At 39.0% G+C, this 288,358-nt stretch overlaps 1 protein-coding gene across 1 annotated transcript; it reads left to right on the plus strand.

Moving 5' to 3' along the window:
* The first annotated feature begins 35,088 nt into the window (after positions 1-35,088).
* Positions 35,089-211,984, plus strand: LOC149249193 (protein NPG1-like). The gene is given in 7 exon segments (XM_089458647.1): positions 35,089-35,526; positions 82,412-82,670; positions 83,448-83,700; positions 137,064-137,742; positions 137,744-138,266; positions 182,872-183,019; positions 211,445-211,984. Coding segments are annotated over 6 exon segments (2,145 nt in total). The 5' UTR covers positions 35,089-35,526; positions 82,412-82,448; the 3' UTR covers positions 211,765-211,984.
* Positions 211,985-288,358: the final 76,374 nt, after the last annotated feature.

Here is a 288,358-nt window from a genome sequence, read left to right on the forward strand (position 1 = left end):
CATCCCATAAATACCCAATTTTAACAAGGTATGGCGACTTATTTCTCATTTTAAAACATTTAATATTGTTTATGTTCCTAGAGTTAGAAATGTTGTCGCAGATACATTAGCTAATGGAGTTGTTAGGATGTCACCTTTAAGAGATGGTTTTTCTATAGAGATTATTTATAATCCATCTTTGACTGATAACGTAACTAACTTTCATGTTTTTAATGATTATCAACATATACTACATTTTAAGGCCAACCCAGACATGTTTAAAGATGCAACCATTGAAGAAGATGAGCACAATAAGGCTTTGCAGGAAGAAACTGAAGCAACGAGAGGGAATATTATGCCTAAAGGTGTAATATCTTTGGAAAAACTTTATGACCTGCAAAACTGTTTCAGAGGACTAGTTAGCACTAAGACGCAAAGCTCAAATTTCTCATTGAATAAGTCAAATTGGGAACCAAAGACGACCTAAAGTATGTAAACCTCAGTACATGTTGTTCTCCACAAGAATGACAAGCATTTATTCATCTTTTCAAGCAATATTCTGACGTGTTTGCATGGATGTACAACAATTTAAAGAAATATGATACGCATATTATCCAACATGTCATTCCTATTAAAGAAGGGGTAAAGTTGTTTCAACATAAGCTTATGAAAGTTCATCCAATGCTTGAGCCCCTTATCCAAAAAGAGTTAAAGAAGTTGTTGGATACTCAAATCATATTCAAAGTAAGGCATTCTATTTGGGTTTCCAAATTGGTCCTTGTGAGGAAAAAGTTCGTTAAGATACACCTATGTGTGGATTTTCGCAACCTTAAACGGGCATCAGATAAAGATAACTACCCAGTGAAATATATGGAACACATACTCCAAATAGTATTTGGGTTGGAGATTTTCTTGTTGCTACATGGATTTTCTTAATATAATCAGGTGCTAGTAGCAAAACCAGATCCTCTAAAGACCACCTTCAGGACAAAGTGGGGAACCTTTGCCTTTAAGGGCATGCCATTTGGACTTATCAATGTTGGCACTACTTTTCAAAGGGCTATGGATATCGCTTTTCATGGCTTAATTGTACAAAGTGTCGTAATTTATTTGGATGATGTAACTGTATTTTCAAAAAAAATATCTGGATCATGTGCGTCATCTAAAGCAGATATTCGAGCGATGTCATAAGTATGGGATTTTTTTGAATCCCAAAAGGAGCATCTTTGGTGTGTTACTCTCTTAGGACACATAATTGCTAGAAGTAGAATCAAGTTTGATCTGGAAAGAGTAAAAAATATAGCTCAAATCCCTTTTCCTGTGAACAAGAAAGCTATGCAATTTTTCCTAGGGAATATTAATTTCCTGCATAAGTTCATCTCTGACTATGCACAAATTGTCAAGCCATTGCAAGAGATGATAAAGAAAGATTCAATTTACAAATGGGATAAAAGGGAGAAAAAAATGTTTTTGTCTGTATTAAACAAACCATCCTCGATGCTTCTACATTGTATAGTCTAGATTATGGCAAGGGTTTCTTGTTATGTACTTTCACTTATGATGCATCTATCACGACAATATTGAGGCAAAAGAACAATGAAGGAGATGAACGACCCATTTATTTAATGAGTGTTGGTTTACGGGAGTCAGAGTTAAACTACCCTGCTATTGATAAACAAGCATACGTAGTATATAAGGAAGTTAATCATTTTATGCCCTATCTCCTCAAAGCTCACATGATCATATATGTGCCTCAACTAACAGTCAGAAAGCTCTTTGTGAAACAGTCAGTGGCCCCATTGGTACCAATAGCAGTTGAGGAACCTTTCCAATAGTGGGGACTAGATGTTATTGGTGAGATCTTTCCACATTCATCGAAGCAACATTGATACATTCTAACAGCAACAAATTATTTCACTTGGTGGGCTGAAGTGGTTCCTCTATGACAAGTCAACGATCAAGAAGTCATTCAATTTTTGAAGCAAAATATCATAACCAGGTTTGGCGTTCCAACATTTCTTGTCTTTGATAATGCAACTTATTTTTCCTCGTTGAAGCTTTATGATTTTGCATTAGAAAATGGTATTGTTTTGAAGCATGCATCAAATTATTACCTGTAGGGAAACAACTTAGCATAATCGACTAATAAAAATCTTATTCACATAAATAAGAAATTTTTCTTCTTTGAACAAAGGAACTAGCACAATGATTTGGTGAATGCATTATTGGCTAACTATGTAACTCGCAAACCCTCTCTTAAAACCTCTCCATACTTCCTCGTATACGGTAAAGAAGATATCCTACAGCCAAACATGTATCTCTCGACATTTCAACTTTCCCAAGGGTCTTAAGGAAAACAATGTTTCTTGGTTCAAAGTAGGATAGATACCTCATTTAAACTTGAGGAAGAAAGGCTCAAAGGCAAAGAAATATTTTTTGTGCACCAAAATCGTATCAAGCGCTAGTTTGATAAGAAATCTTCACGGACAAAGAATTTTGATGTGGGTGACTTAGTATTGAAGTGGGATAAATTCCATGAAGAGAAAGGAAAACACACAAAGTTTCAATCTCTTGGATTGGCCCCTTTACCATCGAAGAAAATCTCATCCACAATGCTTTCAAGCTGAAATCTTTGGATGGGAGGAGTGACCCTCTTTCCATTAATGGTCAAGACTCAACACTACTTTCAGTAGTAACTCTTCTAAGTTGCGTTCCTCTATACAATTTTCTTTCTTGTCATTTATCATCTATTTTATGTTGTGATGTTGGGTCATATCCTGTCTTGTCTCCCTTTGTTTGTTCATTGTACATAAATAAGACCTTTGTGTGAAAGTGTGTATGGATTTGAAGGACTATGTGGTGAAATAGAAGAGGGATGTGACAATTGCAATGCTTAGATATCTATTAGTTTTCCTTGTTTGTTTGGGAAGATGCCTCAGGTTAAGTAAGGTCCAAACAGGAAACACGATACATTCAAGAAGATAACCTTGAGTGAACCTATGATACCTACTTTCATTTTAGCATCTCCACTTCTCAAACTTGGTGATGAATCTACTTGGTGTTTTACTTGCTTATCCAATCAAGTAAAGAAAGGATAAGGGGAAAACATATAGCGAGAAAACCTATAGCATAGGTTATATATATATACTTATTTGAAGGGGAAACCTCTTTTTCTCTCAATAAGTTGGGATCCCTCTTATGCCTCATTTTCATAATAAGTACATAAGCACAGTTCTACTAAATAAAATAAATAAAGGGTGAAAGAAGAGAAAGGATTCTTGCATAGGGAGGTTAAGCAAGTAACTTCGTCGAGGTATTATTTAGGCTCGCTGATAGTGAAGCAATGCTTGTGCTCTTGTAGTGACTTCGTCAGGGTATTGTCCAGGCCTACTGGAAGTGGAGAAACACCAGAGATGAATTTCATACTTTGAATATCTTAAACTCGTAATTATATATTACCCTTTCCTAGATTGAAATAATTATGAAATCTCTTGTATTTTCAACCAAGGTAAGGAATGGTGGATACCATGTCTATAACCAGGTTGAGTGGGAAAGTCAAGGCAATCCGATTGATGAATCGATACTTCTTGAAGGGATAAACATTTACTAAAAGCTATTCCTAGGCAGAGAAGTTGAAGTTTGCCCAATGTGTTGCCAAGTGTTGTCGTTGCTACAACACCCTCCAAAATTTTCTACATTCGAATTTTGGAGCCTACCTACTGTCATATAAAGTGTCTCTTTCAGTCACCAAGTGTTGTTTCATGTTATTTTATATGTTTCAAGTGTCCTTTTTCGCTCCTAAGTGTCATCGCATTATTAAGAACATCCATAATGCACTTTACAGGATTAGTACACCTTCTAGTCACAGAACGACACTTTTGGTCACGATTGCACACACTTTGTTTGTTATACTTGGAGAGCGTTTTTAAATTGGCATTTTGACGTATACTTCTCAGCACTGGGTCTTGTCTAAGTTTCACTGATGAGTTGTTATGAGTCACACCTTTTTTTTAATCCAAACTCTGTGTTTTCCATGCCTTACCTTCTAGACTTAGACAAATTTTGGTTTTCACAAGCTTGCCCACTAGGCTAGGGAGAGTGAACTATGCACTCTCAAGGCTTAGTAAGACCCTCCTTGTTTGTTGAGACTGTGCCCTGCACCCAAGCTCAACTTAGCCTCCCTTCCAAGCGCACAATGCATTCTCAAGCATCAAGACCCCCCTTTTTCTTTCGAATTGTGTCCTCCTTGTGCCCTCTTTCTGAGTTGAGCACACAATGCACCAACAATGATCAATCAAGTGTCCCTTGAGCCTTAATAACAGTGTGCATAAATAATCCATAGTGAGATCCCTTGTCTCTTGTGACTATTCCCTGCACCCTCCATCAGCCCCCCTCTTCTCAGCAAAGTGCACAACGCATCTTTAGTGTCCAACACATAACCCCTTGTCCCTTGTCAGTGTGCCTTGTGGCCCAAAAATTCCTCTTCCCTTTCTGAGCACACTGTCAATTCACAATCGGAAAGTTTGTATGAAACATGATATAATAGGAGATTTTTGGGCTCATGTTTGCTTGCCAAGAGTGATCTTACTTGTAGGTGTTATTAGAACAATATGGAAAGGATGCATGAGGAGATATGTTAAAGGAAGCAACCCAAGGAAGCATTCAAAGACAAAAGAACACATGATTGCGACAAGTGAAAGAAAAATAGATTCTGATGATCAAAGTAATCCATAAAGACTCCATATGATCTCAAAACCATTTGGAGGGTAGATGGCAACAACGACAAGAAATATGCACCAAGTTTTGAAGACATAGGTGACAACATTGTCACCTCTCAAGAAAGTCCATATCACAAGTCACTATGGGTCCAGTCATAAATGTCAGTGGCTTGTCATGTTGTCACCACAAGATGATGTGGAAATAATGATGTAATTTTGTATTTGTTGTAAATGTAAATATGTGGAAGTACAAGAGTTATATAAGGACAAAAGAACCACATGGAGAAGTCTTAAAGACACAAAGAAGTCCAAAAGTCACGATGAACTTCAAAAGTCATTTGGAAGTCTAAAGGTCATTAGAAGTTGAAAATTCATATGGGAAGTTCAAGAGTCTTGGGGATATGAAGAGTCATGCCTCTAGTTATAAAAGAAGCCTCATTACTTAAAGAAAGGACTTTTCACCCTGGTTTCTCCCACAAGGCATTAGAGAGATAGAGATAGTTCTTTTGTAGAGCAAGTAGTGGCTCAGTAGTGGCTCTAACGCTCCATTATTTGAGCTAGTGGTGTTCATTGTACTCATGTATCTTAGAATTTTTGCTCAATACTTGAAGCTTATGGGGCCAACACATTTTCATGCATAGATTTTGGATGTTTTAAGACTATTCTTTTAATGTTTGTGGTATATGTTGGCGTTCTTATGCATTAGAGAAATTGAACTATTTCGGTGGATTTGGTGCTTATCTTATTGAAAGTGTGTTGTGATGGTTATAATGATCATTGCATCTATGTGAACTATTTTGCTTGATGACTAACGATTCTTCCTCATTTGTGTGCATCTGTCTTTACTATAATAATACTATTGTTTTTCTTTTAGAGATTCACTTTTGTTTCCTTGTAGTAAAAGAACCTTGATACATTTGCAATTGAACATTTCACAAGGCACATTTGCTTGATTCTTCAAATGTACACATGCACTACTCTCTTATGCTAATTGATCAAGCCAAGGAAAATATTTAACTAAATGGGGGTCGGGCCATATTCCAGAGGGGACTCCTATACCAAACGGTATGAGTCTAATTACGACTTCATATCGGGGGAGATCCCTTGTATGTTGGCGAGATCCAGCACCGTCAACAAGTTATAAAGAGCTCAATTGTAGCGACACTGAACATATGGATGGTTGTCTTCCAGTGTAAGTGCATGTGTGACTTGGAAGAGTAGGGGTGCCTTTGTAGGTGAGGTGAATATATCCCTAGACTGTTCTACAAGCTAGTCCACCTACTTGTGTTCTATAGAGAGAACTTGTGCTAAATTTGTGGTGGTTGCAATGACTTGTTGTTCACCTTTTGACTGAACCATGGAAAGGACAAAATTGGAAGTATGAGAGACTACCTTTTTGCATTGTTTTACTGAAATCAATGATTTTGCAGTAGTTGGAACTAACTCTAGTATCTTGTAAAGATGAACCCCCCAGGGTAACAACAACAATACAAGGTCGAGACTCATAAACAACATAACATTTCCACATATAAGGTTGAACTAATAGAACATCACAAACTTCGAGTGTTGCAACATCACACAATACCTCATCTGTGAAGGGCTTGATGTTTTAGGACAAATGACACTCTTGACTGACACGAATTTATCATCCTTGGCTCAACCAACCAATGGCGTATGATTGGGGGTGTGACATTATTTGTAACTTCGCTCTCTTAACGACCTAGGATAAGATTAGGTTCTTTTAGTTGCCACTGTCAATAATGAAATGTAGTGGGGTCCTTATCACCCACACATGAATCAAAGAGGTGCTCCCCCTCCTCAGGATCCTTTAATTATTTTAGTTGGATCTTTGTTGTTACAATGGTAACATTACGTTCTATGTCAATGATCAAATTCCTTTTATCCTATTCCAAATCAAAATCTAAGCCAAAATCTATTTGTTTCTTTGCAAGCTTTGCCAATAATGATTGTTTCAAGTGAAATTCATCAGTGTTGTGCAAGGGAATTCTATGGAGCCTACACCACTTCCCAGTGTCTTCCTTTGACTTTCCATAACCATTCTTTGTTTGCGGCTTAGTTGGGTTGTCCTGGGTCACCCCAACTTGACATTATCCTTCATTCTGTGATTTGGAGGTGCCTTTCCCTTGCTTCAAGTTCGAAGATCCAAAGTCTCAATTCTTTAGTTTAAATTTATGCTTAATCTTGAAAGCATATCGACATGCTACATTAAGTGAGGAGATGCCTAGGAACTCCATTTTTGTCTTAATGTATCTGTGCAAACAACCACAATAATTGAGCACGAAATGTCGCTTAGAGTCCTTGATACCCAACTTGGTGTGCAAGGTATGAAAGATATTTGTGAGCTCTGATAATGCTTGTTCCCTTTCCTGTCGTTGTGCAAGGTATGAAAGATATTGGTGAACTCTGATACTTCTTATTCCTTTTCCTGTCGTAGTTTGGTCCACCTTATGTACTGGTCTTCATAGTATCCTAAAGGGTAAAATTCCTCCTTAAGGGCATCCACAAAAATGGCCCAAGTGGGGTCTCCTCTGTATATCCCAAACTCATCTTTGTTAAGTCTCTCCTAATAACCTTCCCACTAATATTTGACATGGCAAAGAGATTTTAGGAGTGAAAAGTGATTTTCTCGTTGTCAGAATTTTTTATTGCGTAATAGCCCTCTAGCAAATTCAACCATTTTTCTAAAGTTTCTACATCTATTTGTCCTTCGAATAGGGGTGTATCAAAGTTAAATTGTATATAGAAGGGCGTTGACCTTCCAAAATACTTGCTTGTCGAATGTTCTTCGACCGCTATTGGGAGTCGTCGGAGGGTCTCAGCAAAAGTGTCCATCATCTCACTCCTTTGTCCTGTAAGTGCTTCCTCAAGCAACAATTTGACAAGATCTCCTACTATGCCATTTATTTATTTATTTATTTTTGCAATGTGAGGTTATTGGGGTTGATGAGGACGGTCTTGCAAAGCTTGCAATAGTACGAGTTCGAGGTCCTTGTACCCTGACCTAGTTGGGGACATGTGCAAAGAAAATAGACAAGGGCAAACAACTCTGATACCACTGATCTAGTTTGTTGGAAGAATGAGACTTAGGGAGTGACAAAATAATAAAAAAATTCCCAGCAAGTCATCCATCCCAGTACTACTCTGGCCAAGCACGCTAAACTACAAAGTTCTCATGAAATCTAATGCATTAATGTTGTTGTGAACCAAGTTGTTAAAAATGCAACTTCATGAATGACAAAGGAATATGTCACAATGTGTGAGAGAAATATTGCAGAAAAAACATTATAAAAATAATTGAGAATAGAGCACAATGCGTAAGAGAAATATTGCCGAAAACATTATAAAGGAATATGACACCATGCGTAAGAGAGATATTGTAGAAAAACAATAAAAAATGAACTCAAATATTTATTGAATGGATAATATACCATGAGACTACATTATGAGAAAAAGCATGCTTTGCTCTTAGTGAATTCTCGTATTTATACTTTTTACAAGAGTCTTTCCACCGAGAGTCATCCCCTTTTGCATTTCAAAATACCATGGGAAAATACTATGGTTTACAAAAACCATGGGTGAAGATCACTAATTGAGACGGTAAAAATCAAATCAACGTGTGATTCAAACACCATCCGTAAATACCATGGTTTACAAAAGCCATGGGCGAACATAATGGTAAAAATTAAATCATCATGCGATTAGATTCTTACTTAACTATTATGATTTATTTATTTCCATTCATATTACAAATATAATCCATGATTTTATAAACATTGGTAGAAAAATAATTATTAACTATGGTAATTATCATCCACTTAGATCAGTGGTTGAGATTTGAGCCTTGGGGCTCTTGTATAGAATGACGGGGCTTTATACTTGGCTCCAAAATTTGGGAAAGAGGGTTTGATATTCCTTGTGGTTTCCCCGGTATTGTGATGTAGCTTTCAATTCTTGTTCATCCAGATCTTTTACTTCAAGGATGCGTACAAAATTGCATTTAAAAGAGCATGTAACCAAGTGACATAAACACATAAAAGAAGTAGAATTCAAAATAAACCATGAGATCAAAGGCACAAAAACAACTTGTTAACAAAGTTCACCCAATGTAGGATACGTCTTCAGGCCTTGCTAAATGTGGGGAGGCCTCTTTCATTAATTGGCAACGAAATCAAATTACAAGCCATTATAAAATGACACCTTATACCTCCACTTCTGGGATGGCCTAAAAATGTAGATCTCTGCTAAAGAAACAGGTTGTATGGTTGGATTCCTGGATAAAAATCGTGAAAAATGACTATAAATTCAACCCTATTCTGGTTCATTCAAAATCTAGCCCTCGAGAATCTCAAAGATTCCCTGAAAGATTCCCTCCTGAGGGTTGACTGAATTTTGGCTACCCATATCAAAAATTTAACTAAACCACTGCATTCCTTATGGAAAGCCAAGTAAAATGAATATAAACTTAGCCTATTTCAGCTTTGATTAATTCTAAGACTCTAAGGAATCTAAAAATTCCTAGAGAATATTCTCACCGTTCAACTCTTGAAACTCGTGGCCAAGGGCGCACGGTTTTGGCGGTAGTAGGGTTTCGCTCCTTTCAACACTCGTGCGCTTGCTCCTCCCTCTATCTTGGCAGCAAAATGCGGTTCTTTTAACATATGTTCGACATAGTTTTTAACGACCACTTAGCAGTCTGTTGGTGGCATGTCTCAGTTTGGGGCCAGAGACCACATGTTCAAACCTGTGAAACTACTGGGCGGTGTATATAAAACATTTTTCGTTTTGAATACAACAATATCCTTCATTAAAAAATTTAACCGCCCATTTCATTTTTTGTTAAAAAAATTTAATGATTCATTTACCCCCTTGCAGTAATTCCGACGGTCGCTGGGGGGCACCGACAAAACTAACGAAGTGACAATTTCACCATCGCTGGTGGTCGTTTTCCCACAACCACTACCGATCCAATTTGTCGCCTACTTAACCAACCGCAAGCCGGGCAACACGTAGCAGCTCCTCATTGGCTCTCCATACACTTGCGTCGTCTGCCACTTGTCACAATTGTACCACCACGTTACCCTACTGACGTCATGCTGCCACGTGTTGCTCTGTAATTGGTCTGTATCGCCACATCACCCAATTGACGTCATCTCACCACGTGTCATCTTATGATTGGTTTTTACTGCCATGTCACCTTGATGATGTCATCATTCGTACGGCTAACATCATCATCCATACAGCTGATGTCAGCATCCGTACTGTTGACGTTAGCATGCCAAGTGTCCCTACCTGAAAAAAATGTAGTTGTTTTCGAAAAACTTCAGCGAGCCATAACTTCTTCATACAATGTCAGTTTGAGGTGTCGTTCATGTCGTTGGATTCAGAATGATGAGTTGTTTGATTTGAGACTAGTTTTGCTGCATTTTGAGGACTCTAAAAATTTGGCCTTTTAGAATCCTCTTGGACCATTTCTCCCCACTAATGAGATTTTGGGTTTCCAAAAGCTTTATCAGTCAATTGGCAAGTGAAAGAATTTCTCCCTCACTTTCTCCTTTTCAATCCAACGGGCCTTGTATACATTCACTTGAAACCAATACCAAGGTACTCCACATCTCCCCATTGTGAAGTCCTAGTTCTCCTGTCAAGAACGATATCCTCAGGTAGCTTGTCCAAGTATTCTGGTGCAAATTCATCCACTGTAGGAACCTGTCCAACCTCTTTGGTGTCCATGATCAAAGGAGGCTAATAAAGCTTCAAGTTTTCAACTTTCACCACTAAGTACATATGCATGTATGCTGGAAAATCGAGACGGAAAGCATTGTGTCCAATCTTCTCTAATATGGTGAAAGTACCATATGGGATTGGTCTCAATTTATTTCCTTCCCCTTTCATTATGTCCTTGTTGATGTGGAGCTGCACCCTGTCTCCAACCTGGAATTGTGATGAACTCGGTGCTTGTCATGTCGAGCCTTGTATTGAGCTTGACTTTTCTCCAACTACTCCTGCACTTCTTGGTGAATCATCTGAATTTGTTGAATGAACTTTTGTGCTTTGTCCCTATCATCTTTCTCACTGGAATATTCATCTCTCCCAAAGACCATGTCTAAGGGATCCTTTGGAAAATATCCAAAGCATGTCTCGAACGGTGAGCTATGAGTGGATGAATGCACTGCCCTGTTGTATGCATGTTGTACATAAGGAAGTTTCTCATCCCACAACTTGGGATGCTTGCCACAATAGCCCCAGAGTAAATGTATCATTGTGCGGTTGACAACCTCTGTTTTCCGTCGGTCTGCAGATGAAATGTCATACTCCTCTTCAGCTTGGTGTCCATCATTCTCCATAAACTTGTCCAAAACTCTCCAAGGAAATGAGAGTCTTGATCAAACACAATGGATGTGGGCAACCCAAAGTGGACCCATACAAATTGGAAGAAGAGATGAGCAGTCTTCTCTGCAGTGATCTGCTTTTTACAAGGCATTAAGACACACATTTTTCTAAATCGATCCACAACGACATACAAATAATCATGACCTCTCCTAGACAAAGGAAAACCGCCAAAAAAATCCATTAACACACTTTCCCATGGACGACTCGAAACATGGAGTGGTGTGTAGAGCCCCAATTTTCTATTATTGGGCTTACAAACTGAACACAACACACATCCCTTTACATATTAAGTCCCAATGTTTTTCATGTGAGGCTAATAACAAAACCTCTACAAATGACACAATTTTTTTCCTACACCAAAATGATCTGACATAAGAGAGGTATGTGCCTCTTTGAATACATGTATTCTTTCATTGGTGGGGATACAAAGGTTGCCAAGATGGTACAATAATTTGCCCTACAAATGGTAATTATCTACCTGCGATCCATGAGTCATCTTTTCATAAATCTCCTTAAAATCTTCATCATCGACATATTGTTCAACATAACTTTCAAAGGATAAAGAATCATTTTGAAAAACTATAGATGGAGAAATAGGAGGGTGAGAAAGCATATCTTCCACTTTGTTGCTAGTGCCATTCTTGTATTTTATTACTAGGTGAAATTGTTGAAGGAACTCCATCCACCTGAAATGACGTGCCTGTTGAAGCTTGGTTTGTGACTATAGGTACTAAAAGGGCTGGTGATTTGTGTGAATGATGGTCTCCTTTCCAATCATATAGTGCTTCCACTTCTTCACACTTTGGACCAAAGCATACAACTCCTTGTCATATGTGGGATAGTTCACAACAACTTGGGAGAATGTTTCTGAATGGTAACATACAGGTTTCTTGTACTGCATCAACATTGCTCCCATGGGGTACCCATTGGCATCTGTATCGATCTGAAAAGGTTGTTGGAGGTCAGGTAAGGCCAAAACTGGTGTGGTACTGATCTTCTCTTTCAGTGTATCAAAGGATTTCTGTCACTTTCCTCCCCACTGAAAGGTTTGCTTCATACTTGTCAATGCATGCAAGGGGTATGCAATGATGGAGAAGTTGGCAATGAATCTTCTCTAGTATTGTACTGCACCCAAAAAGCTACGAACCTCTGTAACATTGGTGGGTTTAGGCCACTTCATAATCACATCAACTTTAGAAGGATATATTTTTAACTATCCACCTCCAACAATGTGACCCAAGTAAACCAAAGAGGTCTTTCCAACCTGATCAATTAGCATAAGAGAGTAGTGCATGTTCGAATGGCGTCACCGGCCATTCAAACAACCCCTGTTTTGTCTTGAATGCAGACTTCCATACATCTTGTTTTGTAATCCCGGCCAGATGATAGCCACAACGCAAGTCCAATTTTGTGAAATAGACAACATTTTTCAATTGATCTAATAAATCATCAATGCGAGGGAGAGGGAACTGATCAATCTCTTCATCTAACCTGCACTTACAAGACTGGCACTGATCTTGGCTCGATGAGCTATAGCAATGTATTCCACCTCATATTTTGTGAGATGATACTTGTTTTCATGGCAAAATAAAATTGCTTTCCTGTCATACAAATATGGACTCCCCAATACAATGCCATAAATATCCAAAGGTACAACATCAAGGTCAACCTCATCTACTAGTTTGGATGCAATCACAAATCTAGCCCTACATTGTTTGGTTACATGTAATTTGGCTTTGTGACACACCCAACCAAGAGGGTAGGGTTTCATATGAGGCTTGGTCTCTAACCCTAATTTCTTAACCAAGGATTCTGAAATCAAATTTGCTTGTGAGCTCAGATCAAACAAGGTTTCCGCTCTAGTAAGTGTCATCACAACTCTAATGTGGAACAATTCAATCCTCTTTTGTTCATGAACAATGGACTCATTTGAAGAGCTTGTACTTGCATGCAATTCAAAATTTTCAGTAGCATGAAGAGAAAGAGTACCTTATATGCCCACTGTTGTGATATGTGTCTCGTCACCGGAGGCAGATCCAAGGTCCTATTGCGCGGATGCCACCATCTTTTGCTTGCTCTTTCCACAAAATCTCTTTGGCTTCAACTCTGGATGCAACTTCCAACAATGTTCATCACCATGGCCTTCCTTCTTGCAATGTGTGCAAAATGGCTTTGCTCCTTCTTCCTTCTTGGTTGTAGTTGCCTTCTTGTCCTTTCCCTTTCCTTTTCCCTTGAACTTTCCATTATGAGGTTTGAAAGATGATTTATTGTGTTGATCTTCTTTATCATTCTTGCCCCTACTTTCAAGGTGAATGTCCTTCACACTAGCTGCATCAATAGTAGTAGGATTAAATAACAACAAAAGAATGTCTGATGTAATTATGTAAAGCACCAATATACTTTGTTACAGTTTCCAGGGAATCAAGTGAAATGCCCAAATTTAAAGCTTGTTTTCTAAACTCTTTTGTGAAGCTTTGTACATTTAACCCTTTCCTCACCTCAAACATTGTCATTCCATTAAAGACTTTTGTTGATAACCCAAAGAATAAAACTGATATTTTAATGCAAAAACAAAATTGGACTAAGAAGAAAGGAGATTACCCAAGTTTTTGCTACCTTTATGCAACCCACTCTCCCACCAGACGAGAGTGGTGCCACTAAGTCGAAGATATGCTAATTAGATCTTGGCCTCATCTTCCTCGATCTGTTGAATCTGATAATAAACCTCGATCTGTCTAATCCAATTCTTTAACTTCTTTGCATTACATTCTCCATTATATGTGGGCAAATCAAACTTTACATCTAGCTTTAAAAATGGCCTTTTAGATGCATTCCTATGATGCCTGTTAGAATGATGAGAAGAGGAAGAAGAAGAATTGTCAGTGGAAGATAGAGAGGCAGGGGGATCTTCTCCTCCACCTCCATGGTTTACCGAGGCATGATCATCTGGCTCTTTCTTCTTGGGCTTGATTGTCTTCTCATATTTTACAAACAATTTTTCCACTTTCTCTGCCATGGTGAAGAATATCTTGCGATAATTTCACTCTTCCTCCATTTGAGCTTCCTCATCTGCCATGTTCCATCTTCGTGCTGCACGCCCCGCTTTGAGATCAAAGGATTTGAGTTTTCCTTCACCTCTTTGGAGCTTGTCCTTGGTTATAATTCACTCACGAAACTCGCATCAAGAAGACTTGCTCTAAATCATACTAAACTTGATCCAGATATTTTACTTCAAGGATGCATACAGAATTGCATTTAAAAGAGCATGTAACCAAGTGACATAAACACATAAAAGAAGTGGGATTCAAAATCAACCATGAGATCAAAGACATAAAAAAAACTTGATAACGGAGTTCACCCAGTGCGGGCTACGTCTCTGGGCCCTGCTCAATGTGGGGAGGCCTCTTTCATTAATTGGTAGTGAAATCAAATTACAAGCAATTACAAAATGACATCTTATACCTCCACTTCGGGGATGGCCTGAAAATGTAAACCTCTGCTGAAGAAACAAGTTTCACGGTTGGATTCCTAGTGAAAAATCGTGAAAAATGACTATAAAGTCGACCCTGTTCTGGTTCGATCAAAATATGGCCCCCGAGAATCTCAAAGATTCCCTATCTAGGATTGACTGAAGTTCAACTGCCTAGATAACGAAACTGACTGCACCACTATGTTCCTTGTGGAAAACCGAGTAAAATGAGTATAAACTCGACCTATTTTGGCTCTGGTGAATTCTGAGGCTCTAAGGAATCTAAAGATTCTTTGTAAGATTCCCTAGAATATTCCTTAGAACATTCTCACCATACATCTCTTGAAACCCTACCCAAGGGCGCACAGTTTCAACGGTGGTAGGGTTCTACTCCTTTCAGCACTTGGCACATTCACTCCTCCCTTCGGCTCGATAGCGAAATGTGGTTCTTACAACATATGTCTGCCATAATTTTTAACGACCACTTGGTGGTCTGTTGTTGGCACGTCGTAGTTTGGGGCTAGAGGACCTACCAGCTAATGTATATAAAACATTCATCATTTTGAATACAACAATATCCGCTATTAAAAATTTAAATCGCCTGTCTCAATTTTTGTTAATAAAACGTTAACCGCCGGTCCGCTCGCTGGCGATAATTCCAGCGGTCGTTGGGGGTCACCGACAAAAATAATGAGGTGACAATTTTGGTGCTGTTAGTGGTCGTATTCCTGGGATTGTTGCTGGCCCAATTTGTCGCCTACTTAGCCGACCGCTAGTCGTGCGACACGTGGCAGGTCCTCATTGGCTCTCCATATGTTGACATCATTCTGCCACGTGTCACTCTGTAATTGGTCCGTACTGCAACGTCATCCTGCTGATTTCATGCTGACATCATCCTGCCACTTGTCATCCTGTGTTTGTTATGTACTGCCATGTCATCTTGTTGAAGTCTTCATCAGTACGGCCGACATCAGCATCCGTACTGCTGATGTCAGCATGCTAAGTGTCCATGTTTGATTTTTTATAGTTGTTTTCGAAAAACTTTAGCAGGCCATAACTTCTTCATACGATGTTAGTTTGAGGTGTCGTTCATGCCGTTGGATTCAGAACGACGAACTCTTCGATTTGAGACTGGTTTTGCTATGTTTTAAGGACTTTGAAAAAATAGCCTTTTAGGATCCTCCTAGATCACTTGTTGTGGTCACTTGGGTGGCCTTATACTAGTTCAACAAAGGGTGTTGGGTATGCGACAAGAAATAAATAAACAACTTAAATATTAAATGATTAAACTTAACTTCAAGACGAAGTTCCTTGAATAGGGGGAGTGTGTAATGCCCCATATTAACGAATCAATAATAATAATAATAATATGAATTAATAAACAATAAAAATAAAATAATAAATAATAAAGAAAATATAGATCTTATTGAGTTAATAAGACAAAATAGAAGTTGACATGATGGCACATGGATTGTGTGCATGCAAATTCCCTTTCCATTTTTGAAACAAATTGTTCTATTTAATGGATTGAAAAGGGGATGAGAGGCATTCATTCTTTGTAGAGGATAATTCTAGGAGAAGAGGGTTCACTGGCTGTAGTAGTTGATTGAGGGTTGGGGGTGGCCAACTGTAGAAAGATTTAGTGCAACCGAGCCTATAGTTAGGCAGATAGTCATCCCCAAAACATTGTTGCAGTCAGTAGGATCCAAATAGCGCCATGAATCTGATATCTCCAATAAGATATATCTTCGCTTTACAAGTAAGTCTTCTCTTATCCCCAAGGGATAGCTCAAATGGTCGAGTTCCCGTTGCTAAAGCACTTTCCCAGTTTGGGAGGTCACGGGGTCAAATCTCCTCGACGCCCTCGGGGTTAGGCCTGTTAAGATTGGCTGATGGGCAAATCCCTTCGGGTGGATCTGCCCCGATATTTTCCCGTGGATGTAGCGGCCACTCAGTGACCGTGAACCACAGCTTAAAAAAAGAAGAAGTAAGTCTTCTCTTCTCATTGTTTCTTAAATTCTATTCTAATTAGTTGAATATTTTTTGTGTTGATTATTAATAGCATGGATTGATGTAAATAAATTGTATGTTTTGATTCTAGGTCATTACATTGAAGTTAAAATATACACCCCATCTGAACACATATAGAGTACCAAGATTACAAAGAGATAATGGAGTTACTATATTTAAACACTACTTATCTTGTTTTCATATAAGATATTCCAAAGATAAAGTTTTTTGTGATGATGTGCCCATTCATATCTGTCATGTGTTATTTGGTAGACCTTGGTAGTATGATAGGAATTCTTTTTGTGATGGGAAAAAGAATACTTATCAATTTGTGAAGGATAACAAGGTTCTTAGACTACTTCAAATGAAAGAGGGATGTGGTGGAGGGAGTAGAAATAATGTAAGTGCTTTGCTTGGCTAATGAATTTTTGAAGGAATATGACAAATTCCAAGTGTTCTCTTGTGTTATCGCTAAAAAAATAACCAAGGAGAAGATGAAAGAAATGTGCTTTGAGAAGTAAATGGATCACTAAAAGGTCGTGAGGGGATAATCTCAAAACAAATTTCTTATAGGATTACCCCCTACATGGAGTATTTTCCATTAAAATGATTTGATGCATGGATAAAGTTCACCAAACAATGAATCATATAAAGTAACATTGTTAGGGAGTGAGGAGGTGACCATGGAAATCTAGGAGTTATTGGACAAAGGAATTGATAGAGGAGTTTGTGGCACTTATTGCATCTCAATGGGAGAAGTTCATGGTCCACCTCTCAAAGTTGGCACTATTTGTCAAAGTTCTACAATATAATCTTGAGAAGTCCCTTCTCTAAGTCTACCTCCACATAAATTTTGGCGCCTGTGTATTGATTTGCTATATTAAGATACACAATTTTTTATAACTTGGTAGGTCAAATCACCCTAAAATATTGATAAATGTGGTGAGCATACTCATTTCATATGGATTAGCCTTTGAAATTGATGGATGGGGTTAAATGATCCATGTACAAGCATGGAGGACACATAAAACATGTATCACTTTTGAAAACTTGATTCTTGTCTTCCTTGAGTTGAAATAAAAAGGCTATACATCTCATGCGACAAAGGAACAATGACATTTGTCTAGCCATGGAGGTCCCCAATATATATTCTTTTATCAATGGAGAACTTGATGGTTCATCCAAAGCCCCATATATTTTACATTAAAGAGGGTCATTTTTTTGGGAATCAATGTGGAGATTTGAATCTTGGAATGTTTACAAGTTTTTTGACAAATTAGTCTTCATCAATTTGTGCCTTTTTTTTCTTTTCTTTCTAATTTCATTGATGCCACAACAAGGGATTGGAAGGCGATGATTTCCATTTCAATTTTCACTCCATTATCCAAAAAGAATTTAAGGCTTTGTTGTCACCGATATAACGCCTTCTATCATGTGAAGTGTCGCTTTTGGTCGTCAAGTGTTGTTTTATGTTTTAACACATGTTTCAAGTGTCCATATTCCTTCCTAAGTGTTGTCGGATCATTAAGAGTAGAAATAGTACACTTTGAGTCATAATACACTTTCTAGTCACCAAACAACACTTATGTGTTGCAACTGCTCATGTTTTGCTTGTTTCACTTGGAGAATGGTTGTGAACTAGCGCTTTGATGTATATTTCTTAGTCTTGGGTCCTTTTTAAGTTATAGTGACGATTTGAGATGTGTAACACTTGATTACCCCCCTAACTCATTGTGTTTACCCATGTTTCACCCTTTCATACTTAACCATTTTGTTGACTTTGCAACCTGCTTTTGGGTTGGGAAGAGTGCATTGCACAATTTTAGAGCCTAGTAGTGACCCCCCTTGTCAGCGATAACTATGCCCTGTGCCACCCTAAGCTTTCCCTCTCCCTCTTATGCACTGCGCAATTCTAGTCAGCAAGACCCCTCTCCTTGTTGGTTATTCATCCTTCCTATGCCAACCTTGCCTCTGTTTCACTGTGTTGCACACTACGCATTTCGAGTGAGTAGTTGTAACAACCCCTAGTTAATTTTCCATGTAAATAAAATAAGACCAAGGTCATGGGACACATATTCCAAGTTGAATGTTGGGCAAAACATTATAGTGACAATCACTTGTGGTTTAATAATGGCTATGGAAATTGTCAAAGGCACTGGCAAAGGAAAAGAGACAATAATTGGCATTTAATTATGAAAATAAAGGAAAACAGGAGAAAAGAAAGGTGAGGAGACACAAATATGCATGCAAGGGAAATTAGAGGAAAAATGAAGAAAAATGAGACATCAAAAATAAAAATACATCAAAGAATTAGTTGTTGGCTTTTGTCAGTTTAACATTTGGCTCTCTTACACTCTTGCACACTTAGAGCATGCTAGCATTCACTTGGACTTGGAGAAAGTAAGCAAATGAAAGCAAGGAAGCACAAGGAGATAGTTGGATCAACAACCACAATTGGATTGCTTTGTAGGTAACAAGTTGCATGTGTGATTTCCTTGATGGTTTTTGGATGCATGGTATATGCATGTGGTTCCTTGATCATTTGTTGTCATTGGCATGGAGATTTCCCTGTATTGACAGTGGTTTCAGCCTTGCCTTTCCATTTCCTCGATATCCATGATGTAATGGGTTCCCAATTTGGATTTTTTAGATTGGTTCTCAGATTCCCTATGGTTGTGGGTTGGAACAAATTCTTTGGAGCCTGAAAACAACTTAGGTTCCCTAGAGGTTTTGGGTTGAGATGGGAGATATCTAGAACACTATAACAACTTCGGTTCCCTGGAGGCTATGCGTTGAGTTACTAGTTCCAAGAGCCTTGGAAAACTAGGGTAGAGACTGATTTGGTTGTTGTTAGTGATTTATGGGCTAGTTAGGTGAAATCACTATTATGGAGGGTTAAGGTGGTTTGGCCTCTGGAAGCCCTAGTTGGTTTTGTTTTGGTTTAACCCATATTATCCCACATTCATGCTTGGAATATGGCGTGGGGGTGATTGGTTGAAAGAGAGATTTGGTTCAGCCCAATTTATGGCGAGGTGGTATGTGGAAGTACCCGACTTGGTTGGCATTTTCATATGTTAATATGAGTTATTATCCTATTGTGATATATGAGCATTTGTACTAGTTATTATGTTGACATTATGGCTAATTTGTCACGGTTTCTACTCTGGTTATATGTTGTATTTCCACTATGGCTCTTGTTCATAATTTGATAAGTTACTAGATGGTTGATGAATTCACTAGCTAACAAGAGTTATTGCAGTTAGCTAGAGAAGGCATAGAGCCTTCTTTGTGATTCTCAGATGAAGTTTAGATATCTATGATCAGATATGCATTCATGACCTGTAGCTTCCATGTTTACCATTTGTTTGACGAAATGTCTATCTTGCATTAGGCATGTATCAATTAAGATATTGCTCAATCTTTGTTTGTTTAGCATTGTTATCATCATTGTCATGGTTATGGAAAGTTACAAGCAGTTTTCGGCAATGGTTTGGAGGCTAGCCTAAAAAAGTGGCATAAATCTTGCGACCGCATGCACAAAACAGGGGATTTTGGGTCATAACCATTGGTAGGCAAGCTTGTGAGTGCAATTATAGCCTTCCAACCTCATGGATGATGTGTTATGGGTGCAGTTGGGGAGTAACCTAGTGCAAAAGAGGTCCAGCTCAGGGGTTGATCACCTGGGAGGTTGTGAGGCTCCTGAGTGATTTATAGTTTCTTAAGGATGTCAGTTTGCTTCTGGTTTGTAGGCTCCACTTCCATAACTGGAACTTGGAGGTCGGGTCATATCGTAGTAACACTCAACTCATGTTTACCTTAGAGACCTTATAAAAGCGAGTAAATGTGGGAGGAGGCGGTTACAACAATGATGCCCTTCCTTGTGCCTTGGAACTACAATCTGTGCCATCCTTGTGGCCCTGGCCTTCCTCCCTAGTGCATGACATAGTTTCAATGAACAATCCCTGTAACCTTGCCTCTTGGAACTGCGTCATGCGCTCACCCTACCTCCTCCTCTTCCAGAGCTGCGAATGGCACAGTCTTAGTGAGTAGTGATGCCCTTCCTTGTCTCCTGTAAGTGTGCTTTATGCCCATAGGGCCTCTTTCTCTCTCTCCCTTATGCATTATCAATCCATAGTAAAAAAAAATGCATGAATCATCATAAAATAAGATATTTTTGGGCTAATGTTTGCTTGTTGTGAGTAATCTATATTTGTAGGTGTTCTTAGTAAGCATGGGAAAGATGTGTGAGGAGATTTTCCAAGAGAAGCTATCCAAGGAGGTATCTTGAAGACAAAGACACAAAGGCACCATGTTGCAACAATTTGAAGGAATGTTAGATATTTGATGATTAAAGTGACCCATAAAGGCTCCATAATCTCTCTAGACTCTTTGTTGGGTAGAAGGCAACAATGCAAAATTTGATACAAGTATTGAAGACACAGTGGCATTGTTGTCACTTCTAAAAAAACTTCTTGTTACAAGTCACCATGGGTCCAAGTCATCAATGTTAATGACTTGTCTTGTTGTCATCACATGATGATGTATTATTGTAAATGTAAATATGTGGAAGTCCAAGAGTCACATATGGACAAAAGAGTCATTAGGAAAAGTCCAAAAGTCTTATGGATGTCCAAAGGTCATGTTAGAAGTCCAAGAGTCATGAGAGTAGTTCGAGAGTCATGAGGGATTTTATCACTCTAAAATTTCCCTAGGGTTGTCATGTTGTGTTTAAAGAAATGATAGAGGTAACCACAAACCTACTTTGGAGATTAGGATCTAGCCTTCCTAATGCTCAGAGAGGGCTCTCTCTTAATGATTTAACTTTGTTGTTTTAATTGATTTTAGGCTAGTTATGTAAGCTTGATTTGGTTTTGATTTGAATTGTTGGTGGAATTACTGATTTAGATGGATAGATGACTGTCTATTTTCCATTGGGCTATGGAGTCAATATATCAAGAAAACAGAACAAAAACAAATTATAAAAGCAGTGTTACAGGGAAAGGTAGCTGAGCAATATCAGATCTCAAGGCTGGAATGGTGAAATGATTTTCAATCGGGATCAAGGAGCAATTAAGGATTCCTTAAACCGGATAATGAAGGAAGTGAAAGAGGTCAACCGGGATGGGAGAGCAATTAAGGATTCTCAGATCCAGATATCAGAAGAAAACATAGAAATGTATAACAATAAGAGCAGAGTGTACTTAAACAATTTCTACAATAACATTCCTGTTATACCATTCAAATTTAGAAAACATTCAAGTTTATGGAATACTTTAGAGAAGAACATGAACAATTGAAATATACTTCACTGAAGTGGCTCAACACATGAATCCTGTAAAGAAATGCTTCTATTATTTGCCCTGTCTGTCAACTGAAAAAGTACAGTAAACCCTCAGGTTGTAGATGAGTTCACCTATAGAAATGTTCAGAAATCCCCACTAATACTTCAAAAGCAGAAGTATTTATACAAAATTTACAAACTGTTTACAATAAATGTTGTCTCTAACAGACAAGACATTTTTAGACTATAGATGAACTAAAAAGCTCTAACTGCTGCAGATTAATAGTTCTGGTGGAATGTGTTGTGCAAATGTTGTTGTTGTGGAAGTGGGAGCAGGTAGGATGTGGACCCAAATTTGTGGCTGTGCTGGCAGATGAACTAGCATATGAAATGTATCTCTCTTTTTCTTAGTACTTCACTCAATTGCTTGCTGATCCTCTGGCTTGATAATCTAAGATTTCCCTCACCTATGGTTGATCCGGTGACTCCTTGCTGTTTTATCATCCATTAGTGTCACAAAATATTTTGGAAAATATATAATAATATATATGTTTGAATAATATTTTCAAAATATTTTATATGAAATCTATAATTAAATTTCTACAAAACCATGTGTTGTTTCCAATCCGTGGTTTTGTTTTCCCTTTCCATGAATTCACAAAAGCATGTGTAGTTTTGTTTCTATTATTCATTCCTATGTAAATTCCTTTTATCCTTGTAGGATACCTGGATGGTTTTGCAAAACCATGTGTTGATTTGTATGGTTGGAAGAGTATTCTCACTTTACTCTTTACATGATTTTACACCTGTAAATTGATTTCACCATGCCTGTAAATTGATTTCATCTTAATCTTTTATCGTGAAATGCATTTACATGAATGCTATCTTTGCTCCCCTGTACATTAATTTCATGTCAAATTTTCACATCAATGGTTTTGTCATTTTTAATAATAATTATTATACTTCAAATTTATTTTTTCCAAAAAGTAATTATGTCCTGCTATTTGTAGCATTAAATAGCTAAACCTTTATGAGATGCATTTATGTGCCATATATTCTTCACATGAATTTTTTTAGTTGGCAAGCTATGTGTGACTTATGCTAAACCTTATAGTCAACAAAGACATGACAAGGGCCTAATATTTCAATGTACTTTGTCTCACGGATTATCCTGAATCTTATGAGTCGATGAAAATTTCTCCCAAAATATAGTAGTTTGCTTTGTCTTGTTAGTTCCAATGTTGACATTAAGGGAAGTGTCCTAGTTGGCAAGGCGTGCTCCTCTTCATGTGAAGACCGTGTTTGGTATTGTATTGAAGTATGGAGAACATGTGATTCATCTTTTATGAATGATGGGTCATATATCTCAGGTGATAGCATCTGTGAATTTTATTTCATGTGTCGCTGTAAAACCATTTTACCTTTGAATCTCATTCCACAACCTTAGCCTCATATTGCCTATAGCTATATAATTTTACTTCAAGTATAGTTTTACCGGTATCTCTAAAATATTACGGCATTCTCATATCTATGTATTTCACTTGAATTTAATCCACCCTATATTCCCCATTTTACCTTTGAATCTCATTCCACAACCTTAGCCTCATATTGCCTATAGCTATATAATTTTACCTCAAGTATGGTTTCACTGGTATCTCTAAAATATTACCGCATTCTCATATCTCTGTATTTCACTTGAATTTAATCCACCCTATATTCCCGTAACATTTATAAGATTTAAAACCAAAACATGAGGTTTCACTGGTATCTCTAAAATATTACCGCATTCTCATATCTCTGTATTTCACTTGAATTTAATCCACCCTATATTCCCGTAACATTTATAAGATTTAAAACCAAAACAGTTAATGGTTTATCGCACCTATTTTGAGTGGTAGGTGGTATTTTTTCAGAGGACGCCATATAACGTGGGGCTGCCAGTAGTAAAAAGATGGGCTCGGAAAATCACTAATCTCGCGTGCTTTTTGAGTGTTAATGCTTTTTGAGTGTTAAGTGTTGGATGAGCTGAGCGCGCGATATGGAATTTTAACCATTCATTTGTTTTTACGAATCTCGAGGCAAATAAAAATGAAGGGGGTTTAATTCTCAGTGCGGGGTGGGCCATTGGTTGACTTTGCAGGGGAAGAGGTAGTATAGGCTTGCGGGGAGAAATTAATATAAAGTCCAAAACTTTATATTAATAGGGTTTGGTGAAGTAAGGGGTAAAAAGAGGGATTATGTATATATATATATATATATATATATATATATATATATATATATACATACTTTCTTCTTTTTTTACTTTATGGGATTTATCTCTATTTTAACCATTACTGCCTTTGTGTAAATGATTTCTTTTTGCTTTGTGATAATTGTCTTTTCCTTTTGAAGAAAGCCTTTGAATACATTTCCTTGTGAATCTTGGAGTAAACAGGTTTTGGAACTAGTATCAAAATTGTGTGTCCAAGCAAAATAAAACAATCATTAATAAAGCATAGGTCAGCGGGGAAGGCAATGAATGGCTTTACTGAACTGAGATGCCTGTGGATGGAGTCCGGAGTATGGATGGCTCAATTCTGCTTGGAAAAGGCTTTTCATTTATTCATTTTAAACAAAGGTAAGAGAATGGCGGAATTTCATATTGTAAAAACTTGTGATTTTTCACATTGTGCAGGTGTGGTTAGATGGTTTACCGCACAACAATGGATGATAGGGCTTCCAGGGATACACAGTGAAGCAGTCAAAGGAGGCTTTCGGGCAGGAGGAGATAGTTGGAGGTCGGTCTTCTAAGGGGGCTGCCGTGGAATGGGAGGTGGTTTTGTGGCATATCGCACCACTTTTGAGTGGAGGGCAGTATTTTTTGAGAGCACACGATATAACGTGGGGCTTCCACGTAGCAAAAGGGCGCTCGGGCAAAACCACGAATCTCGCGTGCTTTTGGGATTTTAACTGTCGGATGATGGGAGTGCGCGATATGGATATGGGCCGTCGGATTTGGAGGTGGGAGATCGAAGGGTTATCGCACGATGGAGTTGCAAGGGCTGAGTCGGGGTGTGGTTGGCGGGGCCTGGGGATAAATAATGCGGTGGTTTAAATATATTTCAAAGGTTTAGTGAGGGTCAGGATTTATAAAGTGGGGGGGGGTTTAAATATATAAAGCGAAATTATTGTATGAATAATGTAAGGGTTAAGTTAAAAGGGTATCAGGGAGGGTTTTTTGAATGGGGCCCGATACATTATTCAAACTTAGGATAAGGGGTTTTAGTGGGTTTTAAGGGAAAATGGAAACTAATAAGGGGGAATAGTAAAATGAAGGGGTAGGGGTGATTTTTCAAGGGAAAATGAGTTTAGAAGGATAAGGGAAAATGATGAGGGAAGGGATTTTTGGAATTAGGAAGCGGAAATTAGTAAGATATTTAGTGATAAGAAACAAACCAACTGCTGCTTTCCATACCTTGTGCAAACTGCTTCTACCTACCCATCATTTACCCTAACATTTTTTCTTCATTTATTGGGTGCATTTGAGCTTGCTAACCCTTTTATTTTCTTTTGATAAGCAAACTATCTAATTCTAATCTTATAACGTCCAATGGCTCAGATTAAACTGATGAGCTCATTATTATTCTCTACCTAACTACTGATCTGCCAAGATTAAACAATTTGGCTAGATCTTTATTCTCTATCTATCAGCATGAAATTTAAATCACGAATGAATCAAGATTAAACTGTTTGATCATCATGGATTGTGACATTTTGACAAATTGCACACAATCTTATTTGCAAAAAGTAAACTGAGAGGAGTGGCATTTGAATGTGCACACTTTCATGATCTATTTTATCTCTTTTTGGTGGGGTTCATATTTAATATTATTTTTTTATCTTTGTTTCTTTTTGTCCTTTGATTATTCTTTTAGGACATATCCTCTTTACATTTTTTAATATGGGAAAACATTTGCAAAAAAGCAAAGGTATGTACAATATTACAAGACTTAACATAGTCAATTCAAAATTATGATCCCTATTATTATAGGAACATAACAAGGGATATGAAAGGTCATCCCTTTTGTTATAAAAGAAGCTTCCTTACTCAAGCAAAAGACTTTTCACCTTAGATTCTCCTTCTTGGCATTATAGAGAAAGATTGCTCTTTTAGAGAGCAAGTAGTGATATATATCGTGAATGTTGTAAGACTATTCTTTAGATGTTTGCGGTATGTGTTTTGTTCTTACGTATTAAAGAAATTGAACTATTTCATTGGCTTTGGTGCTCATCTTGTTGAATGTGTGTTGTAATTGTTTTAATGATCGTTATGTCTATGTGAACTATTTCGCTAGATGGTTAACGATTCTTTCATATGTATGTGTGTGTGCCTTTATTAGAATAATACTACTACTTTTCTTCTAAATACTCACTTTCTCTTCCCTTTCGGTGAAATAACATCGATACACATTGCAATTGAACATTTCACAAGGCTTTCTTACTTGCTCATTCGAAAGTACATGCGTGTTGCTCTCTTATGCTAACTATTGCAGCCAAGGAAAATCTTTAAGAACATGGTAGTCGAGCCACATTTCTGGATGGGGCTCCTATACCAAACAATGTGAGGTCTAATTGGGACTTCATATCGGGGAGACCCCCTGTACGATGGTGGGATCCAACACCGTCAACATGCTTTTATACATGCTTTGCTTGCCTTTGTTCTCTACCTATTGTGTACAAACACTATCTTGTTAATATGATGCAAGCTTCCATGGTAGTGAGGGTTTAGGCAAATTTTTTGCTTCATATTAACGAATCATTCATAACAATCATGTGTCTTAGATAATATGGATGTGATTCTTGCCATTGGTTGATATATTAATTTAAGCGAGTTAGTTACTTAAATTATTGTTAATGTTTTAAACTTTATTTTTTCCTATTACTTGATGTGATAAATGTTGTTTTGATTTATAAGATATGCATGTAGCTAAACTTCAAATACACTTAACTCTTAACCATTATTATTTTAAATTGAAAGAAGATATAATAGATAAATAGATACATATAATTTTTTTTGCTGAAGCAAGAGTAGGACCTTCTTTACCATTAATAATATACAAAATTTACAAAAAGCCACTCAGAAAATTGGCGAAGGAGATCGACCTCCCAAAGGAACCGAGAACGGGCCTAGGCAGAAGACTCGGCACAAAAAACTTACCTTTCAACACATCAAAGCTAAACAGGAAAAGCCAAAAATAAACCTGATTAGTGGACGGACTAAATCGAAAGAAAAAAGGGCCCCACCGGCCTTCCAAGACCTGGAGAGGACCGAGCCCCACCAAAACCATACAACAAAGAGGGGCCCAAGCAAAACCCGTAGAAAAACAAAACTTTCATTAGAATCTGCAGTGATGAACCGTCGGGCCCCATCCAACGGCTCCAAACAAAATCGCAAAGGAGAGAAGCACGTCGCTTAACTAGCATCGCATCCAACCTGCTCGACCTATCGTCACTGTTGCTTTGTAAAATTGGATTTGACGGTCAAGGGACATATCGCACCCACCAAGAATGCCGAACATTAGCGTGCGATGGGGCCCCACCAAACTGCTCGTTCAATCCTAAGCGTTGATCTCCTTCGCTCCATCGGACAACTGAGCTGAAAATCGCGCGCCCGAAGCCGTCGCCCTTTAGGCAGCGGGGAGAGTGGTTTTTCGATCGGGCCTACCTCCACGTGTCCTGCTCTCTATGGCATCGCTGCAAAAAAAATAAAAACCACCTTTGACATAGAAGCGGTGCGATTGTTACGAAACCGCTCCCTGGGCGGAATTGACATCAGCCAATGAACAAATAGGGTGATCTAGAAGTTTAGATGCTACTTTCTTCACTCAAGGAAACTCTGTCACCAATTGCAGAGAATATTCCTGATCGTGGTCAACAATGCCGCTAACTTTGTCTTACCTCCCATCTTGTACCTTTCAGTCCAACCTTGTAAAGCCCTCTATCTGCTGTCCAAAACTAGTTGGATTCCATCTTTTTGCTTCTATACTCTTCTTTGTCCTCCTCCGCCTGGTTATGACAGAGTTTTTTCAGATCGCTCTGCACCATTGTGCTCCACCTCCTTAAAATTATGCTGTCCTTGCAGCTGACACCTTGATTGGCTAGAATGTCCGCCAATTTGTTGGCCTTTCTCCTCACATGATTAAATCTGAGTGTACAAAGTTCCTGTAGATGTACTTGAATCCTGTGTAGAACCTGAGTTAACCTTCAGTGTTTTGTGACCTTTTCCGGCCCTGTACCATTACTGATTCTCTTGGCTGCATTTATGACTAACTCTGAATCCGCTTCTATTATGATATTTTGACAATTGTTCTGTATAAAAAATTCTAAGCATTGTTCCAAGGCCATTAGTTCTGCTATGTTGTTAGTGGCTTTTCCTAAGTGTCCATGGAAAAAGGAGATTATGATACCTGTATCATCCCTTAGAACTCCCCCAAAGCCGGCCACCCCCAGGTTTCCTTTGGAAGCTCCATCAATGTTGAACTTTAAAAAACCCTCAGGGGGAGGATGCCAGAATTCCTCCACCTTGTATCTCAAGCTTGCTTTCCTGTCTAGACCTTGAGGAATAAGCCTCTGCATGTCTAACAACTGGAGGATTGTTAACTCTTCTCCTGAGGGAGGATTTTTGGGGAGATTCCTAACTGTGGTGCCAATTGTCTACTTAAGTTGTTTTACGATCAGCTTCACCAGGCTGAGTGAGTCAGTTTTTACCTCTTTGAATATTCTTTTGTTCCTTTCTTTCCACACATTCCAAATAATGAAGCTCGACAAGACATCCCAGGCTGAATTGAGAACTTCATTATCAGAAAAATTATTCCTCCAATTGTTAAGAGTGTTAGCTATACTTTCTTTGTCTCTATCAGACTGTTTGAAGATGTTGGTAAAAAAATCCCATATCCTGTCGGTGAAAATACAGCTGTTGAGAAGATGCTTAATAGTCTCCTCATGGGTCTCACAGGGATGACATCTGGAGGGTCCCAGCATGCCCCTTTTTTTAAGGTTGTCCCAGGTTAAAAATTTTCTGTTGTGAACTAACCACATGAAGAGTTTGATTTTCATCCAACCTTTGTGTCTCCAAAGCTTCTGCCAAGTTTTATTTGGAGCTTGGGGTTCCTGATCAAGGAGAAAACATTTAGCTTCCTTAATGTTAAAATTGCCCTTTTTTTGTTACCCCATCTCAGCTGGTCCTGCCCTTTCGTTACTAAAATTATTCTCTGATCCAGCAGTCTCTTAAGGGACTCTGCTTTACTGTTGAGGGTCCTATCCTCTCTGTCCTCTATTTTTTTCCAAATTCTCCATTTTCCAACATTATGTGGATTCTCCCAAAAGTATTTCACCTTTACTAAACCTTGATTGTCAGTCTCATGCTTGAGGCCTAAAAATTCTTCCTTCAGTAGATTAGGTTCTTGTTGCCATTTGTTCTCCCAGAAAAGTGCCAGATCTCCCTCTCTGATTTCCCAGAAACTATTTTTTGAACCACTTCTTTATTCTCCCAAGCCTTGTTCCATATGGGGGAGCCTTTCACTGTTCCAGTCATACATATGATTTTAGAAGCCGGCCAGGGATTGGCATATTTTTCCTTCCAGATGCTTGCCCATTGAGCTTTAGGATCCTTAACCCACCTCCACCAAAGTCTGGCTCCAAGAGCCTTGGTGAGAATCTCAAGATTGTCCAAACCCAGGCCTCCTTGGTTCTTGGGTTTGCAGATCTTTTCCCAAGAGACTAAAGCCCATTTTTTCCTTGTTTCCTCTTTGCCCCAAAGAAAATCTCGTTGAATATTCCGAAATTGCTATAAGACTCCTATTGGAGCTAGGAGGGCTGATAGCATAAAGATTGGGATTGCTTGGAGAACTGCTTTAGTAAGAACCAGTCTACCAGCTAAATTTAAAGATCTATTTGTCCAGTTCCTGACTTTGTCTTGCATTTTAATTACTAGAGGATCCCATATACTTTTCTGTCGAGGTTTAGCTGTAAGAGGAACTCCCAAATACTTAGAGGGAAGGGATTCTCTTTAAAAGCCTAAAATTCTAGAGACATTTCTCTGGATGGCAATATGAGTGTTAAAGAAAAAGACTTTTGATTTGGAAAGGTTTACTTCCATACCTGTGGCCTTTGCGAATTCATTCAAAATTTGTTTGTAAGCAAGTGCTTCTTTAACTGTGGGAATTCCCTGTAACATGGTATCATCTACAAACTGTTGATGAGTCAGAACTTGCCCATTCTCCGAAAGTTGAAGTCCTTGAATTTTTCCCAATTCTCTTGCATGCTTGATGGACCGCCCCAACCCTTCCATCATGAGGATGAAGAGAAAAGGAGAAAGCGGATCTCCCTGTCTAAGACCCCTGGAAGGGAGAAAAAGTTCAGAAGGAGAGCCATTCACTAAAATTGAAAAGCTAGAAGTAGTCATAAGGGCCATGACCCATCTGACCCAATTATGATCGAAACCAAACGCTGTGAGCACTTTTTTGATGTACATCCAATTTACTTTGTCACATGCTTTGGCTATGTCCAGTTGCATGATCATGCCCGCTCTCTTGTTGCAAGTTAACGAGTGAACCACCTCGTGAGCTTGAATTATGTTGTCCAGAATTTGTCTTCCTTCTATGTACTTTGTTTGTTCCCCGGAGAAGAGCGTGGGCAGCAGGGGTTTAAGTCTGTTAGCCACAACCTTGGAAATTATCTTGTAGACAACATTGCATAAGGCGATGGGCCTGTATCTCTCTGGTGTTTGAGCATTATTTCGTTTTGGAATAAGGGCAATACAGGAGGTTTTGAGAGCTTTCAAAATGGTCTTGTTCCGCTTGGAGTCTTCGACAATCTGGACAATATCCCTTTTAACAATATTCCAGCAAGCTTTGAAGAAATCCACATTAAATCCATCCGGACCTGGTGCCTTGCCATTTTGCATTTCCTTGAGGACCTCACTAATCTCCTGTTCAGTCACAGGTCTGTTGAGATTACAATTATCCTCTCTGGATACCAGTTTAGGAATATGTTCAATTAAGTTCTTAATGAAAGGTTCTCTTCCTGAAAATTTTTCCCTGGTAATGTCCCGAAAATGCTTTACTAACATTGCATCTATCTCCTCATGGGATTGAAGAATTTGGCCATTCTCGTCCTTGATCAAAAAGATTCTGTTGTGAGTTCTATTCGCAATGGTAGATCTGTGGAAAATTTTAGTATTTCGTTCTCCTTCTTTTAGCCATAGAACCCTGGATTTTTGTTTCCAAAAAATTTCTTCTTGTTTACACAACATTTCCCATTCTTGGTGATATTTCTCTGCTTGATCATTTTTGTCTTTATCAAAGCCATTCTTGATCAGAGCTTGGTTGAGCTCTAGGATTTTGTTTTCCACAATTTTTTTACTTGTGAAATTATTGCCAAATTCCTTTTGGTTCCATTCCTTTAGCTTCTGTTTGATGTGTTTTAATCTCTCATGTAGTAGGAACATGGATGATCCCTGAATCTACAGGTCTTCAACCCACCATTTTCCAATGTTGCTGATGAAATCCGGGTGTGAAAGCCAAATCTTTTCAAACCTAAACGGTTTGTTTCTTGGGGTACCAATGCCCTTGATCTCCATTTGAATCGGCCAGTGATCTGAGCCTCCAAAAGGAAGAATATTAGCTATTATTTCCTTGTCTAGAAGCATGAGCTCTCGAGAGATCATGAATTTGTCTAGCTTGGAAGCTACTTGGGAATCCCCTCCTCTTTTATTGTTCCTAGTGCAAAGACCATTATTTGTCTCAATATCTACCAGCTTCATGTTTTCTGAAAAACATTGGAAAGCTGAGGAATATTTGTTTAGTGCTCTTGTGCCCCCTTTTTTCTCCGAGAGAGATCTAATCATGTTGAAATCTCCTCCTATAACCCACGGTAGCCCTGCAAATCTGTTTCGAAGGTCCACTAAAGACTCAATAAACTTGATTTTGTCCTCTAACCTTTGAGGGCCATAAACATTTGTTACAAGATAAGTGTTCCTGTCTCCTATTGGCTGTATAACAACTGATAAATAATTCCTTGATGCCTCCGCATCAATAATACCTATTTTTTGGGGATTCCAAAGGATGGGGATACCCCTTGCTGTATTTTTTGCTTTGACTTCTATAAACTCATATCTGCTGAGCCACTTACTATGGATTTCTCTTATCTTTTGAACATAACATTTCGTTTCTTGGACAAAAATTATATCCAGAGCTGCCTGTTTCATTCTATTATTCAGCATTCTCTGTTTTCTTTTGCTTCCTAGATCTCTGATGTTCCAAGTTGTAAACTTCATAATTACTGATTGGTAAAGGAGTAACTGGTTAGGTCTTTCATCTTACCTGAGTCTATCATGAGCTTTCCACATTCCATTAATAGCTCGTTCTGCTTTTTTCTGCCCGTTTTTTCCTCGGGTTTCTTGGAGCCAATACTGGAGTTGGTTTTACTGCTTTCATTCCCTGCTTGCCCTGTCTTTCAATGTTGTTATCTTCTCCCAAGCCTTTTGTCTGAGTTTTCCATAAGAATAACTGCTTTATTCGAATGCATTCTTCTTGTGGTAGAGATTCTACTCCACTTGTTGTTCCCTTACTCAAGAACCCTTATAGATCTAGGTTTTCTCTATCGAGAATATCTTGTAACTCATTGTCTTCCATTTCCATCTCACTCTGGGTCATTTCCTGATCCATATCCATCTCTGATTCACTCATCATGATCCCTTTCTGTTTTTCCTTTACCTGTTCCTGATATTGTTCTTTTTCCTTTTCCTGCGTATCATCTCCATCCTTCATAACTTGATTTTCAACTGCTGCATCTTCCTCCTCTTCAAGAACATGGAACTGATTTGTCCTCCCTTTTTGGTCTCCACTTTGGTGATATTTTGGCCCTTTTTTGCCGTTTTTACCTTTGTGAGCTACTTTGTGAAAGCCATCTATTTCTTTCATTATGTTAGGTTTGCTTTTGTTCTCTGCCTTACTTAGAGGACAGTCTTGAAGAAGGTGCCAATGTTCATGACATTTTCGACATCTGAATGGAATTTGATCATAATCAACCGTTTGCACCCATTCCTCATCATAAACCTCCAATATGACCTCGTCCGGAAGTGTTCCAGATAGGTCCATCTCTACACAAATCCTAGCAAAGGAGGTATATTTTCCCCTTCTTGTGGCTTCAGAAGTTTTGACATACCTTCCTAATTTATTTCCTATGGCTGTTAGTGATTCTATTTGCTAATAATCCAGAGGTAGCGAATAGAGTCTTACCCAAACTGGGACTGAGGTAAAGGTTTCCCGCTCCGGCACAAAGTTCATCATCCATGGCCGCATGTATAGCCCTGCTGCTGCATAGAAGTAGGGCCCACCTTCAAACACTCTGTCTTTGTCCTCAATATTCGCAAACACCACAGTGAAAAAACCCTTGGATCCTAGATGAAGATCAATGCTTCCTTCAGGATTCCAATGGTATCTGATCCATGTTTGTAAAGCCCTTTCGGTGGGCCATAGTCCCATGAATTTGCATATGATTGCATAAGTCTGCATGTGCTCCCTGTGGGCCTGCAGCTTAGGGTTATTTAACATTACTATGGGAGTGACTTCAGCTTTGGGCTTGCACGGTCCCTGTTGTTTCCTGTCTTTTGTTCCCTGTTTTTTGTCATTTTCCTCTTTGTCCTTTGTGCCATCCTTCTCCTTCTCCTTGTTACTTTCTATTTCATTTTCCCCATTTTTTCTCCCTTCCATTGTGTTACCTCTGCCTGAATCTGGAGATGCCTTGCTCTTGTTAACCACTACCTCGCGGTAGGAGGGAGTGGCGCTCCCTCCACTTCACTCGTCCATGGAGAAAAGCCTGCGCAGAAACCCTCAACCCTGGTTTTTCGCTCTTCCGCTCCCGTACAGTGTCTTTGCGTGCATTATGAACTTCCAAATAGATACATATAATTAAAAAACCTAGTAATAAGAAATATTTATTAATATTTTTTTTTTTAAATTTCTTAATAAAAAAATTTCATTCCTGATATTTTAATTAAAAAAAGATACAATAGATAAATAGATATAATTAAAAAATATCTATCTACTAAATTGAAAAGAACATATTGGACAACAAAGTCATCATCTTTACACCAATTCCCAAGAAAAATAAAATTACACTATATCATTGATATTGATATAAATATTAAATATTTCTTGTGGTTGTAATTTATCACCAACCCGTAATATAGCCATTTACTCATTTAAAAACCTTAAATATATATTTTTAAGACTTTATACTCACCATAAATTTTTTAATAGATTTTGGTAACTAATACTTGCTATTACCCTTTCTGGTGACAAATTTGTGTGTTTCGCATAGCGTTGTAAGAATCGAGGTTGAAAAGTCATAACTCAAGGTTATATGTGAGCTTAAAGGGATGTTTGGGACTTTCTTTGCTTTTTCTACTTTAAATTTTTTAAAATATAAAATAGTACTCGGCGCGACTTTTGATGGTTAAAAATTGGTACCTTTTCAAATCTTCAATTCCAAACCATAGTCAATGCTCTCTTTTCACCTAAACCATGTTTTTCAATTTGTTTAAACACTATTAACCCATTGTTCAGATATATCAATAAAGAATATACTTATATTTAGAGGGGAGCAAAATTGCTTTAATATGGAGAATCTGGTACACATGAAGCAAAGTACAAGTTCAATGAAATGAAAATATTAAGGCAAATTTCAGGGTATATTGAACTGGACAAATGTTGTCTTGTCTTAAGAACAAGCACGGGAAAGGGATGAATTTGAAGCATTGAATAAGGAGATTTTGAAGGCAAAATACAAAGAAAGAGTTCCAAGGATTTATACTATGGGTTAGGAGATTAAGGAGATTTTGAAGGCAAAATAGAAGGAAAGAGTTTTAAGGATTTATATCATGGGTTTGATGAGGTATGTTTCGTGGACGATAAAATAATTTTTTTCTTTTTTTATGTAAGTAATTATAATTTTTCTTTGGCCCCGTGAATATTAAAATAATTTTTTACTAAAATATTATTTATTATTATTATTTAAATAAATGTGAAAATAAATTCAATGTTATGAAATAATTAAAAACGATTTTTATAATTTTAATATTTTTTATTATCGAATATGGTTGAAAAAAACACTACATGAAAAAGAGATGTTTAAACTGTTTTGATTTGTTTTCAATTTTAAAAAATACAATATTAAGATAATCAAGAAGTTCAGCCGAAGCACGTGTGGAGGAAGGGCATGAACCAGAAGACCAGAAAACGGCGTTTCAATCGCCATTTGGAACATAATTGATAAAGTAATTAATTGGAATTGAATGAAGAGAACACATTGCACAGAGGTCAAAGCTGAGCCCAACTATTATCCGCCCTCGCGTGTCTCGCATTTGTACACTTTGTACACTGCGCTTTGCTTCCCTCCTCTGCTCTGCCCGTGCGTATGTTTTTAGTGCAGAGGAAGGACTGAAGCCGAAGGTGCCTTTCAATTCACAGGTGTTTGTTATTCTTTTGAGATCTCGAGGGCATGGAGGGACAAATACGCTCAGAAGCTCCGCGCGACGCCACTGTCATCAGGTCCAGGGATCGATTCTTGCTGATCAAGTCATGAGAAACCAGGCATGGATTGTCATTGCACAGGTAAGCCGATAGCCGCACGCTCCAATAATTCTTGAAAACCCGACAAAAACACTGCAATTTAACAATCTTAAGCACTGACCGTTCATCTGTTAGGTTTAGTACGGAACCGCGTGGTCGGGAGCTGAAAATGGACAGAGATATATTCGCGATAGGTTTTCTTCATTTAAACGTATAAAATTTCTGAATTCTTAGTTTAGGCCTAACTTTCCCCATCTCTAAACATTCAATGGCTGGAGTTTTGTTTCCATATATAAAAATTTCCTCTGATCGTTGCTGGCGGTCTGAGTGGCATCTGTTTCTTTTCATATGTATTTTTGCGCGCTGCCAGGGTCGATGTGGTGTTCTGCTTGCGAGGAAACAGTATCGAGGCTTCGATGTGTTCCGTGGCAAAGGCATCTTGCCGCTGCTATTTAGCAGACTTTCTGGTCCTTGAAAATTCTGAAATATATATAGTGTAGGTTTTTAAGCCTGTTCGTGGACTGATTCTTGGCTGTGCAACTCTTACAATCTTTATTTTATCTCCGTGCATTAGAGTGCCCTTGCTAACCGCCATTGCCATGAGCGAGATCTTAGGGTGAACGGCGAGGACGAAAATTCATGAATGGCTAGTGCAGACCTGGCAAACCATGGGGAGAAGGTGCTTGCCTAATAAGCACAGAGTTACAATTGCGTTTGAGCCCCGCGTAAAATAAAAAAACCTTGTGCATCTTTTTTCCTCAGGTTTCCAAGTGTTTAGAGTAAACTGTTATGAGGAAAATCGTAACCAGGTGAACTGCGATGAATCAAAATTCGCTTGCCTCCAAAGCCATGGAGAGAACATGGTTGCCCAATGACGATCGAATTACGTTTCATCTCCTAGCTTTGCCAGCCAAAAAAAAAAAAAAACGTTGTGCATTTTTCCCCTGGGTTATTGTAGCGGTTCAGAGTAAAATGCTACAAGCGAAACTGTAATCAGGGAAACTGCGGTGAATGGAAATTTGCAGACCTCCCAAGCCACGGAGAGAGCATGGTTGCCCAATAAGCACGGAATTACTTTTTGCCTCTGCGCTTTGCCAGCGTAAATTTAAAAAACTTTGTGCATCTGTTTTCCTCACCTTATCGTAATGGTTCAGAGTACAATGCTATGAGCGAAATTCTAATCAGTTGAACCACGATGAATGGAAATCCACGGAGAGAACATGGTTACCCAATAAGAACATAATTACGTTTCAGCTCCTAGATTTGCCAGTGTAAAATAAAAAAAAAACATTGTGCATCTTATTTCCTCGGGTTATCGTAATGGTTGGGATTAAAGTGCTACGAGCGAAATTGTAACCCGGTGAACCACACCGAATGCAAATTCGCAAACCTGCCAAACCACGGAGAGAACATGGTTGCGTAATAAGCACGGAACCATGTTTTAGCTCTTCTACTCTTTGCTGACGACGTGGTCCTCCTCTCCTCATCCCCAGAAGGATTACAAAGGCAGCTGGATGCCTTAGCTCTGTTTTGTGATCATCGACAATTGACGGTCAACCTGGGTAAAACCAAGGTTATGATCTTCAATGGGTTGAAGAAAACCCCAGACCTTCACTTTCTTGGGAGGAGATTGAGATCACCAACACATATACTTACTTGGGGGTGCAATTCTTAGGTCCCCGCTTCAGTTTGCGACCATCGCTTCAGCGTCGGATCAACAAAGGATATGGATCCTTAGCCCTTCTCGAGAGATAGTGCTTTCGACATCACTTCCAGGACATCTCGTCCAAGATGAGCCTCATGGACACCTTGATCCGTCCCACTGTTCTATATGGCTCAGAGATTTGGGGACCGTCTTTACTTGAGTCAGATTGGGCTTCAGCTGAGAGAGTCCATATTCTTCTTCTCTGCCGCATCATTAGGTGCAAACTGACAGTGCCGCAACACATCATCCTTGCAGAGTTTGGAGCTCAGCCCTTTCGGCTTGAGACAATCTTAAGATTGGTTTCATTCTTGCATCGTGTCCAGGGCTTGGCAGACTCGATAAAGAGTAGGGACCGATATCCTTACTTGGCATATTGCTCTTCTGAGACTATTGCCCGTTCTACTCCCTCAGGCCGAGCCAGATGTTGGTTTATAGGAGTTTCAAATCTCTTAGAGTCAGCGGGAATTAGTTGGATTGTCTCCCTCCTTTCCGATATTCTTAAATGCTCTTGGTCACCTTTTACCTACTAGACAGGAGCTAAACAAGATCATCAAGGAGGACATCTACAGGCAGTTCATCCAGGTCACCTGGGTCAATCCTCCAAGAGGGTTGCGCCCAAAGATGGCCTTCTACGCTGAACACTTCTTGGAGTTGAGAGACAAGCTCATTGTTTGACCCCAGTATATGTTTCACCACTGGATGCATGCTCTTCGGATTCCTCTAGGCTAGTTCAAAGTAGGTTCTCATAGACTTCGAGTAGAGATGGACCACCAGGTGGATAGACTAGATAGACTCTACCAGGTATGTCATTTACAGAAAGTGTAGATAGAGGTGCACTTCATTCTTGGATGCCCTGTCTACTACGAGATCAGAGGAAGGTTTCATTGCTTGTTCAGAGATTCTCGGACCCTTACTGACTTTTTCAGGTATCTCGATCAAAGATGTTTGGCCCTATATATGCAGGAGGCTCTTAGGTTCCGAGCGCATATTCTTCAGCCTCCCATCAGACCAGATCCCACACAAAGGATCACGACATTTTTCAGGGTACTACCTTCAAACAGGGGCACCAAGAGATCGATTGATACCAGTACGTATCTAGACTCCAGATCAGTGAGGATCCGTGGGACCTCACCTTGCCACATGAGATCTCAGCAGCAGTTCCGTCTTAGATCCGTTCCTGGGAGACGGACTAGGTCCTCTAGCATTCAGCAGCGTGTGAACCCCCCAGGAAACGATTTAGTGGACAGTTTGCACTTGCCATCGGCTCTTCATCGGGCCAACAGACTTTGTTGAGTTTCTTCAGTGTTATTCATTCAACCTTAGATGTTAGGAGAGATGGGTCTGATCCTCAGACCTATTAGCTCCTGGATCTTCTCCGCTAGGGCCAGATGTTGATTTACTTCATGCATTGTATCTTTTATAGGAGACCGTTTGGTTCTCTCGCTTTGTATATACATCAGTGTACTCAACAGTCCCTTTGACCTACTTTGTGGTCATTAGTTGGACATAAATATAATTATCTTATCTTATCTGAGCTTTTCCAGATCAAAATAAAATACTTTTTGCATGCTTTTTGCCTACGTTATTTCAAAGGCTTAGGGTAAATTGCAATTGGTGAAATTGTCACGAGGTGAACTTTGATGAATGAAAATTTGTGGACCTCCCAAGCCATGTTGAGAACGTGTTTGCCTGTTAGGCATGGAATTACAGCTCTGAGCTTTGCCAGCATAAAACGGAACTTTGTGGATCTTTTTTCTAGTGTTGCGAACATCTTGATAACATCCCGATTTTATCATGAAATCACGATTTTTTGGCCTAGCCGATGTTTGCCGATTTCTACTGATATTTTGATGGTATTTAAATTTCGCTGATGTTTGCTGATTTTTTCCCAATTTTTTGGTTTTCCGGACCCTTGCCGATTTTATCCTGATGCCGATTTTTGCAACATTTTTTCCTTAGGTTCTTGTAATGGGTTAGAGTAAAGTGCTATGAGTGAAATTGTAACCAGTTGAACCATGACGACTGAAAATTTGCTGACCTCACAAGACACAGAGTAGCACATGGTTGCCTAATAACCATGGAATTTCAGCTCTGAACTTTGCCAGCACAAAATAAATATTCAGAGTAAATTGCCACTAGGGAAATCTTAACCATGTGAATTGCAATGAATGAAAATTTCTGGACCTCCCAAGCCATGGTGAGAACATGATTGCCTGGTAGGCATGGAATTGCAATTGAGCCCTGAGCTTCACCGGCTGAAAATGGAAAAATGTGTGCATCATTTTACCTTAGGTTACTGTAAATTGCAAAAGGTTTAGAGCAAGTGATTTCTAGACACGGTCTGAGAGTCACCCTTGGCAATTGGCATATTGCATGAGATAAAAGGCGGCTGGGTGTGGGACAATAGGCTCATTTTCTAATGAAATCTTGATCTGTTGTTGTGAAGGTTGCTGCCCAGCTGAACAATTGCTCAATTAGTCAAATTCTGAGCATTCTGGACTACTGATGAAACTGGCCTGAGGCTGTTATTTGCTATGCTTGTTAAGTTTTGATTATAAAATAGAAACCTGAAACATGATAACAATGGACTCATATAAAATATGCTTTTATTCTTATGAAGTCATTTGGTACGATGGGTTTGATCCCCTTTTATTTCATTTGCTAGTAGTAACTTAGTTGTTTTACTGGTACAACTTAAGTACCTTTTTACTAATATCTAATTTAAATTATCTTATCTCGATCTTTTTATTAGTCATTCATATCAATGTGACTTTAACCTTAGATTGTCATTAGATTTTTCACTCCTCCACAGTTTGAAATCATGTAGGCATTCCATCAAGTTGTCTCATCACCCTCATAAGGGTTGTATTCACAAATTCACTAATACTCTGAATCCCAAACTCCCTAATCAGTGCAGCTCTCTGAATTCCGGAGTTCCTAAACTCCCAAATCAGTGCAATTCCTGTATTTTCAAATCACTTGAACAACAATCTGTTCTGAGTTAAACCTTCTTTGATTCTGCTTTGTTTTTGAAATCAAACCACCTAGAATAAGAAATCACGCTTAGTTTGTCATCATAATCTCCTTTGTTCATTGGCTAAATATTTTTATTCATGTCTTGAGAGAGATAAATTGTAGATCTAGTATTATATTAACTGATAAAAATATCTCAATACATATGAGATTTACCAAAAAATAGAACACTAGAATTTTGCTGTTTCAAGCCAAAATAAAAACTTCTAAGTAAACTGCTGTATATTTCTGCCACCTCTGAAATTTACTTTACACAGTGACAAAAATATCTCTTTATTTTCTTAAGAATCTCATGGAAAATAATTTTCTCGAATGAAGTGAGAGTTTATAGAAGAGTTTCTGTTCTGCCCCCTTTTCTTCAAAAAGTAAAAAACTGCCTGTGAACGTTCGCTAGGGTTTCCATAATCTGGGTCAAAGTAAAAATTCTTTGTCTGATTGCTCACCACATAAACATCAAGAAACAAAATACAAATATGTCTATGATGAATAAATACTTTCAACTGAAATCTGAATAATCTGGCCTATATGCTGAACAGATGTTTGAATCTGGTAGCTTTGAGACCACCAATTCTCCTACGTTCTGTGTGAGACTGAAATAGCTGTTGCTCAAGCCGTGAAAGGAACCATACAAGGTTTCAAGACAATGCTCTTAAAGATTTTAGAAGGCAAGTGGAGTTGTAATTAAAACTTTATGAAGGTTTGTATCATTATAAACTTTTTACTATCTTTTCCGTTTACAAGAATGTTTTCTCTCGTTATAACCTTAGTTTTCTTATAATGGAAAAAGACATTTAAAAAATTATAATGGTACAAGCTTTCATAAACTTAAGTGCGACTCCACTCATCTTTAAAAATGTTTGGGAACATTCTCTTTGCAACCTTGTGCGTTCTTTTCAGAGCTTATGCCTTAGTTTTTTATCCACTACGATACTATGTTAAGTTTTGATTATACAATAAAAATCAGAAACATGATAATGATGGACTCACGTAAAATATGCTTTTATGATCATGAAGTCATTTGATACAATATCGTTGATCCCCTTTCATTTCTTTCACTAGGTAGTTGCATTACCCTTGCAGTCTAACTATTGCATTTACTAATATCTAAGTAACTTATCTCTATCTTGTTATTAGTCACCTATAAGTGTTTTCAGAACGGACAGCTAAGTTGCACTAAACGCTGAAATGTACTGAAGTTTGTGAAATGGGTATGGCTGCAAACGTGACCCTGAAAAATGGAAATGTTGGCTGAAATGTCTCTCACACACACACATGTATATATTATAATTTTTACAAATAAGTTAATAACACATTATCTTGCAAGAAAAGAAAGAATGAGACACATAAATGACATTTTAGAAGGAAAACCAAGTCTATATTAACTCTCATAGATGATTACATGATGCAAAAATCCAAAATTAGCCTTTATAGATGAGGCTGTACATTGAAGGTTCCAAAATCAACCTTTATGTATGAGGTTATATGTGTAACATTGAAATAAAACATGAGCTAAAGACAATTATTGGCTACATATCATTAATCATAACAATCCTAATTCTCATCAACAAAAATAGAACAAGATGCTTGTTCAACAGAAGAGGCAACTCTACTAGTACTTGCAGTTCCTCTTGCATCACCACTAATATCAAGAGCAACAAGAGAGAGATCTAAGTCTGGACATTTTGCTTCCGCATCCTAATTTTTATGAGGTCCACTTCTATAGCCTTGAGCCCTACGAGATACAAGGTGTAGGTTCAAATGAGTATATACAAGATCCTTAGCCTTATGTGATCCCAACTTGTTGCGTTTTGTAGAGTGAATGTGTTAAAATTGGCAACTAGGGCCAAACTCCATGTGGGTCATTTTATTAATGGCAGTTGATATTTTTCTTGGATCCCTCTCATCGAGAGGTGTAGGATTGATCTAAAGATCATCCGATTCCGATAAGTATTCATGGAGTTATGAATTTATTTGTGTTATAAGACAATTCGTCAAGGTCGGCCAACAACTAAATAACACCCACATGTGCTCAACGTTTTAGTATAAAAGGAGATGACTTGAGAGTCATTTCACACACACTTCTCTCTTGATTTCTCTCCACTTGTTTTGGGTTTTAGTGTGAGAGAAATCTAGGAGGAAGTAGCCCTAAGACGTAGGAGGAAAGGAGGCTTAACAATCTGCCCTAGCCGCAGTCCTAAAGAAGCCCTAATGCTGTCCTAAAGAAGCCCTAACGTTGTCCTAAAGAAGCCCTAGACGCAGTCCTAAAGAAGCCCTAGACGTTGTCCTAAGGAAGCCCTAGACGCAGTCCTAAGGAAGCCCTAGCTGCAGTCCTAGAATACCCTAGACGCAGTCATCTAAATGAGGTCTGTTCACACTAGGGTAGGCCGCATTTCATAAGGGAAATTTTGGGCCAGATTTGAGGACGGTTAGGGACTGTTGTGTGCCCTAACTAGTCCCAGAAATTACAGCAGTAATGAAGTGACAAACAATAGCGTTTGTATGGTGTGTTGGCAGCAAAGGAAGATGGGACAACAAGGTCACATGGTGCAGCAAAGGAAGATGGGACAGCAAGGTATCTAGTGCAACAATGTACATGGGACAACAAGGTATCTAGTGCAGCAATGTACATGGGACAACAAGGTAACTAGTGCAGCAATGTACATGGGACAACAAGGTATCTAGTGCAGCAATGTACATGGGACAACAAGGTAACTAGTGCAACAATGTACATGGGACAACAAGGTATCTTGTGCAACAATTTACATGGGACAACAAGGTAACTAGTACAACAAAGATACATGGGACAACTGGGCTGCATAGTGCTGCAAAGATACATGGTGTTGCAAAGATGCATGGGACAACAAGGTCACATGGTGGATAATATTGATGAAGCATTACGGTTGGCTACAACAGTTGATGCAACATGTTAAGATACAACCTATGGATGCAACTACATATCTAGATGCAGCGGTTGGATGCAACATGGTGTTAGAGACAGCAATATAGTGCTGCATATTGATCAAATGCAGCCCAGTGATGGGAGCATGTGATGAAGTGCAGAATAGTGATGATGGGTGCAACACAGTGAGGTGCAGCATGATGAGGAGGAGAAACACAATGATAGGTGCAGCAAGGCGATGGAGAATCAGTTGAAGCAGTATGTCTTCAACTGAGTTCAACTACCTCATGTATCATCTACTTAGAGATGATCTATGCTCTTATTTAGATAAGTCAAAATGTTGACTTCTGTTGTGTATGTACTATCTCTCTCTCTCTCTGCTGAACTATTGAAGAACATATAAGAAGAATTGATCAAGGGTTTCCCCACATTGGGGTTTGTCCCTAGGTAGCACCACATCTTGTGTCCTCTTGTCTTGGCTTGTCTTCTGCAATCTATGTTTATGTTTTATTTGCAATTTGCAATTTGCTTTAATGCTGATGTGATTGCTAATCTGGAAAAGATATTGAGCTAACTATGAAAATTGAAATAAATTGCTCTAAGCATAGAACATACCTTAAATTAACAGAATGAAACTATAAGTGCTCTAATTATGTTCTATTGATGAAGAGCTTTATGACTTGTGATAGAATATGAGTGGCAAGACTTAGCAAATAAACACCATTTACCCCAATCCAACAACAAAAAAGGAAAATTCCTCCCTTATTGTAAAGAAAGTGGAAACAATCTTTGAAAGGCTGCCTTCACTCCATTGGCCATCTTGTTCTTATTATGTGGGGCTTTCCTCTTCCCATTGCCTTGAGCAATGAATTCTTCACCATCAAATTTTGAATTTAGACCATGTACTAAAGTGTGAATGGAGTGTTAAAGCCATTCCACCTCATAACAGTGATGGAGCTCACTTGCTCAGCAAAATCAAAATCCACAAAAGGAAGAGTGGGAGCCTCTTGTGTAATAATTTCCATGGTTTCTCAACCATGTTATCTATGACACCATAAACGTCTTGTAGGAAAGGTTTCTTTGTTTTTGCATCTCAAAGAATATCAAATGCAGGGAGTGTGAACTTGGATAATAAATCAATCTTGCTACACCAATATTCATCAATCAACACCCTCCTCACCATACTTCCCTTCTCTGTATCTGCTCGTCTCCACTCAGCGCAAGTTGAACCCACCACCATAATTGTTAATGTAGTTTTGACTTTAGCAAGGAGGTGCAACATGATAAAGTTTGAGGCATACACCGTGTCAACAACTTTCAGCAACTCCAATTTGGAGTATTCTTGATATATTGCTTGAGATTGGTGGTGGTTAGTGATGAATTTTATAATCTTCCTAGCCCGCCTTGTGACCTCCTTAGTCCATTTTGTTTTTGCTTCAATCTCTTGTAAACTCGGATTTAGATTGTGGACAGTGCAAGGAGTCCAAAATTTGTGATTGTATCTACTCTCGGGAATTAATCTTGCAACTTTGCAAACATGTGCATTATCTGTGATAACTTGCACCGCATTTTTTGGCCCTATTTGTTCAATAGTAGCAATAAAATTTCATCAATGAACTATCCTTTACCTCACCTAAACAATCTTCTGCTTTTATAAACGTGCCTCCTTTTGGCGTTGATGTGACAACATTAATCAGTGGCCTACACTTTGTATTAGTGCAACCATTTGAGATAATGAACACCCTTGTGCTACCCCATGAGTTACGAATTGGTCACAAAACATCATCAAGAAGTTTCCTCTCTTTCTTGAGCAAAACTGTTTGAGTTTTTCATAGTTTGGCCCCTTGAAACCTTGAGGGGTTGTGTTAATGGCTCTCACCAAATCCCACCAATATAGTGATCTAACCATTTAAAAGGGATGCCAGAAGCAAAGATGGCCCTTGCCACTCTTGAGTCAGCTTCTTCTCTCCCTTGATTGTCAAGCATTTTCAATAATCCAATGTTTTTAGTTGGATTTGATGGCTTGGATGTCGCTACTTTTATTGCTAGTGCCCTCCTCTTTTTTGTTTCATGAACAATCCTTGTCTCATTGCTAGCACCCAAGGGAGGATTGCTAGTGCCATCCATATCAATTTTGCTACTTCGATCCTTCAACCTTTGAGCATCATCTTGCTCTCTCTTGAATGTAGCCCTCACCTCCAGATTTTTGGTATGTGCACACACTTCAATACCCTTTATCTCTTCATGCAAAATGTGAGCCTTCACTCTTGTGTAAGAGCCCTTGAAGGTCCTATCACTTTTGCATAAATTGCACTTCCATTCTCATGTACCACTAGCACCCATTTGCTTGACTTTGGTAACATACTTCCAAAGAGGATAGTATTTTTGCTGCTTGGTTGCTTGAGTAGGTCTAGGGGCACTAGAAACACCACTTTGAGAAGCCATGAATGTTGCAAAAACAGAAAATAAATTACTCACCAAAACAGTTGCTACCCACGCTGTTGTTCTTGCTGCCCACGAATCCACGCCCTTCTTCTTGCTAGAAATGCACCAAAGCTTGCTTCTGATGCTCCAAAACACAACTAAAATGCTTGCAGCTGCTACAAGAAGCTCCTCTTGCTGAAGAATGTGTGAGAAATGAGTGAATGAAGTGCTTTTTTTAATATAAAGGAAGAAGATGATAAGGTTTCTAGAGAATTCTATTTATGTTTTCTTATAAATGAAATTCGCTTTAAAAAAATGTTTAATTAAGCATTTTTGGGCCATAGAAAAGACCCACGCCCTTGGCTAAGTGGGGCCAAAACACCAACTAAACTCACCAAAATGTTGTCAGCCTCACCATGCGGTGTTTAGGAATTGTGAAATGCCACATAGTTGGCCATTGGCATGTCGGGGCTGTTTCGACCATGTTTTGACGAGTTTTCGGTACCAGAACGCTGCCCAAGGAGGCATTTCCTGCAACATAGCCTGATAGGGATTGGCAAAACCGATCAGTTTGACCACTTTGAGGGCCATTTTGGTCTGGTTAGAGGATTTAGAATGTTTCCGGCTGGTTCCATATAGAATTGGTCAGTCTTGTGCTGAAATTGGCCGGTCAGTATGGAAATGGCCTTAAAGCATTTAACTGGCCGGTTTTTTTATGGTGCAACTATCAATCACCAAAACCAATTTAAAAAAAAGAAAAAGTTATCTGCAAGTACAATGCATAAGCTTAAGGTAAATGATTCAGGATGTTTGAGAATGGTTCCAAACTTCCAACCTCTTTTGATTTAAAGTAGAAGTTTACATCCCATTCAAAATTCAGCAGACTTATCAGTTTTTAGGATTGGCATGATTGCAATGCTTCCATTGGATTCTGTCATGTGTGAGGGTATGGAGATAACATTTAATCAAGAGCACCAACTGCTCTATGTACTTCAATGTTGGTGGGGCATTAATTGTTGAACTCCTCTGTCATGACGCTATTAAAAATGTATCCTTTTCTCAAGTAAGATAATTGATTTGGCATATTTCTTATTTTATTGCTTATAGGGTGATATTGATGATGAGGATCCCAATATTGGCAATGATTTTGATGATATGTAGTTATTGGCTGTAGCATGATTTCTTTTGGACTCAAGAGGCCATTTAGAGCCTCTTTGTTGGTATATTTTTGGATTAGAGATGGATTGTAGTCAGTGCTTTATTGGTTATATGCACCCTTGCTATATATATGAGAAACTTTGCATATTTATGTGTAATGGTTTGGATTCATATGGATGCACATGAATATATATGTTTTTTTTTTCAAAATTTGAATATTTTGTATATTTTATGGTGGACCAGTTTTTTGCCCCCAACCCCCTTTTTTGGTTGATTTTGGTTCGGTTCACATTTTTGGGTTCAACTGGTTCAATCACCGGTCCAGTTCTTGTTAACAGGACCATTTATATTAGATTGTCATTTGATTTTATACACAATTGGAGTATTATACTCCAATACTCCAACAATTCTTTCCCTAGTTTCGCTAGGCTTTTGTCTAGAAAGGATGATTACACATGTTTGAGGAAAAATAATAGGTAAGAGTAACATAATTTGATTGTATGTTTTTGGAGAATTGTGAAAATAAGTGATTTGATCCGAGTCTTTAAACTAGTTGTCCATATTTTATTGGAGGTAGATGAATTAACTGAATAGGGATAATTTGAGGAAGTGCAGGTGAATACGTTGTTGTCGCACAGATTGTCACGACAACGCTCAAACCGGGGGCTGTCACCCTGATCCCCGATCTCTCCATTTAAGCCTGTCTAAGATGATTTATATGACTGATACCATCTTTAGAAAATACAGTAAGATCATCTTGGTAAATCTCAATAAATTTCCGATCAACCCCTTGAAGGCATAATCCATAGCCCTTTGAAATGTAGCCCCAACGTTGGTTAATCCAAACGGCATTCTAATGTATTCAAAAGTACCCCATGGTGTGGTGAATGTGGTTTTATGACGATCTTCCTTTTTAACCCATACCTGATTGTACCAAGAAAAACCATCTAGCAACGACATCATTCTAGAACCGGTTACTCTTTGCAACAAGGTCTCCATGTTTGGCAAAGGGTAATTATCTTTCTTGCATGCTAGATTAAGATTTCGAAAATCGACACAAAGCCTTATCGTACTGTTCTTTTTCCTAACAATCACCAGATTTGAACACCATGTCGAATGCCTTGTTTGAGCGATGATTCCAGCCGCAAGCATTTTCGCAAGCTCTTTTTGAACCAAAGGGGCTAACTTAGGATTAATCTGCCTAAGCTTCTGGCGAAAGGGTTTAGCATTTTCATCTTTTAAGGGGATAGTATGTTCCATGACATCTTCCCTATAGCCCTTTAATTCATCATAAGAAAAAGCTAAAACATCTCGATATTCGCGAAGTAAATTAGTTAACTTTTTTCTTTCCTCCATACTAGTACCTTTACCAATTTTAATAATCTTCGGGTTCTCAAAAGTACCAATGTTTATCTCGAGATATTCACCTAGGTCCATTTTATTTTCTTCTTTCAACTTCGTGGCATCATGACGATCAAAGTGTTGCTCTAAGGCAACCACATTCCTAGGAGTAGGATTTATGATATGCTCATGATTTAAAGGTCCATCCTCCTCAGAATCTATCCGGAAATCTTCAAACTCATCCAGAATATTAAGAAAACGAATGACTTGTTTTTCATCATTAAAGACTTGCCAATGCTCTGAGTTATCTGGAACAGATGGTCTAAATATCACTTCCATTTTGATCTTATCCTTAATTAGCTCATCAGATAACTGAAAAGTAGTATACGGCAAGCTCATCTGCTAAACTATTTTGCTCCCTTGGGATTGCTTTGAGGTCAAGGGCATCAAAGTGTTCCATAGTATCCCACACAACATTTCGATAATTCCTTAATCTTTGATTTTTACATGTGAATTTATCTTTAAGCTGCATGATAATTAAGTCGGAATCCCCCTTAATGCTAAGCAACTTAATCTTCAAAGACTTCGCCAATTCAAGACCCAACAATACAGTGTCATATTCAGCGACATTGTTGGTTGCTTCAAATTCTAATCGATAGGCAAACTTGAAAATGTGATCAAGGGGAGACTTAAGCACTATTCCAACTCCCTTACCATGCCTAGACGATGCACCATCAAAGTACATGTACCAAACTCTATCATTGAGATCCTTAATCTTATCATCAGGAGGAATTATGAAATTAGACATGATAGCGTAATTCCCAATGTCAGATTGCTCTTTGATTATCTCGTTGTGAGGTCTCTTAGGATCTTCAACATGGAATTTTCTTTCAGGCTCTCTATTAAGTCTTACAAAACCATCACCTCTAGGAGAAGGAATCATAGCATATGACCAATTCATTTGAATACTTCCTCCTAGATCAGAGGTCCACTTTCTGGATAAAAACATACCCCAGGCATCAGGTACATCAACAACTATATCCATAACAATGATGATGTCTGGGTAAACTTATAGATGAACTTGTAAATCTTTGATCAAACCATGCACTTCAATTTTCTTAGAATCCATGGCACATATGTTATAGTAGGGTCTAGAAACTCTTAAGCTGTTCCATGACCCTCTTAGTCATGACACAAGCTGATGCACCAGAGTCCAACATGCAATTATTCAATTTATATCCATTAACTAACAAGGTGATAAAGAAAGGCTGGTGATCTTTGTTATCCGCATCTAAGCTTTGCAAATATATAGGAGCATCGTGATAGTCAACTTCCCGAGTCTTCTGTTGAGAAATATTTACTTGAGAACCCTGAATAGCTTTTAGTAACTTGTCTCTTTGGGAAGGGATTTTAGCAATCTCGGAGATAGGAACCCATATTTTTGCATTGTTAAACCAACTTCCCAAATCGACATCTAATCCAGAGTTTAAACCAGGGTTAAAAGTTCGAGGGGGAATTTGATTCCCGCTCTGATCTTTATCCCTTCTCTGATAGGTTAAACCTTTATCTCTAGCAATTTCCATGATTTGCTCCAGAGAGGGTTTTTCACCATATAACCTAGCCAAAATGTCATCTTCATTTTCAAGGTTATTTATACTAAAAGCTAATGAAGGATTCATAACATCGCGACTATTTTCCTTGACCTCTATCCAATCATCCATAGACAAAGGAAACTTGTTACCTACTACATTTATTTGATCACCTGCCCCAAACATTCCATTATCTAAAATTCTTCTAACGATGGGACAAGTGGCCTCTTCATGAAGAGCATCACAAACCCGACAGTAAGGAGGAGCATTATCGACCAAATTAGTTAACGGATTAGGAGGTCTCTGCTCACTAGATTGACCCTTCTTTTGCCAATTGTTATTTCTATTATTATTATTTTGAGGTTGGAAATTTTGCATTTGTGCTCTTTCCATTTGGACCAACCTGTTCTGCAAAGTAGCTATTTCCTTATTATGATTAATTTCCATGCTTTTTGATCTTTTGGAGCAATTTCTGAACAAGCTCGCTTTCAGGCTCTTGAACTGCTTTTCCTTTAGGTTCTTTTAGTTTCATAGCAGCCCTATCGAAACCTGGGATCTTAGACTTCCTAGATGCTGCCTTGTCCTTTTCAAGCTCTATAGCAATCTCTATAATCGTTAAGTCTAGCATGCCTTAATTCATAAGATGGCTCAAGACTAAAGGCATCAATGTAAAAATCTCGAAGAGATTTGTCGGTAGGTTTATAGTCTTGAGGTAATTCTCTAACAATACCGTTAAACCTTTTGTTAAATTCTTTAAAGTTTCATTCTCTCTCTTTTTTATTATGCTAATGGCTTTTACGAGGTGTCTTCCTTCTCTCTTATCTCCATACTTTTCTTTAAAGGCATCGATGATCGATTGTAAGGAATTAAATGAATTCCGAGGCTTTTCTGCAAACCAATCATAGGCATCGCCCCCCAAGGTTAAAATAAAAGAGTCATTCTAACATCCTCATGATTGAAATCAGCAGACCTTGCGTACTTAGCCATCCATATACTAAAATCTCTCAGATGCGAATTAGCACTAATTGCATTATCTCCCTGAAAGTTAGGCAACTTATCTATCCCAAGTGATGGAAGATCATTGGGATACCCTGGAATGTTAGAAAAATTGCAAGGGGCATATATATCCATGATGTCGTGCCAACTTGACTAGTAAAAAGAAAATGGATATCAGAGAGGGCTTCTTGTCCAAGGTTAACAAGAAGTGTACGAGAAGAGAGTTTGTGTAATCGTACCCTGAGGGCCCTTTGAGGATCAGGAGAAGGGTTGCACAGACTACTTGGATGTCTTCTAGTATACACTCTTGTAGATAATATATGAAGTGGAGTCGCCACCCGGACAGGAAGTGAAACACGAAAAAGCTTGAAATGAAAAAGCTAAAGACGAGAGGAAAGAAATGAGATGAATGTCGAAGGAACCAAGGACAACAAAAACTCTGTCCCCGGCAACGGCGCCAAAAAATGTTGTCGCACAGATTGTCACGACAACGCTCAGATCGGGGGCTGTCACCTTGATCCCCGATCTCTTCGTTTAAGCCTGTCTCCCACGGCTAAGGGGGGTAGACCTTATGGGACAATGGATGACCAACTGTGGACCAATTGGGTTGGGAGACACGAGGGAAAACGAGCACCTATTTGATTTTATTAAGTTAATAGACCAATGCCTTATAGAGTTAATGACTGAATGATTATTTATCAAATGCTTGCAGAAATATGAGCTCATTAACAATCATTTACCATCAAATAACTCAAACAAAAGTTAACTTTTGCTAAATGCGAGATAATCGATAAATGCTCAATGGCTTAACATATTCCAACAATTAAAATTCGAAAGATTAAATGCTTTAGATAACCACGTAATTTTAAATGCTAACCAGCTATCACTTTCATATGGCCAACTTGTAAATAAACAGTTAAGTACGTTTAGCTATAGAAAAATGGAACATAAACACCACAAAAAGGACACCAAAATGATTTTTCAATTTTTATTTTATTTTATTTTTTATTTTTATATATTTTTAATAAAATTTGAAGTCTAAAAAAATTAAACAAAATAAAATCCTAAATAAAATCTAATCTAAACTAAAGTTTAAAAAAATAAAATAAAAAGAAACTTTTTAACTTTTTATGAATTTTTTCTTTCATGAAACTGAAAATATCTAAATTAAAGCTAAGACCCAAGTTAAAAAATTAAACTTAACAAATCCAAAGCTAATGACAATTCTAAACAAGAAAAAAGATTAAAACTTTTATGCCCCCTTTTTTATTTGTTTAATTTTTTAATTTTGTAATTTTATTTTAGGAATGAAACAAAATTAAACTAAAAGAAAAAGTCAAATTCTAGAATCATATAACAAAATGAAAATTTATTTAAAACTAAATCAAAACTTAGAAATAAAAGTTACGCTAACTCTAAACCTAATCGCATATGCCAAGCATAAAGATGAAGTCGTATTTTTTTTGTTTTTATGTGCAGCCACAGGTTTACAGGGACGACAACAATTTTGGTCTTTGACCGCGGAAGGAGTTCGAATCTATTTCAATGGATGAGAGATTTCAGCGTGCAGGCGAGGGTAGGGAGAACGCTGGAGCAAGGCAGCGATGGGACGGTGGATAGGCTGCGTAGATTTGAGGAAGGAATCGCAAGTTTGTTTGCAGTTGACAAGCCAGGCTGAGGGGAGAAGGACCTGCGCATAGCTGCGGAAAAGGACCAAAACAACGTGGAGAGGGCTATGGTTAAGTTGAGAGATGGGTAGCACGCAAGCTTGGAGGGAATCGATGAAGGAGATACGTGGAAATGGAGCAGCGTAGAAGAATGCAAGGAGCAGAGGATGACGACTTTTAGGAAAAAATGAACTACAAATTAAAACAAGAAGGGACAAGCAGTGTGGATAGATGAAGACAATGTGCAGTTGCGTGAGGATTTGGAAGGCAACGATGAGGAGACTCAGGCTGCTAGAGGGAGAAAGAAGCTGGACGGACGCAGGCAGAGAGAATCTACGCAGGTGACAAGGATTGCCAAGGCTCCGTGGAGATGAACTAGGATCACGAAGAAAGGGCTAGAACGATGGGCATTTGCAGGTTTGAAACGAGGGAGCTGAGGAGATGAACGCAGGAGGTATGGCAGCAATCGAGCCTGCCTAAAAAAAATATTTCGAAACCTTTTCTTTTTCCTGTAGCAAAAATAAACCCCAAACATCGAAACAACTTTGATAAACCCTCGAATTTCTTCAGAAAATTTGGAAATCTGTTGAAGATTATCCCTGCGAAAAAGATGACGCTGAGGCCAGATCTTACCCTCCAGGGCCTAGATCTGGCTTCAGAACAAGACTACACCTTTAGATCTGCAACCTGTAATGACAAAACAATCACCCAGAGATAATATGTGCAAGGATAAAAACTAAAATCCTACAAACCAGCTACAATATTTACAGATTTATGGCTCTACAACAGCCAGATTTGTCAATAAATCTTCAATAATATTTTCAGAACTTTAGATTTAGTATGAGGCACTTTAGAAAACTTCTCATGCATTCAAAAGATAAATTAAAATGATAGACTCAGAATTAAAACTGGCTGGGCTCTTCAAGAAAATGCTTTGCGGGAGTTGGCTGGTTCAGCTGAGAACTTCCCCAAACGCCCACTGATCTTCTCAATCTAGATTTCCTGCACAACTCACTTCAACCATCAATAAAGAGGGAAAAAACAATACTAAATTCAAGATCTAATGGAGATACCTGCCATTATTTCCAGAAATTCTACTACCATTAAAACCCTAGTGAGTGAACAAGATACCTGTGTTCAACATCACTCTTCATCAAGCTATTACCAATGGCTAAAACTAAATATATGCAGAAAAATGAAACAGCTTACAGCACTTCAGGAGAGTAACACCAGCAAGATTTCAACCCCAAAGTCTTTCTTTATTGCACAAGAAAAAGTTTACAAGAGAGCTTTCTTCAGCACAAGACTCACAGATCGAATGATCTCAAATGACCCCTAGCACCCTATTTAAAGGAAAAATTCCCAACGGCTAGTTCGAGTGATCCATGTCAAAATGATCTCCTCCGTTGGTGAGGATCAAGATATCTTTTAATCTTATCCGTCGAATTTTTAATAAATTAAAAATTAAAATTTTGCATTTGTTTTCTCAAAATTTCGACTTATTTTATTGTTTTATATTATTTTATTATTATTTTTAATTAATTTATTTTTATTTTTATTTATTTATTTATTATTTATTATTATTATTATTTTTTTTTTAATTTTTTAATTTTTATTTTTTGGATCCTCGAACTTAGCCTTTGGAAAAATTACCTAGGACCTAGGACTTAGGACTTATGAGGGGACTAAAACATTTTCTAACCCTCAAGACACTTTACATCATGACTTTTACAATTTTACATTCGAAGGGGGACAACCCATTTGACATAGACCACCTAGTTTTGCGACCAAATATAATTTAGCAGATCAATGCACTAGGATTCCTCGAAGATTTTAATGACAAAATTCATTCCGGCTTTGGGGTTAGGCTAAAGGAAAACTCTGCCGATCATGGATCGGTGAGACAAAAAACCTTCCGGAAAGTAGATTATCACTAAAAAATTAGGTCCACCTAGGCAATTTACATACATGACTCATATCTGCTAAGATTATTTACAATTTACACATGCAGATTGGGTTTACAACATAACACGATCAGGTTGATGGTGGAAGTCAAATGGCACGGACACATCGATGAAGCGCTATCCCTTGCGAAAAAAGGGGGTGTATTGCTATGGGTAGTTGACACGTAGTGGTCAACATATGTCACTGGCATTACATTGGTAATTTAGAATGGAATGACAAATGTTGTTAACCGAAAGTGTGGTTATGATGTTGGAGGTGTTAAATTATGCAACTAGGGTCAAATTCCACTTTGGACAACTCATTTGATGGAGATAATCATTGCATTGAATTCCTCTTTTGGAGAGGACCAAACGTGACTTTTGAAACACTCAATTCGAATAAGAAAAAGTGAATTTTTGAGGTCAAGCCCACAAATACAAAATTGTCGAGGTCAACCTTGGGTCAAATTACACATCTCATGGACAAAATGGCACCCCTCAAGTTGCATATAAATACAAGTGCCTTCATGCCTCATTTGGACATCACACAACACACATTCTTCTCTCTCTTCATTTGTTTGGTTCGTACAGGTTAAAGGCAACTCTTTTCTCTTCACACGTGCGAGGATCTTGGAGGCAATTTTGACTTTTCTGCGTTGAATTTTTCGCTGGACAATTTGACTGCAGTTTGACCGAGTTAGACTTCATGTTTTGATCTACTTTGACCTGCAAAAATCCAATTTCTTGACGCTGAGTTGACTGGCACAAAAACTAAGGCAATTTGGGCAGTTTGACTAGCGCTGACTTTCTAGTTTAACCACAAAAAATTGTATATTGGGACAACAAACTATCTCTCTCCTTTGATCGAGTTTGACTGAGATTTTGAAGAATGTTTTGGGCTAACTTTGACCAGCATTTGAGGTCGAGTTTGATTGAAGTTGACCGAGCTCCTAAAGGGCTGTGTTGACCGTTGACTGGTCACTGGTTAGGGCTGATTGTGCTACTGTTGACTTGGGTAGATTACAAGAAGATCAAATTTGACTATTGTTGACTTCATCTCTCATCTTTGTCTCTGGTTTGGATAATTGTTTGGCATATTTGGATATTGGATATTGGCTAGTCAAAGTTTGACTTTGACTCTTTGATGATGTACTCTCTATGTTGAACATTTGAAGACAATCTAATAGAAGAAGATTTGCAAGGGTTTTCCCCCTACTGGGGTTTTTCCCTGGTCATTGACCAAATTTTGTGTCTCGTCTCTTGGTTGTCTTCCATTGTGCATTTGTTTAATTGTTCCATCTACTATTACTCTTCTATCATTGGATAATTGAAGAAGAAAATGTTAAATTGGATGCTATTGCATATTGCTGAAGTGATAGTTGCAGCGTAAAACAAATTGATGAAAAATTAACATGGTATCAGAGTTGAGGTGAAGACAAACCCAAGAGACATAGAGCAAGAGCATCCATTTTTTAGTCACTGATCGAAAAAAGGAAAAATCTTTTGGTAAAAATGTCTTCCTCTTTCTTTAAGGAGCATGAGAAGTTGGGTGACTCATCTAACTTTGCTGCATTGAAAGTCAGGTTGGAAATCATAGCTGACAACAATGATGTTTTGGACTTAATTCAAGGAATAGTACCCAAGCCTTCGGAGAATGCTTCCACTGCTATAAAAAACAAGCATAAGAAAAGTGAGTTGAAAGCAAAGCAAATTATAGGTGATGGTTTACAAGATATTCTACTTGCGTATGTTGGAAATTTGAGAAGGTCTAAGGACATGTATGATAAGATAGTTGGCATGTATGAAGTCAACAATTTGAATGAAATCATCTCTTTGAAAGATCAACTCAAAGACACAAAGATGAACAAAGGAGAATCCGTGCAATCATACATTATGAGGATATCTCGTCTTAGAGATCAATTGCAAAGAATTGGGGAAACCACACCTGACAGGGAATTGGTGATTGTAACTCTTAGAGGCCTCCCTCCCATTTGGGAAACCTTCATTACTACTATAAGCAACAATAATAACTTCTCGTCATTTGATGGAAAGCTCACTCAAGAAGAATCAAGGATGATATCTAGAGGAAGAATTCAAGGATCAAATGAAGGAGAGCCCACTGCCTACGTTGCTCAAGGAAAGAAAAAGAATGCAAAGAAAGGAAAGGGAAAGCCATCTAAATCAAGAAGACCTCCTCAATCTAATCGAGATTCCAAGGATTCAAATGTTAGTTTCTGTAGCATTGGATTTGTTCTAGCCATGAATTTTGGTGGAGAGGCTAGAATACATGAGATCTCCAAAACCTAGAAATTGTTCCTAGAAATTCTACGTAGAAATTACTTAATTAGATTATTAACTAGTTTTTAAATATTTCCTACTCTAAACTTAGGGAATATGGTTAATTAATCAATATTAACTAAGTGAAGGCGATAATCATCTAGAAACTCACACATATTGATCCAGAGATGATCCTAGCCATTGATTAAGTTTTAATTTTGGCCGTGGTGCTCCAATAGAGGATTATAAGAGGAGGTCGATGTAGTGATGGAGGAGACACTTGAGCAATTTGATTTCTTGGTAGATCGATTTCCAGAGTAGCAACAGTTAGTTGCCGGAGAGAGCTAGAGATCGAAGCAGTGAGTGAGGGGCAAAGATAGTGAGGCTGGAGGAAGTATTCCAGATCCAGTGAGTGCATTTGCAAAGAGGCAAAAGAGCCACAGAGAAGCTGACGCAGGGGCAACGCAACAACTTCTAGAGGCAAGTTCGATTTGTTGAGAGGGAAAGACATCTTTAGTTCTAGAGGTCGGGAAGGAGTCCCAGAGTTCCAGAGAAGCATCTTTCCAGCCAATAGAGGGCATAATGACTTCATCAGAGACCAGTGAGAGGCTTGACGTCAAGCAGGCTGCGCAAAGCAGCCCAAAGGCTAATGCAAAGGGTCAGAGGGACGAGTTTCTGAAGGCAAGTTGTGTTGGGAATTGTCTGTGGGGTGAGGAAATTCCGCACTTGATTTTTGCCATTATTTTTCTCTGGAGGAATGCCAAGTTTCTGCACCCAGTTGTACTTAGAATTTCTCACTGCAACATAATAATAAAAAAACCCTCACTACTGTATTGGTTTTCCCAAGTTGGGTTTTTCCGGGGACTTTTGTCCAAAAATAATTGTCTCATATTCTAATAATTTTATGTGTGTGTGATAGCATTTCTTAGTTTCTAGCGCATTATATTTCCACAATATTTTATTTGTGAAGGTTGCAGTGTGATTTATTCAGTATTTGCCGTAGTAAACAACAAATAAGTTGTTAAATAAAATTAACAATTAGGAGAATAATTTCCAGTTGCTGCAATAAGATTCTAGTTTGGAATTTTCACATGGTATTAGAGCGCAGTTGGTTAGCTGGAGAGCTTAGAAACGAAAAGAAGGAATTTCACTGCTTAGTGTGGGCAACAGGCCGAAATTCTCAAGGTCAGCGCAGTCTTTTGCTAGGGAGGCTGAGTTGCTTGAGGAAGACTGATTTTTCTGAGAGGGGCAGAAAAATTTGATCCTTCCAAATCCAACGATTCGAGAGGCAGAGGGAGCAACTTAGTTTTTTCATTGAGCAGATCTCTAGTTGGACGCAGAGAGTTTTGCAGTAGTTCGCTAGAGTAAAGCTAGTGTAGGGGTGGAAGAGAGAAGAGCACGCACCGAGGGAAAATTTTCCTCAAGGAACTTTTAGTCTCAAGAAGTTCGATTTTCCTTGCAGATCGACAGTAGTTGTGAGCAAATCTTCTCACTCCAAAAGGGAGGGGGAGTGCGAGTGCCAGAGCAACAGTCGAGTAGAAGGAAAGAGGAAGTTTTTGACAGTTTGTTGAGATGGCCACTGTTGGGATTTGTGATCAAGACAGGTTGGATGGAGCTTCTAACTTCATCATTTAGAAGGCAAGGATGTCCTTCCTTCTAGATGAATATGGCTTGAAAGCCTATATTGATGCAGCCGTGGCGGTTCCCTAGGATGCAAATCAACAAAAAGAGTATAAGAAAGAGATGGCGCGGGCGAAGCGGTTGATCCTAGATGGAGTCAGGGATCATGTTGTTTCACATATAGCTGGCAAAGATACTGCCAAACAGATGTGGGATGCTCTCTCCACGTTATACCAGGGTACTTCCGAGCAGCGAAAGATGTACCTAGAGGAGAAGCTGAGACTCATTCGGATGCAAAAAGGGGAAGGCATAGACCCCTTCCTTACTAGGATTCAGGATGTCCGAGACCAGTTGTCAGCTGTTGGGGCAGCGCCTCAACCCATGGAGCTAGTGCAATTGGCACTCAATAATGTCTCAAAGGAGTGGCAGGTCTTTGTTCAAAGTATGTTGGGCAGAGATAGGCTACCAGACTAGGATAGAATGTGGGCCGATTTGCAGCAGGAGGTGAGATGAGCTCTGCTAAAGAGCTCCACCAGTGGCAACAACTGTGGATCGAAGACGTGAAGGAGGAGGAGAATGTGGCCCTTGCATCAAAGGGCCCTAGTCAGGGACAGGTGGAGCAGAGGAAGAAGAGGAAGGACCTGTCAAAGGTCAAGTGCTTCAGATGTGGTGAGCTCGGTCACTACAGTACCCAGTGTCCTCTTAGGAAGAAGGACAAGGAGGAGAAGCAAGACCAGCAGGCAACTTCAGTAGAGATCTATATGCTTTCCTCCGGGTTGGAGGAAGACTTCGCGATGTTTCCCGATATACCTCTAGGAGTGAGGTGGGGTGACTTGGTGTTGTTGCCCCATAGTGCTATAGATGGGCAGGATACTTGAGGAATCCACCTCCTGGATCAATACCTTGCTACATGGGCCAACAATATTCAGTAGCAGGATGGATCAGTGACAGTTGATGTAGTGAAAGACCGGGTGATAGTTGTAGAGACTAGTAGCAGTCAGGTGCTGGGGAGCGCAGTGCAGAGTCAGCAGTAGCGCAAATTCTTCAGTGACAGTGTATATGCTAGTAGCAGTCAGAGACTCGGGCGACAAATACATCATACTGAACACAGTTGATTCAATATTTTGGATGCTTTTCAGTTGGAGATGTTGTAGTTGCAACAACAACAGATGAAAGGGAGTTGCAATGTTGGTAGCAGTATGGCAGTGTCAGCGACAACACAGATGCAACGTATATCAAAGTTGCGCAGTGGTTGGTGGGCAATACAGCTAGACATCAACAACGTGACAGGAGATGATGCAGATACAGGGTGTTGTGGCTGGGAGTGCAGCGCTAGAACACATTCCTCACTAAGAGGAAGTGTTAGTTTTTGCAGCATTGGATGTGTGCTAGCCACAAAATTTGGTGGAGAGGCTAGAATAGATGAGATCTCCAAAAACCAGAAGTCGTTTTTGAAAATTTTGCCTAGAAATGACTTAATTAGATTATCAACCAGTTTTTAAATATTTCCTAAATCTAAACTTAGGGAATATGGTTAATTTTAATCAGTGTTAATTAAGTCAAGGCGAGAATCATCTAGAAACTCATGCAGACCGATCCAGAGATGATCCTAGCCATTGATTAAGTTTTAATCTTGGCCATTGGTGCTCCAATAGAGGATTATAAGAGGAGGTCGATATGGTGATGGAGGACACCTTGAGCAGTTTGATTTCTTGGCAAATCGATTTCCAGAGTAGTAGCAGTGAGTGGCCGGAGAGAACTAGAGATCAAAGCAGTGAGTGAGGGGCAAAGACAGTGAGGCTGGAGGAAGTATTCCAAATCCATTGAGTGCATTTGTAGAGAGGCAGAAGACCCACAAAGAAGCTGATGTAGTGGTAGCACAACCACTTCTAGAGTCATGTTTGATTTGCTGAGAGGGAAAGACGTTTTCCGTTCCAGAGGTCGGGAAGGGGTCCCAGAGTTCTGGAGAAGCATCTTTCCAGCCAGTAGAGGGCATAATGACTTCATCAAAGACCAGTGAGAGGCTTGACGTCAAGCAAGCTGCGCAGAGGCTGATGTAGAGGGTCAGAGGGCTGAGTTTCTAAAGGCAAGTTGTGCGGGGATTGCTTGTGGGGCGAGGAAATTCCTCACTAGATTTTTGCCAGTATTTTTCCTTATATGATTGACTGATTTTGGCATCTAGTTGTACTCAGAATTTCTCACTGCTACATAATAATAAAAAACCCTCATTGCTGCACCAATTTTCCCAAGTTGGGTTTTTCAGAGGACTTTTGTCCAAAAATAATTGTCTCATATTTTATGTGTTTGTGCTAACATTTCTTAGTTTCCAACGCATTGTTTTTCTGCAGTATTTTGATTATGGAGGTTGCACTGTGATTTATTCAGTGTTTGCCGTAGCAAACAACAAATAAATTGTTAAATAAAATTAACAATTAGGAGAATAATTTCCAATTGTTGCAATAGGATTCTAGTTTGGAATTTTCACATCAAAAAGGTGAGATAGAGACATTGAGTGCTACAATTGTCATCGAAAGGGTCACTATGCTCGAGATTGTTCTGATAAGAGAGATGCTCCAAGAAGAAACTCTTCACGGTCCTACAACAATAAACGTGGCTTCAACTACAATAGGTCATGTGAAAGAATAGACGATAGAAGGAATGAAAGAAGAAGAGTCTCCCCTGATGACCAGGAAGATAACTATTGTCCTCCAAAGAGTTCAAGGAACTCCAGGTATGAAGGCAATGCTACTAACCAATCAGAATATATTCTTGTTTCCACATTATCTAGTTCATCTCCTTTGGATTCTTGGGATAGTTGGTTGGTTGATAGTGGGGCCTCTCATCACTTCTTCAGATATAAGGAGGTTCTTTATAATTTGGTAGAGAGGGAGACTAATTTGAACATTATTCTTGGTGACAATACCACTCATCCCCTAAAAGGTTTTGGTTCTATCAAATTTCATTTGAACTTTGGGGAATCTGTCTTGCTTCATGATGTATTATATGTGTCGGGATTGAAAAAGAATTTGGTTTCATATGTGCTTTGGAGGATAAAGGAATGAGGGTTGCATTCATTAAAGGAAAAGTATTTACTTGGCCTGCTGAATGCTACATGAGAAATACCTTCACATTGAGATCTAGGTCTGAAGGACTCTATATAGAGTCACTGGAAGACCTCTTCTAGCTATGGTCCATAATACAAATCTTCAAAGCGAGCTGTGGCACTGAAGGTTGGCCCATCTACATTATGACACTCTTCCAAAATTGGAGAAGTTGGTCTTTGGGATCCTCGATGTTCAAGCTCAACATGATGGAGTATGGCCTAAGTGTGCAAGTGGAAAGAAGACAAGGGGGCCATTCTTTCTAGCGAAAACAAGACAAATGACATCCTTCATCTCATTCTAATATGTGTGGTCCAATGCCCGTGCATTCACTTGGGGATCATCTTTATTACATCAACTTCATCGATGATTTCTCCAGGAAGACATGGATATACTATTTGAAGCACAAGGACGAGGCATTCGAAATATTCAAGGCATTCAAGGCTTTGGTTGAAAAGCATATAGGGAAGAAAATAAAGATCTTCTAGTTTGACAATGGTGGGGAATACATCTCAGATGAATTTATAGACTTTTGCAAGAAGGAAGGAATTAAGAAGTAGACCATTATGCCCTACACTCCCGAGCAAAATGGAGTGGTTGAGAGAAAGAATAGGTCCATTGTGTTGAAGTTTCTAAGTTCACTTAGTTAGAAACCCTCCATGCACTATATCTGATTTATTCCTACCTACTTGTTATTTTCCTTAACAAGTTATTTACAATGTAAATACTGAAAATAAACACTAGTGCATGCTCAACATATTACAGATCAACAACTAAAAGAAACAAGAATAAACACACCATATGACACCATTATTTTTGGACTAATGTCACCAGAAAAACCTAATGTGGGAAAACCCGTGCAACTATCTGAGGGTTTTCTTATTAAGCAATATCAGAGTACAATTTAGGTGTCGAAATTAGCCTACCCAACAGAGAATTTTCTTCGCAGTAATACCTCTCAGTTTTTGACAAATCTACTGGCTAAAACTTTGGATAATCCTTCCGGCAGCTACTCAGCACCAATCTGCCCTAGAGACCCCAGCGTCTGCCCAATCTGGATTGCGTCAGCCTCTCCTAGCCTAGCGTTGGCCCTGCGTCAGCCTAACTTGGCTTGCGTCATCCCTAGGAGGCCCTACATCAACTCTTTGAGCCTCTGCGCCAGCAATGCTGGCCTCTCTGGTGCTCTGCGCAACACTTAGCTTCCTCTGCGTGGCCTTGCGCGAGCACTGGTTGCCCCTGCATCTCTCTCCTTGGTTGCTCTACTGCTCTCCCAACACTATTTCTGCCTCTCTGTCTCTCTATACTCAATGTCCCTCAGCTGCTCTCCGATCACTGGTTCTATCTCTCTTAGCAAACCCCGCTCTAGAGAATAGAATGACTGATCACTCTGGTGTATTCTCCAAGTGACCTTCAAGCCTCCTCTTATACTTTCCTGTTGACATCTCAATGGCCGAGATTAAGTCCCTAGTCAACGACTAAGATTAGATCTGGCTTGATCCATGTCTTTTGGACCATTCTAGCACAGATTCATATTAATACACATTAATATTTTATTTTCGTTAAGTTTAGACTTAGGGACTCCATTAAAAATATTAATTATTTTAATATCTCTTGATCTGTTTATAATTTGCCCAAACCCTTTCTGGGTATTGGAGATCTCATGTGCCCTAGCCTCTCCACCAAATTTTGTGGCTAGAGCACATCCGATGCTACCCCAAATCAACACATTGTAGAAGCTGCCCGAGCCATGTTCCATGATCAAAAGTTGCCAAAGTTCCTTTGGGCTGAAGCAACAAATACAACGGTATATGTTCAAAATAGGTTGTCTCATCAAGCTTTGGAAAACAATACTCTTGAGAAAGTATTCTCAGGTGTCAAGCCCGATATTGGTCATCTCCAGATTTTTGGCTACCCCATATACTTCCATGTGCTGAAGGATAAAAGAAACAAGCTATAAGCTATAGGAAGGAAATGTATGTTTGTTGGATATAGTGAAGATTCTAAAGCATTTAGAATATATATTTCTGGTCAAAGGAAGGTTGAAATTAGCAGGGATGTAACATTTGATGAAGATGCTGCCCGTAGAAAAGCAAAGGACCTCTTTTCGCCGCCTCCTTCTGAAGACAAGAATGATGATATGGATATTCTAGAAGGTCCTTCTATGCCTAAATCCGAGAAGGACATCATTGATGATCCCATGGAGCCTATGGACCTTTGGATCCTCCTCCATGCGATCCCCCTGCGAGGAAAAAACCACTTTGGCTCAAGGACACTCTACAAGATGCCGAGAAACATGCTGCTGCTTGTGGAACTTTCAGGGAAAGCAAGAATCCATGCAGGTACCAAGCATATGTTGTAGCTATGAGCAATATGATTCAAGCAGCTGATTCAGGGTATCAGAGCAATGGAGGAGGATGTAAGGTCCTCGAGTTGTGGAGCAATCATTGGATACGGACCTTACCTTATAATGTAAGACTAAATTACCCGGTGCGGCACCGCCTAAGTTAACAACCTTGTTCACCGTTAATTAACTTTACGAACTACGCCTTTAACAATTCATAATAACATGAATTACATATTATTAACGTGCGGAAACCATTAATAATATAAGAATAATAACAACTCGGCAATAATATAAAAGAACGATCTTTTATTATATAATGAGAGTTTACAATGACCGGGAGCCGCGCTCCACCGGCGTTAATAAAACAAGAGGGCGCCCGCCCGTGCAAGAGCGCACGACGGTCTGCCACAATAATCCACCGAAATACAATAACACATACACAAACTTAGCGTTGGGCGGGCGGGCGCACCCGTGCACGACCCGTGCCCAAACCTCAACCCAATCCAAGTGTATACCGGCGTGGGCGCCCGTGCGCACCACCACAAATCTCACAAGACCTGCGCCCGGCTCGGCGGGCTCATCCCCTAACCACGAGCTGCGGTAGTCTTTGCGCAATCTCTTGTGCGCACCTCCGATGTGCGAAGAGAATGCGATGAGAGTTGATGATCCAAATGAACCTGCGCCTCAAGCTTTTATACGTTCACTTGGTGTGTCGCCCTTCATGCGGCCGACCTTCGTTTCCATAACAACAACGCCCAACGATTATGCAAAACACCGTCGGCTTGCCCCAACTCCTTGTGCATACCTTCGTCGGCTCGTTCATAAGGCGAGCTGCCTGTCCGCCTTATAAGTGGGTGAGCGCCCTCCACAACCGTGCGCATTATTCACTTATGCCTTCGTTGTTTATGGAGCGCTCGCATTCATACTTAGTCGATTTTTCACGACGGAGGGAGCGCGCGCCCGTGCCCAAGAACGCAGGGCGTTACATTCTCCCCCACTGGAAATCGTTGTCGTCCTCGACAACATACCATCTCGGTAGCCATCCACCAAGATCATTAATGCCCATGATGTCAACTCCTCCACATATTGCAATCATCATCGCAACATATGTAGAGCCACCGTCTCCACCATGTCTCGCCTTGGCAACCATCTGTCACCAAGATCACCATACCAAGGTATACACCTCATCGGTATGTCATACATCAGAGATCATCGATCATCCTGTCGCAATCTCCCCATGCTGCTCTCCACCAAGGAAGGCTGGTCCTTCCATCCAAGCTACATGTCCACTGCAACATCTGTGTCGACCTCATCATGTATCATCATGTGAATTGCTGCCATGATATTCCAACATAATGCTAACACATTTCCGTACACTACTGTCCCCATGTCTGAACTAGTTGGGTAGCTAATCCAACCGTCACGCTCAAACCATGAGAATGCACATCCTCATGCCACCATCAGTCGTTTCTCAAAACATCCTGTCACATCCTCAACTCGATCAAGAATCCATCTCCATATAGTGTAAGCCATGCTCAGGTCCATGAAGTAGTCCTCATTCCATCTGCAACATGCTGTCCATGATGTTTGGTGTCAATGTGCTACATGAAATCAACTACATCTATCCCAACATCATCCATATGTGTATCTCCTCCATGTGAAGAGATCATCTCATCAATCTCCAACTCTCGGTATGCCACATCTAGGTCCATGAAGCAACCTCCATCATATCTGCAATGTGCCATCCCTCAAGTCTGCCATAGAAACAAGTATCTACTTGTCTCATCTATCCATGTGCTGCCCATGATCATAGATCAATCAGCTCTCATGTCAAAAGGTAGTTGAGTCTTGGCTCAACTCATGCCCAAGTGTTGCCACCAAGGCATCATCATCATCGTAACTCCATCACTCCAAAGTGTCTCATATCGATCCTCCACATCAAGTCACTCTTCCAAGCCATGCCCATACATGTACTTGAAAGTATGCACCCCATCCTGCATCAAAGTCTCTGACCTCAGCTCCTCAATGCATCAAATCCTCTAAGTCCACCATATATGAAGTCCCCAAAAGTCACAACAATCTCATGTCATCATGAGCTCCATAAGTCATCCCCAACCAACACTCTAGCAAGCATACAAATCTCGGCCCAAAGGTCTCTGCAAGATGCCTCAGCTCTCCATGTAGTAAGAATGCCTCATAGTCTGCTCACAACTCCATCCAAGTCCATGGCCTTGTTGTACAAGAGTGCACAACCTCTCCATAGGCTCATAAGTAATAAGTCTCCATGTCACACCAGCACATCCATCTGCACAACATTCTGCCTTGGCACCCCTCATTGGATGTCCATAAGTGACACCTCTACAAGTGCTCCCACATAATGTCCCTGCATAAGACTGCCATGCTCCATGTCTTCAAGTTGATGTCCATGACTAAGTTGTCCATGTAGTCCAACCAAGTAGACCCATCACAACAATCGGTCATCCTCATCCAAGTCTTCAATCTTCGGTTTAGTGAACTCGGTCACCCAACCATATCATCATCACCATGAGTCCCTTCCATCATAGCTCCTCCACCTGAGGTACCACCAAGACTATCTCTTGGTCTCGGCCATGAGAAGTCCACCCAAGCATCATCAAATGTGTGCCCTCCTCAACCTGTCCATGAGTCATGCCGGGCACTTAGCCCATTCTCCATGTGGCTAATGCATGACCCAATCCTCCACAACGATCATCATGTTCCTCCCTTGTCACGGGCCCTTGCACCTTTCATCACAAGGTCACAAGCAACCCCAACAAGTCCTGCAACAATCGACAATCCTTGCTTCTCCATACAAGGTCTCATCATAGACATCCATGGTAAGATGCTCCCTTGCCTTGGCAAACTGGCTTTGCCCTTCCCTACATACGGTCCATCTCCCAAATGCCCAAATGAAACACAAGTACCAATACTTACTTTATCAACATCATGAGGTTCCTCCAAATGAGTATCCTCATCCTTCCATGTTAACAACCTGCACGATCCTGGTCCAACTTGATCAATCTCAAGTTCATCCTCCATCATGGCCATGTCTGCAACATCTTCAATCATCATCACTTCCTCTTCCTTGTCAGCACAATCTGCAACTTCATCTTGCTCCATTGTCCAACCAAGTTGAAGAAGTTCATCTTCAACATTCCTTTCCAAGGCTTCAAGTTCCTTCCAGATTCGGGGTCTCTCTCCCTTCAACCTCTTCAACCTGTATAAGGTAAGCAAGAGCTTCCCTTCACCTTCTCCCAAACTTGCCATGCCTTGTACTTCGTCTCCCCCGGTTCGTACTTCGTTTGGTCCACAGACGCCCAAACCGTGTATACCTGCCCACACGCAGTCCCACTTGTCTACCTGACAAGTGCCCAAATCGTATGACCAGCACGTAGTACCGCCTGCCCAACTCTACGATACCCGGTTCCAACCTTCACCAGCTTCACCAAGTTCCTTGCAACCATGAACCAGCCCTTGTTCACTTCGTGTGAAACGGCTTCCTTCACCTGCCAGTACCCTTGTCACTGTCACGAGCAACGCTGCTCAAACCGAGTCTTGAAACTACCTTCAAATGCTTCAACACCTGAACCTTGTTCAAGCCTCAATATCACCTGTCATCAATTTCCAAGTGTATGCACACTTGCACTTCGTCACGAGCAACCTGCTCACCAGCTCCGACCGAGCTCTGATACCAACTTCGCTTCGGTGAAGTTGTGTAGCAGCTTCAACCTTCAATACCCTGAATCAGCTGCTCTGATACCAACTGTCACGCCCCCAAGTCTTTTTTCCCTAAATTGGCCGGGTGCGGCACCGCCTAAGTTAACAACTTTGTTCACTGTTAATTAACTTTGCGAACTACGCCTTCAACAATTCATAATAAACATGAATTCATATTATTAATGTGCGGAAACCATCAACAATATAAGAATAATAACAACTCGACAATAATATAAAAGAACGATCTTTTATTATATAATGAGAGTTTACAATGACCGGGAGCCGCGCTCCACCGGCGTTAATAAAACAAGAGGGTGCCCGCCCGTGCAAGAGCGCACGGCGGTCTGCCACAATAATCCACCGAAATACAATAACACATACACAAACTTAGCGTTGGGCGGGCGGGCGCACCCGTGCCCAAACCTCAACCCAATCCAAGTGTATACCGGCGTGGGCGCCCGTGCGCACCACCACAAATCTCACAAGACCTGCGCCCGGCTCGGCGGGCTCATCCCCTAACCACGAGCTGCTGTAGTCTTTGCGCAATCTCTTGTGCGCACCTCCGATGTGCGAAGAGAATGGGATGAGAGTTGATGATCCAAATGAACTTGCGCCTCAAGCTTTTATACGTTCACTTGGTGTGTTGCCCTTCTTGCGGCCGACCTTCGTTTCCATAACAACAACGCCCAACGATTACGCAAAACCCCGTCGGCTTGCCCCAACTCCTTGTGCATACCTTCGTCGGCTCGTTCATAAGGCGAGCTGCCTGTCCGCCTTATAATTGGGTGAGCGCCCTCCACAACCGCGCGCATTTTTAACTCATGCCTTCGTCGTTTGGAGCGCTCGCTCTTCAACACTTAGTCGCATTTCGTGACGGAGGGAGCGCGCGCCCGTGCCCAAGAACGCAGGGCGTTACATCCTCCCCCACTGGAAATCGTTGTCGTCCTCGACAACATACCATCTTGGTAGCCATCCACCAAGATCAATATCCATGATGTCAACTCCCCTCACATATGGCAAACATCCCTGCAACATATGTAGGACTCCATCTCCACCATGTCTCATCTTAGCAACCAACTGTCACCAAGATACTCCATACCAATGTATGTCATATATCAGATGTCCATGATCATCGACCACCCTGTCACAATCTCCTCATGCTGCTCTCCACCATGGAAGGTTGATCCCTCCAACTCAAGCTACATGTCCACCGCAACAATGTGTCAAACTCCATCATGTCATCACCACCATGTGCAAAACTGCCCATGATATGTCAACAAGTGCTAACACCCCTCAACCATGTGCCAACATCTCATCTCGACAATATGTCATATATCGGAAGTCATCTCAATCCATGATCATCAACCACCATGTCACAATCTCCACATGCTGCTCCATCGTGGAAGGCTGGTCCCTCCATCTCAAGCTACATGCCCACTGCAACATATCGTGTCGACCTCATCATGTGTCGTCCTCATGTGAACCGCTGCCATGATACTCCAACAAATGCTAACACATCTCTGCACACTGCTAGCCCTCATGCCTGAACTAGTTGGGTAGCTAATCCAACTATCACGCTCAAACCATGAGAATGCACATCCTCATGCCACCATCAGTTGTTTCTCAAAACATCTTGTCACATCCTCAACTCAATCAAGAATCCATCTCCATACAAGTGTAAGCCATGCTTAGGTCCATGAAGTAGTCCTCATCCCATCTGCAACATGCTGTCCATGATGTTTGGTGTCAATGTGCTACATGAAATCAGCCACATCTATCCCAACATCATCCATATGTGTATCTCCTCCATATGAAGAGATCATCTCATCAATCTCCAACTCTCGGTATGCCACATCTAGGTCCATGAAGCAACCTCCATCATATCTGCAATGTGCCATCCCTCAAGTCTGCCATAGAAACAAGTATCTACTTGTCTCATCTATCCATGTGCTGCCCATGATCATAGATCAATCAGCTCTCATGTAAAAAGGTAGTTGAGTCTCGGCTCAACTCATGCCCCAAGTGTTGCCACCAAGGCATCATCATCATCGTAACTCCATCACTCCAAAGTGTCTCATATAGATCTTCCACATCAAGTCACTCTTTCAAGCCATTCCCATACATGTACTTGAAAGTATGCACCCCATCCTGCATCAAAGTCTCTGACCTCAGCTCCTCAATGCATCAAATCCTCTAAGTCCACCATGTATGAAGTCCCTAAAAGTCACAACAATCTCATGTCATCATGAGCTCCATAAGTCATCCCCAACCAACAGAGCAAGCATACAAGTCTCGGCCCAAAGGTCTCTGCAAGATGCCTCAGCTCTCCATGTAGTAGGAATGCTCCATAGTCTGCTCATAACTCCATCCAAGTCCATGGTCTTGTTGCACAAGAGTGTACAACCTCTCCATAGGCTCATAAGTAATAAGTCTCCATGTCACATCAGCAAATCCACCTGCACAACATCCCTGCCTTGGCACTCCTCGTTGGATGCCCATAAGTGACACCTCTACAAGTGCTCCCACACAATGTTCCTGCATAAGACTGCCATGCTCCATGCCTCCAACCTGATGTCCATGACTAAGTTGCCCATGTAGTCCAACCAAGTAGACTCATCATAACAATCAGTCATCCTCATCCAAGTCTGCAATCTTCGGTCTAGTGAACTCGGTCACCCAACCATATCATCATCACATGAGTTTCTCCATCATAGCTCCTCCACCAAAGGTTCCACCAAGACTTGCTCTTGGTCTCGGCCATGAGAAGTCCACCCAAGCAACCCAAGTGTGTGCCCTCCAATCTGTCCATGAGTCATGCCGGGCACTTAGCCAAAGTGGCTAAAGCATGACCCAATCATCCACAACGATCATCAAGTTCCACCCTTGTCACGGGCCTTTGTACCTTCTATCATAAGGTCACAAACAACCCCAACAAGTCCTGCAACAATCAACAATCCTTGCTTCTCCATACAAGGTCTCATCATAAACATCCATGGTAAGATGCTCCCTAGCATCGACAAACTGACTTTGCCCTTGCCTGCATACGGTCCATCTACCAAATACCCAAATGAAACACAAGTATCAATGGTACTTACATCATCATGAGGTTCCTCCATATGAGTATCCTCATTCATCCATGTCTGCAAACTGCACAATCCTAGCCCAACTTGATCAATCTCAAGCTCGTCCTCCATCATGATCATGTCTGCAACATCTTCAATCATCATCACGTCCTCTTCCTTGACAGCACAATCTACAACTTCATCTTGCTCCATTGTCCAACCAAGTTGAAGAAGTTCGTCTTCAACATTCTTTTCCAAGACTTCAAGCTTATCTCGAATTCGGGGATTCTCTTCTTTCATCTTCTTCAACCTGTATAAGGTAAGCAAGAGCTTCCCTTTGCATTCTTCCAAACCTGCCATGCCTTGTACTTCGTCTTCCCCGGTTCGTACTTTGTTTGGTCCACAGACGCCCAAACCGTGTATACCTGCCCACACGCAGTCCCACTTGCCTACCTGACAAGTGCCCAAATCGTATGACCAACACGTAGTACTGCCTGCCCAACTGTACGACACCTGGTTCCAACCTTTACCAGCTTCACCAAGTTCCCTGCAACCATGAACCGACCCTTGTTCCACTTGTATGTGAAACTAGCTTCCTTCACCTGCAAGTACCTGCTTCCACTGTCACGAGCAACCTTGCTCAAATATCAACTGTCAAGTGTATGTACACCTGCTTCACCCAACTTCCTACAAGACTCCTCCAAGTCTTCAGACTAGCTCTGATACCAACTTCACTTCGGTGAAGTTGTGTAGCAGCTTCAACCTTCAATACCCTGAATCAACTGCTCTGATACCAACTCTCATACCCTGAATACAGACCTTACCTTATAATGTAAGACTAAATGACCCTGCATACATACCTGATTCAGGGTAGGGTAAGCAGCTGATTCAGGGTATCAGAGCAATAGGGTAATTTAGTCTTACATTATAAGGTAAGGTCCGTTATACCTGTTTTAATTATTTTTATATATTTTATATATATATATATATACATTTATTAATTTTATTTTATTTATTTATTTATTTTATCCATTATTTAATCCTTTCCTTTTAATACTTTTTTACTAACTGGAATTATTTTACATATTTTTTTGTATTTTTTTTCTATTTATTTAATTAATTAATTTTAGTTTTATTTATTTACTTTTTGTTTTTATCTTTATTATTTATTTATTTGATTTATTTTTAGTGTTAACTTAATTTGTTTTCTCTTGTTCTAATTTATTTATTTATTAATTCTAAATAACCCATTAATATATTTACATAACCCATTAATATATTTACAATATATGGGATGGTTCGTTATATAACTACTTTAGTTTTAATTATTAAATAATGATACCAATTTTAATTATTTTATTCTATTTATTTAATTAATTAATTTTATTTTTTATTTTTTGTTTTTTATCTTTATTATTTATTTATTTGATTTATTTATTTATTTTTAGTGTTAACTTAATTTGTTTTCTCTTGTTCTAATTTATTTATTTATTAATTCTAACTAAATAACCCATTAATATATTTACATAACCCATTAATATATTTACAATATAAGGGATGGTCCGTTATATAACTACTTTCCTTTTAGTTTTAATTATTAAATAATGATACCAATTATAATTATTTTATATATTTTCATTTATATATATATATATATATTTTACACCTAAATTTGACCATGGTCCTAAAGTCAATTTTTTGCCCAGCTAACCGTTGGTGGCTCTACTCTAACTATTTAACATGCTAAGCTGGATTTGTTTTTTCAACTTGTCCTGACGATGAACCACACTGGTTGGTTCGAAACGCGTCGACAAATGGTTTCTCATGTGATTTTCGCCAAAAAATCTACATAAATATGATTCAAGCTGAACCAAGTAGCTTTGAAGAAGTCATGGAGGAACAAGTCTGGAAGGATGCAATGGTTGAAGAATACGAGTCTATTATGAAAAATGATGTATGGGATATTGTGTTGAGACCAAAGGTAAGATCTGTGGTAACCTCCAAATGGATAAGATTAAGCATGGGGCTGATGGAAGCATCGAAAAATTCAAAGGCAAGGTTCGTAGCCTGTGGATTCTCTCAAAAAGTGGGAGAAGATTATGATGATATATTTGCTATGGTGGCACGATATACAACCATTCATTCGATAGTAGCCCTTGTGGCAAGTCAGGAATGGACTGTTTATCAAATGGATGTGAAGACTGCCTTCTTACATGGTTTCCTGCAAGAAGAAGTTTACGTAGAACAACATCCAGGATTTGAAGTTTGTGACAAGAATACCCATGTATGCTGATTGAAGAAAACTCTCTATGGATTGAAGCAAGCCCCTTGTGCTTGGTATGCTCATATTGACTGTTACTTGATAAAGCTGGGATTCACAAGGAGCAATGCTGATCCAAACTTGTACTTGAAAACAATCTAAGGTATGCCTCTCATTTTGGTATTATATGTCGATGACTTATTCATGATAGGTGCAGACCCTCTCATTCTAGAATGTAAGAGGAAGTTGGCTTTCGAATTTGAGATGAAAGACCTTGGTTTGATGCACTATTTCCTGGGACTAGAAGTATGGCGAAAGCCGGGCGATATTTTCCTTTCACAAGGAAAGTATGTTGTGAAACTTCTAGAGAGATTTGCTATGGTTGAGTACAAGTCCTTGTCTACACCTATGGAGATGAATTCCAAGACGCTGTGTGGAGAAGCTACTTAACTGGACCTAGCAAACCCTTTTGAGTATAGGCAATTGGTTGGTGCTCTGATGTTTCTCGTGAATGCTCGCCCTGACATATGTTTTGCAGTTAACGCCTTGAGCTAGACCGAGCCTCACCATGTACATTGGGTCGTTGCCAAGCATGTATTGAGATATCTACATGGGACTATGATGCAGGAGCATGCTGCTCAAGAAAATCATTGTATATTTGGTTGACTTGGGGGATTTGATGTTTTTGGTTTCTTAGTAGGAAATTTTGTATATTTTTAATAATTTGAGTGAGAAATATGTGTGTGAGGTTTTAAATGTAAATATTCTCAATTATGTGAGAATATGAGAGATGATTAGACTTGTGAAGATCATCTTGGAGATTAGGAGATCCTAGAATAGGAAATTAGTTGAGTTAAAAGTGGATTGAGAGATTTGGTATAATCTGCTTATAAAGGCAAAATTTAGATATAGAACTGTTTTTGAGATCCTCAAGGGATCATTAAGAGATTTTAGGAACTAATTGAGAGATTTAAGTTGAGAGATCTATGGAGAAGAACTAGGAACCAGAATGATCCATAACTATGTAATTGTTCCTATAATTGTAAGCCTAAGGGGCATGTAGAGGGAGTGAGTCTCATGAGGAAAGAGGGCCAGGGCTGTGTGCCCATGTTGTATATGGGGCCATGTAAATTCTATATTTTGAATTTTGACAATTAAGTGTGTTGCAATTATAATTTCCCGTGTTTTGTTTCTGTAATTGAATATGTGTTGATGGAATGAAGAAACAGAGAACTTATACTTCGTATATTTCTTGGAAAATCATGTATCTTCTGTCCAGAAAACCCAATTTTTTGTGTACTAATATTCTCTGTGTATGTTCAATGAATCTCTATGCTGAATTTGGTTGGGAATCGATTAAACTAATCGTGATATTGATCAATTGATATCTGAGATAGTTGAATAAATGTGTAGGTGAAACGAAGGAACAGAGTTAGATATACCTTTTGAAATGTTTACAGGTCTACACATTTTCAGTTGCTAGATTGCATGTAAGTTCGTGATCTTGGCGTAGTGGTGTCGATTACACTTAAGAAAGGATTTGATGGCAGATTGCAAGGAGATTCCATTGATAATGTCTGATTCAAATTGGTTGAGTAGTTAAAAGGACCCTAACTGCGCGACATTGAGTTTTCTGGGCGGCTCCATAAGCGAAGTAAACAAGTAACAAACTTTACCAGATCGATGCTACACCGTTCAATCGAGCAGGAGTGGTCATGATTTTTTGTAAGGTGGATAGAGGAACTGTTGAATAGTCAAAGAAATTCAAACCATCGATCCAAACCCATCAACGATGGCTGAGTTGAGTTGAAGCTAGGAGCAGACTCTGTGCAAACACGTCAAGCCATGAGAGCCAAGCAAGAAGAAAGAGAATTTCTTAACAGAAGGGAAAACCATGAGCCACAGAAAGGTCGCACCTGAGACAGAAAGGTCGCGCTAGAAAACAGAAAGGTCACGCCACAAAATAGAAGGGTTGCGCTGAGACAAAGGGTCATGCCATGGGTCGCGCCAGGTGATAGAAGGGTCGCATCAGCCTGCAAAAGCGCCGCGCTTGGTAAACTCTGAAAACCAATCCTTCCTTGGTTATGTATATTGATATGAGGGAAGTTTAATGAAACAATGAGAGATAGGAAGGGTTAAAGTCTCTTTGTTAAGACTTGTAGTGTAGCCTTAGTATCTTAAGGCTACTGATTGTGGAGTATAGACCTGGTAGGTCATCAGACTATTAACCTTGGACTGAGATATGCCGCTGGAAACGTTAGACTACATGAATATACAAATGCAAATTGGACTGGCAATGTTGTCGACAGGAATACTCCCGGACGCTGTTTTAGTCTGGGATCAGCCATGATATCGTGGATAAGTAGGAAGCAGAAATCTGTAACCCTTAGCATTGCTGAGGCCAAGTATATTGCAACTAGCCTTGCGAGTTGTGAAGCAGTTTAATTGAGGAAGCTCTTTGGAGAGCTATTTGAGCAGGTTCAGGACATGACAATTATCTATTGCGACAACAAGAGTGGGATTCGTTTGTCAAAGAATCCTATCTTCCATGACAAGTCCAAGCATATAGAGATTAGATATCATTTTATCCAAGACATGGTGCACAGAGGATCCGTGAGACTTCACATTTTGACAGATGAGTAAATAGCCAACATCCTCACCAAGCCTTTGCCGAAAGGGAAGGAGTATATTGGACTAGTTGAGATGACGCTTTTGAATAAGGGTCCAGGCTAATCAAGAACATTGAGCAATGCTCTTCCTCATTCGCTGAGCTCCTAGGGTGGGGGATGGAGCTATAGGGCTCCTGGGGATGAGAGACCTTTGAACGATAGGATGTTGAGACTTGGGATCTCCCCTAGTCAGAGTATGACCCAGTTAGCGTCCTGCCCACTCTGTGAGATAACCTCTCCCATCTGGCCAGTGGGTTGATGGACTTGGGATAGAGTGGGATCCCTAACCCTTGCAGTAGGTGGATCTCGCCGAAGTTGGTGGATGCATGTGTTCTACCATCTAACTCTTTGGGGTTAAGATGGATGATCAGGGACAATAGGGTAGAGTGTGATCCTTACGTTGATCTCACCTATTGTCAGGGACTGTGGGATGGAGTGTGATCTTTAGGACGATTTTGGTCCTCTCGAAAAGAGGAATTCATTGCAGTAATCATCTCCATCATATGAGTTGGCCAAAGTGGAATTTGGCCCTAGTTGCCAATTTTAACACTCCCTCTCAACTAGGGAGAATTCCACTTGCCAATCCATCCATCATCAGGCCATCCTGCCATCATGAACCATCTCTGCATCTCGTCTCAACTCTGCTGAACATTGATATAGATAATAAAGAAGAATCGATCGAGAGTGAGTCACAAGACCTTGCCACTCTCCACTGACAAAAGTCAGTCCACATAACCAGGGGTCAAACCCCAATCGGACTTGATCCCAAGTGATTAAGTTGGTTGAACATCATGAATCCTAGACATAGGGAGTATGACAGTACACGATGCGTCCGTCGATAGTGCTATGGTCCCAAACCACTTTTCTCAACTCATTGGCCAGATGAGAGGTACTTCCCATATGCCTTGGACTACATGGGTAGGATGATGCTGGGGCAACAATAGGGAAATAATAAATCACATCTTGCTCACAACCACACGTAGGGAAAGGATGAACCACATCCTACAGTCACATGTCACAATCATCGTAGGGAAAGGATAAACCACATCCTACGCGCATGCAAATCATCGAGAGTAGGGAAAGGATGAACCACGTCCTACATGCATGCCAACCAATCAATCGTAGGAAGGATCCTACTCATGGGGAAAGGATGAACCACGTCCCACTGACATGTCAACCATCGATTGTAGGGAATGAGCATCCTACATGTGGGGAAAGGATGAACCACGTTCCACTGACATGTCCACACGTGACAACCAACAAATGCTTATATGCATCTCTCACTGGGTTGTCCGCAGGAGAAGGTGAACCACTCATCCTGCTCATATGCCATAGGAGAAGGTGAACCACTCATCCTATGCATATGCCCTCAGTCGTAGGGGAAGGTGAACCACTCACTCTACACACATGTCAATCGTCATGGGGTATCATAGGGGAAGGTGAAACGCTCACCTGTACACAACGCACCTATAGGGGAAGGTGAACCACTCACCTGATGGTCACTCATAGCTCCAAGAAGTAACCCAAGCCCCCAGGAGTTTTCAGAGCTCAATGTTCAATCAGGGCCCTCCTAGAAGGGTCTATGCATGGCTCCTAGCCTCTTTGAAGGAAGATAAACTTGACCTTACCAAGAGGCTATGTAAGGATGACAATAATCTTCTCATCTGACCAATAATGATGGAGCTTGGTAGCTCTCCAATGTACCATATGAAAATAAAGCGGTACATGAATTCTCTGAAAAATGAATCCCACTCAAGAATATCGCAATATACAATGGTGATTATCAGCACGAGCACAAATGACTCACCAACTGTCTTCATAATAAGCCATATTTGCTGCTATATTCATTCAGCCTCAAAAGTGCTTACAAAGCAACCAAATCAAGAGATATAGCACTAGATGTGCTCTTTCCATCCATCATACTGCCAACCGAACCAACATCAGAATATACATGGAATCTTAGATTCTAGCAGTGTACCCCAGATTATAGATAAGAGAATCACACAGATATCTCAATAAGCAGCTATCCAATATATGAGGCTCATCCATAGATCAACTCAGAGTCTTCATAGTGAGGCATATGACTGATAGGGTGTTCATCAAGAACACCAGGGATTCTTATAAGATATACATATGCAGATCAACAGCTTCTCCATCGTTAAGTGCAGGGAATAGTGCATCAAGACTAGGTCTTCCATCTTGACTTTAAAAGTCAACTGCCTCTTACATTGATAGATGAGAGGGTCATCAATCAGACATCATCAATAGCTGCATCCTTACAATCCAATCAACATGGCTTGTCCATAACTCCCTCTAAATATAGGGAAAGTGACCTTGCCAAAATCATAATCATCGAGCTACATGTGTCAAAGTCATCCATGTAGTTCCCTCCGAATTCTTGCTTCAGTTGGTCATCCAGCCTTTTATCAATCTGCTCCTCATCTTTAGGATGATATATTATCATACCAATCCTCAGCATTACACATGTAGACTTTCTCACATGCTCTGCCTGTTGACAGATCTCAACAGTAGTATATTAAAAGAACTTATAAGTATGACCAAGGGACTTATTCTGAATTTAGCCTTGGAATGATTTCCAAGTTTGATTATGCCACGGATCCAGGGTTCTAGCCTGATCTTAACATCTTCTAGATAGACCAAAGAGATTCCAAATTATGCCAAGTTACTTCTCAGCCACAAATATATTATCTGATGTGCTGAATTTCTTCCAAGGTTCAGTACTATTGCAAAAGAATGTGGCAAATAGTTAGTTGATGAAGAAGAACTGACTTCTGCCCTCCAGGTTTTGATGCTTGCCATTAAATGATGGAGATGAGAGACTGTGAATACTTGCTGTCACAGTTCAATACAACTTGACTTATTTTGCAGGCTAATGGAGGATCCAAACTGACTTCTTAATATTATCAGCGTGAGGAGAGTAAGTGTGGTGATTGATGTCCTATGAAACAATCTTCAGATTTATACACCTTCCGAACGCTTCTTTTAGGGCTTCAAGGTAAATGACTGATTCTTCTCAAAACTGAATGAGGATTGATATTGCTATAGATTTCTTTCTTTTCAACGTAAAATTCCATAGGTCGGCTTAACTAAGAAGTTGAAACTGTGATTCTATATGTAAGTGCTGACACTGTTGAAGAATCAATACTGCCCATACAATACAGTGATCAATAATAGCAGCAGCAGTGATATCTTGGAGTGAGGATATGTAGCTACGTCACTGTGTCATGATTCTTGTATAGGTTCCTGATATCATATAACTTGAGCTCAGTAGCCTGAATATACAGTCAAGGGGAATCTCACTGCTCTGTGTACAGTGCCAGCTCAATGAATATACATTGAGAAACAGTGTAGAGATGCCATACATATAAAGCAGAAAGCCATATATATCTACTGTACAGTTGTATCTTTGACATGTGCTTATTCACATATTGTACTGAGCTGAGACCATCATACATAGGGCGGTGAAGTCGAGGTCATGCATATATTACTGTAGCTAGAACATAACAATACCATACTGGAGCTAATTTAGCAGTGACAGCCATACTGAATGCTGAGTGCATATAAGAATGAAGAAGTTTGTGCATATAGGTTGATACCCATCATCGCTAATATTGCCATATCAATGTGAATTGATAACATACATATGACTGAAGCAAGAGATATGTCGATGTGGAACTCATTGAATTGATGCTATACACAATTGTGACAATGTCACAATGCAAAGAATCACACTGTAGCAGGTTCATATGCCAATGAGACAAAGTTACGACCATATGTCATTACAGGTAAATCGTACCAGGAGCAGGAGCATAGCCATCTAACAAATGTCCAGTCATTCCAGAGGGGCAGTATCAATACACGGTGAGAGAGTAGATTTGAGAGACTTCTTTTTGCTGCTAGTTAGGTCCTTTAATCCTTTACGACTGTGCGCTGGATGCCTCCTTGCTTCGCTAAACTGCGTACTGCTCTTGCTAGCCTTTCCATGCCTGTGGCCATGATTAAGTGACCTTGGTTTCTGTCCTCTTCTGAAGCTCAAAGAAACTACAGGTCTGAATCTTCTTAGTAAGTTCGACAGGCACACAAACACATATATGTATGTAGAATCTCAAGCCCAGAATTATGTCACAGAAGGTATGAGGCTAGGTCGGATACTTTTACCACACATTCATTTACAAATGGAAGTTACACAGGTCTGTAATTTGCAAGAATTATTCTTTCAGATCAAGCAATATGTGAGCAGACAAAGGCTGAAACAGAGAAGACCCTTATTATCTTCGTTGGTCCTGGAAGGTTTCTTTCAGAACTTGGCAAGAAAATAGCACAATACCTAGTTGTTTCTTAGATCTGCAAGAGATATTTTGAAGAATACATTACTTTTAAGATCAATGCAATGATCCTTCCTTCATGGCTCAGTCATCTCCAGAAACAAGGCCGAATGGCCTAACAGTCATGTATCAAACAAAATCATTCTTTAGCTAGCCTGTGATGATAAATTTTCGCTCAGAATTTAATAATTTATTACCTTAGAGGGCTGAAACATTTCTGCAATGAATCTTCAACATTCAAGCCTTTTGCTGCTTTAAGGATCGAATCCAACTGAGCCTTGGAGCTTTTCACCACAGAACTGAATTTGAAAACATCATGCCAGACCTTAGAAAAGGAGATCAAATTGCTAAAATATTCTTTGCCAGTCCCTTCTGATAAATTGCAGAGATTAGAGGTCGAACCTCAGAAACTTTTTAGTGATTGCATTCTCTCTTGCTTGGGCTTGTCCTCACCTAGCTCTGATACCATGTTAAATTTTGGTTAACATGCTCTTTGCTTAGGATAGTTACTTCAACATTTCATATAGCCCATTTATCAATTTATTTTATTGACAATCACATAAATCGTCATCATATTGACAGTAACTGAAGAAAGAACACAAACGATAAATGAAGAAGGCAAGCCAAGACAAGAGAACACAAGGATATGGCACAAGCCAGGGAAAAACCCCAAGATGGGGAAAACCCTTGATCAATTCTTCTTATTATTAATATCAAATGCTCAGCAGAGAGAGAGTACAATAATTCAAGGTCAAAATTGACTTGCCAATTTTGAAGATCAATATCACTGCTTCTTAGATAAATAGATGGCTGCAAATATGGAGTATACAAATAGTACCCTCTAGGGTTCATGTCATACTGCTGTAGAGGCTTCTGCTTTCTGATTATCTGGTTAGGGCTTGATGATAAGCTGCTACAACCCTCTTCCACAGCACTTGGATTCCTTCTTTGGCTGCGGCCTCCCTTCAAGCTAGTCTGCCCACATTCCTCTACTGTCCAGGGCTATTTCCAGCCCTCTAATATGCCTCACAGCCTCCAAGCAGAAGGAGATTAGGTCTGCGGCCCTTCTTCTAGCCACAATCAGTCACACGGCCCCCCAATCAAAGGAAGATAAGGCCTGCGGCCCTCCTGGAAGTGCTCCTGAATAATGCGGCCTGCTTCTAGGAGAAAGACTCCACCTCAAACAGTCCCAAACCATCATCAAAACAACCCTCAACAGGTGTGGCTCCTCTCTGCTCAAACTCGGACCTGTGATGAAGATAAAAGTGCCCAAAACAATTCACAAATGTGCCCAGAATTTCTCCAAACCAATCTCGGCCTCCTGCCTATGGAACTCGGCCCTTGGAGATGACTAGAATGATGCCAACCTTGCCCTCATCACCTTCGCTGGAGATCTTCTTCTTCTGCGGCTATTTCAGAGAGGAGAAGAATGAGATATTGATGTGTATAATGAGGATAGAGGTCACGTCCTTTTATAGGAGATGGGGAGGGGTTTGACTTGGTTAATTAACCTAGGCCGACCTTGGTGAGTTACTCATGAATGGGCTTGAATTCAAAAATATATTTTCCCTTAACCAATTTTAGTGATATTTAGGTCGATTTTGGTCCTCTCGAAAAGTGGAATTCATTGCAATAATCATCTCCATCATATGAGCTGTCCAAAGTGGAATTTGGCCCTAGTTGCCAGTTTTAACAGTTGTGCTCCATGTCTACATTTGGTTTATTTAAGTTTACTATGTATTTTGGGTGTTTGCTCATAACAAGTAATCTCACTTATGATGTAAAAATACTATATAATGTTCAACAACGATAATTGTCTGCAGAGTTATGAGCGAAATAAGATATTGTGACAAGGGATTATATAGGGTATTTACTGTATATATAAACTGGGTACACCCCTAGGTTATCTTAACTATCTTTAACTAGATCTACCCAGGTCCCAACCAAATCTTGACTTAATTTTGTCTTTGAAAATGGCGTCGAATTACCCTTAAAATAGTCCAAATGATGGTTGACTTTCACTAAAAGTTGGTTGTTGATTTTTGTTGACATTTTATCTTTTTCTCAAATGAATTTAGTTAAATTTGAAATAGAACACTTGCATTACACTCTTTAAATAACTGCTTTTGCTCCTTCCAGGGGAGCTTATTGCTTCAGTAAGGTTGAGTTCTCTAGCAAATGCGACTGATTTCCATGTAGTTTCTTTATGAGGGTTATTACCATGCCAGTAATTATGCTTTCATTTCACTATTTATTATTTTTATAATTTTTGTCCATAATCGTTACAGGTTCAGGGACTTGTTTCTCTCCTCGTGTACAACCACATAGGAAAAGTATTGTTAGGTCTTGACAATGCTTCCTTTAAAAGGGCTTATATGGAAAACTATATGCTTTCACATGAGCAAGCTAATTGACAATCTTTGAGTTAAATGATAAATCATTTACTTTGTGAGCAATATCCAACAGTCCACATTACTACAGTGATAGTTTCAATTCAAACTCAAAAATATCATACAACAAATTGGGTAGAATTGCTATTGCTATATCAAGATTTTATTAGTATGTAAAAATGAATCTGTGAAACAAGTCTAAAATTGAACATTGGTGTTTACTATTCATGTTGAGAATGGCACATACTGCATTATTGCTGGCCTTTGTTGTTTTAGAGATATACTTGTCTGCTCTGAGTATGTATATGCAATATAATTTATTTTAACATAAGGGTATTGATATTATTGAATAATTTCTCAAACAACAGGTGGTTGGGTAAATGCTACACCAATTTGACCTGGTGGATGCCTCGGCTCAAAAGTGTGCTGTGCAAAATGTTGTGTACCTGTTCAAGGGAACAAGTTGGGGTAGAGGAAGGTGGTCTCTCCAAAGATGTGATGGCTTTCAAAGAGGTCTCTGCCAATGGACTCTCTGCTAAAACAGCTGAGGTTGAAACGAAACTTGATGAAGGAAACATTGAAGAAGCCGAGTCTTCACTCCGTGAAGCATTATCTCTAAATTATGAGGTAAATTACCTGATATGATGCTTTAATACCAGACAGCAGTTGAATATTTCTACCAAAAGGGCATGGTTTTAGAGGCAGTATGATGTGAAAGATGATCAGCTTTCTTAAAGATGAGAAAATTGTATAAGATTAAGAAGCAGATACTGTGAGAACCTTTGTGTTTTGTGTTCCATAAAAAATATGATTCTCAATCGAGTTGCTTAGACCTGTACAAGTCTGCCAGTTAGTAATTACTTTATTCATATCTCTTTTGTTGGACAGGTATATGCTAGTTTCTGCAATGTGAATGAATTATTTACCTCAATAGCTTGATTGTTTATCATTTCAGACTCTGTGAAAACTTTAGGTATGCTGTTGGAAACAATTAGTCCCTACTATGATCCCACTGACACCTGGCAAATGTCCAGCTAAAATGAGAACAAGAATTCTGAAGCTGGTGTCAAGGAGGATTTTAACGGATTTAACTATTTGTTGATTTTTTCAGAATATATGCTATATGGCAAATCTTGCTACATGCCTAGAGCTATATTCCATGTTTTCATATATACACATGTAAAATCCTACCTGCAATATGAAGGGAAGAGAGATTCTATTATTGGCTGCAGAGTATCATTTCAAATTGTGAATTAGGATCATTGAATAGTAGGAACTGTTTTTTTCTAGGGTAAGAACATCACTATTGTCTTGCTCAGATACATAAGCACACTTCCTCTCATGAGTCACACTTGTGATTTGATTCTGTAATGCTGACATGTTCTCTTGATTTGATCTTTTCAGGAGGCTAGAGCTCTATTAGGAAGATTAGAGTATCAAAGAGGAAACATTGAGGCTGCCTTGCAAGTATTCGAGGGAATTGAATTACATGCTGTAAAACAGCGCTTACGGTCGTCTATTTCAGAAAAAGCTCACTCTAAACGAGGTCGGTCACGGCAAGAACTATCACAATCAGTTTCACTACATGCAGCCAGCCTATTGCTTGAGGCGATATACTTGAAGGCATTGTCACTGCAAAAGCTTGGTCGTCTAACAGGTGCACATTCTTGTGATCTTATTGCACCATGTTCTTAGGGAGATGTTTCTTTTATGTATTCTATATAAGCTGACCAGGCACAACTCGTTCTTGTACTTTCTGCCATACATCTGTGTCTGCTTTTGATGTATCAGTTAGCATTGGAACACCCGTTTGATGTAGTGAGACAATGGCAGTCAAGTTGAACCTCAATTCTTAAGTTGTGGCAACAATATTTCTTTGTAAATGAAAATCTCTTCTGCAGTAGGAGTTTCAATGAGGATTGATCTTTTTCAAAACTTGCAATGTTCATACCTGGTAACTCCAAATGTCGGTTGTACTGCATATAAACTGTGAACCTTATGACATTTTTGACAGGGATAGACACTTGCATGATTTTTGAGTTTTGGTTTGTATAAAATCAGTGTGGAAAGAAAATCAAGAGGCAAGCAGTTAATGCAGCTGTTTACTGTTCAATGCCTTGATTTGATGACTTTATTTTACGTTTCAGCTTCTTTGATTTTTTGTTGTTGTTGTTGTTTATATAATTTTATTGTTTTTTTGTTTATTGTGGCGAATTTTGTATATATCTATTACAATTTGCACATTTTGTGAACTTTGGCACTGGAATTTTTTTGCAATCTTTTGCCTTCATGAAACAGAGTACAAATTAAAACGATGCAACAATGATGGAATGCTGTAAAAAATTGCTAAAATGCCAAAATAATTTGGAATTAGTATTAACCTAAAATTGGGGAAAAAGGTTTGCGTCTCAGGGTTTTATTTGGGCATGCATGGCTTTGGATGATAGTGGTGGATTGTCTTTACAAGGTAAACAACGGAATATGGTCACTCTCTTTTGCTGGATATGTTTGAGGATGAATGCCTTTTCCAACTGTATTGATTCCTATTATTCTATTCATATAAGATACCATTCTCCTTTCTTTCTCGTCATTAGAGCCATAGAGTCCTTTGGTTTTCTTATGTTAGGAGTGTGCCTCAATCAAGGTAAGTTCACAGCCTTCAACATCCCTAGGGATACTTTGTAATATGCCTGGTTGTATCTACTGTCTTAGCTTAAATATCTTTTATTTATTGATATGTGAGGATGGGATATGTTTGGATGCATATGAGTCATTCTTATATTCCTTCAACGCTCCTATAGATATTGTGTAATATACCTGGTTGTATCTACTCTCTCATCTTACAGGTCATTCATTCATTGCTTTTGATGATAGTGGTGGATTGTCTTTACAAGGTAAACAACAGAATATAGTCAATCTCTTTTGCTGGATATGTTTGAGGACGAATGCCTTTTCCATATGTATTGATTCCCATTATTCTATTCATAGAAGATACCATTCTCCTTTCTTTCTCCTCATTAGAGCCATAGAGTCCTTTGGTTTTCTTATGTCAGGAATGTGCCTCAATCAAGGTAAGTTCACAGCCTTCAACATCCCTAGGGATACTTTGTAATATGTTTGGTTGTATCTACTGTCGTAGCTTAAATATCTTTTATTCATTGCTGTGTGAGGATGTGATATGTTTGGATGCATATGAATCATTCTTACATTCCTTCAACACTCCTATAGATATTGTGTAATATGCCTGGTTGTATCTACTCTCTTATCTTACAGGTCATTTATTCATTGCTCCACAATGATGGGATATCCTTGTATTCACATGAGCGATTCTTACATTCATTTATCAGATGTGTCTTTGATGATAGAGCTGGGCCATTATTCTTTTGAGTTTTGTTTTTGTCTGATAAAGTTGTTACCAAGAAAAGGTGATTGCCACAAGCTTGATTTTTCCTCATTTAGGGGAAGTGTAGCACCTCATCCACAACATATCACGACAAATACGACATGGGACGATGTCATTAATTTTTCTTGGGACCATCTGAAATCCTTTTTTTGTTGCATTCTGTGAAAGGATTTATGGCCTTCCAAAGCTACTGATTATATGCCTAAGTACTCTAGATCGTTTTCTATTACGAAAATGAATCTCGCTATGGGTTGTTGTCAATGGGAGTGGAAAACGTAGTTATAACTTATTACTTAAAAAAAGTTGTAAGAGGTCAAATGTCAAATTTATATAAGCAAATTGCCTTTTCTGGTGACTGGGATCCCTATGAGGATTGTTCTAAGTGGTTATTTGCAATGTTGACAAGGTTTTGGTGGGCTTGTCAAAAGGCTCAAGATAATGAGAAAAGATATTACAAGTTACTCATAATGTCAACTTAGATGTTGGGAAACGAGAATATAGACCTTATTATAAGTGACTCACAATGTCAACTTAGATGTTGGGAAACAAGAATATAGACCTTAGGTTGACATGTGGCATGCTTTCTCACAATTCTAGAATAACTTACCTAAAATAAGCATCCCCCTCATTTCATCATTGCCGCTAATCAACATCCCAAACATGAATTCATACTAAGATCTATGGCATTAATCTTTTTCCCACTTTCCATTAAAGAAGAATTACACCTTCAAGGAGCTAACAAAAGCTGCATTTTTACATCTAGAGTGCCATTTCTATATTCCAATGGTCTTTTTCCTTTTTATTTGTTGACCCCACATGTGTCAACAATCCAAGAAACAGGATACAAAGGAGTGGACCAGTGTTGCGGGGGAGCGCCCCCCTCCCCCCTCGATCCCGCTCCCAATCCGCGCTTCGGGCGGGAGCGCGCTCCTGAAAAAATTTGCGCTCCCTGCTTATTTCCGAATCAATTTAGGGAGCGTCACTCTCGTCACTCCGGGTGTGATTTTTATAGCCCGAGAGCGGTCGGGTAGCGATCGCTCTCGACCGCTCCCGGGCTATAAAAATCGCTCTCGGCGACGGAGAGCAATGCCCAAAAAAAAATCGCGCGGAAAAAAAATTACGCTGGAAGAAAAAGCGACAGTAGGAAAAAATAAAGGGAGGGAAGGGAGGGAGAGAGGGAGGGAGGGAATATAAATAACCCTCCCTCAAATGAATTTCATTATTTGAGAAATTGAGAGAGTGAGAGTGAGAGCAAGAGAGAGTAAGAGAGAGTGAGGAGCAAGAGAGAGTGATGGGCAAGAGAAAGCAAGTGAGAGTGAGAGCAAGAGAGAGCAAGGAGAAAGGAGAGAGCAAGGAGCAAGGAGCAAGAGAAAGCAATGAGCAAGGGGAGATTGAAGAGTGTTAAATTATGGTATGTTCTATGCTTAGAGCAGTTTACTTATTTTTCTTCTTATTAGCCATAGATTAGCAATCACATATACATTAAGTAAAGTGCAGATAGAACATTAAATGATCAACAGAAAACAAGCCAAGATTAGAGACACAAGATGTGGCGGCTAGCCAGGGACAAACCCCAATGCGGGGAAAACCTTTGATCAAATCTTCTTTTATCTTCAATAGTTCAGCAGAGAGAAATAGTACAAAATCTGAATTCTACAATTTTATATCAGCAGCAGCAAACCCTAGATCAGCAAAGTCAAACTTGGTCAAACTAGTTGAAATTGACCTCTAAAATACTTGGTCAATTTCTAGTCAACTTGTCCTCGAACAACCTGAAGAAACAAACCTTGAACAGTGGTAAAAGTTCGGTCAATTTGCAGATTTCTGAAGTCAACAGCCATAAACTAGGGCAGTCAACACCGGTCAAACCGGAGGTCAGATCACCTCGATTTTCGTGCCAAAAATTGCGCCCTACCTAGGAGAGGCAACCACACCCAATCCACACTCTTGGAAAGTCAACGCTTGGTCAACACTGGTCAAAGAGATGACTTGCTGCCCTAGCGTCCTTCTTTCTGCGTCTTCCTTGCCCTAGGACGTCTTCCTTTCAACCACACGTGTGAGAGAGAGAGAGGCTCCTTTTATGCATAGGAGAGAGAGAGAGAAGATGAGTGAATTGAATTGTCCAAATGAGGAGAATGCTCCTTGTATTTATATGCAAACGTTGAGGTTGAATAGACATGACTGTTGGGCTTCTGAGCCTACATAAGTTTGCTGGCCGACCTTGACAATTTGTCCATAATCAAAATAAATTCATATCTCCATAAATACTTATCGGAATCGGATGATCTTTAGATCAATCCTACACCTATCGATGAGAGGAATCTAGGAAAAATATCAGAAGCCATAAATAAGGTGATCCACATGGAGTTTGGCCCTAGTTGCCAATTTTAACACTCCCTCTCAACTAGGGAGAACTTCATCTGCAATCTGTCAGACCGTCGCTGCTATCCATCAAATGGATTGCCCTGTACAACTTGACCCCACTCTGCTCTGCTCTGCTTTGCTCTGCTTGAACTATGAAGAAGAAGAAATGATCAAGGATGTATCATACCATCCTTCACTGACCCGAAGTCAATCTCAGAGTGTGAACCACTCTCACTGATCCTAGATCAGTATCATTGATCCCAGATCAATGGAGGTCATCCTAGCATAGGGAGTAGGGTAGATACAACAATGCGTCCATCAATAATACTACTATGGTCCCTATCCTCATTTCCCTGCTCATTGATCAAATGAGAGGTACTTCCCATGAGTCCCAGACTACATGGGTAGGATGCCTTGACAGGAGAACTAATCATCCTGTCCATAGGAGAATGAATCATGCTGTCCAGTGGATGCCACGGAGAACTAATCATCCTGCGCCACAGTCGCCACAGAGAACGAATCATCCTGGCCCACAGGAGAACTAATCATCCTGTTCCACAGTTGCCACGGGGTGTCACAGGGGAAGGTTGAACCTTTACCTTGTACATAGTGCACCACCAGGGGATGGTGAGTTGCCCTGTGGTCACATGTCGCTCCAAGAAGTACCCCGCGCCCCCCTGGAGCTCCCAAAGCTCAATGCATCGTACTCGACCCTCATAAGAGGGTCTCTGAACGACACCAAGTCGTTCTCGGAAAGTCAGGAATTTGACCTTTCCTAGGGGCTTTGTCAAAATGTCAACGACCTGTTCATCTGTACCGATATGTTGGAGCCTTATTGCTCCTTGCTGCACCATATCTCGAATATAGTGGTACCTGATATTGATATGCTTGGAGCGATCATGAAATACGAGATTTTCTGATAAACGGATCTCGCTCTGGTTGTCACACAGAATGACGGTGGTATCCAATGTGAATCCAAACAGCTCACTGAAGAGCTTTTGCAATTACACTGCCTCATAGGAGGCCATGCTAGCAGAGATGTACTTTGCCTTGGCGGTGCTCAAAGCCACTAACTTCTGCTTCCTGCTCATCCAGGATATCGAGGCAGATCCCAAAGAGAAACAACACCTGAAAGTGCTCTTTCGGTCCACCACACTGCCTGCCCAATCAACAACAGTATACCCAAGTAGTCTCACATCTCCGGCAGTGTATCTCAACCCATGAGTGATTGTGCCACGAAGATATCTCAACAGATTCTTGGCACCAATCCAATGTGAGTGGTGAGGCTCAACCATATGTTGACTCAATGTGTTGACTGCAAAGCATATATCTGGACGGGAGTTCACCAAGAACATTAGTGCTCCGACGAGTTGACGATACTCGGTAGCATTTCGTAAAACAGGTCTGACAGCACTACTGCTTAACTTCTTGAAGTCAAACTCCATCGGGGTAGTTACAAGCTTGGAGTCCACCATGCCAAATCTCTCCAATATCTTCACCACATATTTTCCTTGAGATAGGAAAATCTCCCCTGGTTTTTGCCAGATTTCCAGTCCTAGGAAATAGTGCATAAGTCCTAGGTCTTTCATCTCGAACTCAGAAGCCAACTTCCTCTTACATTCGTGAATGAGAGGGTCTGCGCCTGTTAGAAAGAGGTCGCCAACATATAGCACCAGTATGAGAGGCTTGTCATCTATAGCCTTAAAGTAAAGGTTAGGGTCGGCCTCACTCCTAGTGAATCCCAACTTCATCAAGTAGCTATCGATTCTCTCATACCATGCTCGGGGTGCTTGCTTTAGCCCATAGAGGGCCTTCTTCAACCTGCACACATGAGATTCTCGATCATAAATCTCAAATCCTTCGGGTTGCTCCACATAGACTTGCTTTTTGATCGAACCATGTAAGAACGCAATTTTTACATCCATCTGATGTAGGTTCCATCCTTGCGAAGCAGCAAGGGCTATGATCGAGTAGATGGTGGTATATCGGGCAACAGGTGCAAATATCTTGTCATAGTCTATACCTTCCTTCTGGGAGAAGCCATGAGTGACAAAACGAGCCTTATACTTTTCCGCACTTCCATCAACTGCATGCTTTATCTTGTAAAGCCATTTTGAAGCGACAACTCCTTTGTCTTGGGGTCTGGAGACCACATCCCAAACATCGTTTTTCATAATGGACTCATATTCCTTGGTCATAGCATCCTTTCATACTTGATGCTTGACGACATCTGTGAATGACAAAGGCTCATTTTGGATGATCGTGCTCATGATGGTCAGGTATCCCTGATACCTGTTCGGCTTTTTACTTGCACGGAAGGTTCCTCAGGGTGCAATGTGTCCTTCATCATCATCAAGTGTCCCCCTAAGCCATGAAGGCCTCTTCCTAAAAGGGGAAGGCTCTTGCGGTGGAGGATCAATAGGATCCGTAGGTTCTTCCACATCAGGCATCGCCTCATCTTCGTTTTCCTTCGGTTCCCCGGTGTCAGCTTCTTTAGATCTCCTTAAAGTAGGAATATTGTCTACCTTGCTAAGAGCCATGTCTTTGTCAAAGTTGACATCATGACTAATCTCGACTTCCCTTTGATCAACTACATAGATTTTATAGCCCTTAGTATTTTCGCTATAGCCCACGAAGATTCCTTTCTTTCCAGATGCACCCAATTCATTCCTTTTTTCTTTAGGCACATGAAAATATATAGGGCTTACAAAAATTCTAAAATGAGATACGTCAGGTTTTTTACTGGTGAACATTTCTTCGGGAGTTTTGGAACCCAATGCTTGATGAGGGCATTGGTTTTGTACATATACGGCGGTATTTGCAGCTTCGGCGCATAGAAACTTCGGAAGTCTTTGATCATGGAGCATAGCACGAACAACTTCCACAATTGTACGATTCTTCCTTTCCACCACACCATTCTGTTCAAGAGTATATGGCGTAGTAGTCTCCCTCTTAATGCCAACCTCTTTGCAAAAGTCATGAAACTCATTGGATTCATATTTAGTCCCATTATCAGTCCTTAAGATCTTGATCTTATTTTCGGTTTGATTCTCAATCAAGGCTTTGAAGTGCCGAAACCAGGAGAACACTTCATCCTTCTTTTTCAAGAAGTATATCCAAGTCTTTCGAGAATAATCATCTGTAAAAGTGAGGTAATATAAATATCCTCCCAAGGAGTTCACAAGCATCATACCGAATATGTCTGAGTGAACTAACTGCAATATATCGGAGGTCTTGCTTTGGCTTGAGGGGAATGGTCCTCTTTTGAGCTTCCCTTCGGCACATCTTGGACATACACCTTCTTGCTCTAATCTGAACTCGGGCATCCCGGTCACCATATTTTTTACATCGGGTAGAGCTTTATAATGAAGGTGAGCAAACCTCCGATGCCATAGTTCGGACTGAAGGGATGTGTCACAAGACATGACACTCAACGGACTTCCACCGACCTGATATAATGAATCAACTCGAAACCCAAGAGTAAAAGCATCTTTAAATTTCTTTTTCCATACACGTACCTTGCCATCGTTGAAGGCCACCTTGTAGCCTTTGTCTTCCATTGCCGAAATGGACACCAGGTTCTTTTTGAGATCAGGTACATATAATACATCTTGTAAGTGGATGGTATTACCTTGATTCAATTGAAGAGTGACATTTCCTATGCCTTTCACGAGATATTTTGAATTATTTCCAAGAAGAATTTCCAGGTTGGTTTCCTTCTCTATCAGATTATAGAGAGCTTCTTTGTAACCAGTGAAGTGCCTTGAGGCACCACTATCAATAAGCCAATTTCCCAGCGAGTTTGGGGGAGCAATAGTAAGTAGAGCTGCTGGTAGATAATATTCATCTTTCTTATTGTTAACAGTGTTAGATTCATACCTGGAATTTCTTGCCTTCTTAAATGGTTGTCCTCTTCCTTGATTTCCGGCACTTCTTTTACCTCTGCCATTTGACCTGCCATTCCTTTGATTGCCTTGAGAGGGATTTTGATCATCGTCCTCGTGTGAGTCCCTTTTATCAGGGCACTCCCTAGCATAGTGACCCGTTTTATTGCAATTGTAACATCGTCCTTTTCTTCCACCCTTTGGTCCAGCCTTTCCTTTGAATTTAGCCCCAGAATTGTTTCTTATTTTAGTATGAGAAGAAAAGGCAGGGGGATGACCTTTAAGTATGGGCATGTCTTGCTCTTCCATCCTTGTTTCTTCTTGAATGCCATCTGGCCATTAATTCCTAAAATTCAGGAATTACGTTATTGTTGAGAAGAGTAGTCCTGAATATATGCCATTCATATGGCAGTCCTCCAGGAGTTGTGAGTGTCATTTCCCTGTCAGGAATTACTTCCCCAATAAATAGGAGATCGTTCTTGATCTCGATGATCCTTAAGAAATATGCTTGCATGCTCTCATCTTTGCCCTTCTTAATTTCCTTCAGCTTATTTCCAAGAAACAAGACTTGATTTGCATCAACTTTAAATAAACTCACCAGTCTATCGTAGATTTCCTTGGAGATGTTCAGCTCGGAAACATAGGCCACCAAGCGTTTGTCGATAGAGTCCCGAATGATCTTCCTTGCTTTGACTTCTCCCTTGGTCCATTTGTTCCTAGCAGCAGTAGATGCATTTGATGGAGGCTCAACAATCCCGCCTCTCACATGGTCCAACACTTCCTGCTCTTCTAATGTTAGATCGAGAGACATCTTCCATCCGTGATAGTCAGACTTCTCATGGAGTTTGTCTTCAGTAGGGAAGTGTGTTGAGGACCCCATGATTTCTTTAAGATAGCCTTGCCAACCTTCTCTTTGGTGATTGCTCTTGCTTGGGCTTTGTCTTCACCTCAACTCTAATACCATGTTAAATTATGGTATGTTCTATGCATAGAGCAGTGTACTTATTTTTTTCTTATTAGCCACAGATTAGCAATCACATATACATTAAGTAAAGTGCATATAGAACATTAAATGATCAACAGAAAACAAGCCAAGACAAGAGACACAAGATGTGGCGGCTAGCCAGGGACAAACCCCAATGCGGGGAAACCCTTTGATCAAATCTTCTTTTATCTTCAATAGTTCAGCAAAGAGAAATAGTACAAAATTTGAATTCTTTAATTTTATATCAGCAGCAGCAAACCCTAGATTAGCAAAGTCAAACTTGGTCAAACTAGCTGAAATTGACCTCTAAAATACTTGGTCAATTTCCGGTCAACTTGTCCTCGAACAACTTGAAGAAACAACCCTTGAACAACTGTAAAAATTTAGTCAATTTGCAGATTTCTGAAGTCAACTTGCAGCCCTAAACTACGGCAGTCAACACTGGTCAAACCGGAGGTTAGATCACCTCGATTTTCGTGCCAAACATTGCGCCCTGCCTAGGAGAGGCAACCACACCCAATCTGCACTCTTGGAAGGTCAACGCTTGGTCAATGTTGGTCAAAGAGATGACCTGCTGCCCTAGCGTCCTTCTTTCTGCGTCTTCCTTGCCCTAGGATGTCTTCCTTTCAACCACACATGTGAGAGAGAGAGGCTCCTTTTATGCATAGGGGAGAGAGAGAAGATGAGTGAATTGAATTGTCCAAATGAGGAGAATGCTCCTTGTATTTATATGCAAACATTGAGGTTGAATAGACATGACTGTTGGGCCTCTGAGCCTACATAAGTTTGCTGGCTGACCTTGACAATTTGTCCATAATCAAAATAAATTCATATCTCCATAAATACTTATCGGAATCGGATGATCTTTAGATCAATCCTACACCTATCGATGAGAGGAATCTAGGAAAAATATCAGAAGCCATAAATAAGGTGATCCACATGGAGTTTGGCCCTAGTTGCCAATTTTAACAAAGAGCTTGCAAGTGGAGATTGGAGGCCAAAGAGGTAGGCTCTACACTCTATTCCAGAATTTTTTTTTAGTGTTCATTCCTAAATAATAAATAATTTTTTTTTCTCTATTTCCCATTCCCATTCACATTCCATTTTTTTGCAGATTCAAAACTTCAAATTTCAAACATCATGGTCATATTTCTTGGCATTTTCTTCTTCTTGGTTCATTTTTTGGTTATTATGGTGTTAGAGAGTAGAAAAAGGAGGGATGAAAATGAAGAAGGGGATGAAGAAGTGGGTCATAGTGGATTTGATGAAAATCTCGGAGAGGAGTACCTTGGTGAGGAGGAGCTGGAGGAGAGTGAACATGAGTCAGCTCAAAAAACTAAACAAGACCAAACCCCATTGTGGAAATATGTTAATAGGTCTGACGCAGGGAAAGGGGGTGGAACCACTAAATTTCATTGCCCCCATTGCAACAATAATTACACAGGTTCATACACCTGTGTAAGAAAGCACCTTTGCAGGAAAAGGCCATGGGATGGAGATAAACAAATAGGAACCAAAACTTGTACATGCGTGTCAACAACAAATAAAGCCAAATACATAAGGGAAGAGGAGGAAGCCCAATACAAATCTAAAAAATCAAAGGGTTTCTTTGAACCAAGCTCACAATCACATGCACAAAGAACTCTTTCAGCATCCTCCCATGGCAATGGATATGGAGGCACAGGGTTACCAAGTTTAAGGCGTAGAAGCATATCAGATTTCCGTGATGAAGGGTGTAGGAATGATGTGGATTCAAAAGTTTACAAGTTTCTCTATGCATGTGGGATACCATTCAATGTTCTTCGCTCACCTTATTGGCACGAAATTGTTTTTGCCATAAATGATGCCCCTAAAGGATACAACAGCCCTGGGTATGACAAGGCTAGAACTGTTGGACTTGATCATGAAAAAGCAAAAATATCACATTCTTTGAGTAGAATGACAAGTTCTTGGAGTGCCCATGGGGTGTCCATTGTATTTGATGGATGGACAAATGTAGAAGGCAAGCCATTGATAACTGTTCTTGTTGTGTCTATTAGTGGTGCCATCTTTCTTTCAGCATATGATTACTCAGACAAGTTCAAGACCGGCATCAACATTGCAGAACCGTTACTTGAAACAATTGACTGTATTGGGCCATACAATGTCATCCAAATCATCACTAATAATGCTCCTAATTGTAAGGCATTGAGAGCAATTATTGAGGATAAATACCCCAACATATTTTGGTCTGGGTGTTTGGTTCACACAATGAACCTTTTGATGCATGATATTGTTAAGAACAAAAACCAACAATACAAATGGTTTGGTGATTTGTACAAGAGAGGCAAAGAAATGATAAAATTTATTACAAATTATAGCAATACCCATAGCCTTTTCTGCAGTCACTCAAGATTAGAGTTGTTGAAGATTGGGAGAACTAGATTTGGTAGCTATTACCTCACCTTTAGGTGCCTTTTGAAGGTAAGAGAGTCATTGGCTAGCATGGTATCAAGTCCACACTGACAGGTATTAAAGGAAAGGGCTACAAATGCATATGACAGGCAAGGTTTTGAACAGGTGGAGGAGACCGCTCTTGATGGTATGTTTTGGGCACGTGTGAGGCAAGTATTGGATTTCACCAAGCCCGTTTATCACATGATTCGGTTTGCAGATACAGATAAACCAGTGATTGGGGAGGTGTATGAGCAAATGGATACCATGTTGGGGCAAATAAAAGCTGTTGTTCATAAAAATGATCCCAACTTGTATACACTGATTCACAATTGTGTGTATATACGGTGGGATAAACTTAATGTTCCACTACATGCCTTGGTGTATATTCTTACGCCAAAATGCTACTCTGCATTTTGGTTGGGCCAACTTGCAGTAGGGGGTGGGGTTAGGATCAAACCCCATATAGATGAAGAGGTATCTATAGGATATTTGCAAGCATTAGACAAGTTGATATCTGACAGGGAGGAATGTGCTAGTCTACGTCTTGAATTAGGCAGATACTTTAGTTGCACTGGTTTGTTTGGTACCTTCCATGCAATGGAAGATAGAGACAGATTTGATGCTCTCACATGGTGGGAAGCATATGACGGCCATGAACTTTTGCCAAAATTGGCAAAAAAAGTTCTCTCACAGGTTGTAAATACTTCTTCTACAGAGAGGTGTTGGAGCACCTACAACTTAATACATAATGTGAAAAGAAATAGACTCAATGAAAACCGGGCAGAAAGCTTGGTTTATGTGCACTACAACTTGAGGTTGTTGAGTCATTATTGTGATCGGGCTTATGAGGATCCAACATATAAAATTTGGGATAACCACCCAGAGGATGATAATTTGGAGGATGGCACTATATATCTTGAAGAACTAGAAGCAGAACTTATGAGAGAGGAACAACCATGCCAGTGTGCCACCTCCACCATCCAGTAGCAGTGCTCAAGTTCCGAGTCTTGTTCCTTTGTTGTCGCCGCCTCCATCTACACCCTCACGTGGAGGGCATGTGCCTTTTGGTTCTGGTCGTCGGTCTGTGCGGGAGGAGACTCCTAGAAGACCACCACGACCTGCTCATACATCAGACATTTCTCGTGGCAAGGGCCACATGAAGTAGTAGATAATAGATTTACTTGTCTTTTCTAGTTTCTAGTAGTTTTCATAACTGTTGACAGTTGACTCTTTCATATTTATTATGATATTTTTTGTAAACAATATATGACAATTTAAGTTTGAAGTTTGAAGTTGGCAATTATAACTCATTGGTAATGAATTATGAATATGATGCTTCGTGAAAGTTGTTTCATTTCATTTCATTTTATAACATTTCATTTCATGTTAGATATTATTTGTTGTAATGGTTAAACTTAGCTTACAAGTACAACTTTGGTGATCAATGATGATAAATGTTATATATTGAAATTTTGAATTTTCAATTTTGAAAGCTTGAAGTTGAAACTTTAAGATTGATGAATCATGATTCATGAGACTCAATATGTTGTATGTTACTAACTTGTGGACGTGGTTGATGAAGATTATAACTTCTAGATGATTGTTGTTATATGGTTCAATGATCAATCTATGTTTTTGTATGTTTTTAATATCTAATTCATCATTCTACATGTTTTTGTTGACATATATGTATCAATATATATATATATTACATAAAAACGCTCCGGGATTCGCTCCCAAACCGGGAGCTTTTGAAAATGTCGCTCCCGCACCCATTTTCTCTCCTGCTCCCTGTTTTCGCTTCTGCTCCCAAGTAACACTGGAGTGGACAAGATTTTTCAAAGATCATTGTCATCATTCAACATCATTTTTATCATTGTAAACCCAATTTCTGCTTTTGTATTGTAAATGATTCTAGGATGACTATTAAGTCATGTAACAACACCTTGGTAAGCCTTTGATTTTTGTCAAAGGGTTACCTCCTAGGGAGTTTTTTAACCTCCCCAAATTGTGTGTTTGTAAACACAGATAATTCGTTGACAAGGTCTTAGGTGAGTCTTAGTGTTAATCGAGTCTATGTATTTTTCATACTAGATAATGTTTCTTGTCGCAGAATTGGGTAATGTCTTGAGGGTCTATGTCAAATATGTATTTCCCCTTCTAAGGGTTGAATGAAATTATAATATCTTGTAAAAATATTTACTGCATGGTTACTCATAATTAGACACCATGGCTAAAGTATTTGAGGGTGGAAAGATAATTAACCCCCTCTTCAGTCTTTTAATTAATTTTTTGGCAAAAATAAAAAGAAAATAGTTAGCCAGAAAATTAATTAAATTTGAGAGAAATTAAATTCTCTCCAAGTGTAAAATTTTCAAAATTTCGTGGGTCCAAAAAGAATTAATTTTTCTGGGGTCATCCGTCAACAGAAAAATCAAATTTTTAAGAGAAATTGACTTTTTGGACCATGGTAGTTAAGTCAAAGAAATTTTGTTGAGGGTAAAAGTTCAAAATGTTATTCTTTGGACTAAGAAAAAAGAGATTTTAAGAGAAATTCGATTTTTTCCTCAAAATTAAGGATTTACCGTTCATCAAAGGACGAGATCATTTTATTTTCAAGTGAGATCGACGGAGAAGATTATTTTGGCAAGGATGAAAGAAACTAGTTGTTATTTCCATTGGGAGGGGTTTGATCCTTTCATTACCTATATAAGGAAGATTTTGAGCTCCTCATTAATCATGATGTACTCATCAGAAAATCATTCGATGTACTGAGCTAAGCTTTGTTGGAAATCTTTTTAATAAAAGTTTTTGGGGTTTCCATTCGAGGTGTCTCTCTCTTGATGATTCATGGTATGTGCTGAATAATTTTTATTGCTCTATTGATTTATTATTGAGTATTATTGTTCCATAGCTAGTGGTTGGATTATCTATTAGCACATGTATCTTGCTTTAGGTATTTGGCTAGAGTAAACACATTAAACCTAGCAGCTTTAGCAGGTATCTATAGATCTCTAGTTTTCTTGCGTGAATCGAACCCCTTGGGAACTAATAATATATCTTTTGTGTAGAGATTTTCAAGTATTCAACCCTTGGGGCAAAACACAAGTTCATGGACTTTTAGGTGACCACATCTTGTTTGGACTCCGAGCTTATCGAACAATTTCTGGTGTAGGGTTCTGATTTGTACATTAAATAAAATTATTTCCATCAATTATTTTCAATTTTTTATTTGGGCTACAAAGATTTATTTGCTATTAGAGCTTGTAATTTTATTTATAAATATTGTGAATATTTGCAAATATTTTCTTGTAAATTATATCTCTGATCCTTGTATATATCTGACAATGTTTGTTGTCTAAATCTAGTTTTTAGTTTCTAGGATTTTGTGTTTAAAGACTTTTTGCAGGTCAAAACCCCATTGATTTGAAGAAGAAGTGAGTTATTTTGCAGATCTAAAGATTCTTACCCAGTGACTGGGGTTTTGAGGGTTTTTACCCATTTTTGGTTAGTGTTTTCATTTGGGCAAGGATTTCGTGGGGCTTCAAAGCATATTGGCCCTTATTGGGCCCCGATCTACAAAACCTACTTCTTCAAATTTGAACGCTAGGCTTGGAGGAGGATCCGCTAGCCCTGGAGGGCTAATTTGCTACAAAATTGGTGTTCTCTCAAGCATATTTGTGATCTGAAGTTTTGCAGGTGGATCTAAGGGTTAGAATCCAAGTTTTTGTTGGCTCAAATTCATCAAGGATCACCGATAAGGGTTGCCATAAGGGTTTGGAGGCTTTCCAAGCTAGTCCACTAGCTTTTCTAGCTCTTCCAGGCAAGCTGCAAGGGTTGGAAGCCTATTTCATTAGTTAGATCTGATCTATCTTGCTTCTAACCTTGTTTTGCTGTCTTATAATAAATTTGGCTAGGTGTTTTGACTTGTTTTGATCACTAGTTTGGCTTTCTAAATTTCTGGTTTGATTTAGGGCTTGAAAATTTATTATTTTGAGGGCTAACACTTGTTTTGCAGGCTTACATCCATCAAAGAAGGGTTATACAAGGCTGAAGTTTCATTGAAGCATCATCCAAGGCCTAAAAGCCCTAGCCACTAGCCCTGGAGGCATTTTCAAGCCTGGCTGCTAGCATTAGAGGGGCTTCTAGCCCTTACCGCTAGCTCTAAGAGGACTGATTCATCATTTTGTGGGGTTTTTGGTGGCTGGTCCGTCATATTTCAGACCTACATTTGTGATTACAGGTGTTGGGAAGCTCACAAAGTGCATTCAAGGCCAAAACTAGCCTCATTGGTGCCTTGACTAGCTAAATCAACCATTGGACCAAGGCCACTAGGCCTAATCTGAACTATCATAAAATTCAGATCTGAACATTTTAATTGCAGACCTTAATTTCAAGGAAAAACAAGCCTAAAAACACCATAAAACCATCACACATTAATCTCAAGAATTTTATAAGTGTTTTGGCTTTATTTTCATGCATTTATGTGAATAAATCTTGCTGATCTCACTGTTAAGAATTGGCTGATGTAAATATTCAGAGGTCTGATACAAATTTCGGAGATCTGATTTAGAAGTTTCAGTGGTATTTTCATAGCCTAACTTGTTCTTCTTGGCATTAAAAGGTAATCTTTGTGCATTGGCTTTTCTATATCTGCATTCAAGAGTTGATATTGACATTTGATTAACTGTCATCTATTGCATAATAAGCTACAACAATCTGATCTTCTGATGGCAGTGGCATAATCATTTCATAAACAGCTTAAAAAAGTCTTAAAAATAATCCTAAGAGGTCTAACAAACTAAGGAATATCAAGTGTTGATTTAAGAGCTTGCTCATCATTGTTTTAAATGATTTTTTTGGGACTCTTTTCATAGTGGCAAGTGGCTGATCTGATTTGCTTGAGTGTTTACTGAGGTCTGGTGCATTCCCTTAGTGTTCATTAAATGATAAAGGAATTGCCACATTTGTCTCTCTTGTGGTTTTGAGAATAAGCTATTGCTCTTGCATACTAACTCTTGCATCATTGCAACTTTGCATTCTTGACATTTCATTGCGTTAGTTTTATTAAAAGATCACTGTTAGCAATCTCTTATATCCTTATGTTTGCTGTTTATTGTGCTTAAGAGAAGTTGCATCTTTCTCTTGTATCTGATTGGTTTATAATATAGGTAATGAGAGCACATTGTCTCTAATTGATTGCTGACATTATTGTGCTCTAAAGTTTATCTTGCATGAGGAATTTAACAAGTATATTGTATAAGTGAAATTGCTAATTGTGTTTCATTCAATTGCTCTTTAAGTGCTTCACCTAATTCTCATATTGAATATCACCAAGTGTTTGGAATCTCAAATAATTTGTCTTTTTGAAGTACTTGATAGTCTCACTAAAAAGTTAACTCATATCTTGCATCCTCATTCTAGGACTAGAAGTGCATTTAAAATTCACCTCCAAGCATAAGCTTGGTTGTAAGAAGATAGGACCACCTTCTTCAAACACTTTGCGGACTCTAGACCCTCATTCGCAGTTAACATAGGTGATCTTGTAGTTTTCTTGCGGGCAATCCCTTGTAGGAACGGAGGCACGTAGGTGGTTAGAACTCCATGGGAGGTATCGTTAATGAGGCCTTAGCCTTTTTCTTGTGGACTTCTCTCTACAACTTGCATTTGAGACTAGTTCCAAAAGAATTGAGAAGAAGGATAAATCTAGATTAGACATATAATTAAAAATATGAAACGAACAAAGTTCGTACTCCCGTTAAATACTCCAGAAGACTTGGAATATGAAAATATCCATTGAGGATACAAATATTATTATATATAAATTGTATGAAGAATGATGATACAATGAGAATGAGGGTCATGTGTATATAGCCAGGTAAGCACCCTTTCATGAATAGGCATATCTGTAGAGACATGCCTCTTTGTTTAACTAATTATTGTTTAATTACATATTATTATGATTATTATTTATTATCTTTTTTTTTTAATTATTTTTACATAAATTATGTTCATAACATTGCCTTCCCCTTCAAAAAGCGTTGTCCTCAAAGCTTGTTGATGAAAGGGTTTGATCTCTTTTTCTGCTACGAATGTCTTCTCGTCTCAGGACAATCATATTTGTCGATACAAGTTGATATGATCCTTGGAGTGATATATAAAATTGTCGCATGGAGGAAGGATCTGACCATCCTAAATTAATCTTTTGTGAAATCTTTTGATTACTGGAAACTTGTGATGAATTGTTATCATTGGACTGAGTTGTGCGCACTTCAATATTCTTTAGAACATAAGTTTGTTGTTTATGTTCTGAGTGATACAGATTCGTAGTTTGATTGAAATGTTTGTTCTTGTGACTTAGATGTAGATAAAGAGTTCTTTTGGTTTCTCTTATCATGTGTGTAACAAGATTATGATTCATTTCAGGTTTTGATGTCGTCAAGTTGGTTACAAAATCTTCAACTTGGAATTTCCTTCATTTGAACTGCAACATCTGAATATGTTTTAACTTCTATTGATTTCTCATTTTCTTGAATTGTGATATTGACTGAATAGGTATTCGTTATTCTTTCTTCCATTGGACTGAAGACTTAGACACTTCTTTCGTGATAAGTTCTTGTAATTTGTTTTTCAATGATTTCTTATTATCCTTAAGTTTCTTAATTTGAGTGAATAGACTTTGTTTATGGCTTCTGAGACGTAAAAGTTCCTCATTTCCCGAGTCAACTTTATTTTGGTATTCAAGCTTCTCATCCTTTAAACAATTGATTTGTTTTAATAACCTTTGGTTAAGGTTTTTTAAGCATAAAATTTCCTCTTCTTTTCCTGATAGATTTTCATTGAGTTTCTTTTCAAAATTTTCTTTTTCTTGTTCTAACTGATGTTTCTTAGCTTTACATTTTCTCACTTGCATAAGTAGTTTTTGATTATGCTCTTTCAAACACGAATTTGCTTTATTTTTGTTGGATATTTCTTCAAGTTCTTTTTGCCTCCTTGATACTGTTTCTGGATTCTCTTGAAACATTAGTTTCGAAATATCCTTAAGATATTTTGATGAAGGAATTATCAGTTCTGATATTGTTGTCATGTCTTGGAACTTGACCATCTTCCTCGTGCAAGGGAACATCAAGATTTTGTTTGTTTGTTTGTTTGTTCTTTTGTTCTTTATGTTCTTTCTTTAATATTTTCTTTCTCTCTTTCTTTGTATTCTTTATTGTTGTTTCGTTGGTTGTTTAATCCCTCTGTGTTTCAAATGAAAGTACCTAATTCTTTGAAGCAAGGTCGACCGAGAATTATGTCAACCTCTTCCTCAAGCATAGTTACGACACTAAATTGAGATATGTACCCATAATGATCAATTGTCACTTGTAAATTATTAATTTCATATTTTTTTTGCCAAAAATATCTGTTCTTTCTCTTATGTTTGACTCTGGAATTAATAGTTGATTTTTCAGATTAACATTGATGTAATTTTTCTCGCGACTTGTACTAATAGCGATATTAACTTTTTTCCCTTGGATAGTCCCTCTTAATGTAATTAACTTGTGATGTGTGATTAGAAATTTAGAACACCATTATAGGAAAATCGTCCTTCATCATTTTCGAATTAGGCTCCATTCGCTTTTTTCTTAAAAAATGGACTTCTTCTTTAAAATAAGTGCCATTTTATTTGATAAACTTGAACACCTTTATAAATTCCTTTAACTTTTATTTTCCTCAATGATATATTTTTTCCCACCTCAAAAAAAGTTAGTATAGCTCCACTATTTAAATTAAAATAGACTACACCTTATATTTATTATAATGCTTTTAAAAAGTACTCTTCCTTTGTTATAACTTGTTATCCTTATATCTCTTTATAGTTCTAGATTTAACCCTTTATAAACTTTAATATATGGATCTTTCAAGTAACCTTTTATAATAATACATGCTTTGTACTTATATATATTTTCAATAATTTTATGACTTGAACTTTTCTTTAAAATACCTCTTTATAATATAAAACTTCTCTTTATATATCTTTTATTTATAATATTTTTTTTGAAAAGTTACAACCCTAGTGAAATGTGGCTATTCACCTCTTTGGGGTATAATATAAAATATATGTCCATTTATGTGCTTTTGACTCGGTTAATTTTACTCCACGTAAAAAGTTAAACTTACCATTCACATAAAGAGATTTTATTTTCCATTTCCTTTTGTTTTTCTTTTATCTTGAAAATACCATGGGCAATTACCATGGGTTGCTAAAACCATGAGCTTGTGAACCAATTAATGAAGAATCAAGATAATATTATCTATTCTTCCTTCTCTTACATATAGTTTTAAAGATATTTGGAAAGATCCCTTTTGACTTTTTCATGCACTTTTTATCAATAATGTAAAACCTTTTTATATATATGAATGCTCTCCTTCAAAATTTACATCGGACTATATATGTCATTTTTTAATAGTATATTTTTATATGATTTTTTTCTTTATTTTTAAAATCTTTATATGTAGCTTTTTATTATTATTGTTTTTCTTTTCTTTTTTCCTTTACTATCTTTTTTTATTTTTTATTTGTTTAATGTCCAAAGCCCTGAATGACGAAACTGGCGAAACAGAGAAACTCCAACTTTGTGTAGCGAAATGCTTCAATTGTGACAAAAACAAGGTTGGCGAAGGATTAATGGCCAAAGGCTGGATCAAACTCGTTCTCTTCAGCGGTGAGCGTCCAGAGGATCGAACAACTCTGATACCAATGAAACGAACAAAGTTCGTACTTCCCGTTAAATACTCCAGAAGACTTGGAATATGAAAATATCCATTGAGGATACAAATATTATTATATATAAATTGTATGAAGAATGATGATACAATGAGAATGAGGCTCTTGTATATATAGCCAGGTAAGTACCCTTTCACGAACAGGCATGTCTGTAGAGACATGCCTTTTTGTTTAACTAATTATTATTTAATTACATATTATTATGATTATTATTTATTATCTATTTTTATTATTTTTACATAAATTATGTTCATAACAAAATAACAAAGAGTTTGCATCTCACATAGAACTAGGTCCTGCACTTCAGGGTAGAATTTGCATATTGCAACCACTGTTCATCCGGTGACTTGGAATTATAATTCAAATTGTGCAAGTAATCAATCTTAAAGGCACTTGTCTCTAACTAACAATCTTAATAAATCTAATCAAGTGGTGCTCAATAATTATACTTGCCTATTAATTCCACCAAGTTGCTAGGCCATTCAGTTGTGTCACCTTTACTTGTTGGTTTCCAACAAGTACTTCATCTTTTCATCCATAGGGACTACCCCCCTTAGTTTGCAGTTAGGAGACAACTTAAATAGAGAGGGCAGGGATCAGATGTACAATCCTATCCTGAGTGTTGTCGCAATCTAATGTACAATTTTAGCGGCAATACTACCTATAACATGGAGGTATTTTTTGGTTAAGAGCAAGGAGATTGCTTGGTGCATACAAAGTGGAGAATGAGTACATTGCTGCTAGTAGTTCTTAAGATAAGACCATAGTTTTAAAATTCGGCCGATTCGAAACGGAAACAGCCGAGTTGATCCGTTTCATTGTCCAGAAATGTGACTCGGTGGAGGAAATGGTTCAGTAGGCCGAGTCAGCCATGACTCGGCCAACTCGGCCGAGTCATAACCAGTGGCCTGTAACCCCATCAAAACAACGATTTGACATTTTTTAATGAAATTTTGAAGTGTTTGCTGATTGGTTTGGACTCCAATGTGTTTTATGAATTAGTTAAATGTTATTTGGGGTCCATTTCCCCCTCCCAAACCCTATTTAACACACTCAAATGCTCTCTACTATTGATATGCTTTTCAAATTTCAATGGTAATGTTAAATTCTTAAAGTAAAAGTGACATTCTCCTTAATCTTCATTTTCATCCTTTTACTTAAATTTTTAACATTACCATGAAATGACTCAGGATGTTTGAGAGTGGTTTCGGCCTCATTAGATTTCATATGGAGAAAGTAGAATTTTAGATTTCATTCAAAATCCAGCAGACTTATCAGTTTTTCAGGATATCAGGATTGGAGGATTGCAATGTTTCCATTGAATTTTGTCATGTATTAGGGTATGGAATTCGTATTTAATCAAGAGCACCAATCCCTCTATGTACCTTGATGTTAGTGACATTGGTTGTCGAACTCCTCTGGGATTTGCTCTCAAACCAGGAGCTTCTGAAAATATCGCTCCCGCTCCCGTTTTCGCTCTTGCTCCCCACTTTCGCTCCCGCTCCCAACTTCCAAGTAACACTGAGCCAGATGATGTTGGAAACTCTAGCAGTAGCCAGTAGTACTGGTCATAGACTTTTGTTGTAGAGGCCATTTATAGCCTCCTTGGTTATGTGTTTTTGTTTTGATCTCTATATCATCATCGTGTATGTATTGGACAATGCATTGGGTGCCATTTTGATATAATGGATATATTCATGAGCCTACTTTTATCATATGTTGTCTTCTATCTATATTCTAATGCTGTGTGTTTGGAAACATGAATGAAAATCTTTAAAATTATGTGTTTTTATAAAAAATAAATATTTAATGTATTTTTTACAACGACCGAGTCATTGACATCGAGCCGACCGAGTCGATACGGAGTCGGAGTCGGAGTCGGAGTCGACCCTCGGCCGAGTCGGAGTTTTAAAACATTGGATAAGACTAGAAGTATTTTGGACCAATATTCATCTTGTCTTTATTACTTTTATGTTTGAATGGTTTTGTTTTCATTCATTTTCATTTCAGTATATGACATCATATTTAAATATTATTTGGATTTTGTCATTCCACTCTATTTTTAGAGTCAACAATATAGAACCATGTTAATCATATAATATGGTTGATCCCTTGTTATTTTCATTCTGGAGAAAATCTGAATCACAAAATAAAGTATTCTTGCTTATTTCAAAGTAAAAACATCTTAAATCATTAATACAAAAATTCAGCAAGATTGAGTAAAGAGAAGTAGAGTTGTATATTTTATAATTCTCACTTTCTTCTACCAATTTTTTCAATTTGTAACTAATATAATAAATTACTAAATTATGATATCTACTAAGATTGAGGAAACATTAATAAAATTATCTTATCTTATTTAGATCATTTTCATTTTTATTTTCTGGTCATAGATTCTTAGTTTTACAATTAAGAAGAGAAAAGTATTATGATTTGTTTAGTAAATTTCTCTAGTGTTTTCCAATATAGAAATGCTACCTTTTTACTCCAGTAAAATCTGAACTAGGTATTCATAATGAAAATTATATGCTCTAAACTCATTGATCATTTCTTTAGAGTTAATATCATTACCTTATGATTTAGAGATTACCAAATCAGTAAAGAGATCTTGTAGAGAAGAAAGAATGCTTTGGAACTACATGCAGAAAATAGTTTGAAGAGTTGGGACATATCAAGAAGAAAGTGACCAAGTGACTTAAACACACACACACACATATTAAAAAAAAATCGAAGGGTTTTGCAGGAAAGGCAGATAGGGGAGAAAAGTGCGGAAAAATCAGCAATACTACATAGATCACTTTAACTCCACAGGGGAAATAAGGAAATAGGAACACTGTGTCTAACCCTAGAGGGGAAATAAGGAAACCGAAATAGAACACTGTGTCTAACCCCACAGGGGAAATAAAGAAATATAAACATTGTGATGAACCAAAGTGGTTCATATATGGAATATCCAAAATAAATAACACAACAATGAGAAGTCCATATACGATATGTTAATCCCCAAGGGGTAACTGTGAAAAATCGGTTACCCGATTCCTACTGCAGCAATTGGTGTTAATTCTTCTAATTGTTAATTCGATTAAACAATTTACTTGTTGTGTACGACAAATATCGAATTAAATACACTGCAGCCTACACAAATAAAAAACTGCAGAAATTAAATACAACACATGAGAGAAATAATCATTACACACATCTACACAATTATTTTTGGACAAATGTCCCCTGAAAAACCCAGTCTAGGAAAACTGGTGCAACAACTGAGGGTTTGTATTATTAAGCAGTAGTAATCTAAGTACAAATCTATGGATGCTTCAGAACTAGCAATCCATGCAAAGAAAATAACTGAAAAACGTCTAGTGAGAAAATTCTCACTTCTATTGGTGATCCAACACTGACCTTAGCTCGAGATGAGCCGCCCCTTGTTGTTTTTGCGTTGCCTCTGCGTCAGCCTGCTGGGACTAGCGTCTCTCTCTCTAGCTGCAGATCAACCACTGCTCTGGGAAATCGATCTTCTGGCTCTCTGGGCTCCCACTCTGGCTCCTGCCTCTGAAACTCGACTTCTCCTCAGCAAATACGGATCTCCCTTTGAAGCTCTGCGCTGCCTCTCTGCACTGCGTCAACCTCTCTGTGGAGTACGCTGTCTCTCTGCTATGCACTCCTCGGATCTGGAAAACTTCCTCTGGTCTACTATCACTGCCCCTCTCTCACTGCAAGAAATCACTTGAAACACTCTTTGGCAACTGCTGCGCTGCTCTCTTTAGAAATTCGATCTCTAATCTCTAACTCGATGCGTTTTCCAAATGCCCCTCAAGCCTCTTCTTATATCCTCCAGTTGAGAACCAACGACCCAGATTAAATTCTAATCAATGGCTCAGATCATTTTGGCTTGATCCTCGTCTTCTTCTAGAAGTTTCACCCACAATTTGATTAATACCCTTTAATTATTTTAATTTCCTAAGTTTAGACCTTGGGTACCCATTAAAAATAATTAATTATTTTAATAAAACTGTTTCTAAGTGGAATTTCCCAAAACGATTTCTGGGTATTGTGGAATACATGTGTCCAAGCCTCCCAACAATTTTTGAGGCTTAGAGCACATATGATGCTACCAGAAATCAACAGTAACTACATTCGAGGCACCCCCACAAGGGTGTATGGAGCTGATTTTTGGCTGAGCTTTCCTACACAGGCTCTTCAAATCCAGACAATTTTTCTCATATTCTCTTTGAGACAGATGATTATGCTAGCTTAGCTATGGTATATTGGGTGCTCCACTCTCACCTCTTATATTACAAATGCATTATGGATGATACAATTAGATGATTCCATGTATGGGCTGATTTACTTGGATGGGGTGCTTTAACTTTGTTGATCTTGCTGTGAAAGTGCTAATGAAATCTGATAACACTTCCTAACATTATGGTTTTATTCTTTTCCTCGTCATACCATGGGGGACATGGTTTTATTTTAAAAGTGTTGTCATTTCTTGGGTTATCTTGTACTATTGGGGAACTGGTTGAGGCAGCGTCTTACACATCTCCAACCATACTTAACACTCTCCATTATACCCCTCCATCTCCATTCCAACCATAAAAATACTTTCTACTTTCGTGGTTGTCTTATGAAAGGTTACAAAAAGGTCTAAATGAAGAGAAGCCTGAGTCATTAAAGCCAAAAGGGCCAAGATATGGATAACAAAGCAAATTAAAAAGCCAAAAATGTAAAGTTTGAGTGATTGCCACCACGTGATGAGGCCATGGTTGTCTATGAATATTTAAAGAATAAGGGACTTGTTCAATGAAAAACATAAAGAGAAAGGCAAAAGGGGTAGAAAGAAATAGTGTTGAGGAAAGGAAACTCAATGCTAAGCTTCCTCTTTAAAGGCTTCTATACAGTGTACACAAAATGCCTTGCTCTTGAAAGCTAGATGATAAAAAATGTAAGACCTTTGCATCATTACTGGACGTTGGTCACAACATGAAGTTTTTCCCTTTCTCTTTCACAATTTTCCATCACATCACCCATCTCTATTGAGGGAATTGGAAAACACACTTTGTCCTAGTTTTTGACACACCTATTAGGGTTAATTATTACCACCCCATCGTGAATCTCAGGTAAATTAGAAAACTAACCCTTTTTATGTTGTTTTTGAAGGGATCATTAAGGTTATACCACCTAATGCTACTTCAAGAAGTTAGACTCACCACTCCAAGCGAGCACCTTGCATTGGGATCCATGTACCATGCCTTTGGATTTGTGACATTGCATTGAGCATTGACGAGGAAACCACATCATCACATCTGCCACGTGGACTGTTTTGAGAGGGACCCCTTACCTAGTTGGACACATAGCTCACATATTGGCATGACTATACCCCCTTGGACAACAGTTAGGGGGTTTGTTGAGGCATGTAGGGTCTCCTAGGAGGTGGTTATTGAAAGTGATAGGTTATTATGGCAGTTATGGATGACATGGTAGCTGACCACCTTCATTTGATTGAGTATTGCCTTATTGGAGGGGCTACATGTACCATATAGCATTGGATTCTTTGTATGACATCCCACACGTGAGAGGATGATGTGACACTTCTAGAGGTGGTTATTTGTTGTTTTAATTTCTTCATCACTCTTGGGAGTTGGTTGGAGGGGTGTTTTTGCTTTGGGCCCTTGTTTGCCCTGGTATTCACCTATTTTGAGGGTGTTTGACCACCTTGGAGGAGGACACACTTGATCTAGTTGCCTCAGATCCACATGTGTAGGAGTAGTTGTTTCTTGGACCATTTTTGAGGGGAACTCTTGTATTGCAGATAGAGGACAGTCATTTGTGCCATCTATTGTATTTACTCTATTCTTTTGACTTGGGCCCCTTGTTTTTGCTGACAGTTTGAGCTAAGTGCATTTTATTACACCATGTATTGAAGAGGCCCTCTATCTATATAAGGAAGATGCCTCTCTCATTTTTATTTGTTGGAGACCAATGAGAAAACTAACTTAAAGAGCTATTGTGCATCTATCTTTGTCTAAGTGATTTTTTTAAATATTGTTCAAGGGTTAGACTAGGGCATTTTTGCAGGTTTGCTGGAGGACAATGCTACGACAAGGCCAAAGAAGGGTGCCATGTTCCAATTGGAAGGGAGTTTTAAGGTATAGATCTCTTGCCTTTACCCTTTGACCATTGAAGATTTGCACCTTTGCATTGAGGTAGGATGTCCTAAGGCTCTTCCCCCTTTGCCTTGGCCACCCTTTAAGATTAGGTTGTTTGTAATTGGAGAGGATTCTTAGTGGACCAACCCCCTATCCATCCTTGTAGGAGAACTGTTAACCCTAGATAACGCTTGAGGGGCAGTCCTCTGGTTGCCATCAACACTATATCAACTTAAGCCCTAGATTTTACTTGGATCTTTGCAGGCAACTCCCGAGCCCCGAAGACATTGGTCTATCACTTATCTTCAACCAAAAAAAGGAACCCAAAATTTTCTTTACCTGTTCCTTTTATTTTTTCCTTTTGTCTTGTTTTCACAACCTAGGGTTTTGACTGTTCAATTTTTGGATCTAGGTTGTTAGATGTACATGCTTCATGTTATATCATATCGTAGATCTTATTATTGCTGGTCGATTTCATGGTGCTTTTTGCTCCTACCATAACCAAAGTTTTAATAATTTATACAAGTTTATTGCAAAATATTCATCTAACCCTAACTTTATTAATGACTCAAGTGCTGCATTTTACATTTCTGACGAGTTGATGATGCTTGGAAACATGTGCTGAATGACTGATCTTGCTTCTATTGTTTCACAGACCTGTTTGTGAGATCATTGAGGCTTGAGCTTGACGTTAGGATTATCTTTCTGAATCTGATCGTTTTCTAACATTGGCACATTTTGATTTGGATCTCCTGTTTTTAACTCTGCAATAATACTTGAGTGCAAAGTCTAATGAATCTTGAACAAATCTAAATATACATACCGTTGGCAAGGGTTGTGGCCTGTGTAAAGAGTAGATTTGATACGGGCCAACCCACTCCTTTTTTGCAATTTCATGGCTTGCATTTAGCCTTGACTGTCCTAAAGAATAAATCAATTTAAAATCAGGTCAAACTACCTACAATTTAAGGTAAATGATTTGCATTTTCATCCTTTGAAAATTTGATGTTCAGCGTTTTAATGTTGTTGCTTCAAATCTGAATTTGTTTATGGTAATGTGTAATGATTTTTACTGGCATAAATACTCAATTTTTCTTCTAAATAGATTTAAGACTGATCACTCGTAACCTGAGTATAGGCATTTGTCAATTCTGCATGAATGTAAAATCTCCAATCTGTCACATCATCCATTTTGCAAACTTTGGCTAATATCTGGTTTCAAGGCTTGGACAAGTCAATTGCAAACAGGGCATAATGACCCAACCTTTCAGAAGCAATGACTTGCATTTTTTCAGCATTCTTGAAGGTAGATGTCACATTCCTGATGCTGATATTTCAGGTTAGAAGCCATTTGTGGTGAATTCTGTTTGTTTAATGACATGAATACACCTTTAAACCAGTGTTATCGGAATTGGACCATAACCAGCTGATCTGACTGGTTTGAAGGCAAAATTGGTCCAACCAGGATTTGAATTTAAAACAAAAAACTAATTTTCTGTTGAGTGGTTTATCTCCAACTCAACCCTAGGTCCTCTTAGAAGCTATTGGAAGAGATTGCCTTCACCTCTATGTCACTCACTATTCATTTGAGCATGTTGAAGTTCTTGACCTGAGTATCTTGAGTGGTTTTGGAGCAAAATGGTGGAATGACAAGGTTTATGTGCAGTACAACCTTAGGTTGAAGCATAACCAATTGCTAAACATGACCCTTGAATCAAGCAACATAATTTTGGGTGACTTTGATCAATCAATTAGAGTAGATTGTGGAGAGCAGTGTTTTTTCAGAAATATCGCGATATTTCCGGCGAGCCGAAATATCGCGATATTTCCAAAATATCGCCGATATTTCGGCAAAATATCGCGCGACGATTGGAAAAATCACCGGAGACAATAAAAAATTCCGCGCGGCTTATAAAAGTCCGATTTTGGTTTTTTTCAATCATTTTCATTTCTGATTGCTGGAGAAGGAAGGGGAGAGCTATGTGCTTGCTGCCAAGGAGGGTTTGAGCGTTGCATAGCTATTATCGCCACCAACAACGAAGATTTCGTTGATCTAAGCTTGAAGAACAGTGAGACAATTTCATTTCTTCCATTAACAGGTATGTTCAAATAAACTCCTACGTTAATGAATTTTTTGTTAGTATTAGGATTGTTCTTGCTTGCCTATTTGCCTACAATCATTTTGCTTGTTTTTTTTTTTTTTTTTTTCCATTTGAAAAGATTTTCATGCCCATGAGCAAATGCAAGGGTTTTAAGTTTTTAACTTTTCTCCATATTTGGAGAGCAAACTCCATTTTTTTTTTTAAACTTTCAAATACACCCTCTTATTGTCATTTATGGTTTTTCATTGAATTCACATTGCAAAATTGCAAATAATGTAGCAAAAAAACTGTTTTGTAAAATGATGTGGTTATTACTTATTAAGTTATTAATTCCAATTTTTTTTTGGTGCCCTAGGTTTGAGTTAGCCCACTACAAAATACAAATATGCCAAAAGCCTTGGACCCATTTTGGGAGTATGGGAACCCTGATGGTGGGACAAATCGTGCATATCTTACATGCAAATTGTGTGGGACCAGGATGACAGGTGGGGTTACACGACTGAAATACCATCTTGCTAGACTCAGTGGACATGATGTTGGGATTTGTACAGTTTCTAGTCCGGAGCTTATACAAAAAGCTCTTGAGGCAATTGATGAAAAAGACAGAAAGAAGGAAGAGACAGAAAGAAACAAGGCTGAACGTGCAGGTAGATCTTTCGGGATATCTTCTCCTGATTTTGATGTTGAGGGTAGTGGGAGGGGCTCCACAGCTGGCACATCATCACCTGCTACTGCTAGTGCAAGGTCATCATTTTTTGTTCCACGAACAGGACATGGAGCACAACCTGGCATAAAATCACTTGTTAAAAAAAAGGAGAAGCAAGAAGCAGATAGAGTCATGGGGAGGTGTATTTTCTGGAGCGACTTACCTCTCAGCATCACCAAAACCAATCCATTTTGGTAGCCAATGTGTGATGCTATTGCTGTTGTGGGCCCAGGGTACAAAAGTGCTACATATGAGGAGTTGCGGGGGCCAATTCTTCAAGCAGAAAAGTAGGACATCAACTCTAGATTGGCAGATTTGAAAAAGACATGGGAAGTTACTAGATGCACAGTGATGTCTGATGGTTGGATAGATAGGAAGGGTAGGACCCTTATAAATTTCTTGGTACATTGTCCTAAAGGTACCATGTTTATTAAATCGTTGGATGCATCAGAACATATCAAAGATGCAACAACGATATGTGAGTTGTTAGATGGGTTCATTCGGGAGATTGGTGTGTAGAATGTGGTGCAAGTCATAACAGACAATGCATCTAATTATGTGTCTGCCGACAAGATGCTTATGGAGAGGCATCCCACATTGTTCTGGACTCCGTGTGTAGCACATTGTCTCGATTTGTTGCTTGAGGATATGGGGAAACTCTCCTTCATCAAGGAGGCGGTTGATATGGCTAGGAGCGTCCCCAAGTTTATTTATAACCATGCTTTTGTTCTTAGCCTCATGAGGAGGTTCACTAGAAACAAGGAGTTGTGGTGTCCTACGATCACACGTTTTGCCACAAACTTTATTACTCTTCAGTGTTTGCTTCGATGTCAGTTCGAGTTGAAGCAAATGTTTGTGTCTGATGACTGGCGTAATTGTAGATACAGCAAGAGACAGGACGGGAAAGCCATTGCAAAAATGGTGTACTCTGAGACGTTTTGGCGTGGAGTAGAAGAAGCATGCTCAGTTAGTGAACCTATAGTAAAGGTTCTCAGATTGGTAGATGGGGAGAAGCTTGCAATGGCTTATTTGTATGAGGGCATGGATAGGGCCAAGGAGGCCATTCGTTCTTATTATGCAGACAAGGGTTCTGTTGGCCTTGATAGGCAGATGATGTTATGGGATGTGATTGATAGTCGGTGGACAGGGATGCTTCATCGACCCATTCATGCAGCAACACTCTTCCTCAACCCTGCTTTTTCATACAAATGCGGCTTTGATTTTGATGGCGAGGTGATGGAAGGGCTCCATTCCTGTATTTAGAGGATGGTACCTGATCCTGAGCTTCATAGCAAAATCAATCGCGAGATACAGTATTATCGGGATTGTGTTGGTCTATTTGGCTTTGATGATGCTATTAGGGAAAGGACGCTCTTCATGCCACGTAAGTGACAAGTCGTCACTCATTAGAAATTAGAATTTTCAATTTAGAATTTCCTTACTTATAATTCTATTTTTTTTAAATTCAATTATGTAACTTTTATTTGAAAGTTTAATTATGTTTTAAGTTTTTGAATATTTTATTTCATTATTTTGTTGTAGATATTTGGTGGTGAAGCTATGGTGCAAGGGCATCAAATTTGCAGAAATTGGCGATATGAATCTTGAGTCAAACATGTAGCTGTTCAGGGTGTGAGCGCAATTGGACTGTATTTGAGAAAATACACGCAAAAAAGCGCAACAGGTATAACTTTGAGCTCTAGCCTTGAGTTGAGCAATTACACTTATTGCAATTTTTAATTTTTAATTTATGACCTTCAAGTGTCAAGAGTCAAAAGTCAAGACTCATTACTTTTTTGACACTCTTATAGGTTGGAGTTCGCATGCCTCAATGATTTAGTGTATGTGCATTACAACATCTGACTTCGAGTGAGGCAAATAGAATCACCAATGGATCCAGATGCCATTTCCTTAGACAATATTGATGTATTGTCTCAGTGGAGGGTGGAGTCTGAGGAGCCCATCTTGGAGGAGTCACCTTCATGGTTAGAGCCAGTGGCAAATGATCCTTTAGAACAGGGGCAGCAAGAGGAGGAGGACTCGGAGGAGCAACAACACTCAAAGGAGTAGGAGGAGGACATTGCGGGAGCATCAACATCAACATCATCTGCTATAGATATAGGAGAGCATAGCCCCATACCTAGCACTCATTATTTGACATTAGGTGCAGAGGCAGGGTTAGGGCCTTCTACTACTAGGGGCAAGCCTGGCAAACAACCCATCATGTTTTCCTGTAAAAGGGGGAGAGGGTAGTGATTTCAGATACATAGCTGCTAGTTTTATTTGTTATGCTACATATAACTCATGATGATGAGATACTTTTATATATGTGATGTTATTTTGTATTGGTTCTCCACATTTGAGTCCTTGAATGGACAATTAGCAAGGATCAGCAGGATTTGGTATCGCCTTTGATGTATCATTTCTATTTGACATCATATATATCAGTGCTTTTTTCATATTTATGTGCCAATGTGTTTATTTCATGTTGTTATTGGTTTATATGTTTAAAAATCTGAAAAAAATGAATATATTATGCATTTTTTATGCTTGCCGATATTTGCCGATATTTTGCCGATATTGCCGATAAGATATTTTCTGGACCCTCGCCGATACCGATATTTCAACACTGGTGGAGAGTCAAGCACCAACATTGGGCAATGAAGACCTTTCTTGGATGGACTTGGAGCCACTTTGACAAGGAGAGGTATCAACTACGTTCAGGGCCAGGGGATTCAAGCTAGAATCCCTCTGTGGAGTCTGCTCACTCAGAGCTTGAAGATGGGGAGGATGAGGATTTTGCTAATGGTCATTGGTAGGTAGTATTATCCTTATTTTTGGACTCCAGAGGCCATTTAGAGCATGTTTGTTGATGTTTTTGATTTAGAAATGTATTGCACTAAGTGCTATTTTGGTTATATGCGCCCTTACTTTTAATTCCTAACCCCAACAATATGGTAATTTATTACCTAGCAGATTTTCTTGGTATAAAATAATTGTTATGTAGATCTATTGAATAAAAAACACAACTAAGATTTTAACACGTAAATAAAGTATAACAACATTAGAAACGACAATCTTAATCACATGCACACATGATTTCTGCCCTTCAAATTCTGCTATTTCATGTTAAAGTCTACGATAAACAAGGGCTCCCTTCGTGAGATAATGGCCCTCCAAGGAAACACAAATACAATAATAATATTGGAAATGATCTAGCTGAGCAAACCCTTTGCAAATCTCTCCTCGTTTTTGCTGGTTGATCTGGATCCTTGTCTTGCTTCCCCTTGCACTCTTCCTCGAACTTCACACACTTGGACGAAAGTCATCCTTCAATCAATCACTGAGTTTCTCTATCTCATGGTGTCTTGCGCTCAAAGATGTGCCTTCTTCGTTAGCCTAGACTTCCTTTTATAAGTATGAGTTATTGATCTAATCTACAACCCTAATTTCCAAAGTGATAGACGGTGAAGATTAGATCCCAACATCACTTGAGATCAACATTTGAGATTCATCTAATTCACTAAAGCAAATAAAATTTGCATTTCATTAGATTAACTACTTTATATTATAGAAGTCAATTACTTTAATAATTAAAGTAATTGCTAAGGTTAAGGGTCAATTAGGTGACTTCTACACGTTTAGACACTTAGACCTGTGTAAAAGTACTTGTTTGAGCTACTCTCATCAACACTCCCTTTCACCAAGGAAGGCACTTCTTACACTGCTTCCTAGACCTGGATATCCCTTTGGTCTTGGAACAATGTTCCATGCACCATCCTTCATCATGGATTTTGTCCAAACCTATGATCCACTGTCTCTTTGGCGATGCTACTCATCAATGGCATGCAAACTTCTTTGAAGTTTTGCTCTCCCTGAATCTGCTCCTAAGAGCCTCCACATTCTCCTAAGCATCCCTCAATGTTTGCTCAAACAACTTAGGTCTCTTGACAAAATTGGAAGGGGCTACTGACTCCTCCCCACCTGAAGTTTAACTCCCTGAACCTGAAGCCTCTGCATGCGGCTCTACCTTTAGAGCCTCTTTGCACCTCATCGTTTTTCATTGCTGGTGGCAACTCATGAGACTTCCTAGATGCCAAGTTCTCATTGAAATTAACATCTCTTCTCACAAATGTCTTTCTTTATGCTAGTATGAACATTTTGTAAGCTTTTGAGTTCTTGTTATTCCCAACAAATATGCCCTTTTGTACTAAAGGCTCCAACATTTCCCTCTTCTTCAAAGGAACATGTATGTATATTGGACAACCAAAGATCCTCAAGTGTTCTATCTTTGGCTTCATCCTTGTGAATGCTTCCTTAGTAGTCTTGTCCCACAATATCCTGTGAGGACTCCTACTTTACACATATACTACATAGTTACATGCTTCTTCCCAAAGAAGCATAAGCAACTCCTAGTCATGTAACACAGCTTTGTTGAATTGATGATGGACAGATTCTTTCTCTTCACAACCCCATTATATTGAGGGTTGTATGAGACTGTCATCTCCCTCTTGATTCTCACTTCCATGTAGAAATCCTTGAACTTGTTTGACGTGTACTCTCCCCCATTATCTGACTTCAAGACCTTGATCTCCTTGCTTGTTTGTTTTCGACCTACGCCTTGAACTCTCGAAACTGACTAAAGACCTCATCCTTGGTCTTCATGAAGATCCATGTTTTCTTGTAATAGTCATCAATAAACGTGACATTTCACTGTGTTCCTTACACTAATGGCTTTGACATCAATCCTCACAAATGTAAGTGGATGAGATCCAAGATCCCCTTGGACTTACTCTTGTTGCTCGGAAAAGCAACTTTGTCATTCTTTCCAAGTGCAAACCTTTTGCAATGCCCCATTTTTCAACATTGAAATGTGGGAGATCAATGATAATCTCCCTTAGGATTGGCAACACCCTGTAGTGGAAGTACCCCATCCTCTTGTGTCATAGCTCATGCAAGTTGTCACTATCATGCACTAATGGTTGAATAGGTTTTCCTGTCAACCTGTATAAGTTGTTGTCTCTAACTCCAATGGCCACTACTGTCTCTGGGCTACGAATGAACATTTGTGCATTCTTGAATAGGATCTCATGTCCTCTGTCCTTAATCACTAAGTTGAGAGCAAGTTCTTCTTCAGTGCTAGTACAAATGGCACATCCTTGGATTTCAATGTCCCTCTTGGCTCTAGTTGAAAATTAATGGTTCCAACACCCTTCACTACATACCGAACGTCATTACCAAGCTCCGCATGTAAATTTGAGTCTCTCTCTATCAAAATGCTAAATAGATCCCATGCCTTTGTCATATGACATGATGCACCATTATCTCAGTACTAAGCACTCTTGGTGATGGTGCTGGTAGATAAACAAGAGACAAATGAGGAGTCCTTGAAATTTGCTGCGAACTCATCATGCTGAACCTTTGCTGTTGTTGCGACTTTCCCTTCCCCTTCTTCTCCAGATACTATGATGCATAGTGCCCATTTTTGTGGCAAATGAACCATTTGAGCTTGCTCAAGTCCTTCTTCTTCCCTAGCTAAGAGGTTGGCCCCTTATTGTTACCCTTTGAACCCTTCCTTTTGTTAGTTTTTGTAGCATCAGATGTGTTCTAGCCACGAAATTTTGGGGAGAGGCTAGAATACATGAGATCTCCAGAACCCAGAAATTGTTTTTGGAAATTCCACCTAGAAGGGACTTAATTAGATTATTAACCAATTTTTTAATGTTTCCTAAGTCTAAACTTAGGAAAATAGGTTAATTAATTAGTATTAATTATGTCCAGGCGAGAATCATCTAGAAACTTACACAGATCAATCTAGAAATGATCCTAGCCATCGATTATGTTTTAATCTTGGCCGTTGGTGCTCCAACAAAGGATTATAAGCGGAGATCGATGTGGTGATGGAGAATACATCTGAGAGCACCAGAAGTTCGATTTCTTGGCAGATCGATTTCCAGAGTAGCAGTAGTCAGTTGCTAAAGAGAGCCAGAGATCGAAGCAGTAAGTTAGGAGGCAACAATAGCAAGAGGGTTGAGTTATCTCAGTGAGACAACGCGAAGCTCTGCACAGTAGCTTCAAAGAGGGCAGTTCGATTTGTTGGAGAGAAAATTGTTCTCAGTTCTAGAAGCCGGGCAGAGGTTCCAGAAGGCTGAAGAGACGATTTCCTCAACAACTGGAGGCAGAACGACTTCATCAGAGACTGGTTGGAGGTTTGACGTTAAGCAGATTGTGTAGATCAGCGCAGAGGTTAATGCAGAGGGTCAGAGGGTCGAGTTTCTGAAGGTAGGTTGTGCCGAGGCCCGATACTGCTGGTGGAGGAAGGGTAAATTTCCTTCAATAATTTTGCCCAGATATTCTTGCTGTTTGGATTGCTAGTTGGGCATCCATAGATGTACTTAGATTTTCAGCGCTGCATAATAAAATAAAACCCTCCTCTGCTACAATGGTTTTCCCGCATTGGGATTTTTCTGGGAATTTTGTCCAAAAATAATTGTGTTACATTTTATGTGTGTGTGCTAGCATTTCTCAGCTTCTAGCATTTTATTTTTCCGTAGTTTTTATTTGTGAAGGTTGCATTGTGTTTATTTCGATATTTGCCATAGCAGATAAATTGTTAAATTAATTAACAATTAGGAGAAATAATACTAGTTGCTGCAATAGGATTCCAGTTTGGAATTTTCACACCCTTTTCCTTTATTAGCAATACTGACTAGGGCCAAGTTCTCCTCTCCATTTCCTTTTTTGATAGCCTTAGACTCCTCCCAAGTCTCTTCTTGGATGCAATCATCCTAAAGCCATTCCCAATTGGGAAGTCTCTGTTGAGTGTAGATTCCCTTTACAAACAATTACCATGACTTGGGAAGCTCATTGAGTGCCAAGTTAAAGGCTCTATGTCATCCACTTTGTTCGCAATTACTACAAGATGATCCCATGATTGTGTGATCCTCAAGAAGTAACTAGTGACGTTATCAAACCTTGACCTTTGAATGGATTTGACCTTGTTTCTCATGATCATCTTCCTGTTCATGTTGTTACTCCGGAATAGGTCGACTACAACCTCGAACATGTCCCACACTCTCTTCTTCTCTACCAAGTGAGGGATCAAGTGATTCTGCACGACATCCATGATGACACATTGAGCTTTAATGTCCTTTTCATGGGATGCAAACTACATTGGATCTATTGACAATTGATTCTCCTTGTCAACAATCTCCCAAAGGCCATTTATTTCAGCAACAAGGTAACCCTTGCCTTCTAGGGTAGGTAGTTAGATGTTCCATCCAACCTATCCTCAAATCTCAAACTAGTTGCTTCTATCTCTAGATCCAATAATTACTGCCTTATGCTAAGTCCTTCTAGCATCCACAAGAAAAATAAAGGATGTTGGTTTATACATTTGCTAAGGTCTCATCTGGATCTATGTTTCAATCCCTTGAAACAACCACAAAATTACTTTCTACCAAACTACTAGTATGGTATCCCTTCTCCCTTTGAAGAGTGACCTCCACTAATCACTGTTGGCATTGTTGGTCATACTTGTTGTCAATATGCTGCTACAACTAGGATTTCTTCGCTGCACTTGTTGTCTATACAGTCCTCTACGATGTATGTCCGATAACAAATCTTTGCGGTAGCTCTTGTACTCACGATGTACGACTGCATATGGCCTGTACTTCTCGCAGCGGCTTGGTTCCCATACCCTGCATGGTTTCCTGTAGCTGGTTTGCATCTCTGTGGTTGCCGTTGTATACGTTGGTGGTTGCATATCTTTCCTTGGTTACCAATAGCTGTTACCTCTCAACTTAGCAGTGGTGGCTAGGATCAACCAAGACTGCTACATGGCAAGCACTATTAGGAGTACGCCCAATGTCACCTCAACTTATTCGTCTCGCTTTAGGCCAACTCCAAGTAAATGCCATGGGTGGTATCCCTACACACAACAATTCAACCAACAAATAAGTAGAGCAGTAGCTAAATCAAGTAGATGGAAAAGGTTGAAGGTAGTATGATAACTGAAAATCTGATCTGTTCATTTGATATAACAGCCAGTTAATAATGTAGATCAGCAATGGAAAAGTACTCAATATGCTATAAAAATGAGCTCAAAACACCACAAATTGAGTATAATAGCCTCTTACCACAATAGAATGCTAAATAGAGCTGTTATACTTGTTCTATGTGGCTGTAAGAAGACAAAAGACTTGCTGTTCAAATCTGTACTTCAATATTTCTTGAAGGTGCAACAGGCCGACAAACATAGGGTCACTTTAGGGGCTTGAAACTGACCTTAAGTGAACCTAAAACTTAAGGAAATTTGTTAGAGATGTTAGTACTATCAAGGAGTTTTTGAATGAGCACAAGAACAATAATTTTGGACAAGTAGTCGAAAAGATATTAAATTTCCAATATGACTACCTAGAAATGAGCCCACAACAATGAGCGCTGAAAATTGACTTGCCCAGAAATACTAATTGGACCTGCAAGTATTTTTGGACAACGAATATATTTTCTAATATAAATAATTATTCAATGAAAAGGTTTTTAAGATCAGTTTAAATGGATACAAAAGATTTAACTTTCATGTTCACGTATCCAAGGCAAGAGTTTGTCTCTAACACTTTTATTTGTTGTAGATTATTTCCAGGACATATAATTAGCTTCAAAACACTTGAGAATATGGTTAGTACAACAATATAATGCAAATGGAAAGAAGCTGTACAACTTTAGGGCTTAGGGATTCTTTAAATCACAAGTTTTGTGGGGATTTTGCCAAAGATATAACCAATGAATAAAATGTAAACCACAATTGAGTGAAGCTATTCACTAATAAATATTTTTTGGGTTTTTAATAGAAAATAATTTTGGTTTTTGGAATATAATATTTTTAGGGGTTTTTTATGTTTAAGACTAACTACAAATTTACAAGAAAGCAAGGAAAAACAAGACATAATTTTGTAAGAAAGATGATTGCAAATTGTTGGAATATGGATATGATCCTGCTTCCATAAGAGTCAAGGATAGGGAATTGTGTCCACTCTTGACTTGGTATCTCAAGACTGGAAGTTTTGGAATGCTAGGTGGAATGGGGGTTCCCATTATCTCAGTCGAATGGGCTGATACAAGGCATAGGCTATTGAACAATGTCATTCCATCATCACCATGTTACATACTCATATGCACATGGCAGGGAACGAGGACTTCATTGCTCAATGGAGAAGGCACTCCTTTTTTGAAGTTTAGAAGTCAACTCTGTTAGAAAATCAGAAAGGCAGAAAGATTTTCTTATGTTGACAATTACCTGTGAAATTCTTGTATTTTTATTAAATTTCTTTATGTTCTTTTATCTTCTCATCAAGCAATAATCAAATCAAAAGCATGAAGATCAATGACACCAGATATAGGCCTCAACCAGGGATAAAACCCCTATATAAGGGAAAACCCAATCAAACTTTTCCACTAGTAGATTCAATTCAAATTGAAAAGACCCAAGATCTTAGACCAGACCAAAAGACCTTCCTCTCTCCACCAAGTCAACTTTCCAAGAGGATTAACCAAACTTCGATAGTCACTTATAGTCAAACAATCTCAACCTAGCTACAACTTAAAATTTTCAGCCCTCCAACTTCCAGAATTTTGGCCCTACTGTAGATTTGTGATTTCGGCCCTCCTGCAGCAAGCCAGAAACTTGCACGTGTGGCAGAGGAGAGAAATTTTAGCTTCTTCTTGCTTGATAAGTGTCTTCTTTTTCTTTGTTAGCGTTTTCTCTTTCTTCTCTAGGTATTTCACACTTCTTTTCTTCTCCTACAACTTCAGATCCAACTTGCTTGTGGTATCTCTCAAATGAGGTCGAGTAGTTGCCAATATATAGTAGTTTGATGCTCCTGTTGAGGCCGACTTGTCGTTAATGAGGCTGACTTGACTTCTTTGAAGCCGACTTGGTGGAGGAGGCTTATTTGATTCAATTTACATCAAAATAATTTTCTTTCTTGATAGACAAAGCTCAAGAAGGATATATTAAATGATGACAAGGACTAGGACTTAAGACACAAACCCTAGAAACCTACAATGGAGGCTTTGACCTAGAAATAAAATAATAAGAGCATGAAACCCATGCTAATAACTCATAATAAAATTTCTTTTCATTCTTTTTGACAAACGCATTACATCATGACTCAAATATAATTATGAAGACCGACACTAGTTACATTCTCTAACACTCCCTCTTAACTAGGGAGGTATTCACAATGTTGAAAATATCAGTATCGGCAAAATATCGATGAGGGTCCAAAAAACATCTTATTGGCAATATTGGCGAAAATATCGGCAAATATCGTTAAGCATAAAAAATGCATAATATATTCATTTTTTATTTTTTATTTTATTTATTTTTTTTCAGATTTTTAAACATATAAAGCAATAACAACATGAAATAAACACATTGGCACATAAATATGAAAAAGCACTGATATATATGATGTAAAATAAAAATGATACATCATAGGGGATACCAAACCCTAATGATCCCTGATAATTGTCCAATCAAGGACTCAAATACGGAGAACCAATACAAAATAACATCACATATATAAAAGTATCTCATCATTATGAGTTATATGTAGCAAAACAAATAAATCTAGTAGTTATCTATCTAAAATCAGTGCCCTCTCCCCCTTTTACGGGAAAACATGTTGGGTTGTTTGCCAGGCTTGCCCCTAGCAGTAGAAGGCCCTGCTCCTGCACCTAATGTCAAATAATGAGTGCTAGGTATGGAGCTGTGCTCTCCTATATCTATCGCAGATGGTGCTGATGCTGATGCTCCCACAGTCTCCTCCTCCTCGTGCTGTTCCTCCCCGAGTATCTCCACATTCAAGCAAATTCAAATTTAGAACGACGATTAGGTATAGTGATTCAACCAGATAGTATTTTGCAACAAGTGCACAATGTAGCATTAAAATTTAATTTTCTCTGTGCAAGATGTAGTGTACTGCACATAGCATGGAACAAACAACGAAGAACACACTGCATCTCATAGGCACTATGCAAGCCTCGTGTACAACAAGAAGTATGCCACTGAAAGCTGTATACCTAGTCGCATCCATTGCAACCTTTACTAATGGCCGCTCAGTCATATGAGAGTTGAGACATGGCTAGCCGCCAAAGAAATCGAACTCCATTATGCGGGCAGCTGAATATGAAACCAAATCGACAAACAAGCAAATAAAAATAGAAACCTTAGGCTCGAAGAGATGTGTAACTTACTAAGTTGGTGGACTAGTAGTGGTCTCAAACGATTCCAGTGACTCCAAGTAGCAGTAGGCTCGCAGCGACTCGTCACTCTTGGCTCCAACAACGGTTGTGGTATGGACTTTCAAGCAACGACTCCAATGAATCCTCCAAGCTCCAATAGTGACTCCTCCAGCTCTTGAATAACAGTGATCGCCGAGTCCTTTAACGCTCGAATAACAGTGACCACCGACTCCTCCAACTCTTGAATAACAGTGATCGCCGACTCCTCCTGGGTCCAAGCTCCAATAGCAAATAGCAAATGAAATGAGGAGAGTGACAACATGAGTAAAAATTTAAAACCTAAAGGATAAAACACTCGATTTTTAACCAAGGGAACCATTAAAAAGTCAAATCCGTTCTCGGCGTGGTTTTTTTGCATGATTCGTTCCCGGCGTGTGCGCTTTTGCATGGATCCATTTTCGACGTGGGGTTTTTTGCAAGGATCCGTTTCTGGAAATCTGGATACGGATCACGATTTTCTTGGATCCGAATCCGGATTTCTGGAAATGGATCCAAAACTGCCTAAACTCTTTGATACGTTGCAAAAATCAAATTTGCCGTTTCCGTAAATTCTAAAATGCTGTGCATACGTTTCAATACCGTTTCCAACGAGTTTCGTATCTGGATCCGTTTCTGATTCGACGAACGACGTTTCCAGAGCTTTTGGTAGGCGTTTCTGGTAACTTAGAAGTCAAGCCTACATTGCTAAGTATGTTGGTGGGTGCAACTTAGATTGAGTGGAGATAGAAAAATTTAGAGAGAGGAAGATTGGTGCGGAGTGTGTTGATTGATGAAGATTGGTGGAGTAAGATTGATTTCTTTCTCAAGATCACATTACTTGCATTTGATCATCTCCAAGATGTGGACACAAACAAACCTTTCTTGGGAGAGGTTTATGATGGCATGCACACTGTGGTTGAATTTTTTTTGCAAATTATTATACACAAGGTTTTGACTCTTCCTTTTGTTGATTTTGATTTTGTAGAGCATGGGAAATACATCATTGTTACGAGGTGGAATGGATATAAGTTTTAACACTCAATTGCACACTTTGACATATGATCTAAATCCAAAATTTTATGATGAAGATTTCATTATTCAAATCAATGGGAAGAGGAAGGCTCCACATAAGGACAAGGAGGTGGCCAATGGAGTGACGAAAGCCTTTCAGAGGTTGTTTCTTACTTCTTTACAAACTAATGCGATGGAGGAATTTGCTTGTGTTGCTACTAGATTAGAGGATTTTGCAGAAACATTAGCTTTGGATGAGAGGAGGACCATGAAGCAGGTTAAATGGTGGACTTGCCATGGGGAAAAATGTGTTTATTTGCAAAGCCTTGCCACTCACATTTTATCACTGGTGGCAAAATCTTCATCAATATGATAGAATTGGGGCACCTATAGTTTCACTTATTCTGTGAAGCACAAGAGGTTGGGATTGTAGAGGGATGAGAATCTTGTATATGTGCAATCATTCCTATGCCTTGTGTTTTGTAGGTGTGAAGAATCTAAAAGTGGATCTCATAAAGATTGGGTGGAAGCAAAATTCCTAGACTTGGATCTCTCTCTTATTGCTCTTGATATTGGTGGTGATGCAACCAGAACTAGAGTTGCCTCTTCTTCCAATCCACAAGCTGTTTTGTTGAACAAGCATCTTATTCTACTTTTGTTGGCGAGGGTGATAATTTTATGATATGTAATTGTACTTATAGCACATATAGCCTCATGTATAAAGGCTGAGTTTGGAATGTTGGATGTATAGCTTCATCTATAAAGGATAATTTTGGATTTTGCATCTTGTAATCATCTGCGAGAGTTAATATGGGCTTGGATTTTCCTCTAAAATGTCATTTATGTGTCTCATTCTTTCTAATCTTGCAAGATAATGGTCTCTCTCTCTCTCTCTCTCTCTATATATATATATATATATATATATTATGATGTTTCCATGTTGCAGGGGGTCACGTTTCCAACCATACCCATTTTGGAAACTTCTAGATGTTTTGATGTTTTGTGCAAATCAGGTTTTTAGTTATAGTATATGGACCCCTATGAGCTACATTTATCCTCACCCCTTACTGCGTCATCTCATGATCGTAATCACCAAGTTAAAGTTGAAGCTTCCCTAGATCAACGATCAATGAGATAATTCTTCCATTCTCATTTTGGCGAGAGACCTATTAGAATAATGCTATTTTAGTGTTTAATGCTCATTCGGATAAGATCGTCTGTGATCTTATTAGCAGTTTCTTAGTAGAAACTTGCTGTTTCTATTTTTGTAAATACATTTGTATTATTTATTGAGCTTCATTGCTCATTGTAAATCAATTCAATTCATTCATTGATTATGGTATCAGAGCTTGGGTATTTTTTCGAAATAATTTTTCATTGTTTGAAAAATTTTGCTTCATTTCGAAATAGCTCTCTAGAAGTCTGAATTTTTTTTTACTGGGTGTCAAAATTTCTGAGCTGCAGTAATCAAAGGATTTTTTCCTGCTCTTGTTCTGAGATCTCCAGTGCCTCAGTACGATCGTCGATGAACTTGGGAAAGGATTGCACAATGCACATTTTGTAAGTTATTGCTTGCCCTCGAACCCTAGAGAGGTTCGTGCTGCATAGAGGCAGTTTTCCAGAGGGCTCATTGCTCTGGTGATTCACCGGATCCATCCACACAGGTTATAAGGGCCGAATCCATCATTTTGACGGCTGGATAGAGTGGTCCAGGAAGCCAAAATATATCAAGACGATTTTTGCTGGCATCGAGTTTCATCATTTACGAGGGCAAAAATAATTAGAGGACAAATTTTCTCAGTGCGAGGATCACCGTGTTCTGTCCAACATCGCAGGCACGTCCTACACTTATGCAGGCTCTACAGCGGGCTCCACATGAATTTTTTTTCCCGCACATCAATTTCAGTGGCTGGTGTTGAGATTCGAACCCACCCCCTTCGTCTCAGACACAACAATCTCCATGCTTATCCATTCGACACACCTTCTATATTTCTAGATGGGACATATAGCCAAGTGGAATCAAAACTCTTGGAATTAAATCTGAAGCCATGTATTGTGCAATATATTTATCATTTTGGTGATCTATCTCTGTAGCCAAGTTCAGTGTCTTCTTTACAAGATTTGGCGTTGAGTTCTGCTTGTCGAAAGGTTATCTTCAGGAGAAGACCGTGTTCATTTGCAGAGGATAGTTCCAGTTTATTGTCAGAACTCAAAAGTGTGATCCCAGGTTCTTGCATTGTAATATCCCCAGGAATTGTTTCGCTGATTCTTGAGGAATTGAAATAATAATAAAGAAACGGTCTCACCTGGAATTATTGTATCGTTAGAAGCTATTCGTTGTGCTGCAACAACATCATCAGTAAATACCTCCGCAACATTAACCGAGACCATCCTTCGTGGCTCAATCGACCAAGGTATTTTAAATTTTTTTATTTTTCGAAAACTTCTTCCGATTACAGATTTGATGTGGGTTTTGTGATATTTCCATTGGGTAGTCGTCATAATTTTTTGGGTGCATCGTTTTTTGTGCCTCGATTTTCGAGTCAGCGAATTTGAATTTTGTTTCTAGCACTTGTCAGATTTTGTCCGGATCAGCCGGCATTTGCATTGAAATCTGTGCCAAACTTCTTTGTTGTTTTCCGTGTCTTGGAAAACGTACAGATGGCTTGTTCACTAATCTGATGTTGGAAGACAATCAGTGCTTTAATGGCACCAATTATAACATCTGGAAACAGAGAATGTTGATTATTTTTGAATATAGGCGTCTTGACCAACTCGTTTTGGGCAAAGAGCTCAGTCTTGGTACAGTTGGTGCCGATCAAGATAAATTTGATGATCGAAATCGTGAGGCTGTTATGCTTCTCAAACTCTATGTGACTGATGATCAGTTACCACAGATTCCTTTCGGCAAGACAGCTGCCGAAATCTGGCAACATTTGAAGGAACTGCATGAGACATCCGACAAGAGCAGAGCTTTCTTTCTAAAGAATCAGTTGTTCTCCATCATGATGGAAGAACATATGTCTTTACAGGAACATCTTAACAAGATTAAAGACATTCGAGATCAACTCGAAGCCATTGGTCGGACCATGGAGGAAGAAGATATGGTAGTCATCACTCTGAAAAGTCTACCAAAACCTTATGAGCACTTCATAAAAACACTCAACATTACCTCCACTAATGTTGATTTGAAGTTTCCAGAGTTATGCACCAAACTCATGCAGCAGGATCGTTGGAAACAACAGTTTGGTAGTGGTGCTTCATCAGCCTCCTCAGAAAATGGTTTTGCTGCCAAATATCATTCCTCTCAGTCCTTTTAGCAGAAAGGTTCTTCTCAGCCTTTGATCCGGCTAGGAAGAAAAATGTGCAGTGTAACTACTGTCACAAGTTCGGCCACATGAAGAAAGATTGCCGACAGTGAATTGCTTCTGAACAGAAGAAGCAGGGAGGGTCTCATCAGACAACGAATGTTGTAGAACATCTGAGCAGACAGAATCTGCCTTTTACGCCTTTATGGCTAAGAGGTCCTCAGATCATGCCCAATCTTCTACTTGGTACATTGACTCTGGTGCATCACATCATTTTTCTCACAGGCATGACTGGTTCATTGACTTCTCACCTTTTATTGATTCCATGGTATTCGGCGGAGGTGAAGAGTACACAGTGGTTGGTAGAGGTACAGTTCAGATCCAGTCTGGTGGACGCACACTCATCTTCCTGAATGTGTACTATGTTCCTGGTATGGAAAGCAATTTGCTGTCTGTCAGCCAGATTGTGAGGAACTCTCCTCAACTTGATGTAGTGTTTAGTGCGCACAAGTGCTCCATTATTGACAGGGAGACTCGTCTTACGGTTGCTGTTGGCCTAGAGGATCATGGTCTATACAGGCTTCTTGACACTGGTGATTCTCCAAAAGTGGCTCTAGCAGCTCGTGTTTCTCCCATCAACACTCTGTGACATCAGCGATATGGGCATCTAAACATTCAGTATCTCTCTCAGCTCTCTCGGGAGGGACTTGTGTTAGGATTACCTGATATTCAGACTCAGCAGTTGGGAGTGTGCGGCGCCTGTCAAGCTGGCAAGCAACATCGGTCTTCATTCAAGGATGGAGAATCTTGGCGCGCATCTAAGGTACTCCAGTTAATTCATGCTGATATTTGTGGTCCTATGAATACATTTTCAATTACTGGTTGCAAATATTTTTTGCTTATTGTAGATGATTTCAGTAGAAAGATGTGGGCGTATTTTCTAAAAAGTAAATCTGATGTATTTAGTATTTTTCAGAAGTTTAAGTCCTTAGTTGAAAAAGAGTCTGGCTGTAATATCATAACTCTTAGGACAGATAACGGGGGGGAATTTTGTTCTTCTGCTTTTTCCAACTTCTGTGATACCCATGGCATCAAACACCAGTTAACCACACCCTACACTCCTCAGCAGAACAATGTTGTCGAACGTTGCAACCGTACGGTTGTTGAAATGGCTCGTTCCATGTTACAACACAGGAGTGTTCCGAACAAATTTTGGGCTGAAGCAGTGTTTACTGTTGTCTATCTTCTTAACCGATCACCTACTCAGGCTGTTAAGGGGAAGACTCCAGAAGAGGTTTGGTCTGGCCGTAAGCCTAAGATCAGTCACCTCAAAGTGTTTGGCTCGGTTGCATATGTTTGGATTCCAGCTGCTAAGCGCTCTAAGTTGGATTCCAAAAGCCAGAAACTCATGATGACAGGGTACAGTGATCACCACAAGGCCTATAGGCTGATAGATATAGACATTGGTCGTCTTAGCTTTAGTCGGGACGTAGTATTTGATGAAGACAGAGGGTTCTTTCAGTCTCCTCCTTCTGAGCAGTGCTCTGAGGATCAGTCTCACAATGTTCTTCTTCCGTTAGGTCCACCTGATGGGAGGGATGATGCAGCATCAGTATTTGATGATGCACTACCTGAGCTTTCTTCGGAAAATAATCCTCTTCTTGCTGCACCTGTTGTTCTTGAGCCTCCTCTACCTACTCCTAATATTGGTTCTTCTACTCACCGGCCTAAATGGTGGGCTAAAACTATTGGTGATCTCCGGGATAATGAGCCTCTTGAAGTTAGAACTTCCAGAAATAAGAGCAAACAACAGCCTACAGTCAATTTTGCTCTTATGGCTAACCTACACAGTGTTTTTGAGCCTCAAAGCTATTTAGAGGCTAAGGGTATACCTGAGTGGGAACAGGGTATGGAAGTTGAATTCCAGAGTCTTCAAAAGAATCACACTTGGACCCTTTCTGATCTTCCTACAGGGAAGAAGCCCATTAGCTGCAAATGGGTGTATAAAGTGAAATACAAAGCTGACGGAACCCTAGACAAGTATAAGGCTCACCTTGTTGCTCGAGGGTTCTCACAGAAGGAAGGCATAGACTATGAGGAGACCTTTGCTCCTACAACCAAGATGAGTACCATACGGCTCGTCCTTGCCTTAGCAGCTCAGTTCAGTTGGAAAGTCCATCAGATGGATGTAAAGAGTGCTTTTCTGAATGGTGACTTACAGGAAGAAGTCTACATGACGCAGCCTCTAGGATTCAAGGTTGCCAATCAAGAACAGAAAGTCTATAGATTAGTCAAAGCACTCTATGGTCTGAAACAAGCTCCTCGGGCTTGGTACATGAAAATTGATCAGTACTTAACAGATCATGGCTTTCAGCGGAGTCCATCTGATGCAAACCTGTATATGAAGCATACTAGTGATGATATTCTGTTTGTGGTTGTCTATGTGGATGACCTTATCATTACTAGCAGTTCAACACATTTGATCCATGGATCAAATAGGATTTGCGTAGCACTTTTGATATGACTGATTTGGGACTTCTTCATTACTGTTTGGGGGTTGAAGTCTGGCAGATTGAGAACAACATCTTTCTCTCTCAGTCCAAGTATGCCAGAAATCTTGTGGACAGGTTCAGAATGCAGGATTGCAAACCAGCCACGACTCCAATGGAACCAGGGCTCAAACTTTCAGCTCAGTCATCCTCCCCACTTGTGGATGAAACTTTATTCAGGCAATTAGTGGGCAGCCTCATCTACCTTACTGCCACTAGACCTAACATCAGTTTTGCAGTGAGCTACATTTCCCACTTCATGTCAGCTCTTAAGGTTGATCATTGGATAGTAGCGAACCGTGTGTTGCATTATGTGCGTGGCACTCCTGATATGGACTTCTGTACACTCGGAGTTCCGATCCTACACTTAGTGGTTACACAGATTCTGACTGGGCCGGTTCGGTTGATGAGTCTGGGATCCGGTGCTGTCACCTGGACTAGTAAGAAGCAGTAGGCAGTGGCTCTCTCCTTGACAGAAGCAGAGTATCGGGAAGCAGTTGTGAGCCAGTTTGGCTTCGATGTATGCTTGTGGATATGCATGTTTCCCAGGCAAGTCCTACTCCCTTGTTTTGTGATAATCAGGGAGTGCTCAAACTTGCCAAGAATCCAGTCTTCCATGAACGAACAAAGCATGTGGAAACCCATTGTCACTACATTCGACAGCTTGTTGAAGACGGATCCGTTCAGTTGCTGTATGTTCCCACAACGGAGCAGCCAACAAACATCTTCACCAAGCCCCTTGGTCCTGATAAGTTTGTAAAATTCAGAGGGTCTATAGGTGTTGTAAATAGATTGAGCATTAAGGGAGGGTATTAGAATAATGCTATTTTAGTGTTTAATGCTCATTCGGATAAGATCGTCTGTGATCTTATTAGCAGTTTCTTAGAAGAAACTTGCTGTTTCTATTTCTTAGTAGAAACTTGTTGTTTCTATTTCTGTAAATACATTTGTATTATTTATTGAGCTTCATTGATCATTGTAAATCAATTCAATTCATTTATTGATTAAGACCATTCAGACATATCACAGGGTCACCTAGACATACTTGTTCTAGCATTCAACATAGGGTGAGATTGATACCGAATGCAAATTGAGTAAAAAAGTGCCGATTGTCAAATTTGCATGCTTTATTAGGGACTCATTGACCTCAAATGTTAGGACTGCCTCAACGAGAGGCACCCAACTTCTCCCTAGGATAATCCATCGTAGCTTTAGTTTGGATGATTCCCTAGAAGACATCCATAGGCTGTACTTTCTTTGTGGTCAGTGATGATGTTAGCTCCTCCTCTGATTTTGGTGCAGATTAAGGCATCTTCTCCCATGTTTTTGTCAAGTGTTTGCTAGTTGGGTCTTCCCCCCTTTAATATTTATTTTTAATAATGCTTATTTTTCATCTAGGGTAGATGCCATTGACACCCCTTCATGGCCACTATGACATATTGTACTTTCTAGTTTCATTGACTTATTTTGGTCATTTGTGGACATTAATTTAATTTCATTTTCTTTCTATCTCATAGCTGTCAACAACATTCTCACACCCTTGACCTCTCTTTGAAGGCACATTATCAAGAATAAATAGTTGATGGATTGCAACAAGTTGCAACGCAAGTTCATATTCCATGACAGATTTGTTGTATTTTTACAAGAAAATGTTGAAGTCTCTTTGGAAGATTGAGCATCGAGATATAGGTGGCTGATAATGCTTTTCAATTGGAGAAACTTCCTCATCTTGCTTTTCATATTGCTGTTGAACTTTTGAATTTCTCAAATTGTACAAGGACGCAACCTTGGAGAGAGAGGCACTAGTGATCCATACTTTAGTCTTTGCAGGTTATTCCTGTTTTCCTGCCTTTTGCGTAGGTTGATATCTTGTGACGAAAAGGTCATCTTTTTGATGAGGCCTGATGGGTTCTCATTAACAGATGTAGAAACTTTTTCTCTTACATTTTACATGCATTGCAGACCAATTTTTCTTGTGATGGGATGAATTGTTATGGTTAATTATGTAATATGGTGGGGTTATATTTATATTGTAAGGTTAATGCCCTAAATCTTCTATTAATGTCAATAATGGTCAAATATTATAGACCACTCATGTTGTTATGTGTAGTTTCCCCAACAAACAGGTGACCATGTAAATTATTTATTTGAGATTAACATATAAAAGGGTGATTCATTTATCCAGATTCTTTTCTTTGTTTCTCCTTGTTCCTTGGACGCTTGTCCCTTCTTTGTGTATTTCATTGGATGCTTTTCGCTTCTTTGTGTGTTTTGTATTTGTTAGTCATGATTTTCCTTACATATTCACAATAGATAGTACTATTGGACTGCCAATATTTCAAATTTACCCTGTTTTGCAAGGTTTGCAAACAGGGGGTTGGGGGTACATGTTTCAGCAATGACTGGATAGATCTTCTAAATCTCAAGGTACAGTAGTGGACAAATAGACACGATGCATCCAATTGCACAATTTGATCTTCAAAACATGTAAAGCATTGCTTTTGCTAATGATAATAAAAATAAAAATACAATGGTATATCCATACATCATCATCTGACATGATATAAACTATCTGTTAGAAAATGCACATATTTGTGGGTTCCTTGCCAAGAATTAATTGACACAGTCAACAAACAGGTGAAGGTTGCAACATCTAGAAGGTTCTGTTTGGATTCATCTTGTCATATTCATTCATAATAACATTTGACAACTCGCCACATACATGTCCACCCATCATTCAAGAATGCCTGCATTTTGGAATATCATGCTCTTTTCTCTTCTGTGATATTACTTTGCTCTTCTATTATATTACTTAATTGTTGTTTGGTTGGTGGTAATTGTGAAAAGTTAAATGAGAAAGAACTAAACACATGAATTGGTGTTCCTGGTAGCAATTTCATGGTTGACTCTATACAATCAAAGCCCACCCTACTGCTAGTGAAAGCATATATATATATATATATATATATATATATATATATGTATATATATATATATATATATATATATATATATATTTGGGGGTTTTGTTATGGGATCAGAGGATGTCCCAGTGTTCCGTTTCATAGGGGATGGTGATCCTGTACAGATGGCTAGGAGATATGGCTTCCGTAGATGGCAAGGGACATCCTTGATGCCTCCCCCTTGAGTTAGAGGGGTCCTCTCAGAAGGTTTGCAATTATTGTTTCTCCAATAAAATCAATTTGGCCCATCGCAGAAATTGTATGATTGCTCATTTGTGATAACAAATTTTCAAATATTTCCACTTGCAACAGTTCATTTGGGTGAACTCTCAAATTGTTTCATAAACATTTTAACTTGACAAAGTGTGAATTAACCTGTTCTATGTGCTGGTCTGTTGCAGTGATTATTGAGTGGCTAGGAGCCTAGGAGGATTTAAAATCCATTCTGATGAATAGGTATTGCAGTATCTGCTATAAGGGTGGATTTAAACGATCTCATTGAACTTTTCTGAAGATGGAGAGCGGCAAACATTGACAGGAATTTTTAGCCTTAAAGAAAGAAGATTGCTAAACGTTTAGCAAAGGAGAAGCGAAGTCAAGGTTCTAGAGCTAGATGGAAACTGCTTGTTTAAGACAAAGAAAGAGAGGATTCCCGAATTTTGGCAAATGTATTTATCGAAAAAATTTCTGCTAGCCATAATAATCTTGGAGTCATATCAAGCAGAACAAGACACAGGCAAAAAAAAACGTCCTTAAAATACTTCATCATAGCACTCAGTAGCAGTCAATAGTAGAGAACTATAGCACAATTCAAGTTTTGCCTTTAAGTCATAGAAAACCACTTCTGAACTTTTTATGCCTCTAGTCAAAACAAAATAGTGTTGGTACTGCTTGCTTTCCAGAGATTGATGCAAGTGTGGTTGAATAGGATTATAATAGAAGTTGAAACAAATAATAAAACCTTTGCTGTTTCTTTGAGAAATAAAATAGTTGGTGGGATCTATGAAGCTAAATTTTCTTCTTATGATAACCGCAAGGTATTATAATTTTTCTGGATGGTTTCAACTTTCACGACCTTGTTAATGCAAGATATTAAGTTTTTCTGGTTGGTGTCTGCCACCTAAGTCACATGGTTTGGGTTCGACAATGATCAGGTTCGGCTCAAGTTCGAATTTTTTGATAGGGTTCAGATAAGGTTCGCCATTAGGTTAGTCTATGTATATTTTCTATATGTATAGATATATTAACTTGAAAAATAGGATCAAACTGTAAGAATCAACATCAATAAAAATAAAAAATGCTATCACAAACATGGAAACTGCAAGGATAGATTACAAGCTTGAGTTGCGACATGAGGTTATGAGTTTTGATCTATTGACTTGGTCAATGGCTATCAGGTTTGATGAGGTTCATCGAACTTTAAAATCTTTTTAAGGTTTGCCAAAATTCGAACCTCAAGGTTGAAGTGCGACGAATCTTGTGACATAGTCTGCCACTAAGGATTGCACATGGCACAGCCATACCCACAGAGTATTTTACCAGATAAAAACCGAGGACAGATTTTTTCCTTATAGGGGTTTATGATTGTGGGTGATGGGAGAGTACCTTTTATTTAGAGTTGCATGTTGGTCAGGAAAACTTTCTTACTTTTATTGCGCTGAGAGGCGCTTTGCAGTCCAGAATGGGGGAGATTTTATACCGTCCATAAAATGATGCATTAGATGAAAATACTAATAATAATAAAACATAATATCAGCTCAATTACAAAAGTAATAGAAATAATAAAAGTATAAATCGATTCAAATCAATTTTTTATATTGTAATTTTGTTTTTATTAATAAAATTACAAACAAAATTTTCAATAAAAAATCATGATATGGATATCACATTAAAATAAATTAAAATAATAATGATTAATATTCGTAACCATGATATTCCAAAACATATAATGATCTACTGAGTGCCGAGAGGGATCAAATCTCTCAAGATGCAAACCCCTTTTTGAGTGCAAAAGTTGAGGAAAGGTTTGCATCCCCTGAGATTTGATTCTTCTCAGCGCTTGGTAGATCTGGAGTTAAGATGATTAGCGCTTAGGTGCATGATGAACTACCTTGTGTTTCTCTGCATGGTTCCTTTAACAGTCCCTTTGAATGCATTTTGTCATTTTTGTCCCTTTGAATTCCTTTTCTTTTTAATTTTCTTTCTTGTTCACATGGTGGCAAATTCATAAAGTGGTTGTTTACCCTAATATTTTTTATGTTAAAAAATTGACCGGTCTAATATGACTTCCTCCTCATCTGCTTGTTTCTTTATTTGGGAGACATTTCTGTTGTTCCTTGGCAGTAATTTGGATTCGGCCATTATGTTTTCCATTATCTTGTTAGCATAACAGTTTTTGCCATTTGGTAATGGAACACATCTTCATCACATTTTCAACTATGAACTTTTCAGAAAATTTCCTTTCTTCTGTTAAGAGTTGCTTTTGGCAGTCTCACATCATTATTTTGTGACTTATTGTACTTTTTATTCCCATTTACATTAATGAATTTCTTTCTCTACTGAAGCTGTGAACCTAGAAATATGTCAAATCTGATGTAATCTGCATCAAAGGACTTAAAGATTCTTGTTGCATACTCAATAATAACAGAAGAAAGGATGCAAGAGGATAATGCTGCAGCTATACCCATGTACGCAGAATGGCGCTTCATTTTTTTTGGGAATAGTAATGTTGCATTATTCCTTACTAGGAAGTGGCTTTGCAAATATGTAACATGTATTATCCCGTGCATCGAAATAATCTGATGTTCAATAAAAGTCCATCTTGCGTTGTAACAAAAGGATGCAAAAGAGTAATGCCGTAGATCATAGTCTGGAGGTTCATCGTTGGTGTTTATTTTTCTTAGACATGTCAGATCTTTTTCTAGATGTTTACTATCAGAATATACAGTAAATATCTTATAAATAAAAGTTTTGCTGCTTAGTTTTGGGTTTGGGCTATGTTTGCATTTGATGTGATTTTCTCTTTTGTTATTTATTATTATGAGAATCCTATGTGACTTTGCACATTTCTCTTTGTCAATTATATTTTCATTCTGTGATTGCAGAAGCTGCTCAAGAATGCAAAAGTGTTCTAGACACAATTGAAAACGCTTTTCCTCAGGGCATGCCTGAGTTGTTGGGAGACAACAAACTGCAAGAGACAGTTGGCAAGGCTGTTGAACTTCTACCAGAACTGTGGAAGCAAGCAGGTCTCCAGCATGAAGCAATGGCTGCATATAGACGGGCTCTCCTTAGTCAATGGCACCTTGATGCAGATTGTTGCGCAAGAATACAAAAGGAATTTGCTATTTTGTTACTTTATGGGGGGGTTGAGGCAGGTGCACCTAGTTTAGCTGCTCAGATTGATGGTTCATTTGTCCCAAAGAATAATACAGAGGAGGCTATTCTATTGCTTATGATTCTCCTAAGAAAATGTTGTCTACGCAAAATTGCGTGGGATCCTGCAGTCATGGATCACCTTACTTTTGCACTTTCTCTTTCTGGACAATCCCTTGTAATAGCAAAGCAAGTTGAAGAGGTCTTACCTGGAATTTATGCAAGGTCTGATCGATGGAATGATCTGGCTCTTTGTTATAGTGGTGCGAGGCAAAATCTGGTTGCGTTAAATCTTCTAAGAAAGTCATTGAGCAAATCAGAAAAACCAAATGATTTGTCAGCATTGTTATTAGCAGCAAAGATTTGTACTGAAGATTTCCATCTTGCTGCTGAAGGAGTGGAATATGCAAGTGGAGAATGCCAAAGGGGAGTTTGAACACTTAAAGGGCATTGCATATCGTTTATTAGGTCTTGCATTGGAAAGGAAAACTAAAGCTTCATCTTCAGACTCAGAAAGAACCCGTCTGCACAGTGAAGCTTTGAAATTCTTAGAGGAAGCTATCATTTGGGAAAAACAAAACCCAGACTGGATCTTTGAATTGGGTCTTGAGTATGCTGAAAATCGTAATCTGAATCTGGCTCTCTGCTATGTAAAAGAATATCTGGACTTAACTGCTGGCTCACTATTGAAAGGATGGAGGCTTTTGGCACTAATTTTATCAGCTCAGAAACGTTATTCTGAAGCAGAAACTGTCCTTGATGCTGCTTTAGATGAAACAGGAAAATGGGAACAAGGAGTGTTGTTGAGAACAAAAGCAAAACTGCAGATTGCACAGTCATCGCCAATGAATGCCATTGAAACATACAGGCTTCTTCTTGCTTTGGTTCAAGCACAAAGGAAGAGCTTTGGAGCTGGAAAATGCACTCCAAAGGTATGATTTTGATATGTATTTATAGATTATAGATTTTTTCTGCCATGCTTGCTTTAGTTTACATATTCTGTGCATGATTGGGACAGTTTCCAATCAAGGTAGTAGAGTAAGTCAAAATATATGCAGAACTCAGCTTCAGGAAATGTACCTCAAAAGTGAAAAGGAAAAGAGTGCATTATTTGATATCAGGGTTATCATTGATACAGAGATTGTTAAAAATAAATAGCATCTTATTGATTCCATGAGCATTCAATATACAGACTAGGTTTGGGAATGAAATGCATTGGAGAACTCAGAATACATGTCAGCCAAAACCTGCAAAGATAGAGAACATGGCTATGGACAAACGTGCTATGAAGGATGATTCCACCATGGTCGGTGCTACTTGATGTTCATTGTCATTTATCCCTGGTAGTTGGCCTGACTAACTTGTTAGTTCACCAACTTTGTTATATGAATATCTACTCTCATACAGGAATTAAAACATAAGAGGACAGAAAATAATACCTTGATGAAAAGAACATCTCTCCTTACAACTCCCCACTAAGTCTTCTTATAGCTCTGTAAATAAGAAGAGGGGTGGTAAAAGATCAGTAAAGGAGTTACTAGCATGGTATTTGATCTTAATTCTAAAGCCAAGAAATAAGGCTTGTGATGATACATGCATGATTTGCAAAGACAAGATATAAAATATAATAATAATCAAAAGAGATTCCCTCATAAATTCTAGCAATAATCATAAAAAACTAAGATAATGAAATAGTAATTCTGGCAATAATCATGAAAAACTAAGACAATGTTTGTGTTTTTAGTTTTTGACAACAAAAGACATTCCAACATTGATGGTAGCACCTCAGACGTTATGAAGTAAGTTGCCTCTCCTGAAATGCAGAAAACACTATCTACTACACAAAGGGCTGTGTAGATTGCAATGTTACCCCAAGTTTCTGGGATGCAGGAGTCCCAGAAACACACACTACGGATATGTTGAGACAGTCCCCAAATTTGAGGAAATTTATGGGGGATTTGGGGGACATCGGGGTCCCTAGCATAGGGGCTCTGTATCTAAAATTAAAAAAAAAATAAATCCTTGTAATAACAATTCCGGCCCATGTAAATTCATCATGTTGCAATGTAAGTACTAAATTCAAATTGTAAATGCTAGAAATTCATCAGTCACCATTGCAGTTATCATATTTCACATTGATCAATGATACATGCACATCAAAAGTTCATGTTCATAACCTATGACAAAATAAAATACATTGATTCAAATTTCAAATGGTGGTAAACAAATACTAAATAGTAGTCACTAAAGTCTGAAATATTAAATTAAAATTACTTGCAAATAGAAAAGAGTGACAAGTCAATGACTCATCAAGATCTAATGTAAATAAAGTAAATAGTTAAAACTGAAAATTAACAATGGACAGTGCAAACCAAAAGTAGCTAAAACAAATCAACATCAAATGAGGATCAAGAAGTCAATGCCATTGATTCTTCTTCTACATCCATATGTTGTACAAAGGCATCAGGCCTATCAATGGGAGTGTAATGGTATCAGGATTATCAATGAGAGAGTCACTATTTGTGTCAGATTCACTCTCATGAGTAACCAAGGCGAATCATGGCTCACTTTCATCTCAAATTCAAATGCTAAATGACCTGTAAATGTTAAATAAGAGAAATGTATAGGTAAAGGTGAATTAAGCTTAGTAGTTTACTAAGTTTATTGTTTTCTTAAACCTTTTTCTTCGATGTTTTCATGCTTTTTGAAACTCAAATTTGAGGTGTTTAATGAATTTCAAAAGTTCAAAGCTTTAGTGGAAAAATGAGTCAGGTTGTCACATTACCTCTCTTAAGTCTAATAATGTTGGTGAATTTCGTTCCCAAGAATTTGATAACTTTTGTGTTAAACATGGGGTCAAAAGACAACACCTTACACTCCACAACAAAATGGATTCATTGAAAGGTAAACCACACTATCACGAAGATAGTCAATTGTATGTTGCAGAATGTGAAAATTCCTTGAATGCAACAACTGGATATTTATTTTTCTAACTGTTAGCAGTTTATTTCAGTGTTGCGAACATCTCGATAACATCTCGATTTTATCTCGAAATCACAATTTTTTGGGCTAGCCGATGTTTGCCGATTTTTAAAAATATTTTTATGGTATCTTAAGTTTGCTGATGTTTGCCGATTTTTTACCGATATTTTCCCAATTTTCCCGATTTTTTGGTTTTCTGGACCCTTGCCGATTTGATCCCAATGCCAATGTTCACAACATTGGTTTATTTGTCTTCTGAATTATTATTCAGCAAATAACAATAAATTCACTTTGCATTCTTCACAATAAAAGCACCGCGGAAATACAAATATGGAATTGAGAAATAAATGCACACACACAAAAATTTAACACCGTTGTTTATGGACAACTGTCCCTAGAAAAACCTCGAAGGGAAAACTAGTGCAACAGATGAGGCTTTTGTTATTATGTAGCAAATGTAGAGAATTACGACTGGGTGCCCAAATGGCTATCCTCTGACAATTTATCTCCACTGAAAAATATTGGGAAAATCCTTTTCCCTCACAACTACTCGATTTGGCCCTCTCTGGCAAACTCACACTTCTTAGCAAATTCGCTCAGCTGGACTGGAAATGCGCAATGCTTGTTGGAGAAATTTCATACTGCCTCTGAAATACCTCTAGATGAGTCATCCTGCCTTTCTTTGTCTCTAGAAACAATTCGCTAGGCCTCCCGGGACTAGATTCGGGCATTAGCAACTAAATCGATCCCTCTCCCGACTACCCGCATTGCAGAATACGACCTCCCTGTTGGATAATTCAACCTTCCTTATGTTGAGAAATCTAGGGCATCATAAGTTAGGAGATTTCTCTTCTTGATAATTGTTTGTGATATACTTTTACTTCTTGGATTATGATCTTCTCTTCGTTATGTTGTTATTGTGTTCTTTTCATCAAGACAATTACCAAATAAACAATAGAAGACAAGAGACACAGTATGTAGGCTTTTCAGCCAGGGCCAAAACCTCTCACTTGTTGAAAGGAAAACCCAATCATAAATTCTTCTTATAGATCTTCAATCAACGAATACCAAGACCATGACAAAGACCCTTGACTCTAGTGTCCTCCCAAGACCAAGTCACTACCCTCTTCTTCATCGATGCTTTTCCTCTTCTTGTTCTCAGTTTCCTTTCTCTTCTCGTTCTCGACTCTTTCCCTTCTTGATCTTGACTTCCTTTTATTCTCGGTCTCTTCTTGTAGGCTTGCCACCCTACCACAAAAACCTAGATTATCTTCGCTTCCTTAATAGTCTCTACAAGAGAGAGATTTCTTGCACCTTGTGTGAAAATTCTATCACTGCAACATCTAATTTACTTTGCCTACTTATTTTCAATAAGTTATTTATGAAATTCCTTCAATAAACATTAAAATGAATTCTGCTGCAGATATCACACCATAATACAGAAACAAACACATGCACAAGAATCAACACATCGACACAGATATTTTGGACAACAGTCCTCGGAAAAACCCAATGTGGGAAAACCGGTGCAGCAAGAGAGGATTTTATTATTCAGCGATTCTTCAGTACAACTGGGTGCCAAACTGGCTTACCCAACAGAGAGAAAAATTCTCCAGCGCTTCTCCCAGTCCCAGTGTTAGCTTGGCTGACTTTTGTGTAGCTCCCAGACACTCCGTGTCAGCCCCTGCTTGTCTGCGTTAGCCCTGGGCCTCTCTGCATCACCCACGTGGGCCCTCTAGTGACTGCACAGTCTCTTGTTGCCTCAACGTTTGCCTGAAAGGCCCTGTGTCTGCCTCTCCTACCTCTGCGCTGGTTTTCTGTTGCTGATCCTGACTCTCTGCTCCGTACTTGCTGCCTCTTGCTGCTCTCTAGACCACTAGTTTGAATTTCTCAGCTAACCCCGCTCTAGAAATTGAATTGACTGGTCTCCCTCAGTGCGTCCTCCAATTGACCCTCAAGCCTTTTCTTGTACTTTTCTCGTTGGTCCATCAACGACCGAGATTAAGTCCCTAATCAATGGCTAAGATTAGATCTGCCTTGATCCATGACTTTTGGACCATTCTAACTCAGTTTTATTTCAATTCACATTAATATTTTATTTTCCCTAAGTTTAGACTTAGGAACTCCATTAAAAATATTAATTATTTTAATATCTTCCAAATTGGTTAGATTCTGCCCAAACCATTTTTGGGTCTTGGAGATCGCATGTGCTTTAGCTTCTCCACCAATTTTCGTGGCTAGAGCACATCCGTTGCTACCCCAAATCAACACCTTGAATTGGCTTCTCCTAGCGAGGTTCTATACCCAAACGATAATCACCTCAAAGTGACAACAACTCCTTCGACTTCTTCGGGATTCCTTCGATTCCACTATCTTTGCACGTGGGAGGATAAATTGACCCAAAAACATGACTATCTTTCCTCTTTTCTGCGCTGATATGGAGGCTTCTTCTGGTGTATACTTCGCACTTCTTTCTTGATTTGCTTCACCAAATTCATTGTCTCCAAATGAGGCCGAGTATGGGTATATATACAAATTTGTTCATGACCTCTAGGCCGACATGATCTCTTGGATGGAAGCCGACTTCATCTTCTAGATTCATCTCTTTGTTGTAGGCCGACATGATGAGGGCTAGTGACAAGGTCTTGGAGGATGACTTTACATAGACAAGTGTGACTCTTTACAATGTGTAACATGTCTTCATTACATGAGAATGGATATTTTATTCTTTTATGACTAGATGACAATTCCTAATGGCTCTCAATGGGAGCCTTACTCAAAAATAAAATCTTTTGCTCATGAAACCCATGATGCAAGCATTACAATAATTTATTTTTTCTTCTTTACATCTCTTACATAAAATCAAAATTACATGTCATTATGAAGGCCAAACCTAGTTACATTTTTCAACACTCCCTCTTAACTAGGGAGGTATTCATAATGGTACTTGGTCATTCTCAATCTGAAGAATTTCTCATAAGAAGAATCAGATTGGTAACCCATTTGTTTAGCATCATATCAACCAGCATTGTCACATAGCAAGGCCTTGACTAACAACTCTATCTCTCCACAAGATCTGAGCTCAATGCTGGCGAGACCAATGATTTATAGACACTCATCATTGTCTCTCTCGGAACATACCCCACCTGAGTTCTCAGGGTGTGTTCCATCAGGACTATTCTTATCTTGGATTCCCAGTCCTCAAAGAATATCGGTCCTCCACGACTACTCTTATCTTGGATGCCCTATCTCATCCTCAAAGAGTATTAGATGCCAAATGATTACCCAATCCTCTCATTCTGTCTTCCCAAGTGAAGACTAGAATGATGTGTCTATCTCTCCCTCTCAATTAGGGAGGACATATCTATTCCAATAAAGGAATTTACTCATTCCTACACAAGGAATGTACCTAAGCTCCCTCTTGGCTTAGGAATTTACAAGTTTCCTTAAGTAAGAAACTTCTTTCTAGGTTCCCTCTTAATTAGGGACCTATAACAACTCCTCAGGTGGAGATGATGGGACAACCATTTGCTTGAAGAGCTCCTTCCTTCGATGTCATGCATTTCCTTTGTCACGAAGTCTTGTTCTTTTGGGACTTCTTCATAGGGCATAGACCATCCATCACTTTTATCCATGAGTCAGTCATGTCATCATTCCTCTTATCAGTGTTGGGTTGTGTTATATTCTTTCCACGACTAGCCTCCCTAGTTAACCAGGGGGTTATAGGGGGTGTGGAGCCCCCCCTTCGTTGTGTCGATTGCGCAGCGGGGGGGTCACAGGGGGTTTGAGGGGGGCAGGTAGCCCCTCCTCCATGGGGTCTAGTGTAGCGCCTCAGGGAAATTTTTTTGGGACCCTATATTAGGTCGGACGAACCTACCTATGGTTTTAGCATATGGTTTTGGACGCGATGGTTTTTCCGTCCATGGTATTGGATGCTTCGGCATGTATATATATGTATTGTAACATTGAAAGGAACATAATGAAAAATCAAGCTGGCAGTCCCAGTTTTGGGATCTATGGGAATATCTCTGTGTATATGTGTTTTATGCGTTATGCTCTCGCATTGTTTATTTTCTATGGTTTAGAATTCGTATGCAGGTAATTTATGTACGGGATTAAAACCTACATGTGGTATTAGAGCTGTTTTGGCTTCAAGGGGACGACTTTGTTACTGAGGGGTTTAGCTCGGGCTTGTGGTAGACCCTGTTCAGTGCGAGATCTGTGGGATCGATGCTAGTGGTGAAAGAAGATGGCGAGCAATGCAAAGATAGAGATCGAGAAATTTAATGGTCAGAGTTTTGAGTTATGGAAACTCAAGATGGAGGATCTGTTGGTAGATAAAGATCAGTGGATCACGGTAAATCCGGGTATTAAACCAATGGGAGTGTCCGATGAAGAATGGAAGAAGTTGGATTAGAAGGAAAAGAGAACAATACTCAGATTCAGTATTGTTGAATGTATCAGGGGAAGCTACGACTAAGGCTTTGTGGGTCAAGTTAGGGACTTTGTACCAATCTAAGTCTCTGGTGAATACACTGTTCCTATGGAAAAAGTTGTATAACCTGAGGATGAAAGATGGAGACTCGGTGACAGAGCATCTACGCATTTAATACTGTGGTAAGTTAGTTATTATCTGTTGATATTAAAATTTTAGATGAAGATAAGTGCATCAGTTTGTTATGTTCTCTACCAGATTTGTGGGATAGTCTAGTTATTGCAATAGGTAGCAATGCAATTGCCTTGCAGTTGTATAAAATAGTTTCATCCTTGCTGACGGAGGAGATGAGATGGAAAAATATGGAGAGCCAGAATGGTGATGCCTTGTCTGTACGAGGACAGTCCCATAACAGAAACAAAAATAAGTCATCGAGTGGGAGATCTAAAATCTAGAGGGGGATCTAAATCTCCAAGAAAACCTGTAAAGGTGTGTTGGAAATGCGGAAAGTAAGGGCACTACAAAAGGGACTGTAAATCTAAAGCTCCTGACAAAGGAAAGGGATCTGATGATGCTCCTTCTGCAGAGGCGAAAACCACCTCAGATGAAGGTGGGGATGTATACTTGGCTTCTTCAAGTGCACATGTAGACCATGAGGCATGGTTGATTGACTCAGGTGCATCCTTTCACTTCACTCCCCATAGAGAGTGGTTCTACGAGTATGAGAAATATGATGGTGGTGATGTCTTCTTAGGGGATGATAGGAAGGCTAGAATCATTGGTCGCGGAAAAGTAAAGTTGAAGTTGCAAGGTGGAAGGGTTAGAACACTTCTGGGTGTTCTGCAGATTCTTGCATTGGCCAGAAATCTGATTTTTGTAAGCACGCTGGATGTTGTAGGTGTAAAAGCAGTGTTCGAGAAAGATACCTGCAAGATGGTTCAGGGAGCACTGGTATTGATGCGGGGAGTTCGGATTGGAACTCTGTACAAGTTGTAAGGTAGCACTGTTATTGATGGGTGCAATAGTTCTGTGGTTCCTGAAAGTGGAGCAGAAAATCTAGTGGTCTCTGGAGAAAAGACCATGCTATGGCATCAAAGGCTTGGACATATTGGAGAGAAGGGCCTTCGAATACTTCATGGTAAAGGTATGACTAATAGCTTTCTGGATTTTGACTTCTGTGAAAATTGTGTATATGGGAAGCAAAATTGAGTGAGTTTCCCCTCTGGTGGGAAGATGGCGAAACATATATTAGAGCTTATGCACAGTGATGTGTTTGGACCTGTGAAGGTTCCATCACTGGGTAAGTCTGTGTACTATGTATCATTTATAGATGACTTCTCAAGGAATACATGGATATATTTTCTCAACAGGAAATCTGAAGTCTTTGACAAGTTTAAAGAATTTACGGCGCTGGTGGAAAACCAGACAGAGAAGAAGATAAAGGTGCTGAGGACAGATAACGACGGAGAGTTTTGCAGCAAGGAATTTGAAGAATTCTGTAAGAAGTGTGGTATAGCACGACAGAAGACTACTCCATACACACCTGAGCAAGATGGAGTTGCAGAAAGAATGAACAAGACGTTGATGGAAAGGGTAAGAAGCATGCTCAGTGGTGCCAGGTTAGGACAAGAATTCTGGGCAGAGGCAGTGGAGACAACATGTTACCTGGTCAACAGGTCACCTTCATCAGCGTTTGAGGAGAAGACTCCACAAAAGGTAAGGACTAGTAAGAAACTCTCTTTTTCACATTTGAGGGTATTTGGATATGATGCATATGTACATGTTCCAAAGGAGAAAAGAACAAAGTTGGATAGTAAATTTGAAAAGTGCATCTTTATTGGGTATAAGGATGGTTTAAAGGGTTATAAGCTTTGGAACCTAGTAACAAGGAAGGTTGTGTACAACCAAGATGTGGTGTTCAGAGAGGTGAAAAATGTTATTAAACATGAAGTCCCATCAAAGGAACCTGAGAAGATAGAGTTTGAGCTAAAGGAGGAAGAATCAGACTCTACAACAGAAGAGGAATTAGAAGATGAAGAGCCACAAACTCCGGTTGTGAGAAGATCAGTTCGAGATAGAAGACAGCCAGAAAGGTATAGTCCATTTGTTTTTTGTTCAAATTTTTCTTTATCTACTATTGATGATGATCCCAAAACTGTGAAGGAAGTAGAAGATTCAGAGAATGGCAAACTCAGGAAAGAGGCCATGGTTGATGAAATGGCATCTTTGCACAAAAATGAGGCATGGGATCTGGTGGAGTTGCCGGCTGGAAGGAAACCCATTGGTAGCAAATGGGTGTTCAAGAAGAAGACGAATGCAGAAGGAAAGGTGGAGAAATACAAAGCTCGGTTGGTAGCAAAAGGTTATTCCCAGGTGCCGGGAATTGATTTTGGTGATATTTTTTCTCCTGTTGCCAAGGTAGCTTCTATTAGATTACTTTTATCTGTTGCTGCTGTTTTTGATTTTGAGGTAGAACAGATGGATGTGAAGACAACATTTCTTCACGGGGATTTGGAAGAGGAGATCTACATGAGGCAACCTGAAGGCTTTGCAGTGAAGGGTAAGAAAGCACTGGTATGCAAGTTAAAGAAGTCTCTGTATGGGCTAAAACAATCACCAAGGATGTGGTATCAGAAATTTGATACATTTATACGGGGACTTGGCTTCACTAGAAACAAAGCAGATCACTGTGTGTATTTTAAATTAATTGGTGACCCTGTTATTTATCTGGTCTTGTATGTGGATGATATGTTGTTGGTTGGAAATGACATAAATTATCCAAGATTTGAAGACCCAATTGTTCTCCAAATTCGACATGAAAGATCTTGGTGCTGCAAACTGTATTTTGGGCATGGAAATTAAGAGAGATTGGATAAAGAGGAAGCTCTTGTTAAACTAGAGAAAGTATGTCGAGACAATACTATAGAGGTTTAATATGCAGGATAGTAAACCAGTGAAGGTTCCTATTCCTGTAGGTGTAAAGTTATCTGTTGAATAGTGTCCCAAGACACAAGAAGAGGAAGAGGACTTGTCCTGTGTTCTATATGCAAGTGCAGTCGGTAGCCTGATGTATGCAATGGTCTGTACTAGACCAGACATTGCACATGCAGTGGGAGTATTGAGCAGGTTTATGTCAAAACCAGAGAAGGAGCATTGGACAACAGTGAAGCGGGTTTTCAGGTATTTGCGTGGCACTAGTGATTATGGTTTGTGCTACCAAGGAAGACCAGGATTGGACATGGTTTTGGATATTCGTGGCTTTGTTGATGCAGACTGGGCTCGAGATCTGGATTAGAGAAGATCTACAAGCGGATATGTGTTTAACCTATTTGGAGGTGTAGTCAGTTGGATGAGTAAGAAACAATCTGTAGTGGCATTATCAACTACAGAGGCAGAATACATGGCAACCACTCATGCAAGCAAGGAAGCAGTTTGGCTGCAGAGATTGTGTTCAAGTATGGGGTTAGTGCAGGGAGCTATAAGAATAGACTGTGATAGCCAAAGTGCAATTTTCTTGGCAAAGAACCCTGCTTACCATTCAAAGACAAAGCACATTGATGTTTAGTATCACTTTGTGAGGGATATGATAGAAGACAAAAGGGTGTTGTTGGTAAAGGTGGACACTTTGAAGAACACTGTAGATGCTTTGACAAAATCTGTGAGCTCTGAGAAGTTCTCTTGGTGTAGAGAAACAATGGGTGTTGCAGGGCTGGATAAATGACTAAGCTCTCCTGTGGCCCCTTATGGAAAGAAAACAACAAGTGGGAGAATGTTGGGTTGTGTTATATTTTTTCCATGATTAGGTGGGACGAACCTACCTATGGTTTTGTGCATGGTTTTAGCACATGGTTTTGGATGCGATGGTTTTTCGGTCCATGGTATTAGATGCGATGGTTTTTCGGTCCATGGTATTGGATGCTTCGACATGTATATATATGTATTGTAACATTGAAAGGAACATAATGAAAAATCATGCTGGTAGTCCCGGTTTTGGGATCCAGGGGAAAATCTTTGTGTATATGTGTTTTATGTGTTATGCTCTCACATTGTTTATTTTCTATGGTTTAGAATTTGTATGCAGGTAATTTATGTATGGGGTTAAAACCTACAATCAAAAAGTGATCTATCAGTCTACATTTGGCATTGCTTCATGTTATGCTACCTTCATCATGCTTTCTTCTTGGGAAGATTCTTGCATCCTTCTACGTGGTTCTCTTGGAAGACAACCACAATTCTTCCCTTTGGTAGCCCTGTATAAGCCCATCCAGATATTAGTTCATAAATAATGAATACTTAAATCATAATTACCTGATGGTCTTTTAACATGACATCTTCCTGTAGGCATCAACATCATGCATATAAGTTGACACATCTCCTAAAGATATGCATTGTCAAGGGTCTCCATCTTTTTCTAGACTTCCATTAGAGTCTCCGTATCTTTCTCGGAGATATCAAAATCAAATCTTCTTGGTCTTTCCGATGTTGAATGCCTTTACCATTGTTGCATATGATCTCTTCCTTTCTTTCTTCACATATTTCATTCTTAGGAGCTTTAGAGTTCCTCAGTTGCAGTTAACCACCTCATATTCCATATGAGGACATATTATGTTGATTTCATCTAATAAATATGTGACCCATGCATTCTTGCATCCCTTTTTGAGGGAGGAAATTCCTTCCTTGATCATGCTTCTTAAGATGGAGCAATGATTCATGTTGTCTGCAATCATATGAAATGACTTCGAATGCGAGCATACATACCTCATCTTTCCTTTTGGGTCATCCAGACTTCCTGCAACAACTTCCTTTGAGTGAAGGAATTTCACCCCTCGACCTGCTTCGTTGTTATGTTATCATACCATCAACCTATGAATTCCACAAGATTGGAATTCTTGAAGAAACACTTGCTTTTCCTCTTGATCGGTGAGTCTTTCAATGATGATTCCAAAGAATCTTGAGGATCTTGCATATCTTATACTGCAGATGTTACCTTTTGACAGATGTATGATAACCCTTTTCCTAGATGACTTCTTCCTTTTTCATAAGTATCACTTGAGCTTTTAATGAGGTTTTCCAAGAGCTATATCCTACATAGTTGTCTTCCATAGGTTTTGTTCTAGACATCCATCATATTACATATGTCGCGAGTTCTTACTTCTAATGCTTCTACCATGATGCCATTCTCTAATATGATGCATCCTAACTCTAGGGTTTAGATTTCCTGGATGATGGACATACCCTGCACTTGTTGAAGGTTTTTGAAGAAGCGGATCACTGAATTTTCCTTGGAGATCCTCGTCATTGGATTTTCCTCGTGTTGATTTCGATGGTATGTGGCATGCCCTGTGGGCCCTCGCGGTTTGATAGAAAAGCCAAGTCAAAATTGAAGACCCAATTTGTGGCTCAAAACCCCAAAGGAGATGATGTGGCATGACACTAGAGGTAGGCCTAGGGCATATTAAATAAGGAAGTCTAATATATGGTAAAAGGTCAACAAGAAATTAAATAAAGAAGAGCCAAGTAATATGCATATGGTGATGCTATGATAGAGTCATAGTAGAGATCTTTCACTTCCTCCTTCTTAGGCTTCTTTATCTCAGGCTCTTCTAGTTCTTGGGTAATATGGGCTTCTTCCTTATTCCTCTTGTTATTGCTCCTTTTAAGCTCAGGACAATCTCTTTGATAGTGCCCATATTCTTGGCATCCATAACATTGTACTTCAGCCATGTTCTTCTTCTTCTTTTGAGGACCAAATTTTCCAAACTTTCCTTTTCTTCTTGAGATAGCAACATACGCTTGATTCTGCTCATTTGTTCCTACATTTGACTTTGCATTTAGTCTGGTTTCTTCAATCTTACACAATGACCATAGATCTTGAAAAGGAGTGGCTTCTTTCTTCCCATAGATACTTGAAGTGAAGTTGCCCCATTCCTTGGTAGTGCATTCAGTACTACAATGGTCATTTCTTTGTCAAACATTATTTCAGCGAGATCTTGAAGTTGATCTCTTATTTTAGAAATTCTCATAAAATATGAGGCTATTCCTTCTTCCTTGAGATCTTCAATTTGTAGAGTTCTTGCCTTAGAGAAATTACTTCTCCAACGGTGTTTACAGAAAGCAACTCTACCAATTTGTCATATATAGCTTTTGCAGTGTCTAATTTTGATACATATGGGATGAGAGAGTCTTTGATGGATTCTATGAGAATCCTCTGGGCTCTCACTTCTCCCTTCATGAATCTAGCATGTGCTTGAGTATCTTCTTTGGGAGTTTGAGTTATTGACCCTTTGATGTGGTCCATGACTTCATTCTCAATGAGATTTAGGTCTATACTTTTCTTCCATGCAAGAAAATTTGAAGCCCCAACTAGTTTTTTACTTTCCTTGCAAAAAGACATTTTGATAGTATCAGATGAAGTCATAAACTTACTTGAGTATTTGCTGCTTGCTTCCTCCTTAATCTTGATGTTGATAGAGGACTACTCCTTGAAAGATTGAGGGAGATCTTGCTTCACGATCCTTCTTGAATGTTCTAGCCTTTCTTAGGTGATGATCTTGGAAATGCTTCTAGGGTTTTGGTCTTTCTTCCTGCTTCCTTCTCGAAGATGATTTCAAGACTCTTGCTAAAGTATGTTTCTTCGATCTAGGGTTTTGGTATGATGAAGATATTGATCTCTTACTTGGTGTCCTTTGACTTTCTTGGTGTCCTCGTGTGTCTTCTTGATTAGATGCCCCTTCTTGATTTTAGCACCTAAGCTCTAATACCATGTTGAGAAATCTAGGGCATCATAAGTTAGGAGATTTATATTCTTGATGATTGCTTGTGATATACTTTTACTTCTTGGATTATGATCTTCTTTTCGTTATGTTATTATTGTGTTCTTTTCATCAAGACAATTACCAAATAAACAATAGAAGACAAGAGACACAGTATGTAGGTTTGTCAGCCAGGGCCAAAACCTCTCACTCTTTGAGAGGGAAACCCAATAAAAATTTCTTCTTATAGATCTTCAATCGACGAATACGAAGACCATGACAAAGACCTTTAACTCTAGTGTCCTCCCAAGACCAAGTCACTACCCTCTTCTTCAACGATGCTTTTCCTCTTCTTGTTCTCGACTTCCTTTCTATTCTCGATCTTGGCTCCTTCCCTTCTTGATTTCGACTTCCTTTTATTCTCGGTCTCTTCTTGTAGGCTTGCCACCCTACCACAGAAACCCTAGATTATCTTCGCTTCCTTTATAGTCTCTACAAGAGAGAGACTTCTTGCACCTTGACTTGGCTTATCCTAGCGAGGTTCTATACCCAAACAATAATCACCTCAAAGTGACAACAACTTCTTCGACTTCTTCTGAATACCTTTGTTTCTGCTATCTTTGCACGTTGGAGGACAAACTTACTCAAAAACAATGCTTGACTATCTTTGCTATCTTTCCTCTTTTTTGCACTGATATGGAGGCTTCTTCTGGTGTATACTTCGTACTTCTTTCTCGACTTGCTTCACCGAACTCGTTCTCTCCAAATGAGGCTGAGTAGGGGTATATATACAAGTTTGTTCATGACCTCTAGGCCAACATGATCACTTGGATGGAAGGCGACTTCATCTTCTTGATTCATCTCTTTGTTGTAGGCTGACATGATGAGGGCTAGTGACAAGGTCTTGGAGGATGACTTTACATAGACAAGTGACTCTTTACAATGTGTAACATGTCTTCATTACATGACAATGACTCGTTTATTCTTTTATGACTAGATGACAAAATTCCTAAAGGCTCTCAATGGGAGCTTTGACTCAAAAATAAAATCTCTTGCTCATAAAACCCATGATGCAAGCATTACAATAATTTTTTTTTTTTTTCTTTACATCTCTTACATAAAATCACAATTACAGGTCATTATGAAGACCGAACCTAGTTACATTTTTCAACACCTTCCCTGACTGTGGAAAGTGGAAAACCACTTGAGAATTTCTTTAGAAATTCTCCCTGTTGTAACCCCCGCTACTCTCTTCCCTTGGCTTGAACAATGCTCGCGCTGGAAATTGTGAATTGGGGAATACAAATTGCCTTGCTCACAAAATGTAAACTGTGTCTTCTCTAGGCCCCTTTGACTTGGTCTTATAATTTCTCGTTGGAGCATCAATGACCAAGATCTATTCATGATCGATGGCTCAGATCATCTTAGACTTCGTCAAATCACTTTTCTGGGAGTGTTTAGAGCAAAATCGTTTTCCTTAATTAATATCCATTAATTAATCGATTTTCCTAAGTTAGACTTAGGAATTTCTTAATTATTGATCAATTAATTTAATTGAGGGGTTTCTTAGTGTTTTCTCTCAAAACCTTCTTTGGGTTTTGGAGTCCTTGTGTTCCTTAGTCTCTCTGACACCTTAGAGACTAGAACCCCTGTCTGATGCTACCATATCCATAAAAAATTAATGCAGAACATGTGTGTTCCAAATAGGATTTGGGCTTGTTACCTCTCATGTTAGTAGGGAAACACATATTTTTGTAATACATTTCACACCATTGTAAGTCCAAGGTCACAAGTTAAAGCCTTGTAACAACCTATGTCACACGGTTCGGGTTTGAATTCAAGTTTGGCAACGATTAAGTTCGATTCGAATTCGAATTTTCCTAAACCCCATATCCATAAAAAATTAACGTAGAACATGTGTGTTCCAAATAGGATTTGGGCTTGTTACCTCTCATGTTAGTAGGGAAACACATATTTTTGTAATACATTTCACACCATTGTAAGTCCAAGGTCACAAGTTAAAGCCTTGTAACAACCTATGTCACACGGTTCGGTTTTGAATTCGAGTTCGGCAACGATTAAGTTTGATTCAAATTCGAATTTTCCGATGAGGTTCGTATGAGGTTCGACAATAGGTTCGACTATACATATTTTTCAACATATATATACATATATATGACATAAAATAATAAAAAAATTGAAATCAATCAATAAAGCTATATGAGTAAGAATTTTGATTGGTAAGCATACATGAATAACTTAATCATACTATAGCATCTAATTATCAATGACATTAGTTAAATGTAAACATACACCATAGTAGTTTGCAATTTGCAAATACAAAAAGGGATGCATAATTTACAATTTCCAAAATTTAAAAGAATGACTATAATGTCAAATACTTGTGTTCCCTAAAAACTCATATAATTAAAACATAATCAAAATTTAAACATACGTATTACAATAGAGGTATTATATTTTTAATAAATTAAAAAAATAAATTTAGAGGTTGATTTTTAAAAGTAAATTTATAATTTATAAATTGTATTCAAGTTTACATTTCTAATTTTTAATAATTAAGTTAGAGATTATATTTTTCAATTTTATTTTTTACAAGTAATAATCATTTTTATCTTATTGATATTTCTTCAATATTAAATATTTTATAGTGAAATTCCATCCCTTGTATATTAGCAATAAATATAATACTAAGCAAATATAAATATTATAGCAGCTAAGCAAACATAAATATTTATTTTAATTTTTAATATAGCAGCTAAACAAACATAAATATAATATTGAATCACTAATGGCAAATACAATATTTGAATATTAAAATAGTTTTGAAAAGAATGATTTGAAAATAACAAATGCTAAATGATTTAAATATTAAAATTGTTTTTACAGGTATCATTTAGAAATAACTAATGCCAAATTCCAGATTTGAATATTAAATTAGTTTTTAAAAACATCATTTAAAAATAACAAATACCAAATGGAGCAGCTGCAGCGTATAACTATAATCGGTTTTTTTCTATAAATAAATATTTTAAATAGTGTCATATTATAAATGCCATAAAGAAATTATGTGTATTAACTTACTGGTGGGAAAACGTAGACGCCAACACTTCTGCAGACTGATAATATAAAGCCAATGTGTCCTGGGTAAATAAAACCAATGTAGTGGGCACCATGGGAAATAATTGGCGGGAAGTGAAAAAAACACAAAACCGCCCACAGTTTTTTCATAAATCTTAAAAACCATTGAAAAAACCGCGTGAACCTAACTTCCATAAAAAATTATACAATTCGGTTTCAAGTTCGACTTCAGGTTCGGCTTCAAGTTCGGCTTCAGGTTCGGGTCCGTTCAGTTCGAATTCGTTTAGGTTCGAATTTGAGGTTCGGCTATGAGGTTCGCCGAACCTGAACGAATTTGAATTTTTTTTTTTTAGGTTCGCCGAATTTCGAACCTCAAGCTTTAAATTCGGCGAACCCTGTGACATAGGTAACAACCATGTGAGGTCATGTATGAGGTGTTCTAGACCTTGTGTTTGCTTGGCTGTGGGTGGTCCCTTTGGGTTCATTTTTGGCTCCTTTCATCCTGGATAGGAGTGGGGGCCCCTAGATGGGCTTACTTGAGAGATGATGATTTTAGAGGAGCCTGTTTATGTAGGAGTGATCACCAATTTATGGGCCAGTCCAACTTGGGTTAGGCCCTAGGTGTGTTAAAAAATCCAAGTACAGTGCAGTGAAAGCAATAATTTTCTTTTTTTTTTGAACTTCAAATAATTATTTGAGGTTAGTAGTACTTCTATAAATTTATTCTTCCACCAACAAATGATTATACTTCAGAAATTAAACAACAATAGTAAGGAGAAAGCAGAGATCACGATGCACAGTGAGAGACACCAGAGATTAGGTATAGGACCAGGGAAAAACCCAACCAATTCCTTTCTTAGAGAGATCCTTCAAAATACATCAAGACAAGGGCTAACTGATTCGAGAAGGCTACTACAAGTGCAAAGTCTGAATGTTATAAATCCAACAAAATTTACCACAACGATCAGATTTGCTACCACAAAGATCAGATCTGTCACCACCTAAGTCACCTGACATGGGAATTCGGGATTCGTAGGATACGGGGATTCGAGTGTCGGATTCGGACACGTTGATCCCCCGGAACAGGACACGTAGGATTCGTTATATATTTTATTAAAAATTAGATATTTCTTACACAAATTCTAATTAATGATACAAATTCATTGATTTCAAACATAGATCTTCATCTATAGCATGCATAGTACATACAAAATTCAAATACATGTCAGTGGTCACATAAATCATGATTCATAAATGAAAGACAACTTACAACTACAAGATAGTAAGATAAAGACACTGACAGCTGTAGTTTTCTCATTAAGTCATCAAATCAAAATGTGTTACATAGGTAGTGCTGGTGCAATGCCAATGGCAAATAGAAATAGAAAATATAAAACAACTATAGGTATACAAGCCTCAAGGCAATAGGTAGTCATCAATCCTCAGAGTCATCATCAAAATCAGCATCAATGTCCTCATCATCATGGTCACCACTGCTCTCCTCTGCATCCTCCTCCTCCTATTACTTGAGTTTTCAGATCAATAAGTTTTACACTAGAATTTGGCTTCTGCCTTTAGGAAACTTCATAGCAAGTTTCAATAAGGAAAAATTATTATCCTCGCTACTTAAAATCTTTAACCTCTCACAACAATGCCTGCTTATAGAACTTGGAAATATTTCACACTTAATACCATATTTGGAAGCTCCAAACAGATGATTCCCGAAAAACTAACATCAGTTCTGCCAATGGCAAACAATATTTTATCTCTAGAACAGGATTCGAATGATCTGAATTGCTATGCTGGTATCATCTTATTTCAAAACTATTGGATTTAAGGCAATGCTGTATTTCTAGGGAAATCTCACCAAACACTGCTTATTGTTCCTTCACTTTATTGTCTTAAGAAATGCTTAGTATTTCTCAGATTCTAGAGTTTGGAAATTCTATAAGTGGACATAATAATTTCATCTCCGAGTTCTTTGATAGATCAAACATGAAAATTTACGAAGTCAGCTAAGCTCAAAGTGTTGTTGCAGCACGTCGGTATCATCTAAAGGAGAAGTCAGACTTGGTTGACAAGCAAAAATAGACATAAGTGTGCCTCAATAGCAAGCAGTTTTAGGGGATTCGAATCCCAGAATCGGGACATGATGTGTCCATACGGGATTTGTACGAATCCTGTACGGACACGTCGTGTCCTGTTCTAGGATTCAAATTCCTAGCGAATCGTGTCCGATTCGCAGGATTCAGACTCGTGGGGGGTTTAGGACGAATCCGGTTACTTAGGTCACCACAGAGATCAGATTTGCCACCATAGAAATAAGATCTGTCACAGTGCTTGGATCTATGTTACAAAGTTTAGATCTGTCACCACAAAACTTGGATTTGCCAACAAGGAAATTGATCTATGTCATATAGTTTAGATCTGTCACCACAAAGCTTGGATCTGCCAACAAGGAACTTGATCTATGTCACAAAGTTTGGATCTGCCAACAAGGAACTCGATCTGTGTTACAAATTGAAGATCTGTTGCTACAGAGCTTGGATCTGAGATAAATATACCATAGACTTTGTCTAACCATTGATGATCTCAGACATTTGCTACAAAATTCATATATGTGCCACAGAGTTTGAGTCAGTGCTTCATTGAACTTAGAACTATTCATCTAGGTGCCACAGAGTTTGAATCAGTGCTTCATTGAACTTAGAACTATGTGTTAGACTTTGGATAGGTGCTCAGATAGGTACCACAGAGATAACAATATGATGTAGACTTCAACAAGAATAGAAAGAAGATATTGCTCCTTCAAAGACCTTCGCTTGCTTGGACTTGTCTTGTATACTTGAGAAAGTCGAATGGATATGCTTGAGAGGTGAATACTTGGCAAGGAGAGCAAGTAACCTCTTTATATAGTCATCAAGGTGATCTGAATGGGTGCTAATGAGAGCAAGCTGAGTTCACTGTCTAGAAGGGCTGACCTGCACTTGTGGAGCCTTCGTAAATTACCAAATATATTTTTCCTTCTTTCAATGCCATGTAAAATATGGCTTACAAAATTTATTTTGACCATGAAGAACATAATAATAATTCATTTTTCAACCTACAATAAAAATAAATATTTCATGAAAACCAACCATAGATATATTTTCAACAGGGTGCACTTGTCTTATCGAATGGTCGTGTTAATTGAGTCTGCAAGGTAGTTCATGTTTCTCAATGCAAGTGGCCTTGAAAGTCAAAAAGTCAACTTGGTCCCAAATTGTCTAGTTTGATGAGAGGATGACATGCCATGTTGAACTTTTCCAAACAGTGAAGGGATTTTCAAGTTATAGCTGGTCAAAGTTGGTCAACATGTACTAATAGGTTTCCAGGTGGCAAAATAGGGGTAACATTGGGTAGTTTTTGACACGCATTACGTCACAAGTGGTCTACAGAAAGAGACGAACAGAAGCCATGTCTTAGAATTTTTCGATCCGTCAGGGCATTAGAGATATTCCACTTGTGTGTGATGACATGCCATCGAATGTGATGATATGACAACTAGTGGACCTTGGGAGTAGTGAAGCATATTGTAGGTTAGATCGAGACAAATAATAGCTAAAACATGTGGAATGGTTGGAAAAATCAGCAAGGTGTTAAAGATGAGGAAAAATGGTGGCAAGTCGAGTTGTATTCATAGTATTCAAATCGGAATCGGTGACTGGACCGGTCCACCTAATAAATCATGTTTCAAATTGGAACCAGTCAAATTGGGACTGATTAGATCTCAATGAACAGATTTAAAAAAAAGTACATGAAATAATTAATTTTTAATGAAAAAAATATTTTTAAGATTTAAAACCATGGTTCCAAACCAATAGAGACAAAATATGCAAAGTTTTCTCATCTACATACCATGTAAAGGTGAATACATGAAAATGGCACCGAGTGAAACACATATCATCAACAAAATACATAAGCAATGAGACTCTAAATGGCCTATAAAGTCCAAAAACAATGCTACAAGCTATGGGGTCATTGGCCTACTACAAGACTACAAGTATACAAGTATGTATCAATTATCAACATGATCAAACTCATGAGTCATCACCACTACTAGACATAAGATCATCAACAAGAGCTACATAAACATCATTTGGATCAGAGTCTGAGGATGCCTCAGCCTCATCTGCAACCTCAGGGGTAGCACTAATAGCAATAGGACTAGACCTGATGGAAGCATGAGTTGGTCGAGTTGCACGACTAGTGCCTTCCATTGGTTGTTTGCCTTTGCTTGATCTGGCTACTAGTTCTAGTTCCAATGGCACTACCAGATCTGCATTGGGATCAAACCCCCCTAACTCCATGTCAATATCAAAATCATGATCAAACTCAACTTTTTTAGTCTCCTCCACCCATTCTAATGTTGGATCAATATTGTCCAATGTAATGGGATCTAGATCAGGTCTTTCGTTCATCAAGTCGTTTCACCTTAGTCGAAGGTTGTATTGCACAAAGACAAGATCATTTACCGTTTTTCTTCCAAACGCTTTCTGTTCTTCGTGTGCATGTGCTAAAAAATAGACGAATTGTGCTCAGAACCTGAAGCACTGCAAGTTTGACTGAGGACTCTAACCGCAAACTTTTGCAACTGAGGACATTGGCCGCCAAATGACTCCCACTAATGTGTTGCAAAGAAAAAACATTAATTAGTAACTTAGTTCATTTCATTACTTATTTACAATTATTTACTATTTACAGACAAATTGAATTGTAAATTTGTAAACAATTAAACTTTAAAAGAAAAACAAATTTGAATTGCTTACCTGTTTGATCCACATCTCTTGCCATCTTTGCCAAGTTTTTGCTAAAGGTAACTGTTGCCATATTGAAAGAGTAAGTTGTTTATGTATTTCCAACGGGTTGGAATGGTTAGGGACCATGCGCTCCAAGCAATCATATCTCCAACTTGCACATCTCCTAGTCGAGCTTTATAATGATACTTTGGGTTGAAAAATATCTAGTTGCATGCATAGGATGTTGAAAATAGTACCAAGGAGAGGTGTTACTAGGCTTTTATACATTTTAGTTTAGTGAACACATTAATGGCTTTTGTCTTGTTGACATTTATGAGTTATATTAATGTCATGGTGGGAAAAGGTATTTAGAAGTGATGTATAATGTACTTTTTTCTAATATTAAAGTCACTTGTACTTTATAAAATGACTTTATGTGAAAAGTACTAAGTGTACTTTTCTAATATTAAAGTGAGGTGAAAAATCACTTTATGAGAAAAATTAGAAAATGTACACAACTTGAAAAAGGTACTAGGAGACTTTTAAGTGATGGGGCCAATGTATGAGGGGGGTCATTTGGGAGAATTGATCTCAACCACACATCTTGAGATTTGAGGATGAAATCTCAACCATTGGATCCTAGGTTTAGGGATTCAATCTTTTCCAAGGACACAAAAGAGGAAAAAGGGAAATCATCTTCACTTCATACTTGAGAGAGAGAGCATGAAGAAACGGGAGCTAAGGAGAAAACTTCAAGGAGGAGGAGAATTTGCCGCTGAAAGAAAGGGGATCGAATTCCAAGGAGACTGTACAAACAACAACATGATTTTCTAGGAGAAAGATGCAACACGAAAATCGAGTGAAGGCACAAAATTCGAGGAGCAGAGGCATGAATTTCGAGCAACATCTCAGTTCAGGCCTGAAATTCAAGGCATGAATTTCGGGATAGTCAGCGCAGAAATTGAGGAAGATTCCAGCTGCTGTCAGGCACGATTTTTGAGGAGGTACAATCAGCCATTTGCACAGAATTCGAGGCATCTTTTGGGCACATATTCCAAGGAGCTGAGCAGAGAAAAATGTAGAAATTTTGGGCACAAAAATCTGTGAAAATCTGATTTGTTAGTGGGCACAAATTTCCAAAATTTGTACATTTAATGCTACAGCAAAAAGGAGATAAGTATTGTGTTTTTATGTACTTATTCATAATTTCTCAAGCAATAAATTCTTCCTTTGAAGACCATTTTTCCCCAAGGGGCTGTGGCGTTTTTTCGGGGTCAGTTTGACCAAAAACAAATGTCTGTTATGTGTTGAATGCTCGCATTAATTATCAGTTGTTGGGAAAGTGAAAAAGAGTAGAAGCACTCTTTATGTTTGCAATAAATGCATTCTGAAATTTATATCAGCATGTCAAAACATGTGGGTTGGGCCTAAATAAACACATGCAAAATTGTAAACTGGGTTAAGGGTGCAGGGCATTTAATTTCTACATAGGACGATGAAGTTGAAAGTTCCATCTGTTATCAATGATCTCCCAAATATACCCATATTTAGCTAATTTATCCTTGTAAGTTGCCTGTATCTGCTCCTTTGCTTGTTCCATAGCCTCATAGATATAGCCATGGCCAATTTTTCCCCATCCACCATTTGTAGCACCTTAACAAAGGTTTCGATAATTTTTACAATCTCTGCAGAGTTTTTCCAAAAATATTTGTCAAAAACTTTATTTTTGGTGTCTTTGCCAAAAATATGGATATTTTCAAGCGGAAATCCTTACATGGAAATGGAAACTAGCTCCTTTAGCCTCCTCTTGATGATGCTAAGTCCACTAACAACTCCAAACTACCTCCAAAATAGCTCTGAGTCCAACTCCAAGCCTCCAAGATGACTACTCCAGTGAAAACTCAACACTCTCCAAGCTCCCAATAATGTTCACAAAAACTCAAAATGAGATGTGTGAGGCAAATGAGAGGGGTGACCTCCTTTTATTGGCTTGGAGGGTTTGTTTTTGGAGGGAAACAACCCTTAGTTTCCCCAAAACCATCTCAAAAGACACAAAAACCATGTTCATGTTGAAATATGTAAGTAGGTTCGGTCTTCATAATGAGATATGTAATCATGATTTTATGTATTTAATGAAAAGAGAAATAAATTTATTATTGTCATTCTCGAGGCATGAGTTTCATGCTCAAGGAAATTTATTTTTATAGGTCAAGCTCCCATTGAGAGCTTCTATGACTTGTCATTATGTCTACAAGTCAAGAAAATCATTGTCATGTATGAAAGACCCTTCTTGGGCATGTTACATATTGTAAAGAAAATTATTTGAGTCAATGTTAGAGTCAAAAGACCCTCCAAGACCTTGTCATAATGCAATGAACAAGTCGACCTACACAAACAAGAAGTCGGCTTAGAGACAGTCACAAGTTAGCCTAAAAACATGGACAAGAAGCCTATATAAAGAAGACTTCAACCTCACTTTGATGACACACTTCACTCACTCAAGTTCGATCAAAAGGAAGAGAAAAAGTGCAAAGTAGAGGAGGACAAAGGAAGAAAAGAAGGACAAGATTTTTGGATTAGTTTTGGGCTACTTCTCTCCACACATGTGAAGGAATTAGGGCTCCTCTTGCTACAGTAAAAGTTGAGTTGCAGAAGTCAGATTAGGTCACCAAGAAGAGCATTTTTTGCAAGCCAAATTCTCTATGAGAGAGAATCTACCCAAGCGAAGAAGAAAGGAGCAAGAATATACCATTACCACACACACGTGCAAGGGTTAGGGTCTCTGCAGAAGAATTTGTTGGACAAGTCAAAGTTCTAGAAGAATATGCTAAGAAGGTCAAAATTACAGAGGAAGTTGCTGGAAGTTGAAATTGCAGAATTTGTTGGAACTAAGGTTTGACTTGGTCTTGGTCAAGGGTTATAGGTCCTAGAATTCGTCAATTGAAGGTCTATAAGAAGAGTTCTTGTGGGTTTTCCTCTTAGTTGGAGAGGTTTTGGCCCTGGCTAATCACTTATATCTTGTGTCCTTTGTCTTATTGTTCTTTATGGTTTGGTAGCTGTTTGATGAAGAAAATACTAATAATAATCAAGTGAAAGAAGAAACTAATCAAGTTAAGTAAAAATACATCACACGTAGTTATCAAAAGAAGAGAAATCATCTACTCTAGCCGCCCCTAGATTTCTCAACAGTTTGGTGGGTACGTGACCGACCTGATAGTGAATTGACTAGTTTATGACAAAACCAACCGGTTTATGGGAAAATTCACTGGTTTTGTCATAAACTGGTGAGGGCAGCGAGCTAATCCGATTTTTCTATTGGTCTAGTGGCCTTTGCTAATGAACTAGTTGGTTTGACTGGTTTATGGTTTGAACCCATCGGTTTTGAATACTATGGAACTTGCGTTGCATATGGGAGATGAAATGTGCTAACTATTGTTGAGGATAGGGTAGTTGTTGGAGAGTCAAGATGGAAAGTTGGGCATCTTGGACCAAGGAAATTAGCATGTGGACAAGTTTCTAGCTTTTGCAAGTCGAGGAAAGGTCTTTGTCAACCAAATCAAGCATCTTTCCAAGCAAGGCGAACTACTATCTAGCCATTGGGTAAACATTGGGACTTTCAAGTTAGTCGTTGGGGCTTTTTGAACCAAACATTAACTTTCAAACCACAAACAAAGGGGGTGTGAGTTTCTAAGGCAGTCGTTGAGTCAATTTGATCCCCTAGTGGGAAAATTCATGATTTTAATGTAATATTTTATAAAAATTTCTAAGTCTCTGACATGTGGATGAGTAATAAATATTATTTTTTAGAGGAGTCCAACTAGCTATTAGCTAGTTGTTATGTAGCCGTTAGGAAAAGTCTTTTAAGAAGATAGCGTCTCCTCTAGTAAACAATTGTTTTGTGAGATCATTGCCATAATAAAAAGAACTAGTTTTGCTAACCGCTGTTTTATTAGATGGTATGGGATGGCTTTTACTATCTTGTATGTTCTTGGCTTTTTGTGGTAACTGGGTTTAAATCCAAGGCAATTTTTATTGAGTAAGATTACACAATAGTTGGAGAAACGATCCGTTGAGGGTTTACATAGCCATGTGTAGGAGATAGACAGGGCGTTAGTTCGTCGTATTTCTTTGTTGCAGGTAGGTCGCTTAGACAAAGGTTGGACCATTCTAGTAGAGCACTTCAATTGACAAAAGAGTTTGTATTTCATCACATAGTTGATCCAAAGAGTAGAGAATGCCATGCTAGGGGCCACTCATAGTTGGATTTGAATAGTGGAAGGGGTTTTAAGTGAAAGGTGGTGGTGACTTCTCTTTCAAGACTAAACCCACCTCACTAATAATGTTGGAAGTCAATGATGTCAAAGGGTGAATGGGCCAACATTTGTTTGGTGATTTTCATGCACAATTAATTCAATTTGGATGTAAGGACCCTTTAGATCGGTAGTGCTTGTCAAGCCATTTCGTTTGATAGGTGGCATGCCTTGTGGGTCCTCTTGGTTGGAGAGCTATTAATTTTTGAAGTTTGATGCCCGAAGAATGGGTTTAGCACCAACACCTTTGCCCCAAAGGTTTATGACCTTATCACTTCATTGCTACCCTAAAAGAAGGTCTAGCATTGTAAATTAAATTGCCATAAAACTATTATCAATATCAGCCTCGAATCATGTATTTTGAATGATATAAAAATGAAATTTTAAAAGGGCTAAAGGTATCCTCTTAGAGGTCAGCTCCAAAAAAATATGGGTTTGTTAAATGATTTGGTCAACCCCATTATAGGCCCCTTCAATGTGTATAAATATGACCTAACCATGGACATTCAAAGCAAGCATTTCGTGAATCAAAAAGGAAGATTAGAGGGGCAAAACTGAAGTCATTTGAACATTGTTGTAATTGGGTCATTGCCCCTAGTACAGGAGCACAAGAAGATTCTATTTTATCTTTTATTCTATAGGAGGCAGGGTTGTTGCCTCCTTTTAGTGGGAGATGGCAAATCTTGGGGTTGTAGTCCTTTCAGTTGTAGGTAAATCGAAAGTTGTAGCTTCCCTTGTAATATAAATAAATTGTTCATATAATCCTTGTGTACTGTTTGTATGATCTGATTGGCAAATGCTTGTGATACTTAAATTGTTGAAATATATGTACTACTGATTCGCCCCCGCTCTTAGTATTTCCAACAGATTAAGTGCAAGTGTGTTTCACAACCCAACTTGTGAGGTGATTTGTTGTGGTATAAGATAAGAAAGTTACAACCAACACATATATTCAAAAAATAATTTATTTTATTTTATTTTCTGTTTTAGTTTAGGATAAATAGCCAGCTGATTTTTCAATTTTATCTCAAGAAAGCGAGTTAATTTACCTTGGAGTTATTGAAAATAAAGTTGTATCTTAGCCAAGGTTTGATACATTAATTTTTGAGCCAGTATTGCATATATTTTTCACTTTGTATTAAGATTTTTGTTACATATCCATGCTTTTTCCATGCTATGACAAAACAAATTTGTAAGTTTTTTAAGGTCCCACGCTCTGACCAATTAATTATCTTTAATGGATGTTATGAATATAATTTATAACAATTAAATTAAATTAAATAAATATTAATATTAAATAATTAAATATTATTTACGTTAAATAGTCATTAAATTAAGTGAAAAGGCATGTCTAAAAGACATGCCCATTCACGAAAGGTCACCCGCTGAGGTATAAAAGCAGGGTCCTCATTGTAATCTTATATCATCTTATACATTTTATATATATTAATAAATTATTATATTAAATACTTGTGTGTGTTTTTATATTAAAGTCTACAAGCTATCAGTCTTTGTGCTTCAGCGTAAGTTTTTATGCTACAGTGGTATCGGAGCCATGGCACACGATATAATCATGCGGGCCTTTGAACGTAGTTCGCCGCACAATGTGCCATTACATTCACGTCCTGAATACGTTGAATATTTTAGTGAAATTCAAGAAGCATTTCAGCATTTAAAAAAATCAATTGCAGAAGTTAAAGCATGTCGAGAGGAAAATGTGGAAGAAGAAAAAGAAGAAGAATTCAATCAAAATGTTGATCTTAATGGCAATGAAAATGATCCAGATGAAGATGATCTTAAGGTCCCACGCTCTTAAGATCATCATCATCAATTTCTAGGGATGAAGATGATCTTAAGGATGAAAATGATCCGGATGAAGATGATCTTAAGGTCCCACGCTTTGGAAAATTTGTTTTGTCAGAGAGTCTATACTTTGCGACCCATATAAGACTTGGGAATGACACGTATAAGACTCGACAAAATACAGAAAAAACTTAAAATATGAAAGCTATCTTATCTTTAACAAGGATTGAACGAAGCTATCAACGCTTACACCACGGACCATCAACCATATGTCAACGTCATTTGCAAAAGAAGAAACGCTTCCTCTTGAACACCCCATGTATCCTTGATCTCTTTCATCAACCAAGCCCAACTTATCAATGCACAATATGATTATTGGATTTGTATCATATCATCTCCTATTGGGTAGGAGACAAGTCCAACTAGGGTTTCTTTGAATCTGTCCCAGGTACTTGAATAATTGAATGGCTTCTTACTGAACACATCATACCAAGCCCTTTCCATATCAAGGCCACTCCTAGGGTTTCTCCAAACCCTAGCTTCTATTTGCAAGAACAAATGCTTACCTAGGGTTTCCTTCAAACCCTAGCATTCTTTTAGGTCTTTGACATCTTCATTCCTTTCACTTTAATCATGAACTTCATCATAGATGTTTTCACGGGGGCGTGATCTCGATGACTTTTCATCAGACCAGCTCTGATACCATGTTAATTTTTAGGGCTAGATTTTTCTTTGTTGTAGATAATTGCAAATTTTTAAAACTTTTTCATCATTTGCACGTTCCATTCACCCCATAACATCATATCATCATTAACAATTATGTAGAGAGAATAGTAACATTAACAAAGCAGTGGAACAATAAAGAATAGTAGAATAAAAGCATGCACAATATAGACACTAGGATTTAAGTTAGAGACCAGATGGACTATATCATTACTAACTCTTTTGACATACAACTTGGAATCTGAATGAATCCTCTGAAACCTCTATCCATCCAAGTATTTGTCAATCTTGATATATAATGACATGGGTGCTGGATTTAGACCATGTAGAGCCTTCTTCAGCTTACAAAGCAAATGCTGCTTCCCTAAACTTGAAAACGTTGTGGTAAATACATGCAGACCTTTTCTTGTAAATCTCTATTGAGAAATGTTGAAGTTTCTAAGTTTACTAAGTTAGAAACCCTCCATGCATTTTATCTGATTTATTCCTACCTACTTGTTATTTTCCTTAACAAGTTATTTACAATGTAAATACTAAAAATAAACACTAGTGCATGCTCAACATATTACAGATCAACAACTAAAAAAACAAGAACAAACACACCATATGACATCATTATTTTTGGACTAATGTCCCTGGAAAAACCCAATGTGGGAAAACCGGTGCAACTATCTGAGGGTTTTCTTATTATTAAGCAATATTAGAGTACAATCCAGGTGCCGAAATTGGCCTACCCAACAGAGAATTTCCTTGTCAGTAATACCTTTCAGTTTTTGACAAATCTACTGGCTAAAACCCCAGATAATCCTCCTGGTAGCTACTCAGCACCAATCTGCCCCAGAAATCCTAGCGTTTGCCCAATCTAGACTGCGTCAGCCTCTCCTAGCCTAGTGCTGGCCCTGCGTCAGCCTATCTTGGCCTACGTCAGCCCCAGGAGGCCCTGCCTTGGCTCTCTGAGCCTCTATGTAAGCTACGCTGGCCCCTCTGGTGCTGTGCGCAACACTTAGCTGCCTCTGCGTGGCCCTGCATGAGCATTGGCTCCTCCTGCGTCTCTCTCTCTGGCTGCTCTGCCGCTCTCCCGACACTATCTCTGCCTCTCTGTCTTTCTGTACTCAATGGCCCTCAGCTGCTCTCCCGATCACTGATTCTATCTCTCTTAGCAAACCCCGCTTTAGAGAATAGAATGACTGATCACTTTGGTGTATTCTCCAACTGACCCTCAAGCCTCCTCTTATAATTTTCTCGTTGGTCCATCAACGACCGAGATTAAATCTCTAATCAACAGCTAAGATTAGATTTGGCTTGATCCATGACTTTAGGACCCTTCTAACCCAATTTTATATTAATACCCGTTGATATTTTAATTTTTCTAAGTTTAGACTTAGGAACTCCATTAAAAATATTAATTATTTTTAATATCTCCCAAACTGGTTAGAATCTGCCCAAACCATTTATGGGTCTTGGAGATCTCATGCGCTATAGCCTCTCCACCAATTTTCATGGCTACAACACATTCGATGCTACCCCAAATCAACACTCCCTCTTAGCGAGGATTGCGCTCTAGTAATACTCCTCACTGAGCATTACCCTGATCATCTAGCATCGGTCCCTGTGTTGATGCTAAGCCTCCCTGCCCAACATCCTCTGCACTGCTGCATCCTGTACTGCTGCCCATGGCCTTGCCCCTGCCACTGCTGCATTTTTATGGCAACTCCCTCTACATCGTGTTGCTGCTTGTCCATACACCCAGCAGTGCAGCTACACTGCATCCCCTTCTCCTCATGCTACGTAGTGCTACTGCACTGCAACCCAGTTACTGAGAAGTAAGTAACTGATCCACCCAACTCTAACATCCCTGTCAGGCTAGAAACACTCCCGATGCTGAAGCTCCCTCTGTTGCTGACAAGTGCTCCCTCTACTGACCTCTGCGCTGCTGTAACAATTCCTTGCATCTCGCGCCGTTGCACACCTCTCTGTGCCATCCTGCGCTGGTGCAACACTCCCGTGCTTCTCACACTGTTGCAGCTTGCTAGCCTCGCGCTGTCTGGGGACTCTTGCATTGTAGCACTCTCTGCCGCTTCATCCGCATCTGTCTCCACTGACATTCGCCAGTCCTGCTACTCCTCTTCGTGGCTATCGTAGCAAGGTCTAATCCAAGAGGCTGGGTACCTCAAGGATCCTGCTCCTCATCGCCTGCAGTCCGCCTGACTATAGCTCGATGTCTCCCCACTTCCGCTCAAGTGGCGTGTGTGCACTCATGGCACAGTCATTGTTAGTCTCCACTTCCTTCTCTGCCCGTGCTGGCATTGCCTTAGTCTTGGAAGACTCTCCCTTACTCTTTTTCCTTGGACACTGGGTCTTATAATGACCCAACTCCCCATAGTGGAAGCACTTGATCTTGGAGAGATCTTTCTTCTTTCGCTTTTCCTGCGTTCCCTCAGATGCTAGGGCCACATCTTCCTCCTCCTGCTTGACTTTGATCGCTTTGCTGTTGCTACTTGTCTTCGACTATCCTCTGATCTCTTCCTGGCGAAGAGCTGCCCACATCTCGTCCCAAGGTGGAAGTGTCCCTCTGCCCAGTATACTTTGGACAAATACTTCCCAGTCTTCTGAGACAACATTCAGTGTTGTCCTCACCATAAGCTCGTGATCTAGTGTTGCCCCTATAGTAGTCAACTGATCTCGGATCTTATTCAGTCCTCCGAGGAAGGTGTCTATCGACTGTCCCTTCTTCATCTGATACGACCTCATCTGATTCTCGAGGAGCATTCTTCTCTACACAGAAGTATGCTGGTACAACTTCTTGAAAGCCTCCCACATCTCAAATGTCATTTCCTTCTCGGCTATATGTGGTACCACATGATCCTTGACCCCGTCAAGGATAATGCACTTGGCCCTCGCCATCGCCTTCTCGTACCTGTCATTATCACTGGGGTCGACTGGGACAACTATTACCTTTAAGGCGAAGTTCTTGACACGATTATGGCCTTCCAGACTGCGAGGTTCGATGCTCCGTCCAATGTATCCTGGTCTCTTACTCTGTGTAGTGCTATGATGTTCCTCTACTTCCCTCCTGGAAGTTCTCTGTTCGACTCCTCTGAGTCTCTACTTCTCGTCTAGAAGTTCTCTTCTGGACTCCCTCTGAGTCCTGATTTCCCTCCTGGAAATCCTTCTGCCGCTTGTTGAGATGCCCCCTACTCTGATCGTCTTGTGTAACTGCACTATTGATCGGGTTCCTCGGCTAGAAACCCTCGATAACAACTTCTCTGGCCTTGCTCTGTCAGGTACTGTTTTGACTACAGTACCTCACCAGCTCCACTCTGCAATATTCCTGCAGCCTTCTAGACCCCAACAACTGCCTCTCTGTGAACTATGTCAGCCCCTTTCTGCCTCACGCTGGCTTTGCGTCACCCCGGATGGGTTTGCGTTAACCCTGGGATTCCCTGAGTTAGCTCTCTGGCACTCTGCGTTAGCAACGCTGGCCTCTCTGAGGCTCTGCGCAACTCTCTGCGTTCTCTGCGTGGCTTTGCGTCACACTCCTTGGCTTCTGCGCTGCTAGAAACAACTTCTGTCACCTCGGGACAACTGTTTTCTGCTACTATTGCTCTGCTTAGCTGATGTCTCTTAGTCCACCTGTGATCTGCAATCACCCTTTGATACCATGTTGAAGTTTCTAAGTTTACTAAGTTAGAAACCCTTCATGCACTTTATCTGATTTATTCCTACCTACTTGTTATTTTCCTTAACAAGTTATTTACAATGTAAATACTGAAAATAAACACTAGTGCATGCTCAACATATTATAGATCAGCAACTAAAAGAAACAAGAACAGACACACCATATGACACCATTATTTTTGGACTAATGTCCCCGAAAAAACCTAACGTGGGAAAACCGATGCAACTATCTAAGGGTTTTCTTATTAAGCAATATCAGAGTACAATCTGGGTGCCGAAACTGACCTACCCAACAAAGAATTTCCTTGTCAGTAATACCTCTCAGTTTCTGACAAATCTATTGGCTGAAACCGCCGATAATCCTTCCGGCAGCTACTCAGCACTAATCTGCCCCAGAAACCCCAGTGTCTTTCCAATCTGGACTCTGTCAACCTCTCCTAGCCCAACGCTGGCCCTGTGTTAGCCTATCTTGGCCTGCATCAGCCCCAAGAGGCCCTGCGTCAGCTCTTTGAGCCTCTGTGTCAGCTACGCTGGCCCCTCTAGTGCTCTACGCAGCACTTAGCTTCCTCTGTGTGGCCTTGCGTGAGCACTGGCTGCTCTTGCGTCTCTCTCTCTCTGGCTGCTTTGCTGCTCTCCTGACACTATCTCTGCCTCTCTGTCTCTCCGTACTCAATGCCCCTCAGTTGCGCTCCTGATCATTGATTCTCTTTCTCTTAGGAAACCCCACTCTAGAAAATAGAATGACTGATCACTCTGGTGTATTCTCCAACTGACCCTCAAGCCTCTTCTTATACTTATTTTGTTGGTCCATCAACGACCGAGATTAAATCTCTAATCAATGGCTAAGATTAGATTTGGCTTGGTCCATGACTTTTGGACCCTTCTAACCTAGTTTTATATTAATACCCATTAATATTTTATTTTTCCTAAGTTTAGACTTAGGAACTCCATTAAAAATATTAATTATTTTAATATCTCTCAAACCGGTTAGAATTTGCCCAAACCATTTCTGAGTCTTGGAGATCTCATGTGCTATAGCCTCTCCACCAGTTTTCATGGCTAGAGCACATCCGATGCTACCCCAAATCGACAAGAAAGTCATTCTTCGCATCCATTTGATGGACCTTCCAACCAAACTATGCTACCATGGCAAAAATAAGTTGAATGGTGCTCATCTTTGTGGTAGGAGCAAGAATCTCCTCATAGTCAATTCCCTCTCGTTGAGAGAACTCTTTCACAACCAACATGCTTAGTACTTGTCAAGTGTATCATCTTCCTTGTACTTGACCTTGTATACCCATTTTTAGCAAATGGGTTTCTTCACTGGTGGAAGAGCTATGAGGTCACAAGTCTGATTTTTCATCAAACTCTCATGTTTGAATGTCATGGCCTTTTCCCATTCCAATCTCCCTTTTGCGCCAAACAATTGTGGCACATAGATTTTCGAAACACCAGCCATCAAAGCAAAGTTAACCATGTTTGGTTCTTGATTGCTCTTTCCTCTTGATGATCATATCTCAACCATTTCACCTATCCAAACATCTCCAATGTTTTTGTGTAACCACTTGGGTCTCTTCTTAGAATTCTCCTCATCCCCACCTATATTGGGTATCATCTAAATGATGATTGGGGATATTTGCATTAGAAATTACTGCATTCTTCCCCTCATTCAAGTGAAGCTACTTGGAGATTGATACCTAAGGCCTTATTCACCACTAGCTAATTGATAATTTGGAATTTGATATAAGTGTTGAAAGATCCAACTTCCTCATCAATAACAACATCATCTACTAAAGGAAACCTTATTGATGTCAATATCAACCAACCTATAGGCTCTATGATTATTGATGTACCTTGTGATTATCATTATTTTGTTATTTGGATCCAACTTGGTTTCTCTTTTCACTTGGAATCCAAGTGTAGCTGATAGAACCAAAGATTTTGAGAAGACCGACTATGTGCTTTCTTCCAAACCATGCTTCCTCTAGAGTCTTCTACTTTGCTGCCATCATTAAAGATATGTTCCACAAGTCTAATACTACAAACACTACCTCATCCATGTTATAGATCAGAATAGTAGGGTTGCACAATTCTATGTAGCCTACTAAATGTGGTACGTACAGAGAAAGGGGCCATTGTCACCTCGGCCCTTGAATTTGTCTAATAACTTGTAATATTAAAAAAATTTGAAAATAACATTTAAAAAAAACTTAAAAAAGCTAAAAAATAAAACAAGACTTAAAAAAAATAAAAAATAAAACTAAACTAAACATTATATTCATTTCCAAAATTTTCTTGCCTGTCGTTGACGTCAGTGAAACTGTCGAACTCTTCTTTCCTGCCAAGCTCTTTTCTCCTGTCGTCGAGCTACATCTTTTGCCCTTATGCTCTTGAATCCACTGAGGTTATGCATTTGAAATTTCTGCTGCTCATTCATGAATCATTTCTGAGGTTGTTTTCTACCCTCGAGGCCAAGAATCCACCGCCATTCTTGCTTGACCTCCATAATTCACCGTTGCGTCATTGCTTGCAGGAGTATCAACCTCCATTGGCATCCAAACCTCCAACATCCATTTATTTTTTTGCTTGTAGTTGCCGTAGCCGTCGACCATCGTTCTCTCAGTCTTTGTGCATCTAGGTAAGTTCTGAATATGCCATAATGTTTTTAAATTAAATTTTAAATTTTTTTTATTTTTTATTTTTATTTTTTATTTTATGTTGTGCAATGAAGATTGGAATGTGGATTACACATTGCACAATAGTTTCAACTGTGTGCCTTTTTTTTTTTTTTTTAATTCTGGAACTAATGTGCAATGTGTAACTAAATTTTTAAATTCAATTATTTTATTTTATTTATTTATTTTATAACTTTTAATTTTAGTAGTTCTAGAAAATGAAATTTACACAGTGGTTTCAAAATGACAAAGTGTAGATTTTTCATTTCAAATATACGTTATCAAAAATTAAATTTTTAAAACCCTTCCTGTAAGGCACAATTTTTATTTATTTATTCAAAGTAAATTAAAAATTTAAAACCCAGCAAGTTGCAAGTGCAAAATCACTGATCACAGCGTGAGCAGCCACAATGCCATTGACAATGATAATGAATATGATCCTCAAACAAAAAGTCCACTTGGAATCAAAATCCCATCAACAATGAATGAAACCCATGGCAGTAGCGCAGGTAGTGTTGCTCCCAGTGCAACCCATCAAAGACATCGGCAGAATATGCAAAGGGGACATTTAATCCGAGCAAACCTCTTTTGTTATATGTTTACCAAAATGGCTAGACCCTCAACCCAACCAAAACTAGGGAACAAAAGAGGTGGGACACGCCATTAGAAATGCAATGTTTGTGGCCATTCTTGGGTTGGGAGTTATAGTCGGATCAGGATGCATCTTTTGGGTGTAGGTGGATCAGGATTTCATACAAGGTTGTCCATCTATATTCATATTCCAAAATGGTGTTCTTTTGGCTTCTATGTATCATTCCACTTTTGATTTTCATGATGGCAAGGGGGAGTAGGAATAGAAGGGAAGAAGAACAAGAGGATAGTGGTCCCCATATAAGTGACCTAATGTATGATGAGGAGGAAGGGTTTGAAGAGAAAGGGGATGAAGAGAACACTGAAATGCGAGAGGGGAAGTTGCATTGATACCCTTCTGGAATTATGTGACCAAACTTGAACGAGGAAAAGGTGGTGGAAGTTACAAGTTTTTGTGCCCTCATGGTTGTCATTGAGGAAAACCATATAGTGGTTCATATACTCGTGTGAGTAGGCATATTTGTGGGGTTTTGGACAATGATGACAAAAGGGTGCTGTGGGGATAGCAATTTACCCAAAGGTTTCAACTGAACAAAGAAGAAAATACATCCAAATAGTGGAGGTTGCACAACAAAAAAACAAGAAACAAAAAACTCATTTTAAATCAAGTGCAACCTCTAGATTTGGTAGCTCATCTCCTCATGGTACTTCTGCAACCTTTTGTAAGTGGAAGAACAATAGGGGATTTCCTGAATGTTGCTGGGAGGGATGATGTGGATGGAAAGATAGTCCAGTTTATTTGTGCTTGCGGTGTACCATTCAATGTGCTTCACTCTCCCTATTGACATGATATGGTTAAGGCCATCATGAAGCCCCAAAAGGATACAAGAGCCCCAACTATGAGAAAGCTAGAACAATTTTATAGAAAGAGAAAAAACAAAGGTTCAAAGAGCTTTGACACGTTTTACAAATGAGTGGGTGGACTGTGGGGTATCCATTGTATTAGATGGGTGGACAAATGTTAGAAACCAACATTTAATAAATGTTCTTGGTTTTTATGCTAGTGGTGCAATGTTTATTACATCTCATGACTCCTCCATTAATGCAACTGCCCAAAACATTGCAAATGTCATATTGTAATCAATTGAAGATGTTGGTCCTAATAATGTGGTTCAAGTGATCATTGATAATGCAAGAAATTGTCAGGCAGCAAGAAAAATTATTTAGCGTACTCATCCACACATCTTTTGGTCCAAGTGCTTGGTGCACACATTGAACCTTTTATTGCATGATATTGTGAAGCATAAAGAATGTGGATGGATTTGTGAGCTTTACAAGAGAGGGAAGCAACTCATTAAATTTATCATAGGGTGTACAAGGGTAAACTACTTTTATGGTAATTACTCCAAGTTGCAGTTGCTTAAACTTGCAAAAACAAGATTTGGAAGTTATTACCTCACCTTTAGGCGGCTAGTGAATGTGAGATAAGCTTTAACTAATATGGCGACCTTTGAATCATGGGAGGAAATTAACACTGATAGAGATGGTGCTAATGTAGCCAAGGACACTATTCTTGACAGTTAGTTTTGGTCACAGATTAAATATGTTTTGCAAGTCACCAAACCAATTTATTACATGATCAAGTTTGTAGATTCAATTGACCAATAATTGGGGAGGTGTATGAGCAAATGGATAGCATGTTGGAGCAAATTAAACACATTGTTGAGCCTAGAGATATCATCTTGTAGAATTATATTTATGCAGGGGTGGAAAAACGATGGGATATGCTAAACGTTCCATTGCATGCCTTAGGATATGTTCTAACACCTAAATACTATCATCCCTCATGGCTTTCAACACCAGCACCGGGGGGGGGTGAGGGGGGAGTAGGAAAAAACACACCTAGATCTAGAGGTTCTATTTGGTTATATGAAAGCATTGGATAAATTAGTCTTTGATGAGGAGGCTTCCATGGTACGAAATCATTTGAGCAACTATATGCTTAGCACTAGTCCATTTGGGAGCATGCATGCAATTAGAGATCGAGAGAATTTTTCGTCTCGAGTGGTGGAACATGCATAGAGGTGCTACTCCACTTTTGCAAACTTTGGCATTGTGGGTGCTATCACAGGTGATAAACACTTCTTCTGTAGAGAGGTGTTGGGGCTCTTATTCTTTCATCCACAATGTTAAAAGGAACAGTTTAAATTTTGATCAGGCAGAGAGCTTGGTTTATGTTCACTACAACTTGCGATTGTTGTCCCATTACTGTGATGATGCAAAGACTAATAAAGACCTTAAGGTTTGGGACAGAGATCCAGAGGAGCCCAATTTGGAGGATGGAGTGTTGCGATTAAAGCAATTGGAGGATGCTCTTATCCAAGATGATGATGATAGAGTTGAGATGCGAATCCCATCCGGTCCCTTGGTTCCCAGGTTCCATGCTTCAACACCAACAACGGGGGCTTCATCTTTATCAGTTCCACAGTCACTACCACACCTTATAGAGACACCATCTTCTTCATTGCAACAGTTGAAAAATGTGTAACTAGGTTCGGTCTTCATAAGTATGAAATGTACTCTTGTAAATATAAAATGAAAAAGAAATTATTATTATTATTAGAGCATGGGTTTCATGCTCAAGTTCTTTTATAGGTCAAGCACCCATTGAGTGCTTCTAGGGTTTGTCCTAGGTATAAGAGTGATTGTCATATATTGAAGACACTGTGGGCACTTTGTAAATTGTAAAGAAATTTATTTTGTCTTTAAAGGGTCAAAATACCTCCGAGATCAAGTCGGCCTAACGAGTTGTCAAGTCGGCCTACATGAAGAGCCATGTCCACCCTTGAAGAAGCCTATATATAAGAGGAACTTGTCCTCCATTTGGATCACTCACTCTCTCATCTCTTATGCGAAGAAGTAGAAGAAGGAAGTGTGAAGAAGTCAAAGTGTTTATGGGCCTTGTCTATTCTTTGGGAAGATCGAAGTTAGGGTTTTTGCATTGGATCTTCTGGGGTTCGATTTTGGAAGCAAAAGAGAAGGGAAGGCAAGCGAAGATCTCTTAGGTCATATTACTAGCCCTAGTACTCAAGTCAAGGTAAGCGAAGTCAAGAGAAAGGCGATTAGAGGAAGATTGAAGTCTCCTAGAGAAGTAGCAATAGTTGCAATAGTGGTTGGGGAGAACAATTTCAGATCTATTGGGAGGTCGAAGATATTGTTGCATGAGGTCGTGGTAGACTTGATCTTGGAGGGTGTTTGTTTGAGTCTAGGTCATGGTATTCGTCAATTGAAAGATTTGAAAGATAAAGAAGAGATTTACGGGTTTACCCCTAAAGAGGAGGGGTTTTGGCCCTGCCTTGCAACCTATATACTGTGTCACTATTCTTACTGTTTTGGTAGCTGTTTGATGTATTGCACATTGGAATAATAACGAACAAAGCTAATAAGTAGAGGGTAACACAAACAATTGTCAAGTTAAGAGAATTAACAAATTCCTTGCCCTATTGAATTCTCAACAACCACCACGTGGAGGCTCACATCCTGTTCGTGGTGGGAGGAGAGATTAGTAGATATATTCATAGTTCACTACTTTTGTCATAGATTAGACTTGTAGACTTCTATTGTGAATTTGAACATTTTTGTCTTACTCTTCTTAGTTCAGTGTGTACTTGAGTCCTGGGGGTGGCCAAGTGGCCTATTTTGTAAACATTATTATTCGAATTTTGGACATGACTCATGTTGATAGTTGCTCACTCGCTAGATAAGTTACTTGAATGTTTGATGCTTTTATCTTCTAAATGTTTTATGTTTTATGATATGCTTAAAAATTTGATGTATGTTTGTAATTGCTAGAATCTAGATGGTTGATGCTTGAATAATTAATCATTGATGTACAATGGAATCATGGATGCCATATCAATCTTAATTTATGTAAAAATATGCATGTTTTCATGTCTTCTACAACCAATTTGTTATTTGGGATGTTTTTTTGAATATGAATGCAAAAAAATACATTCTAAGTCACTTGACACGGGGACACGGGACACGAGGATTTGAGTGTCGGACACGGACATGTTGACCCCCCGTAACATGACACTTTAGGACAAGTTATATATATATATATATATATATATATATATATATATATTAAAAATTAGATATTTCTTACACAATTTTTTAAAAGTTAGATATTTCTTACACAAATTCTCATTCATGATGCAAATTCATTGATTCAAACATAGATCTTCATCTAGATGTAAGTTTTACAAAGTAACATTATGCATACAAATTGTTATGTAAAAATTATTTGGATCCACAGACTGGGGTACTCTTCGTCTTGAATATACTTTTTCCGGTTTTGACCACAATATTTGTTCAAATTTCTTTTCAGCAATTTTTGCTTTTCGTCTTGCTACTTCTATTGTCTTGATGTCATGAAGGTCAAGTTCTACTTGTAAATGAGTTTTAAGTCCGGAGATGTATGATTGAACTAGACGAGACTCTGATAACCTAGGTACTCGTGTCACTAAGGTTTCCATTCTTGAGTGTACTCATCCACACTTCCTTTTTGTCGTAATTTGATGAGTGATGAAAATACTCTTCTTCCCTTACACCTTGGAATCTTTTAAAGAATGCGTCTTTAAATTTCCTCCAATTGATGGCGATTGTCGTCTTTTCCCACCACATATACCAATTATATGTTTCTCCTTCCATTTTCATGGATGCGTGTCTAAGCCTTTCATCATCATCGTTGATGTCATAAATCTCGAAGTATTCTTTTGCTTTATTTATCCATGCAACACTGTATTTTTCGTTTCCATCGAATTTAGGCATCTCGACTTTTGCTTTTCGCTGATATGTCGCTAATGGTTGAGCGAAAAAAGGATGTTGATTGGTAAATGTATCCCAGAGTTACTTATTTGAAAAAATTACATTACTATTTTCTTGGTGGGGCGTTGCTGATTTTTTTGGAGATTTAGCTTTTTGAGAATTTGTTGATTTTGTTGACTCTGATGAATTGTGCTCTAGATTTTCTCCATCTTTTTGGAGTAGTTGTTCGGGTGTAATATCATGCTTTCTACACAAGTGGTTCAACAATGCCAAGGTCTGTTTTTGATTTATGTCGGTTTGGCTATGGTTCTGCCCCATTTGTAGTTCTATTCGATTTGTCATGTCCTGAAACCTCTTGATATCGTTAGAATGCCCATTAAACTTATTCTCGAAATTAGTGAATTTTTTATTAACATCATCCGAGTGGCTAGTAATCCTAGTCTCCAATTCAATCAATCTTTTATTGAAATCGGCCATTGACATTGACATGGAATGAGTTTGCGGGGGTGTAAATTTCTCTGCCAGCTTAAATTTTTATTTTTATTTTTATTTTTTAATTTTTTTATTTTTTAATTATATGACATAAGTTGTTGTTGTTGTTGTTTTTTTTTTTTCGTTCTTTTAATTAAATTAACGTTATATATAACTTATAACTTATAATTAAATTAAAGTTATGTATTATATATAACTTATATATATAATTATATTATATACTATATATATTATATATATCGTATGCGGACAGTCACATCCACCCGGAATGGTCACGTTCAGTTTGATCGTTCGACCCTTCGAGCGGATATCACTGCAGAGGAGCAGGGACCACGGTGTTGCGGCGGTAGAGGTTAGCGTATAGCGGACGAAGGCAGCGGCATGATGAGCGGATGGATAGCAGACGAACAGCGGATGGGCGGATGGATGCGGTGCGGGAAGCACACCCGGAGTCGGGGCAGCGACACGACAGTGTATATGGACGCGATGCAGACGTGATGGTGCCAGATACAACAGAGGGTCGACGCAGGTGTAGGTTATCACAGCGAAACGTGGGGTTGATGCCGAATGGGGAGGTGGTCACAGCGGCGTGGAGCACTGCAGACTATGACAAGGGATTGGTGCGTAGGGAACGAGGGTGTAATGCAGTGGAAAGTGTTGATCATGTGAGGGAGGAGTGGGATGGATGAATGAATTTACATAGGTGGGAGGATTTGACCTCTGATACCAGATGAAATAACAAACTTCCGAATAAATAGAATGAGTAAATATTTTATTAATAAAATGAATGATTGTTTACAGTGAGGGTCCCTGGCTTATATACTGCCATGGGCACACTTTTGGGATATGATCATGCCCTTTCGTCTAATTAAACTAAAATTAAATAATTTTTACATAACACAAATATAATTGTGACATAATACATATTCATCAATGATCCAATAGGAGAAAGACAAGATACTATAGTTTTCTCATTAAGTCATGAAAATTAAAATGTGTTACATAGGTAGTAGCAATGCCAATGGCAAATAGAAATAGCAATTACAAAACAACTACAAGCCTCACGGCAGTAGGTAGCTCATGAGTCATCAATCCTCATCATCAAAATCAACATCACTGTACTCATCATCATGGTAACCACTGCTTTCCTCTGCTGCATCCTCCTCCTCTGTATCATATGTCATCTCTGCATCTGCTAGTGTGGAGGATGACTCCTCTATAGTATCACCATTATCAAAAGTTACAGGCTCTAACACTGGCTCATTAAGATCCAAGTTGGCCAATGCCAACTCAACGCTGCTATCCAAAGTTCAAACCCATATCATCAGGAAAGACATCCCACATCTTTTCCTTTTCCTTCAACCACTCATCCCTTTTCTTGTAAATAAGATGAAGGTTGGTGTGCACATACACCATTGTCTCTGCCCTGGACTGCTCAAGCTTTCTCTTCTTGACACCATACAAATTCTTATATGTGCTCCAATTCCTCTCGCAACAAGAGGATGAAGTCACCTTAGAGAGGAGCCTCATGGCTAACTGATGTAGAGGAGGGCTTGTTGCCCCATGAGTTGCCCACCAAGAATAGGGCTTCTTAGACCTCATCAAGGGATGCTCTATCCTGAAAATCCCGCCTCAATGCATCTTTCTTCCCCTGTGAAATTTCCCCATCCATGTGAGGAGAGAATCTGCAAGAAGGTCCACCATTCAGTCAATCGTGGCTATATTATTTTGGGTTCAATGAGTGAGCCAAACGATATAAAGGTGTGCAATTCTTGTCCCATCTACTGACAAGAATACCCTGTATGGTGGTGAAGAAGGCCTCTAATGATGTCTCATACTCGGGGCACTCACTCTGTAAAATAATGCTCCTCACAGACTCAATCATGGAATCCCATCCCTCATAAACCTCTTCTAGGGTGGGTTGGTCTGTATCTGCAAATCGAAGAAAAGAAATGATAGGGTCCATGATCTCAATAAGTAGATCTACCCTCTCCCACCAAGCATCATCTAACACTGTGTTCTTCACTCTTTTTGAGGCCGCTTGATCTGTCTTTCTCCAAAAAGACCAAAACGCTGAAATAACCATGGCCCCAAGAGCGGTCTTTAACTCCCACAACCTCTTCAACATGATGACTGAAGAGGCAAACTGTGTATCCGCAATCTTCAACAATGACAAATTGGTGTACTCCTTGTAGATAGTGAGGGCATTTGTATGATTTTGTACAAAGTTGCGGATATGTCATGCATCCTCAATAATGCTTCCAATCCAAAGCACATTAGAAGCAATAGATTTAAGTGCTAAATTCAAAGAATGGACAATGCAAGGTGTCTAAAATACTTGTGGATATTTAGCTTGCACAATCATGCCAGTAGCCTTGCAAACAGGTGAATTATCTGTAATGATTTGCACATAAATCAACACCTACATTTTCAATAACTTTAATAAACAACTCACCCATATATTGTGCATCCTTGTATTGTCCAAGTGCATCCGCTGATTTCAAGAAAACTTGACCATTCAAGGAAGACACCATGAAGTTAATGAGTGGGTGCCATGCTGGATCTATCCATCCATCAGAAACAATGCTAACCCCAGATGTTGGCCATGCTGATTTAATAGGCTCAAGCATTTTGTCCACCTCTTCCTTTGCCTTCATCAACAATGTGGTTTTAAGCTTCTCTGACCCAGGAAGCACATACCCTGATGGAGCCCCTTGAGTTAGAGCTCGACACATCTCAATAAATAAAGGTGAGCGTGCAACATTAAAGGATATGAAGTTCTGATAGAAAAAATGCAATGGTGAGATCAAACTCTTCCTATTTCTCTTTCCGTTTGTTTGGCGATTTAGAAAATGCAATCATTGTTAAGGTTAGGGTGATGTTGAACATGATGCATAAACATTAGTGTGGTTGTTTTCCTATATAAAATTCATCCATTATATGCATTTCTCTACCTGACCCCTGCATTGTGTACCTTTTCAAAAATCCTTTTGAAGCCCTTTATTGTTAGCTGAAGTTGGTTCTGTGGATTTGCTAACTCTTTTTTTTTCCCAATTGGTTATCTGTTCATTTTCATTATATTTGACATAATTGATGCACTTCTTTCAGTCTCTTGTTTTGCTGGACAGATCCTATAATGTTTTTATATTGTTTTGACTTTGTTTATCTCTTCACTATTTATAATATCCGCATACCCATCCTAGAATGTTTTTGCACCAATGTAAATACATATTAGGTGATGAATGAAGGAAGCAGAGACCTTTTTATAGATTTTGGAGGAAAAATATAGCAGCCAGAGGCTTGCTTTTTAATGTGCTTTTGATGATACATTCTCAGCTTCAACATTTGGATGTAAGTCACTACAGATCTGGTGATCCGTTTTGTGGCTACTTGTTTTATTGTTTATGGAATTTCTCTATTTAGACACCTTTCGAGATTCTTACTCCATAGATGGGTGTTCTCATGAGAAATTTTATTCTGTGTTAAGAAATCAAGATCAGGTAATTTTTCATTCAGAAGACTCAGAATGTTGAATTGTTTTCACTCTGTGAGTTTCAGGTTACTTGTTGTACCTGCCAAGACTGCATGTGTTGTGCCCCCTAGCTATAAGATATATTTTGCTCAAGTGGCTTGTGTTTTTCTTCTGATAGTTGTGTTGAGTGGTGAAAAAAATAATACCAGTACAATGTATATTTCTAACCAATTCTGGAAACTTATAATATGTCCTACTTTTATCAAGTAGAAATGAAGTCACGACCTACTGATGTCAGTCAAGTATAAGTAACTACTTGAGTAACTTAAATAAAAACTAATTAAAGCATAATTAGGAGATAACTCGTGTTTTCAAAACGTTAATGTCTTTGGGGCTTGGCAACTCTAGGTAGGTTGTCATTAGATTTTCTTCTCTTCTTATAAATTACTATTTGAAGTTATTTTTGTTCCTCTTTTTGTTTAAAAGCCATGTATGTCAGGTCCTAGCCTGTAGGATTGCTGAGTGCTGAGTGCTACCCAAGCTTACTATTTACTTATTATCACAGTTATGTCAATAATAATTATTTTTTCTTAATTGGGATACAAGTAGTATTTTCTAAAGCTTCATGTCTTTTGGGTTTATCAACTCTAATTTATAGTTAGTCTTTCTACTCTTCTAGATCATTATCTGAAGTTATCTCTGTTCCTCTCTTATGTGTAAAAACCATATGTCATTATGTAGTTATTATCACATTTGTCAATAATAATTCATATTATATCTTCACTTATTTTATTATTTTGCATATTTTGAGTAATTTTCGAATGTTTGGGTCATACTTTGCAACTCGAATGACTTGGGAGCTGTCATTATATGATTGCATTGTTAAATTAACTATGATCTGTTTTCTGTCATTGCAGGTTGAAGGTGAAAGGGTTCTTGAAGTTGGAGTTTGGCAAGATTTGGCTCGTCTATATTCTGGTCTCTCTCATTGGCGAGATGCTGAAATATGTTTGGAGAAGGCTAAAGCTTTAAAAATTTATTCTGCAGAGACATCACATGCAAAAGGTAATAATTGAGGTCTTGTTCCAGATAAGGCGGAAAAGTTCCATGTTTTTGGGCACTGTCTTCAACTTTTGTATTATTGTTTTATGGAGAGGATTTTGACGCAAATCCTTGATAATCTCTGTCTTGTATACATTTTTTGCTTCTGTAACCAATGTACATTAACCACGTCACATTGTAAAACAGCCAAAAACATTGTAGTATGTTTGGTTGTTACAAATTTAAGATAAGATAATTACATTAATGTCCAACAAATGACGACAAAAGTAGGTCAATGGGACTGTTGAGTACAATGATATCAATACAAGCAAGAGAACCAAAAGGGCTTTATAATGCACCTAGTCCCTCTAAGCTTCTTTGAGGGTATGGGGTGTAGATGCCCAACCCCCAAGGTTTATGGACATCAGGTAGCCATCTCAAGCCTCTTTCTGAGGTCACCATTGTCTTCTTCTTGTCGAGAGCTTTCCAACAATATAAGTTTCATCAAATTCCGAACTTGAGACACAAAGCTATGGTCCTTGGAATATTTGCCATTTGTGCCATGTTAGTGTCCGTGCTGCCCATGTGTCATCAACAGAATGCACCATGTCATTGAGCTGGACACGTTTGCGTGCCAGGTCATATACAGATCTAGGGCTTTTATTTACCTCCCTAGCTGCTTGTTCCAATCTTCTAGATTCCAAATCCAAGTATTGGAACTTAGTCAATAAGTCAAACATCCGGATTTGAATTCGGATGTTTCCAAAAATGCCTATTAAATGAACTTCCAGATTTCTGGATTTTTGTTACGATGAATGAGTCATTCCTCTGGATAATCTAGAAAATCAAAAAGTCCCATTTCAACAAAAAGTTGAATTTTTGTATTTCAGATTTGGAACATCTGCTATCCATGTCATCTCCATGATGGATGCCACCTTGCGTCCACCTCAGCATCATCACGCTTTTGAGCCACATCGTCACCATGCCACCTTAGCACAGTCAACACAGGCCAATATTCTGCTCAATCAGATTTTGCTAAATTCATTCATCACATCTTCTCTCTTCTAGAGAAGCTGCACATGTGACAGAGAGGCCGAGTTGATTGGTGTTTGACTGAGTTGCAGGATGGCAGTTTGACCACATTTGGCTGAGCTGCAGGAACTCTGTTTTGGGCTGAGTTTGACCATAGCTGACCGAGCTGCAGGAGGCCGAATTTGACTGCAGAGCTGACTGCAGGTGATCAGGCTGGTTTGACCACAGAGTTGGGCAATTTGACCAGCATTGACTTCTGACTATTTTGGACAGTTTGATCAGCCTTGACTTGGTTGAGTTTGACAAGATTTGTCTGGTATTTTGATTTGGGTATTGGCACTGATTTCTAGACAAATTATTGATTTGTAAACCTTCCTGAAGAATAATTTCTCCTAAGAAAAGTTGCTAGGTTTTCTCCCAAGTTTGTGTTTCTGAGGGTAAAAATACTCTCTGTTGTGCATGGCTGTTTCTTTATGATCTTTATCGTTTCTACTGCATTTACTGTTGAAATTTTCTGTGTATAATTGCTCAATAATATCCGTGGCATGACATAAATTGTTTGAAGATCATTAGGTAGTAATTATGAGATTAGAAGATTAGTTTCTACTGCATCTTTTAGAAAATTCAGTTGAATTTTGTAGCTATGGTCAGTTTTGATAATTGATTTTTAGCCTTTCAAATTTATGTAATGACAAATACAAGACATGTTCTTCATGTTGGCTTCAAGAAAGAGAATTTCAATTGTTGAAATTTAATTTTTGTATCCTCACAATGTCAAGTCGGCCCTCATAGAAATCATGTCGGCCCGACATAGGGGACGTGTTGATTTTTACGTGGTCTTATATTCTGATGTTATTTGTGATGATTTCATCCATTTCATATTCTTAAGTATTACTTCATAATTCAATAATTATACAGAAGACATCAACCATAAAACATTTAGGACAATAAGAATATAAAGAGGCAGTCCACACAAAGAACACAAAGATTTACCTTGGGAAAACCCTCATGGGGAAAAACCCATCAACCTTTGTCAATAGAGAATTCTTTGTCCATGGTTCCTCCTTGTCAAGTCATGGTCTGCTCATCAAGATGATCATCTGGATCTGCCTGAGACATGCTTTCTCCACTTTCACTGGCTTGCTTCAGTCACACCTATTTGCTGTTCTTGATATGCCTCAGATAATCTTCACTGGCCTCAGATATATGGCATATGTTCCGTCAGAATTATACCATGTGCTACCTCAGAGATATGCCATGTGCTACCTCAGAAATACGTCATACTCTGCCTCATACTTGCAAAGATACCTCAGCAGATGCTAGCTCCTTGTTGGCTTGATGGAGGAACGTATTGGCCCTTTATATAGTTTTTCTTTAGGCCAAATCCATGCGTCCTTTGCTGGAGCCGACTTGACTAGGAGGAGGCTAACATAACCATTTGGAGCCAAAACTTTTAATTTAAAAAATTCGAATTTCCTCTGCTGGTAACACCTCCCTTGACTCCTGGCCCCGTAAACCACCTCCTCCTTGCATGGTACCATACCACCCCCCCATACATTGAATGGTATCACAGTTATCGTGTTGCATTGAAGTTAACGCTGCAAACCACCTCCCGGCTATATAACATATAACCTCGACAGTCATAACCCCGCTCTATAATATAACTCCGCCATATAACACCTCCCCATATACGCCCTTCCCCATATACCACCTCCCCCATATAATCCTCCCCCAAGTAATATCTTTCTCTTATATATATATATATCAGAGTGCATTTTTTTACACAAATTACCAACAAAAGTGCATTTTTTTCACAATATATTGCAAGCTGAGTACATTTTTTTTACACAATACACAAATTTTAAAAGGCATTCTCTGATATCAAATGTTTGAGTAGTCCTCTCTGGAAAAGAGAACTATCTTGAATGGTTAAGGAAGATAAAACACACTCTCATGTTCAATGAGTTGTGGAGAGGTGTTTGTGAAGGAGGAGGAGGAGATAATGCACCTGCAAATCCCACTTCAGATAAGGAGATTTCCATTTGGGAAAATAAGAACAACAAAGCCTATGCCTTGATTGCAGCATCAGTAAATGAAGAGGTGAGTCGCCATATTTCGCCATTTTCAAATGCCTTTGAAGCTTTAACGAAATTGAAGGAATTGTATGACTCACACTCTGAACTTGACGTTGTTCAATTGATGATTAAGTTGTTCAGTCTTGAATTGAAAAGTGATGACTCCTTTGACTTAGCATTAGAAGTAAGATCCATTATGCATGATATAAAAGCCACTAGTGTTGAGGTAGATGTTGATTTGGGGTAGCATCGGATGTGCTCTAGCCGCGAAATTTGGTGGAGAGGCTAAGGCATATGAGATCTCCAATACCCAGAAAGGGTTTGGGCAGATTCTAAACAGTTTGGGAGATAATAAAATAATTAATATTTTTAATGGAGTCCCTAAGTCTAAACTTAGGGAAAATAAACTATTAATGTGAATTAATATAAAACTGTGTTAGAATGATCCAAAAGTCATGGATCAAGCCAGATCTAATCTTAGCCGTTGATTAGGGACTTAATCTTGGTCGTTTATTTGTCAACGAGAAAAGTATAAGAGGAGGCTTGAGGGTCATTTGGAGAACACACTGAGTTGATTAAGATTTCGACTTTCTGGGGCAGGGTTTGTCGAGGAAGTCGAGAGAGTGATCAGAGTTGCCGCTGAGGGGTAGTGAATACAAAAGCAGAGCGGTAGAGATAGCGCTGGGAGGATCAGCGCAACAGCGGGGAAAGCTGACGCAGAGGGCAGAAGCCGAAACTGTCGGGATAGCCGGGAAAGCTGATGTAGAGGGTAGAAGCCGGAACTGCCGGGAACAGCTGGAACTGTTGAAACAATCGAGAAAGCTGACGCAGAGGGTAGAAGCCGGAACTGCTGGGAACTGCCAGGAAAGCTGACGTAGAGGGCAGAAGAGGTCGATGCAGTCCCTAGAGGCTGACACTGGGGTTTTTCGTGGGGCAGATTGGAGTTGAGGAGCTGCTAGAGTGTTTATCCGGGTTTCAGCTGGAGCATCTATCTCTGAAGGAGAGATACTACTGCCGAGATTATTCTCTGTTGGGTGAGCCGGTTTTGGCACCCAAATTGTATTCAGAAACTGCATAATAAGAAAACCCTCAGATAGCTGCACTGGTTTTCCCGCATTGGGTTTTTCCGGGGACAGTGGTCCAAAAACAACATTGTCGCTTGTGTGCTTGTTTTGTTTCCTTCAGTTGATGATCTGTAATGTGTTGAGCATGTACTTGTATTTATTTCCAGTATTTACATGGTAAATAACTTGTTAATTAACAGAACAAGTGGGTATGAATAAATCAGAAAGTACATGAAGGGTTTCTAACGGGTTAGAATTAGAAATTCCAACATGGTATCAGAGCGTGGTTGCAGATCACAGGAGAACTGAGGACATCAACAGTAGAAATCAACTGTCTCGAGTGACAAAGCTGATCCTTGCAGAAGGCGACAAAGGAAGGAGTGACACAGAGGGACTGCATCATCATTCTGGGCCAGAGAAAGATAGCACAGAGGCTAAGGGAGGCAGAATCAGGCTCACGCAGAGGCCAGGAGGGCTGACGCAGTTGGCTGGGGGAGCTGATTTGCCGATGCCGGGATTGCGCAGAGCCAAGTGGCTCAATCCTTCAGTTGCTGGGGTATAGGAGGTTGTGGGTAAGTTGCAGAGTGAAGTTGGTGGGGTACTGTAGTCAAAACAATACCTAACAGGGCAAGACCAAGGGGAGGGAGTTCTACCGAGGCGGATTTCTAGCCAAGGAATCCAGATCAGTGGTGCAGTTGCACAAACGATCGGAGAGGGGCAAATTGGCGGTTGGCAGAAGGATTTCCAGGAGGGAAATCGGGACTCAGAGGGAGTCTAGAAGAGAACTTCCAGACGAGAAGTAGAGAGACTCAGAGGAGTCGAACAGAAAACTGCCAGATGGGAAGTAGAGAGACTTAGCAGGAGTCGAACCAAGAACTTCCAGGCAGGAGTAGACTCAACAGGAGTCGAACAGAGAACTTCTAGACGGGAAGTAGATTTAGTAGGAGTCAAACAGAGAACTTCCAGACGGGAAGTAGACTCAGCAGGAGTCGAACAGAGAACTTCCAGCTGGGAAGTAGACTCAGCAGGAGTGAAACAAAGAACTTCCAGAAGGGAAGTAGACTCAGCGGGAGTCGAATTGCGAACTTCCAGGTGGGAAGTAGAGAGACTTGGAGGAGTCGACAGAGAAGAGCAGAGGGATGGCCATGAACGGGCAGAGGGATCATGATAGGTTGGACGGGGTGTCCAACTTTGTCATCTAGAAGGCCAGGATCCTGTCTGTTCTGTGTGCCATGAGTGCTCATGTGCCACTTGAGAAGAAGTGGGGAGACATCGAGTTGTAGTCAGGAGGACTACATGCGATGAGGGGTAGGATCTTTGAGGTACCCAACCTCTTGGATTATACCTTGCTACGGGAGCCCCAAAGAGGAGTAGCAGTACTGGCAATGTCAGTAGAGACAGATGCGGATGGAGCGACAAAGGGAGATACAGTGCAGGATTCCCAGAACAGTGCGAGGCTAGCAGGCTGCAACAGTGCGAGAAGCACGAGAGTGTTGCACCGGTGCAGGATGGCACTGAGAGGTGTGCAACGGTGCGAGATGCACAGAGTTGTTGCAGCAACGCAAAGGTCAGAGAGGGAGCACTTGTCAGTGACAGAGGGAGCTTCAACATCAGGAGTGCTTCTAGCCTGACGGAGATGTCAGAGTTGGGAGATCAGTTACTTACTTCTCAATAACTGGGTTGCAGTGCAACAATTAGTAGTGGTAGTGCTATGGGCAACACGATGCAACATGATGAGAGAGGTTGCATTGCAGATGCAGCAGTGGCAGTGGCAGGGCCATGGGCAGCAGCACGGATGTAGAGGGAGTTGCAGTACGGATGCAACAGTGGCAGTGGCATGGCCATGGGTAGCAGTATAAGATGCAACAATGCAGAGGATGGTGGGCAGTAGGCCTAGCATCCGCACAGGGACCGATGCCGGATGATCAGAGTGATGCTTAGTGAGGAGTATTGCTAGAGCACAGTTCTTGATAAGAGGGAGTGTCGATTTGGGTAGCATCAGATGTGCTCTAGCCACGAAATTTGGTGGAGAGGCTAAGGCACATGAGATCTCCAATACCCAGAAAGGGTTTGGGAAGATTCTAAACAATTTGGGATATATTAAAATAATTAATATTTTTAATGGAGTCCCTAAGTCTAAACTTAGGGAAAATAAAATATTAATGTGAATTAATATAAAACTGTGTTAGAATGGTCCAAAAGTCATGGATCAAGCCAAATCTAATCTTAGGCGTTGATTAGGGACTTAATCTCGGCCATTGATTTGTCAACGAGAAAAGTATAAGAGGAGGCTTGAGGGTCACTTGGAGAACACACTGAGTTGATCAAGATTTAGACTTTTTGGGGCAGGGTTTGCTAAGGAAGTCGAGAGAGTGATCAGAGTTGCAGTTGAGGGGTAGTGAATACAAAATCAGAGAGGCAAAGATAGTGCTGAGAGGACCAACGCAATAGTCGGGAAAGCTGACGCAGAGGGCAGAAGCCGGAACTGCTGGGAACAACTGGAATTGTCGGGAACTGTCGGAACAGCTGCGAAAGCTGACGCAAAGGGCAGAAGTCGGAACAGTCGGGAACAACCAGAACTGTCGAGAAAGTCGATGCAGAGGGTAAAAGCTAGAACAGCCAAGAAAGCTGACGCAGAGAGCAGAAGCCAGAACTCCCGAGAACAACCGGAACTATCAGGAAAGCTGACGCAGAGGGTAAAAGAGGCTGACACTAGGGTTTTTCGTGGGGAAGATTGGAGCTGAGGAGCTGCCAGAGTGTTTATCCGGGGTTTCAGCCGAAGCATCTGTCTCCAAAGGAGAGGTACTACTGTCGAGATTATTCTTTGTTGGGTGAGCCGGTTTTGGCACCTAGATTGTATTCAGAAACTGCATAACAATAAAACCCTCAGATAGCTGCACCGGTTTTCTCGCGTTGGGTTTTTTCGGGGACATTGGTCCAAAAACAACGGTGTCACTTGTGTGCTTGTTTTGTTTCCTTCAGTTGATGATCTGTAATGTGTTGAGCATGTACTTGTATTTATTCTTAGTATTTACATGGTAAATAACTTGTTAATTAACAAAACAAGTAGGTAGGAATAAATCAGAAAGTACATGAAGGGATTCTAACCAGTTAGACTTAGAAATTCCAACAATAGATATTCCTCTCACTTATGTCAAGACACTGTATCCAACCTATTTACATTATCTTGAGTCATTGCAAGCAAGTGGAAACCTTAAGGAGATTACCTTTAACTCCCTTGAGAAAAAGTTTACTGAGAGAGAGAAGACTTTTGGGAAGAAGACAACTCCTCAGTGTTCTCAAGAAGTTGTGTGTCATGCACATAGAAAGAAGAATCATGCACAAGATTCTTCTAGAGGAAGAGGTGGCCGAAGAGGAAGAGGAAGGAGGAGTTTTAGAGGCAGGGGGGAAGAGAGTTCCAAGGAGAAAAGTCTGATCTTCATTGCATATGATGCAATAGAGATGGACATGATGCATCCACATGTAAGTTTCCTTGGGACCGAATTGAGTAGGAAAGAAATGAAGGCAAAGGTAAAACCAATGACAAAGGGAAAGGTAAAGCACCTAAATCCGCTCACTATGTTCTTGAACATTGCAACATTGGAGTAACTGAAGACTTATGCAATGCTTCACTTGCTTTATGGAAAAATGATTGGTTGCTTGATTTAGGAGCAACTTGCAACATGACTTTTAGAAATGATTTTTTTGAAGAATTTACTGACAATGTTGATAGAGCAATATACTTTGCAGACAAGTCAAAACTCAAGCCATCAGGGCATGTCACTATCAGGCTCAAACTGCTTGGTCTTCTAGACTTTATTCTGCATGATGTTCTATATCTCCAGGAGCTGAGGAGAAACTTGCTGTCTTTCATCCACATTCGCCAACAAGACACTCCATTCATATGTTTGATGGCAAAGTTGAGGTCAGAAAAGAATCAGATCGCTCACTTGTCATGATGGGGATAGAAGAAGAAATACTTCTGAAGTTGCAAGGAACCTCTGCTCGTGCACAAAACTTCTCATATAGTTCTCATTATGATGAAGGTACATTTCCATCAAGTCTTTTATGGCATGCTAGATTTGGACACTTGAATTATGACAACCTTCATATGTTGAAGAAAAATGGCGTTACTGGTTTGCCTACAATTCGTAGGAAACTTAAGCAATGTGATGCTTGTATCTTAGGAAAGCACAACAAACAATCTTTTCACGATTCTCATTGCAAGCACATAGAAAACTTGAACTCATTCATTCAAATTTATGTGGCCCAATGGCCTGCATATGATGATTTATTGATGACTACACCAGAATGTTGGGTTTATTTATTGAAGAACAAATTTGATGCTTTTGAAACATTCAAGAACTTTCATGAAATCTCATATTGCCTCTATTCACACTGATAATGGAAAATAATACACTTGAAATGAATTTGAAAACTATTTTCGCCAGCATGGGATCAAACATCAAATAACTGTGCCTTATAATCCCCAACAGAACGAAGTAGCTGAAAGAATGAACATGACAATAATAAATATGGTACGTTCCATGATGTTTTTCAAAAATGTTAAACTTATGTTTTGGGTTGATGCAGTTCTATGTGCTGTGTATATAAAGAATAGGTGTCCATCCAATGCTATCAAAAACAAGATTTCCTATAAAATGTGCTATGGCCACATTCCTTTGGTGAGGCATCTCAGGGTTTTTGGTTCCACCTGTTATGCTTTGATACCTAAGGAACAAAGAAACAAACTCAGTGTAAGGAGTCGCAAGTGTATCTTCTTGGGGTATTCAAATACCTCCAAAGCATACTGTCTCTATGATGAAGTGAACAAGAAGTTTATAATATCTAGAGATGTGATATTTCTTGAATCTTCCAAGATTGACAATGTTGTTGAGCGACAACTTGATCGCTTGGATAGATTCGGACATGCAAAATATTTTCAAGGGTTTGATAATTAGATTGCACATCTTGAAGGGGGGATTCCTATACTGGATCAATCTGTGGAATCTTCTTTTGAAGCACTTTCTCCCCCGCATGAAGCTCCGACCACTCATCTAGATGACACTTTGAGTGATGTGATTGATAGAATTTGGAGACTAAATCATGATTCAGTCCCAACTCAGTCGACTGAGCAACCTGGGCCATCTTAGAAAGGTCCTCCTGCAAATTCTTGTGGCAATGGGTTGGTTGATAGTGGTGCCTCAAGGCACTTTACTGGCTATAAAGAAATGCTTTCTAATCCGCTTGAGAGGGAGATTGATTTGAAAATCTTTCTTCGAGACAACTCTACGTATCCTATAAAGGGATCTAGTTCTATTTCCTTCCATCTAGATCATGGTAAAACTTTATCTCTTCAACAAGTTTTGTATGTATCTGGTTTGAAAATGAATCTTATTTCTAATTCTGCTTTAGAAGATAAAGGAATGAAAGTTTCTTTCATAAATGGTAAAGTTCTCTCTTGGCTCATGAGATGCAACATGAGAAATGCCTTCACTCTAGGATCAAGATGTGATGATCCGTATAAAGTCAATGGAAGACCTATTCATCCATTGATCCATGACAACAATTATTAAAGTGAACTTTGGCACCGAAGGTTCCCTCATTTGCACTGTAAAGCATTACCTCAAGTGAGAAAGATGGTTTTCGGAATGTTGGAGATTAGATCTGATCATGATGGAGTTTGCCAAGGGTGCGCTAGCAGGAAGCAAGTAAAGGGACCATTCCCTCCGTGCAAAAGTAGAACCAGTGAGGTGCTTCATCTTGTACATTTTGATTTATGTGGACCAATGCCATGCCTATAATTCTTTTGGTGGATACTTGTATTATACTAAGTCACTTGACACGGGGATTTGGGATTCGTAGGATTTGGGGATTCGAGTGTTGGATTCAGACACGTTGACCCCCCGGAACAGGACACATAGGATTCGTTATATATTATTTTATATATATATATATATTAAATTAGATATTTCTTACACAAATTCTAATTAATGATACACATTCATTGATTTCAAACATAGATCTTCATCTATAGCATGCATAGTACATACAAAATTCAAATACATGTCAGTGGTACTGGTCACATAAATCATGATTCATAATTCATAAATGAAAGACAACTTACAACTACAAGATAGTAAGATAAACACACTGACAACTATAGTTTTCTCATTAAGAGGAGCGTATGCAAACATATCTTTGAGAGCAAAAAATTGTTGTTAGATTATGGTAAAGAATTTGCTTTCCTCGAATTCAGTTATCTTGAACCAAAAGCAGAGGTATTTGATGTTCATGAAGACGTCGTTCTTGACCTATCTCAAGATCCTGTAGCAGCTTATTTGGAGATCTTCTTCAATTCAAATTCTCCACTATCATCTCGCTGCGAGTGTGATGACCCCATTGGAATTTGGATGGAGTCTTCTGTTTCAAGGGTCCCAAAAGTCACAATTTCTAGCTTGCTATTAGTTTGTAGCAATAAGTATCAATTGCCCATGGAATTTTTCTGCATAGACTATGTTCTTTTAGTTTCTCAGAAGGCTGCATGCAACCAGGTTTGTCAAGCTATCACATGCTTACTTGGTATCATTGGAAATTTGCTTACACATGAGCAAATCAATTGAATTGGCTAGAGTAGGAAATGTATTGGAAATTTGCTTACACATGAGCAAATCAATTGAATTTGCATCAACGTAGTGAATAAGGACCCCATAGCCCAATGGAGAAATATGATATAGAGCAGTTTGTCTTCAGAAGTCTTGAAGTGTGTGTTTAATTTCTGCATGGTTGCTTTTAATTGAGCAAAATAGGGTTACCGCCTCAAACTATGCAAAATGAAATGAGAAATAAGGTGAATGAGAAAAAGAACAACATGTTTTAACCCGCAAAAGTCATATTTTTGGGATTCGAATCCCAGAATCGGGATTCGATGTGCCCATATGGGATTTGTACGAATCCTTTACGGACACGTCGAATCGTGTTCTGGGATTTGAATTCCTGTCGAATCGTATCCGATTCGCAGGATTCGGATTCGACAGGGGGTTTGGATGAATCCGGTTACATAGGTATTATATAATCTTTGTGGATGATTTTTCTTGCAAGATATGGATCTGTTTTTTGAAAAATAAAAGTCAAGCATATAACATGTTTAAAGATTACAAAGCTTTGGTAGAAAAAAAACTGGAAAGCAAATCAAAATCTTTGATCTGACAATGGTTTCATTGACTTCAAATGCTTTCATTGACTTCTGTAAAGAAGTTGGAATCAGTAAAGAGACCACAATACCATATAACCCATAACAAAATGGTGTAGTTGAGAGAAAGAATAGAACTTTCATGGAAGCAGTCAAAGCCATGTTGCATGATCAGAAACTACCAAAGTTTCTATGGGGAAAAGCTGTTAAGACAATAGTCTATGTTCAAAATAGATCTCCTCATCGTGCCCTAAACAACAAGACTCCTGAAGAAGTCTTCTCTAGTGAAAAACCCAAGGTTGGGCACTTGAGGATCTTTGGCTACCTTGTCTACTTCCACGTGCCAAAAGAAAAGAGGAACAAGCTAGAAGCTTCAAGTAAGAAAGGTACGTTTGTTGGTTATTGTGAAAATTCTAAAGCTTACAAAATATATGTACTTGGACAAAGAAATATAGAGTTTAGCAGGGATGTAACATTTGATGAAGATGCAACTCTTGGAAAGGCAAGAGACACTCCTCTTCCTCTTGCTAATGTTGATAGTCAAGATGATGCATTTGAGATACAAGAAAATCTTGAGCCTGAAATTGATCTTGTTGATGAACCCATGGAATGGATCCTTTGGATCCTCCTCCATGTGATACTCTTGCTAAAAGGAGACCTTTATGGCTTCGACCCTTCAAGATGCTAATAAACATGCTTCTCCCAGAGGAACCTTCAGAGAAAGCAAGAAACCTTGCCAGTTCCAAGGATATGTTGTAGCCATGAGCAACATTATTTAGGTTGAACCATGCACATTTGAAGAATTTGTGAAGGCTCAAGTGTGGAAAGATGCAATGGTTGAAGAATATGAGTCCATCATTCATAATGATATATGGGATGTGGTTCCAAGACCCCAAGGTAAATTTGTTTCTCTTATAGGTCCAACTTGTCTGGTCACTTGAGGCATCAGTCCCTCATTCACTGAGAGAGAGAAACAAACATATGTTCTTCCAAGGGATTCCTTTTATGCCTTCATCTTGAGATGAGTATCGAGGAGATATTTCTTCCTCTCAAGAACTTTGGCCCTGAGGAACTATTACAAAGATAATCATGTGACTTCTTTAATAGATTTGATGCAAAACTCACAACATACTTTATATCGATAATCTTTGGATTTGTAACCTTGTTGGAAAAACTTCATTTTCAGGCCTCAAACTTTTCAATACATCGCACAAATTCCAATTTCCATATTAGATCAAACTGAGACATTAGATCGAACTCCTTTTTGAAAGCTTGGTTCCTTTTATCATTCAAGATCTTTACCTTGCTAATTTAGATAAGCAAACACTATCCTTTGATGACAACATTTTGAATGAACAAGATAGGCTTGGACACTTTGATACAAGACCATTTCCTTTTTAACAGATGTAGACCTGATTTCAAACAAAAGCAACATACCTGTAATGCATTCAAGCTTCACTGGTACATTTCCTTTGATTTCTAAAAAGCATTCTTCATTTTCTATTTGATTGAAAACAATAGGTCAGCTTCACTAACAAGGTGGAAACCTCATATTAAGAATGTCTTTAGTTGACTTCAGTTGCAAAGTCTCGAACATCTTCTTGACATAGTCAAGGTCATTTGGCCTTAGACAAAAACAACTTTAATGATACTTCCCTTTGAACTAAACAAAATGCATTATCAGCGGATTTCCTGAAAGGTCATTTGGCCTTCTTTCTGTCCCTTACACAAAGGATGATCTGAGGTATAATATTTCTGTGTTTCTTTGGTCCTAGTCACTGCATCTTTCATTATGAAATTGTCATAAAAAAGGCTATCAAATAGTAGGCAAACTTTAGGTTTTGGTGTGAGATTTTTCGGGTCTATTAGATTACGAGATCCCAAGGTTCGATGCTTTAGGATAAGTCTAACAAAAACATTCCAAAGCACATCTCTTGAGATAATATTTGGCCTTACAACACTTTGATTTTCTTGAGTTCTGAGATGTTAGGGCTTCATAATTTACACAGGATTTTCTTTCTAGGGTTTAAAAAGGCAAACAATAACTCTTCTCCAAGCAGAAGGATAAGACTAAATCACTTGAAACTTTACTTTTGAGATTTTCAAATATCAGAGATATCGAGGCATGGAAGAGGGTTTTTTGTTATCTGGTTCCAAGACTCTATAGACAGACATAGGTAATCTCAATAAATCATATTTTATTCTTTGAGGTCTTACATCAAACATATTATGTCTCCTAAGATTGGACATTAGATCTCCAACTAGGGCTTCCAAGAATTCACCATAGCTCTTGATCACATGTTGATTTTTTACATGGTCTTATAGACTGATAATTATTTTTGATGATTTAATCATTTTCATATTCTTAAGCATTACTTCATCATTCAATAATTATAGAGAAGACATCAACCATAAAACATTTAAGGCAATAAGAACATAAAGAGGCAGTCCGCACAAAGAACACAAAGATTTATCTTGGGAAAACCCTCATGGGTAATAACCCAACAACCTTTGTCAATAGAGAATTCTTCAATTCAACAGAGACACATCGAAGCCAACAACTAGGTCACCCTTGGTCCATGATTTCCTCCTAGTCAAGTCATGGTATGCTCACCAAGATGATCATCCAACGCTGCATTAGACATGCTTTCTCCACTCTCATTGGCTTGCTTTAGTCGCACCTCTTTGCTGTCCTTGATATGCCTCGGATAATCTTCACTGACCTAAGATATATGCCATAAGCTGCCTCAAAATTATACCATGTGCTGGGTCAGAAATATGCCATGTGCTACCTCAGAAATACATCATACTCTGGCTCATACTCGCGAAGATACCTTAGGAGATGCTAGCTTCTTATTGGCTTGATTGAGGAATGAATTGGCCCTTTATATAGTTTTTCTTTAGGCCGAATGGGAGCGTTCCTTGCTGGAGCCGACTTGACAATTTGAGAAGGTTGACTTGACTAGGAGGCCGACATAACCATTTGGAGCCAAAACTTTTAATTTCAAAAATTCGAATTTCTTTCCCTTGAATGTCCAAATGGAACTTGACACAAAAATAGTTTTCTTTTGACTTTTAGCATTTAAATTATGCTTTACAAATTCATAATGACTTAAACATACATTATGAAGATTGACCATAGTTACAAAAATCAACAATGTGCCCCTTGGGGCACTCTTATCCATTATATATACATTATTCAATCTTCCTCCAATAAGCATCCTATTTGGATCACTTCTATTCATACGTGGAATCCTCTGAGGCAGGAGATTGAGACTTGCTAAGGCAGATCAAATCTCTTTTGTGGCAAATCGAATTCTCTTCTTGACAGATTGAGTTTTGGGAAGACTTAGAGACATGGATAAATTGAGTTCTAGGCGGACCTAAGGAGATGAACATATTGGGTTTGTGGGAAAATAAGTTTTTGGGCAAACTTAATTATGGACAAAATCTAACTTATGTATCCCGAGGCAGAAGACACGATGTATCCTTCTCCAATTTAGTGACTTCCTTTTGTTGTTGTTTCCTAAGCATCCAAGGTGTTGTTGTAGGCCTTGGGCACAAGACACTCTTCAACACTCAGATCAAACACAATAATTTTGCCCACACTACCACTAAAAAAAAAACCATAAAACACATGGAGATACCCTTGTTCTTTTGTGCATTCTTCTCTAGGAGCTGCAACCTGAAGACTCTCACAACCCTCCAAATAGCGTCCCTAACACCTGTTGTAATAGACTACTAATGTGGCCCTGTAATAGAAGTAATCCAACACAAAAGTATGCACCTAAACCACCCACACTTACCTCAGATCTGCAACCTGATCTAGCAAGTCAATTGCTGCTCTAAACTGGCCTTTCAAGCCTCCCTCCTCGCTGCTTCAGGGCTAGACATCTGCGGTCTAGTTTTGCAAGAAGTCTGCACCCTAAATGAAGATAAATCAAAGCTTATCCTCATTGCCTTAGATCTGCACTCTAATTTTTTAAGTATCTTGATGAGTGATGCTCCTAGGATTTGTCAAATAGACTCCCACTCGACCTCCTTATATACTTTTCTCATGTGCAACGTCTAGCGCACTCTTGGGCTCTCCAACAACAAGGCCGACTTGTTTTATGGTGCAAAAACCCACATATAAACATCAAAATTAATATCTTGACTTCTAGACCTCGGATTTGGATGATTTTTGTTGCCTCTGGTTCCTCTCAAGGTACTCTATCATCGCAAATCATCACATGTCAAAACCTCCTCAGGATTTCAGACCCAACACTTTTGGGTATAAAACCCCAAGCTTGGGTTCCAAGCGCACATGTCACTTTTGTGGTGCTCCAACCTCCAATCCCTGAACCCTAGGGCTTGGAGTACCTCCCAAGCTACAAATCTCAACAAGAAGTCTACTAAAGTCTGCTTGCATTGCAATCCTTAGAATGAAAGGTATGTATTATCGCTCTCAAGATTTTGATTGAAATCAAAATTCTTTTGGCAACAATTCATGAAAGATTTCACTAGCTTGAAGAAGAATATATTGATGCTCCTTGCCAACATTCAAGAGATAAGCATTAAGGGATAAATCATTACATAGGATTGTGAGCTAAATTACAGAACCAATTTAATAGGATTCAATGAACTTGCATTCGATGAAGTGAGACTTGATCTTAGCGCGTAAAACCATTTTCTGAAAGACTAATATGTGTATCTCACCTCAATCTCAAGTACAAGCAAGAAGATTGTGCCATATATCATAAAGCAGATTCAAGAGAATAATTTTGTGGAAGATGGAAACATCTTTTTTTGTTTTGTTTATTAGTGTGGTTCACGAACACCCTGGTTAGTGAGTGGTCGCTACGTCCACGGAAAAATCTAGGCTAATCGCCCCTCGGCCTACTAGCAAGACCTAACCCCAAGGGCTTCGGGCAGAATCGACCCTGTGACCTCCCGATGGCAAGGCATGGTTTTTGAACAACTGAGCTAACCCTTGCGGCTTGGAAGATTGAAACATCTTATTTCGTACCTACCTACCATATTCTGTTGACATGATACCAGTCAACAAAAGGGAAACATTCCTTGATTGCTTGCTCCTTGTTAAGAACTCCATCATATATGTAGAATGAGACATTCTTGCTCACTTATGATTTGTATTAACTACAATAAGAAATTGATAGGTTAGTAAACCCTAGAAGATAGAAATAATGTTGTCTAAAATAAGGATTTTGAAGATGGGTCTCTACCAGTGGATGAATACCTACGGAGAAGTAATGAATTCATAAGGAGGATGAACCAAATGTGTTCCATACACTTGTGCCGAGAATGTTTGGCATTCTGAAGATGAGTTGGATACTTTGGTGTAAGAAATATTTTGTTGATTGCATTACATTGTAGGGTACGTGAGTATTGCTTCTAACACTGCAAGGTACATGAGTATTGCTTCTAAATTTACAGGAATCTAGGAATGCTAATGTCACCTCTATGGAAATATCTTGTATAAGTAAGTATGAGCTCTTGTCAACTATGGCAAAAGATGCCTTGCATTGTACTGTTGTATATTGGTCTAAGTTGCATGATACGGGGAAATAGGTACGAGTTTCCAAAATGGGTATGGGTACGAAACGTGACCCCTCCCCCCAAATATTTTTTTTTGGAAACGGGGAAACACAATATATATATATATATATATATATAGATATTAGGACATTTAAGAAACCTGTCCCATGCACTATCGTTCATAGCACATAGCCTCATCCCGAGCACATAGTTGAAAAAAGCACATAGTCAAGTTATTCGCCCCTTCTCTTCTCTTCCCCTGCCCCACCCGCCTAACTGATTGACTGATCGATCTATTTATGCCTCAAAGATTCTCTCTGCCTTCCATCGACCTCAAGTTATTCGCCCCTTCTCTTCTCTTCCCCTGCCCCACCCACCTAACTGATTGACTGATCGATCTATTTATGCCTTAGAGATTCTCTCTGCCTTCCATCGACCTTCCTGCTACCTGCTTCACTCAACCTCTCTTGCTGCCCATCTAGTTTTTTATTTCCGCTATAGATCTGCTCTATCCAGCCGAGCCCAGCAGCCAAGCCAATGAACAAGCTGAGTAGCTCCCCAGTGTATTATCCCATCCCAGGATCCCATGAGCTCAATCGAGTAGCCGATTCGAGAAGAGAAAGAAGGGAAGAAAAGAGGAACTCCGTTACTGGGATGGATTGAAATATACCTGTCGGCCGAGACTCCGTATTCACTTGAGCAGACCAGACCGAAACATGCAAGGATTAGCACTTGCCGCGAGGAAAAGGCGAACCAAGATCTATTACGTTGTTCTGGTTCGATTTCGGATTTATTATGTTTAATCATAAAGCATACATGATACATTATAATTTATTACATTATGATTAAATTGTCCAATGGATGCATAAACTATAAGTCTCTAAATTTACATCACATTTACTCATGAATGATCACATAATGAAAATAGAAATATCCAAAATCAACCACGAGAAACTTCTAATTTCTTGTCTCGTGCTTGATTGGGTGTCTCCTCTGCATAGTCGAACAACCTTAGTGCTCTTGATTAAATACAAGTTCCATACCCTAGTACCCTAGGTGCTCTTGATTTTTGAGAGTCTCCCTTGCATAGAGGACTTGGTTCCCTTGATTAAATACATGTTCCATACCCTAGTACATGACAAAATCCAATGGAAACATTGTAATCCGCCCAATCCTGAAATCCTGAAAAATTGATAAGTTTGCTGAATTTTGAGTGAGATCTAAAATTCTACTTTCTCCATATGAAATCCAATGAGGGCGAAACCACTCTCAAACATCCTTGAGTCATTTCATGGTAATGTTAAAAATTTAAGTATAAGGATGAAAATGAAAGATAAAGGAGAATGTCACTTTTACTTTAAGAATTTAACATTAGCATGAGTTGCATATCAACACTAGGGTCATATGCTTGAACATTAGGTTGCCCCACTAATTTTTTTTGTTTCCAATCTTCAATAGCTCCCTCTATCACTCCTAAACTGGCAAGGAGCAAAAATAAAAAAATAAAACGAAAAATCGAAAAAAAAAACTGAAAGAAGTCACTTTATTGTTGAAACGTGGCTGTATGACCTGGAAACGTGTTTCAGGCCGTACTGGGCCATGTTCCCCCCACGTGAAACGTGGCAATATGACCTAAAATGCGTTTTCAGGCTGTACCAAATGCGTTTCCGTGTTTCCATACCGTTTTCGCCTATAAATGAGCTTAGGCCCAACGTTTCCTGCAACATAGATATTGGTATGTGCCAAAGTTATTCCTTCAAGTATCTGAGATATAATCAAAGTTGCTCTAGAAACAGAAGGAGCTGTGGAGAGAAGTCATAAGTTATAACATTTGTGCTATGAGCCCTTCTTTAAAGATAGGATAGTCCTAGGTTTTATAAACCCTAAGTAAATCTTGAAGGATATGACTAAGAACTGTAATATTCTAATTAGAGAAATACAGTGAAATATCAAAACATGAACTAGCTACAAAAAAAAAATAAGCATGCGATATGAAATTTCCACATGAACAACAAATTTAGAACACTGTTGAGTAGAAATAATAGAGTTGAGCCATTTTATTGAATATCCAATGATAATCTGAATACAAAAAGTAGTGGAATGAGTGCCCCTGGGTTTGCTAAGAAAGCATGCAAAACCCAGGTAAGAATGAAGGAAACTCCACGCTGAAATAGGTTCAATGGCTGTACACTCTACCCAAATTTTTTTCTGCTGCTACCGCTAGAGGCGAATAGATATTTGGGCCCTCAAATCTGCTCCAAAATTTCTGAAAAATTAGGGCAATGCTTCCCAACCTTGGACCAACAAAACCTAGAAAGATTTTGGGCTAATTCTAGCCTCCCAGAATTACCCAAAATTATGTGAATTCACCCACCAACCAACTTTGCGTCCCACCAGAAAATATATAGCTGCTCCACCCAAAATCCTCCACCAAAATAACTGAGAAACCTAAGAAAATAACGCTGAAATAGTAGAGTGAGATTCTAGATATTTTCCGGTATAAAGGCAGCTAACAACAACTTTAGCAAAACGGTCCAATAAAAGCCTTGCACAAGCCCTAGAGAGAAGATTTTGGTCCTCACAAATGCAATCACTTCCAGCTTCGAAACTCCTCAAGGAAATTCGTCCTCCTCCAAGCGAAATTCCTGCAAATTCTTGAGGCAAATATCCTGACAATTTCTACCTTCAAGTAACTCTATTTCTACTACTACATCCTCTTGGAAAAATTCACACCACTAGTTGAAGAGATGAAATGGGTCACAAAATTTAGGAAAAGAAATCTCCAATCAACTTCAATTTTCTTTCCTAGGGTGACACTCTTGGTTCATCAAAAGAGGGGGGATTTTCTGCTTGGAAATCCCTGTGCTAAGGAGCGTTGGTTGACTTGGCTCAACAACTCAAGCAAACCCTCCAAGATTAGAAATGAAATGCCAAAATAGAATGATCAAAATGGAGCTCTAGCCTTCCTTTTATAATTGCTGCTCAACCTTTCTTGTGGGCTCCACTAATTCGACCCCCTTGTTTTCCCTTCTTCATGTGGTTCAATTTTCTCCTAGGGAGTTCGATTTCCCTTTTGGTGACCACCACAACTTATCTTCACTTTAATTTTTCTTCTTTTCCTAAGTCCAACCTTTGCCTTTTCTCCAAAATTTATTTAATACCTCCACAACTTATTTCTCCTAAGTTTTATTTATCTAATATTATATTAATCACCAAAATTGCAAAATTGTGAATTTCCTTGACAAAATTTTTAATTGGGGACATGACAATCCTCCCCTCCCAATTGTTGCTTTTGTCCTCAAGCAATTGTAATGCTAGATGTTGCATAATTTTTTCTCCCTCCCATGTTGCATCCTCTTCAGGAAAATCCTTCCACTTGACAAGGAATTCTCTAATAGTCTTGCTTCTCAGCTTTCTCTCCCTCTCCTGTAGAATAGCCTTTGGTGTCAAGATCAAGTGCCCCTCATCATCTAATGGTGGTAACTTTGTGGCAGCCGTAACTCATTGTCCCAAAGCCTTTTTCAGACAAGAGACATGAAACACATTATGCACCCTGCTTCCTAGTGCAAGCTCCAACTTGTAAGCTACCTCTCCAACTCGTCAGATCACCTTGTATGGACCATTGAAGCACGACTAGAGCTTTTCAGTTCCCTTCTGCTTTAGTGTGGACTGCTTGCATGGCTGCAATCTTAGGAAAAGCAAATCTCCCACCCCAAAACGTCGCTCTTGTCTGCCTGTGTCTGCATATAACTTCTGTTAGTTCTGTGCCATTTGCAAGTTATCCTTGAGCCCCCGGGAGTCCTACTATGTCCAACAACCATATCAACAAAGGTCAGTGCATCATAACCATATAAAGCACAAAAGGGTGACATACCTATGGACATATGATATGTGGTGGTGTAGCATTACTCCCCAAGGTGCAACCACTTCACCCATGCTCTCTGTTGCCTAGTCACATAGTTGCACAAATATCCCTCTAGCCACTTATTCACTATCTCTATTTGTCCATTTGTCGGAGGGTGGTAGCTAACACTGGGTGTAAGCTCCGTGACCACTAGGCAAAACAACTCTTGCCAAAATCCTCCCATAAATATAGCATCCTTGTCACTGACAATCGTCTTAGGCAACCCATGTAGCCTAAATACCTTCCAAAAAAACAACTCGACCACTTGTGAGGCTAAGCATGAAGCTGGAATGGAGAAAAATTGTACAAACTTCGTTAGCCTATCAACAACCACATAGATGCAATCTCTCCCCTGCACTGTTGACAACCTTGTATTAACGTCCATCAATATGCTCTCCCATTTCCTCTTAGGAATAGGAAGAGGCAGTAGTAATCTAGCTGGATGCGTGTGCTCTCCCTTGTTCCTTTGGCTTAGAACATCCTCCTTGAGACCCTGCCAAGTGAAATGCTCCCTAATGGCTCTGTATGTCTTGTAGAACCCCTGATGCCCTGCCAAAGCCTAGTCATGAGTTGTGTGCAGGATCTTCTCCCTCAACTGTGAACCTAACACCAAATAAATCTTGGCTTTGTAACAGATGACATCATCCATCACCCAGTACCTGCCATCCCCATGAGTACCATCCAAGATCTCACATGCCTGCCGATCCTTGGAGTACTACACCAAAAGTTGTGCCTTCTAATCTTGTGTGATATGCATCAAAGAGAGCGTCGCAAGCCTCCATGATAATGCATCAGCTATTATGTCCTGCGTTCCCTTGACATACTCAATCTCAAAATCATATGCTTGGATCTTATTGACCCATTTTTGCTGTCTCTCCTATAGGTTTTGCTGCTCCAAGAAAAATCGAAGATTGTTGTGATCAATGTTAACCTTGAAACTGTTCCCCACTAAATATTGCTGAAACTTAACCAACACATGCATGAATGCTAGGCTCTCTTTATCATATATGGGATACAACCTTTCATGTGGTTGAAGTTTCCAGCTTTGAAATGCTATGGGGTGACCTCTTTGCGAGAAAACTGCTTCAATGCCCTCCCCTGATGCATCGCACTCCAAGACAAATGGGCGTGAAAAATCTGGAGGGCCAAAACAAGACAACTACTCATCACCCTCTTGAGGCGCTTAGAAGCCTCCTGCACACGATCGTTCCACTCAAAAGCCCCCTTCTTCGTCAAATATGTGAGGAGTGCTGCTAGTTGGGAAAGGCCCTTCACAAATCTCCTGTAATAAGTACAAATGCCCATGAATCTCCTCAAATTTGTCACATTCCTGCGCGTAGGCCAATCCATGATGGCCCTAATCTTCTCCTAGTCCACCCATACTCCATCCTCCCCAATCACATTCCCAAGGTATAACATTTCTATCAATTCGAACTCACACTTGGACATTTTCGCATACAACTGCGGCTCCTCTAGTATGCACAGGACCTCCAAGTGTTGGAGGTGCTCCTCCCGAGTCTTGCTATATATCAAGATGTCATCAAAGAAACCAAAGACAGATCGTTGCAACTGCTTGCAGAACACATGGTTCATGCAAGACTAAAACATGGCTAGTGCACTGGTTAGCCCAAAGGGAATCACCAAGAACTCAAAGTGTCCATAGTGGCAACAAAAGGTGGTCTTGGGGATGTCCTGCTCCTTCACTTCGATCTGGTGGTACCCCGAGTGCAAGTCTATCTTGGAGAAGTACTTGGCTCCTCTAAGCTCATCCATCAGCTCATCAATGTGTGGAATGGGATACATGTTCAACATCTTCTTGTTGAGGGCCCTCTAGTTTATGCACATGCGGAGGGTCCCTTCCTCCTTCACCAACACTACAGAAGAAGCGAATAGACTCGAGTTAGGCCTGATATGCCCCAACCTCAACAAATCCTGTATAACTCTCTCAATTTCATCCTGATATGCCTTGGGATGTCTATTGGGAGTGGTGATGACTGCGTGTACCCCCTCTTCTAGCTCAATGGTGTGCTTGAACCCTATTTCAAGTGGCCTGCTTGGTGGAATCTCTCCAAATATCGTCTGATGCCTCTCCAAGAGAGCCAGTATGTTCGAATGTGTCTGCTGCTTTGACCCCCCATCTCTGAAATCCTCAATAAACAACATGATCAATCTTGCCTTCGAAATATCTAAGACCATCACCGCTACTCTCTAAAACTATGCTATGTGAGCCTCTGCACTGCCTATCTGCTTCAGGGTAGCCAACTCCCTGAAGTGCAACTCCAAATCCTTCCTATCAAATCTCTCCACCAAGCTACGAGTGAACTCGCTATATGATGTGATGGATGCATGCCCAAGAGAAACTAATTCGTGATACCACCACTCTTGTGCATCGCCCTCTAAATGCAATGTAGCAAATTTGATGGCATCTGCCTCTCGCATGGGATTTAGATTAAGGTAAGTGTCTAGTGTCTGAACCCATGACCTTGCAAAACTCATAGCTGACCCATCAAAACTGGGCAATGTCACCTTCCCTGCTAGCTTCTGATTATCCCAGTTTTGATTTTGATGTCCTCCTCTAGTAGAAGTCCGTACTCCTGGCCGATACTTCTCCTTCAGATGGCAGTGGTCTGCAAAAGTAAGTATCCAATGCTTCATGCTCATCAACGCCATATGTAAATGATTTGATCAACTCAGTGAATGCATCAGTCCCTTTATCTCGCTCTGGTTCCTCTGTGAAGCGAGGCATAGTAGGCCTAGGAGTTTGACCATAGGTGTGGTTTGTGCATGGATGTATATGACTCCCTTCTCCTATCCCAGAGCCTTCTTCTCCTTCATTGTTTCCTCCTCCACCACCTTGAGGTCCTCTCGACATATTTTGCAATTGTAGAGCAATCATCTGCTTCATCATCTCCATCATTTGTTGGTTCGATCTTGCCAACTCCTCCAGTAGTGGGTCACGACCGCCCTGCCTAGGCTGCTCTCAAATTGTGTATCAGAAAAATGCTTAGGCTCGTCCTCTCTACCACGACCCCTTCCTCTACAGTTGGCCAAGAACATGCTCTAATACCATTGTAATATTCTAACTAGAGAAATACAGTGAAATATCAAAACATGAACTAGTTACAACAAAACAAATAATCATGCAATCTGAAATCTCCACATGAACAACAAATTTAGAACACTGTTGAGCAGAAACAATAGAGCTGAGCCATTTTATTGAACATCCAACGATAATCTGAATACAAAAATGTAGTGGAATGTGTGCACTTGGGTTTGCTAACCAAGCATGCAAAACCCAGGTGAGAATGAAGGAAACTCCACGCTGAAATAGGCTCAATGGCTGTACGCTTTGCCCATAATTTTTTTTTGCTGCTGCTGCTGGAGGCGAACTGATATTTGGGCCCTCAAATCTGCTCCAATTTTTTTGAAACATTAGGGCAATGCTTCCCAACCTCGGACCGACAAAACCTAGAAATCTTTTGGGCTATTCCAACCTCTTGGAATTACCCAAAATTATGTGAATTTACCCACTGCCCAACTTTGCATCCCATTAGAAAATCTACAACTGCTCCACCCAAAATCTTCCACCAAAATAAATGAGAAACCTTTGAGAAAATAATGCTGAAATAGTACAGTTAGATTCTAGCTATTTCCCGACACAAAGGCTGCTAACAATTGCTTCAATGAAACGACCCAATAAAACCCCTGCGTAGGCCCTAGAGAGATGATTTCAGTCCTCACAAATGCAATCACTTCCAGCTCTGAAACTCCTCAAGGAAATTTGTCCTCGCGAAATTCCTGCAATTCTTGAGGCAAATCTCCCCAACAATTGCCACCTCCAAGCAACTCTATTTCTACTACTGCGTCCTCCTGGAAAAATTTGCACCACTTGTTGCAAAGATGAAATGGATCACAAAATCCAAGAAAAGAAATCTCCAATCAACTCCAAATTTCTCTCCTAGGGTTACACTCTTGGTTCATTGAAAGAGTTGTGATTTTCCGCTTGGAAATCCCTGTGCTAAATAGCACCAGTTGATTTGGCTCAGTGGTGCAAGCAAACCCTCCAAGATTAGAAATGAAATGCCAAAATAGAATGATCAAAATGAAGCTCTAGCCTTCCTTTTATAATTGCTGCTCAACCTTTCTTGTGGGCAACACTAATTCGACCCGCTTGCATTCCCTTCTTCATGTGGTTCAATTTTCTCCTAGGGAGTTAAATTTCCCTTTTTGGTGAGCACCACAACTTCTTTTCACTTTATAATTAATTTTTTTTTTTTTTTTTTAATTGAAAGGTTACAACCCTAGTGAAACATGCCTATTCACATATTTGGGGTATAATATAAAATATATGTCCACTTATGTGCCTTTGACTTGGTGAATTTTCTCCACGTAAGAAGTAGAACTTACCGTTTACATAAAGAGATTTTGTATTCCTTTTGTTCTTCTTTTATCTTGAAAAATACGATGGACAATTACTATGGGTTGGTAAAACCATGAGCTTGCAAACACTTAATGAAGAATCAAGATAATCTTATCTACTCTTCTTTCTCTTATGTATAGTTTTAAAGATATTAGGAAAGATTCCCTTTTGACTTTAACATACACTTTTTATCAATAATGTAGAACCTTTTTATATATATCGATGTTCTCCTTCAAAATTTACATCGGACTATATTTTATTTTTACTAGAATCATTGAAATGTCAATGGCGAAAGGCCTTATTTTTTTAATTATATATATATATATCTTCTTCTTTTTTTTTTTTTTCTTTTTTTTTTTTTCTCCTAATATTTTTCCGAATAATTTTTTTTTCAAGTGGCCAAGGGCCTCACTGAAAATGGAGAAACTCCAAATCATGTAGAGAAACGCTTAAGTTGTGACGACAAGTTGATGGCCAAAGGCCGGGATCTGCCAACGTGGCGTTGATACCAATGTAACGAACAAGGTTCGTATACGCAGTGGAGTAATCTTCATAAGACTTGGAAGACGTAAACATCCATAATAAGATAGTAATTGTATATTAAATATTATATAAAAATTGATGAGATATGAGATGATTACAATGAGGGTGAGGGCCTGCTTATATACCCTAGGCAGGTACCTTTTCACCAACGGTTATGTCCTTAGGGACATACCTTTTTATTAACTAGTTACTAATTAATCATTATTTATTATTATTATAGTTTTACATCATTTATATAATTTTATATGTATTTTTATTCATAACAGAAAGCTTCCCACCTTTTGATATTGCGATTAGTTATTTAAAAAATATAATTATCCTGGAAATTATAAAATCGACGAGAGAAATATATCTTTGTTGTCATGATAATTTATCTGATTAATGGCAGTCACAGACCTAAGCTTCCCACCTTTTGATATTGCGATTAGTTATCTAAAAAAATAATTATCCTAGAAATTATAAATTTTGTCGATAGAAATATATCTTTGTTGTCAAGATAATTTATCTGATAAATGGCAATCAGAGACCAATGTAAGTTTATTTAGCTTCCTGGCAGAGAGAGAGAAATTGAATTCTGTAACTTTCAATTCTCCACATTAAACAGATTTTTTCTTGAAAATGGAATCACAGATACCTATCTCAAGTCATGACCTGCTGATGGAGCTAGGCATCACTTGTGGCCCTGATAGTTTACATCAGTGATTATGAATCAGAAGTTTTGCTATCTAACTTGCAACAGGATACTATCCATCATCTAATCCATTTGGGCAACCTGACTATCGGCTGTTTAACAAAATATTTTGCTATCCAACTTGCAACAGGAGGATGTCCATCTAATCCATGTAGTTTGCCAAACCATCAAATACCATCTCACACTTAACTATATCATCTTGCAAATTTTTTAGCATTTACTCATTCCTTTCTTAAATCCAGCAACATCAGATCTTCCATTGGCATTGTTGGTATCTTCCTTGGCAGTTCAATTTTTATCGGAATTCTAGCTACCCTTAGGTGTGTGGGCTGCATTCTCATTTGAAATTGGAAAGAATGGGTGCAAAAGAATACTAATATAAAAACTATTTGGTCTTGATAAGCTTATTGTCTTTGAGAATTATATGATCAGTAGCATACAACAGTGTACAAGAAAACATTTCTTGTTCAGACAAGTAGAGTTTACTGGACAGACTGGACTATTGAAGTTGAATAAAGCATTTTTTAGATAGTATGAATGAGTATGTGATGGGAGACCATGGTTATTTCTTCTATTTTGAAAAAGCATAAAATGCCTTATTCATTTTTTCTCACTTCAAGTCCCTTGCGCAAGTGTACAAAGAAGTTGGAAATTTAGTTTTGAACTTAATCGCAAGCAAGCTCTTTAAATATAGAGGTCTTCCTTCATCTAGTGTAACTTAGCAATTATGTTTGTTGGCTCCTTTCCACCATGCCAAGCATCATTTCTCATATCATTTGAGTTGTTCGTACATTTCCCTATCCCAACTCTTCGTGAAAAGGTTTTCATTGAAGGTCATTTTAATCATGGACGGCATTATATTCAATTCTTCACAATTTTATCACCTAAGCAATGTAGTTCTAAGAATAAGTGTGCCAATATTTTTCATCCCTATCTTTTTTCAGAAAAACAAACATATCGGTATTTCAAAGATCCTGAATATTTTACTTGTACTATTGCAGTCTTCCTCAACTGTTTTTCCTATCATAGTATGTAGTGCAATACAGCTATTGCTCACACTGAATTATCTTTGGGATGAGTGCAAGGGCTCTTATTTACTTTTACATCAATATAGAGGTCAGGGTTTTCTAATTAAAGATTGTAATTGGAAGGTGACATGTGGAGGAACCTTTTTTCCTAATCAAAGGCATTGATGTGTAATATGATTGTTGTGTGCTTCACTGAGGCCATTAGATTTTGGTGTGGTTATGTGCATGCCCTTGCATGCTATTCCAGGTTAACTATGAACTCTGAAAGTTTGTTATGAATGAATGCAGATTGTATATTTTTAGTCATTTGTCATGTAATTACTAATTTGTGATTTCCCCCGTCTCAAGTCTCATTTGCATAGCATTTCCGCAAGTGCAGGTTGACTATGGTTGACTATATTTTTTGAATGAAGCTTGAAATGCATAGCTTTTGAAAAATTGGTTGGTTCAAGTGATAATGAGTGTATTTCAATGTAATTAAATCAATTTCTGAATAGAACATATGTTCAAGTGCCAAGGGCTCATATACCTGTCAATGGAAAGCATAGTTCTTGATTATTTTGTCAGGTTTGGACATATTGTGATCCGTTGTTTCCCTCTTTTTGGTTTTCTTCACTATACATATGCCCTTTCAATATTTTTTCTCAAATTTTTTATGAACATTGTGATATTTTATTGGCCTGCATCAATAAAGCTTCACTTTTTTAATGTTAGCTACTTACATTTCTAATTAGACAATGCATGTTTTGAGGAAGCTGATCTATATATTTTTTTAGCCCTATATGAATCAGGTAGTTCAATGTTATATGTCAATTCCATGTAAATTTCATGAAGATTGTAATCTTCCACTGGCTGTCTTTACCTGAGTTCATTTTCAGTTTGACTCCTGAATTTAGCCACGTAGCCTCTCTTACTCTGCAATGCATATTCCCCACAGGCTGATCTATGTGTTTGATTTTCAGGAGTTCTATGCGAAGCGCGTAGTCAAACACAGGAAGCATTAGCTGCTTATACTAATGCACTTTCTGTTGATCCAGACCATGTGCCTTCTAAAGTGTCTCTTGGGGCATTGTTGTGGCGAACTGGTGGCAAGTCCTTGCCAGTTGCTAGAGGTTTGTTGTCAGACACATTACGGCTGGATCCTACAAACTATGTTGCCTGGTACTATTTAGCCATGGTTCATAAAGATGAGGGGAGAGCTTCAGATGCTGTTGATTGTTTCCAGGCAGCATGTATGCTTGAGGAGTCTGCTCCAATTGAGAAGTTTTCATCAGCTTGTTAAGCTCTGTATTGTGAAATAAACTACATTATTTAAATTTGTAAAATGTGATTCATTCAGAATAGTTCTATTTGGAGCTGTATCATGCAGCCCAAAGTTTTGAGGTAACCCACTTCACATTGATGTGATCTTGGAGCCTGATTGGTTGTCAGAGCTTCCATTGGTCGACTGGTGTAAGATTATGTAGAATATTTGTTAATGACAGATTTTGAATTCAAGCCAACTATCTCCCAATGATTTGATTGGCTGGTTGTGCAATAGATTGATGAGACTGCCTATAAAAGCTCCGATGTAAGTCATTACCACAAGTCCGTAGGTCCCTACAAAAATTTTCTTCCTAGTGATTAACTGGACAATATATAATGTTGTCATATTTCATGATTGTTAGATGTCAAGGATTCACTGCTTTACTAATTGAAGTAGGTTTGTGAATCTGCTTCTCCATTGGAGGGAACATGCAGAGGTAAATACGCTGAAGCAGAACATTTCCATGTAATCTTATATGGCCGGAAAAATGCATGGCTTAGTCCGTTGTTCTGTCGTCTAGTGGTGGAGATCTTGAGATGGCACATTTCCCCATTAACGACTCAGGTTCAAACCCTGAGAGGCATAGAGCCCTGTATTGTAATTTAACCGAGTTTCATGAGATATCTATGCAGAGTTAGTTCAACAAGAAAATTGCATGGCTTAAAATCTTAGAGGATAGGATTTCGTTAGCTATAATTGTAATAAATAGAAATACCACACCATTGAAGATGCCAATGAGTTGTGTCACTCTTATATTCAACTATAGCGAAGAACGAGTCATAATGTGTCAGTGGGAAAGTGTAGAATTACTTTGCGTGATATCAGTGTTTGAGGAATGCTGTCCTATGATTTTCAAATTTAGTTCAAGCTTCAGTGACTTTTTCGAATGGAATCAAAATTAGGTGGTTTTTCACTAATTTGAACTAGATGCAGTTGCATGGTATTGCATGCTTCTGAAATACACTCCTTATGTTATTTGACTCGCAGCTTTAGATTCAAACTTTTGCATCTCCTTAGGAAAATCTCAGATTGTACAATCTTTTAATGCTTTTTTTTCTCCCTTACATTGTAAGGTTGAGACTGGTTAAATGTTACACTTGGCCAGTGTTGGCAGTTCTTCAGGTTCATCCAAAATACATTGCATTTGAATATTCAAAGGAAGACTATATATATAGTCCATTCGGGGAAAACTTCCTTGTAAGCACTTCCTTCTAAGGATGGTACTTAGGGTAAACCTTGTTAAATTTTAGAGTCTTCTAAACAGAATAATTTTTGATGATTTTGTCTTTTCTCATGCTTATTTATTAATTCCATCATTCAATAATTACATAGAAGATATCAACCATATAGAAAATAAGACAGTAAGAACATAAGGAGACAGATGCACAAGAACACAAGATTTACCTTGGGAAGGCCCTTATGGGGAAAAACCTAGCAACCTTTTTCAATAGAGAATTCTTCATTTCAACAGAGATACATCTAAGTCAACAACTAGGTCAAACCTTGACCTTGTTCCATCCTCCTAGTCAAGTTAATTTGGCCCAAAACATACTATGTTCTTGCCTCTTCACTACCTCTTCTTTTCTGCTCTTTGTTGACTTTAGTGAGAACATTGACTGCCTTAGAGATGCATTTCGTTTGCCTCAGGATTACCTTCACTATGCTTCGTGAATAGTCTTCGCTCTGCCTCAGGAATGTTGAGAAATCTAGGGCATTCATTAAGGTTAGATTATTAATTGATTTCTCTGAATATTGACATTTACTTGTGATACATTATCACATTATCATCATCATTAGTATGTTCTTTCATGAAGGTAAATGCCAAAAACAAGAAGATCACATAGCAAATAGTAAAGACACTAGATATAGGCTCCAAGCCAGGGCAAAACCCCTCCAAAGGGGAAAACCCAAAAAACTCCTTATAGAATTTCTTTCAATGAAGACTTCCAAGACCAAGACAGTAGACCACTCACCAAATACCAGGCCATCCAACCATAAAATTTATCTCACCAATCTACCATGTCTCTACAATACTCTGACCTGTGGAAACCCTAACTTCCCACACAAAATTCACATCATCAAACAAAGATAGACTCCTTTTCTATGTTGCCCTCCATTCTTCTCCAAGGACCCTCACATCATCTTTAGCCACAGAGAAAATCATTGAAAGATAGATCCCAAGTATGTCTCAAATGATGTTGAGTCCTCTTCTTTTTATAGGCGTTCAATTGGATGCTCAAGCCTCTCCTAGGCCGACTTCAAGGGGCTAGCTGACTTGGTGAAGTTGGTGGTTTCTAGACTTTTCCATGACCTAAAGCTATTTTCTTTACATTGATGCATGAACCCACAAGGGACTTTACATCATGACTTTGACTTTGACTCTATACAAAACCTTAGCACTCAATGGGTGCTTTGACCTAGGACACATAATTATGGGCAAGAAACCCATTTACAAATAAACAATTTTTCTTTTACAAAATATTTTTTTCTCCTTTTTCTTTGACAAGTACAATGATTACATCAAGTCATGATACAAATATGATTATGAAGACTGAAACTAGTTACAACTTTCAAGTCACCCTCTTAATTAAGGAGGTATTCATAATTGACTATAGGTGCAAGTACAATATTTCCATTGAAAAGCTCTCATAAGAAGAGCAAATTGGTAAGCCATCTCATACGCTATCTTTTCAGCTAATGTCAGTGCATTTCATCATATCAACCAACATGGCATATAGCAAGGCCTTGACTAACAACTCTATTTCTCCACTAGATTAGAGCACAATGTTGGGGAGGCAATGATTTATAGACACCATCATTATCTCTCAAGGCACATACCCCATCCGGATGTTCACAAGTTATGTCCTTTTAGGACCATTCCCGCCTTAGATTTGCACATCCTCAAGGAATCTCCTCTTCGACTACACTTGCCTATTAGATGGCCCACCTCATCCTCAAAGAGTATCGATATTGGTCTTAGATGCTTACCCAATCTTCCATTCTCTCTTCACGATGTGAAGACAAGAATGATGTGTCTATCTCTCTCTCAACCAGGGAGGATCTACTCATTCCTTTGCACATGAAAGGAATATATCCAAGCTCCCTCTTAACCAGGGACTTGCTTTCAATCTCAACTGTCTATTCTTTCGTGGAGATCATAGAACCATCAGTTGCTTGTAGGCCTTTTTCTTCTTCATCATCAACTTCTATGCACATCATGGAGTCATCTTCTTTCACAACTTTTCATAGGGATAAGCCATCACTTTCCATATCATCAATCTTTATCTGCCGCATATTCACAAACCTATCATTATGGAGCTTGAACATGGCTCCCTCTGAGCGTTGGGAAAGTGATCTACCAAGACATGATCATCACACCATCTGCAACCTGCGACCTTTCCTTGTTATATATATATATATCCTTTGGACATAGATTGCTAAAGTCATCCACTCAATTTCTGTAATTGAATTTCAATCATATCATATTTGTTTGTCACTAATTATTCGTGCAAAGGATCTTCCGGTAGTAGAATTATATGATCTAGATTATCCACAGTATTATTGTTCAATATGTTCAATATGATGGACAGAGAATTGGTCTTTATGTGATTTTTGTGGAATTGGAGTTGTAGTGTTGCGAGACCACAAAAGACCAAGTGGATTCAGAATTAGGTCAATGATATGGAGTTGATCAACCAAGGAGGGGCTTGACCTAAATATGGAAGATAAGTGGGTCAAAGGACAAATTTTCTTTTGAGGATTGAGTGCAATGATCCTAATGAGCACAATAGCTAAGGGGAACCTATGGCAAGAAATGGTCTTCTAGTTAGGGCTTGTGATATCTCAAGATCCCATTGCCAAAATTTCTTGAAATTTGGAGGGCCTCTAGAGAAAAGCCTAACGTAGTTATGGACAAGAGATCGAAGTTTTTTAATGGTTGTAATGGGAGAAACATGATGCCCTATGGTGGCTAGGCTTAGAAAGAGAGAGAGGAGGCTAGAAATATAAGCGTTTAGGTGACCACCAGTGGATGAATTAGTGCCTTGCCTTTGGGAGAGATGGAGTCAAGGATAATTTATTGTTTGGAAAGGATTTACCCAATCAAGGAGGCCTTTGTTGAAGAATGTAACTAGTGTCGGCCTTCATTATTATACCCAAGTCATAATAAAATGTATTTATAAAAAAAAGGAAAAAATAAATTACTATTAAATAAATTGACTTATTAAAGCACGGGTTTCATGCTTGGGTCAGTGGTTTTTGGGTCAAAGCCTCCATTGAACGCTTCTAGGATTTATGTCAAGTGTCCTTGTCCATGTCATATTGTAAAGAAACTGTCTTGGTATTTATTTGTCAAAGAAGAAATTTATTTTATTATAAAATAGGTCAATTAGGCCTCCTCCACCAAGTCGGCCTCAAATTGGACAAGTCGGCCTAAACAGGGCAGTAGAATCACTATATAAAGGCAACAACTCGACCTCATTTGTCACACACTCACAACAAGTTCGATTTGCAGTTTTTGGGGCTAGAAAAAGTGTTAATTTCAAGGAAGAAGAAGAAGAAGAATAGCGAAGGAGAAGGAGGTCTCTCACAAGCATAAGAAGTCAAAATTCTCTCTCTTTTTCTCACATGTGTGAATCTATGAAGCTGTTGGAAGGGTCAAAATTCTGCAATTGCTGGTGAGGTCGAAATTATGAAGCCGTAGGTGAAGCCGGGGCCAAAATTTCTGGGTTGATGCTGGGCTGTAGCTGCTAGACAAGAAGAGACTATTAAAGGTTGCAATATCTCATTGGAAGGTTGACTTGGTGGATGAAGGTCTGTTGGTCTAGGGTCTTGGTTTATCTCATTTGAATCACTGAAGGAAGAGTTTTTGACTGGGTTTTCCCCTATATAGGGGTTTTTCCCTAGTTGTGCCCTTACATTTAGTGTTCTTGATCTTCGTGTTTTGGTTTTGGTAATTGCTTGATGAACTAAGATAAAAGAAGAACATAAGAAAGATAATAATAATTCAAAGAAATCACAAGTAATTATCAACAAGGAAAAATTTTATGTGTTTCTGATTTTCTAACATGGTATCGACGTTGAGGTGAAGAAGGAAGAAAAAGGCAGGGTGAAAGATCTATTTGAGGAAAAAGGAGATCAAGAAAAGGTCATTAAAGGGGATCATAAAGGAGATAAGTCTACAATCTACGGGAACTATGTCAAACTCAATGAAGGGAGAAAACAAATTAGGAGCCACCAACTACAGGGCCTAGAAAAAGAGGATAGGCCTCATTCTAGAAAAGAACAAAGTTTTGGATCCCGTTCCAAGGAAAAATCAAGAAGCCTACAAATGAATCAAGTGAAGTAGAAAAAGCAAAGTTTAGAGAAATCAAAATCTTGGCTATGAACCTTATAGTGGATGGAGTTAAGGATAAACTAATTCCATACACATCCAACATAAATTCTGCTCAAGAAATGTATGAGGCTTTCTCCAAGTTAATCACAATCAAGAACATTGGTCAAAGAAGAAGCCTCAAGAATGAATTAAGAACTGTGAATATGACAAATGATGATATCGTTTCATCATATTTTATAAGGATATCTAAAATCAGAGATGAACTCCTTGAAGTTCCCCTTGAAAAGGAGTTTGTAATTACTGCCCTTCTAGGACTACCAAAATCTTGGAGTACCTTTGCATCAGGACTTAACAGTTGGAAGGATATTCCAACATTTGAACAAATGTGGAATGCATTAGTTAAGAAGAAGCCAAAATATCATTAATAAACAATAAGGAGGAAGAAGGAAACACCTCGAATGCTTTTTCTACTCATCACAAGAAGAAGTGAATCTGGAAGAAGTTCAAATGACCAAAGAAGAAAGTAGACCTATCCAATATTGAATGTCACAACTGCCACAAGATGGGTCACTACAAAAGCCATTGTTCAGAGAATCGAAGAAATAAGAAGAGAGAGAGAGGGAACATGCGAATGTTGCTAATGAAGATCCACCTAAGAAGAACAAGACCGAAGAATCATAAGTCAATGACTTATACTACTAAATCCTCTCTCTCTCACATAGCCCTCTTAGTCTTTTATTTTATTTTTGAATTGTTTTCCTTTATGTTTTAATTTCTAGAGTTTATAGGTCTAACATGTCTTGTTAGAACATTTTTCATTTTGATAAAGTTGTAAGTATCCCTCAAGATAGGATTAAGAGGGAGCCCTCACCATTTTACCAAAGATAAGTATCTTACTCCTTGTCTTATCTTTTATGTTTGGTTTCCCTCTCTTATCAAGATGTGTTTGTATTGTATGCTAATAACCTTTTCTTTATATTTTCCTTGGTTAGGAAAGCCTACAAAATACACAAAAGTTATGAAGGAGACTTCAGAGGATAAGCTTGAAGCATGAAAGAAGTTATGTTGCAAAGGAAGCCCTTCAAGAATTGATGTCATACAAGGTTTGTTAAGGAACAACTCAAGGTATGTATTAAACTATAAGATTTGTTATAAAGTTCTCTTCATGCAAAAGGTACAATCATTCTTCCTTTTAAATTTGCTTTACATTACTGACATTGTTATGTCTAGGGCTTTGAATCATAAATATTCCTCTTAGGGTGATTAATCATTAGATTGAATCTACTCTCATTATATTATTATTCTTGTGGAACCTTATAAGGTTTCACTGTAAAACCCTAACCTAAGGGTGTGTCAATATTGATTATGAAACCTTAGTCTGGTTAGGGTTGATGAAATCTAGAATTGCTATTCTGTTGATGTTTTAATATGTTATGATAAAAGCCCTAACTTTAGGGTTTGGTGAATTAGGGTTTGTGAGTAAAGCTCTTGTAATATTCTAAGAATGAAACCCTAGGTGTATATTAGTCTGATCAAAACCCTAGTCTGAACAAAATTGTTGTTACCTAATTTTGATATATTGATGTTTGTGTCCTGGGTTTACCTAGTAGATATTGTGGTGATATGCTAGTGCATGATTATGAAATCCTGGATATATATATGTGAGAATGGTAACCTAATTATTGATGCTCATAGTTTGTGAATTTTAGGATTTTTAACAAAACTTTAGTAGAATATTGATATTCTAGGATATAATGATATTATTTCCAATATGATTTAGTTTTGTTGATAAAATTTACGGTTTGCAACAAACCCTAGTAGAGTCTAACATGTATAATAGAATTGTTATTTGATTGAATAGATGATATCTAAGGATTTGTGTCTCAAAGATGAAATCTAGGTTTTAGTAGAGTCTATCATATATCTCTAAAAGTAATATTGAGGCCCCAGATATAATGAGACTGATATCTTGATTGAGTTGCTTTAAGTTTTAAATGATGTGGTCTAGGGTTTATGACAATAACCCTAGCAAAATGTATGTGTCTCTTTTTATGAACCTAACTAGGTTTAGGTATTTGATGTCTAAAGTATTTGATTGTTTTGATGCTTCCATTATATTGACATAACTTTGATACAGTTAACTTCATGCTTCTATATATGTATTTGGTTGTACTTGCTATTAAAGTTTTGCATGTACATAATCTTCAAGATAATGAAGATGTTCATATGAGCATGATGAAGAAAGCTATAAGGATGATGATGATCAAGATGACCTTGATACTGTAAGAAGGAATGGAGCCATGAAAGACTCTCTGATGTTATAGAAAAAGGAAGTAGTTGATCTCCTTAGTTGAGAGGGAAGGCATATTATGATGGTCATGATGGATACCTTGAACAAGGAATCAACGAATAAATAAAAGTACTACAATGTATTGAGGATGCCTTGATGCTGCTGAAGAAATGAAAGAAGAAAATCTTCTGACTAGTAGCATATGAATAACTTGATATAAGTGGCATCAAGATGATTAAGGACCCCGAAGGTTTGTGTTTAATTGTATATGTATATTTAATAATTTATTGCTGATTGAGGTTTGTATTTGTAGAGATAAATCTCTCCATAAAAAGGACGAACATTCTAGAAGCATGCTTGGACAAATGGATATATCTAGTTTATTAAGAGAGATGAAGCATCTAATGGCAGATGCTTGGGAGGACATTTGGCCGATCCATGTGTGTTGATGTCTAGTAGATATTGTGGTGATATGCTAGTGCATGATTATGAAATCCTGGATATGTATATGTGAGTATGGTAACCTAATTATTGATGCTCATAGTTTGTGAATTCTAGGATTTTTAACAAAACTTTAGTAGAAGATTGATATTCTAGGATATAATGATATTATTTCCAATATGATTTAGTTTTGTTGATAAAATCTACGGTTTGCAACAAACCCTAGTAGAGTCTAACATGTATAATAGAATTGTTATTTGATTGAATAGATGATATCTAAGGAATTGTGTCTCAAAGATGAAATCTAGGTTTTAGTAGAGTCTATCATATATCTCTGAAAGTAATATTGAGGCCCTAGATATAATGAGACTGATATCTTGATTGAGTTGCTTTAAGTTTTAAATGATGTGGTCTAGTGTTTATGACAATAACCCTAGCAAAATGTACATGTCTCTTTTTATGAACTTAACTAGGTTTAGGTATTTGATGTCTAAAGTATTTGATTGTTTTGATGCTTCCATTATATTGACGTAACTTTGAAACAGTTAACTTCATGCTTCTATATATGTATTTGGTTGTACTAGCTATTAAAGTTTTGCATGTACACAATCTTCAAGATAATGAAGATGTTCGTATGAGCATGATGAAGAAAGCTATAAGGATGATGATGATCAAGATGACCTTGACACTGTAAGAAGGAATGGAGCCATGAAAGACTCTCTGATGTTATAGAAAAGGGAAGTAGTTGATCTCCTTAGTTGAGAGGGAGGGCATATTATGATGGTCATGATGGATACCTTGAACAAGGAATCAACGAATAAATAAAAGTACTACAATCTATTGAGAATGCCTTGATGCTGCTGAAGAAATGAAAGAAGAAAATCTTCTGACTAGTAGCATATGAATAACTTGATATAAGTGGCATCAGGATGATTAAGGACCCTGGAGGTTTGTGTTTACTTGTATATGTATATTTAATAATTTATTGCTGATTGAGGTTTGTGTTTGTAGAGATAAATCTCTCCATAAGAAGGACGAACACTCTAGAAGCATGCTTGGACAAATGGATATATCTAGTTTATTAAGAGAGATGAAGCATCTAATGGCAGATGCTTGGGAGGACATCTAGCCGACCCATGTGTGTTGATGTCTAGATCCTGAAGAGGGAGGGTGGCATTGGTCTTGGAGCTTTGAACTTGTATACACACCTAGATCCCTTGATTGATGGTTAGTTAGTAAGCCTAATGGTACCTAGATTGGCTAAAAGCTTTAGTCCATCTTAGTCCCACCCAAATAGATTACCTTGGTCAGGAATATAGTCCACATCACTGAGTTTGTTAGAACTCTTCGTAGTTCATTTTGGAGATATTCCATGTAGCTATATAGATATAGGTTATTATGAATACCTCCCTAGTTAAGAGGGAGTGTTGAAGAATGTAACTAGTGCCGATCTTCATAATTATACCCAAGTCATAGTAAAATGTATCTATAAAAAAAATGAATATTATTAAATAAATTGACTTATTAAAGCATGGGTTTCGTGCTTAGGTCAATTGTTTTTAGGTCAAAGCCTCCATTGAAGGCTTCTAGGATTTATGTCAAGTGTCCTTATCCATGTCATATTGTAAATAACCCTTGGGATTTATTTGTCAAAGAAGAAATTTATTTTATTGTAAAATAGATCAATTACGCCTCCTCCACCAACATGACTTCAAACTGGACAAGTCGGCCTAAACTGAGTAGCAAAATCACTATATAAAGGCAACAAATCGACCTCATTTGTCACACATTCACAACAAGTTCGATTTGTAACATGTGGGGCCGGAAAAAGTGCAAATTTCAAGGACGAAGAAGAAGAATAACGAAAGAGGAGGTCTCTCACAAGCATAACAAGGCAAAATTCTCTCTTTTTCCCACACGTGTGAATCTGTGAAGTTGCTAGAAGGGCCGAAATTCTACAGTGGTTGGGGAGGCCGAAATTTTGAAGCTGTTGGTGAAGTTGGGGCCAAAATTTTTGGGTTTATGGTGGGTTGTAGCTGCTGGACAAGAAGAGACTATTGAACGTTGCAGTATCTCATTGGAAGGCTTACTTGGTGGAGGAGGAAGGTGTGTTGATCTAGGGTCTTGGTTTATCTCATTTGAATTACTGAAGGAAGAGTTCTTGACTGGGTTTTCCCCTATATAGGGGTTTTTCCCTGGCTGTGCGCCTACATTTGGTGTCCTTGGTCTTCGTGTTTTGGTTTTGGTAATTGCTTGCTAAACTAAGATAAAAGAATATTCAAAGAAATCACAAATAATGGTCAATAAGAGAAAATCTCTCTGCCTTTCCGATTTTCTAACAACCTTCAAGCAATTTCGCATGACATTAGGCCATGAAAGCAACTATTTAAGGTCTTTATACTTTGATAATCGATTACTTATCAAAACATATTTAGCAAAAATAATCTCTAGGAACATTCACCCATTCATACATGGCCCATGCAATGATGCAACAATACAAAAGATGAACATTTCCACAAAAGATGAAAAGTAGTAAATTTTAAACATGTATAAAAAAATCCTAGCAACATTCATGTGACAAAGTAAATAACAAGAATAAGCATGAAAACTATTACTTACATGTACAAATGAGTATTATCCAATCATCAAATTATGCCAATAATGAAGCTCCAAGACAAGAGGGATAGATCCAAACATCAAAATTCATCCATGCAATCCAAACTCGTTCTCCAAAAGGGAATGTGAAATTCTCACAAGAGTTAATAACTCAATCCAAGTGATGATGACGAAAATGAATCACCTCACCTATATTTATACAATCACTAATGAGTTTGATTTGCGTAATTTGGTTTAATTGAGCCCCAAATAATAAAATAATGTGTAATAATAACAACCCTTGGTGACAAGTCCACCAAGATAGCTCAATGACATAATGATAAGCCTCTCAAGAGGGATGAATGATCAATAAAGTGAGTTGCTGTGCCTTTGATTAGGCCTGATGAAGTCCTGAGTGTGCCATGATGTGAGAATGGACCTCAAACATAGTAGACAAGGGGTTGGCCCCTTGTTTACAAACAAATCCCTGTGGTGCCCACAAGTGGGTGTGAGGGGAACAAGGACATTGTCATGGGTCTCCAAGTGGATCAAAACTGCTTGTAAACCATCTTTAAGGGTTAGGAGGATGTCCTGAGCCCTCATTTGGATCCCAAATCATCTGCCAAGTGTATGGTGCAAGTGTGGAGTTGGTTGGGTTTGGTGAACTAGGTCCATCATCCTCCTCCAAAAAGGTTGAACATGAGAAATCAATGAGTGGCGTTGGGGATCCATGGAGTACTCTCTACTATGTTGGAGACTCATAGCTCTCAATGCTCACCCTACAAGTGCCAATGTGGGGCTCTGAAGGGATGGGACCCCATATAGGGAGACCAAGCCCCAAATGGAGACCCACCTACAATCCTCCATAAGATCCAATGCATCCCCTTGCCCTCCAATACGAGAATTCATTAGAATACTCAAGTAAAACATTTTACAAGTCATGGAATCAATGAGGCACTTCATGGTGGCATGCCCTTCCATAAAGGGCTTAGTATGTACAAGTGTCTCCAAGATAAATAAGGGGGTTAATCAAAGACCCTATTAGGTAGTGTCAACCCTTAAAGGGGGTGACATGTCCATGGTACATCCCTCAAGTGGCAGGTAGCGAATGATATGGTAATGAAACGAAGTGGGGATCAGTGGAATCATCGAGGCTACATGTCATGGTACAAGGGTAGCCATAATAAGGGAAGCCCATGCCTGGGTATATGATTGTAGGAGGGAGAAAATCATGGCACACGAGTTACCCATACCTCTGTTTTACCACCCTTCTTCATATTCCTTTTACCTTTGATTGGTTTTTCTTCATAACTGCTCCGGGCTTCAGGGTTTGAGAGCATGTTGTGTAATATATAACAGTAAATACCACCTTAAGGTAGGGCAGTTCATCTCCCACCAGGGGTTTGGACACTCATGAGTTACTTAATGATGGAGGAGCTCATCTAGGGCCCATAGGAACCATCGTGATGACCATGGATAAAGGGGTAGAGCTCATGTTTGGCTTTTGCCCACGTGCTAAATTTGTATGTCCTGACCATCTTTTGCATTTTGTGGTACATTTCCTATTGAGAGTGGCCAAATTATGATTTTTCTTTTTTTTAGCTGCATCAACCTACAAGCATCGTTCCAAGCCTAACCTAAGGTGTGGATGAGGGGAGAGGGAGGCTAACCCTATGTGGACCCAGTGGACACATGTGGACCTAGATGGAAAAAGAGATGAATGGGGCCTAAATGAGTGGAAGGGAGTGATGTATATGATATTGGGAAGCAGGACCACACAACCAAAATCGGGATTACCCTATAGTGCTAACCCTAAAGCTAATGGTCAGTAAAGGAGATCCCATGGGACTAGGATACAAGGCTAACCACAAAATCTGGGAGTGGAGACAAGAGTACAAACTTAGTGTTATTTACGATAACCCTAAATCATATTCTTGAATTACTGGAAAATTTTGAAGAGTATAATTTCACCATCAAGCCTAAAGAATAGAACAATGTTACAGATTCAAGTTTTACATAGTATCTTGATTACTTGGAAATCTAGTCAAACTGCTCCAATTTCCTTCATTTACTATGTATGATTGTAGATGTTGATTTGTGTCAGTTTAAAAGCTATAGATGCCTTAGCTTCCATTAAACATTGTTGTTGACCATAATTTGTTTTTGATTTGACTCCATGCCCAATGGTACCAGTTATCATATTTTTTTTCACCTACAAAATCACAAAAAGAGATCAAATTTAGTCATCTCACTGTTTCAATTTCCTCCCCTTGGAAAAATCGTAATTTTATTCATTAAAATATGATCAAAATTACATGTTGTAGATGTTAATGAGCATATGCATTAATATCTAGTTCTGATTTCTCAAAATCCATAAAAGACTAGCCTATTCTTTCCTACCTTTCTTCTTTTCCACTTTTCGGCAACCACCAGTGTTGGGAGTGGATGTTACAATGGACATTTGATTCTCATTGATATTAGCTTGACATTCTTTGTCAGAGTCAGATCCCTCTGAACCATGAATTTGTTTGTTGCCACTTATTTCTTTCCTTGATGTGTGCTTCTCATACTGTTGCGAAGGGATGTTGGGCCTCTGAGTTAATGCGGAGCTATGCTCTATCTTGTCCTCCTGTGGGTTGATCTGCACAGTCTGTACATTATTGTCTGCATTGTTTTCTATTGTCTCATCTTCTTTTGTTGTTTCTGCTCGGGGCTCAGTGCGTTGCCAACCTTTTGGTTTTTGAGATTGTTTCTTATTTCTTTTGGAGTCTTTTTTAGCTTGTGGGCATGCACTATGAAGATGTCCTGTTTGTTGATAGCCACGACATCATAATGTCGTTTTTTCATAATCTAGCGGTTGTGTCCGCTGTATATTATTGTGGATCAACATAATGATGTCAAGTAACCCTTGACTAAGGTCTACTTCAATGCATATTCTGGCAAAGGTAAATATGCCTCTTGTAACTCTGTCTACATCAATCTTGAGAAATTTGCCCAGTGAATTCCCTATTCCTTCTAAAACTTTGTGATGCCAAAAATGTAGTGGAATATTGTGTATCCTGACCCATACAGGCATTTTAGAAACCACCATGGTAGTGGCATCAAATCTTGGGGTACAAGGGGTCATGAAAAGTTCTGCATTGCCCCAGAACCATTGTCCCGCATTGAGGGCATATTCCTTATCCTTGACTGTGTCAAATTTGACGATAAAAAACCCCTTGGAACATAGATGAATATCACAATTCGTTGTCCATGTAGAAAAAATCCATTGGTGTAAAGCATCTGATTTAGGCCAAAAACCATTAAATCTACATATAACAACTTTAGTGTGGAATTCTGCATAAATCTCATTTACCTTAGGCAGAGAGACTGTCAAGGCTGGTATCTGGGATTTTTTCTCCACGATGTAGGGTCCAGGTAGTTTTGGAGGTGGTGCTAGTTTGGTTTGGGCTTCATCCTTCCCTTTGACTGCATCTTTGAAAGAGCCTGTGCCCTTTGAGCTGGTTCTAGAGCATCCACCCCGCAATCATAGATTGAGGATGATGGTTGAATCCGAGGCAATTCCATAGTGTTGTAGTGTGTGATTATCATGGATAATCTATCTTGCATATATCAATCTTTGCATACTTGCTGATATGCCTAAATGCCTTTGGATTTCATACTTTAATTCTTGTATCTGCCTTCCCTTCCAGATCCGCTTGCAGATAGACCTTCCTTGCAGAGTTCTGATAAAAAATTGTATCAGATCCGGAGCTGTGGTGAGTGGATCTGTCCTTGATAGAGGTAGATCTGCTGTAAAGAGTGTTGATTCTGATAGATCTGGGTGATACAGATCCCCATCCACTGCTTGGATCATCCGATCTAGCACAACATGGCCTTTCTCCCTGGGATCGCAGAAATACTTTGCCGCCTTCTTGTTTCTTGCCTAGAGAGTAGGTAGAATGGATTTCTCATCGTCTGATCTAGAGAGATCATCATCAACCCTAGTCACAACACTTTCATTGGTTACTTTGTGTGGCCACTTGTTTTCAACCTCGTGGGGGCGTGGAAACCGTTTCCTATCACCATATCCAGAGTGGTTCTCGTCAATACTAATCGCATAGGATTGTGGTGTTCGGATCAGATTCATAAAACGCGTAGGTAACCCGTTGGAAAATAAGACTGCATCAGAAATTTTCTCCACAGTGGATCCCTTTCCCTCTGCGCCTGATCTGTTGCAAATGATAAATCCGATGAAGACTGCGTTTATGGGGTTCACTCTAGAGAAGGAGCCCAAAAGAAGGCGTATCAACAGATTTGACCGGAGGAGGGGCATATCTGTGTTTTGTGAGTGTGGATCCATTAAAACAATGTATGATCTATATAATAGCGCGTGATTTGGAGGGGAAAGGCTTTTCCCATATCCAAGCAGATATTGATAAGGAGCAATGAACTCATACACCGATTCATAAGGAAAGATCTCCAGTAATAGTCCACACGAGTTCTTAATGTAGATAGCAAATTTGCTGGGTAATCCATTGGATCCTAAGCTTTGTGCATCTATGTTGCCCAGTAAGCTGGACTATGCAATCCCGTAGAAGACTCCTGAAAAAATTCTGCCATTCTCAGAATTCACAACTCTAGATTCGGAGTTAAGATCATCTGACTGTTTCAATTGTTTCAAGAATATTTGATAAACATTTGAGAGAGCCCTCTCAGATTGGAAGGACTAACTTCCAGTTCAAGTGGTCTGAAATGGTTACACTAGGTTAAAAGTTGAAACAACCCAATTCTTTCTAGCCTAGTGATAACACCTAGCCCACTCTTTCCGCCGAATCCCCCCACTAACCCATGCCCAACACTGCCCATGAAAAGTAAGGAAAATTACTCAACTACACCAATGAGAAGCCATACCTTCGAGGTCGAGAGGTCCACCTTCAAACATACAATCATAACAAGTGGGTGAGGGACCACATGGTTGACTTAAGCGATGGAGATAATGGCACATCGAGCTATCTGGTGACTGCAAGGGGTTGCTGGCTGCCTGGTGAGGACCATTTAGTAAAACAATTTTCTCCTATATACACTACCCACAGGTGGTGGGCAACATATGGATCCAACTGGAACATGAGCTCTTCGATAGGTGCATGAACCTCCTTGAATGGGAGGTCATGAGAACACCAATCAATATCTTGGTACCATAGACCTGTTACCTGCACATATCAAAGACCAAGTACATAGGGTAGCATGTTTTTGTGGTGTCTTATGATCACCCATTCTTAAAGTTAGGCCATAAAGATAAACAAGAGAGTAAGATGCAAATTTAATCGAAATGCATCTAATCTATCATGAAAATATCATATGATGTTAGTTCTAATGAGAAAAATGAGCATGCAATGCATCATACCCTAACATGCATGTTAGATCACCCAAAATTTAAGTGTAATCATAGACCCAATGTAGCCAACATATCATCCAGTCAATATGAGAGAAACTTCCCTTATGCTCAGTCATGCAATAGATCCAAAGGCAAGGGTAAGAATGACAACATGGAAGGTCACAAGGACGGGAGGCGAGAAAATGGAGTGAACACACATGGTGTACCACGACAAAAGAGGGATCAAAGGGATGCAATCTATTCCAAAAGATCCTTTTCCAACCAAAATATAGAGATATCAACAATTAAGCTCATAAGCATTCGATGGATAGCAACCTCAGGAATATCATACCCATTGTGGTCCCCATCATTAATGTCATGTTTTATGACACCATAAGGTCATGATTGGGAGGAAAGGGAGACTGATGACAAGGGGAGACACAACAAGCCGGTTTCTCATGATGATCATACTCAAAATCCTGAGGGTAATAGATAGATCGTCCTCAACATCATACCCAGGGGGAGAAAAAGGATCATCGGTGATGGTGCTAATGTGAGAAAGGGTAAGGTGCAGGCTCAAGGGTAATGTAGCTATGTTATCAGGATCCTAGGGAAGGTATGGGAAAAAAAGGCCTTCATTAGTGTCATCATCAGTGCCGTAAATGGGGTCTATCATTTCCAATAAAACTTCTTCAGGTGAGGGAAAACCAAAATCCTCCCTTTTGATGGTGTGAATAGGGATATCATTATGATTAAGGTTCTAGATAGAAGGAGAATCAATTTCAACCTCATTTTCCATGTTAGTTTCATAAATAGGGTCACTCTCAAAATGATCGCTGCCCACATCCCATTTATCCTCATTAATGCACAAGAAATGAGAAATGTCATCTTCCTAGTAAGCTACAATACTCATATCCTCAAACACCCTTTCTTGAATGTAAGCCTCCATTTCATCATGTTCATCCTTATGATTTTCAATGGGGCTCTCACTCATGTCATGCACATTCTTAATCCTTAGATATGCATCCTGAAGGTCCTCTGTGGTATTGTGGCTATCATCATATTCTTTAGATGGATCCCCTTCTTTCGTATATTCCTCACATTCATGATTGTCCTTCACACTTGAACTTTCTTTAATGTCACCTTGATCATCCAATTTATTATATTATGTGGGGCTTTGCGACTAATTATAATATTTTTCATTGATTAGGTTAGTCAGAATATTAAAAGCACAGGTTAGGCCAAAAAATTCAAAGAGATGACTAGGATCCTTCTCATAGACACACATCATTATGTAGAGTTGTTTTTATGTTGACCTATGGAACCCGAGCATGAATTCCTTATCCATGTTTTCCAAGAAATATTCATAAAACTCAACATATATGTCCACATTCTTTTGTGGTTCTTGAAGATATTGATCTCTGAGTTTTGCAAATGGAGATACAAGGGTAATTTCTTTTTTACAATAATCCATTTTTCATGATTTTTCATATTATGATCAAAATGGAGTCACCAGGGTGAATTAAAATGCCTTGATATAAGCTTGCTTCACTCTACAAGCATTAACTTTTAAGTTCAATGAATTACTCAGAATTCATTCTTCTAATGGAGTTTCCAAGAATGATATGTCAATGATGTCATAAGGGAAACAAGACACACTTCTCGTGTCCCCGAAAATGACGCCAAAAAGTTACCGCTCAAACTAGGAGGGGATCTTATAGAGAAACTACTAGGTCAAGGGAAATAATGGAGTGATAGCCCACTGCCACCTTAGCTAAGGCTCCTTTCTCTCTATGGAATTTCACCGATGGGAGGAGACTTGGTATAAGAGAAATCACTGGATGAATAGATCAATAAGATGATGAGTGATTCCTAAGGCCTATTCACAAGAGAGACTCAATTATATGGCTTTCTTGCTCGGGAAGTAAGGTGATATGCTCTCTAGGAAGGGCTAAGAGGATTCTTGGGGTTAGGGTTTGGGATTATATCTTGTAAAGATGATTCATAGGGATAGAAATCCTTATGGTGAATTGGTATTTATGTGATCTTTGTGGAATAGTAGTTGTAGGGTTGTGGGACCACAAAAGACCAAGTGGACCCAAAATTAGGTCAAGAATATGGAGTTGATCAACCAAGGAGGGACTTGAACTAATTATGGTAGAGAAGAGGATCAAAGGGAATTTTTTCTTTTGACGATTGAATGCAATGATCCTAACGAGGACACTAGCCAAGGGAAACCTAGGTCAAGAATTGGTCCTCGAGCTAGGGCTTGCTATATCTCAACATACCATCGTCAAAATTTCTTTAAAATTGGAGGGCCTCTAGAGAAAACTCTAGTGCAATTATGGACAAGAGATAGGAGTTTTTTTATGGCTACGATGGAAGAAAAATGATGCCCTAGGTGACCTATGGTGGCTAGGCCTAGAAAGAGAGAGAGAGGAGGCAAGAAAGATAAGCGTTTAGGTAAAAACCAATGTATTGATTAGTGCCTTGCCTTTGGGATAGATGGAGTCAAGGAGAATTTATTGTTTGGAAAGGATTTACCCAGTCAAGGAGGCCTTCAAGCAACTTTGCATGGCATTAGGGCATGAGAGAAACTACTTAAGGTCTTTAAACTTTGATATGAAATAATCGATGACTTATTAAGATGTATTTAGAAAAAATAATCTCTAGGAATATTCACCCATCCATACATGGTCCATGTAATGATGCAACGTTACAAAAGATGAAAATTTCCACAATTTCGCATAGAAAAGCAGTAAATTTTAGACTTATATAGCGAAAATGCCAACAACATTCATGTGACAAAGTAAATAACAAGAATGATCCTAAACAAGATTACTTACATGTACAAATGAGAATATCCAATCACCAAACTATGCCAATAATGAAGCTCCAAGACAAGAGAAATAGATCCAAACATAAAATTCATCCATGCAATCCAAACTCGTCCTCCAAAAGGGAATGTGAAATTCTCACAAGAGATAATAATCCAATCCAAGTGATGATGATGAAAATGAATCACCTCACTTGTATTTATATAATCACTAATGAGTCTGATTTCCCTAATTTGTCATAATTGAGCCCCAAATAATAAAATAATGTGCAATAATAACATCCCTTGGTGACAATCCCACCAAGATTGCTCAATGGCATAATAATAAGCCTATTAAGGGGGTCGAATAATCAATAAAGTGAGTTGTTGGTCCTTTGAGGAGGTCTGATAAAGTTTTGAGTGTGCCATGATGTGAGAATGGACCTCAAACATAGTGGACAAGGGGTTGGCCCCTTGTTTCCAAACAAATCCCCGTGGTGCCCCCAAGTGGGTGTGAGGGGCATAAGGACATCCTCATGGGTTTTCAAGTGGATCGAAACTATCTGTAAACCATTTGTAAGGGATAGAAGGATGTCATGAGCCCTCATCTGGATCCTAGATCATCTGCCAAGTGTATGGTGCAAGTGTGGAGTTGGATGAGTTGGGTGAACAAGGTGCATCATCCTCATCCAAAAAGGTGGAACAAAGAAATCAATGAGTGGTGTAGGGATATATGAAGTACTCTCTGCTATGTTGGAGGCCCATGGCTCTCAACGCTCACCTTATAAGTGTCAATGTGGCCCTCTAGAGGGCTAGGACCTCGTATAGAGAGACCAACCCTGAAAATGAGACCCACTTACAATTCTGTATAAGATCCAATGCGTCCCCTTTCCCTCCAATAGTAACAACAGATCATTAGAATAATCAAGTAAAAGAGCTTAAAAGTCATGGAATCAATGGGGCACTTCATGGTGGCATGCCCTTTCATGGTTGGATTTGGCATGTGCAAGTGCCTCTAAGCTCAATAGTGCTGAAACCTGTGTAACTAGGTTCAATATTCATAAGTATGAAATGTATTCTTGTAAATTATAAAATGAAAAGAAATTATTATTAATGAAGCATGGATTTCATGCTCAAGTTCTTTTATTTTATAGGTCAAGCACCCATTGAGTGCTTCTAGGGTTTGTCCTAGGTTTAAGAGTCATTGTCATATATTGAAGACTGTATGGGCACATTGTATTTATAAATAATTTTATTTTTTGTCTTTAAAGTGTCGAAATACCTCTAAGATCGAGGCGGCCTAGAAGCTGTCAAAGTCGGCCTACATGAAGAGCAACGTATACCCTTAAAGAAGCCTATATATAGAGATGAATGTGTCCTCCATTAGATACACTCATCTCATTCTATGTGAAGAAGAGGAAAGCAAAGGGAAGTTGAAGAAGAAGGACAAAGAAGAGGAAAAGGAAGTCAAAGTGCTTGGGTAACGTCTCTCTCTCTCTCTCACCTACAAGTCGAAGATAGGGTTTATGCGTTGGGGCTATCTTTGGTTCGATATTAGAGGAAAGAGAGAAAGGAAGTCAAGAAAAGGTCACTTAGGGTATCTTACCAACCCTAAGTCACAAGGAAAGGAAAGTGAAGGGAAGAGAAGGCCATACGAAGAAGATCAAAGTCTTCTAGAGGAGCAACAACAGTTACAACAGTTGTTGCAAGACATAATTTCAGATATGCAGTAGGAGGTCAAAGTTCTTGCAGCAAGAGGCCATGTTGATCTTGATCTTGGAGGGTATTTTTCTAAGTCATTAAGTCATGATATTCGTCAATTGAAGGATCTATAAGAAGAGAAGATATTTAAGGGTTTTCCCCTCAAGAGGAGGGGTTTTGGTCCTAGATCACAACCTATATACTGTGTCACTATTCTTATTGTTTCAATAGCTGTCTAATGTATCTCACATTATAATAATAAGGAACAAATATAATAACGAAAAAGGTAACACAAACAATTATAAAGTTAAAAAGAATTAACATATTCACTGCCCTATTGAATTCTCAACATGGTATCATAACTAGGGTCATCTAGGGGCATCATGAAGATATCCTCTAGAGTGAAGAAGTTCATCAAGAAGATTGCAAGCCATCTCAATAAAGGTATCAAGGAAGAATGGATTTTCCTATTCTTTACAAATAAGGTTTTAATCGAAGAAAAGGATGAAGGTCTCTTCTCAGCTCTCTCTAGCACATTCCAAGATGAAGACATTTGGGTAATTGATAGTGGTGAATCAAGGCACATCACTGGCCACTCCAAAAAATTGAAGACATTATCAACAGGAAAATATTCTTATTTAGTGGAACTTGGAGATAACAAGAGCTATCCTGTGAAAGGTATTGGATCAACCTCCATAATGCTAGAAGATGGAAGCAACATTCACCTCAACAACATTATATTTGTTCCAGGTTTTCACAAAAAATTACTTTCCATTTCAAGTCTATAAGAAAAGGGTGATAGAGTAGCTTTCATTGATGGTAAATTCGTTGTATGGAGTAAAGTCTCAAGTATATATCAATCTAAAGTCATTGGCATTCAAGAAGGAAGACTTTACAGACTAATGTCTCCGGTGGCCCAAGCCCTAGTTCACATTGAAATTAGCCCATGTGAACTCTGGCATAGAATATTTGGTCATCTACATTTCAAAATCCTTCCAACTCTAAGTTCCATAGTAGATGAAATTCCAAATCTGAAAGAAGATCATGAAGGAGTTTGTAAGGGATGTGCATTAGGAAAAAATACCAAGAGACCATTTGGAAGCAGTGCTTCATGGTCAAAAGAAATCTTGGATCTCATTCACTCCGATGTATGTGTCCCTATGACTCCTAAATCTCTTGAAGGTCACCTATATTATGTTACTTTCATTGATGATCATTCAAGAAAGACCCGGGTTTACCTAATGAAAACCAAGGATGAAGTATTTCCAAAATTTCAATAATTCAAAGCTGAAGTGGAAGACCTTACAAGAAAAATAATCAAGATATTAAGATCTAATAATGGAGGAGAATATACAACCAAAAATATTATAGCATTCTACAAGGAGTCTGGGATTAAGAGGGAGATGATAGTCCCATACAATCCCGAGCAAAATGGAGTTGCAGAACAGAAGAATGGATCCATTGAAGAAACTATAAAAGAAATGATACATGATCAAGATATTCCTAAGTTCCTGTGGGGAGAAGCCACAAATACTGCTATCTACATTAAGAATCGAAGTCCCCATAGATATATAGACAACAAAACTTCGGAAGAAGTGTTCACTGGAAATAAGCCACCTGCAGATCATCTCCGGATCTTTGGGTGTCCTGTATATATCAACATACCCAAGGATAAAAGAAAGAAGATGGACCCTTCAGGAATGAAGGGAACATTTATTGGGTACAACAACTCATCAAAATCTTATAGAATCTACATGAAATATGGACATCAAATAGAAGTTAGTCATGATGTCATATTTGACGAAAGTATAGCTTTCAAGAAATCAAAGGAACTTTCCATAGACTCTAATGATGAATAAATTCCCGTATTTGAAGAGAAAGTGGATAAGGGAGAAGAAGAATCACACCATGAAGAAGAAGGTCCTAGTGAGCCAGTTCAACCTGTGGTTATTCCCGAAACAAGAAAAATACCTAATTGGTTAAAATCTACTCTACTTGATGCATAAGGTCATGAAGCAATGAAAGGATCATTAAGAGAAAGAAAGAAACCCAAAAGATATTTTGGGTATGCTACATACACGACAAAACTAATAGAAGTAGAAGCATCCACTTTTGAAGAGGCTGTAAACAATCAAGAATGGAAGGATGCCATGAATGAAGAATATCAATCTATATTGAAGAATGGAGTCTAGGAGATCGTACCTAGGCCCGAAGGTAAATCTTTGGTTACTTCCAAGTGGATCTATAAGATCAAACATGCAGCAGATGGAAGTATAGATAAGTATAAAGCAAGATTTGTGGCTAGAAGCTTCTATCAACTTGAAGGCATCGACTATGAAGAGACATTTTCTCCAACAAAAATATATACAAATATTCGATCATTAGTCTCTCTAGCAGCATCGATGGGATGGAACATCCACCAAATGGATGCCAGGACTGCGTTTCTGAATGTCACAATAAATGAAGAAGTCTATATGGAAAGATCCTTGGGATTCAAAGTTAAAGATAGGAAGGCATATGTTTGCAGATTCTCCTAGTCTTGGAGAGATCTATGAGACTTTTGATAGTATGTTGGAGCAAGTGAGGGTGGCCATTCATGAGAAAGTTCCTTCCTTAGAGCTCTATACGACCCATATTTGACCCATTATTCAACATAGGCAAGATCGAATGAATACGCCTTTGTACACGACAAAATATGCACTCAAACCAAAATGGTATGTGGCAAGGACGGGTCAAATTCTTCCCATTAAATATCCAGAGGTCAAAAAGGATTTCGAGTTGCCGTTGTGAAATTTCACCACTCAAATCCTATTGCAGCAACTTGAATTAATTCATCTAATTGTAAAATTAATTGTGTAGTTTATTGCTACGACAATAATGAATTAATCACACTGCAATCTTCACAAATAAAAATACCACAAAAGATAAATTGGAAACTGAGAAATATTATAGCACACACACACACAAATTTGACACACTAATTTTTGGAAAAAAGTCCTTGGATAAACCCAACTTGGGAAAACCAGAGCAACAAATGAGAGTTTTATATTATTAAGCAATAGTGAAATTTTGAGTACAATATGGATGCCAAAAATTGGCAATCCTGCAGAGAAAATACTGGCAAAAATTTTCTCAAGGGAATTGCCCTCACTTCGAGCAATCCCAAAACTTGACTACCCTTGAAAAGCAAGACATCCACCTAGCCCTGTGCAGGCCCTATGTCACCTCTACGCAGTCTCTCAATCGCTACAGCCTGGAACTTCTACAAATCAAGCCGTCCTACCTGCTGCTGACTGGGAAATTGTCTCTCTGACACTTTTGAAATAACTTCTGGCATGTGGAGCTGATAAACAACTTCACCCCAACAAAATTGAACTATCTTCTAAAGCTTCTGAATTGCCTCGACGCAACATCTTGGAGAAATTTCGACCTCTCCGCAATGTACTCTACCAATCTAGAAAAATATTCCTCTGGTTTCACCTTCCTTGCCCCTGTCTATCTCTGCTTCCTTCTCTAGACCGAACTCTTTTGGAAACTATTGTTGCTCTCTGGAAAATCGAACTCTCCAAGGAAATCGATCTCTTATGTATGTTCTCCATATACCCATCAAATTTTTCTTAAAATATTATGTTGGGACTCCAACGACCAAGATTAAATCTTAATTGATGGCTAAAAACTATTTCCCAGTCAATCTGTGTGAGTTTCTAGATGATTCACACCTTTCTCAATTAATTCTATTTAATTAGCCACTTTTCCTAAGTTTAGACTTGGGAAATATTTAGAAATAGGCTAATAATCTAATTGAGACACTTCTAGGTGCAATTTCCAAACATTTTCAGGGTTATGGAGAATTCTTGTGTTTTAGCCTCTCTCCACAAAGTATTGAGACTACAACACCTTCGATTGCTACAAAAACGAACACTCCCTCTTAGCAAGGAAGGTGTTCTAGTGTTGCACTATTGTTACAATACCCTATCTCTATATCACCCTTTGTCACGCTGCTGATGTCTGGCCACTATGACTGCATGCCATTGCCCACCAACCACTGTGCAGCTCTAATGTTGCATCTATTCTACTGCTGACATTGTTGTACTGCTACCAACTCTGCATCTGCACTGCAACTACTACAACTGAGAATCATCCAAAATACTGAATCAACTATGTCTCTCTTGCATCTATCTCTTGAGTCCTGACTGCTACTAGTCCCTACACTGTCCACTAAGGAATCTGTACTACTACTGACTCTGCTACTGACCCACCTTCTCTACTACCAACACTGGACTACGTTCCTCAACACCTGACTTCCACTAGTCTACAACTGTCACTCGGGAAATCTGACTGCATCACTAACACTGATCCATTCTGCTACTGAATATTGTGGGACCTTGTAGCAAGGTAATGATCCATGAGGAGGACACCTCAATGGATCGTGCCCATCCTTCGCCACTCTGGACTATAGCTCCATGTTGCCCAACCTCACTCCTGGAGGTATAACTGCAAACATGGTGAAATATTCATCTAGCATGGAGGACAAATTATCTATCTCTCTAGATGTTTCCACATGGTCCCGCTTTTCCTGCTTGTCCTGATTTTTGAGAGGACACTGCATACTGTAATGGCCGAGTTCTCCACACCTGAAGCACTTGACCTTAGATAGGTCCTTTTTCTTCTTCTTTTCCTCTTGTCCCTGGATGGGACCCTTTGATATTGTTGCACGAAATTCCCCCCCGGATCTAAATTGGGATCCGCATCCCATACGGATCCGTGGGGGATTGGTTGCCGAATTTGCGGTTCAGAAATCCCAAAACTGCGGATCGGGCCAGAAATAATAGTTCCTGGAATTTCAGAATTATGCCGACTTGATCTGCAGTTCTGGATTTCCGAACTGCGGATCCGACATCGGATTGGGCATGGATCTCGAGTGGATTCGATGCCCGACAGGCAGTTCCGAGCAATCGACCAAAGAAACATTTTTTGTTTTGTTTAACTTGAGTTGGGGGTAGGTTTAGGTTGATTTAGGGAAATGATAAATGGGGATAAAGCTCATTTCCATCCTCTAATTTCCTCACTCTTGGAAATTTTTGGAGAGCTTGGAGAAGAAAGGAGAAAGAGAGGAGAAGATAGATTGGAGAAGAGAGGCTTGAAGAGAGCTTGGAGGAGCTAGGAGTAGTGAAGGAGGAGGAGCTTGGATGAGTAAAGAAATGCTTCCATCTACAAGAGCTAAAGAGGTAAGTGAAAACCCCAAACTCCCTCATTTTTCTATCATTCTTGTTTGTATTTTTTCTCCTCCATCTCCTACTCTTTCCCATTCTTTCTTCTTACTCATTTCATTTCCGTTTGTCCATCTATATTCATATTCCAAAATGGTGTTCTTTTGGATTCTATGTATCATTCCACTTTTGGTTTTCATAATGGCAAGGGGGAGTAGGAATAGAAGGGAAGAAGAAAAGAGGATAGTGGTCCCCATATAAGTGACCCAATGTATGATGAGGAGGAAGGGTTTGAAGAGGAATGGGATGAAGAGAAAAATGAAATGCTAGAGGGGAAAGCTGCATTGAAACCCTTGTGGCATTATGTGACCAAACTTGAATAGGGAAAAGGTGGTGGAAGCTACAAGTTTTTGTGCCCTCATGGTTTTCATGGATGAAAAAAATATAGTGGTTCATATACCCATGTGAGGAGGCATATTTGTGGGGTTTTTTACAATGATGAAAAAAAGGGTGTCGTGGGGATAACAATTTTCCCAAAGGTTTCAACTGAACAAAGAAGAAAATACATCCAAATAGTGGAGGCTGCACAACAAAAAAAACAAGAAACAAGAAACTCATTCTGAATCAAGTGAAACCTCTAGATTTTGTAGCTCATCTCCTCATGGTACTTATGAAACCTTTGGAAGTAGAAGAACAATAGGGGATTTCCTGAATGTCGCTGGGCGAGATGATGTGGATGGAAAGATAGTCCAGTTTATTTTTTCTTGCGGTGTAGCATTCAATGTGATTCACTCTCCCTATTGACATGATATGGTTAAGGCCATCATGAAGCCCCAAAAGGATACAAGAGCCCCAACTACGAGAAAGCTAGAACAACGTTATTAGAAAGAGAAAAAGCAAAGGTTCAAAGAGATTTGACACATTTTACAAATGAGTGGGTGGATTGTGTGGTTTCCATTGTATTATATGGGTGGACAAATGTTAGAAACCAACATTTAATAAATGTTCTTGGTGTTTCTGCTAGTGGTGTAGTATTTATTACATCTCATGACTCCTCGTCCATTAGTTCAACTTCCAAAAACATTGCAAATATCTTATTGCAATCAATCAAAGATGTTGGTCCTAATAATGTGGTTCAAGTGATCACTGATAATGCAAGAAATTGTAAGGCAACAAGAAAAATTATTGAGCATACTCATCCACACATCTTTTGGTCAGGGTGCTTGGTGCACACATTGAACCTTTTAATCCATGATATTGTGAACCATAAATAATGTGGATGGATTTATGAGATTTACAAGAGAGGGAAGCAACTCATTAAATTTATCACATGAAATATAAGGGTAAACTACTTTTATGGCACTTACTCCAAGTTGCAGTTGCGTAAACTTGCAAAAACAGGATTTGGAAGTTATTACCTCACCTTTAGGCGGCTAGTGAGGGTGAGACAAGCTTTAACTAATATGGTGACCTCTGAACCATTGGAGGAAATTAACATTGATAGAGATGGTGCTAATGTAGCCAAGGACACTATTCTTGATAGTTATTTTTGGTCACAGATTAAATATGTTTTTCAATTCACCAAACCAATTTATTACATGATCAAGTTTGCAAATTCAAATCGACCAATAATTGGGGACGTGTATGAGCAAATGGATAGCATGTTGGGGTAGATTAAAGACATTGTTGAACTTAGAGATATCACCTTGTATAATTATATTTGTGGAGAGGTGGAAAAATGATGGGATATGCTAAACATTCCATTGTATGACTTAGCATATGTTCTAACACCTAAATACTATCATCCATCATGTCTTTCAATACTAGCACTTGGGGGGGTGCGAGTAGGAGAAAACCACATCCAAAGGTTCTATCTATATGAAAGCATTGGATAAATTAATCCTTGATGAGGAGGAGGCTGCCATGGTACGAAAACATTTGAGAAACTATATGCTTAGCATTGGTCCATTTGGGAGCATGAATGCAATTAGAGATCAACATAATTTTTCGTCTCTTGAGTGGTGGAACATGCATAGAGGTGCTACTCCACTTATACAAACTTTGGCATTGCAGGTGCTATCACAGGTGGTAAACACTTCTTCTGCAGAGAGGTGTTGGAGTGCTTATTCTTTCATCCACAATGTTAAAAAGAACAAGTTAAATTTAGATCGGGAAGAGAGCTTGGTTTACGTTCACTATAACTTGTGATTGTTGTCCCATTACTATGATGATGCAAAGATTAATAAATACCTTAAGGTTTGGGACAGAAATCCAGAGGAGCCCAATCCAGGTGGATGTTGGTGGCCACCCACCTATCCCATTTGGACCCCCACAACTGTCTCTTTCAGTTTTTAAGTTTCCTTAATTATAGCACAGTTTACTATTTTTAGCAGTTTTTCGGGTCCTAAACTTCCGGAGCCGTTTTGAGGCCCTAAACGACGTTTTTTGGGAAATCCACCGCCAGCGATTTTTTTGATAAAAATCGTCTTTTCTGTCGTAGTCCTCGGAGAGATCTTTCCAACGGGCTATCATGCGCGTCAAATGGAGATAATACGACCAATTCGCGACCCCGGGAAGTTGGCTGTCCAACTCACCCCAAAACGGGGCCCACAATTTGGCGTTTCATCTTCTAGGGTTAGGTTTTGGAATGTGAAGGGTTTTCCATTGTTTCTCAATAATAAATAGGCCTTCGAGCCTCATTGTAAACACAGTTCGAAACAGTTCAGAGGCATGTAGCCGACACATCTCTTCTCAGAGATAAGCTACCATCGCCCTAGCTGGGTTATTTCTATTTGTAAGCATATTTCAGTATTTTACAGTAATGAAATGAAGTATTATTTCCACTGCATCTCTGTTTTTATGGTTATCGCATCTCTGTATTTATGGTTATCTCTGTAATCTATTGCGTTCCTGTCTAAATCCGGATCAGAGGATGTAGTATTGCTATTAAAGCAATTGGAGGATTCTCTTATCCAAGATGATGATGATATAGTTGAGGTGCCACCCCCATCCAGTCCCTTGGTTCCCAGGTTCCATGCTTCAACACCAACAACATGGGCTTCATATTCATCAATTCCACAGTCACTGCCACAACTTCCAGAGCCACCATCTTATTCATTTCCACTGTTGAAAAATGTGTAACTACGTTCGGTCTTCATAAGCATGAAATGTACTCTTGTAATATAGAATGAAAAATAAATTATTATTATTATTGGAGCATGTGTTTAATGCTCAAGTTCTTTTATAGGTCAAGCACCCATTGAGTGCTTCTAGGGTTTGTCCTAGGTATAAGAGTCATTGTCATATATTGAAGACATTGTGGGAAAATTATTTTTGTCTTTAAAGTGTCAAAATACCTCCAAGATCAAGCCGGCCTACATGAAGAGCCACATCCACCCTTGAAGAAGCCCATATATAAGAGGAACTCGTCCTCTATTTGGATCACTCACTTTCTCATCTCTTATGCAAAGAAGGAGAAGTCGAAGAAGGAATTGCAAAAAAGAGGAAGTCGAAGAAGTTGAAGTGTTTCTGGGCCTTATCTATTGTTCTGGGAAGATCAAAGTTAGGGTTTCTGTGCTGGATCTTCTGGCGTTCAATTTTGGAAGTAGAATAAAAGGGAAGGCAAGCGAAGGTCTCTTAGGGAATTTTACTATCCATAGGACTCAATACAAGGCAAGTGAAGTCAAGAGGAAGGCTATTAGAGGAAGATCGAAGTCTCCTAGAGAAGAACAAACCATTGCAACAATTGCTGGGGAGCATAATTTCGTATCTACTAGGAGGTTAAAGATATTGCAGCAGGAGGTCGTAGTAGACTTGATATTGGAGGGTATTTGTCCAAGTCTAGGTCATGGTATTTGTCAATTGAAATATATGAAATATAAAAAATATATTTACGGGTTTTCCCCTTAAGAGGAGGGGTTTTTGCCCTAGCTTGAAACCTATATACTGTGTCACTGTTCTTACTGTTTTGGTAGTTGTTTGATGTATTGCACATTGGAATAATAACGAACAAAGCTAATAAGTAAAAGGTAACACAAACAATTATCAAGTTAAGAGAATTAACATATTCCTTACCCTATTGAATTATCAACATGGTTTCAGAGCTTTGGTTCTCTAGGGGCATCATGAATATCTCCTCTACAATGAAGAAGTTCATCAAGAAAAATGCAAGCCATCTCAAGAAAGGTATCAAGGAAACATGGAGTTTCTTATTCTCTTCAAAGAAGGCATCAATAAATGAAATGGATGAATGTCTCTTCCCGGCTCTCTCTGGTGCATTCCAAGATGAAGACATCTGGGTAATTGATAGTGGTACATCAAGGCACATGGCTGGTCACTCCAGCCAATTGAAGACCTTATCGAAAGGAAAATCCACTCTTTGTGGAATTTGGAGACAAAAAAAGCTATCCGGTGAAGGCCATTGGATCAACTTCCATAAAACTCAAGAATGGAAGCAAGATCCACCTCAACAAAATTCTATTTGTTCCAGGTTTGCACAAAAAATTGCTTTCTATTTCAAGTTTAGAATATAAAGGAGCCTTCATTGATGGAAAAGTAGTTGTTTGGCGAAAATAATCAAGCATAGATCAACCTAAATTTATTATTATCTGAGAAGGAAGGCTTTACAGATTAATATCTCCTACAAACCAAACCCCAGTTCACACAGAGATTAGTCCATGTGAACGCTGACATCGAAGGTTTGGTCATCTACATTTCAAAATACTTCCAACTTTAAGTTCCATAGTAGATGGAATCCTGAATGTAAAGGAAGGTCATGAAGGTGTCTGCAAGGGATGCGCATTGGGAAAGAATACCAAGAGACCATTTGGAAGCAGTGCTTCACGGTCAAACGAAATCTTGGATCTCATTCACTCTAATATGTGTGGCCCTATGACTCCAAAATAATTTGGAGGCCATCTATACTATGTCACATTCATAGATGATCATTCAAGAAAGACCTGGGTTTACTTAATGAAAACTAAGGATGAAGTATTTACAAAATTTCAAGAATTCAAGGTTGAAGTGGAGAATCTTATAGAAAGAAGAATCAAGATACGAAGATCTGATAATGGAGGAGAATATACATCCAAAGAGATTATATCATTATGTAAGGAGTTTGGGATTAAGAGGGAGCTGATAGTCCCATACAATCCCGAACAAAATGGAGTCGCAGAAAGAAAGAACAAATCCATTGAAGAAAGTGTAAAAGAAATGTTACACGATCAAGATCTACCTAAGTTTCTGTGGGGAGAGGCAACAAAGACAACAATATATATTCAAAATCGATGTCCTCACAGATCTCTAGATAACAAGACTCTGGAAGAAGTGTTCACTAGGAAGAATCCATTTTTTGATCATCTCCGAATCTTTGGGTGTCCTGTGTATATTCATATACCAAAGGACGAAATAAATAAGCTGGATCCTTCTAGTATGAAGGGAATATTTTGTTGGATATAGTAACTCATCGAAATCTTACAGAATCTATATGAAAGATGGACATCACAATGAAGTTAGCCTTGATGTCATATTTGATGGGAGTATAACATTCAAGAAGTCAAAAGAACTTCCTATAGCTTCTGATGATGAAGAAATTCCAATATTTGAGGAGGAATTTGACAAGGAAGGAGAAGAATCACACCATGAAGAAGGGAATAGTGAACCTGTTCAACCCATGGTCATTCCAGAAACAAGGAAAAGACCTAATTGGTTGAAATCCACACTACTTGATGCAAAAGGTCATGGGGTAGCTCAAGGATTATTTAGAGAAAGTAAGAGACCCAAGAAATATCTGGGTATGCTGCATACATGCCAAAATTAATAAAAGCAGAACCGTCCACCTTTGAAGGGGTTGTAGAATGTCGAGAATGGAAGGATGCCATGAATGAAGAGTATAAATCTATAATGAAGAGTGAGGTCTAGGAGACTGTACTGTTGATGCCTCGAAAATCGCTGCAACAACATTGGGGGATAACCACCCGGTCCGGACCTTAGTACAGCTCCTTTTCCGTTTGGAATGGTGGCTCTGACTGGGGATAATGGGACCAGTTTCCCAGCAATGAATAAACGGGATGAATGGATAATTGATTGACTAATCTAATGATAGGCGAATAGCTAAATCTATCAGCAAAATAAAAGAACTATTACTTATCCCGGGAACTATTGTACTTTGAAGTGTAGCGCTTGATGATCTATGTCTATGGACAGGCATATAAATGACTCCATCTAACAGACATGGACATTAATTCATTTAAAGATTACTTTGCTTAAATAGTTAAGCAAAGCGATTAAAGCAATATTACTACACTTGTCATTTATATCATCGACACATATATGATTAAAAGAAAAGCACACCATAAACATCCAATAGTGGAAGAAATACAGAACTGCTGTTAAAGCACATACATATATTCGATAATAGCAAAGATAATCAAATAACAATTCATATGAAAAGAATGAATTCAGACATAGATAAAAGTACCATATGAGCTGCTAGACACTCCCAATATCAATCGCTACTTGAGATTCTTCCTTCAACGCAGAAACACTTCCAAACAAAGACAATAGTGCACAATTGCATAAAAGCTTCCTTGTCAAATTTAGAATAACTGGTCCAGTTTCATAAAAGAATATGGCTGAAGCACAATAGTGCAACTTCAGTCTTTAAGTCAAGTACAAAACTTTACGACCCTTTCCAAAACAATGAAAGGGTCTATAAATACTTAATTAATCTAACTATCTATAAAACAGAAATCCTACTTAATTGGTATCAATTGATTTTGATCCTATTTTCTTCAGCAATCTGGCAGTCGGCGGCATGAATCATCAAGTAGGTTGTTTGCCTTTAAATCTGAGCTGACTTATAGCAAGCATTGGCTCCACTTCGGGTGGTTTGTTGAGGCGAGAGCTGAGCTGGGCGGCATAGGTGGCATCCTGAATATCGGGGATAATATACCCGATTGCATCCGTAAGGCACTTGAGGGCGGCTCTCTGTGTGTGCGGCTTTACCAAGAAGAACCAATAGGTGTCCCAGGTTAAGCTGTTAATCCCAGCAATTAATCTCCCCTTTTCCTCTAGATCGGGGTAACATGATTGCTCCAATGTTTTCATTGTTGTTAATTTTCCTGGTGTGCATTGGGAAATCATGTTTGATAAGTAGAGAGTGTTATTGACTAATTCAACTAAATTGCTCGAAGTTGATTTGCATCTTGAAACTGCCCTCTCTGCTTTCATCAGCTGGGACTGCCATTCTGTAAAGAGTATATCTTTATGTGACTCTAAGATCCTTGGTAAATTTGCCGCTTGTCCTTGATCAGAATCTTGCCAGTCGAGAAATGCAGCTATCGTTTCTTCAGCTTGATCCAATTCAGTCCTTGCCTTGTCAACTTTATTACTTATGGATGCCGCTAATTCGCACAGTGGCTCTGCTTGGGCGATTTGTTGACATAGAAGCTTAATTTGGGCTAGTAATGCAGTATTTATCTGTAGTGCTTCTGCTCTAAATTCAGCTACTTGTGGAACGCCCTTTGTCTTTTCAATCTGTGCTGATAGCTGAGCGATTTGTTCATCTTTTGATTTCAGCATTTTCTCATTCGCCACCTTCAATTGCGCTAAGGCCTCCGACAATTCTTTTTGCTTTTGGATTGCGTTGTGGTCAATCCTTTGTTTTTCTGCCTGCAATTGTTGAGTTAGTTGACTGTTTAATTGCTGCTGCGTCAACAATTGCTGCTCTGCCTGCTCCGCTTTCTGCTTTGCTTCAGTCAACTGTGCCTGTAACAAGAAAATCTCTTGATCCTTTGTTTTCAGTAAAAGGCTTACCTCCGATGCCTTATCTATTGTCGCTGCCAAATAAGCTCCGACATATTGTGACAGTTTTGTCAGGTCATCAGAGGGGTCAAATTCCTCCTTCCAAACCACATTGCTCGTGACCGTCTGTTCTGGGAAAAGGGAAGGTTGATCGGGCCTTCTTCTCTTCCTCTGTCGTTTTACTACAGCTTTATGTCTTGGGCTATAGAAGACATCCAAGGGAGGAATCTCTTCTACCAGCAAAATGATTATGTTGGAGGGGTCCTTTGGTATTATCTCTACCTCTTTTGAAATGGGTGGGCCGCTGGTTCCACTTAGAACCTGTGGTGAAGTGATTTCCTGTGTGTCTGTTGCCTTTGAAGTTTCAGTGTCTTTTGAACATTCCAGACCAATGATAATGGAATCAAATTTTCGCCATTCCTGGAGCAATTTTGGGTCAATATGAGTATCCACATTTACTTCAGTGGTGGTTTGTTTCTGCTCTTTCATCTGTGTCTCTTCCTGCACTTTTTCCTGCTCTTTCTTCTGCATATTCTCATGTTCTTTCTTCTGATTTTCCTCCTGTGGCTTCTCTTGTTCTTTTGTAGTAACTGGAGGTTCCTTTGACTGTTGCCGTTCAGGCTCGCTTGACGATGTCGCTGGGGTTGTTGCTAATAGATCTAGAGGCAGAGTTTGCAACCTCTATTCTCTAAGTCTGTTAAATTCAGTCAACCCTTCATCATGATATTTCATTTTGGCAAATGTTTTAACCTGCATTTTTGACTCAGCTGAAGAGAACAGTTCGTCAAACATATCTTCTTTATGATCAAATTTTGACAATTTGGCCTGTTCTAGTGCATTATAGGCAACTTTGTTTGGATCAAATTGCCTATTTGGAAGAGTTGCTAGAGTTAATGATTTAATCTTTGTAGCTTCTTTTTCTGCATGTTTGAGATCATGCAAGGTATAGACACCGCATCTTAAAGGAAAAGAGGGCCAGCCCTGCTTCTTATTTTTCTTGAGAGTCTGTGTAACGCTCTCAGCCATGATCTGGTAAGCGATTTCCCTTGCCAACAGTTTATCAGGTATGTATAAAGGGAGGACATGAGGTTCGGCTTGGCTACCGAAAACTCTTATATAAGTGAACTTCTCCTCCCCAAACCAGCTCCCTACTGCTGTTAAATCAATCCCAGCTTGGTAGGAAATCTTGGGAATGGGTTTATCAAAAATAGAATAATAAATAGGCAACATAAAGCCATTACAGACTTGGTACAAATGGTGCTTATAAGAGGATTTCCATAATTTCTGATGGTATATATGAACAGGCATGGGGTCCTGTGGCGTCCACCTCCAGCCGAGCATGGGAAATTCAGAATTAAAACACAAAGTATCTAAAATATAGGCACTATAATAGAATGGGGGAATTATCCTTTCAGAGACGCTGGTCTTATTCCTAAACTCAAGAACAGCTGTGGCTAGTTTATCTGAGAGAATAGTGGCCCAATCCATTATTATACTGTTGCATGCCGCTTCCATTAAGGGAACCATTTCTATAGTGAAATTAGAAGAGTCATGCAGTCCCCACAATCTACACATCATTATTCCAGCGTAGCAATAAGGAGAAGCCAAGGAATCAACCGAGTACTTACCGGAAGATTCATGTTTGTGCTTTGCCGGATTTTGTCTCCAGTCCCGGATGGGTTCGGATTCAACTTCGTTCTCGTTCCGGAATTTTTCCAGGAACGCCTTATTGTATGTCTTCTCTGGCTCAGGCAAATGATACATTTGCCTTAGATCATCAGCCTTGAATGACCCGAAAATTCTCCCGTCTCTGGTGCTGAAGGTTCTATCCATGATTGGGATTTCCTCAATTGCCCACCGCACTACATCTGTATATGGAAGAATTTGTTCCCTAGCTGCTATCCGATGAAGGAAGGAGTCAGCTAAGTCCTTTAGAGTGCCATCAGATTTCCGAGTTGAATCTGCAGTAGCTTGTACTGTTGTCACTTCAGGTTCCTCGGCTTCAATCAAGTTGTAGGTACTTTGCCAAGTAGTTTTGCCGAGACCAGAACATGTAGTATCCGAAATCAATCCTTTCTTTTTGTTTGTGGGATCAACGACAGCTTGTCCTGTGGCTGGCGCAATGGAAGCGGCTGTGGTTTTCTTAGATTTCTTCCCCATTTTGCTTGAGTTTTCTTCTTTGAATGAATTCTGCACAGAAATGAAGATAAACGTAACACAGAGGAATGATAATGAAAATCCAATATAGTGAGAGCTATTGATCAATGCGTGGTGAGAGATTATCTTTTAAAATGGCCACAGATACAATCCATGGGAAGATTTTAGGAGCTACAATTACATTAAATGGCCGTTTAAAACCTGCCAATCCTTAAATGCCCATTATATCATTAATCGGCCGAATGATTCGTTTAAGCGTGCTGTAGATGTTTTGGCGGTTGAGCGCAGGTGAATCATTATTGGACAGATTAAGCTTTTAATATGAATTGATCGTAATATCCCTCCATTTTAACGGCTTTTTGAAATCTGCGCTTTATCGCAATCGGCCATCGGGGAAAGCTTAACCTCTTATATTGACACCTTTTGAAAACCCCGATCACCGATAGCGATATCGCATCGCATCGGGAGTATTGGCATTACATGAGACATGAATAGTAAATCGCCGATTGCCGATAGCGATATCGCATCGCATCGGGGGAATGGCCTGGGGGCACTTTAAGAATGTGCATAGAGCATTGCCGATAGCCGATAGCGATATCGCATCGGCGGAGACCAATGTGCCATTTACTTATGTTCCTTATGTCATTGCGATATGCGATCTTGCGATCGCTTTATCGTAATGATAAAGATTGATTTATTTGATGAAAATGGGTTTTTCAAAAGGGTTTTTTATAATGTTTTCCTTTGGTTTTCGGACCCTTTTGAATAATACAATATTGATACCAATCAAAATCTAAAGGGACCCATTTCATATGATAGTTTTGTGAATAATAGTGATATGAAATGGGGGGGTTGTTGTAGAGCACAACATGTACCTAGGCTCGAAGACAAATCTATGGTTACTTCCAAGTGGATCTATAAGATCAAGCATGTAGCTGATGGAAGTATAGATAGGTATAAAGAAAGATTTGTGGCTAGAGGGTTCTCTCAACTTGAAGGCATCGACTATGAAGAAACATTTTCTCCAACAACAAGATATACAATGATTTGATCATTAGTCTCTCTAGCAGCATCGATGGGATGGAACATCCACCAAATGGATGTCAAGACTACGTTTTTGAATGGCACTATAGATGAAGAAGTCTATAGAGAACAACCCTTAGGATTTCAAATCAAAGATAAGAAGGCATATGTTTGCAGATTGAAGAAAGAATTATATGGCCTCAAGCAAGCACTAAAGGCATGGTATGCTAGAATGGATGCATACCTTCAAAGAATAAGCTTCACAAAAGTTTTTGTTGATCTGAACCTTTATATCAAGGTTGTAGATGGAGAAACTGTAATCATTCTTCTGTATGTAGATGATCTTCTCTTGACAAGTGTAGATGGTCGAATTGAAGAATGTAAGAAGCAACTAGCAACATAATTTGATATGAAGAATCTTGGGCTGATGCATTACTATTTGGGACTAGAAGTCTAGCAAGGCTCTGATGAAGTCTATTTGGGTCAAGGAAAATATGTGATCAAGATGCTGAAAATGTTTGACATGATGGATTACAAACCCATGACTACTCTGATGATCACAAACTTGAAGAGACTAAGGAGTTCTGAATCTAACCTTGTGGATCCTTCCAAGCATAGAAAACTTATTGGCTCATTGATGTACTTGGTGAATACTCAACCAAACATATGTTTTGCAGTAAATGTTCTCAGTCAATTCCAAGTGGAGTTGAAGCATAGTAATTGGGTAGCAGAAAAATACATTCTGAGATATCTGTGAGGAACCATCCACTAGTGTCTAAAGTATTATAGAAGGAATAATGTCCAATTGATTGGATATAAAGATTCCAACCGGGGAGGAAGTGAGAAAGATGGAAGAAGCACTACGAGAGGATGTTTTAGTTTAGGATCCTCCATGGTCTCATGAATGAGAAAAAAGAAAGACATCGTTGCCTTGAGTAGTGCTCAGGATTAATATGCTGTAGCATGTGAATTAAGCAGAGAAGTAATATGGTTGAGGAAGCTGCTATTCGACCTATTTGACATACTGATGAACCCTACAGTGATACTTTGTGATAACACCAGTTGTATACGTTTGTTTGAGGATCTAGTGTTTCATGGAAATACAAAGCATATAAACAGAAAGTATCACTACATATGAGAGCTAGTACAAAATGGTGTGCTACTACAGTATACCTCCACTGAGGAGTAGGTAGCTGACATAATGACAAAGTCACTTCCCAATAAGAAGCTTGTTTACTTAAGAGACAAGCTTGGGTTGGTTGATGTATCGTCCCTAATTGAGAGGGAGAGATAGACACATTATTCTTGTCTTCAATTAGGAAGACATAACAAAGGTCTGGGTAATCATTTGGCATCCAATACTCTTTGAGGATGTGTCATGCGGAAAGAGTCAATTTTGCGGACAAAACCGACCTCCCTAGAAGCTAAGGCTTTCTAGTGACAAACAAAACAATCAAGCACTATCTTTCCCTAAATATGCATTTAAAATAAAAGCAACCAGGTGTTTAAGGCTTACCTCTAGTCCAACGCTTGTTTGCAGCAGCCAAGCCTCTCCGATCCAGATGAGCTCCTCCTTCTCTTTGAAACCTGCATTCACTAACAAGCAAACGATTACATAGCACCTGAATAACTCATATAATAAAACATATTCATCATAAAGACCAAGGAGTATATGAAACAAATTATATATAACAACTTGTTGAGAAAAATGAACTTAATTGTATTAATTGGAAACAAAAGAAACCATTACAACCAGTGCCTTGGTGTTGTGCAGGTCCCTCCCAGGGTCCAGCAAGAGTTCTCCTTTACTTTGATCAGCTCACCCACTTCCAAATGAAGCTAAGAAAAGATTGGAATCTCTCCTCTCAAGCTCTAAAAGGGAGTCCTAATTTCAGCAGCATCTACCCTTAGGAATGTTCAGCTTTCAACCTCCCCTCCCTCTGGCCCAATGCCTGTATTTATAATGCTTTGGAGGAAGTTAATCAGGTCCACCATCAATGGGATAAGTCCCTCTTTCAATGGGATAGCTCCCCTCTTGATGGGATAAGTTCCTCTTTCTTTGGGATGCATGAATCATCTGGAGGCGCTCAATACATGTCAAACCATCTTCTAGAATGCTCTAGAATTGACCACAAGTAACTTTTTTGGAGTAAAACTTGCGCCTTTTGACATTTACAGGAGTACGCACCCACCCCTTTACAGACAGAGCGTACAAGTACGCAGGTGTTATGAACTTGAGGTGCGTACACGCAGGTAAGGCTAAGAGAAACTGCGTAACCAGAGTTAATTGACTTTTTAAGGACTTTCTCTCTTTCTTGGGGTTTGACATGAGGAGCAGAGGTATAAGACTTGCTAAGGAGGATAGTATGACAATTGATGGAGCCATACTAACTGCAAATAGTCATGGTGACAAATTTTAGTGTAACAGATTGCCCCCTAAAGTGCGAAGCCTGTAGTAGATTAGGGTTTCATATCATCTAGGAAGGGTGAAGTACTTTATCATTTCAAGGATTATCTCGTGGAGATCCCAGTCGGAACCTGCAAATATTCAACACAAAATACATGTATGAGATCATATCATCGCTGAGGTAGGCATTCCCATACTCAGATCAAAACTTTAACTAACAAATTAACTACTGCTCTGATATAGGAATGATTTCGCAGTACATCATAATCATAGACTCATGTAGACACAGTATGGACGCAGCCATCTGTTTATATTAGTCTACTATATAATGAATACAAAACTCCTCGCAGCCTGGATGGCGGAAACTAGATCCAGGGTCTTCATTTCTACTTCTCGAAATAGTACGATTCTATCCATGTGAATAAATGAGTTGATGTCGAACATGGTAGAAACCACTTGATTACCAGTCAATGATGTAAACTGTTAACAAGTGTGAGAGAGACCACCAGTGATGTCAATGGTTCTCAAAGTACCCAGTACAATCCATGAGATGTGAATGAATGTGTTGATGTCGAACATGTCACGGAATCCTTCGATCGAAAGTCAATGATGTAAACTATCGTCAAAGGCGAGAAACCTACCATTGATGCATGCAGACTTCAAGGTACTGACGATTTCTAGGTCATCTTCCTAGATAATGTGCTGATGTCGATAGAAAGCGACCCGTTGCAGGACAAGCCCACAACACGAAATCATAGTTCAAGTTGAAGAAATGTAGCTGTAAGGACTGACTCAGGGATAGTCAAGATGGATGACAAGTATTTTGCAGATGAATGGTTTATTTGCAGTGACCTCTTGAACACATAACGACACGACAGATGGCTTGGTGACAATTGACCCAAAGTTAATACCCGGCTGAAGACTTTCAATGTGGTTTGATCAACTGTGAGGCAAAGGATTTCCCAACCCAGGTGAATGAAAAGTGTCGTGTTCAAGAGCGGTGATAAGGTTTCTCTGAGACAAAGGATAACAAATAGGCTCACTTTTCTCTCTTTTCCCCCACCATTTCTGGCAAGTACCTCTTTATTTTTTACAAGCTTGAGGAGGATAACATTTGCTTGATTATAAGCTCATCCTTCGGATGAGTCCAATTTAGTTTAGATTCGAACCCTAAGAAGGAGTGGTCCATTCCTGTTTGTAATCGAACAGGTCCTTTACTGTGAAATTTTAACGAGTCCAGTATAGGAGAAACTCGGCGTTTTTCAATTTTAGAGAGTCTGAAAAAACTTAAGAAGACTCCAGGGTTGAACTTTTTCGTAAATTTGTGTCTCCCAAGCCCGAAAAAGTAATAAAATAATACTTGAGAGAACCGCTTGATTTTTACGACCAAGGAGCACTTTCATGATTAGTGTCTTTGACCTGAAAAGTAAAAAGTGATCAAGGACACGTCGTTTTATTCCCAATATCGAATTTGAAACGACAAAAATCCGGCAATCTTTTCATGTTTTTACGGTCAGAAAGGGGCTATAAGAGGACCGCCTTTTAATTCCATTTTAACGAGTGTAAAAGAAACGCTCGGCAATCTTTTCATGTTTTAGGAGTCAGAAAAGGGCTTAAAGATGACTCTGGTGTTTTTTGTTTGTAAAAAATGACAATTTTCCCTGAAAATCCTTTATCCTGCACAAAAACCAACACATTACTCATACCTGTTTAAAGATAGATAAAAATACTTTGAAAAATACATTTTCATGGTGAAAAATAAACAAATTTACCATTTATTTACCCAAAAAACCTATAAAAAGGGCTTTTACCAATTCATTTTTACCATTTTACTGTTGAGGAGAGAAAAAGGGCTTTTGGCAAGAAACTTCCCATGGACATTGTGGAGAATCCGACCGTCGAAACCGAACGCCGTCTCTTTCAGGTATTCTACAACATCCTCCTCTGCATTTTCATCCGTTTAGAATTTGTTTTTAGGCCCTAGTTTCATTTTTTGGAGGCTTTGGGGTTTCAAGATCCGCCTTTCGGGGTACGCAGGTGTTCCACTGGTGACCCGCGTACCCCGACATTTTCTCAGTTGGGAAAATGTCGGGCGTACGCACCTTGCCTTAAGGGAACCCGCATACCCACGCTCTATTCCTAAAGGCGGGGTGCGTACCCCGCAAAACGAGTTTTCAAACCCCAATTTCTTTGAAATGGACCAAATTTTTTTGATTTCATTGAATCTAACAGATGTTTTTTGGTGTGTAGTTTGCCTACCATGCTTGATTGGCGCGAGAGAGAGCAAGAAGATGTTGATTTGGCCGCCATTAATCATCAACCATCCATTGATGCTTTGAAGGCATGCGGTCTTTATAAATACTGGGCCATACCTGGCATGAGGGCCCAGGTGAGATTTCTAGAGTGGCTGGTAGAAAGGTGGAATGTTCAGGATCAGTGCTTTTATATCAGAGGGCACGAGCTCGAGATAGAGCCCTCAGATATTTACTTTCTCACTGGTTTGCCCAAGAGAGGCGAACACTTGACTCTGTTCGGGACTAGGCCGGGTGGCCAGTCCATCGCTAGTCTCCGACTAGAGTGGTGTAACACTCAGAACTAGGAGAAGGGGATAGAGATCAAAACTATATCCCAACCTGAATTTATGGTGATTGCCTTTACAGTTACCAGACTTTGCGGGGCTGCTGCTTTGCACATTGCCACCGGGTCCCAGATGCGGATGGCAATTGATTGCTATCAAGGCACCATTTTCAACTCGTGTGATGCTGTGTTGGCCAATTTAAAAGGCCAACTGACTCGAGCCAAAAACGGGCAGCTGAAGACTTTTGGTTATGGGCCTTTAGTTGTTAGTTTTGGCTTAGAGAGGGTTCCGATGCTGATCCCACAGCAGCTCAGTGTTGAGGCTGGGCTTCCCCGAGAGCCCAAATTGATGCGATGGGTTGCGGTTATGGCCCGTCATCCTGATGAGGGCACGGAGGTTGTTCGATTTACTCCGGAGTACTTTCACTGGTTAGAGGACCAGGTCTTTTCGATACAGGACTTTCCTTATGCCGGAGTTGATTTTCGTGGAGATCCGGACATGATTCTTCCACCGGGAGAACAATGGGATGACACAGGTAATTCATTTTCACAAGTTTTTAAACTATTTATTTTTTTTGTTTGTTTTTATATCGTCTCAAAACTGACAGTAATAATTTTCAAAATGCAGATGTAGGCCCACGTCGTCCAGCCAATCTCCGGCCTTTCGAGAGGAGACTACCAGTTGCAGTGGCGCCGGCCCCACAGGACGAGGCCACAAAGACTTTAGCTGAGTTGGAACAAGACCTAGAGCGTCTTACAACAGATATACCAGAGACTACTATAGATGATATTCCTATCAGGCTTCAGCGCTATGTAGTCGCAGTCCTATGACCTTTTAGAAGGTTCTTGTGTAGGGTAGCTCGTGCAGTGGTGTCGTATAGAGACCATCACCAGTGATTGGATGGTCGTTTTGTAGACACATGCGACATTTTTGTTTTTTGTACTTATCATTTTTGCCAATCATAAGGTGTTTTTCAACCTATGATCGAAGACGATGTATTTTTTGACACACTCCTATTTATATATATCATTATTACCGGCTTATCTTGTTAAACATGTGTGATGAAATGTTTTTAAATTTACATGTATGATTATTGCAAATGTCTATTTAACATTCGAGAAGCAATTGCATCTGCTAATGTATTTAAAGACCTTGGAATTGCTGATATTAAATGTAATCAAATTCACGTTCCAAGAGATGCACTCTCAAAAATAACCTTAATAACACTGGATTTCTAATGGCATACACTCTATTAAGCTGTAATATAACGAGTTCAGAATCTAACCTCACTATCAAACTCCGAATCCCAAATGAAATAGATTCAGACAATAACTCAATCACTGCACTGTATTCTGCAATGTTGTTTGTTGTTTGACCAAGGCTCACCCTATGCATAGAAACTGACTCGTCAGAGGGCGAATAGATTACCCAAACTGCGGAAGAGACATTCCGTGTACTACGACAAGCACCATCAGCGAAACCAATGTATGTTTGGAGAGGCATCGACATCTGCATCATCAAGAGTAAAACCAAGATAAGCCAGAATAACGACGAAAACACACTTTCTAAGCTAAGCACACTGTCTAAACTAACAAACACACCAGCTAGAAAGAAAAACCTAATCCTAACTAAAATCTCCATACCCAACTTTTAAGCATAATACCTCTTTAGGTAAAGTCCATTTCTGGGTTTACCCAAAGAGTCCCCATCAAAGTCTACCAGCTCATAGGCCCCTTTTGCTAGCTTTCGCTTGACAATATAGGGCCCATGCCACATAGGAACGAATTTTCCAGCACCTAATTTATCATTAGCTTGATCATATAATAACACTAGGTCTCCTTCCGAAAAATTTCGAGGGGTCATATTTCGATCATACTGAGCTTTCATACGTTTTGCGTGAGTCTCGATCGCTAATGCAACATCACGTCGAGTCTCATCTAATTGAGCTAAGTATAATAAACGCTTTTCCTCTTCGGAAGTAGCTGGAAGTAACTCGATGGCCATTTGCAGTGACGGGATTTTGCATTCAATGGGTAGCAAAGCTTCCAAACCATAAACTAGTTGAAAAGGAGTGAAGCCTGTTGATGTTTTCACTGAGGTTCGGTATGCCCAAAGCGCTGAAAATAACATGTTGTGCCAATTCGACCGATGAATACCAATGATTCGTCAGATCATGATAACTAAAACTTTGTTGATGGACTCAACCAGACCATTTGCTTGTGGATAATAAGGAGTTGAACTATCGTGACGCAAACCAAGCTGGCCTGTAAGTTCTGTCATCATAACGTTTCAAAAATGGCGCCCATGGTCAGTGATTATCGCTTGTGGGACACCAAACCTAGCAATAATGTGATTGAATACGAAAATTGCAGCTGTCTTGCCGTCTACCTCGAATGTAGGCATCGCCTCGGCCCACTTAGTAACCATGGTCAGTGATTATCGCTTGTGGGACACCAAACCTAGCAATAATGTGATTGAATACGAAAATTGCAGTTGTCTTGCCGTCTGCCTCGAATGTAGGCATCGCCTCGGCCCACTTAGTAAAATAATCAACCGCAAGGATGATATATGCATGCCCCCCGGCCGAGTGAGGGTTACATGTAATAAAATCGATACCCCATTTGGCAAAAGGACCAACGGCAATTATAGGGTGGAGAGGAGCAGGTGGAGCGCACATCTTTCGATCAAACACTTGACAGTTGTGGCATTTTCGGACCGCAGTAATACAATCTTTAAACAAGGACGGCCAGAAGTAGCCAGCGCGCAATATCTTTTGGGCTGTGGCATACCCAGACATGTGACCGCCACACGCTCCAGAGTGACAGTCATTCAGAACCCTTTCAGCTTCTTCGTGAGTTAAGCAACGTCGGAAAACCAAGTCTGCCCCATGGCGATAAAGAGTATCTCCAATAATTTTGTATTGTTGGGACTGGAATCGAATTTTCCGACGTTCCGACTTTGAAACTTCGGGCCGAAAGGATTGGGTTTGGAGATAGACGATGATATCCCCATACCATGGATCTAAAGTGCTGATTAGAAACAAAGATTCGTCCGCGATGGGCTCCTCTGCCACAGTTTCCGTGTCAGCACGCGGGAAGTCACACATTAACTCGGCAAAAACTAAAGATTTCTTAGACTTAGATTTCTCAAACTCCAAGTCGAACTCCTGCAGGATAACGATCCATTTAGAGTACTTGCCCCCTAGCAATTGTTTAGTCAAAATGTAGATCATAGGGTTGCAATTCGAAATAACTGTAGTTTTACGGAGTAAAATGTAGTGACGAAAACGTTGGACAGCTTGAACGGCTGCCAATGCCAATTTCTCCACATGTGAATATTTGAGCTTAGTTGGGTTTAACGTCCGACTAAGGTAATATATCACATGTTCCGTTTCGAATTCATCTTCCTGTACTAAGACCATTCCGATGGTGTAATGGGCGGCGGCGAGGTACAAAAAGTAATCCGGGTTGTAGTTGGGAGGATGCAGCAACGGTGCATGGGTCAACGCGTGCTTGAGTGCATCAAAAGATTTCTGAGCTATCTCATCCCAAGTGAATTGAGCGTTCTGTTTCAACAACCGTGTAAAACCCTTTGTAACCTCAGTGTAGTTAGGAATGAATCGTCGTAAAAAGTTTGCTTTCCCCTGCAAACTTTGGAGTTGGCGAAGACTCGAAGGAGGAGGCAATTTGATGATAGCTTCGACCTTCGAGGGATCGACGCGAATGCTGGCTTTCGAAACTACAAATCCCAGCAATCGTCCCACTTCTATACAGAAGACACATTTGTGTGGGTTCAACCAAATTCGATAATGCCTACACCTCATGAAAATTGCTCGTAAATGGACAAGGTGGTCAGCTCGATGTAATGAATGAGCGGGCAAATCATCGAGATACGGTTGCACAATGTGTTTGATGTCATGAAACTCATAAGACATCTCCCTTTGAAAAGTTGCTCCGGAATTCTTTAGCCCAAAAGGTAATTTGCAATAAGCAAATGTCCCCCATGGACAAATGAAAGCCGTTTTTGGTTGATCGGCAGGTAGAATATTGATTTGATTGTAACCGGAAAAACCGTCCATAAAAGAAAATATTTCACTGCCGGCACAATCGTCAATTATTTGATCGATATTTGGTGTTGGGTAGTTGTCCTTTGGACAAGCTCGATTAATGTCCCTATAGTCGATGCATATTCTTATTGTTCCCTGTTTTTTGTTAACCGGAACAATATTCGATACCCAATCCGTTAACGGGATCGGATAAATGAACCCTGCTTTCAACAGCTTCTCAACTTCTGCTTTAATTGTAGCCGCTTTTCGTGGGTGAATCTGACGCAAACGTTGCCGGACGGGTTTAGCGTCCGGGTAAGTCTTGATCTCATGGACAACAATTGCGAGATCAATTCCTGGCATTTCCTCATAGGACCAGGCAAACACGTCGCTGAATTCTTGAAATAGGGCCTTGTATATTTGAATTTCGTTATCTGTACACGAGGCACCTATATGAATGTTCTCAACAATTCCAGGCTTAACTGAAATGTCAATGGGAATAGTTCGAGAAATATTTCCCAAATTCAACTCTGAATCAGGATGTTTCATGGGATTCTGAGCTTCCTTGACATATTCAGCTGTAAAGACTGATGAGAAATCATTTTCAAAACGATCATCCTTAGGTAAAAACGAAGATCTGTGATGGAGATCTTCCCATGGTAAATCGTCTACACACAGGACTTCACGAAGTTGCTCGTCAGATGACACAACTTCGGGAAACGCTATTAACTCCGAGGTTGATGTGAAAAGTGACTCCTCACGGACCACATTCATTTGGTCGATTTTGGTTGAACGCGGGTCGGTAAAAGACTGCACGGCCTCATAGGCAATTTCATATGGACTCAAAGGCATAGCATCACCAAATGAGTCTATCTCAGATTCAGAAGGAACGATCCAAGGATCGTCATAAACAATAGTCTCTGATGTAATCATATGAATGGATGCAAATGAAGACAATGCGTTGATTGGAGGAAAAGGAAAAGTTCCCAGTAAACCGGCATATTTAACTAATCCTACTCCAACATGCTTATAAGGGATAGTCATTTTACCGACATGCTGAATACTCTTTGAAGAGGCTGGGTCGGATGAAAAGTAAGCCAGCTGGTCTATTGTTACGATCTTGCCATTATGTGGAAACTTTATTACTTGGAAGACCGATGAAACGACCGCTGTCATAGCGTAAGACCAACTTCGACCCAAGAGAAGGTTGTAGTCTAGAGGGGCATCAACCACCTCCACATCCAGACTAACGGTTTTTCCTTCAACCCCTATAGGCAAATCCTGAAGAATGCCAAAAGGATGAAACCCACGGCCATCAAAGGCCTTAAGAATTTTCGGGGATTGATTTAGTGAAGGAGAACCAAGCGATCTCCAACACTGTATCGACATAATACACGTGGAAGCTCCCTCATCAATTACAGTCCGATGAATAGGCCTGTTTTTTACTATCACTGGGATCTGGAAAGCCATTTGATGATGTAAACGCAGTGTACTATTTTCTAGATCAAAGATTATTAGGTTCGGGTCCTGAACATCAATAGCTCCTATAGCCGACAAAAGTAATTTGCGTTGTGCTGAGCATGATTGCAGCACTTCCAAAGCCGACATTGCTGAGGGTGAAACAGCTAAGTCCTCAACAATGTTATAATTCTGGGCCGCTCTCGCATGTGGATTGAAAGCAGACTTTCGAAGTATACCCTTGGCGGGCGGTTTGATTACTAAGTCCAGGTTAGGTTTCTCGATCTGTAGTGGATCGGAACCAGGAGCTGAGGTTGATGGATTAGAATGAGAAGATTCTACTTCTTTGCCATCAACAGGACTTTTACTACCATAATCTTGCGATCGAGTCGCAATCCTTACGTGAGACATCATCAATATGGGTTCTTCACTGGCACTCGAGGAAGAACCTATCATCTTACTCTCCTGCTTTGGAAATGGATCTTTCAAAACAGCAGGAGTTGGGGAACCTTTGACGATTTTCACAACCTCTGCCCGATGAGGGCAATCTCTTGTAAAATGATCCTCTTCACAAATAAGACAAGGATAACGAGGTTTGCGCTTTTCGTCATTGGTTTCCGACTTTTCAGTTTTCTCCTTTGGAGTTTTGTCTACTTTATTCTTCTTCTTGCCTTTCTTTTTCCCACCGGATTTTGATTTAGCCGTAGATGACTCTACAGCGTGAATATCGGCGGAAACTTCAGCAGAAGAATCTCCTGTCGGGGAGTCTGGTAAGGTTATAATAGGAGAAGAATTCTTTGAGGATTTCTTCTTGCTTTTAGTGTTCACCGTACCAATCATGCCATCAACAGCATGAGATCCCGAAGGAGCAGCAGCGATTTGATTTGACTTAGGAAGATCTGGGATCTTTTCGTGTAACGTACCTGACTGAGTATAAACTAAGTCAAGGTACTGCACTTGAGCAATCACTTGCTCCTCAGTAACTACTCCGGCCTTAGCTACGTCTTCAGTAATCTTCGGTAACAATGATTTAACAAACCATTCAGCTAAGATCTGGTCCGGGATAAAAACTTTCACTAACTGCCTTCGACGTCTCCATTCATGAATGTGATGGGAAATATAAGTGGACGTCGATTGTTTTAATGAAGTTAATAACTCCGTGCCATTATCATATCTGACCGGCAACTGAAAATGAGTTAAAAACGAGGTAGCTAACTGGCTAAAATTATAAAAAGAGGCCCGTGGTAACTCAATGTACCACTTGGCCGCGGGACCAATGAGAGTACGCTGGAAAAGACGTAAGCGGATCGAATCATCCGAGATGGAATTAGAGGCACACTAGAGGTGGTAAGTCATCACATGATTCGACGGGTCCTCTCCAGACTTACCTTCGAACTTGGGAATGTCACTGGGCAACTTATTTGGCATTGGCGGCCAAAACGGAAGATAATTTATTGGATCGTTCGTTAGGCGCAACAAGTCTGGTAAATCCAAAGTTGCGATAAACGGTAATTTCCGATTAGGATCACTAAAACTCTGGGTCACAAGACCAGTCCCAGGAGGAGGATATCCAAGATAACTAGGAATAGGAATCGCGTTCGGGATATTGTATCCTCCTGGAAAACCAGGATTAACCGGACCGTACTGGGGTTGTTGTGATTGTTGATAAGTGTACCCAGGATACGGTTGATACTGGTAAACTGGTTGCTGGACAGCAGGACCGAATTGGTACTGACCCTGGTACGGTTGATAAGTGAATTGTGGTTGACTTGTGACAACCGTACTTAAACCAGGTTGTCCTACAGACATCTGAACCGTAGTTTGAATTGTGGATCCAGACGATGGTAAAGATGTCTGAGGAGTAGTTACAGAGACAGTAGAAACCGGAGCTGTCGATACTCCAGAAGTAAGTGTGGTAGATGAAATAGATGTTGCGGTAGTTGCAGCAGTCGTTTGAGATGACAACTGTACGCTTGGCTGCAATACCTGTTAAACTTGCGATGGATCCCACATTATGTTCATTTCGGGGTATTGACCCATAACAGGTTGAGGATATTGAGATCCATAACCGGATTGAGAGTAGGATTGATAATTAAAAGGTACATTTCCCATACCTTGAACATAAGATTGACCTTGGGGTGGTTGGAAACCTTGACTCGAGTACTGACCTTGGGGTAGATACCCTTGAGGTATGTACTGATACTGGGGTTGACCTTGAGGTATAAATTGATACTGAGGTTGGCCTTGGGGTACATATTGAGGCTGAGGTTGACCTTGAGGAATGTACTGCACCATGGGTACATACTGTCCTTGAGGTTGCCCCCCAGACACAATTTGTGTACCTTGAGGTTTCCCCCCAGGCGTTAATTGAGGCTGCCCCCCAGGCGGTAACTAGCCACCTTGAGGTTGAGAACTGGGAATTGAACCTGACATCATGTAAATGTCTCCTACGCTCAACGGTTTATTACCATTGTTTCCAGTTAATAACCCATGTTCAATGGGTTGAGGAGATGCTCCCGCAAAGGTACCAGACAGTGACTGATACCCAGAGGGAACAGAAGGACCGCCGTACAAAAAGGATTCAGGCGATTGAGTAAACATGGACGACTGACCAGACATATTTACAGGAGTATAAAGACCTCCAGGTGGATAAGGAGCATGAGGTGGAGAAAAACTTAACCCTGAGTTGTCCAAATAATTAGTTAAAGAAAGATACCAAGTAGTACTTCTAGGTGGACTGTAAAAAATGGATTCACGCTCCCTTAGATCAATAGTAGGTTGATTTTCAGGGATAGGGACGCCTATTTCTTCTTCTGGAGAAAGTTCTTCAATAGCTATCAAACCAGAAGGAAGATTTTCGGTGATGACTCTTTCTACCCTAGGTGAATCAAGAGCACTAGAAGTTGGAGAGACTAACCCTGATGTTGGAGTAACAGGTTCAGATATCTCAGGTTCTTCGCCTATATCACTAGTAGATCAAAAACTACCAGCAAGCTCAGAAACTGCAATAGCTTCAGGATTATAACCTGTTTCTAAAGCTTGGTAATCAGGATGAACAACCAATGACGACTCTCCTTCTTCAGGTGATCCTACTTTACTGCCACTAGGAGTTACAATGACTTTTAAACCTTCGTAATGGCCTGGGACGTCTTCAGGAGGTTAGCCCCGAAGTCTACGGGACTTCCTCAACAATCAGCCACGGTTACAACCTCAAGAGACTGGCCCCGAAGTCTACGGGACTGTCTCGGTAATTCAGCCACAGTTAAAACTTTTAACTACTGCACACGCAAACAAAGTAAAATCTCAAAGAAAACCGCCTAAAGTCTCTAAAGAACCAAAAAAATTCGAATCACACGCCTAAAGAATCTAGGGCGTCAAACCAAACACAAACAGTAAACTTCCAGACCGAAAACACTAGTTGGTGATGAAATCCAACATCGCCGAATTCAGTACAGAAGTGGCGGGTGGAACAGTTACCCCGGCAACCTGCTTAATGAATAGACTGGACCAAGTTCCTCCACTTAAACCGTCTCGAGTGAAGTGAACCCCCCAGAAAATCCAAGTGAGTCTAGCCGACGTCTGCTCCAGGTACAATGGGATCTTCCCTCCACCGTCACCTTGGGTAGAATCCTAAAGATAATAGTCACTAAGGTTACCAACAGCAACAAATATACCTGGGGGAATAGTCTACGACCCGATAGCACGCAAGGGCAGAGTAACAAGCTCAATCCCCTTGCCGGCTCCTTGACAATAATCCAAGGTTTACCGACAAGTGACCCCAGGCTCCTCAACAATGGTTAATCCGAGGTTTACCGTTTGTAGTACGTGCGTATCTGGCGTCGTTCCCAATGAAGGAGGATTGATTCCCTCACTGGTTCGGACACGGTCTCGTGCTTCTCCTTTAAGAGGAGCTTTCCCAGAGTACAAATGAAACAGTTGGATTTATCCTACCACAAGATAAGCTACTTGTTTGGTTTTACTGTCTTGGAGAGTTAATTACTCTCCTACTCCAAGACACTAGCCTGATCTATATTGGTGTTTCAAAGCCCTAGTAAATAAAAAGTTACTACGTTGATTTTACTTTAAGCGTTAATTTTTATGGCTTTTCTTTAGGACAAAAGGTAGCAGAGATGAAACTGATGGTGTGTAGACTCGACTCAAATCCACTAAAAAGATGCACCTAGGATGAAACAAAACAATCTTTCCTTTTCAATGAATTCCCTAGCTAAGAGAGTTGGAGAATGCAAAACTTATAAAGACAACTTTCTTGGCAATGAAAATCAAAGAAACAATCTCTTTTATCTTTTCCAAAGCACACAACACATGACCACTAATTATTTCACGAAAACTTCCTTTCTCTTTTCAAAGACTTCAAATGCTACTAAAACAAACTTTCCTCAAAAGAGATTTTGTATTTTTTCCTATTTAACAAAGCATGTAAAGCTACTTAACAAAAATCAATCTTAAAAAATCTATGAAAATCAAATCAATTTTACCTAAAAGCAAATCTAATGAGGTAAAAGCCTACAAAATATAATTCCAGGATGTTTTACTCAGTTACAATCCAACCAAGGACTAATTCATGCAGAATCATAAACTAGTCAAAAACAAAATAAAAAGTTTTTGTTCTTTTTCTTAAGAATGAAATTCACAGCTTAACCAACAAGCCTTCTCGAAATTTCGCAAAGAGACAACACAACGGTAGGTTTCTCACAAAGGTGGATTTTACGAAAGGTCCGACTCCTAAGAAGACTGAAAAGACCAGGGAGATCCAAGGTGTTTACAACTTCTAAAGCCAAAGTCACTACAGGACCAATGCAAAAATCAAACCTAGGGCTAGAATCTCTATGAACTTCACTAAAACCCTTGACGCTAATGAAACAAGCTTAGATGAAAAATTTTGACAAGTAAACAGTGGATCTGGGCAGCAAAAACAAGCTATTAACAAAATCTAAAAGATAAAAAAGAAAAAATTGAAATTTTCTAGGCTTTTGACAGGGGTACACAGGCAGCCTGTTTGCACAGGTGTGGCCACGCTCTGTGTACATAGCAAAAGTGCATACAGGTACGCACTGTGCTTAACGCAGAGGGTGCGTACTGCTCTCAAAATCAAGAAAAATAAAAACTAACTTAACCCTAAGCTATTCCACCTGTTGACCCCTACTGGTCAACTACCCATGCAGTGCACCCCGTTTTTCTTGACAGAGAGAAGCAGCACCTGATCAGCATGTCCGTGCCATCCTGCCATCATCAGCAGCTTGATCATTTTTGTTGTAAACCCAGTCTACATGTATAAGTTGTAAATAATCTAAGCAGATCAGAAGTTGCCTAGGTGGACCTAACTTTCTAATGATGATCTGCGTCCCGAGAGGTTTTTCGTCTCACCGATCTACGATCGGCAGAGTTTTCCTTCAAACCTGACCCCAAAGCCGGGATGGATTTCGTCATCAGAACTTTAGGAGAGTCTTATATGTTAATCTGCTAGATTATAGTTGTGTCGCAGAACTGGGTGTTCTATGAGGGTCTGTGTTAAGTGGGTTCATCCCTTTGAGATGTAAATTGTAAAAATCATGATGAAATGTGTCTTGAGGGTTGAAAAGGTTGTAAATCCCCTCATGAGTCCTAGGTCCTAGGTCCTAGGTGATGTTTCCAACGGCTTAGTTTGATGATCCATCTTAAAATGAATTAAAAATAATAAAATAATGAAAAATAATAAAAAATTAAAAAAATCGAGCAAAAACCCTAACTAATAAAATAATAATATTTTAAGTGAATAAATCGACGGATGAGATCAAGAGATGTCTTGATCCTCATCAACGGTCGAGATCATTTCCACATGGATCACTCGAACTAGCCGTTAGGATCATTTCCTTTATATAGGGTCTTAGGGGGTCATTTCAAGAATCTGACCTGTGAGTCTGTACTGAAAAGCTCTCTTGTAATCTGATTTTCTAGTAAATAAAAAGACTTTGGGGTTCAAAACTGGCTGGTGTTACTCTCCGGAATTGCTGTGAGATCTTTAATTTTCTGCATATTTCAGTTTTCAGCCATTAATCATAGCTTGTTTTTAGAGTAGTGTGAGCACAGGTATCTTGTTCACCTGCTAGGGTTTGAGGGCTACTAGGGTTTCTGAAATAATGGCAGGTATCTCCATTATTTCCTGAGATCTAGCAGCTTTCTCTCTCTCTTTGCTGATGGTTGCTTGAGATGTGCAGGAAAACATTTTTTGAAGGAAATTTTGTGGGCGTTCGGGGAAGTTCTCGGCTGAACCAGCCAACTCCCGCAAGCACTTTCTGTGCAGAGCCCAGCTGATTGTTCCCTGGGTTAATCATTTAAAGTTTTCTTTTCTGTTTTACATTGAGAGATTTTCTTTCTGTTCACAGTGAAGTTCAAGTTTTTCTGATATTTCAAAATATTACTGCTATTATAGCTAAATCTGGCATTTCAGGGGCCACAATCTGTAAATTATTAGGCTGTCTTAGGGTTTCAGTTTTTTCTGTTCTAGGGTTTCATATTTTTGCTCAAATTTTTTCATTAGGGTTTAAAAATTTTGCTTTATACACAGGTTTCTTTATGGTTTTGTTCCCTTGTAATTGCAGGTATAGGGTTTTTTTGTACAGGGATTTCTTGAGGTTGCATCAGATCTGATCATTCCATTTACAAGCACTCAGATTTCTGAATGTTTGATGATCATTTTCCTCCACCAAAAGCAAAAGGCAATAAATCGAATCTCCGTTTGCACGTCTCAGACAGTTCATGTGGGCCAAGAATATCTCAATGTGAACCCGTGTTAGGATAAGCTCAAAATCATTCAGGATTGGTGGCATTTATCGTTTATTTACAAACGCTCAGCCGTTTTCCCCTCCATTCGCTGTCAGTGCCCTGCTCGCTCCACCGTCGAAGAGCTGGGAAACGCGTGTGTTATCAGTTACCTGACAAGATCTTGAAGGCTGCATACTTGTAAACGGTGGCCTGAAACTTTTCCAGTATCGAAAGCACTCAGCTATACCTTCAGAGCTCATATTGAACGACATCCGAGACAGAGGAGTCATTAACCGCGTCACTGGTTAGAAGCAAGGATGTTATTCGAAATCACTACGGTTCGACAAGATCCGAGCCTGATAATATTTGAAATCGTATTTATTTGAAGCACGAGTTCGCCTTTTTCGTAGGAAATATTATTTACGATCTGAAGTCGAGGCAATACTTTCGAGCTGTTCACGTTAAGAATTGAGCATATCTCTTGCAATTAAAACCTTAAGCAAATCGATCCGCTCCTCGTGCATTTTCGATGGTTTCCCCAGCCGCCGTCCAATTCCTCCACGCACGCACAGCCATCTTCCTTGATCTGCACAAACATACATCAATCTCAGGCTATCAACAGCTCCAGGTAACATCGATTCATGAACAGTTTCCTCAGCACCATACCAGGTAAAGCATTTTCGTTTCTGTTGCCGCCGATTGCCATTCAGAACTGTCCAGGGTCACAACTTATTGCCGCAGTCAGTGATACGATTCATTTTCTTTGGTGGTCACGTAGCCTTAGGGTTTAGTTATAGCGTCGTTTCTGAGAAATGTTGAGTTTCGTTCTTTTTTTAATTTTCCTAGATTGTAAATCGTATTTCGTATTTCTTTTTTTAAAGTAGTTTCATTTCTTTTAAAATGCAAATTCATAAAAAATCAAAAAAAGATCGTATAGTTTTATTTTATATTTAAAATAGTTTTTTCCTTATTTTATTTTATGCTTTAGATTTAAATCTTAATTAGATCTTAATTAGATTTTAGTTAGATTTTTTATTTTGTTTTAGCTTGGCTTTAAAATAAAAAAGAAATAATAAAATTTTCTTTTTAGTTTTTAGACTTTAGTTTAATTTTCATTTTTTTTTTTTTTTTTTTTTAATTGTTAGATTTTAGTTTAATTTAGATTAATTTTAATTCAAGTCTTCTTTAGTTTTATTTTATAATTTTATTTTTTTTTTAGATTTTATTTATAAAAATAAAAAATAAAAAAAAAATTTGAGAAAGCATAAAAAAAAAAAATTTGCGGGGAATTTTCTTTGTCGGATCCAGTCATTTTCGGGAATTATATCTTTCATGCTGAGATCTAAATTTTTTCAGGTCGAATCCGATGTCTGGTTAATAATTCACGATTTTCGTGGTGGTTTTAAACATTCATTTTTTCGAAGTTTTAAATTGCTGGATATCATTTTGGTCATGTGATTTAGCTGATGATAAATGGTTGCTGTTCATGGTCCATGTTTCTATATCATTTAACAAGTAATCGTTTCTACATCAATCTCTTAAGGCACTGGTCTGCTAAATTAACCAAATCATCGGGTGCTTTTTTTATATCGTATCTCGTGTTTCCCAACCAACTGGTCGACAGTTGGCCTCATCATCTCACAGGGACTACCCCCCTTAGCCGCGGGAAACAGGCTTAAACGGAGGGATCGGGGATCAGAGTGACAGCCCCCGGTCCGAGCGTTGTCGTGTCAATCCGCGCGACAACACATTTTGGCGCCGTTGCCGGGGACTACTTTTTCTCGGTGTTTCAAACGACAAATCAATCTTCCTTCTTTTTATCTTTTCATCTGGCCCGGCAACGCCAACATTTTTTGGCGTCGTTGCCGGGGATAGAGTTTTTCTGTTCTTGGTGTTTCAACATCTTTTCATCATTCATCGTTCATCTTTTTATCATTCGTTTGAGCCGGCAACGCCAACATTTTTTGGCGCCGTTGCCGGGGATAGAGTTTTTCTGTTCCTGGTGTTTCATCGACATGCATCTTCTTATCTTCTCATCTCTCATTTGAGCTGGCAGATTCAATATTTTGGCATCTTTTCATCACGTATCAGCAGTACCTCTTGGGTTTGTTCCCTGTTTGGGTGGCGACTCCATTTTCTTATTTTTTCCCAGACAAGAAGCCTACCGCATATCTGTTTGTTGATTGCTTCTTGGATCTTAGAATCAGATTTATTGTTCAAGTGGCGACTCCACCTCTTTCATCTTTTGATTTTCTTGAGCATAGATCTAGTTCTATCATCCATATCATCCCTTATTATTCATCATGGATTATTCATGTAAACCATGTCGTTTTACTCACCGTCTCCGTGATTTTCCGGAGGAGGCCCTTCCTGAATTACCTATTTTTTCAGATGGTGATCCAATCGCTGCTAAAAGGCATATTGACTTGTTTATTCGCATCATGATCATATATTGTAGATCCCCTCAGTTTAATCATGACGATATCAAAATGCGTCTATTTGTCCTTTCTTTAGAAGATGATGCTTTGAATTGGTTTAACAATTTTCCTAAGGATTCTTTCACTTCTTTGGTTGATATTATCAATGCTTTTGAAGATAGATATTGTTATCCGAACAGCTTGCCTTCTACCTCTAAAATTGTTGAACAGAAAGAAAGTAATTCCGCTGTTGAAGAAAGATTTCAAAGTCAGAATGTGTCATCAACCGAAAATACTGCAGATCAAGTTCATGATAATGAAAAATCAGGGGCAAATGACAATGAAAGGGAAGAGCAAAAGAAAATTTTATTAGATCTAATGATGCTGGTGAGAAATATGGAAAACAATCAAATTAATTATGTCAATGATGTGAAAACTTTATGCACTCATCTGGAAAAACGTATTAGGGAGATTGAAGTCACGCAAAGTCACCATGCTAAAGAAATTGAGGCCATAAAAACTAAATATGAAACAGAAATTGGAAACATGCATAGCAAGATGTCAGTCTTAGAGGAAAATATGGTGACCATGAAAGCTGATCATGATAGGGAAATTGACTCTATACAAAATAAGTTATTCACTATGGATGAGGAAATGACTATCATGACATTCAATCATAACAATCAGTTGGCTGACATGCAAGCAAATCACATAGAAGAAATAAATTCCATACAGCACTGCTTGATGAACATAAAGGAAGGAAATGTTAAAGTAATAAAAGACATGCAAGAATACCATGCCAGACAAATCAATGATATAAAGGTTAAACACTCTAGACAGATGGATGCCATTAGAATGCAGGTTCAAAGGTTTCAGCAATTGGAAAATGAGAGAAACCAGGGAACATCAACAGATCAGGAGCCTTCTCATTTGTTGCAACAAGATTCATCTTATTATTGGGAGGCTGTTGATTCGATTGAAAGATGGTTGATTGAGGGTGATCCAGACAGACTTAAGAATGATAAAGATCAGATGCAAGATGAAGAAAGACTTAGCATGCATATCTTACACACTTCATCTGATAGTTTCGAAACAGAAAGTTCCAGATCATCAGTAATTCATCCTGCCAGAAAGAAGAAGCGTAAGAGGAAGAAGATTAGACGAAGATTTGATGCATCAGACGGCCGTGAGCAGCTGGATTTTCGGATAGGAAGGAGTCCTACCATATGCAAAATTGGACATGGCACATCCGACAAGCAGCCGACAGATTTGCCTGAAAGCAGGCAAATGCTTAGTATGCACTATATTGAACACATCTGATGCCGTGAGGCATTTTTTGTATTGTATTTCTAACTCTACTCCTTGTCTTTTCAGCATTTCATTTCTGTTTTAGGATTAGATTTACTTTTCATGTTATTAGATAGTTAATAAATGAAGAGCTTTTTCCTGTGCTTAATGTATATGCTGATTTATGGATGGACGCTACTTATTTTTGTGTTGTATGGATGCAGATTCTGGATTCTCACATTCCTGCAAGCAGCAACGTGTCCCCAAGTAGAGCCAGATGTTGACCCCTACTGGTCAACTACCCATGCAGTGCACCCCGTTTTTCTTGACAGAGAGAAGCAGCACCTGATCAGCATGTCCGTGCCATCCTGCCATCATCAGCAGCTTGATCATTTTTGTTGTAAACCCAGTCTGCATGTATAAGTTGTAAATAATCTAAGCAGATCAGAAGTTGCCCAGGTGGACCTAACTTTCTAATGATGATCTGCGTCCCGGGAGGTTTTTCGTCTCACCGATCTACGATCGGCAGAGTTTTCCTTCAAACCTGACCCCAAAGCCGGGATGGATTTCGTCATCAGAACTTTAGGAGAGTCTTATATGTTAATCTGCTAGATTATAGTTGTGTCGCAGAACTGGGTGTTCTATGAGGGTCTGTGTTAAGTGGGTTCATCCCTTTGAGATGTAAATTGTAAAAATCATGATGAAATGTGTCTTGAGGGTTGAAAAAGTTGTAAATCCCCTCATGAGTCCTAGGTCCTAGGTCCTAGGTGATGTTTCCAACGGCTTAGTTTGATGATCCATCTTAAAATGAATTAAAAATAATAAAATAATGAAAAATAATAAAAAATTAAAAAAATCAAGCAAAAACCCTAACTAATAAAATAATAATATTTTAAGTGAATAAATCGACGGATGAGATCAAGAGATGTCTTGATCCTCATCAACGGTCGAGATCATTTCCACATGGATCACTCGAACTAGCCGTTAGGATCATTTCCTTTATATAGGGTCTTAGGGGGTCATTTCAAGAATCTGACCTGTGAGTCTGTACTGAAAAGCTCTCTTGTAATCTGATTTTCTGGTTAATAAAAAGACTTTGGGGTTCAAAACTGGCTGGTGTTACTCTCCGGAATTGCTGTGAGATCTTTAATTTTCTGCATATTTCAGTTTTCAGCCATTAATCATAGCTTGTTTTTAGAGTAGTGTGAGCACAAGTATCTTGTTCACCTGCTAGGGTTTGAGGGCTGCTAGGGTTTCTGAAATAATGGCAGGTATCTCCATTATTTCCTGAGATCTAGCAGCTTTCTCTCTCTCTTTGCTGATGGTTGCTTGAGATGTGCAGGAAAACATTTTTTGAAGGAAATTTTGTGGGCGTTCGGGGAAGTTCTCGGCTGAACCAGCCAACTCCCGCAAGCACTTTCTGTGCAGAGCCCAGCTGATTGTTCCCTGGGTTAATCATTTAAAGTTTTCTTTTCTGTTTTACATTGAGAGATTTTCTTTCTGTTCACAGTGAAGTTCAAGTTTTTCTGATATTTCAAAATATTACTGCTGTTATAGCTAAATCTGGCATTTCAGGGGCCACAATCTGTAAATTGTTAGGCTGTCTTAGGGTTTTAGTTTTTTCTGTTCTAGGGTTTCATATTTTTGCTCAAATTTTTTCATTAGGGTTTAAAAATTTTGCTTTATACACAAGTTTCTTTATGGTTTTGTTCCCTTGTAATTGCAGGTATAGGGTTTTTTTGTACAGGGATTTCTTGAGGTTGCATCAGATCTGATCATTCCATTTACAAGCACTCAGATTTCTGAATGTTTGATGATCATTTTCCTCCACCAAAAGCAAAAGGCAATAAATCGAATCTCCGTTTGCACGTCTCAGACAGTTCATGTGGGCCAAGAATATCTCAATGTGAACCCGTGTTAGGATAAGCTCAAAATCATTCAGGATTGGCGGCATTTATCGTTTATTTACAAACGCTCAGCCGTTTTCCCCTCCATTCGCTGTCAGTGCCCTGCTCGCTCCACCGTCGAAGAGCTGGGAAACGCGTGTGTTATCAGTTACCTGACAAGATCTTGAAGGCTGCATACTTGTAAACGGTGGCCTGAAACTTTTCCAGTATCGAAAGCACTCAGCTATACCTTCAAAGCTCATATTGAACGACAACAGAAACAGAGGAGTCATCAACCGCGTTACTGGTCAGAAGCGAGGATACTATTCGAAATTACCATGGTTCGACAAGATCCGAGCCTGATAATATTTGAAATCGTATTTATTTGAAGCACGAGTTCGCTTTTTCGTAGGAAATATTATTTACGATCTGAAGTCGAGGCAATACTTTCGAGTTGTTCACGTTAAGAATTGAGCATATCTCTTGCAATTAAAACCTTAAGCAAATCGATCCGCTCCTCGTGCATTTTCGATGGTTTCCCCAGCCGCCGTCCAATTCCTCCACGCACGCACAGCCATCTTCCTTGATCTGCACAAACATACATCAATCTCAGGCTATCAACAGCTCCAGGTAACATCGATTCATGAACAGTTTCCTCAGCACCATACCAGGTAAAGCATTTTCGTTTCTGTTGCTGCCGATTGCCATTCGGAACTGTCCAGGGTCACAACTTGTTGCTGCAGTCAGTGATACGATTCATTGTCTTTGGTGGTCACGTAGCCTTAGGGTTTAGTCATAGCGTCGTTCTGAGAAATGTTGAGTTTCGTTCTTTTTTTAATTTTCCTAGATTGTAAATCATATTTCGTATTTCTTTTTTTAAAGTAGTTTCATTTCTTTTAAAATGCAAATTCATAAAAAATCAAAAAAAGATCGTATAGTTTTATTTTATATTTAAAATAGTTTTTTCCTTATTTTATTTTATGCTTTAGATTTAAATCTTAATTAGATCTTAATTAGATTTTAGTTAGATTTTTTATTTTGTTTTAGCTTGGCTTTAAAATAAAAAAGAAATAATAAAATTTTCTTTTTAGTTTTTAGACTTTAGTTTAATTTTCATTTTTTTTTTTTATTTTTTTTTTAATTGTTAGATTTTAGTTTAATTTAGATTAATTTTAATTCAAGTCTTCTTTAGTTTTATTTTATAATTTTATTTTTTTTTTTAGATTTTATTTATAAAAAATAAAAATAAAATTTTTTTTTGAGAAAGCATAAAAAAAAAATTTGCGGGGAATTTTCTTTGTCGGATCCAGTCATTTTCGGGAATTATATCTTTCATGCTGAGATCTAAATTTTTTCAGGTCGAATCCGATGTCTGGTTAATAATTCACGATTTTCGTGGTGGTTTTAAACATTCATTTTTTCGAAGTTTTAAATTGCTGGATATCGTTTTGGTCATGTGATTTAGCTGATGATAAATGGTTGCTGTTCATGGTCCATGTTTCTATATCATTTAACAAGTAATCGTTTCTACATCAATCTCTTAAGGCACTGGTCTGCTAAATTAACCAAATCATCGGGTGCTTTTTTTATATCGTATCTCGTGTTTCCCAAACAACTGGTCGACAGTTGGTCTCATCATCTCACAGGGACTACCCCCCTTAGCCGCGGGAAACAGGCTTAAACGGAGGGATCGGGGATCAGAGTGACAGCCCCCGGTCCGAGCGTTGTCGTGTCAATCCGCGCGACAACACCACCCAAATTCACAGTCAATCAGTCAAAAACCAGAAAGAAATCGACTTTTCTCAAATCAAAGTATCAATCAAAAGAGAAATCAATCAAATCCATGGATTCCCTAGTGGAGTCGCCATTTTGTCATGCGGAAAGATTCAATTTTGCAGACAAAACCGACCTCCCTAGAAGCTAAGGCTTTCTAGTGACAAACAAAACAATCAAGCACTATCTTTCCCTAAATATGCATTTAAAATAAAAGCAACCAGGTGTTTAAGGCTTACCTCTAGTCCAACGCTTGTTTGCAGCAGCCAAGCCTCTCCGATCCAGATGAGCTCCTCCTTCTCTTTGAAACCTGCATTCACTAACAAGCAAACAATTACATAGCACCTGAATAACTCATATAATAAAACATATTCATCATAAAGACCAAGGAGTAGATGAAACAAATTATATATAACAACTTGTTGAGAAAAATGAACTTAATTGTATTAATTGGAAACAAAAGAAACCATTACAACCAGTGCCTTGGTGTTGTGCAGATCCCTCCTAGGGTCCAGCAAGAGTTCTCCTTTACTTTGATCAGCTCACCCACTTCCAAATGAAGCTAAGAAAGGATTGGAACCTCTCCTCTCAAGCTCTAAAAGGGAGTCCTAATTTCAGCAGCATCTACCCTTAGGAATGTTCAGCTTTCAACCTCCCCTCCCTCTGGCCCAATGCCTGTATTTATAATGCTTTGGAGGAAGTTAATCAGGTCCACCATCAATGGGATAAGTCCCTCTTTCAATGGGATAGCTCCCCTCTTGATGGGATAAGTTCCTCTTTCTTTGGGATGCATGAACCATCTGGAGGCGCTCAATACACGTCAAACCATCTTCTAGAATGCTCTAGAATCGACCACAAGTAACTTTTTTGGAGTAAAACTTGCGCCTTTTGACCTTTACAGGAGTACGCACCCACCCCTTTACAGACAGAGCGTACAAGTACGCAGGTGTTATGAACTTGAGGTGCGTACACGCAGGTAAGGCTAAGAGAAACTGCGTAACCAGAGTTAATTGACTTTTTAAGGACTTTCTCTCTTTCTTGGGGTTTGACATGAGGAGCAGAGGTATAAGACTTGCTAAGGAGGATAGTATGACAATTGATGGAGCCATACTAACTGCAAATAGTCATGGTGACAAATTTTAGTGTAACAGGATGATATATGGCATCCAAAATAAGAGGAGTCACGGAGGACCAATATTCTTTGAGGGCTGGCTACCCAAGATAAGAATACTCCCATGGAAGGTCATACTCGGCAAACACCCAGGTGGAGTATGTACGTTGAGAGAAATGATTATGGTGTCTATACATCACTGGTCTCACCAGCATTGTGCTTGGATCTCGTGGAGAGATAGAGCTATTAGTCAAGGACTTGCAATGTGACAATGCTTGTTGATATGATGCTATACAAATGGGTTACCGATCCAACTCCTTTTATGAGATCTCTTCAGATTGAGAATGACCATGTACCTCATATGAATACCTCCCTAGGCAAGAGGGAGTGTTGAAAAATGTGTAAATAGGTTCGGTCTTCATAAGTATGAAATGTATTCCTGTAAATTATAAAATGAAAAGAAATTATTATTAATGAAGCATGGGTTTCATGCTTAAGTTGTTTTATTTTATAGGTCAAGAACCCATTGAGTGCTTCTAGGGTTTGTCCCAGGTTTAAGAGTCATTGTCATATATTGAAGACCCTATGGGCACATTGTATCTTGTAAAGAAAAAATTATTGTCTTTAAAGTGTCGAAATACCTCCAAGATCAAGTCGGCCTAGAAGCTGTCAAAGTCGACCTACATGAAGAGACATGCCTACCCTTGAATAAACCTATATATAGAGAGGAACTCGTCCTCCATTAGATACACTCATCTTATTCTATGTGAAGAAGAGGAAAGCAAAAGGAAGTCGAAGAAGAAGGAAGAAGAAGAGGAAAAGGAAGTCGAAATGCTTGGGTAAAGTCTCTCTCTCTCTCTCTCTGACGTACAAGTCAAACCTAGGGTTTCTGCACTGGGGCTATATTTGGTTCGATCTTAGAGGAAAGAGAGAAAGGAATTCAACCAAAGGTCACTGAGGGTATCTCACTAGACCTAAGTCACAAGGAAAGGGAAGTGAAGGGAAGATAAGGTCATACAAAGAAGATCGAGTCTAGAGGAGCAACAACAATTGCAACAGTTGCAAGAAGATATAATTTCATATTTGCAGTAGGAGGTCAAAGTTCTTGCATCAGGAGGCCATGTTTATCTTGATATTGGAGGGTATTTGTCTAATTCATTAGGTCATGGTATTTGTCAATTGAAGGATCTATAAGAAGATAAGGGATTTAAGGGTTTTCCCTCAAGAGGAGGGATTTTGGCCCTGGATTGCAACCTATATACCGTGTCACTGTTATTATTGTTTTGATAGATGTTTGATGTATCTCACACTATAATAATAAGGAAAAAAGTTAATAAGGAAAAAGGTAACATGAATAGTTATCAAGTTAAAGAGAATTAACATATTCACTGTCCTACTGAATTCTCAACAAATAGGGGTTTAATCAAAGACCCCATTAGGTGGTTTCAACTTTTAAAGGGGGTGACATGTCTATGGTACATCCCTTAAGTGGCAGGTGGAAAACGATATGGTAATAGATCGATGTGGGGATTAGGGGAATCATCCAGGCCACATGTCATGGTACAAGGATGACCATAATAAGGGAAACCCACACCTGGGTATATGAGTGTAGGAGGGAGGAAATCGTGGCACATGAGTCACCCCAATATTCTTTTCCACCCTTATTCATATGCCTTTTTCCTTTGATTGATTTTTCTTTATAACTGCTCAGGGTTCTAGGGGGTGAGAGCATGTTGTGTAATATATACCAGTGGATACCCCCTTAAGGTAGAGTTGTTCATCGCTCATCAAGGGTTGGGAAAATCATGGGTTCCTTAATGATGGAGGGTCTCATCTAGGGTCCATAGGAACCATGATGATGGCCATGGATAAATGGATAGAGATCATGTTTGGATTTTTCCCACGTGCTAAATTTGTATGTCCCAACCATATTTTGCATTTTGTGGTACATTTCCTGTTAAGAGTGGAAAAATAATTCTTTTTATTTTCTTTTTAGATGTATCAACCTCTGGGCATCGTTCCAGGCTCGACCCAAGGCATGGACAAGGGGACGGGTAGGCTAACCCTATGTGGACCCAGTGGACATATGTGGACCTAAATGGGAAAATAGATGAATGAGGCCTAAATTACTAGAAGGAAGTGATGTATATGGTGTCGGGAAGTGGGTACATACAACCGATATTGGGATTTCTGATGTAGTGCTAACCCTAAAGCTAATGGCCAGTAAAGGATATCCCACGAGACTAGGATATGAGGCTAACCATGAAATTGAGGAGTGGAGACAAGAGTACAAACCTATCCCACTCTTTTTGCCGAATTCCCCCACCAATCCATGCCCAAAAGTGCCCATGAAAATTAAGGAAGATTACTCAAGTATACCAATGAGAGGCCATAATTTCGGGGTTAGGAGGCCCACCTTCAAACATACAATCATAACAAGTGGGTGAGGGACCACATGGTTGATTTAGGTGGTAGAGATAATGGCACACCGAGCTATCTTGTGGCCACAAGGGGTTGCTAGCTTCCAATTGAGGATCGTCTAAGAGAACTTTTTTCTCCCATATACACTACCCACAGGTGTTGGGTAACATCTGGCTCCAACTGGGACATGAGCTCTCAGAGAGGTGGATGAAGCTACTCGAATTGGAGGTCATGAGAAAACCAAAAATCTCTTGGTACTGTAGACCTATTACCTGCACATATCAAAGACCAAGCACACCTAGCAACATGTTTTTGTGGTGTCTTATGATCACCCATGCTTAGTATTCAGCCATACAAATCAATACGAAAGTAAAATGCAAATTTAAACTAGATGCATCTAATATATCATGAAAATACCATATAATGTTAGTTCTAATGAGAAAAATGAGCATGCAATGCATCCTACCCTAACATGCATGTTAGATCACCCAAACATTAAGTGTAATCATAGATCCAATGTAACCAACATATCATCTAGTCAATATGAAAGCAACTACCCTTATGCTTAGTCATGCAATAGATCTAAAGGCAGGGGTAAGAATGACAACATGGAAGGTCACAAGGGCATGAAGCGAGAAAATGGAGGGAGCACGCATGGTGTATCACAACGAAGGAGGAGAAAAGGGATGCAACCTATTCCACAAGATCATTTCTTCCAACAAAAATATGGAGATATCATCAATTAAGCCCATAAACCTACGGTGGATAGAAACCTCAAGAATATCATCCCCATTATGGTCCCCATCATTTTTGTCATGTTTTATGACTACCATAGGGTCATGACTGGGAGTAAAGGGAGATTGATGACAAGGGGAGACACAACAAGCAAGTTTCTCATAATGATCATACTCAGAATCTTGAGGGTAATGGATAGATCTTCCTCAACATCATACCTAGGAGGGGAAAAAGGATCATCAATGATGGTGCTAATGTGAGAAAGGGAAAGGTGCAGGCTCATGGGTAATGTAGCTATGCTATCAGGATCCTGGGCAAGGTATGGGAAAACAAGGCCTTCGTCAATGTCATAATAGATGCCATAAATGGGGTCTATCATTTCCAATAAACCTTCTTCAGGTGAGGGAAAACCACAATCCTCTCTTTCTATGGTGTGAGTAGGGATATTATTATGAGTAATGTTATGGAGAAAAGGAGAATCAATTTCAACCTCATTTTTTGTGTCAATGTCATAAATAGGGTCACTGTCAAAATGATGGCTGCCCACATCCCATTTTCCCTCATTGATGCACAAGAAATGAGAAATGTCATCTCCACAATAAGCTACAATACTCATATCTTCAAACCCCCTTTCCTAAATGTAAGCCTCCATTTCATCATGTTCATCCTTATGATCTTCAATTGGGCTCTCACTTATGTCATGCACATTCTCAATCCTTGGGTATGCATCATGAAGGTCCTCTATGGTATTGTGGCTATCGTGATATTTTTTATATGGATCCCATTCTTCTGTATATTCCTCACTTTCATGATGGTCCTTCACAAATGCACTTTCTTTAATGTTTCCTTGATCATCCAATTGACTACATTATGTGGTGCTTTGTGACTACTTATAATATTTTTCATTGATTAGGCAAGTCATAATAGTAAAAGCACAGGTTAGGCCAACAAATTCAAAGAGACGACTAGGATCCTTCTCATAGGCACACATCATTATGTAGATTTGTTTTTGTGGTTACCTATGGAACCTGAGCATGAATTCCTTATCCACGTTTTCCAATAAATCTTCATAAAATTCAACATATTTGTTCACATTATTTTATGGTTCTTGAATATCTTGATCACTGGGTTTTGAAAATGGAGAGCCAAGGATAACTTGCTTTTGACAATAATCCATTTTTCATGATTTTTCATATTAGGATCAAAATGGAGTCGTCAGGGTGAATTAAAATGCCTTGATAGATGCTTGCTTCACCCTAAAAGCATTAACTTTGAATTTCAATGAAGAACTAGGGCTTCATTCTTCTAATGGAGTTGCCAAGAATGATATATCAATGATGTCCTAAGCAAAACAAGAAACACATATCGTGTTCTCGACAATAGTGCCAAAATGTTACTGCTCAAACTAGCAAGGGTTCCTATAGAGAAACTACTAGGTCTACGGAAACAATGGAGTGATAGCCCACTGTCACCTCAGCTAAGGCTCCCTGCTCTTTACAGACTTTCACCAATGGGAGGAGACTCGATATAAGGTAAATCACTGGATGAATAGATCAATAAGAGGATGAGTGATTTCTAAGGCCTATTCACAAGAGAGAATCAATTATATGGCTTTCTTGCTTGGGAAGCAAGGTGATATGCTCTCTAGGAAGGGATAAGAGGATTATTGAGGCTATGGTTTGAGAGTATATCTCGTAAATATGATTCCTAGGCCTAGACATCCTTCTGACGAATTGACCTTTATGTGATCTTTGTGGAATTGGAGTTGTAGGATTGTGGGACAATAAAAGACCAAGTGGACCTAGAATTAGGTCTAGGATATGGAGTTGATCAACCAAGGAGGGGATTGACCTAATTATGGAAGAGAAGAGGATCAAAGAATAACTTTTATTTTGAGGATTGAATGTAATGATCCTAATGAGGACACTAGCCAAGGGAAACCTAGGGCAAGAAATGGTCCTCGAGCTAGGGCTTGTTATATCTCAAGATCCCAATGTCAAAATTTCTTGAAATTTGGAGGGCCTCTAAAGATAACCCTAGAGAAATTATGGAAAAGAGATCGAAGTTTTTTTATAGCCACAATGGGAGAAAAATGATGCCCTAGGTGCCCTATGGTGGCTAGGCCTAGAAAGAGAGGGAGGAGGCATGAAAGATAAATAGGTGACAAATAGTGGATGGATTAGTGCCTTGCCTTTGGGAGAGATGGAGTCAAGGATAATTTATTGTTTTGAAAGGATTTACCCAATCAAGGAGGTCTTCAAGCAACTTCGCATGGCATTAGGGCATGAGAGAAACTACTTAATGTCTTTATACATTGATATGAAATAATCGATGACTTATCAAGATGTATTTAGAAAGAAAAATATCTAGGAACATTCATCCAATAATATATGGCCCATGAAATGATGCAACACTACAAAAGATGAAAAATTCCACGATTTCACATAAAAAGCAATAAATTTCAAATTTATATAGAGAATATCCCAGTAACATTCATGTAGCAAAGTAAATAAGAAGAATGAACATGAAAACAATTACTTACATGTACAAATGAGTATATCCAATCATCAAAATATGCCAAGAATGAAGCTCCGAGACAAGAGAAATAGATCCAAATATCCAAATTCATCCATGCAATCCAAACTCGTCCTCCAAAAGGGAATGTGATATTCTCACAAGAGCTAATAACCCAATCAGAGTGATGAGGGTGAAAATGCATCACCTCACTTGTATCTATACAATCACTAATGAGTTTTATTTTCCTAATTTGGCCCAATTGAGCCCCAAATAATAAAATAATACACAATAATAACATCCCTTGGTGACAAGCCCACCAAGATAGCTCAATGATAATAATAAGCCTCTCAAGAGGATCTAATGATCAATAAATTGAGTCGTTGGGACTTTGAGGAGGCCTGATGAATTCCTAAGTGTGCCATGATGTGAGAATGAACCTCAAACATAGTGGATAAGGGGTTGGCCCCTTGTTTCCAAACAAATCCTTGTGGTGCCCCCAAGTGGGTATGAGGGGCACAAGGACATCCTCATGGGTCTCCAAGTGGATCGAAATTGCCTGTAAACCATTTGTAAGGGCTAGGAGGATGTCATGGACCCTCATATGGATCCTGAATTATCTACCAAATGTATGGTGCAATCGTGGAGCTACTTGGGCTTTGTGAACCAAGTGTGTCATCCTCATCCAAAAAGGTGGAACATGAGCAAACAATGAGTAGTGTTGGGGATCCATGAAGTACTCTCTGATATGGTGGAGGCCCATGTCTCTCAACGCTCACCCTAAAAGTGCCAATGTGGCGCTATGGAGGACTAAGACCCCATATAGGGAGACAAATCCCCAAATGGAGACCCACTACAATCCTGCATAAGATCCAATGCATCCCTTTGGCCCTCCAATATAAAAAATCATTAGAATAACCAAGTAAAAGAGCTTACAAGTCATGGAATCAATGGGTCACTTCATGGTGGCATGCCCTTCCATAGTGGGATTTGGCATGTACAAGTGTCTCCAAGCTCAATAGGGGGTTAAGCAAAGACAATATAAGTGGTTTCAACCATTAAAAGGGGTGACATGTCCATGGTACATACCTCAAGTGGAAGGTGGAAAACGATATGGTAATGGAACAGAGTGGGGATTAGGGGAATCATCCAGGCCACATGTCATGGTACAAGGGTAGAAATAATAAGGGAAGCCCACATCTAGGTATATGAGTGTATGAGTGAGAAAATTGTGGCACATGAGTTACCCTGACCTTTGTTTTTCCACCCTTCTTCATATACCTTTTTCCTTTGATTTATTTTTCTTCATAAATGCTCGTGGCTATAGGGGATGAGAGCATGTTGTGTAATATATAACAATGGATACCCCCTTAAAGTAGGGGGACTTCATCGCCCACCAGGCGTTGGGACCATCACGGGTTCCTTAATTATAGAGGGGCTCATCTAGGGCCCATAGGAACCAGGGTGATGGCCATGGATAAAGGGGTAGATCTCATGTTTGGATTTTTCCCACATGCTAAATTTGTATGTCCCAACAATATTTTGCATTTTTTGGTACATTCCCTGTTGAGAGTGGTCAAATTATGCTTTTTCTTGTCGTTTTAGTTGCATCAACCTCTCGGCATCGTTCCAAACTCAACCAAAGGTGTGGACGAGGGGAGAGGGAGGCTAACCCTATTTGGACCCAGCGGACACATGTTGACCCCGATGGGAAAAGGGATGAATGAGTGGAAGGCAGTGATGTATATGATGTCAGGAAGTGGGACCACTTAACCAAAATTGGATTTCCCATGCAGTGCTAACCCTAAAGCTAATGGCCAGAAAAGGAGATCCCACGAGACTAGGATACAAGGCTAACCACGAAATCAGGGACTGGAGACAAGAGTACAAACCTAGCCCACTATTTTCGCCGAATTCCCCCACTAATCCATGCCCAAAAGTTCCCATGAAAAGTAAGGAAAATTACTCAACTATACCAATTAGAAGCCATCCCTTCGGGGTCGGGAGGACCAACTTCAAACATACAATCATAACAAGTGGGCGAGGGACCACATGGATGGCTAAGGTGGTGAAGATAATGGCACATCGAGCTATCTGGTCTCTACAAGGGGCTGTTGGCTGCCAGTTGAGGACCATATAGGAGAATTTTTTTCTCTAATATACACTACCCAAAAGTGGTGGCTAACATATGGCTCCAACTGGGACATGATCTCTCAGAGAGGTGCATGAAGCTACTCAAATTGGAGGTAATGAGAACACAAACAATCTCTTGGTACCGTAGACATGTTACCTGCACATACCAAAGACCAAGCACATGGGGAAATATGTTTTTGTGGTGTCTTATGATCACCCATGCTTAGTATTAGGCCATAAAAATGAACAAGACAATAAAATGCAAATTTAATCTAAATGCATCTAATCTATCATGAAAATATCATATGATGTTAGTTCTAATGAGAAAAATAAGCATGAAATGCATCATAACCTAACATGAATGTTATATCACCGAAACATTAAGTGTAATATAGAACCAATGTGTCCAACATATCATCCAGTCAATAAGAAATCAACTTCCCTTATGCTCAGTCACGCAATAGATCCAAAGGTAGGGGTAAGAATGACAACATGGAAGGTCACAAGGGCGGGAGGTGAGAAAATGAAGTGAGCACGCATGGAATATCACATGTAAAGAGGGAGCCAAGGGATGCAATCTATTCCACAAGATCCTTTCTTTCAACCAATATATATATATATATATATAAGCTCATAAACCTTCGGTGGATAGCGACCTCAAGAATATCATCCCCATTGTGGTCCCCATCATTAATGTCATGTTTTATGATCACCAAAGGGTCATGATTGGGAGGAAAGGGAGAGTGATGACAAGGGGAGACACAACAAGCAAGTTTCTCATGATGATGATCCTCAAAATCTTGAGGGTAATGGATAGATATCCCTTAACATCATACTTAAGAGTGTAAAAAGGATCATAAATGATGGTGCTAATGTGAGAAAGGGAAAGGTGCAGGCTTAGGGCGAATGTAGCTATGCTATCTGGATCATGGGGAAGGTATGGGAAAACAATGCCTTCATCAGTGTCATCATCATTGTCGTAAATGGGGTATGTCATTTCCAATAAACCTTCTTTGGGTGAGGGAAAACCACACTCCTCACTTTCGATGGTGTGAGTAGGGATATCATTATGAGTAATGTTTTGGAGAAAAGGAGAATCAATTTCAACCTCATTTCTATGTCAATGTCATAAATAGGGTCACTTTCAAAATGATGGCTACCTACATCCCATTTTCCCTCATTAATGCGCAAGAAATGTGAAATGTCATCTTCCTAGTAAGCTACAATACTCATATCTTCAAACCCCCTTTCTTGAATGTAAGCCTCCATTTCATCATGTTCATCCTTATGATCTTCAATGGGGCTCTCACTCATGTCATGCACATTTTCAATCCTTAGGTATGCATCCTGAAGGTCCTCTGTGGTATTGTGGCTATCATCATATTCTTTAAATAGATCCCCTTCTTCCATGTATTCCTCACATTCATGACGGTCCTTCACACTTGAACTAAATTATTTAATGTCACCTTGATCATCTAATTGACTACATTGTGTGGGGCCTTGTGACTGATTACAATATTTTTCATTGATTAAGTCAGTCAAAATATTAAAAGCACAAGTTAGGCCAACAAAGTCAAAGAGACAACTAGGATCCTTCTTATAGGCACACGTCATTGCGTAGAGTTGTTTTTGGGTTGACCTATGGAACCTGAGCATGAATTCCTTATCCATGTTTTCCAATAAATATTCATAAAACTCAACATATTTTTCCACATTATTTTGTAGTTATTTAAGATATTGATCATTGACTTTTGAAAATGGAGATCTAAGGGTAATTTCTTTTTGAAAATAATCCATTTTTCATGATTTTTCATATTAGGATCAAAATTGAGTTGCCATGGTGAATTAAAATGCCTTGATAGATGCTTGCTTCACCCTAAAAGCAATAATTTGAACTTCAATGAAGAACTAGGGTTTTGTTCTTCCAATGGAGTTTCTAAGAAAGATATCTCAATGATGTCATAAGGGAAACAAGACACACGTCTCGTGTCCAAATAATGACGGCAAAATGTTACCACTCGAACTACCAAGGGTCCTAGGAGGGGATCATATACAACAACTACTAGGTCAAGGGCAACAATGGAGTGATAGTCCACTATCACCTCAACTAAGTCTCCTTTCTCTTTAAGGACTTTCACCGATGGGAGGATACCCGATATAATGGAAATCACTAGATGAATTGATCAATAAGAGGATGATTTATTCCTACGGCCTATTCACAAGAGAGACTCAATTATACGACTTTCTTGCTAAAGAAGCGAGGTGGTATGCTCTCTAGGAAGGGCTAAGACGATTCTTGAGGCTAGGATTTGGGAGTATATCTTGTAAATATTTTTCCTATGCCTAGAAATCCTCATGGAGAATTGGTCTTTATGTGATCTAATGCAGGAGCATCTAGCTCAGCAATTTCATTGTATTCTAGTTAATTTAGGGAGTCTTGTGTTTTCAAGGAAGATGGATTCCTATGTATCAAATTAATGTAATCATTAAGGTTTTGAGTGATTTTAATGAGAGATATTTAGAATAGGGATTAATTAAATATTGTGAGGATATTTGTAAATGCTCTCGAATGTAGGAGAACATGAGTAATGATGAGTGATTAGTGAGGACTGAGAGATTTGGAAATAAATTGTAAATCTAGATTAGGAATTGGGTTCATGATTTGTGGAACTAGAGAGGATCCTTAGGGATTAGTTGAGTCAAAAGTGGACTTAGAGGATATTCAAGATTTAGTTCAAAAGATTAAGGATCTGAACCGAAATGGGTTACAGAACCTTTTGTATAAATGTAAGCCTAAAAGGCATAGAGAGAGTTAGTTAGTTAATTAGAGATTTGGAGTTGAGAGATTAGATAGGGTTTGACTGTAAGCCTATGGGCAGAAAAGGGAAAGGCCACTGATTAGAAAATCAGGCCAGAGAGAGAGAGACTCATTATGTAATTATTTTTTTATATATACACAGAGATTTTAATTCTAAATTGTGCAAGTGTGGATTGTATTGTATAATTGAATTATAAAATATGCATAGTATCAGAGTATTTTCATAGCACAAGTGTGCAGGGAATTCAAAAAGAATCCGAGAAAGAGGAAAGTGCACAGAGGAGTATTGCGATGATCGGCCAATGGTGGAATCTGATTGAATAACCAAACCAATGCTCAGGAGTGGTAGCGTTTAAATAATACACAGAACAAAGCTCAGGAAGGACTCAAGCGGAAGAACAATCAAAGATCGAAATCAGTGAAAGGAATAAGGAAATGAGTTTTTTGTCCAGTCCTTGCTTCAACCTGGTTCTGTGGTTGAAGTCTTCAATGCAATGTATGGATTGGTCGAGCCCAAAGCAAAGTCATGAATAGTCAAGTCACACACAGAAGATCAAAGACGTAGAAAGTATTAAACAACAAATAATGGGAACCGTCGGATCGGCTAGATCGACGGATAATATCGACGGAAGATGAATGGAGGAGATTAAAACCACGTGTTAGCAGAAGGATGGAGCGGTCTTCGCAAGTGGTAAGCGGTATCTCGCGCACCCTAAAAGATATAAATGGTATTCTATGATTTCATGCGATTAAATTGAGGGGTTGACACGTAGCACGAGAAAACCACTTTTCTCACGCGCTCTCAATCTGATATCTATTGTGCTAGTAATCACGCAAGATTGCATGATCATCGTTGGATTGAGGTAGGAGAAATAAACAGTGGAGATTGATTGGGTTAGTTGGTGCGAGTTATTGTGCGATAACCGTCGAATTGAGGAATGAGATCGACGACGGAGATTCAATGCGCTAGAGGAAGCATCGATATATGTGCAAAGGTTTGTGGAATGGAAAAAGGTAAGGTTTTAAGTGAGGGTTATGAAATATTTCTATTATATGAGAATTATAATAGAAATAAGTGGGATTAATGTATTATGGTTTAAGTTGAGTTTTAACCAAAGTCTAAAATCCATGGTATGGTTAATATGCGCGGGTAATAAGAATTAACCAAAGACTATGAAGGATTTATAAGGTTCCGCTCAAAGGTGTATAAAGGTCTAGACTTTGGATAGTTAAATCAAACATTTCCTCATAGAGTTTATTGAAGGAGCATTAAACCTTGGGTTAAGAAGGCTTTACTAGGCAGGAATATTAAAATTCCTAGGACATAGTATGACATGCAATTTTATTTGTGTAATTGGAGTTGGAGGGTTGCGAGACCACAAAAGATTAAGTGGACCCAGAATTAGGTCAAGGATATGGAGTTGGTCAATCAAGGAGGGGCTTGACATAATTATGGAAGATAAGAGGATCAACGGAAAAGTTTTCTTTTGAGGATTGAATGCAATGATCCTAATGGGGACACTAGCCAAGGGAAACCTAGAGCAAGAAATGGTCCTCGAGCTAGGGATTTCGATAGCTCAAGATCCCACCATCAAAATTTCTTTAAATTTGAAGGGCCTCTAGAGAAAACCCTAGGGAAATTATGGACAAGAGATCAAATTTATTTGATGGCTACAATGGGAGAAAAATGATGCCCTAGGTTCCCTATGGTGGTTAGGCATAGAAAGAGAAAGAGCAAGAAAGATAAGTGTTTAGGGGAAAACCATTGGATGGTTTAGTGCCTCTCCTTTGGGAGAGACAAAGTCAAGGATAATTTATTGTTTGGAAAGGATTTACCCAATCAAGGAGGCCTTCAAGCAACTTTGCATGACATTAGGGCATGAGAGAAACTACTTAAGGTCTTTATACTTTGATATGCAATAATCAATGACTTATCAAGATGAATTTAGAAAAAATAATATTTAGGAACATTCACCCATTCATACATGGCCCATGCAATGATGCAATGTTACAATAGATGAAAATTTCCACAATTCCACATAGAAAAGCAGTAAATTGCAAACTTATATACCGAAAATCCTAGCAACATTCTTGTCACAAAGTAAATAAAAAGAATACAAAAATCTAGAATGTGAAATTCTCACAAGAGGTAATAACCCAATCCAAGTGGTGATGATGAAAATGAATCATTGCACTTTTATTTTTACAATCACTAATGAGTTTGATTTGCCTAATTTGGCCTTATTGAGTCCCAAATAATAAAATCATATGCAATAATAACATCCCTTGGTGACAAGCCCACCAAGATAACTCAATGACATAATAATAAGTGTCTCAAGAGGGTCAAATGATCAATAAAATGAGTCGTTGGGCCTTTGAGGAGGCTTGATGAAGTCCAGATGTTCTGGTTCATCACATAAGGAGCATGTGGAGGTAGGTTGAGGTGTCACCAATTATGGTTGCCTCCTCATATGGTGGGAGGTTGTGTGACCATTGGTGTAAGGGGAATATGAGCATGAAGCTTCTTCCTCAAAAACACAAAATATGGTTTTCGATCCATCATCTACCATTGGCATGGCGGGAAGTGTTGGAGCCACATATTATCTTAAGCGAGTGCACTCAATGCATCTCAATATCAAGGCATTTTGGAGCAATGGTGAGTGTAATGTCAATACTACGTGCATATAGTGCATGCATGGCTAGTGCACAGTGCCTTATGGTGTGCTAGTGTGGCCTTCTCTCTAGCAGGTGGAGGTGGGGTCACTAGCATTTTTGGGGCATACAGAAGAGATTTTACCTCCTCTAACACAGGGCACATATTGGTAGGGTTCCCAACTACTTCACACAAAGCACAGGGTTGAGGTACCTTGGATAAGGAAGAGTTTGATGCTTCCACCTTCTTTCCTTTTTGCTTATCCCTCTTGTTGGCATAAGTTGGTGTCAATGTAGGCATTTCTTGTTCTAGGGAGATTTCCTAAGGAGGGGATACAAGAATGATGCCTGTTGAGGCGATATCTGAGTTTACTGACATGGCCTGAGGGGCTAGATACCATAATGGTATCGCGAGAGTCATATTCGACAACATAAGGGTCGATATGACTTGGTGCGAGACAAAACCAGGTGGAGGATATAAGAAGGTTATTTTGGTGATAGTATATGGTAGGAACGTAGAATCTGTAGTTTCAACAATAATGGTGTTTGGAACTAGTTCCTGACTCTGGGGGTTGTTTGATGAACTCATCATGCACACCAGAGCTCCTATGGCTATAGGAATGGCCTACAACAAAGGGAGATCTCCATGGTATGTATCAAGGAGTATTGATGGTTTAAAATTTCTAGGTTGAATCCAGTGAAGGTAGTAATCAACTCAGGGGAAGATCCTACGAAAGGTAGTGTTAGCGCTTGAAATTTCACCTCAGGCTGAAAAAGGTAAACTCCAAGGCAACATCAAACCACTTAGCCTCGTAGCTAGCCCTACGGGGCAGGAGAGGGCTCTCTC

This window comes from Pinus tabuliformis, chromosome 7, assembly GCF_031772625.1.
Source record: "Pinus tabuliformis cultivar Carrire ecotype Pingquan chromosome 7, CPIR1, whole genome shotgun sequence".
NCBI classification, from domain to species: Eukaryota; Viridiplantae; Streptophyta; class Pinopsida; order Pinales; family Pinaceae; genus Pinus; species Pinus tabuliformis.